The 282,852-nt window shown below is 42.9% G+C and overlaps 3 protein-coding genes across 28 annotated transcripts; all 3 read right to left on the reverse strand.

Moving 5' to 3' along the window:
- Nucleotides 1-652: 652 nt before the first annotated feature.
- Nucleotides 653-128,246, reverse strand: CCNY (cyclin Y). Its single transcript, XM_082843821.1, has 10 exons — nucleotides 127,879-128,246; nucleotides 33,633-33,707; nucleotides 26,736-26,770; nucleotides 21,487-21,587; nucleotides 15,701-15,736; nucleotides 12,430-12,487; nucleotides 12,218-12,337; nucleotides 6,906-7,072; nucleotides 3,486-3,648; nucleotides 653-2,825 (listed from the first exon to the last, which is right to left on the reverse strand). The coding sequence occupies exons 1-10, from the start codon at nucleotides 128,030-128,032 to the stop codon at nucleotides 2,709-2,711; spliced, it is 1,026 nt and encodes a 341-aa protein (XP_082699947.1). The 5' UTR covers nucleotides 128,033-128,246; the 3' UTR covers nucleotides 653-2,708.
- A 15,400-nt stretch (nucleotides 128,247-143,646) lies between these two features.
- On the reverse strand, nucleotides 143,647-235,725 carry CREM (cAMP responsive element modulator). Of its 26 annotated transcripts, none has more exons than XM_082843665.1 (10): nucleotides 235,539-235,725; nucleotides 228,030-228,127; nucleotides 217,888-218,008; nucleotides 201,314-201,460; nucleotides 198,908-199,005; nucleotides 198,626-198,768; nucleotides 190,565-190,753; nucleotides 179,428-179,463; nucleotides 175,358-175,514; nucleotides 143,647-143,910 (listed from the first exon to the last, which is right to left on the reverse strand). In XM_082843665.1, exons 2-10 carry the CDS (start codon nucleotides 228,071-228,073, stop codon nucleotides 143,799-143,801), a joined length of 1,047 nt encoding a protein of 348 aa, XP_082699791.1. In that variant the 5' UTR covers nucleotides 228,074-228,127; nucleotides 235,539-235,725; the 3' UTR covers nucleotides 143,647-143,798. The 26 variants fall into 26 exon arrangements, with proteins under 26 accessions (XP_082699791.1, XP_082699783.1, XP_082699796.1 ...); XM_082843657.1 differs by lacking the exon at nucleotides 143,647-143,910 and adding an exon at nucleotides 170,737-171,409; XM_082843646.1 differs by lacking the exon at nucleotides 143,647-143,910 and adding an exon at nucleotides 171,275-171,825.
- Nucleotides 163,419-165,791, reverse strand: LOC309959939 (heterogeneous nuclear ribonucleoprotein K-like). The gene is given in 3 exon segments (XM_082836483.1): nucleotides 163,419-164,929; nucleotides 164,933-165,090; nucleotides 165,093-165,791. Coding segments are annotated over 3 exon segments (1,395 nt in total). The 5' UTR covers nucleotides 165,604-165,791; the 3' UTR covers nucleotides 163,419-164,203.
- Nucleotides 235,726-282,852: the final 47,127 nt, after the last annotated feature.

The raw sequence follows: 282,852 nt of genomic DNA on the forward strand, positions 1-282,852 counted from the left end.
AAAAGAAAAAAAAGCCAAAAAGGAAAAATTCATTGAGATACTTTCATTTGTTAAGTCAAATCTAAACTTAAAGTCAGTAAATTGTGTGGTTTTCTTCATCCTTCATTAATGATGAAAACTGTCCATTCAAAAACTACACTAAGACAATGTGTTCCTAAATAGCAATACAGCTTTAATTGTAGGGCATGAATCACCTTGCAAACAAATTACATCACGATGATTTATCAATAGGTACTGTACTGGTTGTTGTCGGGTGTTTTTTTGGCAAACTTAGAACAAACCAGAGAACAAAATGTAAGTCTCCATCATCATGTAGAAAAATAAAACAAACCTAAAGTATCTACCTTCGTGTCAAGTGATTCACACTGCAAAAGTAAAACTGAAATCTACACTTACAGCAGAGTTTTAAAAATCCTTAGTGTAAGAAACATAACCAATTAATACAGATCAATGCTCATTTATATGGAAAATTTTCCTATACAGAGGTAGAGTCCAGTGCACAGGGCTAAAACAATATTCATAGTCTAAACAAGACTGAGTCAGGTTTTACGGAACCCACTTTAAGTTATCAGACTGTATGTACATACATACAATAAATAGACTATACAATTTTTTTAAGTAGTTTAATAAACTCCATAAAATAATAGCAGATGCATTGAAATATTTACATAATTCAATTTTCAAATCTCTCTCATTCGAATAAAAGGGATAAAAATAAGATGTCTGCTTTAAAGGCAGCAGAACCTCTTTCCTGAAATGGATGTTGGGTAAAATACGATACTTTACATGGGAGGAACTAATTTGAGAGGTATTCGTATTCAGTTAAGAAAATATGTCCCTTTTTAAGCTATATAGATTAGGGAATATAAAATGATATTTTCTATATGTTTAGGTCTCTATTTCAAATTCTAAATCCAACTCTTACTTGACGAGAGAAGCTGATTCTGGAACCCATACAGAGTGTATCAACACAATTATAATGGAAAGATAATTAACTTTTCATATTCTGCTTGTTTGCTTTTGAAAGTTTAAGCCAGAAAGAATTTGACAGTATTTCTGGCCCAAACAGTTCCATTTACACATGATACAAATTTCACAGAACCTGACTAGTACTTGGCCTGGTGTTCTTGGGATGCTGGGTGTTTCCGAGTCCCTCCCATTAAGCAAAGCATGTCTCATCTGGAGCAGGCATGTCTGGGGAGCAGGTGGATGAGTTTAGGGCACAGACTAATAACCTAAGATTCCAAAGTTTTCCAAGCTCACACAGGAGGAAGGTGAAACACAGATTTCTGCTGCCATTTGCCTCAAAGACCTGATGAAGGAGAAACTTAGAAACCTCTGTCATTTGTGACCCAAGAAAATGTGCAAACCCCAAAGCACTGTATGCTTCACTGACCCAGATTCTTAAGACTGACGTGGTATTCTATCGTTAACCCTTTAATTTTACTTGCTGTAACAGATTTTTATCCAGCCCATAAGGAAATGAGGGATAGTCAGAAACGAAAAGAGGTGGTCATAATTAATGACGCATAAACCTTCACAGTTTAATTTTGTATAACTTCACTAAGCACCCACAATGAAAATGCAAGTTGAGTTTTTTATTCAATCATTCTGTGAAAAATACCTCAGTAAATAGGAACATTTTGCCCTTCAATGATCTTCCACGGGAATACCCACCCCCACCCCCGTTTTTTTAAATTTTAGATTTTTAAAAAATTTTATACAAATAGACTAACTTTGATTTAAAGTAAACATATAAAAATTGAGAGGAATATTGCTTGCACAATGGACGTGGAAGTAGAGGAGGGGGTGGGCAGGGGGAGGAAGGGCTCCCACACGGGCCGCGGGGGAGCAGCCTCCACCAGGGCGTCAGGGCAGAGAGAAACCACCGCAGGACCAGAAGGCACAAGCACCCATGTGATCTAGAATGTTCCCGGGGGGAGGAGTCGGGGGAAAGGGCTACGTTTGGTTCAGCACTACAGTCAAGTTGATTCTGCCACTGTGGAGAAAACCGGCTAAAATAAAGGTGCACAGAAACGTGACAAGTGCTCCCCCTGGAGAGGAAGAAAGCTCAGAAGACAGCTCGCAGGAGTTGTGCAGAGAGAAACAGCCAGTACTATTTATTTGGATGTCTGTGCCATGGTGGGTACAAACTATATTCTCTGCTCTGTGGGACCAAAACCAAAACAGAAGAAAACAAACAAAAATCCCCCCCCCCAAACCCCCGAGAAGCAGCAAGAAGGAATGCAAGAAGTCTTACGGGACATACTGATCCAGGTGGGGCGGTGAACGCGGCGTGTGACTTGAATGCACATCCAACTTCGTCACCTACGCCGGGCTACTGACCGACGGTTCCGGCTACTGACCGACGGTGGGGGGCTTAGGAAGTGGCCAAGCCGCTTTCCGTGCCTCTAGCCGACTTCCTTTCCCTTCCCTTCCTCCTCCAGGGTTAGAGTCTTTCCTCCACGAAGGAAGCGCTGTTCCGGGGCTGGGGAAGGCTGGACTGGATCCCACGGTACCGACTTCGCGTCCTCGGAGCCCTGCTGCGCGTGCGCGTGGCGCGGAGGCGCTCATCAAGGCAGCCTGGCGGAGCTATGAATTTTAAAAAAAGGAAGAGAGAAACAAAACCAAACCACCCCAAGACTGTCTTTTCTCGAACTAAAGGAGAAACTGAGGGATGGCACGGCCTCCAGCGGGGACGCCCACGGTTAGGAGATGATGGCCGGGGACCACCTGGGCAGAGTCAGATTGTCAGCACTCGCTGACCGCTTCCTCGTGGGTCTTCGCAGGTCCTTGTACTTATCCTCGCAGAGGCGGGAGATGGCCTGGGGGCAGAGGGGAGGTAATCAGGTCAGCCGGGAGCCAGCGCCCTCGCCCTGGCCGGCCCTCGGCACCGAGGACACTCGGGATGAAGGTGCAGAGGGCCTCTGCACCTCCTCTGAAGGAGGGCTCTAACCCGTGAGCCTCCTTGTCCCCACACTTTCAGCCGTCAAAGTCGGATGGTAAGAGCTGGGTGCACGTGCAAAGCTGAGCTACACACAAGTGTAAGACACAAGAGTCACACAGCTTATCAGTGATGGCCCAGAACCCAGGCCAAGACCACAGGGGCTGGCCCTGGCTCTAACTGGGCTGTGGAGAAAATACTTTGAAAAAATGAAAAATAAAAAGGCAGAATCAAACTTTTTCGGATTCCCAATCGGTAGGGTCATCTGGTAACTTTTTCCTTATAAAAGTGCATGCTGGGAACACTCTTTTTGTGGGTACATTTTTTATAAAACGGGTTTTTAAAAAACTTCTTTGACTTAAAAAACAATCAGTGCACATTAAGTAAAAACCGCCATTAATAAGGTTATTAAAAATATGAGGTTGTACAAATTAAATCCAGGGCACCTCGTCCTTATTTTGCGACGCGCAGTATCAGGAACTGCCGCGAGCACACAGCTCAGTCGGCAGCAGTGCACCCGCCGGGCACCAACACCTCTTACCTCCAGCTTGTGGGCCCTCTCCCTGCTAAGGGGCTCCAAGGGGAAGCTCAGGTTGTTGGCTTCCGCCAGAGAACGAAGATCAAAATAATACTTGGCATAAACACTGGAGGGCACGTTGATGTTGAACTGGAGCAATTCGAGGAACTGTCGCTCCAGCTCGTTCCTGCAGAGAAAGCCACAAACGCACAGCTCAGCCATTGTCCCCACCTGTGGCCGCCTGGGCAGGCTGCTGGACACAGCCAAGTCCACCTGGTCCAGTGACCGGAAGGATGAGTCCTGATTAACTGGGATGATCACCAGAAAGTGCTTAAGGGCGACCCTGACACTGAGACTGAGTACATCTGTGCACGCGCGCGCGCACACACACACGGCAGGCTCTGGCCTCACCTTTCCGCGTGAGCCACTGGCTCAAACAGGGCAGAAGATGCAGTCGAGAGCTATCAAGTGGAGTCCAGTGAGGGCGGACAGCAGCCTGGAGGACAGGCCTCCCCAAGACCCAGAGGACTGCCCTTCCCGGGAGGAGAGGTGAGGACGCGCTGACCGGCCTTCCTCCGGACCACGGGAGGAGGAGCGGTTCCCCAGCCCCAGCGCACACCCATCACCTGCAGGGCATGTGAGGACCCCCTGCTGGGCCCACCCATCTGATCCGGCAGGTCTGGGTGGGCCCGAGAACGTGCATCTCTAACTCTCCTGCGAGCTGCCGCTGCTGGTCCTGTCCGCCCCCTCAGAACTACTCAGCGACAGCCCCTGGTCCACAAGGGAGCCAACCAGCTGTATGAAGACGAACCAGGGCGGCCAGAATGCATCTGAAAACTTCCCTGTCATCAGGCCTACTTCTCGGTAGTTACTGCCGGGGCAGAAGCGTCCTCAGCGACAGGTCTGTCTGGGAGCACTGCTCCAGGGCCACCTCTCCAGGCAGCACCTCGGGATCACTTCTGTCCTTTATCACAGTCTCCCCTCCTTGTCTCCTCGGAGCCAGAAACCGTGACAGCTGATGGTGCAGCCTGGCCCCAGCTCAGCACCTGACATGAGGTTGGTGCTCCATAATTCCTGTTACTGAAAGGAGCGCACCAAGCTCAGCCTGGGCGGAGGAATCCAGGGAAGGCTTCCGGGAAGTGAGAGCTGAACTGAGCCCCGGAAGCGACCAGCTCCGGCGGGGAGGAGCCAGGTGGGGGCGGGCTGCTCCCGGCGGGGCGGGGCGGGGCGGGGCAGCTCGTCTGCTCCCGGCCAGGGGCCCCATCTAGCCATCCGAGCCCGTCTAGCGCTGCTATGACAACGGGGGCGGGAGCACTGAGGCGGCAGGGTGGCTGGTTCCCCGACGGAAGCTCCCAGGCAGATCAGAAGCGAGAAACCTCAGCAAGTCGTTATCGAAGGCCTGAGCGCCTCAGAGGGGGAGGAACCAAGACGTCGCATTCAGGTCATTTAATCGGAGGGGCTGCTTCGATGCAGCTTCGAGAAAGGAGTAAAGCCCCAAATGTGTGTGTTGTGCTAAACTTTACACTTTTCATGACTTGTATTTATGGCTCCTTTCAGTGAGATTTAATAAGAGGTCATCCTGTGAAATACTGGAACCCAGGTAAAATCTTAAGTGTCAAAAATACGCTAAGGCAGAAGTGTTCTCCTGGGCAACCTGGGAGCTGCCTGTGGACAGACTGCCACCCGGTGGCTAAGAGGTGCCACTGCAGATCCCATTCTCCAATGCCAGCAAGTTTTTAGTATAAATGTTAAGAGAACTAGTCAGCTAGCTATTCCTGCCCCAAATGGTATCTAGACACCACTGCCTCTTGTTGAGGGTATAACTAGGATTAAAGTCAAGAGGAATCTTGTTTTGAACAAGGTGGCAGTTTCCCAGGGTTCCTTAGGGAAAAAACAGCCTTCCTGAATACTGAGTGTTTTCTTGAACAGAATGTTTAAGTTTGGGGGAAATAAAGATTTTAGAGCTTCTGTGTTTTCCAACTAAGGCAAGATTTAGAAAATAAAAATAAGTCCCCAAATCTGAATTTCCAAACGGCAGAAGTACATCCTCCAGGGACATCTGACAGCTTGTTATGTGATAAATCATCAAAAAACTAAGTGATGCAGAGAGAACGGGCTTGATGGATTTACTGCCCTGAAGGGGATAATTATAAGGAAATAGTTCTGATGTAAAACTTTATAATAAATAAATTCAAGTCAATAAGCAAAAAAAATTTAAGAAATATTTGTTACGTTAGATCAACGCTGTAAAGAAACCCAACTGAACTGATGCCATTTAGCAACTTGCAAATGGGGTTCTAAAATGGAGTAAAGAGAGTTGTTTTCATCACCTAATGGCCTGTCGGCTTTTGTAGAAAAATGGGCTCACTTTAAAGACCAGCCAACAAGGAGCAATCCCATTTCTGGGCATAGATCCCAACGAACGGAGAGCAGGGCCTCTGGGAGGTATCTGCACACCCGTGTTCATATTCACGACAGTGTTATTCACAGCAGCTCAAAGGTGGAAGCAACCTACTTACAGTCTGGATGACAGTTATCTTAGTAACTGTTTTCACCTTGAAATGTAATCAAGAATTTTTTAAAAATATGCTCATTTTATTTTTCTTGCTGTCAAAAACTTCATATTTGTCTTACTTTTTATGATAAAGAATGACATGTAGGAAGGAGTCATACAGGTATGCAGCAGGAAAAGGCTCTGGCAAAAGACTGAAAACACAAACAGGAGCTCCCAGGGCAGCACAAAAATGGGGTGCCCAGCGAACCAGCAACCGGAAGAGGGGGGGTAGGGTGGGGAGGAGCCCACACTGGTCACTGGGTCCAGGGACCTGTATGTGGACCGGGACACAGCGGAACCTGCTCCAGCTCAGAGCTTCCTCAAGGAAGCCAAACAAGACGAGAAAAATACTAGCAAGAATCATGTCAGAAATGCCTGTAAACCATAAGGAACTGTAAGAAATTCATCTGATTGTTTCCAAAACAGCTCATCGCTCCTGGGAGGTTCTGACCCCACTTCTTGTACGCCCAGCCCCTGGGACCCCAGCCCCCGGGCTGCAGCTAAGTGTGAGCTCAGGATGGTGCCCTGAGAACACGCAGCCCGACCAGGACAGCACAGGGGGACCTCGAGGACACAACGCTCATTTTAAGCAACTGAACTTGCAAAACGTGACAAAAGCAGTGAAAGTCTTCTCTCTGAACAGAAACAGGTAACATTTTAGCCCATCTGCTGCCAGTCATCAGTCTGCAGTAGATACAGAGCTGGGATGAGCCCCAATGCAGACAGGGAGCAGGAAGGTAAAGGAAGGTTCGCCTAGAATAAGGCTTTCAGCAACTGTGTCCTTGCTCGGCCAGCCCACAACAGACGTGCAATCACATCCACTCATAACCACACTGAGCAGGTCCACAAAGGGGAGGGTTTCCTCTGCAGACACCCCCGCCCACACTCACATGTCCTCCACCGTGATGTCCTTCAGGATCTGGCAGTAGTCCACGTTCCACACGGCCTGGTCGTCCCATACCTTGGAGGCCAGCAGGATGGCCCCCAGAACAATCCGCTTCCAGTTGGCCGGACAGATGTCAATCTCTGCATATGTTAGAAGCCTTTCGAGGTACACCTGGAAGACACGAGCACGCCGGCGCCCGGTGACCTGCCTTGTTACTGCTCCACACCCGCCAACACACGCGAACCAACTCCCAGCTGTTCACTGCACTCCCCCAGCTCAGCTTTAAACAGGCGCTGACAGCCTGATCACATGTATTTTAAAAAGTCAAAGGGCTCAACGAGTCTGAGGCAAAATGGGCTGAGAGGCACACTCCGTAACTGGATGTGTGAATGAGGCCGGCCCTTAAGACTCCGGGGCAGGAAAGTGTTCTAGGAGCTGCGGGTTAATTTCTCACTCTACCAACTATGACATCAACACACATTCAACAAACCACTGGGCTTCCCTGGTAGCGCAGTGGTTAAGAATCCGCCTGCCAATGCAGGGGACACGGGCTCAACCCCTGGTCCGGGAAGATCCCACTTGCTGCGGAGCAACTAAGCCCGTGCGCCACGACTACTGAGCCTGCGCTCTAGAACCCGCGAGCCACAACTATTGAAGCCCGTGCTCCTAGAGACCGTGCTCCGCAACAAGAAGCCACTACAATGAGAAGCACGCGCACCACAACAAAGCGTAGCCCCTGCTCGCCGCAACTAGAGAAAGCCTGCATGCAGCGACGAAGACCCAACACAGCCAAAAAAAAAAAAAAAAAGTTCCGTTTTAAAAAAACAAAACAAACCCACCAATGTGCCAAGAAGGAGAACAAAGGATGTGAAAGGAAGAAACCTATTTTTTTCTATCTGTAGTTGTTTCTAAATTAAACTCTTTATTTTGAGGTAATTGTAGATTTACAGGCAGTGTTGATAAACGTATTTTTTTTATTATTATGGTAAAATACACATAAGATTTACCACTTAATCATTTCTGTGGCATTAAGAACAGTCACAGTGTTGTGAAATCGCCACCATCTATCTCTATTTCCAGAACGTTTTCATCTTCCCAAATTGAAACTCTGTACCTATTACAACTCCCCACTTCCCCTCCCCTGGCCCCTGGCACCCACCTTTGTACTTTCCGCCTACGTGACTGTGACTCCTCTAGGTACCTTACATAGGTGGAATCGCAGTGTATTTGTCCTTTTGTGATTGGCTTCTTTCATTGAGCATAATGTTCCACGTTGTAGCATGTGTCAACATGTCCTCCCTTTTCAAGGCTGAATAATGATCCATTTTATGTATGGACCACATTTTGCTTATCTATCATCCACTGACAGACATTTGAGTGGTTTCCTCTTTCGGCTACTGTGAATAATGTTGCTGTGAACACTGGTGTACAAGTATCTGTTGGAGTCTCTGCTTTTGATTCTTTCGGGTATACACCCAGAAGTGGAACTGCTGGATCATATCATAATCTATGTTTAATTTTTTGAAGAACCACCATACTATCTTCCACGGCAGCTGAACCATTTACATCCCCACCGGTAATGCACAAGGGTTACAGTGTTTCCACATCCTTGCCAACACTTGTTGTTTTCTGTATTTTTTTTTTTTAATTATTGTCATCCTAATGGGTGTGAAGTATCTTTTTTAATATGTATGTATGTATGTATGTATGTATGTACGTATGCATGTATTTGGCTTCGCCGGGTCTTAGTTGCAGTACGTCAGAGCTTCGTTGCTGCGTGAGGGATCTTCAGTTGAGGCATGCAGGCTGAGTTGCGGCATGCGGGATCTAGTTCCTTGACCAGGGATCGAACCCAGACCCCCTGCATTGGGAGCATGGAGTCTTAACCACTGGACCACCAGGGAAGTCCCTGAAGTGATTGTTTTTAAATGAAATAATTCCAGCTGAAGTTGTAAAATGAAACCATGTAATATAGGATTTATAAACTGCCATAATTTAGTTTGAAGACAAACATCAGAAATACCCACAAAGCCCACTGCTTAAGCTGGATCACAAGGTACGAATGCCTTTTAAAGTCCCCCTTCATAAAAATCTGTTTATTGGTATGTTTTACATTTTTCTCAACTGTGGAATGATTACTTCCATAGTTTTTACAAAGGTTGATGACTAATTCTTCCCATTCTACCAAGGAGAGAATCAAAAAGATGTATGATAGGGAATTCCCTGGTGGTCCAGTGGTTAGGACTCCACACTTTCACTGCCGAGGGCGCGGGTTCAATCCCTGGTCGGGGAACTAAGATCCCACAAGCTATGTGGTGCGGCCAAAAAATAAATAAAATAAAATATTTCTTAAAAAAAAAAAACAAGCAGAAAACTGAAGCTGGACCTAACTCCAGATTTTTTAAAGCAATTGTTATGAACAGTCTTCATCCAGATCCCTAAGACTCTATTCCTTTATACAGACGAGCTATGTAAACCTCTCCAAGCTCCCCAACGAAACAGCTCCTCATTGACTCAGTACAGAAAGAAGGCTACTCAATTTTCTTCTTACTTTACCATAGTAGATAGATATTAACAGGTACACTAGATAATATTTAAGATAACATTTAGAAAAAAATAACGGGCATCTACCATGTCTGATATTCCACTAGGGCTAACTAGAGGAATCAGACATGAAAATACAGTCCATTACTGAGGGAAGGCAGTTGTTATGTTGGGAGATAAGGCATTCATAATAAGCACCACTTAACAGCATGTAATTTAGCAGAACTTGCCAGTAAAGCTATACTCAAGGGTCAGCTGCAATTTCTTTAGTAAATTCCCACTTGGGTGTTTTAATTCTCTGCCAAGTAAAATAACAGACAATTGATTCTTTCTCAACACCATTCCCTAGACCGTTGCTAACAGGACACTCTTGCTCAATTAAATTTGCAGATTTACTTTCATAAGAAGGACCATCCTTGGGAGTCTCTAGAAAATACAGGCCAGTGAGCACTTACTGAGCTACAAAGAGCATTCGGTTGACTGTACAAAATAAAACTGTTAAAGGCATGGGGGAGGAAGAAAATGCAAGCTCATGGAATCCAGGATATGTGACCAAACTTCCGACGATGCTGGAATTTTTCCATGGATTTTAAAGAGCAGCACTGGGTCCATTCATCTTAAGACTCTCGTACCCAGAGCTTAGCCAACTGGGACCTCAACAGCGCTTCCTATTTGCTAGTATTTGTAGGAGCACAAGAATGAGATATTTGGATTCGTCACTGGACACCATCTGAACAACAGCTTTTGACTTCCTTAGAAACCACTAACGTGACCTAAAAAGGGAGTCTTCGGGGTCAGAATGGATAGATTCCACAGGTCGCCTCAACATCAGAGCACCAGCCTCTGAGAGGCACTTTGGGGCTGCAGTCCAGGGGCTGAATGGCAGCCCTCATGGCCATGCAGCAATGGCTGGACCTGCCAGGCCACTCGAGGGGTACCCAGCTGGGCTGGCATGACTGGTGCTCCCTGATACAGCCAGGAGCAAGTGGCTGAAGGTCCTGGAAGCTCCTTGCACAGGCAGGCTGCAGTCTAGTTCCTTGTGTGCAGCAGTGCAGAGCTAACTGTGGGCCCCGCCGCCTCCCCCCCGGGCATGCCGCCAAGAGAAGGCCCAGGAGAAAGGCCGAGAGAGATGCAGCTCTGCCAGCTCTAGACCGGACCTGTTGTGAACGGCTGCTTCTACCTCTAGAGACTGGAGAGAAGGGCAGGATCATCATACATGGGGCTCGCTCAGAGCTCGCAGCTGTCTGCCCTCTGCCCACAGGCCCCAGGCTGACTCGGCCAACCAAGCAGGCCCCAGAGAACCCGTCTGCAGAGCTGGGCCTGCTGTGCGGGCCCCGAAGCTGCTCACCTTTAGGCTGTAGCCAGCAAGACCGCCATATATGTATGCTAATCCCCTGCTAAGCCACTAGCTGATGTCACAGGACAAGAGAAGATTTCAGCAGTTCCAATGACTGACAAATACACATCACTCTCGTAGTACTCCCAAGACAAACTAGCCACCCCTCCCAGCCACCATCGGAGACAGGGAAACACACTTTACATGTTCTCCATGTCTCTGCAGAAACTGTGTCCTCCACAGGACGCTAACCTTCTCCTTCATGCTAATAAATCCAAACTCTAAGGCACTACAGGGCACGGTCAGGTCACAGTTTTCTTAGGAATGGAAGGTAAAAAAAAACCCCACCACATTCCATCTGCAGAAGCTTCAAAATGAATCTTTCATCATGGTGTGGATTTTAGTACTAATCTTATCCACGGTGTCATCTGATTTTCTCACCCTTCCCTCCCCTTTATCACAATCTCCTTTCATTAAAATATCAATCCTGCTGCCCAAGGTGTGTTTTGTTAAGGACGTGACATCCTTTGGAGGAACAAAGCTGAGCAATAAATATGCTTCCCAATCATGACCTAAGGACCTATCATCACTCCAGATCACCAGAGGAAGACTTGTTGAATGTCTGTTAACCTACCAGGCGGCAAGTTCCATGAGAGAAGAAATGAACAAACAAACAGGTTACTGTCCAATCATCCGAGAGTACAGGGCTCTTAGTGTGGCAGAGACACAAAGGGTCCTGTACACTTTCTGTCACACACCAATCTCTTCTCAGGAACTGCAGGGATGACTTTCTGGTCCCTCGGGGCAGCCCGTGCACTAGCAGAGCTTACTTCTTATCTGAGTTGCACACAGTGTCAGTGACGAAAGGTCAGTGACAATGGGCTACACTGCCAAATCTATTTCCCAAATGAGATCTGACCTAAAGAGTCCAGTCCGTCCCTAAGGTTTTCAGAGTCTAAGTAAGGTTACAGATTTTTATCTCAAGTCTTAAAGTGCAGATTTATGTCCATGCTGTCTCTGAGTATCTTACAGACACATATTTACATGAAAATCACAAAAAAGAAGGCAGCAACTACAGCAGTCCTTCCGATATATGAACTTATCACATCTGATCAATGGTATTAAACCTCTGCAGGGAACCAACACCACAAACCTGGACGTTAATGAGGAGGCGCTGGTCCTTCTCAGGCCCTCGGGCCCTGTGCTTCACTTACCTGCACGCAGCATTTCAGCTTTCCTGATTCTGAGTGCGATCTGACAATGGGCTTTAGGTGGGCACTGTGGAGCAGACCACACACGCACCCTCTTTTAGGAGATCCCGTCGCTACCCTCCCAGATAAAAGACAACCCTGAAGTGGTGCTGTGCTTCCCAGGTCCGTGACGGACATTCCTGCCTGCGCCCCACTCCACGACCGCGTCACCCTGTGGGCACTCACCAGGGTGACAATGGCACATTCCGCAGTCAGCTGAGCAGCACTGAACAGTGTCCGAACAAACCGGTAAATCTGCTTCTGCTCTGGGTTGTGTTTGTCATAATCTGGTGGCACTTCGCATTTCTGGGAAAGGAGAGATTCTCAATGACTGGCCGCCCAACAAGAATAACAGAGACACGACTGGACAACACCCTGAGACCCCGGGGGAGGGTTACCGAAAGAGGGTGAAGGTTCTCATCGAAAATATCCAAGAGCATCCTTCCATCTGGGTCCCTGGTTGGGGGGGCGGGCCGGGGGGAGAAATAACAGAAAACGGAGTTTACCTTCTGCAAGAATGAGTGCCAGTCAAAAGGAAACAAAAATGTATTTTGATTCAGCTGTTATTTCAAGAAACAGAAGCAGTGCTGTTAAGAGATGCTACTGATTATTCATGAATTATAATTTGTTTTTCTTGGGGACAACACTTAATCATTTTTGAATAGTCCAAGAAATAAAGGTTATGAATCACATTTAGTTTAATTAACTTAAGTGAAAATCTAGATTTTCATTTCCTGAGTTTTCAAATGAACCAAATCTAAATTTCTTTAACCTCTTGTTTCTGAGCAAAGGCTGACAGATCTGTTTAAACCATCCTTAGGTTGTGGTCGACAAGAAAGAAGTCTGAGGGTAACAATGAACACTCATAGTGTGTCCTGGAGATTAGTTTGAAAGTTTCACAGCATGCAACTTAACCACTTCGCTAATGAGGAGTTTCATGATTGTATATTGAAAAACAAGAGGGGACACGTAGAAAAGTGTAACTGGTTGTTACCAAGCCGGTAACTGCACAGACCCATTTAAAGTGGCAGCGTTCACTGTGAGCTCAGCGGGGCCGCTGGGCTCTGTGGGGGTCGTCCACACTCCACTAGTGATGGCTCTACCTCCATCTGTTTTATGTCATTTGAGTTTTGTCTAAAATTATTTCTTTAAAAACCAAATTTGGAAACCACTGGTTTGGTTAACAGCACACAGTTTTCCAACGTCAACTAGGCTTGCAAGTATCAGAAGGCTGCAGATCCGTCCCTGACACGCACGCCCCGTGGCAAACACTACAGTTTCTGTCCTATGAACTTACTGTCTGCATCAAAATAAAAGCGAAAGAAAGAGCTTGGCAGACCAGCTCAATTTTCATCCCTGTCTTTGCACAGTGGGAACTGTTTTTAAAGCTCTGGGCATTCATACCTGTGCTGCTTTTCACTAGCCTGCAGGACAGACAGCAAAGATTTAGATGAACCCGAATAAAAGCACGGCTCAAGCAGTCAGGACTGGAGAGTGGGGTGAAAACATAAAGTGCACCTGGCGCTGAGGAATCGCGATCCCCCTCGACTGCCAACCACCTCTGCCAGGTACTCAAGGAGGAAGGTGAGGGACGCCCCCAACTCCTCAGGCTCTTCAGCCCTGTTCAGTTCTCCTGAGGAGTGAGAGCCCCTGAAACACCATTCAGCACTCTCGAGAAACTTTCACAAGTAATTTTAAAAATCAAAATGTAGGTTCAGAAATATAAATAAGGATTCAGAATTTAAGCTAAAATGACTCCTCTGAGAAGTGGATTTTGCTTTCACTTCCATTAAAAGCTATGAATCTCAGCACAGTCTCTATCAAAGCTAAGGGATCTATCACCAGCCCCTGAGGCTGGGTCAGTATGACTTATCAAAGAGGGAGTCTGCAGACACCTCTTCTCAAGACACTTTCAGGCTACAATCTGTAAATTAATCATGCTTGTTTCCACAGGCTGACTTTTCTGTTGGACTCTCTCCACTTCCTCTCGGCCCAATGTATCACCATTAACCCAGCAGAGCATATCATTTAAAGTCTCAGTGGTATATTGCTTGGGTTCAATTCCCAATTCCCCACTTTACTAGTTGTGTAATCTCAGGCAAATTATTTAAAAAATCTCTCTATGCCTCAGTTTCTTTATCTGTAAAATGCAGATAATGTCAGAATCACCTCATGGAGCTGTTATAAAAAATTAAATGAGATAAGGCATGCAAAGAGCTGACCAGGGTGGTCAGAGTAAGCATTTAATGGAGTTGGGTCTTATTATTAATAGCTATGGCTACAGATTAGCTTTGAGGCCCATAGAGTCTAAGAACTGAGAAATCGGAGACGCTAATGCAAAACTGTTTTGAGAACACATCTGAGTTTCACCAATGGTATTACATTGCTAGTTAAGACCTAAGTGTTTAAAAAGTGTGAACTACTATCATAGAAATAAGCAGCAAGACGAATCTACACTGTCACTAAGTTATTCTGGTCAAGGTTCGAAGTTCCAGTATCCTACATTTTGTAAGTTCGTAAATCCAAACTTCTCAAGCACCATAATGAACCATGAATCACAGTTACACTACAGAGAAAGGTCATTACAGAGAATACCTTTCCAGGTATTTGCTTCCAATGGCTGTGTTTTCCCATAACCTGTCCATCACAAGCTCTGTCATCTACCCTCCACGTCACTGCTTGTCACAACTCTCCCTTGTCCCCTTCCTAAAATAGACTCCAGGGCTGTGGCCCCCACCACGGAGACCCACGCTAGCCAAAAGGTGACCTTGCTGGTTCCCGGAACTGTTACTACACTCATATAACACATGTAAATGTCACACCCATCAGTGGAAGAGGACTGCAGTGAGAGTGGCTTTGTTCTCATGAAAACGAAGAAGGATGCTTCATAAAGACCCAATAAAAGGAAATCACTAAAAACAAGTTTGCTGTAGATCAGGTGTGGTCAAAGCCTAAAAGATTCTACAGTCATTGTTTAGCAAATGTCACAAGTTTTCTCGCTATTGATTACAAAAACAAACCAAAAAACACACACAAAACAGGTGTGGCTTATAAAAGGACAGCACTTCAGTAATCAATGCCCCACGCTCAAAGCAGAAGCCTCAGTGCTGCATAAAACTGGCAAATGAGTGTACTTTTACATGTTTTATGTTGAATTAAAATGCTTAAGGTAAACGTTTAAATGATTCTTCTGTGAGTCCCTGTTTTAACTGACTTTTAAAATTAACTGAACTATCTCCAGACATCTATCAGAGAGAGAATTTCTACTACATTAAAATAGTTTATGACTAAATTTACAACAAAACTTTTTCTACTGAATTGAAACTACAAACTAAACATTTTTTCATGTTAAAGCTGCACACAGAAAATTGTTAAAATATTTTATAACAGACAGAATGTTTAAGCAAATTATACAGAAAATAAAGTCAAGAGGAGGCTGAACATTGTCAAGAAACTTTGTTTTGCTGCCTTCATTTGGTGTCCTCTGACTCAGAAGCAGTTCAGCATTTACCTAGGAAGTGTGGGTAAATTGTACTAACTTTGGAGATTCTATGAAAATGAAATAAGAATATAAAACTCAAAGGCTGAGGAACTAGAACGTAATAGGAAAAACATCACAGTAGATGATGTGTGATGTTTTTAGCACAAAATTAATCAAAATCCACCTACCTGTTTTTGATGTGGTAATATATTGCGAGAGCGACACTGGAAAACAAAATGCAGAAGTTCAGTGTTTCATAAGCGCATTCAAGATGTCATATAGTATCTGGCATCAGTCTGACCATAAATATTTAAAATTTAAGTAAAAAATGACCCATCTGAACAGCCCCACTTAATTCACAATGCTGATTAAGAAAATGCATTCTTCAAAGTAAATCAATCAGGTACTTATTTTGAGCAATTATTAAATCTTTTCCAGAAACACCAAAACTTCAAGTGATATTCAGAAACAAATTTCTCTTTCTAGCTGAAATCTTAAGCTTTCTTCACTTTAAAATATAGGCACTACGTAAAAAATAGGTGGTGAAATTAAACACCTCTAGAAGTCTCCAACTCAGCACCTGCTGTTTTAGAAAATTAGTGGTTTCTTTATAACTACCATCAAAATGTGAATATTACCCACAGTGGTTTGCCATTTTTTCTTTTAAATCAATAACCTCTTGGAAATCTGCCTAATTTATTCATTCATTTGCTGAAATGGTAGTGTAACTCTTATTTGTAATACCTTAAAATTTTATTTTACATTTTAAAAGATCTGAATTTAATGAAAACATTCCTATCCCCTGAATTTTCTTCAAATGATGTTTTTCTGATTATAAAATGTGTTACATTCAGATTGAAGAAATTTTTGGAAAATAAAAAAGTATACAGAAAAATAATTCCTCTGCCCAAAGATTATTACTATCAGCTTAAGATATAGAGGTATTTATTCGTATCTACCTAAAGCAAACAGGTTTGCATCCCACTTTTATCCTCATTAACATTTTTCTTACCATTAAAGTGTTATTCAAAAACGTGACTTTAAATGGCTGACTATATTCCATTACATTGTTGAATAATTTATTAACCATCCCCCTACTATTGAACATTTATTTTTAATATTTTTGCAATTATGATTAACACCATAATGAATATACCCACAGATAAATATTTGTGTGACCTATGACTATATTATTTCCATAAGAAAACATCCTGTACTTGGAATTACTTGCTCTAAGGTCATTAATAACTGTTAAGGCTCCCCACATATACATCCCAGTATCTTTGCAGAAAAGCTGTACCAGTGTACTTCCCCACCAGTGTCTGTCTCACCTCCCCTTCACCAACACTCACCTTGAATGTTTTGAAAAAATGTTCTCCAACTGGACAGGTTAAAAGTGTAACCGTTTTCAATTTGAGTTTCTTTGATCACCTGTCAAGTTGGCAGGGTTATTCGTGTTGACTGCCCAATTTTTTATTATTTCCTCTTTTGCAACCTGTCTAGATCCTTCCACAATTTTTGTTTTACTTTAAAATGTACTGAGGAGGCCAAAAATTTATTTTTTAAGCTTGTAAGAACATAGCTAACTGGCTGCATCAGACTGTGTTCTCAGAGCACAGAAACTGCCATCCAGAGCACCAACATGGAGGTAGAGGGCTGGGTCCCAAACACCTCAGCTCACTCGGCGGCGGCACTCACTCAGAGACCTGGGCATGCACGCTGGACTCTGAGTAGCTCAGATGTTCACCCACGACTCAACATGACTATAGCTCATCTCACTCTATCAAAAGAAAGCATCTCCTTCTAAATCTCTCTTTCCAGATCTATTAATTCAAATGATTTCAGCTAAGTGTTAAAAGTATCCCTGAGCAAATGTAATATATTCTCTTCCTCCTAACATCTTGAAAAGCATCTAAGCTGATGAAGGAAAGTGGGGTGAAGGGACTTCAGAAGTTTAAAAAATAATGGTACAGTTTTCAAAGTGCCTTCACGTACCTTAAAAGCCCTGCGATGGGAAATAATAAATGTTACTGATTCTATTTTATAAATAAGAAAATTCAGGTAGAGACACTAGATGTCGGGATTTCCGACTTGTATCATGGTTTTATGCCCTTTCATTCTATAATGCTGCCTCTAGAAAAAAGGAAGAAAGTACTGTTTTATTCATTTAACAGTCCTGCTGTGATGATTAAATTGAATGTTTCATATGATTGGGTTTGGTATAGTGATTACTTTAATTGCTTTGATTGATTGAGAAAAATATGGTCCCTGCTTCCCCTGTGAGGGAGCACATCACAGGAAAATCACCACTGCACTGAAGTCAGACCAGCTGGGTTTAAAAACTGGCTCCTTCATCAATTAGAGTTTATCCACCTCTCAGAGCCTTCAATTCCTCAACTAAAAAATTACAATTCAACCCACATCACAGAGTGGTTATTACAATCAAATGAAGTGTATAAAAGCATGATCTCAAATATAAAGTTCTAAAGCAAAGTTATTATTATTATTGTTGTTGCCCTATGAATAATTCCACCTCAAGAGGTCTTCCGGCTTCTGTAGATGGAGTGAAAGGTCTTCGGGGCCCCAAGGTTACTGTCTCCCACATCTCCAGAGCTGAAAGCAAGCGTGGACGTTATCATGACTCAGGCCTCCATAAAACACAGTGCCAGTCTGTAGGCCAATGTCCACTCAAGATCATACCCCGGAAAGTGAGAAAACCAAGCTGAGGATGCACGTGTTGGGCCCAGCTCCACAGGCCAGTTCAGTCGGTCATTGTGAAAGAAGTGACTGCCGGGGGCAAAGGACAGTCAGCTGAAAACAGAATCAATTCCAGGCTTCAGGCTTTACTCCAAATGCCCAGCTTTGGAGGCCTGCTTAGTCTGCCATGTCCTCAGAAAATGGTGAGGTCACCCAGGACAGGCTGACCAGAGGGTTAGCTCAACTGCCCTTGCTGCAGAGCCAAGAGGGAAGGGGAGCTGGGAATGAAGAAATGCTATTTTCTTGATCAGGAAAACAAAACATGTTTCTGACCGCGGGCACTACCCTCGCTGTACTTCTCACCTAGAGCTAAGTCAGAGGTGCCGGGTTCTGGCGGGTGTACGAAGCTGCTCTCGACCCTCAGGCCCGGGACCGCGGATGGTGTGGGCAGCTGCGAGCGGCCCTCACCGCCCTCCCCCCCGTCCTCTGAGCACCATCCCCGTGCTCACACAGGATTCGGGGCCTGGGTCGGTTACAGGGGCACGGAGGTGGGTGGCAAACTCTAAATTCATACCACAGCTATTGACCTTGAGGAGAAAGATGCGAAAATCAAGTTCTCAGAGAAGATACTATGCCTGTGAAAAAAATGAGCACAGAATTGTGCCCAAATGTGTCACACTGCTGCTGCTTCTCTTTGACAGTTAGAGCCACTCTCAACCCTCCACCCATTCCTGAACCAGAATTCGTAAATGTTTGTTCATTTTGGCAATCCCCGATTTACAGAAGGGTTTTCTTTTCTTTTCTTGTTCTTTTTTTTTTAACATGAATTTTATTTCAGAGTACTTTTCAACTCCTGGATTTCCATTTGGTTCTTTTGTAACCTTTCCCCCCCACCCCCACCCCAGCCGCATCACGTGGTTTGCAGGATCTGTTCCACAACCAGGGATTGAACCTGGGCCACGGCGGTGAAAGCCTGGAATCCTGACCGCTAGGCCACCAAGGAACTCCCCAGAAGGGTTTTCTTCTAAAATTAGCTTAGAAAGCTATTGTTAGAACCCAGAGCATTTTCTCCAAGGTCCTACATGGTTTATCAGGAGGCGAGTTCAGCCCACGAACGCTCACTCTGCCCACAGGAAGCTGAACTACTGATTAATGAGTTTGTATCAATTTTAACATCTTGGGACAGGATGTCACAAGGGCCTTGGCAGGTGTAGGATACGGTTAGGCAGAATTTTAGAATAGGAGGGCCTTCAGACTTCCAGTCTCCCTGCCCTTCATGACATTCGTTGCCCTCGTGCTGTCAAAGGCCCTGGCTGAAGTTACCCAGGCCAGCTAACATCTCAAAATGACCAGAACCAGGTCATGTGTGACATACGGGAATTTACAGGGAAAGATTCTGATGGTATTGCTACAATTAGGGCCCACCCTACCCAGCTCCCAGGTCCAAAATGTACATTTTTAAAAACGGCACATTTTAAAACAAATAAGCGACTGACTGAAGGCATCTCAAATCCGGGTGGTGTGGAGAAGCGTCCTCTGGACCAGGGCAGCCACAGCATCCACCCTGGATGCCTCCTCTCGGCACTCAGCCATCATCACTGGCCCAGCTGTCCAGCTTCTTTTCCTCCCGGTATTAACCACAGGTTAAGCTTTCAAGGGAACTCGAAGGCAGTTGTTCACTGACACCAGGGGTTCTCGGCCTTGGCCACCTATGAGAATCTCCCTGCGGGGTTGACATTCCAGATCCTGGATCTGCGGGGCCAGACATCACACCTCAGTGGGGCTCTAAGCCCTCGGGGGCCTTGCGGGTGTGGCGAGCTGGAACCACTGATTCACAGACCGCACTTGTGACTGCGGAGCTTCTACCTCCCAGACTCCACACTGAAATATCAAATTGTCACCCAGATCTCCTACTGGGCCCCGGTGTGTCTGCATCACAACCAGTGGCAGTGTGAAGTCATCCCCAGGTGAAGCACTGAGCAACAGAGTCCGAGCCCCTGGAAACCCACAGCTCCCGCCAGTCCTGGAGGGAGGGTCCCAGGACCCAGGGAGGCGGGGCTCTAGGGCTCAAGCGGGTGCCAGGTGCCAGGTCTCCAGGCTCCTGCTTCCTGCCCCAGCACCTCCCAGACCCCGGCACAGAGCCCAGCCCCAGGGTAGGGCAGCTCGGCCAAGGGCAGGGCGGTGGAGCGAGGGCACATGCGGGCTCTCAGCCGTGAGCGCCCACTGTGGGGTGATGCCCGCTGGTCCCTCAACCACCAACAGAAGGAGGGAAGAAGCTACGTTCCCGTTTAGATCTTAGAAACAAGCAACCCATAGGGGAGAAGGCGGCCTCGCTCTAGGCGGGCCCACGTCCCACCTTCCGCCTGGAGGGGGCACCGTCCCCACTGCTTGGCAGGCCTGACTGCCATGTGTGGGCACACGCAGAACAGGGCTCTGAGGCCTGGATGCCTGGCCCACTGGAACACAAGAAGGCTTCTTATTTACAAACACAAACACTCACCGCACACGCTAACGTGGACTGCTGTTAAATGTGGACTCTTCTTAAATGAGTGCAGAGGCAAAATATCCCAGGTTTTTCATAGCTGAGCCAGAGGCCACAGACCCCAGCACCTTTATCAAGGCTTCCTACCACAATGCTAGTGGGAACATTTCAGGAAAAAGCAGCATTCCATCCCTCCCACCTCCCCCTTGAAAATAAGAGAACTGAAACCACAAAGGGAAAAGATTTTATCCGAAGACCGCCCCCCCCTTTCCTCCCTTAAGCCCCATTTTACAGTAAGAGACCAGAGCGAGGGGGCTCAGCCCACCCTCCCTGCTGGGGAGACAGCCAAGGTCAGAACCCCACTCTCCACGCTCCAGGCAAATACACTTCCACGGTGCCAAGCCTGCTTTCTACTGCAACCCCACGTCAAAGTGGGACCCATTACACCTTGAAGGTAAAATACTAGCAGACTTACGCCAGGATGGCTTCACTAGGAGGTGGGAAGGTAGAAAGTATGCACAAAACTCAAAAATATGCTCTAACCTACATTTAAAATCACTGAAGAATTTGGCCTTTTTATGTAAACGGTAATATAGACAAATATTTTGAACACCCCACATTTTAACTCCCAAAATCACTTTTTAAAAAGACTTCTTGAATATGGCCTCCCCCTGCCCAATCTTACCACTCCCAGACCCCACAACCAACCAGTTAGCCATCAGGTTAAGGAAAAGAAAAGACATGCAGTTAAGGAAAAGAAAAGACATTCAGTTAAGGAAAAATGTGTATACCCACCATTTAATTGTATACTTGAGGTTTGGTTGACTGACTGTGCTATCATCTAGGAAAATAGTCGAGCAGGAGCTGTATTTCCTTCCTATTTGTCCTGGAGGATGCTAAAAAACAATGGCAACAAGACAAGGACAATTAAATAGGGCTCAAAATTCTTCCAAGGAACATCATCCCCTTCACCTTGAGACCAGCCTATAGAGGAAAAGTGTCTTGGTGAGAAATGTTAACACTACCAGCAAGAACAGTACAAACCCACTTCCTTCCTACAATGAAATTCCATGTTCTTCCACAAAGAAAAGTCACCACCACCACTCCTGGCCCCCAGCCTCCATCAGAACGGTACACTCTCGCAATCGAGCATCAAAGCGTGTGCTGTAGAGTCCGTAAAATCACTGAGAAACAAGAAGTATGCGCTCATCACACCAATGAAGGCCCTTGCTGAAGGCGGCATCCTGGATTGAGGCACCAGGATCAAGACAAGAGTCCACTGCACCCATTTTTTCTATTCTTGGGATACAGTCAATTTGGGGACCATGGAAAATGCAGCCAATGTTCATTTAGAATCTCCGAATCTTGAATTTCTGGAGGTGAAGATAAAAATAAGTGAAAGTTATCTGATGCTTTTGAAAATACTACCAATGTATAAGCTTCAGGTAGGGTGCCTGTGCAGTCTCATGCCTGGTTTTTTCACAGCTACATAAATTTTGAGCTCTTTGGAAAACTTCAGAACTAAGATATACTTCTGAAATATACTGTTAAAGAATAAAGAATTTAAATTACACTCGGATGACATCTAATTGAATAGTAAGTCGATTTTTGGCAATTATGTGGGCAATATGATTAGTAGACATCAATCTGGATAATTCTAGCTCAAAGCATGTTAGAAAAAAAATAATAAAATCATCCAAACAAGTCTCCACTTGCCTGGTGTTATGCTGACAATCTAAGTGTCATTTTCAGCAACCAAAAAAGATAATTCCTTAAGGATAACAACACTGCCTGCCTCATGTGCCCACCCCCAACGAAGCCCTCAGTAGCCATGGTTTATGAACATGAAAGGAGCTTTAAAGCCCATCAGAGACCAAATGCCCTGTTCGATACTTTTAACATTTACTTCTTATTTAATAAGGTTTCCCGGGACTTCCCTGGCGGTGCAGTGGTTAAGAATCTGTCTGCCAATGCAGGCGACACGGGTTCGAGCCCTGGTCCGGAAAGATCCGACATGCCGCGGAGCAACTAAGCCCGTGTGCCACAACTACTGAGCCTGCGTGCCACAACTACTGAGCCCAGTAGCCACAACTCCTGAAGCCTGCATGCCTAGAGCCCGTGCTCCACAACAAGAGAAGCCACCACAATGAGAAGCCCACGCACCGCAAGGAAGAGTAGCCCCTGCTCACCACAACTAGAGAAAGCCCGCGTGCAGCAACGAAGACCCAACGCAGCCGAAAATAAATTAAAAAAAAAAAAAAAAAGAGCAAATCTCCCAAAGAGGCAAAAGCAAGGTTTAGAGTATTTAAAATTTCAGTTCCTGGATCACACGCACTTCATTCCTTGACTTCTATGGCTTAATACTCATGAAAAAACTATATCCATACTTAAAACACTGCAAAGACTTTCATCAGTTTTGCTATTGAACTTGGAAAAGTATACAAAATTTACCTATAAATCCAATGAGCAATAACAATAATAACATCAACATAGTCAGCTGTTGCTAAAATCAGTTTGCAGATCACCTTCCCGTTCAGTCTACCACGTGAACAGGTAGACAGGAGTCATTCTACGAGATCGGAGAACTAAGACGTCAAGGCTTTTTCAAGGCCCCCCATTTATCAGGTGGTAGATCTAGGGCTTGAACAAAATTCTTTTGGCTCCAAGTCCAGCTAACAATGTGACTCTTGCTTAACTGATAAATAACACTCTCTAGTTACTTTATTCCTTCACAAAGTTTTTACAGCTATCACCTGTCTCAATATTAAGACAAATACTGTGATTGTTTTGCTGAGGGTAAGGGAGGCTGGCCATTCAACTCCTGATTCATTCTGTTTTAATATCTTTTTTTTTTTCCCTTTAACTTAGAATGATCAATTCACTTTAGGCATGCTGTCGTCGAGGGGAGGAGGATGTTACAGAAAAATTAGGCCAAAGCAAAAGGCATGAGTTTCCCCTAAGTTTCCGGGGGGTTGATTCCGGACTCCCAGCCACCTACAATGCCACCCACAATTTATAATCAGAGACTTCCACATTTTAATTAAAAGATTCATTAATTAGCTAACCAAAACGTCAGCAAATTTTAAATAAACTACAAACTTTAAATAAAGCCCTTTACACAAGCCTTTCTAAAATACCTAAGCATCTCTATTGTAATGTATTAAATTTTCCTATAACTGTTGATCTAATTACATCTAAAACACAGGTGCTGATTAGAATATTAATCTTTATAATTTGCCCTAGCTCAGCTTACCGTTAAAAGTCCCCCAAGGGGTTTATCCTCAAATGGTTTCAAGCTTTAAAATCTATAATAATTCTTTTAGAAGCAGCCTCCTTTTACTTTTTAAGTCTCTCTCGGCAAATTCACAGCCAGGGAAAGGCCCCCTCTTTTCCAGCCAGGGGTTCCTTCTCTACTGCCCTCTCCCTGGCGACTGTTCCCAAAGTCAGCCTCTTTCACTTGCTAACATGTGCTGCTGGCTAACGTGTTTCTGGAGCCAGAAAACCCTTGTTTATCTCCACCTGGTGGAAGTTATTTCCCTGTTGTGATCATCTTCCCTCACCTCTCCTGACATGGCTTACCTATGGCCACTGCTTTTTAGCAAATAGCAGCCTCTTTGTAGATTATCTTAGCAACATGTACTAAGCAGGTTATTCAGACACTTAAAGGAGAAATTAAAGAAACAACGTCCCTCACGATAAAGCAAATAAAAACCCAGAAGGTTTTATAAATAAGGGCAAAGTATAACGGTCATTCCAGAGTTCAACAACAAATTAAATTACAAATTTTAGTTGGGCCCAAATTCAGAAAAGAGTGTTCCCTCTGACTTCAGATAAATAAGTTAAACAACTTCTGTCCAGGTGGGGCTTGGCGGGACCATCTGAGAAGCACAGAGGAGGAGAGCTGGGAGGGCAGCTCTGAAGCCAGTCCCCTGGGCCTCAGTGCTGGCTCCACCGCTCATCTGGCTGATTCTTTGTGCCTCACTTTCCTCATCTGGAAAATGGGAGTGATAAATAGTACCTCCCAGCTGTGGTTATCGAGTACACTAAACCAATTACAACAGAGCCTGGCACAAACGTGGTAAAACACTCAATAGACTGTACTGATTATTATTATTGCTACTTATCTTTTCTCTACTGCTCTAACTTATGACACCCAAGTGTCCCCAAACCTAAAAAGCACAGCTGGTTTATTAGCCTAATTGAAGCTGCAGGTAATTTCACTCAAATTCTATTTCAGTTGGTTGCAACGGCACATTCCAATGGCTCCTCCTGTCGTGGGCAGAGCTGAAATGCTACTCTGCAATGTGGTCTGCAGGGTCATGCTGCTACCCTGGTCACCTGCTACATAAGGCAGCACAGAAATTTCTTTTATAGGAATAAGCACACCTGAGCACATTCCAACAACTGTGTGCTTCCGCTTTTTGTGTCGGGAGGTGAGAGGGTTCACAGGGGAAAGAGGACACTCTGAGTCAGGATGCACAGCATGGGGCAGGTCACTGGGACTGTGCACACCGCAAAGCGTGAGGTCAGCAACAGCATGTGAGACAGATGTGCAGACTGGCACGAGGAGGGCGCAGCTCTGCCCACGAGCCACCCTCCGAACTGCCTCTCCCTCCAGCCCACTTTAAAGGGGCTGCAGTGACCAGCGGAGGCGGTCTCCGCCCCACCCTTCCTCTTGTCTGCAGGCTCCTCGGCTGACCTGCTAATGAGGGGGGAAGTGTTCCAGTGCACCCAGCAGGCGAAGAAATGGGGGTGAGGGTTTACGGAAGGAGTTCTTCAAATCTCTCAACGCTCTATGTCCAGGTTTATACAGCTTTCAAAAAATAAAAAAGGGCACGGTAATGTTCAGCGTATTTTCCTTAAGACATAGCTTGTAATTTCACAGATGCTTTACACTGATTCTTCAAAACTTGAGAGGGCCAGGGAAGAGGCCACTGCTTTAAGAATCTGATAAAAACTACAGACCTTCTCTTTGACCCTTAGAACACGGTTCACGCACATATATACTGACATTGCCCAAGAAGGCATCACCAGTCTCCCACGGGCCGAGCATGGAGGCCCTTGAGTGCAAGGGCCTGGCTATGAATTTCTTTCCAACTGCATTTTGTCCAGATTTTCAAAGGGCAGAAAAGACAATATTATGGCTTTAAGTCTGTTTAGCACAAAGCTTCAGGGCCAAGTACTTCAAGTTCTACAAATACTTAAATGCAGGCAGTCTAGAAATCCTGAGAAAACCCCCCTGAGAAGTCAAATACTTCAATCTTGTTCTCGATAGGAGAATCGATAGCACGCTTATTTGGTAACACGCCTACTTCATCAAGGGGCAAAGTTTACAGGGCAAGGAGGTTGTGGCTCTAACTCTCCTGGTGGCTGGGCGCCACAGTCCTGGGGGTACAGGTTGGGGTTGCCATGGGGCAGGGGTGGAAGGAGGCTGGCTGCACCCGCTGCTCAAGGAAGAAAGATCAAGTATCTTTGATGCCTAGCCAGCAGGTCAGGGAGATGCTGCTCAAAATGGCCGAAAGACTAGAGCTGGATTTTTTTAAAATTAAAGTGTTGTCAAATTTATCCTTTCTTAGAGCGTCGAAAGAACGTGCAGACTCCACTGGACCTATAAACAATGAGGGAGAGGAAAGAGTGTGTGGAGGCAGACAGCCTCATGGAAAACAGCTGTACGCTTATTCAAATGGGACTGAGTTAGGAGAGCAAGCAAGTCTCCTGGGGGAGCGGGTAGGAGGGAAGGATTAGAAATGTAAAAGAAGTGCTCCCGTGGACCTGAGTGGGGTCTGCTGCCGTATCGTCCACACACATCTTCCCAGGATCGGCAGCTGTCTGGGGCTTCTGGACAAACACTGGCCCCAGGGAGAAATGCCAAGCCGTGCTTGTCCAGTCACAGACCCCACAGAGCACGAGTGCACTGCAGCGTTCTTCACATTCTTCCATGTGCGAACAAGATTCACGGACCATTTCCCCATCACAGACACAGTATGACAGCTCTCTGCGCTGGACAGTCATTATGAAGAACACAGGGAAACAGCTCCACTTACATGGTTAATGAAGAGACTCTTGCGTTTTTCTCTCACTGTGAAAACAAAAGATGCAACAGAAATGTTACTCGCCTGTGTGCCAAACCCTTGCAGGCTGTTGAGGACGGGCCTCTGCGTCAAGGTCCCATCCTTCCACCAACCAACGTGCCCAGATGCTCAACTTACTACATAAGAAATGCAACCTGCACAAATGCAGATCTGACCTCGGCTAGCTAACAGAGCAAAACCTAAACCCACTGACAACATGGCACCCAACAAAATCACTGCAGCCATAGTTAACTGAGGGGTAACAGCTTTCTAAGAACTAAATAAAGTAGCAACTAGTAAATCTCATAAAACTTGCATGCATCCACTAATTTAAGATGATCAACAGATAACAGGACTATTTATTTCTAACCCAACCAGACCCATAAACGTCCATACTATTTGGGTGAAATATGATAACAACAATACCCATAACAGCATTAAAATACAGGACAGTGTATGTCGGAAGCATTATTGGTCATGGAATCCAATTACTCTCCGTGCTGGTGCAGGGGAGGAAAACCGGCTTCTGTGGAGGCCGCCCAGAGCATCCTGCCCCCTCAGGGAGGCTGATCCAACTCACAACAAAAACACCGCCCCTTCTGAAATGCTGTTCTCACACTCTGTGTGCGAGGTGTGGTCTGCACCCAGCCTTCCGTGCCCCAGATCCCAGTGTTTCTCAAAATGGGGGCCCCTCAGCCCCAAAGATGTAGAAGGGGGACAGGGAACCCAGAGGAGCTTTTTGACAATGTAGTAACATTGAGTTTTGCATTTTCTTTCCTGAAGACTTACTTTTGAGAATATATACTAATCAATCAACACAGGTAATGAGCAGGTCACTGGAGAGGACAGAGATATATTTAAATCAAAAGGGAAGCTAGGAACACTAGTTGCGAGTGTTCGAGGAAAAGGGCAGGTGGGGCTCTTTCATTCAACCTGGATTCGATTCCCTGTCCGTGCCTGGCAAGGAGATGAGGCTGCTCTAGAGGGCGCATGAACGCTGGTGCTTCCCCAGGCTCCCGAGCGCATTGGGTTAGACCAGGCGCCTCCAGATGACAAGAGCAGTGGATACAAGTGACAGTCATTCACATGGCTGGTAAAGCCTTTCAGGTGTACTTCCCAGAAACTCGAAAGTGCGGAGCTCCTACAACCAGGTGAGAAACTCTTTGGCAAATAAGTGGACTCCAATTCCTTACTGTCAACAAAACTGAAGACTGAACTGCAGCTATCAGGAATTATTTTGGATGATAAATCCCTTGGAGTTTTTTGACATATAAACCAAATAGAGTAGAAAGAATTTAGTGATTAACAAAACTCCTTCCATCCCCACCTATTGATGTGTATAAACAAAACTCTTCAGCACTTACACATCCATAAAAACAAGAAGATCTGATGACTAGCACCTCGTTCCAGCTACATGTAATAGTCATACACAGAAACATCTCAGTAAGAAATGTTTTTCCAAAAATTATTTCACTTTTCTGTTTAATAGTTATTCATTAACGTTTTAATGCTTGTATTGTTTTGATCAACTGGGAACTAACAATAATGATACCACAATCCAGAATTTATTTATAACACTGAGAGACTTATAATTATGAGAAATAAAAATTAAATTCAAGTGAGATCCATATTTTCATAGAAGTATGATAGTGTGACAAGTGAGTTTTAGAAATCGAATATATTACATTAGGATAAAATTCTATGAAGAAAATGGCACGGAAATACAAGTTCAAGATGAAAGGAATGATATGAAATTTCCAACTGTTAAAGAAGAGCGTGTTCATACATTTTTAAATGACTGCTGATGGTGGATTATCAAATCACCATGGTATTAAGATATTATTTGAAACATTTTTTAAAAGAGGGACAGTTTTATTTTAAAATACCAATGTTTACATCAGAAATTACATCCTTTGATAGCATGAAAAATTGGTATGGTCAACATAAAAATGTTTAAAGGAGTTCATAGTTTTTAAAAGTTATTTTCCATGGTTTATAGCATGAAGTTCAGCAGCATAAGAGCTTTAGGCTCCTACAGATTCTTCAATATCTCACTGCAAAAGCATCCCCTGTGGAAACTGGGAAGCTGTGGGGAGACACACAGAGTGACTGACGGGGAACTAGAGAGACAGGCACCCTAAACAGGGCACCCAGGACCATGATAAAGAGAACTGGGACCCTCACAGGCACAGGGTTCGGCTGCCTGCAAATGTCTGACTACAGGAGAACTAAAAGGCTGGTCCTCTCATCATGCAGGAGTTCAACACTGCCAGGAACAAAAGCAGGACCCCAAAGAGAGGAAGGCCACAAAACACTTCTCAATGTCAGTGTTTCTGAATGATTGTGCAAAGAAAACCAGAGCTCATATTTTAATTTCTGAATTTTAGTCTTTCTACTTTGGCTTCAAGTCATTCAAGGGACAAGTTGCTTTTATTCCTTTAAATATTTCAAGGAACTCCTGAAAAACACACAGATCACACATTCACATTCACACACACACACACACACACACACACACACACACAGGTTTTTATTTTTGTCCAACTTCTTTCTTAAAGCAAAGAACTTTTCTAAAAACCAAACTAATTAAAATAAAAAAATACACTTTGACTGTTTTCTCCTAATACTTAAAAGAGTAGGCTCTCATGTCTTTGAAAACGGCAAATTAAAATGGAATAGAAAAGGAAAAGACAAAATCAACTGCAATTCTCCCCCACAAGCAGAAATGAGAGCACGAAAAGGCCAGGCTGAGCAGACTAATCTCTCACAGGCACCTCCTCTCCCACTACAAGGAGCCCTTGGTCCTTTCTTTGTTGAGTGGTTCTCATACAAAGAAAGTCCACACTGACATCTCATATGCGTGAGGAAATGACCGAGAGAGCAGTCCGTTGGGCTTGGGACAGGACCTCCCTAACTTCAGCCAGCTGGGGAGGTCTGATCAGGAACGCCTTCCGTGATCACAGTCAGCCCAGCCTAAATCTCTTTGCTATTCAGAGGGAAAAGGAACTTAACAGCCAGGAAGCTCCTAATGACTTAATGCAGGCACATCTAAAGCAGAATCACGGAACAGCTGGTGGCGGGGAGCGTGGCAGGCAGAGCCTGGCTGCCAGGCCGAGTGCTGAGGAAGGAAGGAGGACGAGGGTTCTTCAGAGCAGAGAGCTGTGAAGGCCGTGGTCCGGGCGGAGCTGCCCCAGCATAACTGCCATGGCCCCATCCATGGTCTCCCACCCAGAAGCCTATCCTGAACTGCAAAGGAGCACATCGACCTCAAGAAGAGATCACCAGATTCAAATGAAAATGTGTGCTTATAAGCTCACATTACAACACTTCTTCCAAGGTTGGGGTCAGGGGGGCACAACTGGAGCACATGGAACCCACAGGTTTTAACTGCTCTAGTACTCCTGGAAGTGGAGGGAGTGCTGCAATGGCAATGGAAGTTTACCCAAGTGAAGACAGATCACAATCCAATCAAGAATGTCTCCTGGCTTTGTCTTTCCCTCCTTTCAACCACCTAGGGTGAACACATCCTCTGTATCAGGCAGAGCAAGGCAAAGGGATACTGAGATCCAATATCACACGTTCCGTTCCCTCCAGGAGCTCGTTGGTGATACACATGAGGAAATAGTTTTAAATACCACAATATGGTTCAGATATGAAGAAATATTCACAGGGTACCCTCAGGACCACTTAATCTAGCCTGAGGGGTCAAGAACACCTTCAAGGAGGAAGTGATAGCAGAAATGAGCCTTGAAGACTGAAGAGATGAGCTGTGTGGAAGACAGAAGGGAAAACCCAGCTAAACGCAAAGGAGCAGGGGGCGAGTGGCACCCTGGGGTGCCGCAAGCGATCCAGCGTGGCGGACACAGTGCAAAAGGAAACAGACTGGAAACGACGGCGGAGGACGGACCTCCAACAGCCTGTATATCACGCTAAGCCGTTTGGAGTTTAACATCAAGGCAACTGGGGAACCACAAAAAAATTTTAACAAGGAAGTGACATAATCAGATCTGATTTACAGAAAGTCTCTTCACCTAGCAGCAGCGTAGACACAGGACTGGGAAGGGAAAAGGTCAAAGGCCAGGCCACAGGCTGCGGCAGGAATCTAAGTGAGAAATTATGGACGGAGGTGGCAGCAACAGGCATGGGAAAGAGTAGTCAGATTAAGGTGACACTGAAGAGGTAAAAACTGATACACTTTCGATTAACCTGGATGCAATGGTGGCTGATAAATGTTTAACAGATGCCTTTTAAATAAAAGAAGAAGAAGAAGAATGCCCTGACTTGTAGCATTTGCCAATTTCCATGCTGTAAACACTGCCATCATGGCTGTTTTGAACTCCTGGCCTGCTGTCACTGATCCTGGAGCTGGAAGAAACAAGCATGGTCGGCTCCAGCACCACAGCCAGCAGGCAAGCACCAGAAGAGGGAAGGGCCTTCTCTGGTCTGGGGAGAGGGAAAGGCAGGAGGTGAACCCCAGTTACTAAGTTCTGTTTGGGACACACTGAGTTAGAGGAACCAATAGCCTTCAGTGTAAAAGATGTCCAGCAGCCAGTTGGACAGACGGAGTTTGAATACTGCAGAGCAGTATCTGGCTGGACATTCTAGTTGACACGGAAGCCGCAAGGAGCTGTACACAGGCCAAAAAGATAAGAGGGTAAAAGCACATAACCCTAGAAAACACTAACATCAGAGGGATAAATGGAGAAGCTGATTAAGATGTCTGAGAAGCACCTTAAAGAAACAGGGGGGTTCTCAGGACCCATTTCCAAATAGCCAATTCTCTGTGACCAACTCACCAAAGAATGAAGTCTTTAAAGTTACCAAATTTACCTATTTTAAAAAAACCTATTTCTTTTCATCATTTATAAGGCAAGTGTTCATTAGCTGGACTTGTCTTCAGCAATACGGCCTGTGTGAGCAAGTGCCACATGAGAGCAGCAGCCACCGGAGGCCGTGTCCTCAGCAGCCTCAGCGGTCACGCCACGGAATGGGGGGAGGGAGAAGGCGGCCAGTGGGAAAGCAAAGGGAAAGGGAAGGAGGAGGCAGCACCAGGGCTTTCACTCGGCAGGTGGGAGACGGTGTCAGTTATTTTTCCTTTTCTTGTTTTTAACCTGTGAGACCCAAGTAGGTTTACACTGAAAGGAAAGAGCCAGCACTTGAGAAACTGAAGCAAAAAACAGAAGGATCAGAGTCACTGATACCCTGATGATCCAGACAGGAGAGGAAGGGAACGAGAGGTGGAGCAGAGGTGAAGGGGAAGCTGCAAGTCCCTGACTCACACCTGGGGACGCTGTTAGGTCAGAGAATCCTGCCATCCCTCTCCCGGTGGCAACCAAGATATGTGTCATCTACTTAGAGGCTCTAATGCCATTCCACACAAATCTAGGTAGAAAAATTTCTGACTGATGTTGGTCTGTACCCTAAATTCACAGGAAGCAAGAACCAAATATGAAAATATGCCAGTCGTGTAACTTGTTTTCACAGCACTACATTCAGCGCAAAAAATTGCTTCTGATTCCCATTTTTCATTGTCCCAAACCCTCACCCCATCGCCACTTTCCTGCCTGGCAATACCTACCCCTCCCAATGGGCTCCCACTTCACCAGGTGAAGAAAAAATGTCTTGTTTTGTTTTTACCCAATACGTTCTAAACTTATTTCACAAGTATTTGATACCTACGATGACTTATTCGCACTCTTGGAAACACTGTTTTTTTTAATAAATGCACCAAATTCTCTCAAATCAAGTCAGTGGCCTGCTTAATTAAAGAGCGCCAATATTATATCAGCATTATACTACATCAAAGTTGTCACCTAACCATAACTGAGGAGTTATCAGTTCTTATAAATGAACTTACTGTCTTAAATATATTTATTTTTTAGTCAGTTTAGGACTCCGTCAAAATTAGAGCTGAGCAATTTGCCAAAAGAGTCAGGGCTAGAATCACTAGGGCTCCAGCACTGTAATATAACATCTTCATCACTGTATCATCATTTAACAAATTCCTCCCACTACTCTTTTTTTTTCTTTTTTTAAATTTATTTATTTTTGGCTGCGTTGGGTCTTCATTGCTGTGCAAAGTCTTTCTCTAGTTGTGGTGCTCAGGTTTCTCCTTGCGGTGGCTTCTCTTGTTGCACAGCATGGGCTCTAAGCGCACGGGCTCAGCAGTTGTGGTGCACGGGCTTAGTTGCTCCATGGCCATGTGGGATCTTCCCGGACCAGGGATCGAACCCGTGTCCCCTGCACTGGCAAGCGGATTCTTAACCACTGCGCCACCAGGGAAGTCCCCTTCCGCTACTCTTTTCTACAGGAATCCAACTGAGAGACTGTGTTCACCATACTGTGTGTTTTCTCTCTCCTTTACAGTGAGATTAGCCAAGGGCTGAAAAGAGTGGAAAATCCCCCAGGAGAAATTCCATGCCACAGAACAAACTGGTTAGCAGGAGTCTGACAGAAAGAAAACATCTACCCCTAGTGTACAGGCTCAATTCGGTTCTCAAATGACACAACAGAGACAATGGCTCTTTAATTTAGGGTTATATTATACCTTCTTTTACATACTAATTCTTCTGATCTTTAGAGAATTTATGCAAAGATCAATTTTTAAAGGAAAATTTCTGATTCTCGGGGTAGAAACTACTTAGAACCAATCCAGCTGATTGGCAAAATGAGGACAGTTGCTTCAAACAGTAAATTCTAAAAGCATAACTATAAAATAAAGAAACCCCAAGGAAACCACCACCAAACAATATCCTTAGGGGTCACTAAAGGGGATTCTATTTTTATCCTGGGAAATCAAGACAGGCTAGTTGCCAACGTAAGTCTTCTTTAAAAAAAAAAGAAAGAAGCATAAATATATCAGTAACCTACCGTCCGTCTGAGATTTACTGAGGAATATTGTGCTGGCCCGAGGATGGTCTGAAGGATTGAATTCCATGTTCAAATCTTTAAAGAAAGAAAAAGAAAATATATGAATATCCATCTGATAACTAAAGGGAGTCAAGATTTTCAATCTTAAATTACTAATACATTCAAGGATTCTGGAAAAAACCAACAGTTACTGTGCTAACAGATTCTTCTAGGTTCAAATGAGAACACTGCTATTTAGAAACTTGAGAAAGTCATACAAAAAATTAGACACTTGGCTGGAGATCTATTAGCCGAAAACTCCATTTTCTTTTTAAAAGTCTGCTCTGCACCCAGGATACTACAGAATAGCAGGACAAAGTCCTAACACGTAATTAAGGAGAGTTATGTGCTACAACTGACTCATCTAAACCCCCAGTTAAGCGAGTGATATTTCCTTGTTAAAGTGACTAAAACAGAATACCGCAGCCAAATCAGCATCTACACACTCTGCTTAATCAAGACTGTCCTTTTCTGAAAACTTAATCCTTTAGAGCAAAAGCTCAAGTTGGCCATCTGTGGGCATAACCTGGGCCATGGATGTAAGTTTTGTTTGACTCATTCATCTTCTTTCCTTTGTAAAAAATTTGAGCCAATAGATAATGATTTTTACATTTCAAACACAGACCACAAAGGAAAAAAGAAGGTCTGTGCTTCCACCTTCTCTTGAGAAATCAGATCATTGGCAACACCAGGCCCCACCACAGCAGTCACAACTGACAGGACCTGAGACCCCAGCGCCCCCAAGTGCCCAGTCCTTACCCTCTGCCTCACTTCGTACCCCTTCTTCCCCCACTGCCAAGTGGCTCTGTAATCCTGCCTTAGAACAGTCTCCAAGGGCTACAGGCTTGTCAGTCCAGTATAAACAATTAGAATCCGATCACAGAAGAGTTCTTCCAATTAAAACAAAAACAAAAAGATTCCACAGGGAAAGAATGGCTAAGCAAAACAAAAGAATAAAGTTAGAGGAGGGAAGAGAGAAGATCAAAAATAATGGAGGGACTTCCCTGGTGGCGCAGTGGTTAAGAATCCGCCTGCCAATGCAGGGGACACAGGTTCACGCCCTGGTCTGGGAAGATCCCACATGCTGCAGAGCAACTAAGCCCCTGTGCCACAACTACTAAACCTGCGCTCTAGAGCCCACGAGCCACAACTGCTGAGCCCACGTGCCGCAACTACTGAAGCCCATGTGCCTAGAGCCCGTGCTCTGCAACAAGAGAAGCCACCGCAATGAGAAGACCGCGCACCACAACAAAGAGTAGCCCCTGCTCACCGCAACTAGAGAAATGCCCATGCGCAGCAACAAAGACCCAACACAGCCAAAAATAAATAAATAAATGAATAAATAAATTAAAAAAACAAAAAAACCTGGAAAGTCAGAATGGTCTTCAAATCAGCTTCCAACATCAGAATGAAAACTATTTTGAGTTCCATTATTTCAGTAAATTTGCAAAGAAATCTAATCAACACCATAAAACCAGATGGTATCTATCCTTAGTTTAATAGCTAACCCAGTCAAAGATAAAAGGAAAGAAAAAACAAGGATGGCCACATGTATCCAGGAGGCAACACCTGTCACAGAGACCCCTCGGCAGACCTCTGAGGTGAGGCCTCTTCCTACATCAGCCGATGGCTCGTTGCACTACAGCTGCTCACCTCCCGCTGGGGGCTTGAGGAAAGCGACACCTGAATCGCAAACGCTATCTTTATTATCTGGTCCTTCTTCTGTAACAAGTATTAAAGTTATATATAGTGGTTTCACAGCTGAAGGCATTAAGGGATTCTGATGGAAGGAGAAAGACAGAGGAAACAATTTTTCAAACTTGCTTCCATTTGTACTAAAGTTAGGCCAGAAATTTCTGGTAAAAATGAGTCTGTGAGGAGCCTGACCAGAATGCTCGCTTATGTCCCGGGTGGTTTCCTGAATGGGTGACAGGCCAGGTATCATTTCTACCCATTCAATGATACAGAGCAAGTCAGGAAGAGTTCAGAGGAGCCTTCAAGCTCTGGGCTTGACGTGATGTCACAGATGAGGCGAGTGAGGCCAAGAGAGCTAAGTGTCGAGCGGGGTGATAATAGAACGTGGGTTGGGAGCTGTGGTCTCCAGCGGCAAGTCCAGAGTTTCCCCACCGTCCCTGTTAGGCCAGACCTTGCTCAGATCCCCAGTGCCCCAAAAGGACTGGAGCCTGGAACAGGAGGGAGGTAGAGGCTGATGCGGAAGGAAATCCAGAAGCCCCTAAAGCTGGCTTCCAAGTTCTCCCTGGAATTTAAGTTTTAGGATCTAGATCCTAGATGAGATAACCAGGAAGTTTCCACAAAGAGAAAAATCAAGGACTTGTTTCTGGACACAGGGCAATGCAATGTTGCTGAGGGAAACAGATCATCAGTTAAATTTTATGTGAAAGCACATCCAAATGTTTACACTTGTTAGGGGGCAACATCTCATGAGCTGCCAGGACATTACTTAAAAAAGGATTTAACAGCAAGTTGGTGTGCATTTTCTCCAATCCTAAGCAGATTCATATTCCATAACTGTGGCGTGCACAGTAAACCCTACGCCCAGGTGCAAGCCAACAGGCCAAGTTCCCAAGCTCGTGCAGGCCAGGCCTGAAGGGACAGAGTGCTCGGGGCGCCCTTGCTGTGAAGGAGGGCCAGCCACAGAGGCTGATTACCTAGCCTGACTTAAATATGCAAAATGGCACCAAACAAAGGTACAAGGAACTGCCAGGTGTTTCCTAAGACAGGGAGCAGCCCCAGACCTTGAAGAGAATACAGAAAGTTATTCACAGTGTGTGCTTTGGCAAGGGAACTCCAACTTTGGGGGGAACAAAAATGGGAAAAGGCAGCCTTCTCACAAGCCAAGCAGAATAAACCTGCTGTGTCACTCAAACTTACACTCCGAAGTCATGACAAACCGCTACTTTAGCCATGAAGAAATAAGTCCCCGCGCTGCAGTCAGGGATCGGGCACAACAAACTAAACTGGAGCACATTCCGAGGAAGGCGACGCTCCCCGTTGGCTCAGGGATGCTTCTGAATTGCAAGAATTAAAAAGAAGAAATTCACAGGCTATTATGCTTAAAATTAGAGATTATGGATGAAATAAAGCACTCTGCTACAGTCGGTTCTGACAGTATAGTACCTATTTTGAAGTCACCACCATGTCAAGTACTCCTCCGCCCCCCAAGCCCCTCCTGGAGACTCCCAGTGCCCCAGCTCTCCCCTAGACGGGCCTTCCCAGAGCACACACAGCTCCCACCTGCCCCCATCGAGCTCCTGAAGTACCTGAGTACTAACCCACCCAGAAGAGGAGTAACTTATAAATTTTAAATATTTACTTGGCTGGGACTTCCCTGGTGGTACAGTGGTTGGGAATCCACCTGCCAGTGCAGGGGACACGTGTTCGAGCCCTGGCCCGGGAAGACCCCACATGCCACGGAGCAACTAAGCCCGTGCGCCACAAACTACTGAGACTGTGCTCTAGAGCCCGCGAGCCACAACTACTGAAGCCCGCGCGCCTAGAGCCCGTGCTCTGCAACAAGAGAAGCCCCCGCTCTCCTCAACTAGAGAAAGCCTGCACGCAGCAACGAAGACCCGACGCAGTCAAAAACAAACAAATAAGTAAATATTTACTTGGCTGTGTGCCATTTCAGTGTCGTATGAACAGACATCACTGCCCTTACTGAAGAGTGAATCCCCATCCCTGAAAGACCCCGAGATGAGCTGGGTGGTGACACACATGGGGGCCAACAGCTCTGTAGGAAGGTCAGCACAGCCTACAGGATGACTTACAATTTAGTCACCACTAGTGCACAGGACCAGCTAGTGAACAATGAGGAAAGAAGATTCTGACCAAATCCTGCGAGAAAGAGAGTAGTGTGCTTAAAACAAAAGCTCTCAGGGCTTCCCTGGTGGCGCAGTGGTTGAGAATCTGCCTGCTAATGCAGGGTACACGGGTTCGAGCCCTGGTCTGGGAGGATCCCACATGCCGCGGAGCAACTAGGCCCGTGGGCCACAACTACTGAGCCTACGCGTCTGGAGCCTGTGCTCCGCAACAAGAGAGGCTGCGATAGTGAGAGGCCCGCGCACCCCACCTGCGACAACTAGAGAAAGGCCTCGCACAGAAACGAAGGCCAACACAGCAAAAATAATTAATTAATAAACTCCTACCCCCAACATCTAAAAAACAAAACAAAACAAAAAAGCTCTCAAACAAAGCAATGGACTCTAAGAGTCAAAAATTTTACACTGCTTTTTTTTTCCCCCTGGCAAGGCTATACAGTTGAATTCGGTTAAACTGAACTCTATGCCAGGTATTGTGTTCAGTCCTGCTGATACCAAAAGACTACTTTGGCGTGGTAACCATGTCTGTGTCTTTACCTTTCCAGTTCTCCACACAAACTATCTCATGGTCATAAGAATGCATTCTTCATTTTCAAAGGGCTATAGTCAATTAATGGTGAGACAAAACATGTATTTAGATGCCTTCATAATGCATCACATGTTATTTCTGTCACAGAGATGCCTTCATAATTAACTGTGGAGGGGTAAATGAGCATCCTATTAGATACCACGAATATCACCACTGGGGGGTGGTCAAGGCCAGTCCAACCTGCCACACTTTTCACTCATTCAACAAACCATCACTGAGCATCTTCTGGGTACCAGGTACTGCTGAGTTCCACATCCTGAAGATACAGAATTGAACAAAACAGATCAAGTCCCTGATCTAGTAGAGTATCCTTCTAAGCTGAAGGTGAGAAGTACCAGTAAAGAAAACAACAAGGATGGAAGACCATCAAGAATATAAATTCTAAAACCCACATCCGGAAAGCTGAAAGCTGAAAGCTGACAATCCTGGAGTTCTAGGAATCATTATTCCCCAAGGAGAAGCTCAAATGGTGGAGTAAAAGTAACACGTTTTATAATGTGGAAGATCTAGATGTGATAAGATATATATATATGTGATATGTGATAAGATATGTGATAAGATATATATAAGATCTGCTAGCTCTATGGCCTCGGGCAAACTGCCATCCTATTCCAGGTTTCATTCCCTCAGCTATAAAGCAGGTGAGTAACACCTTACCTGGAGGAGTGCTGTGAGAATAGCAGTTATGCAACAAAAAGCAATAAGCAGGACTCGCGCCACAAAATAGGAGCCCCATAAACAATGCTATTAAAATTTTAGGGTGCTGATAAACAGTGAGCCCCAGCATCTGGCTCAGTGCTGAAGACACACGTCAAACCTGGAGACAGTTAAATGTGTTAAACCTCTGTCATCCAATCTCTGCTCCCTAAGGAGTCCTGACGTTCACAACTTCGGCATTCCCTGCTGGTGACAGAGGTCCTCCTACCTCTTACAATGACAAGATGATCCATCATGACAAGATAAACCAGCCTCTGAGGCAGGGGTACTTCAGCGAGAAAAGGCAGTTTTAGGAAATGTGACAGAATTCCTAGGGTTGACTTCAACCTAATCCTTAGGAAGCAGTTTGGAACCACTTCTTTATGCTGATGATACTTACTAAGACACATGTCAAATTAAAATACTAACAGAACATTCTAAGAGTCTATTGCCAGACTATCAGGTGATAACAGAAATACTCAGTCACACTGCTTTCAGTCCATGTTTCAGCTAAGTAAAAGGCATGATAGGATTCCTTTAGTCAAAACTGAAAATAAATCTAACAGCTGGGAACCTAGTGTAATTAACAATGCAGTCAGCCCTCCATGTCTGCACCCATGGGTTCAACCAACCTTTGGTCAAAAACAGTTGGAAAAAAAAATTCCAGAAAGTTCCAAAAAGCAAAACTTGAATTTGCCACACATAGGCAACTTCTTGTATAACATTTATATTGCATATTTACAATTATTTATATAAAATTTAACATAGTATTAGGTATTGTAAGTAATCTAGAGAAGACGAAGTATACAGGAGGCTGTGGTAGGTTACATGCAAATACTGTGCCATTTTGTATAAGGGACTTGAGTGTCCATGGATTTTGGAACCGATTCCCAGTGAATACCAAGGGATGACTATATTCTCCCATGCCACAAAACGCAGTTTTTTCTGTCCTTTCCACAGATGTCACACCATTGTTCATCTCAGCTTTTAAAACAGCACCAATGCTATAAAAGATCCGTGTGATAAAATAATGCCTAAGATAAGTGGGAGTCATAACCCATCACTGATGGTTTGGAAATTTAGAAAAAAGGAAAACAGAACAGTGCAGCAAGGCCTAAACTGTGCTGGGTCTAATTTGGATAGACGAGGAAACATAAAAGACAACCTTTGGGGGCTTCCCTGGTGGTGCAGTGGTTGAGAGTCTGCCTGCCGATGCAGGGGACATGGGTTCGTGCCCCGGTCCGGGAGGATCCCACATGCCGCGGAGCGGCTGGGCCCGTAAGCCATGGCTGCTGAGCCTGCGCGTCCTGAGCCTCTGCTCCGCAATGGGAGAGGCCACAACAGTGAGAGGTCCGTGTACTGCAAAAGGAAAAAAAAAAAAAAAAAAACAACCTGGGGCTTCCCTGGTGGCACAGTGGTTAAGAATCCGTCTGCCAATGCAGGGGACATGGGTTCAAGCCCTGGTCCGGGAAGATCCCACATGCCGTGGAGCAACTAAGCCCGTGCGCCACAACTACTGAGCCCGCGTGCCTAGAGCCTGTGCTCTGCAACGAGAAGCCACCGCAATGAGAAGCCTGCGCACCGCAACAAAGAGTAGTCTCTGCTCGCCTCAACTAGAGAAAGCCCACGTGCAGCAACGAAGACCCAAGGCAGCCAAAAATAAAATAAATACATTTATTTTAAAAAAAAAAACAACCTGCAAAATCAGAGACTTCCTACCTCCTACCTCCTTTCTCTGCATTGCCAGCCCCAGATTGATCACTGTTCCAACAAATCATCCAAAAGATGGGCTGTTCACTTCGGCCTCGACAATATCAGTGAGTAGAGCCCAAAGGATTCAAGGATCCTGTGATTCCTTGATACTTTTGGGAACTCCGTGGTAGAAAGTCAACTTAGATTCGAAGGCCAACTGTGGTCAGCTAACAATCCCAAACTTAATCTTAAGATGATTCCATCAGGTCTGTTTCCTATCTGTAGACAAATATTTGACATGGTCATAATCTCAAACTTTTAATTTCAATTTTAGGTAGTCATATTGCTAAATGTGACTAGGGTCTGCAAAGCAATGATGAAAAATCAACAAATAACGCCTGTTAATTTTAAATGAGATTGGCTTACTTTTATTTTTTAGTCACTATTGACCCACGGCCTGAAAATCAGTGATTATCTCCATTCGTTAGGGCCAATGAGACCAAAATACAGAGCTTGGCCCCCTGGTTTGCTCCATGCAGTCGCCACCAGGCAAGCCCCAAACCCAGGCGCCCACATCAGCATCCCTGTTTATAACTTCTGTAGCTGGTGCCACGGCAGCAAACTGCTGTTACTACAATTCCAGTTAATTCCAAAGCCATCTTTTGTACCCCCGCCCCCGCCACCGACTTCACGTTTATTCTTTACGATTCTTTACGATTATTCTAACACACTCAGACTGGGTTATTTTCCATTCTCACTCTCCACGTTGATCCGTGAGTACATGTCCCGGGGTGCACCCCTTTCAGCCTGGGTCTGCGCCGGGACGTATGTGTCTGTGTGTGCACCTCTCTGTGAACACACATCTGACTCCCATTCATGTGCTCTCTGTCTGTCTCTCCATCTCGCTCTTTCCAACCTGTCTCTCAGTCTCTCTTCTACTCACTCTTTTTCTCTCCCCATATGTCTCCTCTGTCCGTCCCTCACCCTCTCTCCAGTCTTTCCACTGTCTCTTTCAAATATTCTGTGTTAACATGAACCAAAGGAGAGAAAGATCCTAACGTTTAAGATTGTTAAACGTTAAGACAGATTGTTCCACCAATGCAGCAGACTAGATGACCTAAAAGCTCTCACACTACAAGCACTTAGAAATGTGAGATAAAACATAAGACATCCATTTAAAAGTCTAGAGCGTGTAGCTAGGGAAATGGCCGGAGGCTCTAACCAAAAAGAGAACTGGAGTCTTCCGGCAGAACAAAGGCTTCCCAGCTTTGTGAGCTGGGTCTTGGGCTTCAACCAAGGTGACCACACGTCTTGGTTCACACCTATTACCCTGGTATAATTACTAATTCTATCCTCTTTACTTACAATGTCTTGATTTGGAAGTCACCTTGTTTTAATGTCCTGCAGGATAAGATATAAGACAGTAGAGTGGATACAAGTTAGAAAAGATGCTTTTATATATGTCTGGAACCCTCGAAGAGCTACAATTACAACAAAAACTGAATTAGAAAAAAAAAAGTTATCTATGAACCCAGATGAAAAAGGAGCTGGGCCTCAGTGGGAGAAATGTCTCCCAGCACCCCAGTAACTGGTAACCACAGGTCTGTCTGTATCTCTAACATGGTTCTGGAGTTCCCCTCTACTCTGCACGTGTAGTGCAGGGAACCCTGTGACAAGAAATTTACACCAAACTGGTCACATGCCAGTGAGATCCCTGGGTGCCTGGCAGAAGTAACTGCAAACCACTCTGGAGAAGCCTGCGTCCCTGAACCCCGCCAGACGATGCCCTCTGAAGACAGGCTCACCATCCCAAACGGCAAGACACAGAGGAAACGATCCATCACAAGCAAGGGTCAAGAGACACAACAAATGGCAAGACTGGCCCTAGAGAACTTGCGGTAACAGAGCTGGCTAGAGACCATAAAATAAGCATACACTGCAGTATTTAAAGTCCAGCAGAGAACAAGATAAAAAATGTACAGTTGAAAACCAGAAGACTGAATTCTGGTTTCTGCTTGAGCAAATCATGTTACTTCTCTGAGTCTCAATAAAGATGATGGTAACAGGAACGCTCTGACAGGCCACTGGGTCCTGTGATGATCAGAGACAGTACACGGTAAAGCCAGTGGGATCCGGGGGCCCCACCTAAAGGCTGAGTGGGGTCCTCATCCCCTCCAGGCAGTACCAACTGAGGACAGGAACCCTGTGTACGAAGTCCAAATGCTCAACAATAATTAACAAACAAGCTGAATAATGGAAATACATAAAAGAATGATCAAGTGAAGTAGCTCTTTTCAGCTTTTTTAAAAAGGAAAGAAAAAGGAAAAGAAAAACTGGCAAGGACCAACCATCAACTCATATGTAGATTAATTCAAAAAGAATCTCCTAGCAACCAGATCCTCCTGAGGCATGAATTAGCGCTATCACTGAAACAGGAAAAACATCACTTGGAACGTTGATATTTTAGTATCAGGCAAATAACTAGGTCTAGTATGGGCAACACTGATAAAATTGGCTATTGCAGACAATTAAAAAGTGTCCAAAATGACACCCTGAAAGCTAGTAGAGACATCTGAGTCCCCGTTATTACTTTATTCAACAGCTGACAAATCTTTATATTGAGAATCAACTCGATGTGTGCAAGAAATACAATGCGAAAGCCCCTGCGGCCCCCCAGTGTTTAGGTCTGGGGGTGGGGGAAGCAGACAGGCTGGGGCAGTGACAAGTGTTCTGCTAGGGGCAGTGCCATGGAGAGCCCAAGAGAGAGCTGAGGCTGCTGGGAAGCAAGTTACATTGTGTGTAGAGTGAGGGGTGGGGGGAGAGGGGGGCGCTGGGGATAAAAACATACACGCACCAAGAACATTCAGCCCACAAAAAAGGTTTACTTATGCATTTTAGAAGCAGGCGGGATCGAATAACATCAGGGACAAAGTTACTAATGTTGAGATTTCCCATTAACAAATCAGACATTATTTCCTCTTTCAAACACAAAACCACTGAAAGCCCATACTTGCCACAAAGAACACAGAACACAAGCAAGAGGGTGGCAAGAGATCCTCAGATCAAATTCTCACCAAGTAACACCAAGTGTTCCCCCAAAGGCAGCCACCACCAGCCATGTAAATGAGGGTTACACCCGAAGCAGATGAAGAAAGTGCTAAAAACAGAAATCACAGCTATGTAAATCAGGAATTATCTGAAAGCACTTAAAGAAACTAAATAAACCAAATAAAAAACTAAAACAAGATTATAAAAGGATATCACACCAAAGACAGGAAAATAGAAGATACAATTCAGGAGACATACAGTGGAACCTACGTGTGAGAAAACCTGTTGGGTGGGTGACACACCAGGATGTGGGCACCGAGGTGCAGCACCCCAGGACTGTCAGAGGGGAGAGGAACGACCTGGCCCCTACTTGAGTCAGACAGCACAACAGAACGGATAACAGAGGAAGAGCAACTCCACCTCTGTTACAGCCACTTCTATCCCGCAGGATCTGAAGATTGTTTTCTCCGTCCCAATGTGTCATCCTAGAGCACTTCTATGATTCCTGGCGGTCAAATTCATAGTCACGTCTGCAAGTAAGATCATCACCCATCGGTATTTTCCTCACTTTCAGACCTGATATATAGCTTATATTTTAGGAAGAAAAGGTTAAATCTAGAATTTACCTCCTACCTCAATCTACAACTACAACCTGCCTTTTGAACATCCCGATTCTGGGGGAAATAGAAAGAAAGGGAATACTGTGGCCTCTGAGGGTCACCTCAGACACAAGGAAATGGGATGCATAACTAATGATAAAATCTGAGATGCAACTGCCAAGGCAGAGTCGTTCTGCATTTAATCAAGTCTGTCGAGCTTCAGAGGGATGGATAACAGGCAGCCAGATGGACAAGATTTGCATTCAGAAAAGCCGCACCGGAAGATCCAAATGAATGTGCCTCAGAATCCTGCCATCAGACCTCCTGCCTGGTTTAATAAAACTTGAATTTAAACAATCACAAAACCAAAAAGGTTTAAACAATCCATTTCGTTTCTAAAGCTGAATCAATACTAAGGCAGTGAGCCCAGCATGAGAGAAGCTCAGTGCTAACTCTCTTCTGCTCCATTTGAGTGCTCAGCCCTGCTGCACATCTGGCTCCGGTCCAGGCTGCACAGAGACACGGAGAGGACGGGAACGCACATGTCTTCCTTCCAAAACTATCTGGCGAATGGTGAATGCAACTTTACAACCCTGAGCACGTGCTGAGTGCAAGCATACACACGCCAGGGTACACGACAACCCTTACTCCTCTGCAAAACCTGAGACACCTAGCCAAGGGGGACATGCAGCCAAGGACCTACCCAGTCTGCCATTAAAACGGTCATCATGACTGCAAAAGAGAAATGAGGCAGATGTACTCAGGTTCCCTGGCTTGTTAATCTAGTAAACAGTGTTCAATAAGATGGCACAAAGCCAGGGGCTCAGTACTAATCCTGGACCCTCTCCTCTCAAGACCTGGTGAGAGACCAGAGGGAGGGAGCCAGGCACTGCCGCTGAGCTCCAGGCTCCAGGGCCTGCCCAACGTCCTCAGGCCCGAGTGGAGGAGTAGAGGCAGCGGCCCGGGTGCTGGGCCTCCTCTCTGTGCTGGCAGCTCAGCGGCGACCCCATGGGGAGCACAGTGGGAGCAGGCCCTCTGGTAGGTTCCTTGTGATGGAGAACAGGAGGGGAGAATGCCACATATATTTCATTTTTTCCTACCACAATCTACCAGGTTTGGTGAAATTTGATTTTTTTAAAATATTTATTTGGTTCGTCGGGTCTTAGTCTTTAGTTGCGGCATGCAAACTCTTAGTTGTGGCATGTGGGATGCAGTTCCCTGACCGGGGACTGAACCCAGGCCCCCTGCACTGGGAACGCAGAGTCTTAGCCACTGGGCCACCAAGGAAGTCCCGTGAAATCTGGTTTTTAAGCCAATATTTTTCTCAGCATTCCAAGAAATCCATGGATCAATAAATATATCCTTGCTTTCTATTTTTGAATTTCAGTCAGCCAATGTGACTATGTTGAAAATAGGAAACGTCACTTGTCTGCATGATTCAATGAACTGTCCTTTGAGAAGAGAAAAATACTACCAGGGATTAGCTTGGATTTCAGTGATGCCTTCACCTGGTGGGGGGAAGAGGTATTTTCTTCCATAATTAGAATGTCCAAGAGAGTTCACTGAAATGTCATCCTGCCATGGTTACTATATCCAATGGAAGGGGAGAGTCTGCAGCTACATCAGGCCCTTTGAAACCCTTGGGTAAAAGAGTCACCAATATCGTTCTTCTGAGGAGTTAAGAGTGATGCAAGGTTGTGTGTGAGTCACTGCCAGCCTCCTCCCCACAGTGCCCAGTGGCCCGCCTCTGATCCCAGCAGGCTCGAGGTGCACAGCACCCCTCCTTCCATCCGGCCAGCAAGCAAAGGGCAAGGTTGTGAGGGGCTGAGAGAGGCGGGCAGACTGGCATCTCCAGCCGACCCTCCTCCAGGCCGCTGTGCAGATGTCCTGTGCAGGCCGCTGTGCAGACGTCCTTCAGTCTTGGGATTCTACCCTAGTGAGAGGATCTCACATGCAGACAAGGCTTTAAGCCCAAAGATGTTCATTACTGCATTATGTATAATAGGAAAAAGAAAACTGTAAATAACCTAAATGTTCAGTAATAAGGGACTGAATAGCTAGGTGGCAAATTTACTATAAGGAAAAATGTGTAGCTATTAAAATAATAATAAATAAATATTTATAAAAAGCTCACACATTTGTAACTGGGGAAATACTTCTATTTATCACACTAAGTGAAAAGGAAGATACAAAATTTTGTACACAGTGTCACCACAATTACATGCTATACAGGTTTGGGTTTTATTGTTTTGGTGGTGGTGGTTTCATTTTAAATAAATTCAGCTTTTAAAAGTACTAGAAGAAACTACACAAAAATGTTCACAGTACTTTTGTATAAGGCAAGCACAGGAGCTTCTTCTCTCTCTCTCTCTCTTTTTTTTTTAAACTCTTCTATATGTTCCAGTTTTTCTCTGTGGGCATATTTATTTTGCACATTCAAAATGGAGAGAGTGTTAGAGCTTCCCTTTCTAAGTATAACAGTGCTACAGAGTTTTAAATCCTACCATTAAATTTCCAACCTCAAAACGTATGGACACCAAGGAGGGAAAGGGGGGAAAGGGCGGGTAGGGTGGGATGAACTGAGAAATTCGGACTGACATATATACACTAATATGTATAAAATAGATAACTAATGAGAACCTGCTGTATAGCACAGGGAACACTACTTCACTTGGCTGTACTGTAGAAACACAACTTTGTAAAACAACTATACCCCAATTTAAAAAAAATTTTCCAACCTCAAAGAACAAAGAAATTTACTCTAAAATGGTGGAAACTTCAGCAGTCACTTAGATGGAAAAGAGAGTTGATAGAACTTCATACCATGAAATGGGAAGACAAACATTAAAAATTAAACAAGTAAAGATTATATTTATTTACTGCTGAATAGGAATATTGTTTCATTCCAGATAAGCAAGGTTATGCTGGGTTTAAGGAAGACCAATACTACTGCAGAGCTGATACAAACTATACGGCTATTTTGGTATCTGAGAAGGAGGGGAAAAGTCTGCATGTCATTTCTCATTTCAGCAGCATTTAACCTAAAGGTATATGCAGAGATAAACAGACTGTCTCAGTCATAGAACAAATTAATAATCACACAAGTCGCTCTGATCACTCTGAGCCTCAAATGTGGACTGCAGTACAAACTGTTCTCGGAGGCCACTTTCAACATCACTGCCAACAGCTGCACCTTCAATATGCAAAATCATTATTTACCATCTTTTCTCTTGACACTCAACAAGTTCTACCCTATTCTTTCACCTGTCCCCTATATAAATTAATTCTTGTAGGAACACAGAAATTATTAAACTAATGAATAAGACAAAGTATCAGTCTACTCTTGAGATACATTACTATTCAAACTATTAAAGAATTAAAAAGGGAAGACAGTATTTTATTAAACACTGCACTGTAACACAGAGCTGAAATAAAACTATCATAACGAGTGAAAGAGAGTGGCAGAGGGCACTGCACCCAAGTTGCCGTGGGATGGACACAGGTGTTCCAGAGGGCAATGCCTGCCTGCTGGGGGTGAGGGTGGGGAGGGGAAGGTGTGCACTGACCGCTCCCCTGCCCAGGCCATCCTCGGGTGAGTCAGTAGCGACCCAGGCCTGTGCTTGGGGAGTGCATGGCCCTGGGTAACAGGTCCAGCCCTGAGCTGACCCAAGATCTGTGAGGGACAGGCCTCAGGAAGCCCCTGGGTGTGCCCGTGTCTGCTCTCAACTCACACCATAAAATGTCATTTCTCAAATCTAACCACCTCCACAGAGTGCCTTTCAGAAGGGACCCTACGAGGGGGCCAACAAAAGTGGAAGCCAATCAAACACAACCTGCCAGACAAGTACTCTTCCATTTGTTCAGCACAGCCTTATTACCCTGGCTGCACTCTGATATCAAAAACATCTTAGACTAATCTGATTTTCTAGTTAGTTTAAGAAGAAATGGAGGGCTTCCCTGGTGGTGCAGTGGTTAAGAATCCACCTGCCAATGCAGGGGACACGGGTTGGAGCCCTGGTCCGGGAAGATCCCACATGCCGTGGAGCAACTAAGCCCGTGCGCCACAACTGCTGAGCCTGCGCTCTAGAGCCCGCGAGCCACAACTACTGAGCCCGCGAGCCACAACTACCGAAGCCCGCACACCTAGAGCCCGTGCTCCGCAACAAGAGAAGCCACCGCAGTGAGAAGCCCGCGCACCGCAACGAAGAGTAGCCCCCGCTCGCCACAACTAGAGAAAGCCCGCACGCAGCAATGAGGACCCAACACAGCCAAAAATAAATAAATAAAATAAAATAAATTTATCATAAAAACAACAAGAAATGGAAAATTACCAACTCATTCTGAATCTAAGGCTCTTGGTAACAGTTACAATTTCCCAAGCACACACACAAAAAGCTGAGAATACAGCCAGCTCTGAGCCTACCAGGCAAAACCACTATGCCCAGGCAGCTAAGCCACCTGTGAAGCAGCAAATCACTCTTCTTTCCTTCTCTCAAATTCATTCTTGTTTAGAGCAGGAGAAGTAGGGGGAGAAGATTACTTCACAATGTATATAAACACACAAGCTAATTCTGGGTCTTCTTTAAGCCGTTATCAGTAGTACCTCCTACATATTACACTCTTTTAGAAAATACTAATTAGCAGGAAGTATAAAATGTTATTTGATATAAACGTGCAGTAAATAGGTAAATTTTTTAAAAACAAAGAACCTGCAGATCATAATTACAAGAAGCATCTTAAATAAATAAATGGAATGGGGTTAACTTTAAAACCAAAGGATTTTATAGCTGAGATGCCCCGCCCCTGCCACCATCTTTTTAAACAAAGGAGAAGAGGCCCGGAGGAAGTCTCTCTCCAAGGTCACAGCAAGTGGGGACTAGCGTGCAGACCCCAAGACCGATGCTCTCTCACACTAGGCTCCCTTCAGCAGCAGAATCTGCTTTAGACAAGAAATTCGACCCCGTGCATTTAATAGTGCCATTCTCCAAAGCAAAGGACAGAGAGAAAAGGAAGAAAATTAAGGAGGATGAACTTCCACTATATTTAAAATAGACATCTCTTACTGAGAAATACCGATTTATAAAATGCAAAAAATAAACAAGAAACCTCCCAGTAATACCTCCTGACAGCTCCATCTCCAGTATGCAGGATTTAAAGAGGCAGCTCTGAAGCCCCGGACCCCTGACAAGATACCCTCCCCAAGATCCCGCAACCCCAGCGCCACCATCTTCCACAGAAAAATTCCTCCACTCCTGTTTGCTTGCCTCAGTCAACTCAGGAAGCCTGCAGCTCCCAGGCCGCCCTCACTATCCCCTCTCAGCCCCAGAAGGCTCCACACCACCGCCACTGTCTGGCAGCTCCCAACTCCCAAAACACATGTCCTTCATCAGCAAAATGCCCTGTGTGTGCTCCCACACCTCCCCGCTCTGAGCACCACGTCCCTACACTGTTGGGGGTCTTCTCTGGAGCCTCGCTGTCCCCTTCGAAACCAATTCCTTCTCCCCTCTGGCCCTACCCAGCACCCCCAGCTGCCCTCTCTCCCCAGCTACTTCACCATAATATCTAGGGATTTCAACATCTAGCTAAGCAAACCTTCTACTCCCTTGACCTCCTGTCCTCTGTGACCTTGTCCTCATCTGACCCTGGGCTCCTGTCCCCATGGTTACCCACCCCAGACCTGTGGTCACCAGTAACAACACTCCTTGATCTCAAGGCCAAGCAGCCGCCTCCACCCATTGCCTCCCACCTTCCCAGCTAACTCCCTCTGCCACACCAACCCCTTCACCTCTCAACACATCAAGACCATATACACTATCTTGAGAATGAAAAATGGAGCCGGAGGAATCAGGCTCCCTGACTTCAGACTATACTACAAAGCTACAGTAATCAAGACAGTATGGTACTGGCACAAAAACAGAAAGATAGATCAATGGAACAGGATAGAAAGCCCAGAGATAAACCCACACACATACGGTCACCTTATCTTTGACAAAGGAGGCAAGACTATACAGTGGAGAAAAGACAACCTCTTCAATAAGTGGTGCTGGGAAAACTGGACAGGTACATGTAAAAGTATGAAATTAGAACACTCCCTAACACCATACACAAAAATAAACTCAAAATGGATTAAAGACCTAAATGTAAGGCCAGACACTCTAAAACTCTTAGAGGAAAACACAGGAAGAACACTCTATGACATAAATCACAGCAAGAACCTTTTTGACCCACCTCGTAGAGAAATGGAAATAAAAATAAAAATAAACAAATGGGACCTAATGAAACTTCAAAGCTTTTGCACAGCAAAGGAAACCATAAACAAGACCAAAAGACAACCCTCAGAATGGGAGAAAATATTTGCAAATGAAGCAACTGACAAAGGATTAACCTCCAAAATTTATAAGCAGCTCATGCAGCTCAATATCAAAAAAACAAAGAACCCAATCCAAAAATGGACAGAAGACCTAAACAGACATTTCTTCAAAGAAGATAATACAGATTGCCAATAAACACATGAACGAATGCTCAACATCATTAATCATTAGGGAAATGCAAATCAAAACTACAATGAGATATCATCTCACACCAATCAGAATGGCCATCATCAAAAAATCTAGAAACAATAAATGCTGGAGAGGGTGTGGAGAAAAGGGGAACCCTCTTGCACTGTTGGTGGGAATGTAAATTGATACAGCCACTGTGGAGAAGAGTATGGAGGTTCCTTAAAAAACTAAAAATAGAACTACCATACAACCCAGCAATCCCACTACTGGGCATATACCCTGAGAAAACCATAATTCAAAAAGAGTCGTGTACCAAAATGTTCATTGCAGTTCTATTTACAATAGCCAGGACATGGAAGCAACCTAAGTGTCCATCAACAGATGAATGGATAAAGATGTGGCACATATATACAATGGAATATTACTCAGCCATAAAAAGAAACGAAACTGAGTTATTTGTAGTGAGGTGGATGGACCTAGAGTCTGTCACACAGAGTGAAGTAAGTCAGAAAGAGAAAAACAAATACCCTATGCTAACACATATATAGGGAATCTAAGAAAAAAAAAACAAGGTCATGAAGAACCGAGGGGCAAGACGGGAATCAAGACACAGACCTACTAGAGAATGGACTTGAGGATATGGGGAGGGGGGAAGGGTAAGCTGTGACAAAGTGAGAGAGTGGCATGGACATATATACACTACCAAACGTAAAATAAATAGCTAGTGGGAAGCAGCCGCATAGCACAGGGAGATCAGCTCGGTGCTTTGTGACCACCTAGAGGGGTAGGATGGGGGGGTGGGAGGGAGGGAGACACAAGAGGAAGGGGATATGGGAACATATGTATATATATAACTGATTCACTTTGTTATAAAGCAGAAACTAACACACCATTGTAAAACAATTATACTCCAATAAAGATGTTAAAAAATTTTTTTTAAAAAAAGACCATATGCACTGATTCTACTCCCTTTCTGCTGTCCTCACCCCTTCCCTGTCCTCCCTTCCTTCTTTTTTTTTTTAAATAAATAAATTGATTGACTGATTGATTGCTGCATTGGGTCTTTGTTGCTGTGTGCGGGCTTTCTCTAGTTGCGGCGAGCGGGCGCTCCTCTTCGTGGCGGTGCGCAGACTTCTCACTGCAGTGGCTTCTCCTGTTGCCGAGCACGGGCTCTAGGCGCAAGGGCTTCAGTAGTTGTGACACGCAGTGTCAGCAGTTGTGGCTCGTGGGCTCTGTTGCTCTGTGGGCATGTGGGATCTTCCGAGACCAGGGATCGAACCCGCGTCCCCTGCATTGGCAGGCGGATTCTTAACCACTGCGCCACCAGGTAAGTCCCTCTCCCTTCCTTCTTTATCCAGCTCGGGGTGGACAACTCATGGTCATCACGGCTCCCTGGTATACTTCCTTGCCACCGTGCCCTTCCACCCTCTGAAGAACTCTCTGGTAAACCCCAGAGCAGGTTCAATCCAGCTCTTCGCCTCCTCCACCTCTGCCCCAGCAGCTGTTCCCAGCCCCAGGTGCAGGAAAATGCAGAGCCCAGTGGCTGGTCTCACTTTAAATACTTGACAGCCCCTTGGGTGGGCCTGGGCACCGCCCACAGCTCTTCCTCTCTCCCCTCCTCCCTCTCCTGCTCCCACTCTGGCAGCCCCCTCACTCTCCCTCACTCTTCCTTCCAGGACTCCCCAGCTTAGAGAGCTCAGCCACACACAGCTGAATGCCCTCTGGATGCAACAGCTCCCACGCCACTGTCGGTGGCCTCTCCCCTGAACTCCCCCACTGCCCATCCTCCTACCGCTGACCATCTAACACGTAAGTCAAATCCAGGTGGGCCAACCGGCTCCTCCCCGGCTTTCTCCGCTCACCAAGCACCAAGGGGCAGCTCCAGCACACCGGCAGAGCTGCCAGCTCTCCCCAGGCTCGAACCTCCACCGTCACGCCCACTGCCACCAGCAGGCTGGAGCCCCATCGCCGCTCCCTGGGGCTGCGGTGCCCCAGAGGAAGTCCTCACGATGGCCACAGGTGGGCCACGCTCTGCCCCCCACGGCCTCTCCCACCTCACCTGCCAGGGTCCCCGTCGCCCCCTCTGCTCCCACTCCACTGGCCGCCCTGCTGCTCCTCAAACCCAGCAGGCACACACCCACTCCGCCTGAAAGGTTCTTCCCCAGGTATCCACACGGACTGCTCCCTCATCCTTCAGGTCTGCTCAGATGTTACCTTACATAAAATGACTAATCAGGTCACATTATAAGCATTATCACAACACTAAGGCATAGTGGCTGTGAGTCAGGCACTGTCCTAATAACTTTATGCATATTAACTTATTTAGGACAACTTACTCAACCCTGTTATCCTCACTCTACCAACGAGGAAATAGACATGGATAAGTCAGAGCCCAAAGGCACTCAGCCAATGAGGATGCTACATCCACACACACCCCTACACACCCTACTCGTAATTTCTTGCGTCTCCTGCTGTGTTTTTAGCGGTACTGCGTCTGCTCGCTCCCCTGTGGTCATGGGAGCTCTATAAAGGCAGGGGTCTGCCTGCTTTGCTCCCAGATACCCCTGAGCCTGAGGATGTTTAACACGGAGCAGGTACTTGGCACTGGCCTGCTGAAGGAACAAAGGAATCACAGAACCACTGAGCCACCTGCTGCCCCTCCACAGCCTGCATCGCACCAGCTTCTGTCTCTGAGCAGCCACATGACAATGAAAATGAGGCTCACGGCTCCCTGCTGGTGCCAAGGGCCATCCTTCACTGGCTGGAGGCAAGTGGACAGAGGAGCGCAGGCTGGGACAACACCCCTGGGGAGTGGAGCAGCGCAGCGCGCTCTTCCCCAAGGAAACCCAGGGAGAAATTTACATGTTTTGGCTAAAGGCGTATCAATTGTTTCCTGCCTGTTACTTCCTTATCAAACTATCTGTGGTTCCAACCACATTTCCCAAAATTACTGACCCAGCACAAATAGCCAACCTTGGCTAAACAGAGTGAGCAAACCAGTGAAAGGAAATCACATGAAGCATGCAAACTCACCAAAGTGTCAGACACGCTAACTATTTCTGGCATTTCGTGGCAGAAAACACTACACTTGGGTTATTATTTATAAACCTTTCAAGCTACTGAAACAACACTGCTACTAAATAATCCTTAAAATCTTAGAAATTAAAATTTTACATTATTTCCAGTCTTGTCATATTTTTCTTTTCTTTCTTTAGGATTCAGATTTTTTTCGTTTGTTTCTTTTTTTGGCCATACTGTGGCGGCTTGTGGGATATCTCAGTTCCCCAACCAGGAACTGAACCCGGGCCACGGCAATGAAAGTGCCAAGTCCTAACCACTAGACCACCAGGGAACTCGTCATATTTTCTTAAGAAATGGGAATGCGTAGTGTTAGAAATAACTGGTGATCAATCATCGTCAATCATCGTCATCACCATCTCAGGACCAGAGCGATGGCTCCTATCCTCTGCTTTTAAATGTGAATGAAAACCCCTCTAACCAGCAGAGCCAGGAACTATGAAGAGCCCTGGGGTAGTATCCAGGGGGGCCACCAGCCTCAGACCCCACAAGGGGGAGGGCAGGGGCAGAAGGACCAGCTGGCACTGTCAGTCTGTCTCTACTCGCCACCAACAAAGACCCTGGCAAGAGGGAAAGCCGCTCACTAAAGACAATTTGATACAGTTTTATAATTCCTGTTCGTGAATTTTATGTTCCAAGTATACACTATACATGGCAAATATGCACCACCACGCTTTTACTAAAAGCAGGGAAAGGACAGGGAATGACTTCTTGCACACAAATGTGCTCTGGGGGGCAGCGAATTTAGGACAATTAAGTACTATTTAAATGAACTAAAATGTTCTGTATTTAGGGGGAAAAAAACCTCACATTTTCCACTGGACCTATTTGTTCTGTGCCTAAATACGGACATTTTAGGGATTTATTTCACGTGTAAGTATTTTGAAGGGAAGACTTCTGAACCTCACTGATCTAGCTCACTTGTCAGACAATCAATAAATAACACAGTGTTATACTGTGGAATCAAACATTTACTATTATTTGAAAAAGGTCTAAATAGACATCATTTCCCTCTACTTTTTCTGCTGATCAGCTACCAATCAACACAGACCAATATCTAAAAAAATATTTTGTATTTCAGAAGTTTATAGTATAGACCAAGTCCCAAACTGTCTGTGTTTAAGCTTCTCAGTAGGCAAATAACCACAAAATATTTTAGGAGGTAGACGGGGTGTCCTGGTTATTTTTCAATAAGGCTTCTCAAAAGCCTTTTCTTATGAGAATAAAGGGTACTAAATAGATTATATACTACATAAATACAAGTAACAGGTTCATAAAATATGAAATATTTAGAAGTAAAAGTATCTACTGTCTGCAACTTATTCTCAAATGGTTCAGGAAAAAAAATTATGTAAGAAAGAAAAAATCATAAAGCAATTGTGGCAAAATGTTAACTGCAGGTAAAGTAGTTCTATTCCAATTTTTCTGTAAGTCTGAAATTGTTTACAAATAAAACACTAAGGAAAATGTATCAGCAGATTTACTGCACAAAAGAAAAGTTATCTAGGCTGTGAACTCTTTCCTGCACATTCTGCCTTTCCTCGCCTCTGATTCCCATCCCACAAGCTCCTTTCCTGCTCGGACTTCTAGGAAAGCAGGCTCTCCTCCCACTCCCCGCTGCAAGCCGCCTCCAAACATGGTCTCCGTCTCCTCTCAACTGAAACCCTTCTCACCAAAGTCATCAACGACCCTCATGCCCAAATCCACCAACACACTTGCTCTAACCAGACTGCAGCTTTTCTGGTAGAGATGTGGCTCCAACTACTGCTTCTGTGCTCAGTCTCTCCATGCAGTTTTCTTCCTCTAACCCTTATACTTCCCTTGTATTTCATACACCATGGACATTTTGCCCCATCTCCTGTCAATTCCCAGTGCTGTGCCTTGCGAAGGCTCCTGAGGCTCCCCAGGCTCAGTGGGAGGCGGTGTCTGCCCTGGCTGGAGGGTGGAGAGGAGCAGAGCACGCCTCCGGGAACCTGACACCCCTCCCTGCTCCACCGGGACTCTGACTTCCGGCTCTACAGGCTCTCTTTAGGGAAACTCACCTCCTCCTACAATTTCAACTACTTAGTTCCAATACCTGCCAAATGTTCTCTTCAAGGCACGCTTCTCCACTGACTTCTAGACCTATGCTGCAAACCACTCAGGGGCAGTTCCACTTACTGCTCCATGGGCATGAACTCATCCACCACCAAAACACACTCTTTTCTCCATAACCCCAAACTGAGTTAAATGGCACTGCTGGCTTTGTTGTCAAAGCACACATTCTAAAAACTTCCCTGATCTCTACTGTTCCCTTACGTCTCACACATCCAAATCTACATAGTCAATTATCCTGTCTGTCCTTAGAAGCACCTTTCTCATTTCCATCATTACGTCCACCACCCTAATTTAAGTCCTCATCATCTGTCATGTGGATACTGCAATACCCTCCCAACATATCTCTGTACCTCTAGCCTCCTCCATCACCAAGTCTCCACACTGATTTACTAGGACTATCCTTGAAAAATACAAATCTAACTTAATTTGTAAAAAAAAATTTTTTTAAACATCTTTATTGGAGTATAATTGCTTTACACTGTTGTGTTAGTTGCTGCTGTATAACAAAGTGAACCAGCTATACATATACATATAACAAAAATATATTAAATGACGGGGAAAATAACACAAGCCCAGATCATGACCCCATCCCACAGTTCTCCAGTAGTTTCTCACCGTCCATCATCACCAGGCTGGCATCCCTCATTTTGGCCCCTCCCAACTTCACTGCTCATACCTTATGTTCCAAACATGACAATATCTTCTGTTCCCCTAAACATCAACTTGTTTCACACCCTTGTACTTTGAGTGGCTTTTCCTTGGCTGAAGAGTCCTTGTCCTTCAGGCAAACTCCTATTTACAGCCTTTTAAAACTATGTTCAAATGTCAAGTCCTGCAGGCAGACCTTCCTAACTCCCACCAAAGCTCCTCCTATCCAGGCAATTTCTATGTGTCTCCGGTCACACTATATTTCACCATCTTTTAATTATAAAGCCATCTCTCTCCCCACACTATCAACCTGATCATAACTGATGACTAATCAACTGTGAATTAATTTTATGTACGTTTAACAACTCACATTGCTTCTGCTTCCAAGTTCTAAGCTTAACATTTAAGGCTACCTACCATGCATTCCTTATTTATTCTACCTATGTATCTGTATCTTCCATTTCCACAAACAGATGTACTCTCCAAGAACCACCCCCAGGTGGTCAGCAAACGTTCTCCATCAAGATCTAGATATTTTAGGCTTTATGGGCCACACGATCTTCATAGCAACTACTCACGTCGACATCACAGAGCAAAGGCAGCCAAAGACAAGATGTAAAGGGCGGGTGTGGCTTTGTTCCAGTAAGATTTTATTTATAAAACAGGCATCCAGCAGCACAGTTGGCCCTGCTCTAGACTGATTTTCGCCTCAGGTTTGTCCACACTTCTCCTCTGGCCTGGAAGGCCTGCCTGAGGTCTATTCTGTGTCCACCCTCTGACCTCAGAGACCTTACACGGTGTTCCTTCCTCTACGTTTCCACAGCACTTGACGGAAACTGCTCATCTGACGTTTAGCCTCTGCCATCCCGAATTCTTAATTCTCTCTGAACACCAGAGCCACCTCACCAGCTTACCACTGTAAACCCTCACAGGGCAACAGGGTCTGCCTTCAAGTTTGCAAACGTTCAACCCCAGCACATGACCCTACACACCAGAGGCGATACCGATGCTGCTGGTCAGGTAACCTGGTCGTTAGCGCTTGTCGTGGAGGCTAGCTGACCTTTCCAGCCCATGGGTTATGCCCGGGCACACTTTCATATTGCTTTATTCAGACTTTTAAACTGTTATTTTAAAACGTACTTTCTTTATAATTGTTTCACTGTTTAAAAACTTTTCTATCTAAAACTATAAATGGAAACTTTCCCTTTCATATATTCTTTTATAAGGTTGGGTATTCTCAGTATCTCAAACCCTAAAGCCAAGTTTGTTTTCCAGAGAAACACATTTTCTTTCTCTTTAATTTTACAGTGAGTCATTAACCGAAATTAACTTTATATAAAAGGCATCTACACTTTAAAATGAGATACGACAGGACTTCCCTGGTGGTGGAGTGGTTTAGAATCCGCCTACCAATGCAGGGGACACGGGTTCGAGCCCTGGTCCAGGAAGATCCCACATGCCGCGGAGCAACTAAGCCCGTGTGCCACAACTACTGAGCCCACATGCCACGACTACTGAAGCCCGTGCTCCGCAAGAAGAGAAGCCACCGCAATGAGAAGCCCACACACCGCAACAAAGAGTAGTCCCCTCTCGCCTCAACTAGAGAAAGCCCGCGCACAGCAACGAAGACCCAACGCAGCCATACATACATACGTACACACATACATAAATAAATAAATTTTAAAAAACAGAATGAGATATGACAGATAAACTCCTATCAAGTTTCTGCTAATAAGCTACTGCTTTTTCCATTTAAAAGCTTAATTTTTAAGCTAAAGTCATATTCATACAGCACTAAAATAAAGAAAACAAGAAGCATACACAATGCAGATACACAGGCAAAGAAGCTCTGTGTAACCACCTAAGGCCACAAACACATAACATCTGGAAAAGCTCTTACTCATCCTGTCACTCTCCCTTCCAAAGTGAAAGTCATTTCAAAAAAGACTGTTTCTGCTTCTCTGCTAACAATAGTCTAAAAGCCAACTTGTTCCTGAGTCACAATGGCTCCATTCTGCAACACGGTGGAACAGGCTGTGTTCAGAAGGAAGGGGCCCGACACCTGTCGGTGCTGCAGAACCCCACACCCCACACCACGACATTCCCTGCAGGAGTGGCCAGGAGCACAAAGCCCATGTTTCAAAGCATGCGATTTTATGGAAAAGTGCTTTTTCTCAGACTATTTTATAATTGTAGCACTTGGAAATCAGAATTAACTTCCTATATTAAATTTCTACTGCTAGATTTTATGTCCCTTTAGTATAAGAACTTTTATGAAATTTTACATTTCAAGCAATTTCAGTTAGCCAAATTTTAACACAGCCCTTTCTTTAATTAAAAAGGGGGGGTGTAAACAAGGACCACTTAATTTTAAATATTACTGTATTTTTATTCATCTAAAAAGGGGGGGAGATTTCCCTTCTCATCTTAAACATTTATCATCTTCCAGTTTTTATTACAGGCCTAGTCTCAAGTAAATAATCTAATGCATGTTATTCATTTCATTCTGGCTCCTTAAGAGACTCTGTATTTCCAGCAAATGGGACCTTGACAGGGAGGTGCTGCTAACAATATAGCATGAACTCTAGATTAGCAACCACAATACTCCCAGCTGAAGAAAAAGCATACCATTCTTCAATGCCTCAAGCCCACAGCTATACAACAGAAATAAGAGCACCCATCCTTAAACAACTTCACAGAAACACAAACCAAAATCATGTGTAAAAAGAGATGTCTTGACATAGCAATGCTACATGAAAATCCAGACGTTTCAGCTGAACTAATTTACAAGTTAGATGATCTCTCCAGCAGCATGATTAAAAGTGTTATTAACTACTAGCAAACACCTGTTGTGTAATGTTGATCGGAAGTACAGTTGACTAGGGACTGGGCCCCGGTGTGCTCAACTATGTGTCCCTTTGACTTTGGAACTTACTTCCAGCTCCATCATTTCTGCTGCTTAGCATCTCTGTTTCCAAGAGCTGGACATCCTTTTTTTTGAGGTCTTTTTTTTTTTGAAAGTCCCAATGTAGCTAGTTACAGCAATCCTATAAAAGTGGGTCTTTTGATCCCCATTTTACCAATGGAAATGCAGAGGCCAAGAGAGACCTAAACAACTGGCCCAATATCTCAAAGCTAGAAACTGGCAGACCCAATACCCAAACCTAGCTCACCTGACCCCATAACTTATAAACCGTTTTAATCTCCTACAGATATAAATCATATGTGAACTCAGCATACCAGAGAAGCATAAAGTTACTTCCTTACAGAGCTGCCTCTAGGGTGCAGTGAATAAGGACAATTGCCCAAGATTCTTTCTCTCTGTAGCCTAAGAAAATCCCAGACCCAGGAAACGCAGTCACAGTCAGGAGTGGAGCTGGCAATTCCTCGGTACATTTGCCCAGTCCGTAAATCTACTACCTCAAAGGCCAGGCAAACGGTGCTTCATTCAAGCTCCTGGTGCTATGCTGCTCGTGGTCAATTACATTCCCCTCCAGGACACCCACGTGTTCATTTAAACAGTTAACTTATCATTATTTTGATTGAAGAAAGGAGAGACGGTCTAGATGTGTCCCAAGCGCTCTCTTCTCCACAGTTCCCTGAAGTTCACAGAACCACCACGCAGCTGCTCAAACCAGAACACAGTTCCCTTGCCTCATGCATCCAACACGTGCTGCTAATGTTACTACCTCAATCTTACCGTCATCACCTCTCACCTGCACAACTCACCTCCACATCTCCACTCTAGATTGTTCTAATCTACTCTCCAACTCTGACAAGTGTTCCTCCCGCCTTCCCTCTCTTCTTAAACACCCTCCCTGGCTTCTCACAGCTCTTAGTGTAAACACCCCAGAGGACTGCCACATCCTATCTGCCAGGCTTCGTCTGGCCCTGCCCACCTCTCAGGGCTCACCCTCCGTCACCTTCCCTCCCTCTCTTGTTTGCGCCACATGGGCTTCCTGTAGCTCCTGGACCGCAGGCAGCAGTCCACATGCTTTCCCCTCCACTCAAAAGGCCCCGTACCACCACTGGTGCCCACCGATCCCTCAGATCTCAGCTCAGCCATCATGTCTGCAGCAAAACACACCCCCTGGTTCTCTGTTGCAGGCTCTCCCGAACGCCCCCGGCACTCATCACAGAGCTCTGATCTAACACCCACAACGCCTCCCGACTAAAAATAACACGGCAGCAGTAACAGCATCTGTTTTTGTTCACCATTTTAACCCAAAGCTTGGCATATAGTAAGTACATCATAAATAGCTATTAGATGAATAAAAGAATAACATATAATCAGAATGTGCTGACTCACGTACAGAAAGAGTGAGCCAATTTACGTTCCCACAGACTGTGAAAGTGACTTTCCCCACCTTCGCCACCAGGTACCAGGGAAGTTTTGATGTCCTGGTTAAGTGGCTGCTGCCAGGCTCAGGAGGGGCTGCGGTCCAGGACACAGCATGTGATGTCGGGTTCCCTCACAGCTGGCCACCGTCAGCACTTGACTTGTTGCCTTTCCTTAAATCTCAATGAAGGATGTAATCTGAGACTTGATTTCAGCCTGTTGTACCAAGACCTCTGACAGGCTCCTGCTGACACTACAGCTTACTCCTGGCAAATCCCAGAAGCTGATCTCAACTCCCTTGTAACGTATGTTATTTACATATATGCTTCCGTGGGACACAACTGATTTCCCTTATATACATACGTGGAGAACGTGTGTACCAATAAATATTGTCATATTTACACACACACATCATTAACATTTATGGAACACTTATTATGTGCCAGGCAAAACACCAAAGGCTTTACATGCATTATTTCAGTTACTTCTTACCAGAAGGCTTTCCAGAACATTCTATCATCGTATCCATTTTTAAATGAGGAAACTGGAGGTTAGAAGGCTGGGTAACTCGCCCAAGGCTACCACGCGCGAGTGGCAGAGCGGGCGTCTGTCTGCTGCAGACCCGTCATCTCTTCCCCCAACTTCACTGGACTTCTGCCCAACTACAGCCAACCAGCAGGAGCTCAGCAGGAGCTTGAAAAGAAACATGTTGTTTTGGCCTTTTTTTTTAAGAGAAGAAAATACCATCTTTAGCTTAATTAGTCTTTCCATGCCAGGGCAGGCCCTGGCTACACACGGAGCTAGCACAGTGGGTTTATTTGGAGACCCATCTCCACCACGGAATGAACTCTCAGGCCAGACGTAAACACATACAATCATATGCATCAAAGAAAGGGGGAAAAAAACTACCAAGAGTAATACCATTTATTTTGTGAGTTTTTTGAAACTGGCTTTTTTGATTGCACCCTTGCCGGCCTGGATGGAAAACTACAACATGCGCTTTGGAAGCAAGTACTTTAAGCACAGAGAAAACCACCACGTCCCTCCCTGGAAAAACGCCCTTGATGTACAAAGCCTGGCGCACAGCAACACCAGGGCCCTCTCTCTGCTCGCAGTTACACCTTGTCCACCTTTATCCCTGTCCACTTTAAGAAAAAGTTAGCTGTACTGAGGTAATCTGCATACAATTAAATGTATACCCATTTTGAGTGTACAATGAGTTCAATGAGTTTGGACAAATTTATACACTGTGTGACCACCAATATAATCAAGATACAGAGTATTTTCATAACCTCAAATGTGCTCATGGGCCCCCTTCCCAATCCACACACCTGCCTTCACCCCCCAACACAGGCAAGCGCTGATCTGCTTTGTCACTCACTGCAAACTGGATTCGTCTTTTCAAGACTTTCACACAAACAGATGTAGAGAATATTACTCTTGCCCACCCTTGACTTACACATCTTCTCCACTGTGCACTGTTTTGTGAATGCTGGTATTTGATGGATTCCAGCTGTCCTGTCTGATGCAGGAGTGCTTTGTTCCAGTGATCCACGGGGTGGTGAGTGAGGCAGGTTCAAACCACACTCACACAGGCGTGCATGTGCGTGCAAACAGCCAAGCCCCGGCGCGGTGCCCGATACCCTGGGCCAGCTTAAGGGATCAAGGCTGGGAAGCCCTGGTTAAGTGTGAAAGCCAGGAGAGTTCCCTGTGACACTGGCTGCTGCAAACTCAGACCCCAAGTCACGGCAGGTCCTCTGGTCCCTCTGGAGTTGCGTTAAGCTTCGCTTTTGTCTCATTTAACATTTCAACCCCAGTTTTCCGTTTCCCTTCCTTCCCTTTTTATGATATCTTCCCACGTGTGTAGGTGTCAAACAGAAAAGGCGTGCTGGTTTCTTGAGTGGACGTGAGGGTGGGACATGAAGACACGTGACAGCCCCCTCTTCCCTTGGAGGAGGGCTCCTCCCCACTCACTAATCCATCCGAGGCAGCCGTGCTCACGTGGCTGCGCATAAGACTCACCTGGGAAGCTTAAAAAATACTGACGCCGGCGTCCACACCAACAGCTGCCAATTCAACGGGTGTGAGATGGGCTTGGGCCCAGCAGACCGCAGAGCTGGTCAGGGAGGCTGCGGGGTGGCCAGAGGGAGCAGCGGGGCCCTGGGTCAGCCTCCCCAGCGAAGTGCACCGCCCCTGCCCCACCATGACACACCCAACAGGGGCCCAAGTCTCTCACCCTAAGATCTGAATGCTTCGGTGCACCCAAGTACCAATTGTGTCCCCCGACAAAATTCATGGCCTGCTGCGTGCCCTCGTGCTGCAGCCTGAGCAGTGGATTTTTCCAGTGATGCTTAATAAAGCTGTGATAGGGTCTGACGCATTTAATCACTAACACAAAGCCCAAGGTACTGAAGGGATCTGATTTCTGCTCCGCATAAGGCACAGATATACTTTTGAAGAGTGCACCAATGTATCTTAGAAACGGCTTCCGCGACTGTGGTTCCAGCTGTCTGGGTCGAGACAGGAAGCTCCAGAGGCACAATGGCTTCTCCTCAAATAAAGGAAGCACAAAGCCTATTAGTGACGCACAGACGGGTGGAAATCTGGCTTCTTCCTCAGAACAAAATTTTGAAGCCTTTTCTGTCAGAGTGCTTGTCCACGCAGAAACGGCAATTCAGAATATACCACACCAGGGTGGAGCGTTTCCAGAAAGACTTCTGGCCTCAACTTGACATTTTATTTTTGAGACAAAGAGTTCCAGGGAGATGGATACTGGCTTTAAAGTCAGTGAAACCACTGGTTCAGCATCACAGAATTTCCAGATAACTAATGCTGTAATATAACACACTGTTAAAGAAATTTTAAGGGTGTTTTTTAAAAGGTACTACACACCATCCTGCCTTCCTAAGCAGAGTACCTGAAACAGCATTTTGCCTGTTCCCGATGCCTGTCCCAGGTCATCAGGATAAACCGCCAGCGACGGAGTGTTAACACAGCGAGGCGGCTGCTGAGGCACGTTGGGCTCTTTGCACCAAGGTGAAGTGGAGTTTGACGTGTGGAGTTTTTTCAGGCCTTGGTTTATTGCTCTATAGTTTTGCCATCTCCTGCTTCACCATCAGACTTCCCTAAGACCGTGCTGCCAACTGGGAAAGCAGGCAACACAGCATGTCTGCAGAGAAGGTTTCAGAGCAAAGGCCTCGTGTGCCACTGTGTGAGTGGGGTGTGTGTGCACGGGTGTGTGATGGGGCGGGAGAGGGGGAGGAGGGGCCAGTGTTTTAACTGAGCGAAGGTCTCTGATGTGAGAAGACTGACTGGGCTTCTTGGGGCTTCTTGGCGCTGCTGGCTGACCCCAGGGCCGAGTCCTCCCAGGGGACAGCAGGACGCTACAGGCCCTCCCGGCACCTCTTGGCAGCATGAAGAAGGAAGTAACCTCCCAGAGGAGACCCAGGGTCAAGGTTGGCCATGGCACTGGCCGAGTTTGTTTTTAGTTTTTGTGCAAAAGCAATCCCTATAACTACGTAAACATTTACACAATACAGAAATGTAAAAATTTATAAAGTGGAAAGTCCTCTATTATAATGTTACACTCGCTTCGCTCCCTTCACTACTGCTCTGAACTATCAAAACAAAAATTTTCCTAATCAAATCATTCGTTTCTCCCTCTGTGGTCTCACTGCACATTCACTCTACACAATGTTATAAACAAACCCTGGGCAATTCTTACCTTACTGTTCTTCAGTGAGCCCTTCTTACTCATTTTGGATACACTTTCGTATCAGTACTTATAAAACTCATTTTAAGCCAAATACAGTATCTCATTCTAGGAATGTACCATAACTTATTTAACCAATCTCCAATAAACAGTTGCTTTATTATAAACAATGCTATGATGAACACCCTAGACCTTTGCAAATGTATACAAGTATTTCCAGGATAAATGCCTTTGAATGGAAATTCCTCAGTCATAGAGCACAAGTAAATTTAAACAGATATTGCCCAGTTGCCTTCCAATCAGGTTGTACCAATTTACAGAACAACTTTTAATCTAATATGATACCAATGCGATAATCTTTAGGCCCATCCAAGGTTCCTGGCCAAAATGGGAGAAAACAATAAAGAGTAAGTCAAATAAATGGGAACTGCAATCCCAAAGCCCATCCTATTTGGAGGGAGCCCCCTCTCACGGGGGCCTTCAATCTCCGGAGCAGAGGATCAGCGTGTACCTCCCGGGCGCCCAGGCCACACACGTGACTGCACATATGCGGAGTGAAAGCAGGGCACCCACACTACTCCTGGAGCACAGCACACAGCATCAGGACCCCTGCAGAACCAGAAAAAACCCCGGAGGCTGAGGTCCCGGCCAGTTTACGGGGCTGGGAAGAAATCATGGTTCTCTTTCTTTGTTTTTAGAACCAATGCTGTACCTGACATTTTTACTAACACTTTCCTAGCTCGTGTAGCTGGAGGACAAAGTGGATTAGACATTTCTCTAGAATTGTACCTAAAAGGAGATAGGTTATCATCAAAGGAAATTTCTACAATCACACAATGCATGAGTTTCAAAGCATGAATTCTGTAACCTCTATGCATCTACTCAGGCACATTTTGGGACATACACCTTGGTTCTTAACACTCCTGAGAGTTTGCAAGACCAGGCTCTCTCTGGTCACACACCTTGAGCGCTGGGGGGCCCTGGGCCACCGCTCACTAATAGCAGACGTACCTCCTCGAGATGATGCTGTGAGCATCGGATGAGAGAGCAAGTGAGAAAACGCTCCGTAAGCCACAAAGCACTGTGGAAATGCGAGGGGCTATTGACCACAATTATAACAGAGTAACTAACATTTGAGAGCTTATGGTGGGGCTCTACATGAATTAACCTGTCCAACGCTCACAGCTGCTCTGAAGGAGGCGGTGGGGGGGGGCGGGGGCGGCGTTTACTACCCATGCTGGGAGGGTCAGGATGTGGAGGGAGCCCGGGAAGTCTGACTGCAGGGCCAAGCCCACACTCTGCTCCGCCACCTTGTTCCAGGCATGTTCCCGGAACAAGGGTCACCTCCCCTGCCTCAGTTTCCTCATCTCCACGCTGAACGGGGACTCAGGGGCCATATGAAGGGCTCTTCTCTAACCATCATGTCCTACTACGTGAGTTCTATTAGGTGATCAGAAAAGCGACCTTTGGATAAGTACAGTCTTACTGAAGTTCAGAAAAAGCAAATGTGAGAATTTTCAAAACAGTACGTCTATGAACGAGTGCTGCTGTTTTTAATCATTTGCCTGAGCTGGCCACGGCCAGTACTCCAGGAATTCAGGCAGGCCAAAGTTCTTTTGGACAAAAGGTTTCCTTGCGTGGTTCTCCAAAAGGACTCGGGCGTCGAAACCACGCTGAGACGTCTGCCACCATCCAACACACTCGGGGGAATCTCCTTCATAAAACCTTGGTTTGTACCAAAATAACCCGCTGCTTAACCAGCCCCCTCAGTATACATACCCCCTCCCCCAAAAGCCTCTTTTGGTAGAAAATGATTAAGTAAATGAAAGACTATAGAAAGCCGAACTGAATGAAAGAGAAACATCACGCCGCCGAAGCAGCACCAAGGAGGGCCAGACTTACTTTAGGAGACTGAGGCAGGTGGGGGGTTCAGCATACAAAGCAGGCTGGAAACAGAGGTTCACAGATCAAGCGGTTGTTCGTCCCCATTAATTAAAGCAGTAACTGCCGATGACTTAGCACCACCTAACAACATGTGAAGTCAGTTTCAAAGACTGCAATTAGATGAAAGCAGATACTACTTTATTGTGCTTTTAGAGAAAAATTTTTATAAGGGCCTTTACTCTAGCTAGACATTAAATGAGTCAGCATTTGTTACAAGATAAAGTAAATGGGAAAAAAGATATGCAAAAGATAAACCAGTATCTTCAGGCTTAACTAGATGGTAAAAATATTCTGTTTTGAATGGAAAAATTCTCTCCGAACCCTTTAGCTCTTAAGTGGAAAAAACAAAAACAAAAAAATAGCCTTGGTTCATCCCAAGCTGAATGAAAATTGAGAAGCCTCTTTTCTTGGCTCCATCCACCATAAACCCAAACTGACTAACTGCAAACATGAACGAGCATATTTCTCAAGTTAATAACAGTTCTCAACTTTTTCATAAAAAACATAATAACAGGGCTTCCCTGGTGGCGCAGTGGTTGAGAGTCCGCCTGCCAATGCAGGGGACACGGGTTCGTGCCCCGGTCCGGGAAGATCCCACATGCCGCGGAGCAGCTGGGCCTGTGAGCCTTGGCCGCTGAGCCTGCGCGTCCGGAGCCTGTGCTCCGCAACGGGAGAGGCCACAACAGTGAGAGGCCCGCGTACCGCAAAAAAAAAAAGACAACCATAATAACTACCATTTTCTGAACGTCTATTATGTGCCAAGCACCTTGCTACTGACTCACAGTTAATCTTCTCAAATGCCTCTGAGTTAGATGAGGAAACAGATCAGAGAGGTTACAAAGCTTGTCCGAAGTCACACAATTAGGCAAGGGTTCAAAACACACACCTGCCTGTATTAAAGGGTGGCTGAGCACATATGAACGAGCTAACCCATCCGGGGACCACTGGGCCAGAGAGCAGAGGAACCAAGACTCAGCAAGTGGTATAAAGCAGTGGTAAGAGAACTGGTTCCAGAGCTAGGTGTCTAAGTTCAAATCCCACTGCGCCGACTTAGCCGCCCAACAATCTGGGGCAGTGACCCACCCTCTCTGTACTTCTGTTGTCTCATCTGCAAAACAGCGAAAAGCACCCAAGACTGAGACCCATGTCTGGCTATAGTGAGCACTGTACTGGTGCTGTTGTTATGAAGGGAGATATCTGAAGGAAATGCAGAGAGACTGGACTCAAACCTAACAGGCTACCACGTGGACAAGGACAGAGAGCCGAAGAGAAGAGAAAGCAGGAGGAGGAAACATCCTGCAGGACGACGAGTGACTGCACTCAAGAAAATGGGGTGGGGCTGCCCAGAGCCAGAGGAAAGGGTCACTCAGACTCCAGGCTAACGGGGTCCAGCCAGGAGAGCTCGGCAGCACCTGGGTAAGACTAGCAGGGCGGTTCTGGAGGACAAAAAAAAAAGCCCAAGGGGTATGAAACTGGAGTCCATGACAAGAACAACCTTACTCTTGTAAGTACCAAAGGGAGTCAAAAGTCCTTGGCCACAGACTGCAGACAAGACAATGAAGGCACACTCGCAAGTTCTGAGTCATCAAAGTCAAGGGTCTAGAATAACAGGAAAGGGCACCTGGATAGGACTGGAAGGCACTGGTCCCGTAAACCTGCGTCAAGCTGAGCAATGGGAGACAAGAGTTGGGATTTACTGAGTTAAAGAGAGAGCAGCGTGAAACACCATGTTGTCTGCCCTTCAGTCTGGAGACAGTAACTTCCAGAGAAGACAAAGTAAAACAGTGTCCGTGAAACCAGGAATGCCAACCTAAAGACGAAATCTCCTCTCCTTACACTTGGCCTTAGAAAGATAACCCGAGAAAAGCACATGAGTGGGCTCCTCCAGAGGGGCCCTGTTGGACACCCGTGTGGCTGCATCCGTGTCCTCAGCCAGGTCCTCTGGACTCGATCCTGCACCCAAGATCCAGCGCCAGAGCTGAGCAGGCGTCAGCACAGGTGTGGGATCACGGGGCACGAACCGGGGCACGAACCCGTGTCCCCTGCATTGGCAGGCGGACTCTCAACCACTGCGCTACCAGGGAAGCCCAGTTATTATGTTTTTTATGAAAAAGTTGAGAACTGTTATTAACTTGAGAAATATGCTCGTTCATGTTTGCAGTTAGTCAGTTTGGGTTTACGGTGGATGGAGCCAAGAAAAGAGGCTTCTCAATTTTCATTCAGTTTCATTCAGTTTGGGACGAATACAGCCCAACTTAGACGACAGGCCTATCAACTCAGCTGGCTGTGCTATTAAGAAATAAATGGAAATATGCAATTTACATTTGACCATGACATGCTCAGATCTGGCTTAAAACGCTACAGGGTATGATTCCAAATTAGTCAACAATGACACATTTTTCACCTCACTCAGCCAAGTAAGATTTTGAAATGAGAATTCAGACTCATTTTCATCTAGACTCCAAATTAATAGTTAAGAACTTATTCTCCACTCGTATTCAGCTTAGGTTTGACAAGCAAAGTTGCCAAAAGAAAGCATGTTTTTGCAGCTTGAGAGCTACTTTTCCTTTTTTTTAAAAAAAAGTTTACTTAGCATTCAGTTTCTATTTTTTAGGTGAGACTTTGTTTTTATTTTCAAATGAGATTTTGAGGTAAGGTAGTGATTTTCCTTATGATTCAATTATCAGGGACCAGAGAGGTGATTCTGGATCCCACACTCCACTCCCCAGAATCCCCATCACTGGTGTGGGTTTTACCTCATTCAAACTGCACTCCAGCCATTTTCATCTTTTTTTAAACCACAAATTGAAGATACGCCAGAAGAGTAGGTGTAAAGTCACCAAAAAGCTACCTGTGCCAAGTCAGAGGCATAAAAATATCATCACAACAGCTTCACACCTTCTAGAGAAACAAGACGCCACCAGTGAGAAAGACCCAGAATATCCAGGAGGACCTAGATTCTCAAGCTAGCTCCCTCCCCATTAGGAAGGACCACTGGGGCCAGATCCCACAAGCCGGCCTCCACTGCACACAAAGCAAACAATACCAGAACTTTCTTCCCACAGAGCAGGACATGAATCACTCAGGCATTGCTCTATACACTCCCACATACAAACAAAAGATAAAGCAGGATGCAGATTTCTCTAGGGAGCAAAGTGGTTCAAATGAAAACTTTTGGAATTTATATACATGACAATACTTCCACTATTTTAGCTATAAAAGACAGCACAGGAAAAATCAGGCAAGCACAGGCATAGGACCCCAGTTAAGAAAAAGAGAAAATTAAGAACAGGAGTCACCAAACATTTCCTTTAGAGAAAAATAAAACTGAATAAGAAAGAAATCATTTGCAGGACCAAATAATGACAGCCATAATTCTCTCTTCTTTTAGTTAGAAAATTTATCTAGGAATTAGTGATCAGTCAACCTACTTTCTACCTTCAGCAGAGTGAAGACAGTCACAATGATGGGAAAGAATAAAAACCTAAAACATCATATATATAATTCGTGTGTGTGTGTGTGTGTGTGTGTGTGTATGAATGACTAAGGATGAAGCTACTACAATGAATGGTGTGTCTATGGGGATCTAGTTTTGGACAGTCTCCAAATTAGCTATTCAATCACTCTCTCAACCTCTAATTTAACACCTAATACACACTGCAAAGAAAGGGAACGGTCCAATGAGCTCCAGCTCCTCTTTTATGTTCCCATGGCTACCACCTGGGTGCACACCTAAGGCACACCTGCATTCATTATTTCAACAGGTTCCCAGTGAAACCTCGGGTCCATCCTGGACCACTCTGCCAGTGTTCCAACATCTCTAAAACACTTCTTCATGCCATTTCTTTGCTTAATTTTTTAAAGACTTACAGGATAAAGTCCAAATTCTTTAGCATCACATCACATTAGAGGTGCCTCACAATTAACCTCAACCTACTTTTTATTAACTTTTTTCCAAGAATTCCTGAATAATAGTAATAACACAACTGAACACTCGCAGTATATCAAGACAGCATCCAAAGGACTTGACATGCGTGAACTCACAACCACTTTATGGCGTAAGCACTATCAGTACCCCCGTTCCATCCGGGAGGAATCTGAAGCATGAAAGAAACTGCCTGGGTTTGGTCTCCTGTGAGGAAGCAGTGGGCCAGGGTGACACCAGCTGGTCAGACTCCAGAGCCACACTGGACCCAACATGGTGCCCGTCTCCACCCTCCAATGTCCCACACGCCTCCGCTCTCTCCACTCTGAGTCCCAGCAGTGCATTCTCAGTTATCACTTATCCCACTTGCCATCGTTTTTACGCAGGACCAAGACCACGCCTCAATGCAGACAAGAGCTATGTAGAGGTGACTCTACGCAGCACACAGCCCGTGGAGCTGGCTGACCCATGCCTGTGTGGGCATGTATCTTCCCTGTCTGTCCGGTTTCTCCCTCCCGGGCAGCGAGAGCATCGTGCCACAGTAGGTTTCCCTGAAAAGATGCGGTGATCAAGCCAGGAGGCTTTCCTAACCCTTCCATCCCTCTGTCCCGACTGGAGGCAGATGAGGTACATGCTGGGTGTCGTTCAACACTCCGTCCAGGCCACGGGAGGAAGTGCCCGCTTTCCCTGCTCCCAGACGTTAGTGTCTGCAAGCCAGCACTGAGCTCTCTGTTACATCAACTCGCAGCCCTTCACCAACTTTGGAGTCAAATGATTGCCTGTGGCACAAAATTCATTTTACACTTAAGAACCTCAGCCTCAAGCTTTACTGGATGATTTTTTGCAAAGGAGACACTCCAAAAGGCCACAGGTTTAGAGCTTTTTTAGACTGGCTGCAAATGGTATCAGCTGAATGTCACACATCATATTGCTGAAGGCTTTTTGGAAACAGCTGATGAGAAAAGAGAACAGACTGCCGGAGAGGTGAATGAGCTCTGGTAGCTTCCTCTTCACTCTCGCAGCTCTGTCAACCCAGAGACATGCTGAGACCTTCAAAGCCTGGAGAGAGATCTCTTACCATTCCCCGGAGCACTGCGAAGTCAGCTCTGATAGCTGCCTCCTTCATTACTACTGGAGCGCTCACGTTAAAATAAATTAACATCATTCAAAGATGCAGATCCATTCCCTCAAACGCCTGAGAGAAGGCACACACCAAAGAATTAAAACTGTGACAACCAGAAGTTCTACAAAGCATCCACTGTTTACAAACGCATCTGAGGAACTGGGGTTTAACTCTCATTAAGACAAAGAAAGCACCGAGCTGATCTCCCTGTGCTATGCGGCTGCTTCCCACTAGCTATCTATTCTACGTTTGGTAGTGTATATATGTCCATGCCACTCTCTCACTTTGTCACAGCTTACCCTTCCCCCTCCCCATATCCTCAAGTCCATTCTCTAGTAGGTGCTTTGTGACCACCTAGAGGGGTGGGATAGGGAGGGTGGGAGGGAGGGAGATGTAAGATGGAAGAGATATGGGAACATATGTAGATGTATAACGGATTCACTTTGTTATAAAGCAGAAACTAACACACCATTGTAAAGCAATTATACTCCAATAAAGATGTTAAAAAAAAAAGACAAAGAAAAACATGGTAAAATATTTTAATGGAAACTGACCATAAACTTTTCTTTCCCCCACAGATAAAAGAAAACTATAAATAGACATAAGGATAATTTGTTAGTTCTTGACATACCCACACACAGAGGGCCAACAGCCTTGTGGGCACAGAAGAAAAGTGGGTCACCGTTTCAGGCTGACAATGATGACGACAATGATGAGTACTGACCAGGTAACAGGCAGTATTCTAAACTTTAGTCTTTTTTTTTTAAATTGAAGTAGAGTTGATTTACAATGTTGTGTTAGTTTCTGGTGTATAGCAAAGTGATTCAGTTATATACGTATATATACACATACATATGTTATATACAGTTTATGTGTGTGTGTGTGTGTGTATATATATATATATATACACACACACATCTTTCTCAGATTCTTTTCCATTATAGGTTATTACAAGATATTGAATATAGTTCCTTGTGCTATATAGTAGGACTTGTTGTTTGTCTATTTTATATATAGTATAAGCTTTAGTCATTTAATCACCATTTCATCCTTACAACTATCCTATCAGTGACCCCATTTTACTGATAAACTGAGACAGAGAAGTTAAATCATTTGCCCACAATTACAGTCAATGGTGGATCAAGAATTCAGACTCTGGTGCTGGAGCCCACACGGGCTACTACGCTCTGCTGCCTGTGGGACCAGCTCTTCTTAAAACTCCCTGGAGGACATGCAGGATGAGAACACCCTCGTCAAGATCCACAAAGGTGACGGAATCTAACGCACCTCCCTGCCAGAAAAGCTACCATGAGGTCGAAGCCAGGCAGGCAGGGGAGCGGACTAGCGCTCCACGTGCTCTCTACACCACCCACTCCCCCAGCCACCCCGCCGTGCTCCGGGGCGAGTGACTGGGTCAGGCCAGTGGACTGTAAGAAGGGACACTTCTCACTTCCAAGGTACCTCTTCCATCTCTCTCCTCCTGCTGAAGTGACCCTGGAGAGGATGAAGAAGGGTCACCTAGCCTGCATATAACCCTGCTCAAGCAAGTTGTATTAAACCCTGAGACTTGAAGGTTGATGAGTTATGAAACCTCGCATCAATGACGCTGCCTAATGTAAGAGGCACAAGGACATGTTCCTGAACTTGAACTCCCTTCCCTCTGTGCTCCGGCTGACTCTTCCTCCCCCAGGCTCCTCTGGGCTGGAGTTAGGTCCCACTGCCACCTGTGTGAACGGGTTTATTGTGTTCCCAGAAGCCACAGGGAGTGACCTCCAGAACAACCGTGCCAAGTAAGCAAGGGGTGTGGGCCTCCTTCCAACGGGGCCCCACTCCAACCCCTGTCAAACACACCTGATGTCTGGAGCAGAACAATCACAATCAAGTAAATCACTGCAGCCTAGTTTCACGTGATAAAAAAGCCCGGGAGGCCATGAGGAACCTTACTCTTGCTCTGTGGTGCCTTCGCTGCCATTTTCTCAAGTAAGTCTGGACATCACTTGGTAACAACATGGCACGGTACTTCTCCAGATCCAGACTTCTTTTATGACTCCTCCCAGATTCCATTTCTCCTCTATGGAAAGGATTCCCCATTCTTACAGACAACGAATGACTTGAAGAGATCCACGGGGCCTCCACGGTAATTCTCAACACCACTGGGAAATAAGTGTTCTGAGTCAACCCTGAAAAGGGCAAGACTAGACAGAGTGCCAGTGCTATGTACCGAGCTGACATCACATCTGCAGAAGCACACAAATGCCAGCTTCATCAAAGTACACGGTGGGCGGCCGGGACAGAGGTAACAACCACACAAAGCCTCACACAGACACACACGCAACTACCATAAGCTTCCCAGCCACGCCACACAACACTGGTCAGTATACAACGTTCACTAGTGTCATCAGTGACGCTGACAGTGCCGCGGATGCCAGTTTCCCTTCCTTTTAAAAAGCAGGTGCTAAAATGATGTGGAAAGCGGTTCCTTAAAGAATTATGGGGGAAAAGCGACCATTTCTTCTTCACATCCAACATGACAACACTGTATCACGAAAAGATGTCTTTTTTACAAATACTGGTTTTTATTGACAGATAGAAAATAAAAACTATTCCTCATCAGCTCTTCAGAGTTGGCAGTGCCACTCGCCTGGCCCACTGAATGATTGATTCTCCACAGCTGAAGGCATGACAGGAGGGAGCTGGCCTGCACGGTCAGTTGGAAGCGGGCAGTCCTGATTCATTATGCTGGTTTAAAGCCCCCATCTGCCCACAGGACCAAGCTCCACTTCCTCTGATGGAACACAACCTGCCCCAAACTACCCTTCCAGCCACACTCTCACTCTTGACCTTCCATGTCCCTGAAGACCAGCCTCATAAACCTGCTAGCTTTCTCCTCGAAACAAACGGCACCTGGTCAAGTTCCAGCGCCTCTCTTCTGCGGCTCTCCCTGCCCAGAGTGCCCAGCTGCACACTGTTCCTCTCCCTTGTTGGCGGGAAAGAAGCCTTTGCATCCTCCAGAGTAGTGTCAGTTAGCTCCACCTCCCAACCCCTCAAAACGCAGGTCTCGTTGCACACCTCCTGCCAATCAGACTGTCCCTTGTCCCGAAGCGCCTGGAATATGGAAGTTCTTGAGCTACCACTTCAAAGTTCAGATCACATCTCATCTTCACTGGCATCTTTTCTGGCACCCCTTTTACCACGGACCTCAAATTGCTTGAAGGCATGTTGCCAAAGTCTCAAGACAAAGAGAAGCACCTCACAGTTCTACTGTACTGCAGGCAGCCTCTGAGATCCTCCCCTGCAATGATCCCCGCCTCTAAGAGGGCACTCACTCCCTGCATAATCCCCTTTCCTGCCTGTGGGTGGGATCTGTGATTTGCTCCTAATCCAAAGAACACAGGTAATGCCAGTTCTGTGATCAGACTGCAAAAGACGTGCCTTCTATCTTGCTACAGATTCATTCTCTCTCTCTCCCTCCCTCTCTCCCTCGCTCTCGCTCTCGCTCTCTCACTCTCACTCTCTCGCTCTCGCGCGCTCTCTCTCACTCTCGCTAAGTTTGATGAAGTTAGGCTGTGAGTCAGCGTGGAAGCAGATCTGCCCTCACTCAAGCCTTCAGCCACGCAACTGCATCCTGCAGAGACACAGCTGAGCCACGCCCAGACTCATGACCCACAGAAAACTGCTATAATAAATATATTTATTATTACATTTATTAAAGTGTTTTAATAAACATGTTGTTTTTCACTGCTGAATTTGTGGTGATTTGTTACACAGCTATAGAAAACTAACACAGAAGGGACAGGTTTTAAAAGGATATAAATCCTTGGGCTGAAAGATCAGTATCTGCAACTTGATTCTCTAACAGAGGCTCCACGGCAGAAGGGAACTTGAGAGGTCAAGTTCAGCCTCCACTGGCTCCACATCTCCACTTAAGAAAGAAGGAGAGGGACTTCCCCAGCGGTCCAGTGGTTAAGACTCCACGCTTCCACTTCAGGGGCATGGGTTCGATCCCTGGTTGGAGAACTAAGATCCCACAAGGCATGCGGGACGGCCAAAAAAAAGAAAGAGGGAGAGAGCTCTGTCCTGAACATGACAACTCCCTGTCTCTGCCCTCACTCTCCATCCAGTTCTGTCAGGCTGGTATGCAAGTAGAGCAGCGGGGAATGTCGAAGAGACCCAAGCTGCTTGTTTTATATCATCTTCCACTTGGGGAGCCTGCCTCTTCCTTGGTTGTGCTCCAAACATAAGAACCCTTTTTGACTGTTTTGTCCCCAGCGTTTGTGAAAGCCTCTGCTTATTCTGGGCTTTGACACTGTTCAGAAAAGTCAGTGCTTCTCATGCACCTATGATTTCCTCCTTCAAGGGGAATAGGGCAAGGTTGATTTTTTTTCTTCCTTTGTGTTTCTGTACCATCCAAGTCAGGTAAGAATCACAGACAACTTTATCGCATAGGGGCAGAATACCTCTTATCTATACATTTTATTATTAATTTTTATTTTACAGTGAGTTCTTCGAAGCGTTCCCTATACTGTGTCTTTCTTTCCTAGGAATCATCTGTACATCGGTTTCAATTAAGACAACTTCTCTTTTCACGTTAGAATTACAGTGCATTTTTCTGCTCCTGGCTCTGTTCCTCTCCCTCTTGCCACTCTGGCCCAGCCTCTAGAAAGCAGGAGACCAGCTGGTTTTCTGTTCACAGCCGTTACTTTCCAGCTGCCAGCGGTTACTTCAGTGACTCAAACTTCTTGGAGCGTGTGGCCTGGCCTCCCTGCGCGCGGCTGCCCTACTTCAGACGCCCAGACAGCAGCTGTGGCCGTGGCTCCCACAGCCCGCACCCACACCTGGGTCGGCATGACGGGCTCTCCCAGCACGGGAGCTCAAGAAAAGGCAGCGAAGGCACTGAAGCCACCACTGCAGTGACCTGGGCACCCACAGTCGAGCGGGGTCACCGTGGTAGATGCAGGATCCACCCTCATGAAGGCAGCTGGCCACACGGCATCATGGCTCCCGACCAGGACTTGGGCCAGAAGCTTGGTGATTCCTGGTCATAATATACAGCCTAGCAAGTCCTTGAGGGAGACACAGTCTTCTCAACATAGTTTGCTTCTCTGCCTAGTAATGAGCTATGACGTAGGGTCAGTTTGATTTCTGCTCTCATCTCTGTGCCTGGGTCGAGGCAAAAGAGTATTTCTGTTTTTCTCCATGACCAGAAAAGAACAAGCATTAAGCAGGGCGGGGCTCGAACACAAGTTGAGCCATTAATGATGAAATACAGTTTGTTAGTTTGTTTTCATCAATTTCTAATGTCAGTTTCCCTAGGCCTTCGCTCAGTCCATCTTAAACATTCTCGGGCAGAGCTGGACATGTTTTTCGTTCCTTTTCTCTTCTGAAAATAAATTTCCCTCAACCTTTTTTTTTTTTTCTCACTTATTTTGAGTGGAAAAAATACTTCCGAGTGAGAAAGGAAGATGCCTTTGCTTGAACAGCCACTCCCTGCCTCCCACCCCCCAAAAAACTTCGGGAAATTTAGAACTGAGCCTGCTCCTGGCAAAACAAATTTTTGCTATAGCTGTTCAAGGAGAAGACTGACAGGCAATCGTTTAATTCGGGAGTCACAGAGCTGGAAGGGAAGAGTGTTCTATGGTCCTCTGGGAGATCCCAGGGCTTCGTTATCACCTCTGGAGCAATGAGGCGGTCACAGGGCAACACACTGCAGCCTCCTCCTGGGAGCAAATGCTCTTCTGCAGAGGCCCGCCCGCAGCCTCCCGTTCCACTCTTCTCATCAAACCTGAGAGGGAGCGATCACAGGGCAGCTGGGGGCCAAGGATGCGAAGAAGCACATGGCACTCGTGACAGAACCCCCCTCCAGATGGGAACACACACAAACACAAGTGCCGCCCGCCCGCCAGGGGGCGTGCCAGCCGGCACCTCCCCTGCCAGCCCTGCGTACCCTTCAGAGCACAGTTCACAGCAGTCTGCGTTCCAGAAAGTACACATGCAAAAGTCTCTTTTCTTCTCCACCATCTTCTCCTTCTCTCAAAAGAAAGAAAGCAAACGCTGATTAAAACAACAGATCACTACCACACAGTGCCTACTATTAAAAAGAAAAACCCAACAGTCTGGAAATTCATGCTGAGGTTGCCACAGCAACAGTTCCACAGCCCAACCTGCAACATTAACCATTCCCTGCCGAAATGCTGTAAAGATTCCCGGGGCAGGGAAGACTCCCCTGTTTTATGATTTGAATTCTCTCCATTGAAAACACTATTTAAGCATATATTGTACCATTAATATTCCTGCTCCCAGCTGTCTAACAAACAGCAGATAACTCTGGAGATATCTACGGACAGTTCCTTCGGTTGGAAGTCTGGGAGAGATGTTGGTTAGGAAACACTCTTTGAGTTCTTAGAACAAAAAATACGCTTTCTCAACAAAGCATATTCTTAACCAAGCACACAAGGTTATTTCAAGTAATCCAATCAGGTCAGCAACTAGGAGGCTCCAGACTGTGACGCAGTGTCTCCTCCCTCTGTGAACTGGCAAATTCAAAGGGACCCACTGAAGTGCTCTGAACATTCATTCCCAAAGGAGGAGCAGGAGGGGTGAGAAGAAGGTAACTGTTGGGCTTCCCCTCCCAGAACAAAACCCCAGCACTGTACCAGGGAGGTTCTGAATAAAATGCCTGTTCATCGCATTACAAGGATGAGTTCTTAATGTCTCACAAAGGCCAGCAGGCCTCCTCTACAAAACTGCCCACATCAAATACATATTGCTGGAAGGAAATCCAAATAGAAAGGAAAGCTATCCACGGGGCTGGAATCAGGCAAGAGAGATGGGGGCATGTCCAAGAGGCGTTGGTGAGACTCCAGCTCCGCGTGTTTTCTGAGAGCCCCTATAAATAGGAGAACCATATGCCTGGCCTTCCATTCCAATAAAGCCCTATCTCCAAGGTTTGAGGCACGTGTCCTCAAACACCAGTTTGGAGGCTGATCCAGTGTCCAGTCAAAATGTTCCCAATCTATAGGAGAAAGCACCCTCAGGGTTCCCAGTGTAACAGGAGAATTTTCTCCCTGTGGCATGGAAAGGAGCATATTACTGAGATCTGCTCAGGGGAGTCCAGCAACACATTCCCCTGTCGGTACATAAAAATAAAAGATCTATTACACAAGAGATACAGCCACGTTTCAGTTGAGGAAAACAAACACAACAGCCTGCTTTTCCTTTGCAGAAAGATGCTCCCCGCTGAAGCTAAAAAGCACATTTCCTGCGTTGACCCACGCCGCAGGCAGGCGGGACCTAAGGTCACGACACCATCTTCCCACCACTTCAATACTCTAGTGCCCAGATTCAGTGGTGGGGCAGGAGGCGTCCAGGGGAGGGGTGCAGAGAAGGCAGCGGCCACGGAAGGAGCCCTGTGGGTGGACAGACGAGGGACCCGGGCAGCTGAGGGTTGGCAGCCAGACACGGGGTCCACGTTCTCCACAGCGTGCGAGGGAGTTAACAGTCTGACCACATTAGGGAGGGATATTCAAAATGCGACTCTTGATTTCAGGATCCCTTTAGCTGCCTTCCGATCAAACGCACACAGCAAGCCCTAAAGCAAGAGCTTGACGAAACGTGAAAAGAGAAAAAAAACAAAATATGAAAGAAACCCAGTCAGCCTGCAAGGTTCTCAAAGTCAATTTGCACAACACTGGTTTGGAACTCAAAATGCATTTCCACAGCAAGTCTGCAATCAGCCCAGGCTGTGATGGACTTAAGGACAGAACCAAAGGACCAGGGAAGCCAAGCACTGTGTGTGTCTGTTCCCAGGCCCTCGAGATGCCCAGGCCGCATCAGTCGTGGGCCTCAAGCCAAACATCCTCCCAGACAGTTTGAGGCTACCTCACTCCCATAAATGCCATTTGGTTAAATGAAACAGTAAAAATGAAGCACGTTTTCAGCTGTTTTAAAGGAAGAAATGCGTACTAAGGCACTTCATCTACAAATTTACTGAACTGGAAACTTTCAGATTTTTCTAGACCAAATACACTATGCATTTTGTAAAATACAGGAGAGCTCCAGTTCAAGAGCAGTTACAAAACTTACGGTCTTAGGAGTCTGAATTAAGGACTAACTTTGAGAGAACTGTGGGGCAGTTTATCTACCAGAAAGTATGATTAAGTGGGTATTTCCTACTATATTGACACATCAGGAAGAGAAAAAATAACAATAAAAAAGAGAGCCCCTGAGGACTTCCCTGGTGGCACAGTGGTTAAGAATCTGCCTGCCAACGCAGGGGACATGGGTTCGAGCCCTGGTCTGGGAAGATCCCACATGCCGTGGAGCTACTAAGCCCCTGCGCCACAACTACTGAGCCTGTGCTCTAGAGCCCGTGAGCCACAACTACTGAGCCCGTGTGCCACAACTACTGAAGCCCGCATGCCTAGAGCCCATGATCCGCAACAAGAGAAGCCACCGCAGTGAGAAGCCCACCTACCGGAACGAAGAGCAGCCCCTGCTCGCCGCAACTAGAGAAAGCCCACGAGCGGCAACGAAAACCCAGCACAGCCAAAAAATAAATAAATTAAAAAAAACAAAAAAAGAGAGCCCCTGTCTTAAGAGATCTTATAGTTATTTTCTTCTAATTTTCTGCAGTCGATGTGTATTACTTTTATAAATACAGAAAAAGTCATTTTGGAAACATTTTAAGGAAACATATAATGAATGGTACAGGAATTCAGAGAAGGCTGAGGTTCCTATGAACAGGCCTAGGAGGGAAAGAGGAGGGTGTGGGAGGGGAGGGGAGGGGAATGGGAGGAAGAGGAAGGGAGAAGGAAGGGTTGGGGGGACGAGCAGACTGGGAAGGGACTCTCAAAAGCAACAGCTGAGGCTACCATTTATTGGGAGCTGTCAGATCCCAGGCTCCCGACAAGCATAATCTCATCTCATCCTTGCAGCCACGCAGCGGGGTAGGTCTTATAATTTCCATTTTAAAGATAACAAAACTGAAAACTAGGGTGACTTGCCCGAAGCACACATCTAGTAAGTGATGGAGTCTGTGCTCTTTCTACTCTGCTAGGAATTTTTCAAGTGGGTTCTGTGTTACCAGAGGGATCCGTGGACACATGGCCTCCGTCACCGCCCTGAGCAGGGCAGGCTCTGGGTCCCATTCAGTATCACCTGAGCAGTTCCATCTTAACCCATTTCCTGTATCTTCAGTATCTGTGTAAGACAGCATTTTTTTTAGATACAGGAGTTCCCAACACTTCAAAAAATAAACAACAGTTTGAAAACCACTGCCCTATGCCACCGCGCCAACTACAAAGGCCCTGAGGGGCTGAGATATATTTGGCAAGTATATAGATATATTTATGCTGGGCTGGGGACACAGAGGGAGGAAAAGGGCTGCGCTGGGCATGTGCTGGGAAACAGAAATGAGAAGGAAACATGAGAGCTAGGAAGTTCCAAAGGATGTGGAGTGAGGCAGAGGTGAAGGAGCCTTTTTACTGGTGACAACAATCCACCTCCTGCTCACATAAAAACCAAACGTGCAGGCCACCCTCAAAGCAACCAGCACTTAATAAAAACTTCAGAAAGCCCGCTGTTCTGTTAGGGCCAGCTTTGATTTAAAAAATTCAAATACCAAGACAAATGCAGCACATGTGCAACTCTATTTTAAAACTACCTGAACGTGTGCCAATCCTGCAAAAGAATGTGAGTTTTCTCAGCATTCCCACTCCCTATGCTGTCTCACCAGGTATGCTGGGCAAGTTTTTGGGGGTGCTTCTCCATCCTAGGTTTGCCTCCTACTAATTAAACACTGAAAGGCAGTGCAAAGGGCATTTAGACAAGGTCAAACTTAACTGACAAGAATTCATCTTCAGCCATAATATAAAGAAAGATCAAATTATGCTATTGTGCTGATTTATATGGTATATTTATACAAACATAATCTGATAGTTCTCACAGTTTTAAAGTATTATCCTTAAGAGCAAGCCAGTAATGAATGTTTGGTATGAGATTTTCTATTTTCCATGATTTATTACGAAGCGATACTGTTTAGCAGAGAGCAGTTTTCAAATAGACAAGCGGTAATTCATTCTGTTCATTTGGTTTCACACTCATGACCAGTATTGGATGATGGGAATCTTCCTGAGAGATGGCTACAATAATGCATTCTACTGCACACGCAGGTTGTCTGAGCCTTGCATTCAATGGCTTTACAGAAGTCAAGAGATAAAAGGGGTTTTGAGCTCTCACTGCTTTGCTGTAAAAGTCATAACTCTCTAGCTCTTAAATTTGTTCTTAAAATCGGGGTATTGAAACAGTTTTGTTTAGCTTGGCAAACTCTTACTGAGCACCCTATATGTGCACCAGATGCAGTGGAAATGCTGGGAAGGCGATACAGACAATGTGGTGGCCCTGGAGGAGTCTGTGAAATCCAGAGGAGTGAAATATATGTAAACGGACAACTTCTGTATAACTTAAGTACAGATCAGGGTACTATGGAAATACAGAAAGAGCCTGTGATAGGCAGAATAATGGCCCCAGAGATGTCCACATCCTAATCCCAGGAACCTATAAATATGTTACCTGACATAGCAAATGGGAATTTAAATTGCAGATGGAATCAAGGTTGCTAATCCACTGACTTTAGAGTAGGGAAATTATCCTGGATTATCTGGGTGAGCCCAATGTAATCCACTTAGAAGTGGAAAACAGAGGCAGAGGAAATGTGATGAGAGAAGCAGAGTCAAGAGATGCTAGGCTGCTGACTTTAAAGACAGGGAAGGGGGCCATGAGCCAAGGAACGCAGCTGGAAAAGGCAGGGAAATAGGATTCTCCCCTAAAGCTGCAGGAAGTACCGCCAATCCCTCGATGTTAGCCTAGTGATATACCCATGTCACTTCTGAACTAGAGAACTACCAGATAATAAATACATTTGTATCGTTTTAAACCACTAAGAGTGTAGTGATTTGTTAAGGCAGCAACAGAAAATTAATCGACAGCCCTTCAGTGGGAAGATACAACTATTTATATGTGAAAACACGCATTCTTACTAATGCTTCATCAGCCACACTCAGCAAGGAGGGTGAGGCTGTTAAACCTTAATGCTCGATCCAGAAGCACAAATGGCCGTGCCGCACACATTCATTGTGTTACAGTAAGTCTCCAGGGCCTGTTCTCAAAAGATCCTTCACACACTCACCAGCCAAGAGAGCTGTCACTTGGGAGACAAAGTCGCCAAATACAAGGCCACAACTATTCTGCCAGCACCACCACTTTGAACGTGTAAGTGCCACGTGTACGATGCTCACGTAGGCCTTCTGAAATGTCTGCTAGCAGACTCTATTCTGCTGCAGCCTCAGACAACAGAGACTATAAATATAGCTTACTATGGAGCACAGCATTTAAATGTGATACCACAAAAAAGCTGCAGAATCACGGGCCAGAGAAAGTCAGCTCCTCTGGAACTGCTCTCCAAAGGAGTAGAAAATAGCCCCAAAGCTACCTGCCAGGCCACATTCTGAAACATTAAATGAAAATGAAGGTGGGAAAGCACAGAGGGACTGTTGCCCCAAATCCCAGCCTGGTATTTGTCTGCTCACTCAAGACGACTCCAGCGAGCACAGCCTCAGCGGGACCGAGGCCAGAGGGGAAGGGCCGCACCTAATTCGGCTATTTTCAGGAAAGCCGGGCTCCGGTATGAAATTCTACAGCTGTGTTCAGAATCCATCAACGATCTGTGGCTTAAAATATTATCTTGTGGATGCTGGCAGCAAGTTTAATTCTACATGCTATATGTTAACTACTAAATTTATTACACTGTCCGAAATTGTCTTGTTTTTTGAACTTAGAAAACTGCCCACCATAAGTTTTTAAATCACAAGCAAACTGTGTGCATATAATCACTTTTAAGAACATGTGTACCCTCTCCCCCTCCCATTTCTTTTTTACTTAATTTTTTTTTTTCCTTTTTTTTTGCAGTACGCGGGCCTCTCACTGTTGTGGCCTCTCCTGTTGCAGAGCACAGGCTCTGGACGCACAGGCTCAGCAGCCATGGCTCACGGGCCCAGCCGCTCTGCGGCATGTGGGATCTTCCCGGACCGGGGCACGAACCCGTGTCCCCTGCATCGGCAGGCAGACTCTCAACCACTGCGCCACCAGGGAAGCCCTTTACTTTTTATTGGAGTACAGGTGCTTTACAACGTCGTGTTAATTTCTGCTATACAGCAAGATGACCCTCCTCCCTTTTCTTGAGCTCCTTCTTCTTCCTGATCTACTCACGGCTCCTCGGAGGTCTTACCCAATGTCCTATGTCTGGTCAGCAGGCTGATTAAAGCTGTTCCCCGTCCCACCACAGGTGGGACACTGAGCACACAGTCTCGTTCCAGCTGAGGCTCTCCGGTTATCGCAGCGGTAGGGTCTCCTCTTCATCACTACCCTCCCCTGGTGCTCAGAACAGCCTTGCCAGTCATTCCAAACCCACATTTTCTCAGGGGAGCGCCTCCGACCCCTTGTACACTGAAGGGGGAGGACATACATCATCAGCACACACACAGCTCTCCCGAGAGACCTACCAGACAAGAAGACTCACTGTTCTCTACAAGGGATCCTTTTCCACCCCAGCCCTGCCTTCTCACCAACACCGAGGAGGGAAGGAGAGGGCAGCCCCACAGACTCTGACGTCATACAAAGACAAAGAAAAAAGAACTCACAGGATGTGACAAACGACTCCTCAACCAGCCAACAAACACCAAGTTAAGTGTCCCCGGGTCACCAGCTGTCTTTTTACAGGATCTCGATACAAATTTTCATCTAAATCTAATAGAATTTCGCATCCAAAGGTCCAAAAAGCACATCCAATTCCTATTCCTCTATTTCTCATTTTAATCAGATTGTTGGGAACAAATATATAAACAGACAAAGGATCAAGACACTTATGAGAAACATTAGTATAGATATGAAGTGATGTTTAGAACTCACATATTTGTTAAATTATGCCTTCATGTTCACCTAAATGGACAGTACAGTGTTAACCTTCTTCTTTCCAGTGGCTGAGCAAAGGGCCACTGTCACTCTCAACTAAAGCACCTAACATCTCATTGCTGGATGGAGAGAGCACAATTTTCTCATCTATGGAGCACACCCCAATAGCTACATTGAATGTGATGGTTCTGATGACGCGTACTGCAAAGTTTTTTTTAACTTTTATATACTATTAGGAATATCACAGTGAAACGAAATTTCACTTATTTTAAAAGAAAGATCAGGTGCTGGTGAGGATGCAGAACAACTAGAATTCTCAACCTTTGCTGCTGGTAGTATACATTCCACTCTGGAAAACTGCTGACAAAGTATTTAACCTATGAACTAAAATTTGCAGGTACCAAGCAACAGTATTACACTGCAAGTTCTTTTAAACACAAAAACTCCAGTGGCCACACAGGAAGACAATCACTGTGCTATCACTGTTTACTCAACCTCCCGTTAACACAGTAGTAGCACCAGGGGCTGGAGACGGCAAGCTCCAGAGTCAAGTCATCGTGAACTTTCCTTCACAACCAATGAGCCTGGGCAGCTTCGTCCACAGGTATGGAGCCCAGTCCAATTCGGAGCCTCCCTGTGAACTGAAAGAGAAGGCTTATCCAAGTTAAACAAAAGCCTCAATCAACAGTCTTTGCAGCAAATATATGGAAGCTAGACCACAAAAGATTTGAGGAGGAAGAGTATCTTATCACTGACATTGTTTAGAACAGCAGGCAAGAAAAAAAAAAAGCGAAGCTAACTTTTGGTCAGCTTTATCATAGTTTTTAAATTCTCTACAATGGACCCCTTTATTGCCTGCAGACGGGGAAGAGGAGGCCAATCATTCCCATCTCCCTGTCCTTGGTTAATCACTCCTTGCCAATTAGAGTTGAAAAGGATAAGTAATAAAAGTGTGTTAATTTGAAGTTTACATATATTTGAAATTTCTTTATGACCCAATACTCCCACTTCTAGGTATCTATGCTGTAAAAACATGAAAACATGTGCCCAAAGAGACATGTGCAAAATGTTCATGGAGTCAATATTTGTATTAATGAGTAGTTAGAAAAAAAAAAAGAAGAATAGCTAAATAAAATGGGGTATAAGGATATACTATTTTATAGCAATTACAAGCAATAAACTAGAGCTGTAGATTTTATCTACAATACTCCAATTTTTAATTCACATATTTGTATAATTCAGATTGAGTATTTTCAAATCACAATAATCAAAGCTATAAGTAAGCAGATTATTAGCCACCATCAGTTCTCAGCAGGCCTACAGCTATTAAACACCTGGTTCTCTACTACTATCTTCTTGCCACAATCACTGTGAAATACAGATGAGCTCAATCCCTTTGTTGGGAGCAAAGGTCCAGGGATCTGACTCTGTGCATTAATGTGAGTTCCTAGAGATGAATGCCCTTGGCTGAAATGGTGGCCCCAAAGGAACTCATCAGCCATCTAAGCACCAGCAAAACTTCCTGAGACAAGCATGGTGCGGACCTATGGGAGAAATCAGGTTACCTTCCAAGGCATCACCAGAGAACGGACCGTCATGAGCCCATGCAAGTGGATCCTAACGGAAGCTCCTCCCATAACGCCAAGCTGGGAGTGCCCCAGGCCAACCCCACGCACAGGAGTGGCCTGGAGCCATCTCAGGGGTGTGCATGCAGACCCAAAGGGACTCAATCTGCATTCAAGTTATACTCCGGTGAGTCGTGATCTGCATCAACCCCACTTCCTCCACTGCAGGGTCCCCCCAGCTGCTTATCTTCTGGGACATTACAAAACGAAGTAGCCAGCCTGCTAGAACACTAGCTGGAAGCCTCCTTTAACTAGAATTTGTGGAGCATGAGTTGATATAATTCGTTGTTTCTTAAAGTGTTGTTTGTGGAACATCACGCTGCCGTGTGCCTAATAAAAGAGGATTCTATAGTCACGTAAGTTTGGGAAATGTTGCCTAATGTATATAATCTTACTCCCACTCCCCACAATGTGTAATGCAAATTATCATATTAAAGGCTCAGCAGAGCTCTAGAGGAAAGAGGTCTGCTTTACTCTCAACCAGGGTTTCCCAAACTCACTGACAAAGAAACGCTTTTCCTACCTAAAAGGACTGTTTTTCAAACTTGCCTCATCTTAAGAATCACCTAGGACTACTGTTAACACAGAGGATTCCCACTATGCAAGCACAACCCCTCCACCCCCAACCTCTGAAAGTCTTCAAGGGAAAGATCTTATCATTAACAAGCAGCCCAGGTGGCTTATCATCAGACCAGTTTTGAAAATACTGACAAACCAGCATTGGGCCAGAAACACTATTTCCTGTTCAAATGCTTCTAAGTGATTTCCAGAGCAATTTCCTAATTTAAAGGCAGGATCCTGGGAATTCCTCGGTGGTCCAGGGCTTAGGACTCAGCGCTTTCACTGCCGTAGCCCGGGTTCAATCCCTAGTCGGTGAACTAAGATCCTGCAAGCCACACAGCATGCAAGGAAAGAAAGAAAGAAAGAGAGAGAGAGAGAGAGAGAGAGAGAGAGAGAGAGAGAGAGAGAGGAGGGAGGGGGGGGGAGAGAGAGAGAGAGAGAGAGAGGAGGGAGGGAGGGAGGGGAAGGGGGGAGAGAGGGAGAGGGAGAGAGAGAGAGAGAGAGAGAGAGAGAGAGAGAGGAGGGAGGGAGGGAGGGGGGAGGGGAGGGGGGAGAGAGGGAGGGAGGGAGGGAGGATCCTAAGCACCATCGTCCACTTAGAGCAGCCAGGACATGGAGTGGAGTACTCCTACTGCACTTGAGTGGTCACAGCAGCAGGTTTCCATCCTATGGGTCTCTCCACCAGGTTAACCATCATCGTTACACCACCAACTGACTTCTTCAATGTATCATCTCCCATAGTTTGCCACAAAATCCCTATGAGAAAAGCACTATTATCTTCCCATTTTGAGGAAATGAGGAAACAGGCTAAGGAATTTTAAGTGATTTGCCCTAAGTCAGTTTCTCAGCACCATGGACGTTCTGGGCTGGAGGATTTTTTGCCACGGGGGTGGAGAGGCTTCCAGTGCCCTGTAGGATGTTTAGCAGCATCCCTACCTCTACCCACTAGAGGCCAGAATCAGATCCCCTCTAGCCATGACAACAAATGTCTCCAGTCCTTGCCAAATGTCCCCTGGGGGCAAAATCAGGTAGGGACCACTGCTCTGCATCAGGTCAGAGCAGAGGACACAGAGTCTCCACCAGCCCACCGCCCGGGAGCAGCTGCGATGCCACCCTTTGCTACTGGCAAGCTGAGAGGCCCAGCAGGCCCCAATGGAGCCCTCACTGCTCTGTCTCACAGGCTGTGGGCCCTGAAGCAAGGCCTGGGAGAAGCTCACGGAGTGACACAGTGAGATAAAGGTGCAGCCAGTGCCAGCGGTGATTCCTGGCACAGACTCATCCCTCAATAAAGTAGTGCCTAGTGTGCATCTTTCTTCCTGTCCTGCCAAAGGCTCCAGTTGCACGTATAAAAGATTCTCATTCTGTTCACTTAAAAAAGAACCATAGAAAAAGAATTCTGCCTGCAAGGGCATACCTAGTGTATTCAACACCCAGGAAGGACCATTTTTTAAAACACTCTCCTCATATGAAAAAATTATTTTCAGTAATACTTATGTAAAAATCCATTATTTTTATGATTTGTTCTTTAGTATCAGAACCATCAATTTTAAAATAATACATTTCAACTTTACTGATATTATCCAAATTTAGTAAAACAGTTCATGTATGAACTAAAATTTGCACTTACCAAAGAAAAATACTATACCTCCAGGTCTCCGCTGTTTCACCTTTTAAACAGAAACAAAAGCTCCAAATGGTCACAGAGAATGACAGAATTACAAACCTCAGTAATACTATGATTGTTCATTTCAAATCTACTGTTTAAATGTAGAAATATACAGGGGTTAAATACACGAAGAATATCTGAAGCAAAGTGGAACAATTCCAAACTCTTAAAAATCTCTCAAAATGAATTCACGTAGCTGAATCCCATGCCATGTGTTGGAGGCTACCTGTATAATTAGGAGTCTCTGATTTAACTTCCATGTAGTCTACGATGTCTATTAAAGGATAAGTAATCAGGACTTCCCTGGTGGCGCAGTGTTTAAGAATCCTCCTGCCAATGCAAGGGACATGGGTTCGAGCCCTGGTCTGAGAAGATTCCACATGCCGCGGAGCACCTAAGCCCGTGCACCACAACAACTGAGCCTGCGAGCCACAACTACTGAAGTCCGAGTGCCTAGAGCCCGTGCTCCGCAGGCAAGAGAAGCCACTGCAGTGAGAAGTCCGCCCAACGCAACAAAGAGTAGCCCCCACTCGCCGCACCTACAGAAAGCACACACACAGCAATGAAGACCCAACACAGCCAAAAATAAATTAATTAATTAAAAAGAAAGGATAAGTAATCAAAAAGTACTTATTTGAGGCTTACATATATATTGTTAAAACTCAAGTTACCACAGCAATTATTCAGAACACACACCAACAAAAGCTTTTTGTTGGAGGAATATGTTATCACCAACATTCAGAATTACAGGCACAATTCTAGACTTTCAGACTTTGCAGACAAACTTTTGGATGGTTTTATTTTACTATTAAATTTCCTACAGACACTGCACCCCTTTATCACCCACACCAGAGCAGACTACTCCTACCACCCAGTCCTTGGTACACCACTGTCTGCTTCACAGGGTTAAAATGGTACTCAGAAGTTCCAAGCCCATAAAGTAGTTGGGTGCCAAAGAATAATGGAAAGAGAAAAGTCACAGAAAATCATCATAAAAGAAAATGAAGTGGAGAAATCTCCTGGTCCCACTTCTAGTCTGACTCCGGCGGACTGTGTGAGACAAGCTAAGAAGTGTTTCCAGGCAGTGCAGTGCAGTGGAGGGACTCAGCACACAGGCTTTGAAGGTTGGCTGCTGCTGTGTGACCCTGGACAAGTCACTTAATCTCTCTGGGCCTGTCAGTTTTCTCATCTTCAAGATGGAGATAAATAATATCTGCCCCATGGAGCTGCTGTAAGGCAATAAAAGGAAAGCAGAATTAAGTGCTCTGTATATAACAGTCAGCTGTACCTGGGAAATATCTTGAAATTACTGAATCTGGATGATGAATATATAGGGATTCATTATACTATTCCCTTTTGATACCCTACACATACTCGCCTCAATGACTGGATGTCGGACTGACTCCAGGCATTCATTACAAAATATAAACATGGGAGCAGTGCTTCCAGATCCAAGCCCGATGACCTGAGACTGGTGCCCTGAATCCTTCTGCTCTGCATGGATCAGAGCCCAGCAAAAGACACAACAATGATATGAGGACTGTTGCCGAAGGAGGGAAATCCCCCCGAAAGGCTGAATGAACTGAATACAATACATACCACAAACGACTCTAAGGCTGGAATTCCAGGGTCAAGCTGGGAAGAAAGCCAGGGACCCCCTTCAGCACATGCAGGACTTTCAAGCCACCCAAGCCTGGGCAGGCAGGCAGGCAAGGGAGCCCTCAACCAAGCTCATCCTCAAAACACAATGAAAGCCAAGCCAGTGTCCTTCCCCTGCTCTCCTAAGACACCTGTCGGCCTACCCGACAGCCTGCCCCACACGCTTCCCACAAAGCTTCCCATGTCTTAACAAGGCTTGCCGGATGCTCTTCGCGCGCGCACGCGTGTGGCCTCCTCGGCCCCTGACCTATGAACCAAGCTTGGGCGGGGCCGCCCCACCTCTGCACATCCCCTGGTGCTCCTTCCTCCAAGTCTTTTCCAAGGTCACCACTTAGCACACCAGCTCCGCCAGTGTCTCACTCACAGAGCATGGCTACAAACTAACACCGTCCATAGGAAGCAGGAGGCCTGAGGGCCGGGGCCCACTCCTGGCTAACCTAGGACTTCAGACTGGCAGGTGTGAGTCTCACTTTCCACACCTATAAAACTGGGTAGTAATCCTGCCTCCCTACCGAACTAGAAAGATCATGGTGAGGATCAGAATGGGCGGGATATGGGACAGCACTGCTGCAAGTTGTGACGCCCACACACGCTGTAGTTCCCTGAGGTAGAAGCCCCGCCCTAACACCCGCCCTGCTCTCTGCCCTCTTTCTGGCTCCCTTCCGTCTCTGCCCTAAAGGCTTAGATCACTACAAACAAACAAACCAAAAAACCCCCCAGTTCTCCTCAGTATATGTATACCACACCCTAGCATAAAAAGGAGTAACAGAGGACTTCTAGGGAGTCACCATATAAATAGGTTAACACCAGGCAAAATCTCTTATGCTGTGAAACACTGAATATCACACATCTTATCACAACCCCCAAGACCAACAGCTGGGGTTCCCTCTCAACTTCTGAGCCCTCTGGAAGAAGGGGGTATTTTGATCACACCACAGAGAATCTGCTTACAAAGGAAAGCGGCTTCTCCCACTGAAAACAACACTGGTAATAAGGAAGAGCTCTAAATATCACAACAGTCACCTCCAGGTTAATTATCCAAATATCAGGGTTAGGATAAAGCGTACCAAAAAACTCTTCCAACTCCTTAAGGTAATGGCTCCAATACTCATGAACTTTTTGTCATCACATTAAAAACAAAAAACAAAACAAGTAAATACCCTGCTTAAAGTGCTGAGAAACCAGGTCTTAATGGAGAAATGGATCCAGGTGGAACTCAGCCTCCTGCAGCTACTCAGCCTCCCATGTCCCAGCTGCTCCCTCCCTGCACTAGCAACCTGAGTTCCCCGTGCACATCCAAATGGACATGTGGGCCAATTCCTGGAAAGAGGTGACGGTTGGAAACCACACATGCTCCGGCTGCCTGAAACGTCTTCATGAGCTCAAACGTCACCACAGAAACCCCTGAGACATAGGTAAACAGCCAAATATCAAATTCTGCAGTTATCTCATGCCCTTGGGGAAAATGTCATTCACCATCAAAGTTACCAAGAAAGCACTAAAAGATGAACCACACATCCCATAAAGCAGCCTCCTTCCTTTTAGCATCCAGCACAACAGGTAGCTATTTAATGTGACCTCCCCCAATACTAACCCACAGGAGTTCATGCATTAATCCCATATGTATCAATGTCCTTACTCTCTCTGGGACACTGTGCCCAAGGCTGAAGATGAAGAAATAAGAGCCTGGATCAAAGAAGACAGAGCTATAAATAAAGCATTGTAACACAAGACAATAATACCAGTTGATGTATGTACTTAACACCTACTATGTGCTAGTCCAGCAGGCCTCAAAATGTGGTCCCTGAAGCCCCCAAGAAGCTTTCAGGGGGTCTGAAACCATCTGTATTGTAATACAAAGAATTTTTTGCCTTTTCATTGTATTGACTTTTGCAGTAATGGTGCAAATGCAATGTTGGTTAAAACTGCTGACGCCCTGGCACAAATCAAGGTAGTGACACCAAACTGTACCAGTAATTCTTGTATTCTTCCCCTCACGCACTCACAGAAAGGAGGGAAAGAAAAAATAAAGGCCAGTTTCACTTAAGAATGCCCTTGATGAAACAGTAAAGATAATTAATTTTACTAGATCTCTACCCTTGAGTAAATATCTTTTTAATATTCTATGTGATGAAATGGCACGTATTTCAATGGTCACCTTGAGAAAAAGCTCTTAAGCATGTGGCAACTGAGTTGTAAGTTAAACTAGCCATTATTCATAGAATATCATTTTTACCTGAAAAAAAAATGACAAACTATAGTTATTCAGACTTGCCTATCTGTTAATATTTGAAGAGAGCCTGTTAACTTCAAATCTGCATTGATAATGGTATAAAATTTGAGCTTTCACTTAGAAGTCAGAACTGTAGAAACTCATGTCTGCCACCGTAACCTTGATGATTTCTAATCCTCAAGACTTTTCTGGTGAGATCACAGGTGAGTCAAGTGTAATTTTATTTTTATTTTTTTTAATTAATTAATTTATTTATTTTTGGCTGCGTTGGGTCTTCGTTGCTGCACGCAGGCTTTCTCTAATTGCGGCGAGCGGGGCCTACTCTTCATTGCGGTGCACAGGCTTCTCATTGCAGTGGCTTCTCTTGTTGCAGAGCACGGGCTCTAGGTGTGTGGGCTTCAGTAGTTGTGGCTCAGGGGCTCTAGAGCGCAGGCTCAGTAGTTGTGGCGCACAGGCTTAGCTGCTCCGTGGCATGTGGGATCTTTCCAGACCAGGGCTCAAACCCATGTCCCCTGCATTGGCAGGCAGTTTCTTAACCACTGTGCCACCAGGTAAGTCCTGAGTCAAGTGTAATTTTAGATAGACAGATTGATAGAGGTGAGTGGAAGTGTAATTTTAGGTAGACAGAGAGAGAGATGGATGGATGAAATATGACAATATTTAAAAGATCTGCATAACTTGGTAAACCAATATTTTCCAGATGATCAAAGCATGATGTTACAAAACTTTGGATGGGTAAAAGATCCATTCAAAGTACAAGCTAGATCAATACATTTTAATGTAACAGAATAAATGGTTTCAGATTCCACATTACAACTAACCTGCAGTAAACTACCACCTGTCAAGTTTTGGTATAGTATCAAAGAATATCCATATTACATTAAAAAAAATGGCTATAGGAAAAATACAGTCTCACCATTAACATCATACTCCACGGTGAAAGGTTGAAAGCTTTTCCTCTATAATCAGGAACAAGACAAGGGTGCCTACTCTCAACATTCCTATTCAACACAGTCCTGGAAGTCCTAGGCAGAGCAATCAGGCAAGAAAAAGAAAAGGCATCAAACTTGAAAAGGAAGAAGTAAAACTGGCTCTATTTGCAGATTACATGATTTTTATATATAGAAAGTCCTAAAGAGTCCACCAAAAAACCATTAGATATAATCAACAAATTCAGTAAAGTTGCACGATACAAAGTTGACACACAAAAATCAGCAGCATTTTCTATACTAACAATGAATTATCTGAAAAAGAAATAAAGAAAACCCATTTTCAATAGCATCAAGAAGAATAAAATTCCTAGAAATAAATTTAACCAAGTAGGTGAAAATCTTCTACACTGAAAACTACAGGACATTGATGAAAGAAATCTAGAAGACACAAATAAATAAAAGGGTGTTCCATGTTCATGGACTGGAAGAATTAATATTGTTAAAATGTCCATACTACCAAAAGCCATCTATAGATTCAATTCAATCCCTATTCAAGATTCCAAAGGCATTTTTTACAGAAACAGAAAAAATGCCTAAAATGTATGTGAAACTACAAAATATCCCAAATAACCAAAGCAATCCTGAGAAAGAAGAACAAAGTGGGAGGCATCTCACTTCCTGATTTCAAGCTATATTATAAAGCTATAGTAATCAAAACAGTACGTACTGACATAAAACCATGTGCATACAGTAATGGAACAGAATCAAGAGCCCAAAAATAAACCCCTGCATATACAGTCAACTAATATTTCTCAAGGGATTCAAGCATAAACAATGGAGAAAGGACAGTTTCTTCAATAAATGATGCTGAAAAGCTGGATATTCATAAGTAGAAGAATGAAACGAGACCCCTATCTTACATCACTCACAAACATAAACTCTAAATGGATTAAAGACTTAATGTAAGACCTGAAACCATAAAACTCCTAGAAGAAAACATAGAAATAAAGCTCCCTGACATGGGTTTTGGCAATGATTTTTTGGATATAACACCTAAAGCACAAGCAACAAAATAAAAAATAAACAAGTGGAACTACATCAAACTAAAAGATTCTGCACAGCAAAAGAAACAATCAAACATGAAAGACAACCTACAGAATAGGAGAAGATACTTGCAAATAATACATCTGATAAGGGGTTAATATCCAAAACATATAAAAGAATTCAGTAACAACAACAAGAAAATACCCCAATTAAAAATTGGCAAAGGACCTAAATAGACATTTTTCCAATGAAGACATACAGATGGCCAATAGGTACACAAAAAGGTGTTCAACATCATTACACATCAGAGAAATGCAAACTAAAACCACAATGAGATATCACCTCTGCCTGTTAGAATGGCTATCATCAAAAAGATAAGAGATAACACATGCTGGTGAGGATGCGGAGAAAAGGGAACCCTTGTGCACTGTTGGTGGGATTGTAAATTGGTACAGCTACTATGGAAGACAGTATGGAGGTTCCTCAAAATATTAAAAATAGAACTACCATATGATCCAGAAATTCTACTTCTGGATATACATCCAGAGAAAAAGAGAACACACTGTTGAAGAGATACCTGCAACCCAATGTTCATAGCAACACTATTTACAATAACCAAGACATGGAAACAAACCAAGTGTCCACTGACAGATGAATAGATAAAGAAGCTGTGACATATATAAAATGAAATACTACCAGAAAAAGGAAGGAAGTCCTGCCTTTTGCTACAGCATGGAAAGACCACAAGGGCAATTATGCTACTTTTACTGTACCTCTGAAACTCTAAAGGGTGACTTTTGAATCCGTCTCTCCAAGTCTGTGCTATGACAGATGCACGGAGAGGAGCTTAATAAGCACAGGAAGTGCAGCACTCTGTCTGCCTGCTGGTGCCTGTCACAGGCAGTCTTTTATGGGAAACCAAGAAGCACAGAAGAGACAACAGAAGAAAGAGAGACACTATGGATGAAAGTGAAGGAGAGATGAAAGAGTGGAAAAGTGGGCAGGAACCACAGGAAATGAAAGGAGAAGGGCCCCACACTTGGGATTGCACACAATGTCATCACTGGGGACTGGCTTCTTTCACTTAGCCCAGTACTCTGGAGATGCACCCAGGGTGTTACATGTGCAGGTAGTTCGTTCCTTTTGATTGCTGTGTAGCATTCCATGACGTACTCATTGACCTGTTTAAAGACGTCTGGGTGGTTTCCAGTTTGGGGCTCTTCCAAATAAAGCTTCTATGAACACTAGGAAGGAAGGAAGGGAGGGACGGAGGGAGGAAGGGAGGGAAGGAGGGAGGGAGGGGCACTGACCTATCCACAGTCTTTCCCTGGAGCTTTTCCACTTCCTTTCTTAAAATCTGAACCCTCATTCTTAACCCTTATTCTTTTCTGTCAAGTGACAAGCATCAGAGTACCTGCTCAGCACCACTTTGTAACAAGCGCTGACAATTCGCTTTTGTCTCCTTTGCACCCTGGTTTTAACAATCCAAATCTCTTCCATGGACAATGACTTCATTTTCTCCCTTTTTTGTCAGCATTCTCTTTGGCATATTTACCTATTTTCCAGAGACACATATATGAGACCTCTAGTTAGACTTCTAGTATGCTATGAACATAAACTGTTTCAGAATGCATATCTGACAAACCAAGAAACACTTCACAAAGATCAAAGTTGCATCACCATTCAATGAGGGGCTTCCCACTGGCTCAATTATGAAACACCACCCCATCTGCACCTGTAAAACATTTCAACACAATCTCTAGGTTACAAGTGTCATTTATCACTAGCCTCTATGTCATGAGACATATTTTCAGCACTAAAACTGAATGTGCACTCATTCGTCACAAAGACAGATGAGAGCTAAAACCCAGTGTGACTGGCTATGGAAATGAACAGAATAGAATACTCTTTTAAAATATTTATATTGGTTTGTCGAGTTCTCATAGAAAAAGCTTCTTTTCCTGTTTCTCTGTTAGGAAACATCTGTATTCCTACAGAGAAAATGGAAGGATCAGCTATCCAGCAACAATGTCAAATAAATTAAAAATTAACAAGAAAAAATTAACCCCACGGAAATATTCCTTCTCTGGTTTCATAAGCTATATAATATGTATACTTCACACAGCTGCCCTACTAAATGTCTAAGCCTCAGCATTTGTTCTGAAAAGGAAAGGGCCAAAAATAAATCATTTCAAGATGCCCAGGGTTCTATGGGCAAAGACAAAGCAGAGCAACTTTAATGGGGGACACTTTAATCTTATAAGCTGCATCTCTTGCCATAAATGTGATAAATATCTAATTATGTGCTACTCCCAACTAGTTGCCAATCCAAAAAAAAAAACCTGTAAAAATGATGTCAACACTATGTGTACACTAGTTTGCTAGAATAAATATGTGCTTCCTTCTATGCAATCACCAGGAAAACAACGAAACCACTATTTGCATAGGGCACTTCACGAAACAAGTTAACACAGTCATAAAGAGCATCCACCACCTCTTTACTACACGACGTGCACAGCCGTGGGACTGGAAGTTCAGAGCAGAATCCCGCATCCTTGCCCGCACTGCACTGAGGAGAAGGGGGCACACTCACCCGCTCTCCTCTACCTCGTCATCCCTCCCGAGGTTCAGCCAAATGCTGTCGGGAAGCAAGGAATCTGTTACTAACAACTGTAGTGTGGACTACAGAGCACTTACTGTGTGCCAGGCCTGGGCCCCCCATCCCTAAAAGGTAGGTTTCATGATCCCCACTTTGTAGGTTAATAAGGTGACAGGATGTAACCACCCCACGCCACACCCAGGGAGACACAGAGCCAGGATTCAAACTCAAGTCAGCCCAACTCAGGCTTATCCTCTGATATTTACATACATTTTCTTATTACATTTTATTACAGTTAAAATTATTCCTGGATTTAAAAATTCTTTCAGTTATAACCTAGCAGAGGAAATAAAAGCATGACTAAAAATAACCATAATTTTAAGAAATGTGTTTCCATTCTCTATGGGATGAGATCTACAGTTAACCAATACCTAATGAGCAGAGGAGGAAGGCGGAGCAGGAAAGGGTCATTCCGGCCAAGGCCTGAGCCAGCACGAGCAAAGGCACGTCATCGGCAAACAGCCGGGCCTGTCGAGAGAATGACACACAGGACAGGGGGTCCTCGAAGGCAGACAAGCGATGGCCTGGGCACCACGGAAGGCACCGGGCTCACGCCTGAGACAGTGAGTCACCTAAGCTTTGTGAAGAGAAGAGGATAACACAAGACAGACCTTTCCAAGACTAATCTCTGCAGAATCAGTGCAAGCTATCCCACGCACGCTGCTACCAGTGAGACTCCTCTCCTACCGACAGAACCCAGCGCTGCCGCCTGCCTCCGCCCTCTCCTCCTTCCTGACTGTCAGAGGCAACGGAGTTCCTGGGGGAACCCCATCCCTACCCTCCTCCTCCTCCTCCTCTACGATCGCTCTTTAAATTATTCTGAATCTTCTTCCCCTCTATACCAGCTCCATCCTCTGGGCCTTCAAAACACCTAAGAATCTGTCATTTGTGGGGGGGGGGGATAAATAAATAAAACCTGCCTTTTCATTTTCAAATCTCACAAATGAGTGGTCTGGCCCCCCACTGCTGGGCAATTTAACTTCTGTTCCCACCGAAATCTTTACAGAACACACCAAACTGCCATCCTTCGCTCATCAAATGCAATGGAACCCACTCGCCTGAACACTCAGTATTGCTGATCATCCTCTTCGTCTTGAAGTTGTTTCTTCCTTGGACCTCTGTGGCTGCCTCTTCTGGTTCTTGTCCTAACTCTGACCACCCTTTTCCACTCGAATTCCAAACCGGGTGGGTGCTGCATCCCCACGTCCCGTCCCAGGCCCTGCAGTCTATGCCATGGGAACACTTACAACATCTCTGCCCTGTCCTTACCCTCCTCAGCTCGAGCCCCACATTTAAAACTGTGCGGAGGATGAAAAAACAGGTCCCAACTGGGACAGACTTAGTTTGAAAGGGCAAGGTGAGATGTTTAGAAAAGCAGGCAGAAGTGAAATTGTGGAAAGCCTCCCAGGTCAGGGAGGGTCAGCGAAGGTCACTGAGGAGGGAGGGACTCTTCAAACTGGCATTTGCAGGTTAGCCTGGCAGGGTGGTGAAGGATGGGTCTTGAAAGCAGAGGGGCCCAAGGAGACCACTGAGTCCAGCCTTAAGAAATGAGAGCAGGAGCAACAGTGGCAACAGAAAGGAAGAGGAGGTCCCCTCTCACCAGTCCGCCATCACTAACCAGGTACCATGTCTCCTCCTGCGTCTCCTCGGCAACGCTGGGCAGTGCTGTTACCGACATCATCCACATACAGTCCCTGCTGTGAAGGGACACACAGGCTAAGTGGGGATGACAAGAAAAGATGTCCAGCCTTTTTAAAAAAAAAAAACCTCACAAAACAAAAAGTGAAATAAGCTATCTGAGAGGCAATCAACAATGAACAGAGCTTAAGAGCTTCTATCCAAAGTAGTAACACTACCTGGCCAAGTCTCCAGATAACCAACCACACAGCAACAGAAACAGAAGATCCCTGATCATTATCATGCAATGTCTATAACTAGCTAAGTTAGAACAACGTTCAACTGAGGCTTCATAACCAGCCCACTTCTAGGCACACACCAAATACACATAAATGCCCAAAGAATATGGGTAGGGTGAAAGACAGAATTCACCTCCCCTCTATGAGCATATGCCCTCAACAGTGAAATCTCGGGGTTGTAGTGAGGCTTGTAGGAGCTAAGGCTTTAGGGCAAATCATCTGAGCAATTTACTGAAAACACATATTCCACAGTTCCATCCTTGCAAATTCTGATTTAGAAATCTGTGTTTTCAAATAGCCATCCGGGGAATTCTGATCCAGAACAGTGTACCAGTCACCCTTTTAAATGCTCTCAGAAGTGGTCTGCCAAGCCTAGAGTAACACAAGTCAGAATCCAAATGCACTTTATTAAGATATTTGGTCACCTCTAATCTAGTAAAAATATTGATTTCTCTGGGGTCCAATTTGTGAAACTCACGAATGTGATAACGTGCAGAAGCAGAAAAATACTCCATCACACATTAGTAGGCTTCATCTCAGAAACACACCTCAACTGCAAATTTTTATATATGTTCAGCTCACCTAAGTCGGTTCAGAACACTAATAAAAATCCTGTGAAAATCTCAGGGAAGAAAAATTTAATAGAGGAAGGCCCAATGGAGCAGTTTTCTCAAATGGGTAAATTAAGCTATAAAACAAAGAATGCTGTCCACCATCCAGTTCTACCTACAGTACACCATGAAAGGAATTCAGGGTGAAGATCAGGAATGAGGCACTCCATGTTCTGGGAAAACAGGCAGAACAGGCCCTCACACAGGTATTTTTAGGAGAAAATTTTATGAACACAGATGCTGGCATCTTCCCATACTTAGAAAAGCACCAAAATCATTAACATAGATATCTGTTGCTCGTGACTAGCAGCAACTTCTACTGAGAGGCGTGCCTGATTACACACACCCTTCACCAAAATCACACACATGCGTGTCTCGGTGGAGCAAGCCCTCAGAGCTATCCAAGAGGCTGTCTGCCAGGCTGCAGTCCTTAATGGGACCACCCCCCCAATCAAACTGAAACTCACAGCCCTAACGCTGTGCGTTTTTCTTTTTCAAGTCAACAAAGCCAAGAATTTATTCTCTTATATTTTCATAACTCTTTCCCATAAAAAAATTGATTGGAATTTCTTCTGTGTTTTCTGAAAGCAAGAATCCAGGGCTTCCCTGGTGGCACAGTGGTTGAGAGTCCGCCTGCCGATGCAGGGGACACGGGTTCGTGCCCCGGTCTGGGAAGATCCCACATGCCGCGGAGCAGCTGGGCCCGTGAGCCATGGCCGCTGGGCCTGCGCGTCCGGAGCGTGTGCTCCGCAACGGGAGAGGCCACAGCAGTGAGAGGCCCGCGTACTGCAAAAAAAAAAAAGAAAAAAGAATCCAAGTTTTCAGGGATCACAGAAACAGTTCCGTTTAGGACTTGCCAGAGACCACAACCTCCCTGGACTCTGTTGAGCCTTTCATCCTTGGCTTTCCGAATGTGATGAATAACAAATCTACCCCTGAAACCAGACAATGTTCATGCCCTTAACAGTTTGGCTGAAGCCTCTGGCGGGATGCAATATGGTGCGAATGGGTCCAAGGTCCCAGGCGAGATCTCTGTCAAAGCTCATCTGTCCTGCTCTGTTCCTCTGTCCCACTGACACCCGCAGGGGCAAGTCAGTGCCCACACAGTCACCAGCACCTCAGACACTCTTAACTAACCCTGTCCATATCACAGTGCAAGGCAGTTTCTGCCTGATGATGAATTAGTCCAGAACGCTTTTTGTGCATTTGGCACTGGACTACTTCCACAAAGCAAGTTGGGCGGTGTCCATGAAGTCAGACCAGCAGGAAGTTCCTCAAGATAACAGGCAGGATACTGCCACTCCTTCCTATACACCAGGAAAGTGGAAAACACTGAAGGGTTTCTCAATAGAGCGATGAGATCTCAGAATTCAGTGGTGGAAAGTACACCAGATTGGAGTCTGGAGAGCTGCTGGCCGAGCCCCACTGATCAGCCTTTCAGCAGCCTTGTGACCTGGGATATAACTCGGAGCCTCAGTTAAGGAGACAGTAAGATGATCTCTGAGGCCCCTCTGACGTTCTAAAATCTAGGATTTTATGACTCTTTCCTTCAAAATTCTGTCTTTAATCCCACTGGGAAGGGCCCTGCAGGGCAGTCAGTGCTCCAGGGCAGCCCTCCGGTCTCTGGGCGGGGATGCAGATGGCTCCACTGCAAACTGGGAATGGTTTCACCAGTACAGAGATGCCTCTGACAGCCTAGCAGAGTATACAATGACAACCACATCTGTGAAAATAATAAGTCCATGTATTATCTATGAATATTCATTTGCAGATGAAAAGAAGCAAAAAAGTTTAAGACAATTTTATATAAGAAAAACTCAGAACAAAGGAAAGCTTATCAATGCATTGTAAAAATTTTTTTTCTTTTTGCAAATTAGGAGAAGACTACAATTTTTCCATTTTTGTGGTAGCGCAGTTTCTGCAAATGAAAAATACTGGGACACAATCTGCAAATCAATCCTAAAGATGAGGATTAAAAACGTGAAGCCTCGGGGCTTCCCTGGTGGTGCAGTGGTTGAGAGTCCGTCTGCCGATGCAGGGGACACGGGTTCGTGCCCCGGTCCGGGAGGATCCCACATGCCAAGGAGTGGCTGGGCCCGTGAGCCATGGCCGCTGGGCCTGCGCCTGAGAGGCCACAACAGTGACAGGTCCGTGAACCGAGTAAACATTATAGCAGGTCTCCTGATTTCTGGGTAGGTGTTTCCCACTACACAGCTGCCTTCCAAAAGGAGCAGTTCTCACCTCTGTTGTACTGCCCTCCAGGCAAGAAGACTTTGTTGCCTCGCCTGTAATCAATTCCAGCTCTAACCTTTCTTATTTTCAAGAGTTTCCTTGGCATGTGCACCTAAATCGCTCTTCTGATAATTTTACCCATTTCCTCATGTTGATAAAAAATGGCCTTCCATCTAGGTAGTAACCAAGCTCTTTAAACCAGCAACTACACTCCAAAGTTTTACAGAGGGATGGAAGGGGGGAATCTGTGTGTGACTGTTCTTTGTATCCCATTACTCAGGAGACTAGGCAAAATGAGAGGTCCTCTGAGAGGAGGTTTTGTTAAATGAAATCTTTTACTTCTGGTCATTCAGACGTGCCTTTTTCTGGTTTAGGAAAATCACTTTCAGACTGCAAACCTGTGAAGGTGTCCAGGGAAAAAACACAGGTACAGGGGTGCCCTGACAACCCTGCCCACCTCCACCAACAAACAGCGTGACTCCCACAGAATAAGGCCGCCGGGGAGCCAGCCTCGTGGAGAGCTGCATTCCACAGATGCCTGACTCGCTGGTTCCAAGGTTCCATGGTCACCACTCTGGACTCTGAATCCAGAGATGCCTAAATTGTCCCAAGTTTTAAGGTGTTTGTTTTATTCAATAAGATCCATGAGATTTGAGCCCATGTCATCTCACAAGAAATGACCTTTACCTAGTAATATTATTAATAAATTAGTATTTCTTGAGTGCTTATTTTGTACCAAAGTAAGTGATCTTGATCTTTTTACCCATTTTTATCCCCCACACAAGTCTCTGAGGTAGATTTTTTTATTATCCCATTTCACAGAAGAGGAAACTGAGGCTGAGGGAAGTGATGAAACAGGCCCAGGCACTCGCAGCAGGTGCTCCACGAACATTAACACATTTGCCTCTTTCACCTTCTTATAGATCTAATAAAGCCTTCTTGTTCTGTGACTTTTCATTGTGTATCTTATTTCCCACATAACTCCTCTACTCTCTGATAAGCAAGTGTTGAGTTATTCCCATCCACGTACAGCCCGACACATTTTACATGTTCAATGCCTGTTCAGAGAAAAAGCTTTTCACCATCCATTCTAAAGTTTGGGGATTTCATCTCCGTGCTAATAGTGCTGCACTGCCTCAGGGTCAATTCTAGTAGAGCTCAGTTCCCACCAGAATTTTTAAATTATCACTTTCTCTAAAATGCAGGCAAATAAGCATGTGTCATCAGGGTAATGCAAATTAAAACAAGATATTACTCCATACCTATTAGAGTGGCCCAAATCTAACACCACCACCACCAAACGCTGGTGAGACATGGAGCAACAAGGACTCTCATTCATTTCTGGTGGGAATTCAAAATGGTACAGCTACTTTGGAAGAAAGTCTGGCAACTTCTCACTGAACTAAAGGTACTCACACCATACAATCCAGTAATGACTCTCCTTGGTACTTACCCAAAGGAGGTGAAAACTTAAGCCCACACAAAAACCTGAACACAGATGTTTATAGCAGCTTTATCTAGAATTGCCCAAACTCAGAAGCAATCAAGATGTCCTTCAGTAGGTGAATGGATAAACAAACGTGGCACATTCAGACAATGGGATATTATTCAGTGCTAAAAAGAAATGAGTTATTAAGCCACGACAAGACATAGAGGAACCTTAAATGAATATTACTAAGTGACAGAAAGCAGTCTGAAAAGGTTACAGACTGTCTGATTACAACTACATGCAATTCTGGAAAAGGAGAAACTATGGAAACAGTAAAAAAAAGATCAGTGGTTGCCAGGAGTTGGGAGGAAGAAGGGATGAACAGGTGGAGCACAGAGGATTTTTAGGGCAGTGAAAATACTCCATCCGACACAATAATGGTGGATACATGTCATTATGTATTTGTCCAAACCCAAAGAATGTACAGCACCAAGAGTGAACCCTAATGTAAACATGGACTTTGGGTGATGATGACGTGTCAGTGTAGGGCCATCAACTGTAGCAAGTTCCATCCTGGTAGGCGATGTTGGTGGTGAGGAGGCTCTGCAGGTGTGGGGTCACGACACAGATGAGAAGTCTGCTTACCTCTCTATTTTGCTGTGAAAACTGCTCTTTAAAAAGTTGTCTTTAAAAATAAAAATAAATTAAGAATAAGGCAGGCTACTTTCTTTCAAGAAGCCTCTGAACTTGAGACCATTTTCAACAGATTAGATAGCATCCTAAGAAAAGTGTGAAAGAAAAAGGCCCCCTTTTGTCCCAAATGTAAAATAACACCTATTTTCAGCGCCAGACTGGCAGCACTGACCTGACCGCAGACGGCTCACTCAGTCCAGCAGGAGACACACGGGCCGTGAATATGGCACGCCTGTGCTCAGCCGGGGCCACCATCCTGGGGCAGCAGGCCTGTGGAGAGAGGGCTGAAGGCTCCAGGCTCGACGTCCAGGGACCAGCTTCTCTTACTGAGCGACCCGACAGCGCAGGACCGCATAACAAGTGGCAAGAGCTCCCCACAGACCTGCCGAACGAGCCCCAACCCTGCCCCAGGAGGTGCCGTTTAAGCATCACCCACAAGGTCAACCCAGAAAGCCAACTGTCTAACACCACACCACGTTCAAGGTCACTGTATCTTTGCCCTGAACAGCGCAGAAAGAAAAGACAAACAGAAGATTTAGGAATGTGCAGATGCCCCCTCAAAGCTGCCTTTGTGTCAACACACAACCCCTAAAATGTGTTTCACTCTGATGAACAACCTTCCACAAATGCCAGTTTAGAGAGTAAACTGGGTGCAAACTTGTTGGGCGGGGGAGGGGGCGTTGGCGAGGAGAAGCGGCGGCATCAGGGGCACTTTGGCAGTAAATACCAAACAAAACAAAACTCTAATATACACCTACGCTTTGACTGCGAAATTCTACTCCTTGGAATTTCCTGAGGACCAAAGCAAAGATGTACCCCCACAAAAGAATGTACATTAATTAGTCTTCTAAGAATTGCATGTAACATAAAAATTGTATGCAATATTTTAAAAGGATAAATAGGAGATAAGTAAATGATGGCAGAGCCATAAAACAGAACACTACAATAGTGATTAAAAATGACGAGATAAAAGTATCCTTACTGACATAGAAAAGTTTATGTGAAAAAAATTATGTTTTAAAATGGTACCCAAGGGGAATGCCTGGCAGTTCAGTGGTTAGGACTCAGAGCTTTCACTGCCAGGCCAGGGTTCCATCCCTGATCGGGGAACTAAGATCTCGCACGCAAAAAAGGTACCCAAAAGGTGCCTCTCACTAAGGTAGCCCTAAAGCAAAAGCAGAGTCAACATGGTTTCTGTGTTGCTTTAATGGAGATTTTATATTGAACAATGGAGAACTGAATGTCTGCATCCAGTCCCTTTACACTTAAATTGGCATTCAAAGTAGTATTAAGGAATGAGCAACGGCAGCTACCAGCCACAAGTGGCTATGCACAGTAAAACTCTTTACAATTAGATAAAATGTAAAACTCAGTCCCTCAGTCACACTAGCCACATTTCAGGCGCTCAGTAGCCACATGTGTCTGGTGACCACCATACTGGACAGCACAGATATGGAACCTTTCCATCACCAGAGAAAGCTTTAGATCAAAAGGAAAAGGGTAGGCAAAGAGGATAAATTGGGGCTTGACTAATAAAGAATGAAAGCACAGCCCAAGCTTCCGGGTTAGTGTTCACACTAAGCAACAGCACGGCCCACACAGCAACTGCTGAAAAACCATTGGTCCTTTCATCTATTAATAGGGATGTCACCAACAATTTATAATGGTATATATCTAAGTGACAACCTTTGAAGCTGAAATCTACAAATTAAACTTAGTCCAAAGATAAGACCACTGCACAAAGAAACTTCACACTGTTCCTTAGAAATCAATTCAGAACCAGTTCATTTCAAAAAGAAATCTCATTTCTCAAATTTAGATCCAAATCATTATTAAACTGCTTGATCACTCAACTTACACATGATGCCCCAAATCATATGCTGCTTTTTGCAAAAAAGCCCCATCCCACCAAGAAAACAAAGGTGTAACAAGCTAAAATGAAATTCTATAATCTTTTTGTAAAGCCAGTGTCTTCTTTAGATGCACTTACTGCATATGTGTACGCAAACGGATATCTGTGCATCTACGCATATAGATACATAACACAGAAGAGAAGGAACAAGTCTGCACTCACTGAACACACGAGCACAGCATTTTCATCCTCCTGAGATAGTTCAACTCTCAATTTTTCAGGTTAATGAACATAAACAAGGAATCAACCCTCAGCAGACAAACGACTTCTATCTGGTTTTGGAATACACTAATAATTTTGCTGATAAATTAGTCATTTTTTAACATTTTATTTTGAAATTATTTTCAGATTACAGAAGAATTATAAAAATCGTTCAGAGTTCCTATATACCCTTTGTCCAGCTTCCCCCGAAGTTATAACACCTTATATACACAGTTTCAAAAACTAAGAAATTAACATTGCTACAATACTTTCAATTAAAGATTTTATTTAGATTAATAATCTTTTTTATTTTTTTACCTAGTATTATATATACTTAACTGGCCTTTTTTTCCCCATTAATTAATTAATTTATTTATTTTTGGCTGCGTTGGTCTTCATTGCTGTGCGTGGGCTTTCTCTAGTTGCGGCAAGAAACTAGAGTAGTAGTTGGGGCTACTCCTTGTTGCGGTGCGCGGGCTTCTCATTGCGGTGGCTTCTCTTGTTGTGGAGTTCTGGCTCTAGGCACGCAGGCTTCAGTAGTTGTGGCTCACAGGCTCTACAGCGCAGGCTCAGTAGTTGTGGCACATGGACTTAGTTGCTCCAAGGCATGTGGGATCTTCCTGGACCAGGGATCGAACCCGTGTCCCCTGCATTGGCAGGCGGATTCTTAACCACTGCACCACCAGGGAAGACCCCTTAACTGGCCGTTTCTAAGCATACAAAGATTAGTAGGGGCAAAAGAGAACTGACAACCTCAAATCCAGAGAAGTTAACCAAAAAATCTTGATTTGTATTAGGGAATTAAATATCTTGACAGTAACAGCATACAAATGAGGGAGAATTCATCTGTGAATTTTTATTTTTGAAGTTCAACATTCTTCAACTGGTGGTAGGAAGCACAGAAATGTCTCCTCACTTGATAAGCATAAAAGAAATAAATCTAGGTTTTGGTTTGGTTTTAAGATATAAGGCTGCAGTAAAAATAAGGCAACCACTCTTTGCCACACAAGTCTTTATATCACGAGGACCATTTAAACATAAGCATATGTATATATTTTTTTCTTTTCTTTTCTAGCTGAGTATCAAATTTATGCTATTCTTGCTCTCAAATGTCCTCCAGGGAAAAAGATTACCTGTCTCACTTATATTCCATAAACCTCACGAGCTCAACAAACACTACTAGGCAAGTCTGAGATAGAACTGGCTGTTAAGTATGTAACCCAGTGATAAAAATCTTTCATGTGCACTTAGAATTTTCCACCTCCCAGAGCACTAATGTTCAAAGATCAACATGTTACAAAACACATTTGTTTAAATTGACTGATTGTTAAACATATGCTAACTGGTTCGTTTCAAAAGTATATACAAGGTGGTCTTGAACTCAAATGAGCACTAGGAGAGCTCAGAAAATGTCCACATTTTGACAATTAGGGCCCAATTCTAACTTAGGACCACTCCCCAAATGAGATTTATACAGCTTTTGCTTTGGTAAAGTCCTCAATGTGTAAAAGAAGATGGCTTTTAAAAGTTCAAAAGTTAAAAGAGTTAACAGGCAAATCATATAAATAACCCAAAGTTTTGAAAAAAACACAAACAGTAGCTGGAAAAAATGAAGCATAAAAACACACAATTCTCAGAGGTAAAATGTCTAGTAAGCATATTAATGTAGGTAGTGCTCCTATTAAAGCTGACTTTCACATAAGAATTCAAAACTTTAGAAATATGTCGTCTCTTGATATTCTACACTACTATGAACACACATTCAAACATGATCCTAAGGTGTGGAGAAAAGGAAACCCTTGGTATACTGTTGGTGGAAATGTAAATTGTTGCAGCCACCATGAAAAACAGCATGGAGGTTCCTCAAAAAAGTAAAAATAGAACTACCACATGTCCAGCAATTCTACTTCCGGGTATATACCAGAGAAAACAAAAACACTGTGTCTGTCTGCACTCCCATATTCATAGCAGGATTACTTACAATAGCCGAGACATGGAAACAACCTATGTGTCCATCAACAGATGAATGGATAAAGAAGATGTGGTATTTTTATACAATAGAGTATTAGCCATAAAGAAGAATGAAATCTTGCCATTTGATGGATGGACCTTGAGGGGATTATGCTAAGTGAAATGATCAGACAGAGAAAGTACCGTATGATTTCACTTCTATGGGGAATCAAAAAACAAAACAAATGAACACATAAAACAAAACAGAAACAGACTCATAGATACAGAGAATAAACAGATGATTGTCAGAGGGAGGGGAGTGGGGGGATGAGTGAAATAGGTGAGGAAGATTAAGAAATACAACTTCCAGTTATAAAATAAGTCATAAGGATGTAATACACAGCATAGAGAATATACTCAATATTATTGGAATATCTCTGTATGGTAACAGATGGTAACTACACTTATTGTGGTGATTGTTTTATGATATATAGAAATATTGAATCACTATGCTGTACACCTGAAACTAATATAATATTGCAAGTCAATTATACTTTTTTTTTTTGGCTGTGTTGGGTCTTCATTGCTGCATGCGGGCTTTCTCTAGTTGCGGTGAGCGGGAGCTACTCTTCGTTGTGGTGCGCATGCTTCTCATTGCGGGGGCTTCTCTTGTTGCGGAGCACGGGCTCCAGGCGCATGGGCTTCAGTAGTTGTGGCACGTGGGCTCTAGAGTGCGAACTCAGTAGTTGTGGCACACGGGCTCTAGAGTGCGGGCTCAGTAGTTGTGGCTGGCGGGGTCTAGAGTGCGGGCTCAGTAGTTGTGACACACAGGCTTAGCTGCTCTGCAGCATGTGGGACCTTCCTGGACCAGGGATCGAACCCATGTCCCCTGCATCGGCAGGCTGATTCTTAACCACTGTCCCAGCGGGAAAGTCCAGTCAATTATACTTTAATTTAAAAAATCACCCTAATGGTACATCTGACCACTCCACCACATCGTATTTTTAAATTAGTTATATTGAACCAACTTAAAAACTTATGTCTGAAAAAAAAAAAAAAAAACTTATGTCTGGTGGTCAGAAAGCAATCTTTTGGTATATCTAATTATATGTGGAACAAACAGGACGTAAAATTCAGTCAACTTTGTGTCATGCTAGCTTGAATAACTTAAAGGAATAATCAAAAGAACCTTTACTTAAATCTAAATACTTGAATTTCACCCCTACTTGCCTCCTCTGTTTTGAATTATGGGTGAAGGGCTAAAAGACCAGAAGTCATATGAGAAACGAGATCAAAGAATCCCAAATCACCAAGAGCTGCTGTAAACACACATTTTCATCAAGTAAAATGACTATAAGTCTGGATCCTTTCATCATTTCTTTAAGGATGAGAACATTCAGATCCTTTCACATTACTAGACCTAGAAGATTACATTCTTAACAGGAATATATTAAAATGAATTTTGTAAAAACTAATTATCACTTAACACTGAGGGAGACTGTGTAAAACCTGTCTATGCCCCCAAAGTTTACCCTCTCCTTCCTCAAAGCCAATTCTTCCTCCTCCTTCTCCAGTTTCCATTCACCAACACAGCATCCTGCCGTCTCCAAGGATCCTGAATTCCAAGGCTGCTCCATTCATTCTCTCCGGTGGGCGGGGTGGGTGCTCTGAGGGACTCAAAGTCTGTCTGGGGCTGGGGGGTGTGGCAGCAGGGTGCGTCCATAACTTTCTTTCCAAGACCCCCATCCCACCTCAGACTTCCCACTGGCTCCAGTCTTTTCCTGTTCACATCTAGCTCCCATAGCTCCAACATATTAATCTTCCTGGGCAACTCTGACCAGCTGAGCCTACTACCCAAAACCAGATGCTCCGAAACGCGGCACTCAGGACAGCCTGACCTAGGATTCTCAAACAAATGCCATCTAGGGGTTTAGGTTGGATATAAAGAGTACACTGGACAGGAAAAAAGGTCCCAGGAACAGCCTGATGCACACAAGAGCTAATCACAGAACAGATGTGTAGCCAAGTGGATCAGGACAAGGAAGGAGTGCAACAACCAGGTCAGCGACCGTCGGAGGCCATATGACATCTCCGCGTGGAGGTGTCAACCATATTACAAGTGGAAAAGTGCAGAACGGCTCCGCCACGGTGCCCCAGCAACCTCACCCTCCCCTACACAGCCCCGGAAGCAGATGTGTCCTGGAGGAGCACCTCACGCCCCTCCCGGAGCACGAGAGGAGGGCCTGAGGAGCACCAGGAGGCTGTCTTAGTCTGTTCCGGCTGCTGTAACAGAATACCACAGCCCGGATGGCTTACAGACACCAGAAATTGATTTCTCACTTTTGGAGGCTGGAAGTCCAAGATCAGGGTGCCAGCACGGTGGGGTGAGGGCCCTCTTCCGGCGTGCAGGCTTCTGACCGTACCCTCTCCTAGTGGAAGGGGCAAGGGAGTGCTCTGAACTCTCTTTTATAAGGCTCCACCCTCACAACTCAAGCACTCCCAAAGGCCCTACTTGAACACCAACACAATGGCCATGAGGATTCCAACATGTGGATTCTGGGGAGACACAAACTCTCAGACCATGGCAGAGGCCAACTCCCATCGGCCTCCCGCCCTCTCTGATTGCCTCCCAGGTTCTGATGAAGTATGGGGCCTTCCACACACACCACCCTGCTCTGAGTAGACGCCCAGAACATAAACCCACACAGATTTGGCTTCACAGCAGCAGGGTGCCTGCAACTCACAGTCACTGGTCCCTTTTATTTCAGTGTCACCCTTTCAGGTGTGTGGTTCACAAGCATTTGGGGACGCCGGCTCCTTTGTCTGTATAGGTAATCTATCATCTAAATCTGAAAGTGATTTGTCATATCTTTATAGGTCAAACGGGTCAGGCCTTGGCCTTGCCTTGTCCTCTGTGTGTGAGCCGGTGAAGAGGACAGTTCGTTACCAAAGTTCGCCTTTCCGACCTCACTTGTTCTTATGCACAGACAGTCTCATCTTCCTCCACTAAACCCTCCACCCCAGGGAGCAGAGCGGGCGCTTGTCTTCAATTTTTCCAGCTCCAGGTAGAAGGCTTTACACGTTGGCAGTACTCAATAAATACTGTCAACATCTCACTCAACTATCTTGTCCCTGAGCTACCGGCAGATAACCTGCCAGCTCTCTGATTTCACAGAACCAGCAAGCAAAATCATGTGAGTTTACAAAAAGAGAGACTTGCTTAAGGCCACATCTTCAGGCACCAAGATTGGCTACTGACGTTACTGTGATGTTCTGTAAAGGAAAATATTGCATCCATATTTCTTAAGGGAGAAAACGTTTTCCAAACCAAGAGAAAAATTATTTCTAAAAGGCAAATATCCTGTGAGAAATTAAGGAAGTGTTCAAGGAATGAGTAGGACATATCAAAAGGACAGAGCTGATAAAGAAACCAGTTTGCAGTTTGAAGAGGCTCCCACCAACCAAATCTGGGACAATCTGAGCAACAACAAAAAATAAGAAGAACATATTGCAACTCACTGAATAAAATAAGAATCCATGACTCCAAACTGGCAAATCTATAAATGAGAAGAGCTCGCCCGCACATCAGATGCCCACCCAAAACACAGGAGGACCTAAGTCACCAATGGACACTGAAGCTCACGAGAAAAAACTGATCAGAAACAGGGCATTTACATAGTCTCAATCTCCCCACAAATTACTACTATTAATTAAAGCTACATTATGCTGAAGAAACCCAGATGGTACCACCCCTTAACCGAGTATAAAGTCAACATCAGCAGCCCTGGGATGAACAGGACACGTGTGCCCCTGTCTGTGATGCACCACCTCTGCGGTACTCCCGCTGAAAATGCAGAACCTGAAGCAAATCAAGAGAAAACATCAGACAAACCCAAACTAAGGGGTAATTTTAAAATAACTGGCCTGTGCTCTTTAAAAATACCAAGGTCAAGAACCACAAAACGTTTATTAGATGTGAAATGAATGCACTATCTCTACTGTTCTAATACTTACTGAGCACCTTCTATGTGCCAAGTGCTGTTCTAGGTAATGGGGATCAAGATGGACAGAGTCCCTACCCTCCTGGAGTTTACATTCTGGCAGGCGGAGGATGGCAGGAGGGCACATAACAAATAGGCAAACAAGGTAAAGTGACAGAGAGCAATGGGCCTAGGGCTGGGGCTGGGTGGTGGCAGAAGGCTCCCCTCTCTGCGTGCACTCCTGCCCCGGAGCGAGCCTGGGAAGAGCACGCAAGGCAGGAGGAATAAAGGATGCACAGCCCTGAGACAGAGGCAGGCTTGGCAGTTTGAGAAGCACCGAGGAGTCGCTAGATGAGGAAAGAGGTCTGTGCACAGGCAGGGGCGCGGGAAGGAGATTGTGTCTGAGCGAACCCAACTAAGGCCAAGTGGGGCTGTAAGCAGAGGGACAAGATCAACTCCACGTGTGTAAAGGGGAGAGAGACTGGATTATAAGAAATAACAGATTGAAGAGAATGGATCATAAGAAGCAACTAACATGAAGAAGCTGGAGAAACTTGCTGCATCGTCCCAGAGATTCTGCAACTGCAGTCGACAGTCTTTTTCCCTACCAGATTCTAACAGGAAATAGCAGCGTCATTACCAAATCTAGATCTACAATAATGGAGTACTGTGTGAGGAATGTATTAGGGTAAATAGTGGGAGCTGACTTTTCCAAAGGAGCACCAACTGGCAAACCTCGCAAAAACCAGCAGACTCTGAAACGCTCAGAACACCCTCTGGGTCTCCACACCCACCTGTGCCAACGCCACTTGCCAGCTCCCCCCACCCAGGGACCTGTAAGGGCTTAGCATTCCCAGAGACCATTCTGCCAGTTTCAATTTTTAACCAACAGAGCAACATCCTAAAATGTACAAGCTTAAGTATTCACTGCATATTAATCTGCTTTAATTGCTGCCGCTATTGGACTGTTCAAATCAAACTCCAAAACAAAACTCAAAACCAGCCAACCAACTTGTCTACAAAGCAAAACTAAAGATACCTCTGGGAAAGGCTTTCAGTTTCTATCTTTATAACACAAAATTTCTTACGGCTAAGTCAAAGTGTGCAAAAATGTCAATAAAAACCTTCTGTGCACCTTTATAATTTATTGAAATCAATTAAAGCCAAAAACAGTGTTATGAAGACACTTAAGTGGGCAGTTTTAGAACAGAACAAAAATGCTTATTTCAATTCAAGTTACATAAACTGCTAAAAAAAAAAAATCTAAGATAGGAAAGCTGACAGATGTTCACAGTGTAAGAGCATTTTTTTTAAGTGGATAAACCTGGAATTTATAAGGGGCAAGCTCAGAAAGAGCAAGAAAGAGAAACAGCAATTTTAGTAACCAATAAGTCTCCCAGCTTTCAAATTAACAGATGTCTCAAAGACTGTTTTTTAAATTTCTTAATAGAGATAACCATGCTTTTCTGCTAAGGTCCCTCTTTTCCAAACTATTTGCAAAACTTATCCCTAACTTGAGTTTTACCCAAATTCATTCATTTTAGGTCTACTAGGGAATTCCTTTTCCTACTAGGGAAAACTGAAACATGGATTTTAAAAATACATATCTGATAAAATTATTTCCAAATGCCCTTCTCTGAAATGTGCTTCCCCCAACCATCACCACCCCCTGCAACCTCACCCTTTTATCCACTTCCATAACAACAGAGGTAAAGCTTCTGTAATCATGTCCAGACCCCCACCTTGACCTTCACCCACCACAGCTGACTGGACACTTCTCACAGGGGAAGCCACCCCATTAGCTGGGTGGAGTGCATGCAATCCTTTCTCCTGGGAAACTGGAACACTGAGATTCTAGTCAGTCTTTTGTGGTCTTAGAATTGAGGGAGAGAGGGAGGGAGGGAGGCAGGGAGGGAGGAAGGAAGGAAGGAAGGAAGGGAGGGAGGAAGGAAGGGAGGAAGGAAGGAAGGAATTTTACAGAGAGAATAAAAATTGACAGAAAAATAAATTTGAGACATGGAGAAAGATAAGACCAACTAAGCCTGACAAGAGAATTTAACAGTAAAATACTGAAGAGACAGCTGCCTCTGTTCCTACAGGCTGTCCAACTCCCAACTCCAGTTCCCTATGAGACTCAGGTATGCTCCTGGCCCTTGCTTTCCATGAAATATCTTCACGTACTTGCAATAACTCTTCCCTCCTGCACTCCCCACCCATTTTGCTCAAGCAGTTTTAGTGGATGACCCTTACATACAAGCAAAAGAATCCTGTTTAGTGCCTGCGGTAAGCAGCCTCCAATATAGCCCCCCCAAACACCTCTAGGTTTTCACACTCTTATGTAACACTGTCCCCTTGGGTGTGGGCCAGACTTGAGCAATGACGGAATGCCATTTCTAACTCAGGTACAGAAAGGCGGCGGCTCCTACCCTAGGGGTCTCTCTTGCCCTCCCAGATCACTTGCTCTAGGGGAAGCCAGCTGCCATGGTGGGAGCTGCCCCTGGAGAGGCTGGCAAGGCAAGGAACTGATGTCTGAAGCCAGCAGCCAACGAGCACCTGAGGCCTTGGAAGGAGATTCTCTTCTCCTGGTTGAGCCCTAAGAGGACCACGGCCTCAGCTGACAGCTCGACTGCAATTCTACCAGAGACCTTGAGCTACGGTGTGCCCGAGTCCCGACTCACAGACACTGAGAGATGATGAATACTGTTGTTCTAAGCTACTAAATTTGGGGGTAGTTTGTTACACAGCCTGATTAGCCCACGTGCCACAACGAAGAGCCAGCGCAGCCAAAAAAAAAAAAAAAAAAAGGTTAATCTCCTTTGGGGAATATTTAATCTTCTGGCGAAAACCAGTGTGAAAGACCCTATCTCCCACCAGGAGACTTTCCTGCCTGCACGCCACCCGGAACGAGCCGTGTGATGCTGGGGAGCAGCCCTCCCAGCAGCTTGGCTGCCTGACCTGAAGCGTGAGGATCTCGGTGGTACTTGATGGTATGAACACTCAGTGATTCTCTGAAGGCTCATGTCTCATACCCAACAAAAACAGCACATTGCTTTTACAGTTCTCAAGACATTATTCTGTCTTCCACGTTACAACTTTGAGTAATCATTTCCCAGAATCCAGAGTATATGCAAAATACTCAAGAAACTGCTCTCCAATGCACATCCATCCATTATGAAATCTTTTAGAACAAATGTCCCCCTGAGGAGCATAATTCATTAAATAAGATGTTTGGGGACTAAGCCACCGATAAGTTCAACATTACCTACTGACTTCAAAACGAAGTTATGCCCCAATGCACGCAGGATCTTTCTAAAACAGTTTCCCTGCACCCTTTCTTGCCCCTTCCCCACTCCCACTCCTCTTGCCCTCGACACCAGGCTGTCTTGGCAAAGTCTTCCCTGACCACATCCCCTCACCACCTAGGACAGAGATCATCATTTCAGCCTCCCTTCTACCTCTGTATATGGTATTGTAATCACTTATCTGCGTATCTGTCTCCCTTAAAGGATCATTAGGTCTTTAAGGGCAAAGTCCAAGCTACATTGATCTTTGCATTCCCAGCATCCAGTGGGGAGCCTAGAACTGATTAGTACTTGGATTGACCAATATCTGTTGACCGGTAGAAGAACTGGACCTTAACCTCCAACAGGGGACATCAAATTCTCGCTCGTATGCAAAATGCCAGCATAGCACTGCCCAAGATAGCCAGGGCTCTGAGCCCAGTCATCACAGGCACCATGAGTTCCCCCTTTAAGTGATGGAAAACAGACGTCTCTCGGCCAACACTTGCTGCTGAATTCCATTTTCTCTCCAACTCCTGCTTCTCCGTGGCTGAAGACAACACATTCTAGAAATACTTCTCACAAGGAATTTACCACTTGCTAGACATGTTAGTTTAAAAGGAAAGGAAGCCCCCCTAACTTCTCAGCTTGTCTAGTTCCTCACAGCATTAGCATTCTGCTTATGTGGCCTCTTTTACCTATAATGAGAATTCCAAACTAAACAACTGTCACCACTTCTGAACTCTGGGGAAAAAAAGGAAAAAAGAAAAAAAAAAAAAGCTTTGTGATTAGTTTTGCAGCCACAGTCATCCTACAAACTGATCCCACCCTCAGCAATAACCGGCATTTCAAATAAAAACGGTACTGGGAACGCTATATTCTAGGTAGACTTCCTGGAACAAAACAAGTGAAATGAAGGCCAAGACATCACACCCCAAGTGTCTTATAATAATACCTGAAAATCAGGGAAATTACGTACACCCTCAGGAGCAAACCAAACAACATGGCCAACGCAGGTATCAGTGATCACGCCTACCTGGCCAAAGCGTATAACGAGCAATGGCCCTAAAAACTGTTGGGCTGAAGACATTCAAGAGGAGCACTGCTGTTTACTAAGAGAAGAGGATTCAAATTCATATTGGATACCCCTTTATATACTGGTTACCTGTTCACCAAAAGAGGTCTCGTAAGGGCACCTAATAAGAAGCACTTCTGTTCATCGTGTCCCACGCTTTTGTTTTATATGCTTAAAATAAAAGTACTTAAAATATTCTATAATCATCATCTTCTGTCTCAAGTTACATTCCTGGTCCCCACGAACTGCTAATTACCCCTACCTTAAGTGGTACAGAAGACATTTTGCCGTATTTCTTCTTGTGCAAACAGATTCTCTAGACAGCCTGCCCACGAAAGCAGCTGAAAGAACTATGACACACTTCGCTTGGGTAAGGCCAGACCTTCCTTCCCTGAAAGACCTCTTATTTCATGCACACGGGCATATACTGGGCCTCGTAAAACTTCAGATTCACTCTAAAAACAATACTGAACGTCACTTCAGAGGGCCTCAGAATACAGAAGGAACAGAGAGAAAATGACCAAGGTCTGGCTGCCTCTGCATGGCTCATCTCCATGTCACATCCAGATGTGCTATGCGGACCAGGAGGGGCTCATCCTTGTAACTCCAAGCAGTGCTGCTACAGGGCTCTGAGAGCACGTGGACGGGCAGCCCCAGAAGCAGTGCCAGCCCCAACCGCTCCGTTCTCCCATCTTTCTGCCGGGAGCCTTTTTAATCCTGCCGTCAAGGCCCAGGCAGCCGGCTTCCCTGTGAGCTCTGCAGCAAGGCTGCTGACCCCCTTGCTAATCCAAGGCTGCACCTTGACAACGGGGACGCTTCCTAACCAGCGATCTGTGCTACACGGGCGCCGCAGGCGTTGATCGCGCACCTTCAACCCTCAGGCTCTGGAGGAACATCTTCAGCTTCAGGAGCCACTTCCATTCTATCTTTACAGGTAACTTCACAACTAAGGGACTGACATTTGGGGTTCAAATATTCATAGAGGCAAGGTTTAACTGTCAGGAATACAGCATCACCACATTTTTTGGAGCTTTCTTCACCTAGGCAAGCTACAAATCAAGACTTGAATTTCTAAACCTCAAATCAAATCAAGTCTTGAAATCAAATGACCTGTTCATCCCCAAACTTTTTCCTCAAGAGTGTAACAGTGCAACACAGATACGACACCCAGAAGGGTTTCCCCCCAAGTTTTCTATTAAGCATGACCTTGAATACCAGACCCTGAATCAAACACCATTTCTGTTCACCCACCACCTGCCTCAGGAAGCCAGGTCACCCAGCTGCAGTGATGAGATTTGAACAGGTCCACAAAAATACAGAACTTCACTGAGCACTCAAACCCAGCCAAAGCGACGCCAGAAAACACATCAGAGCTTTACCAACTCAAAGAGACCATCTTTATATTCCTCCTCAAAACAGACTCTCAAAGGAAAGCCCACTGTGAGTACTAAGAAAATATGAAAAACCCACACAAAAAACTAGCTGATATTAAAGTTGAAGTAAAAAATAAAACTGCTGGCTAAAAGAAGAAAAATGTACCACGCCTCTCAGTATTGCACTAAAAAGGGAAAAAAGAAAGGGGAAAAAAAAAGAGAAGGCACACGGAAGATAAACGCATGACTTTTTAATTTGAACAAAGGAATCACACACCTTCCAGGTGCACCCAGAACACCACGGCCCCATCAGCTCAGAGTCAAGGGCACATGTTTCTGTCCACAGTACCACGAGGAGCCCCACCTCAGAGCACGTGCCCGTCCTAAGGAGTCCAAATGAGCACAGAAAGCAGCCCTGTGGGGAAACAGCGGGGTTGTTCACACAGTGCCCCTGGAGCCCGGCATGCCTGCCCGTGGCCTCGGATGTGTGACAGTGACAAACGTGCAGAACCGAGACAAAGGGGAGATAGCGCTGTCCCCTCGCAGGCTGCAGCCCATGCTCACCCGGCTCCACCCACTCTTGTCTTGTCCTCACACTCCATCCTCAACTCCCTCCATCCTTCCCTCTGTTCCTGTCACAGTGCCTTTTTACCCCAGACACAAGAATAACTTCCATTTTCGAAAAACCCAACTTAGGCTTCAACAAAGGCTCCTTCCAGAACATTCTTGGTTAAATGAGAGATGACGATGAGGTCCAGTCGTCCAGTGTCTCCTGGTTCCACACCAGAAGCCCACAGGGCCTCTCCCCAACAGGCCACCCCCACTGACCCTGAAAACCACAGCCCCGCGCGCCGTCCAGCCCCAGTCATTCTCAAGGGCACGAGGCACCCAACGTGGCCCAGGAGCAAAGGCACTGACCACTCATGGGGCCGTGCCCGCCCGGGGGTCTTGCACAGGGTCACCCCCACCCACCCCCACCTCCTCGAGGCCGCCGCAGCCCCTCCACACACGCTCTGTTCAAGTCCTGCACTCCCCAAACCCAGGGGCCACCGACAGCTGCAAAGCCAGCGACTAAGCAGTGTCCCTCCCGCTGCGGAGGAGACACTACATAGCGCACGGGGCCTGCACCCGGGTGCAGGGCTCAGACAGAACCACCAGCCTCCACGGAAGAGAACGGCGTGCACAGCAAGGACCCGTGCTCTCCTCCTCCAGTTCAGGGCTGTGCGGTTGATACTTCAAGTCACACTTCTGAAAGGCAGCTTTGTTATGCTTCCTCCAGACTTCCGACAAAATGCAAGACACAGAAAATTAGACATTAGATTTACCTACAGAAAAGAGTCAAATGTATGCTAACATTAACGTAAACGTCCCTCTTCATTGCCTTTAGCTCTCGAAGACAGAAGGCAATCTCCAATTCTGTAGAGACCCTGTTTACCAATGTCTTTCAAGCAAAGGAGTAACAAGAACTACACATTAAAATAACGGCCCATCACTTACACACAGCTTGAGGGGAAAAAAAAGATTATCCGCATAAACTGACAAAAATAATTGCTCACTATAAATGAAAGAACTGCTTGATGAATGTGTGAGTTCGAAATTTTTGAAGCTGAATTTAAACACAGCATCACAACTTCAACTCTCATCCTAGATTTCAGCAGGACACACAGGGAGCCCTAAAACCTGGACTCGTAAGCAACTGTACAAAATCTAGATCCACATCTAAAAACCAGAGATAGTTCAAAGGACAACTGCGATTACACTTAATTCAATAGCTGTCATCAACTAGTATCCTAAGTCAAGGTTCATTCCTGGACAGAATCCTAAATGTGGGGTGAAACCTTTTCTTGAGGTGAAGGACAGACCTCTTAACCTATCCATCCATGCACTAATTCCCCTGATTAATGCTAAATTTGCAGAGTGAGACAAGAGTTTATCAAATATAATCACAATATCTTTAATAGCTTCTCTTTCCCCACCAGGAACAGAATCATCCATCCACAAGAAAACGTGCTTACAAAATGTTTCAAACACTACACACTGTTGCAACACACAGCTATATTACATGTGAACTCCCATGCCGAGTACTTCCTATTTATCCTCCTCAGAGACACAAGGTCTATAATCGGAGGTGTCCAAAATAGAAGTGACTTGCATTTCACCATCCAACTGAGATTTCTGTAAAGCTCACGAAGCAATCTGGCAAGGATGTAATTGCAGTTGCTAACAATTATCTTTAGTGTACTCCAGCTGTACTTCTCTCAGTACCAGGAGCCAGCTGACATGTCTGCGGAGGCTGGTACATCTCTGCTGAGCATGGCACTCACATCTATCACACCCAATGAGCCCCCACTATACAGCCCGAGTAGGGGACAAAGACCACAAAAGAATGACCCAGGAATTAAAATTACATATGTTAGGTAATGTGTCTATCAAATAATGAAATCAGGTTGAATTTTTTTTAATCAAAGTAGGATAACCAGAGGAGACTAGACACTTATCCCAGAGATGTTACCATTGACCAAATATTTTAGAACTCCCTTTCAGTACAATTTTTGAGCCATATGAAAAACAAATAAAAAAACAAAGTTTCTTTACAAAGTCAAAACTGTTGTACAGAATGTCAATATTCTGACAAAGGTGAAGAATAAAGGATTTCAAGGTTTTCCACTCCAGTATTTAAGTGTAACCTCCCCAGCAAGGCAACAGAGAGGCCCAAAATGTAGCAATTTGGAACTGACCGTCCCTGAGATGATCTCTCTTCTCAGAGTCACCAAGAGACTTTCTAGGCAAACTCTTGCTGACTGAGGAGCCTGCCAATTTGTCAGCTATCAGACCAACCACACTCGATTTTAGCTTCAGCACACCCCTTTTTCCAAGCTGGCAGAGAGCAAAAGAAGCCCCAGAAGAAGTAAAGGAAGGGAGCCATATGAAACAGCTATCAGCAGCACAAGCAGCTGAGAAAGGGAACAGAGGGCGAGGTCTCCCTGACCTCTCTGCAGCTGTGGACCCAGCCAGTCAGATTCTTCCATGAAAAAGATTGGCACAAACCGCCCCAAAAAACTCGCTCAGGACTTCCTGTGCTTATTTTTCAGCCCATCAATTCCTCTTTATTTAAAGCAGTATTTTAATATAATAAAGCACCTGTATGCATGCCTCAAAAACCTTATTCTTTGAAGAATTTTGTTTTTTAAATCCCTGGCCTTACCCTCTCTGTCAGGGCACAGGCTGACGTTCCCAGGAACCCAGTTCCACGGGTAGCCAGCCAACCGGCCGGCTGGCTGGAGGGGCCGGGTATCCCCAGGAGTCGGAGAAGCTGTCTCAAATACTCATCCCACTTTCACTGCACGGCATCATGGTATGACTTTGGAAAGATGCAACCCAGAAGGGCAATAAATGCTAGAAAGAGGATGATTTCTATTCCAAATTCTACTGCCACCAAGCTCCCACTCAAAGGTCAGAGAGCTCTGCAAAACCTCATCCCACCCAGCTCTAAAATTCCACTTATCCTTCCGGTACTACCCTGAATGCTTGATATGTTGGTAGGATGAGCCCCTTGGCTTTTGCCTTCTCTGGCTATGGAAAGTTCAAACACAGGTTGCTGTAGCTCTTGCAGCACACTGCATATTTAATCCAAGAAAATCAACATGAGAGCCATGTTCATAATGACATACGTGCATCTAGTACTTTCTGGTTTATTAAGCATTTTAGTCTCATTTTAGGTCCCTTGGGTCATATGTCAAGGCAGTATTTTTTTTTAATAAATTTACTTATTTATTTAGGGCTGCGTTGGGTCTTCGTTGCTGCGCACGGGCTTTCTCTAGTTGCGATGAGTAGGGGCTGCTCTTTGTTGCAGTGCGTGGGCTTCTCACTGCAGTGGCTTCTCTTGTTTCAGGGCACGGGCTCTAGGCGCAGAGGCTTCAGTAGTTGTGGCTCGCGGGCTCTAGAGCTCAGGCCCAGTAGTTGTGGTGCACGGGCCTAGTTGCTCCGCGGCATGTGGGATATTCCCAGACCAGGGCTCGAACCCATGTCCCCTGCACTGGCAGGCAGATTCTTAACCACTGCGCCACCAGGGAAGCCCTCAAGGCAGTATTTTTAAGCACGCTTTTTTAAGCAGAGAGGAAAGTGGCTCACTAGGACAGAGGCCCCACAGCAAAGGCAGAATCGTGTCCGGGGCACAGACCTCCTGATTACTGGGCTCCTGCTCCTTGCCCTCCATCAACTTCACAGACCCAGAGGCACATTCTGTAAACCCCCTGAGAAGAGCCTTCTCTCATTCTTCAGGAAAGGCAGGATAGGACAACAGTGAGCCTTGGAGCACAGAGAGGAAATGATCTCCTACCCAAGACTCCCAGCAACAAACTCAACATTTCATGATGACGCGAAAGGCTGCAGGGAGAGCGAGCTCTCTCCCTCCTTCCAGCTACCAGCTGAAAATGATACTGAAAGCACGAGAGGCTCTAACATCAAATGTTGGTGCCACAGACTTACCCTGGGTGCCTAGATGTTGAATCGTTAAAGGATCTGTATTTTGAAGTATGACAAGCATGATACTGTGAATTGCTCTCTTGTGAAAAATACCAAACACTGCTTCCTTAAAGGTAAGTCCAACACTATATGCCTGGAGCTAAATCTCTGACCCTGCGTGATTAAAACAGGATTTCAAAGCTGCTCACGTGGCTTGCCTCTCATTATAGTTTTCCTTTTGGTTCTGCCCTTTTCTGGATAGGAATGGATTTAATCTTTTTTTTAAATTTATTTATTTTATTTATTTATTTTTGGCTGCGTTGGATCTTCATTGCTGTGTGCGGGCCTTCTCCAGTTGTGGTGAGTAGGGGCTACTCTTCGTTGCGGTGCATGGGTTTCATTGCGGTGGCTTCTCTTGCTGCAGAGCATGGGCTCTAGGCATGCGGGCTTCAGCAGCTGTGGCTCGCGGGCGCTAGAGCGCATGCTCAGTAGTTCTGGGGCACGGGTTTAGTTGCTCTAAGGCATGTGGGATCTTCCTGGATCAGGGCTTGAACCCTTGTCCCCTGCACTGGCAGGAGGATTCTTAACCACTGCGCCACCAGGGAAGCCCTGGATTTAATCTTTCTGTTGTTAGTTTCATCTAGCCAGAAATGTGAAAGCAATTCATCTCCTTAAGATGATAGAAACAATCAGCTTCGTAGAAAAGGGTGAGAAAATCTACAATTCCAAAAAATTATTTAATCTTCACTCCTCCCTAAAAGGAGCAGAAAAGTAAAAATCCTATTCGCAAAGTACTGTTAGCCAAAAGCACACAGGCAACAACTGAAACTCTGAAAACAAGACAGGCGTGGGCCAGGCACAGATCACTCCCTCCCTAAGTAGCTATCACAGGGTAGTTGAGGTGTGACGCTCTAGCAAGTAAGGATAAATTGGACCCCAACTCTGCTACTAACTAGCTGTGGAAACTTGAGCAAATTTCTTAACATTTAAGGCTCGATTACCTCTCCTGTAAAATGAGGAGAAAGATGTGAAGAGATTCACTACCCTCTTCCAGGATCTGCATGACCTGCGCAAGAGACTGCACCTTCCAAGATTCAGCTTCCTCATCCGTAAAGTGAAGGGCAAATGACTCCCTGATTCTAAATTAGGGAGGAAAATAAGTGAGTGGAATGGAGGTCAGGGGGCCACAATCATTGCTCCATGGAGCCACCACTGTATGCAGTTAGCCCACACTCGGTCGGAACATCTTCACAAACCTCACAGGCAGCATTGCTAATAAATTTTAGCCTGGAAGCAAAGTCTACAGGCATGGTTTTGCCCGTCAGGCTGGAAAGGTTAAAGTGGGACCCAGACTCGAGAAAAAGAACGCAGAAGGGATCAATTTCCATAGGCTGCAGACAGCGCAGAAACCAAGGGCAGGAGTCCGAGCTCCTGCTCCAAACAGGCACTTAGGTCTGTTACCAGCTCTCTTGTCGCCCCAGCCTTACAGCAGTTGGCTTCCCCAGCTACCCTGCGGTGCCTGGGGGAGCGCCTCAAGCTTCCAGCTTCCCTGGCCGTGGGAGGTTCAGATACCAGTGCCATATATCCCAGAACACATTTCACGTTTAATCCAAGAAAGTCACATGAATGGCTATGTTCATAATCACATTTGTTTATCTAGTGTTCTTTGATTTATAAGCATCTTAGTCTCACTTTGATCCTTAAGGACGTGAGACCACAGCTAAAGCCATTCATCTGAAGAGACATCTGAAATAAGACTAAACATATCACGCTGTTAAACAGATTTCCACCAGCCATTGGTTTCCTTTCAGTTTGGGCGTGTTTTTTTCTTTTGTCATGCTTTGAAATCTTTCTTCAGTTTCATTTTCAGGATATCACCTTACCTGCTTACCTCTCAGGTTAAAATGCAAACCAACCAAAAAGTTTCACATCCACTCTGCTTTCATTATTACAAGTCTTATTCATTCTCTACTTCCTTCTGCTTCCTCTCACTCAATAAATACACACACTGATGCTCTGACTCTGATGTCCTTCAGTGGCTGGCTTCACTCATTCATTCAACAAATATTTAAAGCGGTTCTTCAAGGTATCAGGCACTACTGTAAGCACTAAGGTTACATCAATGAACAAAAAAGTTCTAGCAGAACTTATACGCTAGAGTAGAAATATTATTACAATACATACATATGTGTATACAATGTACTACAGGTGACATGCAGTTAAGAAATCATAGTGCACAAAATGTATATTAGGATTGCTGATGGGGTGACCAGAGGAATGTTTAAGTGGGGTGATTGGGAAGGCCTCACTGAAAAAGTGAGGCTTGAACTAAGACTGAAGGGGCTGAGGGGGGGCTGGCCAAGAGAACACATGGAGAAGAGCATTCCAGGCAGAGCGACAGAGCAGAGGTCCTGGAGTGACAGCATGTCTGGTGTGTTCAGGGAACAGCACTGAAGGAGGCCAGTGTGGCTAGAAAGAGCTAGTGATTGAGGAAGGCAGGCAGATCACAAAGGGCCTTGGAGTCCACTGGAAGGACTCCACTGTCAAGTTCACTGTAAGGCTTTTACTCCATGTGACAAAAGGAGTCGCTGCAGTTTTTTGAGCAGAGGAGTGATGTGTTAAAGTTCTGAAAAGGATCTCAGCACAGCTGCAGTGTTGAGAACAGACCATGGTGGGTAAGGGGAGAAGCAGGGAGACCAGTCAGGCTGCTTAGATTGCAACAGCAGGAGAGGTTTTAAGAAGGAGTCAGACTCTGGATATATTTTGAAGATAGAGAGTCATGCCTTCCTAGCAGACTGGATATGAGATGAGGGAGCTATTGGATTGTCAAGGATGACAGCTGATCCTTGGATGAAGTGGCTCCCAATCATTTTGAGGTTTGAGTTTGTCAACCCAAACTGACACTCTGGTACAGATGTTAACAATTATCCTGATTTATTTAGTCTCACCGAATTTTAAATTCTCTTCAGTCCATTCCTCTTCTTCTCCTCCCACAAAAATAATCTAATCTGGTAAATCCAGCATGTTACAGATGGAGGAAGTCCTTCCCAGAGAAACCATGGATACGACACAGTGACACAGAGCCTACCCCAGAAGGCAACCCCACACTAGTTAATACTTAGTTAATATTTGATGGCTAGTCAAGCAACAATGGAAAGTTTCCACTAGTCATTTACTGGCTCCATAACTTTGGGCAAGTCATTTCTCCTCTCTGCCTCATTTCTTGGTCTTAAAGTAAGGATAATATTACCCCCAGGGTTACTGCGACGACTGAATGAATGAGCTGATGTCAAGCATTAAAGCAGCATCCATCACAGAGTAAGCAATATGTAAGGGTTGTACTTATTACCATCACTGTTGCTAAGTGTTTTTGTTTTTTCTCAATCTCACAGTAATTTTACCAGGAGTAATACCTGGGTAACTGATGAGTCTAATATAAATTTCTAAAACAGGAATAACCTAACACTAAGGTACACTAAATACAAAGGCAGGCAAGTTGCCTGTGGGCATCATGGAAGCCTAACACAGTCACTGAAATTCTACAAACATTACCTGCTGTGTTTGGGCAGGGAAAACATGAACCTCATATCTTTGTGCTCTAAAGAAACTAACCTAACCCAGCTCCATGAACTTCTCTGAACCTTCCAAGACTAGCTGTCTGGAAGATCTTTCAGGGTATAAGAAATATGGTACTTAGGCACTTCAGCTTTTGTTACCTACTAAAATCAAGAACTCCTGAGATGCAGTTTTTACATGTTTACTAATCACCTAATAATCAGAAGTTAAAATACAGATATATATATTTATATCTATACACTACAACTTAAGCAAACCCATTCTCTTCTCCCAGCCTCGGACAGAATGAGTTTCCACGGAAAATGCCCCTGAACAACAATGACACTTCCAAGGCTCACCCAGCCAGCGATTTTCAATCCAGCTGCATCTTAGAATCACCTGGAGCGCTTTACACATACTAATGCCAAAGCCCAGTCCTAGATTTCTGCTCTAATTGAAACTGTTGAGAATGGCCAAATAGGTAAATACTACAAGTATTATTGACTGAATGTGGCAGACAGAGAGAACATTGTTTAAATAGTGAATTAGTATTTCTGGGTTTAAACTAGCCTCATACCAACTGGGTTCTGGGGTGAGAAGCCACTACAGCCCAGATTAGAAATCGTCTACAGCCCAGATTAGAAATCCTCTTAACCTGCTCTATAGTCTCTCAAACCTCCCCAAACCTCCAAAACAAGAGCTGCTGCTCTTCCAAATGTTTTCTCAAAAGCGAATGATGACCAAAACTTAGATTTCTTCCAAATGAAAGAACACAACACTACTCTATTTTTTTTCTGGCAAAATCCTTCTAAGCCTTACTGCCGAATAGCTGATTACAATTACTTTTATTTTCCTGTTTCCTTACTATAGGCAATAATAACACGCAGCCTGGGTCTAAGAAATGAGAGTCTTCCTTTTGTTTGTATTATTTTAATCCATTATTTAAAACACAACGCCTCTACCTGATATTAGGGCACAACATAAGGAAGAAATTATCTTCAATGCTCCAACATTATATAGGACTAAGTGATGATTTCCTACAACAAAATCATTCATTCATTCCTTTAAAACACAATACTTAGTGTTTATTACATGCTGGCCACTTCTTTCAGGTGCTTGAGACCATAGGAATGATCATGACAGACCGAACTTAATATCCTGCTAGATGCTTTTAAACGCATAAATTTAAAAATAAAGTACGGTTATAGTTCAAAGGCAACTAAAGAGTAGGTCAACATAATGGAAGTCTAAAATAACACCACTAGAAATGTCATACTGAGCCCTAATTTACTAAGTGCCTACTATAAACCAGACATTCTTTTAGTCTCTTTTACATATGGTACTCATTTAATAAAGTTGTTGTCCTAAAAAGAAGAATTTACTATTTAGAAGAAATTAAATGAGGCCAAACAATAAGAAAATTCTTCCCTTTGGTAGAGTTTAAATTTGGCTTTGCACACTACATGGAATGTGCCATCCTAAAAGCGACAAGAATAAATTACGATAGGCTTGTGCCAATTCATTCACACAAGAAATTTTTTCAGATTAGTTCAACCACATCAACTGTGAAAAGATTCAATGGTTAAAAAAAAAGTCAAGTTGTCATAAAAATATATTTCCAATTTTTAAGGTGAAAACTTATAAACTGTATGATGCATAAACTACCCATCTGTAGATATTAAACCACGTCGCTTATTGATAAGATGGTACTAATAAAGGTACTGTAAGACCAATAAAATAAACAACCATTACTAGGCGCAGCGATCAGTCCTTTAACTTCCTTTACAAACACTAATCCAAACCAAAAGTCATTCCAATCAATCAGAAATTCACGGGACTGTAATTCAGCCCCAAGCAAAAACGAGGGGACTTATTCCAAAGCTCTCTGCAAATCACTGTGATAATACCGTAAAGAAAAAATTTTAAAGAATTCTGGTGAAGCTATCTGACTGCAGTCTCTTAAACCCCCCCCCCCAAAAAAAAAGCTTTTTGTTGGTGGTGTTTTGGGGAGGTTAGTTTTTCATGGAAATGGGCTGAAGGCCAGCAAGTGGGATCAACTGGCGAGTTTCCGGGCAGCTGACCCAGGCACCCAGTCCTCGGCCTGCCCAGGGTCCCCATACCCTTCGCCTTTCGGAGGACGGACGACCTCACCCTTCTGCGTGCAACTAGACAGGCGGCTCCGCCGGACAGACGGCCGGAGCCCGGCCTGGACCCCGCCCAGGCCCGCTCTCGGGGGCGAAGACCCTGGCCCGCTCGCGGGGAAGGACCGAGAGCAACGGCCGCCGGGCGGGATGCGGGGCGCGCGCTCAGGCGGCGCGGGGCGTCGGAGGAATCGGAGGGACCCCCGCCCGCCCGCCTCACCGTCGATGTTCTCCCGGTCGCTGATGTGCTGCAGGTTGCAGCCCGTGTCCTCGCGGCTCAAGTCGGCGTCGGGCCGGCAGGACTCCAGCCGCGAGTGGGCATTCCTGCGGAGCTTGGGGCTGGACGACACGCAGCACGAGGCGGTGTTCCCCATGGCGGGCGCCCCGGCCCCGGCGCGGCCCCGGGTCAGCAGCGGCGGCGGCGGCGCGGCCTCGCCATGGGCGGCCCGGCTCCCCTCGCCCGGCCCGGCGGCCTGTCCGCGGCGGAGGAGCGCCCGCGCCCGCGCGACTGCGGCCGCCCGGCCCGGCTCACCCCGCCGCCGCCATGGCGGGCGCCGCGCAGCCGCCTCCGCTTCCCGGTCGGCCCGGCTCCGCGCCGGCGGCCGCAAGCGGTTCCGGTTCAGGGGGCGCGGCCGCTCGGGACGCGGGGACGCGGGAACTCGGGGACGCGGGGCGAACGCGGGCGGCGGGAACGCGGACAGCCGTGGACGGCGGGAACGCTGGCAGCGGGGAGGAGCAGCGCCGGGCCTGGGCGTGGGCGGCCGCGGGGACTCTGGGCCCGGCCCTCCCGGCCCCGCCCTCCCGGCCCCGCCCTCCGCGCCGTTTCTCGCCCCGCCCCCCGCGCCCTCAGCGCCCCGCCCCCCGGCACCGCCCCGCCCTCTGCCCTGGAAGCGGATGCGCTACCGAGGAGGGGCCCCTCCCGCGGGCGCGGGCAGCGCGGCGGCGTCGCGAGGGACCGGTGCGGGAAAGAGAGGTTCGTGCGGCGCCTGGGCCTCGGGGTAGGGGCCGCGGGGCGGCCCCGGGCTGAGCGGGGGCGGTGGGGTGGAGCGGAGTGAGGGGCTTTTTTTCTCTTTTATGCGCTGAGAGGCAGCTGGGCAGGGTGGGGGCGCTCTCCTGTCCTGAGCCGCCTGTCGTCTGCCCGGAATGCACCTTGGGCCCGGGCGGCGCCGCGCTCCCCGCAGGTTACCGTCAGATCCGTTCAGTAATGCCTGCTCTCCTGTTCCCCCGATCTCGTGGGCCTTGCGTGTGGGGACTCTGGAGGGTGGTCCCCGCCCCTCCACCCCCAGTGCATCGCTGCACCTTCGCCTGTCGGGGGGACAAAGTAAGGCGGCAGAAACAACCCTCCCACCTTTTCCAGGTGGCCAGGGCAGGCGTGCTGAGGGGAGACGCGGGGACAGAATGCTTTGAACAGGAGAAACCTGGCGCAACCCATTTTCCATATGAGGAAACTGAGGTACAGAGACACGAAGTGTTAGTGACGGACGCAGGTACTAACTGGGAAGAAAAGTAAGGGAACTAATACCCAGCATCAGCAATGTGTGTACATCTTGCCAAAGGCAGTGTAAGCATGATTTTGTCTAATTCTGGACGACTTTAACCTTTTTTTAACTTGTGCTCCCCCCGGTCTCTCAGTAATGTTTATTACATTTATTAGTCTGTATTTTTAAAAGTTCCATGCTCTGAACTGTATTATTGCCATTTGTTGGGTTAAGTGGTGGGTGTCCTTGTCCTGAGTTGGCCTGCTGGTCCCCTCTGCAACCATGACTGTACTGTAACGGAGATTGATGGGCGGCCAAAGGTAAGACAGTTTACATCCCACCCCCTTACCTGTGAGGTCGATTCTGGTATCATCACTCTTTCCTTTTTGTATGTGCCGGAATGGCCTCCCCCTCCTCAGAAGAGATTTGCTGAATAAACTGGGAGCTAGTACTCTTAGAACAGGGTGCGGTCCCAGAAGGAACAGAGATTGCATCTGTTAGTAGCCCCAGATGACCCGCCTTTTGGTCATAAAAATAGTCCCCAAGAAATTAGGCAACAGGTAGATCGTGTGGTTTGGGACGTATTGGTACCAGGAAAGGCAAAGCATGTTCCCCCAATAGAAATAGAGGAAAAGCCTGGGGGGAAATACCCTTGGCAGAGGTACTATCCTTTAAAGCCTGAGGTCTTGAGGCAGGGGAAGGGGTGGGGATGGGGGCCAACTGCTGCTCACCAAATTCCTAGAACCTGGGCTCATTTGGCCCTGCTAGTCCACTTCTCTAATTCTCCCCATCCAAAAGCCTCCCGGGGATACGGTGATACTGGTTGGTGCAAGACTTACAAGCAGTGCATGAGGCAGTCATCCATCCCATTCACCCAATGGTGCCAAACCTGTACACCGTACTCAAATGCCAGGGGGTGCTCAATACTTCTCTGTGTTAGACCTCAAGGATGTATTTTTCTGTATCCCCCTACATCCAGACTCCCAGTACCTTTTTGCCTTTGAATGGAAGGAACTTGACACCCGGGAAGCTATTCACTACACTTGGACAGTGCTTCCACAGGGCCTTCGGGACAGCTGCTGTCTTTTTGGAAATGCGATAGGAAAAGAACTGAGGGAACTGAGCCTGAAAAATGGAACTCTGTTACAGTATGTTGATGACCTATTAATAAGGTCCTAAGGTCCTTTACCTAAAAAAGGTGAAGCAAGATTCAGATCAGAATACTGTTAAGGTCCTAAATTTCCTGGCAGAAAGGGGATATAAAGTCTCCCCAACAAAGACTCAGATTTCACAGCAAGAGGTTCAATATTTAGGGTTTGTTTTGACCCCCATCGCATGAGCCCTGGCCATAAATCAGAAAACAGCCATTAATGCATTACCATTGCCAACCACAAAGAGACAGCTCGGAGGCTTTCTCAGAATGGCTGGGTTCTGCCGTATCTGAATTCCAGATTATGGCCTTATAATCAAAGCCCTACAGGAAGCTCTAAAGGGAGAAGAAAGGGAACCCCTCTAATGGAGTAGGGACCACCAGTGGGACTTTGAGACCCTAAAGATTGAGTTGAGTAGGGCACCAGCACTAGGGCTTCCAAATTTAGACAAACCCTTCACCCTATCGATGAGAGGTCAGGGATAGCACTAGGAGTCCTGACCCAAAAGCTGGGAGCAGATCAAAGGCCAGTGGTTTACTTTTCAAAACAACTGGACTCAGCCCCGAGATGCCCCAGCTGCCTACAGGTGGTGGCAGCCACGGCCCTACTGGTCAGTGAGCCTTCTGAGCTCACCGTGGGACAACACCTAGATGCATCAACTCTTCATCAGGTGCAATCTGTGTTAGAAGCCAAAGGACACCATTGGTTAACCAGGGGAAAGTTAGCAAAATATCAGGCTCTCCTGATGGATCCCCCTGATATTACTTCAAAGGTGTGCCAAGCCTTAAACCCAGCAACTCCTCTCACAGCTGTCGAAAATGGAGATTTATTGCATCAGTGTACAGAGACAATAGAACAAACTTATTCCAGCAGATCCAGTCTCCTAGATGAACCCCTTGACAACCCTGAGGCTGAACGGTTCACTGATGGGAGTAGTTTTATAGAGATGGGAACCTGAATGGCAGGATGCTATAGTTAGCTTAAATGAAATCATAGAAGCCAAGGCCCCACCACCCCAGACTTCAGCCCAGAAAAATATTTTTACTGATTCTAAATATGGATTCCATGTACTACACGCTCATGCTGCCATTTGGAGAGAGAGAGAGGAATGTTAACTGCTAGAAATTCTTCCATAAAACCTAAAGATTTAATCTTGGCTCTTTCAGAAGCAGTGCAGCTCCCGACCCAGGTGGCAGTAATTCACTGTAAGGGCCATCAGAAGGACGGGTCCTTTATAAGCCAAGGAAATAACAAAGCTGATCAGGCCACAAAACAGGCAGTTCCGTTGCAAGAGCCTGACCAAATCATGGCCCTAATGATTGGCCCCCCTGAACTCCCTGGCCTGCCCCAGTATTCCCCACAGGAACAAGAGAATGCTGAAAAATGGGGCTATAAGAAAGAAAGCACAGGCTGGTATATAAAGGATGACAAGTTTCTTATCCCTGGGGCCCAAGAAAGGAGGCTCATTAAGGGTTTACATGGTGCCACGTACTGTGGGGGGAATACACTGTGGGACTTGATACAAAGGACCTTTTCAGGAAAGGGGCTCAAAGGAACAATAAAATGAGTGACCCTTGCCTGTGATTTGTGTGCCCATAATAATCCGCAGGCCCATCCAATCCCTCCTTCATTACTCAAGCCACTTCAACCCCGTGGGACATACCTGGGGGAAGACTGACAATTAAACTTCACCCAAATGCCCCCACAGTCAGGATATAAATATATTCCTGTGCCTGTCAGTACTTTTATAGGATGGGTGGAAGCCTTCCCCACTCAATCTGAAAAGACCACTGAAGTCTGTAAGTCCCTCTTAAATAAGAAACGATTCCTCGGTTTGGGCTTCTAAAATCCCTCCACAGCAATAATCGGCCCTCCCTCATAGCGAACATCACCCAAGGCCTATCGACCGCCTTGGAAGTAGCTACAATCTGCACACCTCTTGGCACCTCCAATCTTCAGGAAAAGTAGACAAAATGAACCATACTTTAAAGAAAACCTTAACAAAACTTCGCCAAGAGATTCATGAGCCTTGGACCAACCTGCTTCTTATTGCACTCCTCAGGGTTCACATAGCCCCCAGGAGTCTCCTGAAGCTTAGACCATTTGAAGTGACCTGTGAGATGCCCTTCCTTACCACTGGTATGAGGAAGTGAGCCAGAGGCTACAGTGTGTTATTAACCTGGGACAGGTGCAAAAGGCAATCTTGGACTAAGCCAAGAAGGCACTGCCAGGTCCCACTAGGGATAAAACAGAAGGGGCAGCCCCTCCACAAATTAACTTCAGGGTCCAGGTTCTTCTTAAAACTTGGAAGGAGGGATCCCCTGGAGATCAACTGTTACCAAAATGAAAGGGCCCCTGCAGAGTAATTTTAGCCACCCCCACTGCCATTAAACTACAAGGAATACCTAGTTAGGTACATTTATCTAGATTAAAACTCTTGCCTCCCAAAACCCCACAGGCCACAACAGAAGAATACACCTGTGAGCCAGTAGAAGGCCTGGGATACTTACTCAAAAACCGAGCACCACTAACAGATGAGTAAAGGGGGGTGTGGTAGGCTGGACTTCTACTTGCTTACTTTGTCATAGTTTTGCTCCCATCTTACCGGTTTGCTCAACCACCCCCACTGAAAAAGCAACTCTTTTGTCCCTCCTGGGTCTAGAAGACCAGAACCAATGACGGAGTGGAAAACATGGGCACTTCTCTTGGCCCTTCTCCTAAAGAGGGGCTGGGGAGAAAATAATAAGGGAAGGGGAACCTGGAGAGAAAACTCAGTCGTCAACTATTCCAGCATTTTGGCCTCAGGAAAAAATCTCTCTAATTGTTGGATCTGTCATCCTCTCACACAAGAGGGGGTTTCTCGGTTCCGGTTTGTGCCTGTAGATGAGGACATTAATCTCATCCTGACTTCTGAACCCATTAGGAGCACGCCGCTTCTAATAGTGGAACTCGAAGATCATGATGATATCGGGTGTGTAGAGCTTACAGACCCTTGGAACCAAACCGGTCTCTGGATCAAGCGGCCCCTTCTCTGCACAGGGCAAGGAAAACCCTGTTGCCCCTGCCAGACAGATACCTGCCTTACTGATACGGGACGCTCGCTCTCTATTTATCCTATGTCATTTTCCACTTCAAGCTCCTCATGCACTCCTAACCAGACTCATTGGTGTGTAGACCCATCTCTGCTCTCCCCAGGGACCCAACCCAACACCTCTTGTACGCACTGGAAGGGAACAGCAGCCCCTTCCTGGAGGCTCACCTATCAGACCCCATCTGCCTTCAGTGACGAGGAGGCAATAGAGGAAAACTCAGAACTAGATGGAGGACCACTAGACGGAGGGCCCCTGTCCCCCAGATGCAATAATGCACCTAGCTGGGGTTCCCTTTTACGTCGATAGTTTAATTCCACTTCAACCCGCCAAGCTTGCACCCCCACTGGACATCTGTTCCTCTATGGTCCACCCCAAAATAAACTACCCTTCGAAGGGAACCCAAATTCCTCCTTCTCCTGGCCTCTCCGAGCAATGGCCTATCCATGCTTAGACAATGTTCACTTCCGGGGAGAATGCACTTTGGGACGACTGGGCCCTAAAGGACAAGGTGCCACCATATGTAATAATGCCACCTCTCAAAACAGACATAGCTGGGTACTCAGACTAATCCTGGCAGGAATTGGGGTGGCCATAGGAGTGGCCGCCCCTGGGGCGTTTTTCCCTATCACAAAACAACCTTAAGAAACCCACACAGGCCATGGAGAACCTGGCCTCAAAAACTGGTGATGGGAATTCCCTAGTGGTTAGGACTCAGTGATTTCATTGCCGAGGGCACGGGTTCAATCCCTGGTCACGGAACTAAGGTCCCAAAAACCTCACTCGGCGCAGCCAAAAAAAAAAAAAAATGGTGATGCCTTTAAGGGGCCTCCAGGAGTCCCTAGATTCCTTAGACAATGTTGTGTTTGACAGTAGGTTAACCCTGGATTATCTTCTGGCTGAACAAGAGGGTGTCTATGCAGTAATTAACAAAACTTGCAGTACATACATCAACAACTTGGGGGAAGTTGAACTAAATATTCAGGAAATTTATGAACAAGCTAAGTGGTTACTTGGGTTCAGCTACCCCACTGCCCAAACTATATGGGACTCAATTAAAGGTTACATCCCTAGCATTACTTGGTTCCTGCGTCTCCTGGGCCCTCTAGTGGCAGTAGTTCTTCTGTTATTGTTCAGACCCTGCCTGTTTAATCTTTTAGTTAGATTTGTGTCTTCCAGGCTTCAGCAGTTCCAAGTGAGGTTCATGGTGGCCCAGGGATTTCAACCCGTTCCATTAGAAGGTGACCCATGTCCCTTTAGGTCCTTGGAACAGTCATCAAGGGACTTCTACACCTCTAGGGTAGGCTAGGGTCTGTGGCCCCTGTTCAGCAGGAAGTGGCTCCAGAAGAAGAGATGTTTGGCCCCTTGACCCTTAAGAATAATGGGTGTAGGGCTTCCCTGGTGGCATAGTGGTTAAGAATCTGCCTGCCAACGCAGAGGACACAGGTTTGAGCCCTGGTCTGGGAAGGTCTCACATGCCATGGAGCAACTAAGCCCATGCACCACGACTACTGAGCCTGCGCTCTAGAGCCCGCAAGCCACAACTACTGAGCCCATGTGCCACAACTACTGAAGCCTATGTGCCTAGAGCCTGTGCTCCACAACAAGACGAGCCACTGCAATGAGAAGCCCGCACACCACAACAGAGAGTAGCCCCCACTCACTGCAACTAGAGAAAGCCTGTGTGCAGCAACGAAGACCCAACGCAGCCAAAAATAAATAAATAAAATAAGTAAATTTTTTTAAAAAAAGAATAATGGGTGTAGAATCCCTCAAGAGAGAATGAGATTGGCTGGGACCTAGAGTCATCTACCAGGACACTTGAACCTGGACAGCGCCTCCTTGAACAACAGGAAGCTGGCAACCATAAACGGACCAAGGGGTAAAGCTTCCTTAAGCAAAGGGATGCTGAAGGCCGTGAATCAACCACAAGTGATTAAAAACAACCTCATGCCTGTGCAGTAGGGGCAATGTTGACTGCTACACAACCTTCCTGGTGGCGGTAATGAGCAAGTCTGGCATTTTGAGGTGCCAGCACAGAAAGTGGGAAACTGCACATGATCTCAGTATATGGCACTGCCGAGAAGGATGGACAAACTGCCTAAGCCATGCCCCCTGTCTGGCCTGCAGATCCACCCCCACTGTCACCCCATCAGAGGACCCAGGGAGCTCTTTGTGAAGGAGAGGGCAAGGACACCTGGTGCTTGCTTTCACTTCCTTATGCTGTAGCACAAGCCCCCATAAAGCCATGTCTGAAATTCTCATCTGGCCTCTTGTCAATTTCTATTGATTAAAGAGTCCAAGGGTGCTGGTTGGTAACACTTGGAATATAAATGATAGCAAAATGCTGATGCTGAGGAGATGAGGAAGGAAAGTTCTAAAGAACTGCAGCCCCAAAGAGGTGGGTAGGTAGCAAGAATATGAAATGATTCTCTTTATTAAGGCAGTTCTGACCCTCTTGCTTCCCAGGAAAGCTTGTGACATAATTGTAAGTCAGTGAATATTCAGATTTTCAGGGCTACAGTGCATGGGTAAGATGGCTGAAAATTGGGAGGGGGTTACCGTATTGTCTGTTCTGATTGCTGTTTTGTGATTTGAGTGTCGTATGAAAGGAAGCATCCAGTCATTACCATACGTGTGCAGGAGATCCATGCAGGCACATTAAATTTTTATTTAATCATAACAATTATATTAATGATACAGTTTGAAGGGCTTACAAGGATACACAGAATGGCACTTAGGAGACAGCATGACTGTCTGCAAGCTTCTCATGCTGACAGGTCATTGGCAGAACTAGATGGCAGTGTTAACCGAGAAAAGCATCTGGAGGAGGGGGCAGGGTAGCCACAGACTGTTGCCAAAGGATGGATAGCTACTGGTCTGCAGGGACTTTTGTGCACTCCCCCCACCTTTGATGTTCCCACCTTATTCCCCTTAGGAATGCACCTGTTGGGCTTATTCAGGAATATGACTTCTGGTCAGCACGCCTGGAGAAGAAAGGTAAGTACAAAAGCCTTGCCAGTAATTTACCAGGGTGTCAACCCCACCCCACCCCTGCCAAAACACACACACACACACACACACACACACACACGTGTCAAAATCCTCCAGGCAGAGATGCCTCCTGCTTGACACACAGTGACACTTTAGGAAAGGCTGCAGAAGCAGTGGGATGCCAAGATGGTAATGAAAGGTGTCATTTCTTGAACACCTTCCAAATACTAATTTTTTTTCACAAGCAAGCCCACCCTATTATTCCCCATTTTACAAATAAAGACACTTGAATTCTGATAATTAAACCTGTGGAAGTTCAGACTACTGAGAAATGGCCTAAGTGGGGATCTAGTCCATGAGGTCCTCTCTTAGCTGCATCCACCCCACCCCCCTGCTCCCCCCTCCAGGAATCACTGAACCGGAGGAGAGCAGGGAAGCAGACTAGAATAATGAGGGAAGGAATCTGCAGACGTTTTGAGTAGAAAAGAGACTCACTCTAGTGAGTCTAGCTTGTCTTCTTTCTTTTTGAAGGAGTTTGGGAGTGACTGCTTAGGACTAGTTCTAGACTTGAAGAGAGGGGAGCCTTGTTATTTCTGTGGGTCCAGCCCTCCCGACCAACGGCAACAAGGTTGAAGAGAAGCATTATTCAGAAAAAACTTGTGCCTTTAGCCACAGTATCTACCATGATGTATCACTTGGGATTCTGAATGCAAGGACACTTCCTCCGTATGGATCGAGCCGAGGTTTGGGGCTGGAAGGGGAGAGGGAAGGTGAGCACTGCGGCCTGAGACCCCGTCCTCGAACACTCAGCCTTAGAAAACATCCAACTGGATCGACTCAATCACACCCTGCTCTTCGAGCAGAAAGAAGCATTGGGGAATTATGTTTCTTCATCTCCTCCATAATCGCTATATAAGGTTTTGGTTGTAGAGAGGTGCATTTGGAACTCGGGTGAATAGCTAAGTCAGTGCTCTTCAAACTTTTTAGCTATGGCAGCTTTTTTTTTTAACAAGGTTTTGAAAGGAATCACAGTATTTAAAACATTAGCAATATCACTATTAGCTTAAACAATTTATAAATATCTACTTATAAAAACAAATCATTGAGAATAGCCTAGCTTGATTGAATTAGGGAGAGTGTAATTACAGTCTCTTCAGCCATACTCGTATCCTTGAAATATGAACCAATCACTTGCACAACTCCCTGAATCACCTCCTAGAAGACAGAAAACGCTGAGCCAAGTTAACTCAGGAAATGGACCTTTGGTCAAAAGAAGGAAAATGGCTAAAAGCTTGGACCAAATACCTGCTTAGACTATATCTGCTCTTTCTTTATCACCTGGTAGCCAGTTTCCTGTGTCAGTCACTCTGGCATTTGTAAGGCAGATGTGGAGTAACCAAGACCCTTTGTTGTGCCACCAGTGCTCTTCCTGTCACCTTCTTATTCTCCAATGACCCCCCCCCCATTAGGCCCCCAGAATACTCAGTGGTAACCAGCTACGGGGAAGTATTGACTGATAGCAACTTGACTTTGACCAACATAAGTGATTCATTTATCAATAGAACATTTCTTGTACGTACCAAGCCAGGGACCTTGGGGATGCAAAAATGGATAAAATAGAGCTCTCACCCTAGAGAAACTCATAGTCCAGTAAGGGAAACAGTCAAAAGAACAGGTTTAGAACATGTCAAGTGTTTGCAGTCACTTAGTGGTAAAATCTGAATACTTTCATTGCGTGTGGATACACCTAAATTCCACTATGAGAGATTTATTCCTATGAAGTAAAGAATTATATCCAGAGATCCTGTCAGAGTGAAAACCCCCATAAGCAATTAAAGATGGCTAGTAGACTGAAACACTAATGCCAAGCCTTTCGGACCAGAAATACCTGCCAGATTCTGAGGTCGTGCTCCCACTCAGCAGAGAAGAATGCTGCAGTGAGGAAAGGAGAGGGAGGAGACAGCACCGTGCCACACAGTTCCTATCCATGAGCAAAACCTGTGTTTATGGGATAAATAACGAAGCAGGGACAGCCATAGTTGCTGGATATCTGGGCGAAGGCCCACGTGGGAACTGATTCATCTATCTTCCTCACCACTGAAAATTCATCTGTCCCCAGGCTAACCAGCCTTGAGTCCAGTCTCTCTCTTGCCAAACTATCTTCTTTATCCCTCCTACTCACCAAGAATAAAAATGGTAAGTGTATGTGGATCTCTGAGAATTAGGATGTCCTCTGGACAAGGCAGATTCCAGCACCTCACAAGTCAGGCGTAGGTCAGGTTGGGAGAGGCTGCATCCCTACCCAGTGTCCATTCTCCCGTCTCCCTTAGTACAGGGCCCTTCACCTTGTGAGGAACACAGTCTGCCCAACTCAGAGCCTACAGCTGGCCACGCGACCAAGTCCAGCCAAAGATGTGAGTGGAATCTTCCAGGCAAGTGCTCTGAAAAGGCTCCCTCCTTTTTTCTTTTTGGAATGGGGCTGGAATTCTAGAGCATGCACTTTTAAGTACCAGGTGACCTTAAAGAGGGAAGCCTTGACCTAAGATCATGTCCCTGTGCTCTTTTGCATGAGAGAAATAAACTGTTATATAAGCCACTGTTGGGAAGGAGCCGTGGTTCGGGAAGATCCCACATGCCGTGGAGCAACTAAGCCCATGTGCCACAACCAGTGAGCCCATGCGCCACAACCAGTGAACCCATGCGCCACAACTACTGAAGCCCGTATGCCTAGAGCCCGTGCTCCGCAACGAGAAGCCACCGTAATGAGAAGCCCGCGCACCACAATAAAGAGTATCCCCCACTCACCACAACTAGAGAAAGCCTGCGCACAGCAACGAAGACCCAAGGGAGCCAAAAATAAATAAATAAATAAATTTATTTTTTTAAAAAAGAAAAGAGATATACTATAAGCCACTGTTATTTTGAACTCCTAAGTTATATGCAGCTAAACCTAATCCTGATATGGCCAGGATTTGATATTACTCTTTGATTGGAGTTCCATGTATTCATGTTGACAATTTTCACTGATTGGTCCCCAGATAATAAGGGACTCTGACCTAGAACTGTGGGGTAGTCTTATATGCTTGGCTCCCCATAGTAGAATCCTGGTTGGAGCAGGAAGATGCAGTAGGCAGGCTCTGGAGCCAAGGTAGGATTTTGGTGGCAAAGGGAATTTTTTTTTCAGCTGCGCCCTGCAGCTTGTGGGATCTTGGTTCCCTGACCAGGGATTGAACCCGGGCCCAGGCAGTGAAAGTGCTGAGTCCCAACCACTGGACTACCAGGGAATTCCCAGCAAAAGGAACTTATTTCTCTAAAAGGCAGATTAATCCCCAGAGAAATTAAAAGAATTAAATAGCTGATACATTATTTTAATATAGCACTCCTTCAGCATCCACAGAACTAGAGCCGAGGGTTCCTGTGAGTAGGAAACTCCATGAATAGACCCTGGTATATATGCTCAAGAGCCATCTGGTCCAGGAAATTGATTCTTTCCCGTTCAAAACCTTTTTTTTCTTCTGGACCTCCCTTCATGACTCCCCTACTAACTACTTGGGAAGGGAGTCTGAAGATCATTTCTGCCACTTTGTACTCCTCCCAGCACAGGCCAGAAGGCTCTTTAGTCCCATGTGGCTGGCGTTGGGGTGTTGGCAGGGGATTCACTGACTGTCTCCCAGTAGCTGGGTACTTCCACATACCTTTATCTTGGTTAACTGGCCTCAGTTCAGACCCTGTTCCAACACCGAAAACCCAGCAGCATTTTCTTTTAATTAATTAATTTATTTTTGGCTGCGTTGGGTCCTCATTGCTACGTGCAGGCTTTCTCCAGTTGCGGTGAGTGGGGGCTACTCTCGGTTGCGGTGCGCGGGCTTCTCATTGCGGTGACTTCTCTTGTGGCGGAGCACGGGCTCTAGGCACGTGGGCTTCAGTAGTTGTGGCTCGCAGGCTTCAGTAGTTGTGGCACACGGGCTCTAGAGCACAGGCTCAGTAGTTGTGGTGCACGGGCTTAATTGCTTCACGGTATGTGGGATCTTCCCAGACCAGGCTGGAACCTGTGTCCCCTGCATTGGCAGGCGGATTCTTAACCACTGTGCCACCAGGGAAGCCCCCCAGCAGCATTTTTAAAGTAAAACAAGGATAGTTGATGAGTTGTGTTAACTAATTGTCTCTACCTCACATTTTTAGCCTCCAAGAAACTCAAAACACCCTGCAGCTATAGTTCGACATTCAAATAGGCCTGGGGTCCCCAGGAGCAGCGAGGTGGATGCTGCTGAAGTGGGCAGTCTTGTCACCACCCTGCTTAAAATCTGTCAACAGCCTCTCACTGGTTTTAGAATAAAAACTCCACTCCCCCTGACCTTCAAGCCCACCCTCCCTCCAGTCCATCAGAACTTCTCAGAACTCACTCCTTGCCTGCCATTCCCACCTCTCACTTTACTCATGACCGCATCCCCCAAAACCCTCTTCCTCCTCCCCTGCCCCAGCTCCACATGTTTATAATTCTTCAGGCCCAGCACAAGCACTGTTTTTTCTCAAGCCCTCATGATGCTGGAGATCATAAACTCACATAGATTTCATCTAAAACCACTTTTCCCACTTTTTTATGGGGTTTTTTGTGCATTCATTTGCTTGATCCTGCCTACTGAACTGTAAGCTTCTAAAGGGTACCCATGCTTCCCAGACTCTTCGATGTGCTCACCAGGTGCCTGGCATCTCAGAGGCACCCCAGGACTATATGTTACCTGTAGGAGGTTAGACAAGAACCAAAACAGGCTCCTTTTTCACCCCCTCAGTCTCCTGGTACTCTTCTTTCTCTCCTTTATTCTCAGCAACAGAAGGACAGGGAATTATTTGGGGACAGGGGAGGTTACTAGCGATGACTGTAAAAAGCTAGAGTTGTCATGGATAATTCCCTTTGATTATATGTTGAAATTTTTGAGAAAATATTTTTCTCATTCTCTGCATTGTGAAGCTTCTGATATTTATAGAGATCTTTTGGAAATAAATAGTGTTTTTTACCTTTAATGCTTTCTCTCGAATGTAATTAACCAGGAAAAGGGCCCTTGTGACATGGAGTTGTACTTCTCAGAGCCTAGTTCTGACTGCATTAGGAAGAAAACCATCAGAGTGAAAGTATAATTCATTAAGTTGTCTACTTCAAAGGCAGAAATCAGAATTCCACAGCTCAGGTTGCCATGCCTTACGTCTTCTTTTTTTCTTTTAAACCTGAAAGCACCCAGATCCTCCAGAAGAAAAATGTGTATGCCGTGTGTGTGCGTGCGCCCACCTGCGTGTGTGTGTGTGTGTGCGCTTGCAAGCGGCACATATGTACTAATAAGCCATATTTCTTCAGTTGACCACTTTTGCCAGTTTGTCCCAAACAGTGGTTTGCCCCTGTCTAGAGATACTTTTTTTGGGGGGTGGCCACACCGCACGGCTTGTGGTATCTTAATTCCTGGACCAGGGATTGAACGTGGGCCCTCAGCAGTGAAAGTGCCAAGTCCTAACCACTGGACCCCAGGGCGTTTCCTGGAGATACTTTTTATTATTCCCACTGGGGAGGGACTGTACTGCATCTAGTGGGTAGAAGCCAGAGATGCAGCTAAACATCCTACAGTGTGCAAGACAGCCTCCACGGCAAGAACCGTACAGCCCACAATGGCAGTAGTGCCAAGGTTGAGAAGCTCTGTCTAAATCTGCCAGTTATTCACTTCAAATATGTCATTCATTCCTTCCTTGAGAACATACTTTTCATAGTCTCTGAAAGAAAATAACAGCAATTACTATCAAGAACTCATTACCTAGTTTAGCTTTCCACTGAAAACTGTAAGAGGAAAAGTAACATATTTTCAATAAAAAGACTGTTAATCTCAAAACACTTCTTAAGTGTGAAAAGACATTTTCTTATTATGTGAGTACCTACATAATACCCTCAATCTTGCTTCTTAGCCTACAAAGCCTAAAGATTTAATATCTGGCTCTTTACCAAAAAAAAGAAAAGCTCCTAATCTAGAAGACTGTGGATGTTCTGAAATTTGCTAGGAAACCTCCTTAAAAGTGGCGCTGAAGGACTGCTGGCTGGGGAAAGTTTGCTTACGTGTGAAGTCTGATTAGTCCGATTTAGCAAACAAAGCCCATCTACAGTTACATTATTTAATCAAAACAGAATTGGGGACTTCCCTGGCAGTCCAGTGGTGAAGACTCCGAGCTTTCACTGCGGGGGGTGCAGGTTCGATCCCTGATTGTGGAATTAATATCCCACATGTTGCTCATGGCCAAAAGTAAAAAATTAATAGAATTGGACTTGAAGCTACATTTATCTGCTATAAACCTAACACTGTACAATTTAGTTTCAGCAAAGAACACCATCTGTCTCACATCAACATTGCCAGTTTGAATTTTTGTTGGTTTTACAGTTTTGTTTGTATCCTATTTGTACATCATGCTTTGACGTAAGACATCCATGTCATGGAAACAGTGGCGTGTCCAGAAGAGGCTGTGTCAGGCAGAGCAGACCTGGACAGAAATCGGGTCTTCCCTCTTCAAATGCAGGGCTCTTAAACTTAATATGCACTGAACCACCCAGAAGTGTTTCACATTCAGCCTCCCAAACTTTTCTCCCAAAGAGAAACATGCGTTGATGGTTCCTATAGTCACAGCTTTGTTCTGGCCTTTGCTTTAGACCCCAAGAGGATCTTTCACAAAGCTCCAAGGCAATCTTCTCTATAAGAGATCCCCACCATGAGTTAGGAAGAAAGGGAGCCCTCTCTACCTTAGAATTCATTGTTACTATAAATCCTAAACTGCACTTGTTTGCAGAATATTCTAGAATACAGCAGTGCCTTGAGCTATTTCATTTGTAACCAACTAGCAGTAATTCAGGTTTAAAGATACAACTACTAAACAAGGGAACTTCCAGTTAAAAAAGAAAATATGGCCAAGATTCATTCTCTATCTAGTTAATTTTTAAAAAGCTTTAAATAACATAAACAATCTCAGTAGTCTTAGATTTTAGTGATTTTCTGAAATATTCACCGCAGGTTCAAACAAACATGCAAAAGCCCTTGCTTCATTGCCTGCAAAACCGATAAATACTTTCATTTTAGATAAAAGTCAGTAGTCCAGCACAGGCTTCATGGTTAGTATAGAATCTGTACTACTGAAAAAAAGTCTCAGTGCCAGGTACCAAAAACCTAGTGTCTCTAAAAAAGACTTTCAACAACCAAGTCACCTTAAGTTCAGGCCACTTCCTAAGCTAACATTGCTGAGGAAACCAGGGTATTAACCTGTGATTTTGACTGAATATGTTACACAAGCTACCCTCCAGACCCCACAGCCCACTGCCCATTAAGACGTAAGACATTTATTATAAACAAAAGCTTTTTCTAGGAAGGGGAAGATTTTTAGACTGGACAATGACAGGACCAAGGCTCACCTGGTAGCGAAAAGCTCCAGGGCAGGAAATTCCAGTCCCAGCTCAACTCCTGACGTGGATGTGACTGAAGGGGGCTTGGGTTCACCATCCAGTTTCCTCACCATGAACCTGGAATGACAACACACCCGACTTCACAAAGGAGCCAGGACGTGGGACGAACAAAGTGACAGCAGCATTTTCCCAATTCAAGATGGGAAAGCATAAAGTAACTATACTCCAATAAAGATTAAAAAAAAAAATGGGAAAGCATAACTTCATCGTGTGTGATGTCCCCACGCGCCCTTCGGTGGCCCTCTGCCATTTAACTATCAGTTACTTATTTATCCTCAGTCTCAGCACCTTCTGTTCAGATCCCTTTGGGTTCCCTAACCTCGGCTTTGGTCTCTGGTGGTGAACCCCGACCCAGCTTTCCGACAGACATTTCTCCTGCCTCCCAGCTCACCTCCATCCCCAGCGCCCTGGCGTGGCTTGCACAGACTCACCACCATGCGTCTGCAGCCCGCCTCTGGACAAGCCTGCCAGCCCGCCAGCTATCAGCGGGATGGCCCACTGGTTCTTGCCCGGGATGAAGGGCACATCTCTCCCTGACCCCCCCTTCCTCCCGTGTGCAACCCACATGCTGTAATAATGCCCCTTGTGAGTCATAACTAGGTCATGACCCTCCTCAGGCCATATGTCACCTCCTCACTTCTTTCAGATCCCTGGTGCTCTGTATGTAAGACAGTTCAATATACACCACCAAATGGTAATTATTTGTTAGACCTGTCATTTTCCAGTGGTTTGGAGAATGTTTTCCTAGCTCAGTGGATTCCCTCTTTCCTTAATCAATAAACGTTTCATGACCATACAAACACCATTAGCTGAAATTATTATTTTGGTTTAGTATACATCATTACATCATGATTTAAATTTGAAAAGGCCTCTGTATGATTATTATACATGGAAACAGTGACAGCTCACTAATGTGGCATTATAGGAAGGGGTCAAGGCCATAAAAGTGAACTTCCTGGATAAATGAAAATAACCTCCTTAAGGACCAAGCCCTTGGAAAAATGTCACAATTTTTAATGGAACTCTTTGTTTTGGAAATCATTCTAAAATTAAACACTTCAATACTTACATAATTATCAATGGATTTTTTCTTACATAATTACCAATGGTTTAAGGATGTCTGCCTCCTTATACAATGGAAATCGAACATAATTTAACACTTTCATTATATTCCAGATCACCATTAAGAGTATCCATTATTGAATATTGTAATAATCCAGTGCTAGTTTTGCTTCTTGTAATTCTTGTCACTCAATGTTAGATTGCCAGACGACACTTCATGCTACTGTTTTACCTGCTGGTCCCTTCTAATTCATTGCTTCTAATCTGCTCCAGACCAGCACACCGGGAAATCAAACTTAGGAGTCAGAAACGTGTTTGGGCACTGCTGGTGGGAATGTAAAATGGTGCAGCTGCTATAGAAACTAGTATGGTGGTTCCCCCCAGAATAAAAATAGAATTATCATATGATTCAGCAATCCCACTTCTGGGTATATACCCCCAAAAAATTGAAAGCAGGGTCTCAAAGAGACTTTTGTACACTCCTGTTCACAGCAGCATTATTCACAATAGCCAAAAGGTGGAAGCAACCTAAGGGTTCATCAGCAAATGAATGGGTAAACAAAATGTGGTGTACACCTACAATGGAATATTATTCAGCTTTAAAAAGGCTGAATTTTCCCTCAGAGTCCCTACATTGTCCTGGAAAGAGTGAGTTTTCTTCCCTCTTGGTCATGACCTGTGCTTGTCATGACCCACCCCTCACCCTGGCCCCTCCCTCTCTCTGCTCCCGGGACGGTCAGAAGAAGAGAGAAGGGTATTTAGTAGTGGGAGATGGAGTAAGAGGAAAAACCAGCTCAAGGGGACGAGCAGGGGAGGGCTAACAGCCCCCCATCCCCTCGTTTGTGCCAGGCAGGACAGCTAGGTCAGTGGTCATGTGCATGTGTATATATTATGACCCCATTTTACATATGAGGGAAATGAGGCCCATTTCCAAATGCCAAAAATGAGTGAAGTAAGAGAAACAAAGACACCGTTGTGAGTTCACTATTCTCAGATTATATCCTTCCTAATTTTTTTTACGGCTGGGGAGGGACAGGTGGGGGAAGGTTAAAAAAAAAGTAAGGAAGGAAATTCTGACACATGCTACACATGAATGAACCTTGAGGACATTGTACCAAGTAAAATAAGCCAGTCACAAAAAGACAAATACCGTATGATTCCACGTATATGAGGCACCTGGGAAGTCAAACTCATAGAGACGGGGCTTGGGGGGGGTATTGGTTGCCATGGGGTGGGGAGAGGGGCAAATGGGGAGCTGGGTACAGAGTTTCAATTCTGCAAGATGAGTTCCGGAGATGATTACACAACAATGTGAAAGTAATTAACACTACTCAACTGTACACTGAAAAATGGTTAAAATGGTAAATTTTATGTTATATGTATTTTAGCACAGTTAAAAATAAACTTTAAAAAAAGAGTTAGAAACATGCATTAATTCATTCAATAAACATTTCTTTTGTGCCTACTACATATCAGGCCTGTTCTTGATGCCAGGGCTAAGGGGCCTTCCAGCGTTTCCATTCCAGTGTATAGTATATAAGAGCACATGCACCTTTGCGGTCCACCTAATAAAGTGCACAACTGTAGGACACTGGTTTTCATAAAATAAATGATTTACCCAGAATGTCTGCAACCTGACCTATTTGGATGAAGACTATATTTGAAATTTAAATATATTAATTCGAAAAGAGCATAATGATTTTTTTTTTTTTTTGGCCGCACCGCAAGGCATGCGGGATCTTAGTTCCCCAACCAGGGATCAAACCCGTGCCCCCTGCAGTGGAAGCGCGCAGTCCTAACCACTGGACCCCTAGGGAATTCCCATTATGACTAAAACTTTTAATTAATCTCTCGCCAACATCTTTTGGGTGTGTCTGCTTAGTTTTTCTTTCTGTTCTCGATTAAGGAATGGGATGGGAGAGACTGAATGTACACACAGACAATGGCCAGGCCATCCATAGCAATAGAGCTCTGCCCCACAACGTGCAGCCACCTGCCCGGGACACCAACCGCTCTTCCACAGTAACCAGCCCAGGAAGCCAGCCTCCTGTAAATCAGACTTGCAGGAAGCAAGATTGCTGTCTCTAGCAGCAAACCAGGAAGCTAAATAATAACTTTTGTAACAATTGGCCCCAAATGGCCAGGGCTTGATTAACAACTGACAGCCCTCCCTAAGTTTTGTTCCTGCTTCCAACTTAAAACCAACCAAAGAAAGCCAAATCTGCTCCCCTGACCAATCACTTAGGATGCCCGATTCCAGTTTATCCACCCTCAGCTGCCCCCTGCCACCAGCCAGGCACACCGGAAGCCTTCCCTTTCTGCACCTTATAAGGCATTCCCACTCCTCTGCCCACCTTTGGGTCTCCACCAAAACGCAAGTGATAGTAGCTAGCTCCCTTACTATAGCAAACCCAGAAAAATGGCTTTTGCTTTTCTCATTTCATTGGTCTTCGATTATTTCTGCAGATGTTTACTGTATAAATGCAAAACGCTATTCAACCTTTTGCAGCACTTAATAACTACCAAAACATAACTGTTACACCCTAGGTTCCTAGCAAGATCACCAAACTCACCCATTACCTCTCACACTGGTTGCCATGGTTGCCAGGACATGAACCAGCCATCCAGCACGTGCCATAATCACCACGTGCCTGCCCTCGATCAAATAGTTCTTTCATTATTACAGTGCTGAAATTGTTAACAATGGGTAATCATTTGAAAAATTCTTTTAGAACAATTCTTTGGCCATTTAGACTCTTCTACTGTACTTACTACAGTCACTGAGAAACAGAAAACATCTGTTTGTTCTAATGTTTGTGGACAGGTGGAATGGCCCCAGTAGATAACCCCCAAATAGTAGGGATGTTTATACATCCTACTTAAGAAAGTACATGTGTTCGTACTGCTTGCTGCACGACAGGCTAATACATTGAGACGAGTTGTCGGGGCAAGGAATAACTACTTTATTCAGGAAGCCAGCAGACAGGGAAGATGGTGGAGTGGTGTCCCAAAGAACAGCTTGCCTGAGTTAGAATTCAGGCTTCTTTTATACTAAAAGGGGAGGGAGTAAAGTTAGACACTTCCTGGTTTGGTAAATTCAATAAATATTTCTTTTGTGCCTACTACATATTAGGTCAGCCTCCAGAGGGGAGGTGTTACGTTTTTCCTCCCTGCAGTCATTCACAGGTGGGCCTGGCCAGCATGCTTCCTGGGAGCTAAACAAAGGTACTTGAGCTTAATGCTCATTACCTGGGAGGCAGGGTTCCCAGGGACAGGCCATTATGTATAATTTAAGCTTACAGGCAACACCCTTTTAATGATTAACTTGTAATAGAACACAAAGTTTCTTCCCTATTACACAGGTTAGGAGCTATTTCTGTTTGCTTGGATCTAACTACTGGCTAAACATCAGGCGTTAGAAAGTACTTGATAAAGAGACTTCCCTGGTAGTCCAATGGTTAGGGTCTTTGCCTTCCAATACAGGGGGTGCAGGTTCAATCCCCAGTCGGGGAGCTAAGATCCCATATGCCTCGTGGCCAGAAAACCAAAACAGAAAACAGAAAGCAATATTGTAACAAATTCAGTAAAGACTTTAAAAATGGTCCACATCCAAAAAAACCTTAAAAAAAAAAGTACTTGATAAACCTGGCTTGACTGTCATGCTGAAGAATCGTAATGGGTATTATTTTTTAAATAGGTGATGTACTTTTCTCCCTGTACCTCCACGTATATGGCCTCCCCCTATCCTGTTGGCGGCATCCATTTGTCTCAGGCAGGATTATGATTCTTATGGAAGGAAGGCAAAGAAAATACATTATGTTTTTGCAGTCTAGTCTTTGCTTTTGAGAATTGTTAAGATCACAAACTTGCCAAACAGGCTTTCAAAGAGACAGGACTTTCTAAATCCCAAATGCTCCATCTTTGTATTTCCAGGAGCAAATAGGGCTGGCTCGTAGATTATTACAAGGGCATAAATTTTAACTCTGATGATCATTCGAAAAATGTAAAACAGAATTTTACTTTAAACCAGAGTGTAAGTGAGTCCTTGAAACAGGAAAGGAATAGAGAAAAATCCCATCTCTTCCAGGTCTGGGAAGGGGAAGCAGCAGCAAAACGAGTGAGTCCTAGTTGGTCCCCCTCTAGTCAGAGAACTACGGGAGGGTAACATCTCATGTGTGGAGAGGAGAGATCTTGGAGATTTCCTACCCTATTTTTCTGGTATTTTCCTCAAAGACTCACTAAGTCATCTATCAAATTCGATTCTGGTTTACAGTTTTAGGTTCAATGCATTACATCATCAGTCTTAGGGGCTTGTTATTTCAGTATTTCCTGTGAGTCTGCACCTACTCCCTGCTGGTCCCCATCTCCATCCATGGCAAGTGGGAAAGGTTTAATGCGAATACGCTTGTTGAAAACCATATGTTGTTTGCTACCTTTTTAAGACATTGAATGTGTTAGTTATGTTATTTCAAGGATGTTTTTAAAAAAAACCATATCTATTAGAAAAGTGATTAATTCTCACGTAGGACTCATTTTGACACTGTGCCTTGACTGACTCATCAGCGCAGGAGATAGGCTGTCATTTATCAATTTGGCTCCCTCTAGTGGCCAGTTTGCAAATTTTAGTAGGTTCTCATATTCCTTAAAACCCCTTTTAAACCACAAAGCAGAGTCATTTTTCTTAGGAAGGTTTGGGGTAAATGATTGAAATTAAGAGAATATATACCTTTTTAGCAAATATGATACTTAGTCATACTTAGTCATTTTTTTGAAGAATTACTAAGGTTTCTATATAGGGTTGACAGATTTAGCGAATAGAAATACAGGGTACTCAATAAAATTTAAATTTCAGATTTAAAAAATATTTCTTTTTTAGTATAAGTATGCTCCAAATACATGAATCTGGGAATCTATAGATTTGTATTGTGTTTTACATCTCGTTTAGCAAATGAGGATTCTGAGGATCAAAACTTCCGACTTCAAAGCATTTTTTCCATTTTACTACAGCTTGTCCTTGTTTTTTCATTCGAAATTTTCCTCAAAGTTCCCAAAAGAAATCAGATCAGAGGTGTGATCAGATAACACTTGAGTTTAAGCTCCAAGGATCCTGAAATATCTTTGACTTGACCAGGTGAAATGATCTCTGTGCAAGGCCCCAGGGAACCCTCGACCTCTCCCTGACCCCTCCCCACTTGGCCCCTGGGGCTCACCTGCCGGTTCCAGGGTTCCAGTCACTTGTCGAGGACAGGGCTACTAAGTGGGGGCAGGGATTTAACTCAGAGAGGCCCCCAGTTCTCAGCTCTGCGGCGGGAATCACCCAGGTGACACCCACCCCTCACCCCCTCACCACACCCCCCTTTCTAATTAACTGGACGGAGGGGGAGCCCAGCCTTGGTGTTTTAAAAAGCTCTGAGGTCTGGGGACTTCCCTGGCGGTCCAGCGGTTAAGACTCGGTGCTTCCAATGCAGGGGACATGCGTTTGCTCCCTGGTCGGGGAACTAAGATCTCACATGCAGCTCTCAGGTCTGGTTTCAAAGCAGAACTTCTCAACCTTGGCTGCATCTTAGGGTCTTAGGGTCATGGGGTGGAGCGGGGTTCAGCAGGTGGCCAATTAGATCCATAACATTAAACCTTCCCACACAGTTCCAGAACTGAGAAGCACTGCTGTAGGGCAGGGAATGGCAACGTTTTCCATAAAGAAGCAGATGGCAAATGGCTCAGGCTTTGCAGGGCATGGGTCTCTGTCAGAAGCACTCAGCAAAAGCAGCCACGGAAGACACATGGACAAGCAGGTTCTGCTGAGTTCCAGGAAACCTTGAATTCCAAATAATTTTCATTCCTTTAATTTTTCTCCATCATTTTAACATGTAAACACCATTCTTAGCTCTAGAGTAGGAATCGCCAACTAAGTCTGTAGGTCAAACCCTGCCCACCACCTGTTTTGCACCAGGTTACTCATCTTTTGTCTCCCCAGCTTCCTCTGGTAGGACTGTGATAGGGAAGAGCCTTCGTATTCTATTACAAGTTAATCACTGAGGGGATGTTGCCTATAAGCTTAAATTATACACAATGGCCCATCTCTGGGAACCCTGCCTCCCAGGTAATGAGCATTAAGCTAAAGTACCTTTGTTTAGCTCCCAGGAAGCATGCTGACCAGGCCCACCTGTGAATGACTGCAGGGAGGAAGAAATTAACACCTCCCCCAGGAGGCTGATGGGAACCAGGAAGTGTTTGACTTTACGCCCTCCCCTTTCAGTATAAAAGCCTGAATTCTAACTCAGGCAAGCTGGTTCTTTGGGACACAAGTCCACCATCTTTTCAGTCTGCTGGCTTTCTGAATAAAGTCGCTATTCCTTGCCCCAACAAATCGTCTCTCAGTTTACTGGCCTGTCGTGCAGCAAGCAATACGAGCTTGGACTTGGTAACAGGACATTTCCTTTAATTCTTCTTGGTAGAGTAATTCATATGACAGATGCTGTGATTTATCAAGTCCAATGTTTTGTCTTTCCACGGTGCAATACAGGGCTTTTATGTAAGTAACTGGCTTATATCCTTTGGGAGTTCTTTTTAAAAACAAATTGGTATTATTACCTTGTATCTATGAATTGGCATAAAATTAGTGTACCATTTTAACAAAATTGTTCTTTTACCAGATAATCCATTAAGAGTTTTCCTCTTCACTGGGCGGTAATCTGGGCACAATAGCTATAAAGAGAAATCCACTTGCCTTTGTGACACCAGGAACTCATCCCCGAGTTCTACTTTGGAGTTACATATGTGCTTATCCCCCACGAAGGAGCAGTAACTGTGGTCGCATTTGAGTCCTGGGCACCTCACTGAGTGTTCTCCCCTGCATGGTGCCCAGAGGAAGGTGTGGCAAGGAAACATGGAGAAATCTGCCTGGGATTTGGGGGTTTTTCTTCTTCTAATACCTGTATATTGACAGGTCACATCTCCTCCTTTCAAGCAGTAATATTTTTTTCCTCTAAAAATAGATTAACTCTTCAGCCCTAAACAAAATTTATGACATTTGAGACAAAAGGTGAATTTGAAACTGCTAAAAATTTAGATTTTTAATTACTTTTACCATGCTTTCCAAGCTTTCAAAAGAAATGGATGAATCATTCTGGCTTATGGGAAATGGTTAAGGTATTAGGTATTGCAGGGTCACAGAATATGCCACCCCACAATAGGGCACTTTGGCATAAGGATTATTTTGAGCTGAAGGCAGTTGAGAAGCAGTAGCTGCTCCCCCATTTGCCTAAAATCAGGACATAAATTTACAAAGGTGTCCCTCTCCACTCTCTGCCAGGAAGGACAGACGTTAATGAGACAACTTTAGACCCTTAGTCTGGAATCAGACAGCACCAGAGGAAGCAACATGACAAACTTTACTAATTAGCCTGGATCTACTATTGGTTCCCAGATATCTGCCTTCCCACAATTTGCCACCCCTAGAGACTCAAGGTCCTTTTCCTTTGTCTTGTCACTTCCCTAAATTTTTAGTGTTGCTTTGCCAACATGCTCTGTAAGCCCAGTTCTAAGCTCCCTTTGAGTCGTTTGTCTCTGAGTGCCCCCGTGGGTCGGATGCACAAGCTAATGAACCTCTGTGCTTTTCTGTGGTTAATCTGTATCCTGTCTGGTCGGCTCAAAGGAGCCCAGCCAGATGACCCAGGAGGCTAGTAGGAAGGAGAATTTCTACTCCCCTACAGGATCTTGAAATGCTGCTCTCTGCTTCACAAAGGGGAGATTCCTGGGTCAGCACAAGTCCATCCCCACACACGTCCCTGGGCCTGGGATGTGGGTGCTGATGCCTCCAAACAGAAAAGTCAAACCAATATCTGGACCATGTGTCTGTGCCCATTGGGATGGACCTCTGTCCCCTGCAGGATGGAAGAGGGTCCCATGTGGTCTCCTCAGGAGATAGCACCAATCAGGGGACACGGTGCCTGTCTCTACCATCAGCAGATTAGATATTTTGTTGTATAGGTTACTAGATCAGTCCTGGCCAGTGGGTGTATTAGTTATCTATTGCTGCATAACAAATAACCCCAAAACTTAGTGGCTGAAAGCAACCTTTGTTACAGTTTCTGCACATCAGGAATCTGGCCCCGGCTTACCTGGGTCCTGCAGCTCAGTCTCCCTTGGGCGGAGTCACCTGCCTGGAAAGAGCGGCTTCCAGGCTCACTTGCAGAGGCAGTGCTTTTCTGAGGACTCTACCTGCTGCCCCACCAAGGAGGAGTGTTTTCCGCTTTGGCCATTGGAGACACAACCATTCCCAACTCCACTGAGCTCCTTTCTGTGGTCCTTTCCTTGGCTGGTCTGACTTGATAGGGGGCCTCTGGGGTCTGGGCTCCTCTGCAGCTCCCTCTTCTCTGGACGCTGCTACCTTGGCATTACCCAACCCTCAGCCATCTCCTCAACATAGGGAGATTGCTGGCTGGCTGTTGGATTCCCCTCCCTGCCTGGGGGCCTTGGACTCCTCCCAGACCTTGGGCTGGGGCAACCACAGGGTCACAGAGAACGTCCCTTCCCTCAGGGAGCCCTGTGCTGAGCTGCTGTGTCAGGCAGGCAGATTGATCTGGTTCCCGCTGCTCCGTCCTGGTCAGAAGGCACCTCTCCTGTATCCTCTTTAACATCTGTGCTGCCGGACTTCTGAATTCACCAGTCTCCTGGTTGCAGAATGCTAGCTCCCGGTCTGCAGCTGTAGTTCCTTCATTACTGATGAGGTGAAACAGCGTTTCCTGTGTTTGCTGGCCAGACACGTTGCTCTTCTATAAGATACTCATGTCTCCTGTTCCTCTTTCTTTGCATTAACTTTTCTTTGCTAGATAGGAATTATTTCTATATGTTGGATATTGCTCGTAATTACATATATTGCAAAAACGAGCACCCCTTTCATGTCTTAGATTTTTCACTTAAAAAGAGAAATTATTTAGTCAAATCCATCTTTTCTCTCATGATCAGTCCACTTGTGTGTTGAAGGCAGCGTTCCCTGCCCCTCTTCTCCCACTCCCAAGTGGGGCAGTCGTCAGCCCCTGGTCACCCAGCACCCCCATGAAGCAAGCCCCCCGCCTCCCTGATTGGAACTCACCCTGCAGCCTGGAGTGCGGAGCCGGTTCTGCTCTCCTAGTGGCTCATCTGTTCGTGCATTGGTGACCTTTATGGATCGTGGATCCTGAGCCCTCCAGGTCTAAATTAGGGAAGCTTTCCTCAAGCTGTGCTTTCCACTGGAGCTCTACCTTACTGCCCTTTTCCACCCAGAGCCCGAGGCCAGCATCCGCCCAGCCCACCACCAGGCCAAGGGCAGGTGCCCCCAGAGCAACACCGCTGCGGCCACCCACCCCCACTCAAGGCAGCCTTACCCCTCAGCGTGCCACCTGCTCCGACCCGGCTTGTGTTGTCAGGAGGCCCTTGCAGAGGGTGGGGTAGAGAGCTCCAGTGCTTAGATGGATGGCAGTGGGGGGGGGGGGGGTCTCAGAGCACCTAGTGGAAGTGAAGTCCACACCATTTTTTATAAATGTATACACATAGATGCATATGGGTGTAATTTCTGTAAAACTACTAGATCATATGTTTGAACTGTGCTGTCATTTTTGTTTTCCTGCAAGCATGTCTTGGAAAGCATTCCTTGTTGGTATGTATCATGCTTATATACTTTTAATATTATAATAGTATTTAATACCCTGGGTGCACCATATGTTATTTAACCATTTGGGTACTGTTAAAAGACGTGAGGGCCTGCAGCATGAGGGCCTAGAAGAAATGGACAGGATGCCACCTTAAATACAGAAACAGAACACAAGGAACATTAGTTGGGCTAAGTTCCCACGGTTTGGACACGTGTGTGCATGCGAATGCACACACGCACACACACAGGCTTTTTTTTTTAGGAGGATCCTTTTCCCAAATAGGGTCAAGCAGCCTGAGATGCACACCTCCCTCTGCTCAGGGGGCCATCCTGGCACCTAGAGGGATTTCCAGATGCACGAAGACCTGGGCACCCATTCTACACCCTTTTCAGAGGACCCCAGAGGTACATAAACAGCATCCAGAGAGTTAATCAGGACACCCGCAGACATGTCCTGAAGCTCGCACAGCTGCCCATCGGTGTCGTGACCGCAGGGTGGGGATTCTTCCCGACCACTGACACCACTTGGGTGGAGAACACTCAGAGCACCTCGGCCGCTGCCCTGCCAGGTGAGTCTGAAGGCCCCTTCTCAGACTGCTATGTAGGGCATAAATAATTCATCGATCCACTCAGATCTTAAAGGCATTTGCCCTGCGTTCAGAGGGGTCCCTGCCAGCTCTCAGCGTCTCCGGTTCACATGGGATTACTGTACTGATGCACACACAGTCTCTAGTGTAGAATGCAATGGACAGAATAGACGAAGAGCTTGGCGTGTACTATTAACCACCCCAGTCTTTATCACGAAACCCAGCCTGACCACATACTGCCTCAGACTCTCTCCTGCGACTCCAAATTGTCACTTAACTGGTGACGGTGGTTGCCTCCCGGGTGGCTTGGTGCCAGGGATGGGAGACAGACTTTTCACTGTACACCTCTGTATCCTCTGAATTTTGAACCTCAAGTACGTCTTACCAATATTAAAAAATAAAGTATTTTTTAACATGTTAATTTTTGAAAAGTAAAAAGAGACAATTCGGATTTTTCAAAAGTTACACCTTCCGGGGAGTTGGTGAGCTGAAAGGCGAGCTTCACGTGCCTCCCCCGTGCACCCCATAACTGCGGGGCTATGGGCAGAAGCCATGGGAGGGCAGAGAGGGAGAAGGAAGGGTTTTCAGCTCAGGATTATCAGGCTCTGACTGCTTTCTGCACAAAGACCCCAATTCCCACTGTGGATTCACAGAAGGGCTTTATCTCCACATCTGATGGATGGTCCAGGGAAAGAAAAGACCTGGATTAAAAGTAAGAACAAAGGGCAATGAAGTACGTGTAGGTGTAGCCCAACCCACACTGGCCCAGCTTCTTGGTGCTATTCTCCAAATACATGAATTAAGCAGCAGAATTAGCAGTTACTCAAATAAGGGACAAAACATCTCCATTAAAATATTCATATAATTTAAACAATGAAGGTTTTGCCTTAAGTCCCAATAGTTATTCCATTTCTTCTATTTTTTTTTTAACCCAACAATGTGTTAAGGTACTTTAGAGTCCATTGTGGGGTGAGGGGGTGAGGGTTGTTGTTGGATTTTTAGTTTAATATTGATAGAAACCAAGCTTCTCAGGACCAGATCAATAGAAGGGACAAATAAGCTTTGCAGTGTTTCTCCCCTGGATCCCCACCAGCTTGGAAAGGGCATCAGGCCCTTTGGTTTATTTTATTTATTTATTTTAGTTATTTTAAACTTTTATTTATTTGGTTGTGCCAGGTCTTAGTTGCGGCAGGCAGGCTTCTTAGTTGTGGCATTCGAACTCTTAGTTGTGGCATGCATGTGGGATCTAGTTTCCTGACCAGAGATCAAACCCGGAGCCCCTGGATTGGAAGCGCTGATTCTTAATCGCTGTGCTACCAGGGACGTCCCCAGACTCTTTGGTTTAGACATGCCTTCACGCGCAAATCCTTGAGTAGCAAATATGATATGAAGAGAATCATAATGCTTTTTTAAAATACCTCTTTGATCCCCAAATAGACTTAATAACAATGGGTCTTTTAATTTCTGAGTATGCTCTTCATTCCCAAGCATATGGTTATGTCAAATGTACTCAACCAAAGATTCAATAGTTCTGATTTTTTTTCAAAGCAACTGACGAAGGATTAATCTCCAAACTATACAAGCAGCTCATGCAGCTCAATTTCAAAAAAAACAAACAGCCCAATCCAGAAATGGGCAGAAGACCTAAATAGACATTTCTCTAAAGACGACGTACAGATGGCCAACAAATACATGACAAAATGCTCAACATCACTAATAATTAGAGAAATGCAAATCAAAAGCATAATGAGGTACCACCTCACGCCAGTCAGAATGGCCATCAGCAAAAAATCTAGAAGCAATAAACGCTGGAGAGGGTGTGGAGAAAAGGGAACCCTCCTGCACTGTTGGTGGCAATGTAAATTGATACAGCCACTATGGAGAACAGTATGGAGGTTCCTTAAAAAACTAAAAATAGAACTACCATATGACCCAGCAATCCCACTACTGGGCGTATACCCTGAGAGAACCATAATTCAAAAAGACACATGCCCCCCAATGTTCATTGCAGCCCTATTTACAATAGCCAGGTCATGGAAGCAACCTAAATGTCCATCAACAGATGAATGGATAAAGAAGATGTGGCACATATATACGATGGAATATTACTCCACCATAAAAAGGAATGAAATTGAGTTATTTGTAGTGAGGTGGATGGACCTAGAGTCTGTCATACAGAGTGAAGTAAGTCAGAAAGAGAAAAACAAATACCGTATGCTAACACACATATATGGAATCTAAAAAAGCGGTACTGATGAACCTAGTGGCAGGGCAGGAATAAAGATGCAGATACAGAGAACGGACTTGAGGACGGGGGGTGGGGGAAGGGGAAGCTGGGACGAAGTGAGACAGTAGCACTGACATATATACACTACCAAATGTAAAATAGATAGCTAGTGGGAAGCTGCTGCATAGCACAGGGAGATCAGCTCGGTGCTTTGTGACCACCTAGAGGGGTGGGATAGGGAGGGTGAGAGGGAGGCTCAAGGGGGAGGGGATATGGGGATATATGTATACATAGAGCTGATTCACTTTGTTGTACAGCTAACACAACATTTTAAAGCAATTGTACTGCAATAAAAATGGGGGGGAAAAGATAGGACTTCCCTGGTGGCTCAGTGGTTAAGAATCCGCCTGCAATGCAGGGGACATGGGTTTGAGCCCTGGTCAGGGAAGATCCCACATGCCATGAAGCAACGAAGCCCATGCGCCACAGCTACTGAAGCCCACGTGTCTAGAGCCCATGCTCCACAACAAGAGCAGCCACCGGGATGAGAAGCCCACGCACCGCAACGAAGAGCAGCCCCGCTCTCTGCAACTAGAGAAATCCCGCGCGCAGCAACGAAGACCTAACACAGGTAAATAAAAAAAATAAAATAAAATAAAAAAATAGAATTCTCTCTGGGACCTCCCTGGCCGTCCAGTGGTTAGGTGCAGTCTGCTCTGCACTTTCACTGCTGGGGGCGAGGGTTCAATCCCTGGTTGGAGAACTAAGATATTGCAAGCCGCGCAGTGCAGCCAAAAAAAAGAATTCTAGTTTTTATGAAATTCTCAAATTACAAATGATACTTTACCATTCTTTATATCACAGGAAGCAAAATAAAACCAAATCAATTAACTGTAAATGGGCATGAACCATCTTAGTGGAGTGGTGGAAGTGTTCTAAATCTAGATTGTGGTGATGATTGCACAACTAGGTAAATTTGCTAAAAATCATTGAATTGTACACTTAAGAAGAACTGTGGTATGTGAATTACATCTCGGTAAAGCTACTCACAGAGCCCAAATTAGTTGCAGTGCATCATATGACCACAGAATGTCAGCAAAGATTTTTCCATAAACCTATCTCCAAGGGGGACATAATCAACCACGGCTGTGGCTGCTGCCCTTCACCACAGAAATTCCTCTGTCCTGGGTCTCAGGGGCTTGAAGTTACCAAACACCAGAGTCAGGTATTAGGAATAAGGAAATATTTTCAAATATTAGCTTATGCAAATCTACAATGATCGGAGCTATCAAATCGTTTAATCCATGATATATACAATTAAGTAAAAAATCTCACACCACAATAATATTCAATAATCAAACTAGAAATTCAGTCCTACTGGAAATATTAAAGTCCTTTAAAACTAGTTTTGGACTAATTATACGTTCTAGTAAACATTATACAAACTTTAAAAAAATGTTTTTTTCTTTTTTTCATTGTTTTATTTATTTAAGTTGAGCCATGTATCCTTTTTTTTTTTTTTGCCTGTGCCGCATGGCATACAGGATCTTAGCTCCCTGACCAGGGATTGAACCTGTGCCCCCTGCAGTAGAAACCTGGAGTCTTAACCATTGGACCGCCAGGGAAGTCACTAAACTTTGATTTTTATGGCTATTATATTTTACATTAAAAATGTAAATTTAAAAAGTACAATTTTAAAAATTTCCATCGAACTTCTTTTCAGTTAAAGAAAGTAATCAATAAAACCTTTCAAATAACTAATTAACATGGAGAAATCTTCTAAAAGGAGTACAGTCTCTCTCTCTCTCATTACTAATTTATATCTTTCAAGAACGTAAAAACAGTAAATCGGATTATGGGAAGGTAAACCTCCTAAAACACTGAAAACCACAGCCACTTCTAGGCTGCCAATACTTCCTCTTAGTGCAGCTATGTTAAGATGAAGAAGGGAGGAGACTTGTGAGCTGGAAAATTTTCAGTCAGTCACATTTTGAGCATATTTATAAATAAGTGTAAGTGAAGTAACATTCGTCTAAATAAAGTCTTAATGTGTCAAAATCTTAACCTAGGTGAACCAGATCAAAGTAGATGCCTCTGCCTTCATTACAGCCATTTCGCTCGTGAACTCCGGTTACAGGCAATCTGAACGATGCTTTCTTGGGTTAATGACTTCAGTACCAAGAATGTAGAAACTGTGCTCACAGGGATAAGAAACTATAGGGTCTGATGAAATATTACTTGTATTTACTCTTCTCAGAAATTTGACGGTCAGCCGTTTTCTTCACAGTATCACTAAATGCCAAGGTCAAAGCAGAGGAACAGAGGTTGGGCTGGTTAAGTGACCCAGGGAGTTAGTGGAAGAGCTGTATCAGCCATGAGTCCTCCATTACAACAGACAGCCGTTATTCATTCTACACGCTGTATCATCTGTAACATTGCTTTTGGTTTTGTTGCTGTAGTTCTTTTAGTCAGGATGAATTTTTTTTTCTTTTTATTTATTTTTATTTTTGGCCGCTCCACAAGGCCTGTGGGATGTTATTTCCCCGACCAGGGGTGGAGCGCGGGCCCTCAGCAGTGACAGCATGGAGTCCTAACCACTGGGTGGCCAGGGAATTCCCCCCAGGATGAATTGTTAAAAATAACCACTGCCTGACTTGAAAGCTTTGAAATCAAAGTCATGAGACAGTGAGGTCTGGGATACTAAATGCTCTGACGGCACGGGTTCAATCCCTGGTCGGGGAACTAAGATCCTGCATGCCATGCGGCACGGGGAAAAAAAAAAAAAGATACATGGCCCAATTTAAATAAATAAATAAAACAAAACAAAAAAATGAAAAAAAGAAAAAAAAATTTTTAAAGTTTGTATAATATTTACTAGAACGTATAATTAGTCCAAAACTAGTTTTAAAGGACTTTAATATTTCCAATAGGACTGAATTTCTAGTTTGCTTATTGAAGATTATTGTGGTGTGAGTTTTACTTAATTGTATATATCATGGATTAAACGATTTGATAGCTCCGATCATTGTAGATTTGCATAAGCCAATATTTGAAAATATTTCCTTATTCCTAATACCTGACTCTGGTGTTTGGTAACTTCAAGCCCCTGAGACCCAGGACAGAGGAATTTCTGTGGTGAAGGGCAGCAGCCACAGCCGTGGTTGATTATGTCCCCCTTGGAGATAGGTTTATGGAAAAATCTTTGCTGACATTCTGTGGTCATATGATGCACTGCAACTAATTTGGGCTCTGTGAGTAACTTTACTGAGATGTAATTCACATACCACAGTTCTTCTTAAGTGTACAATTCAATGATTTTTAGCAAATTTACCTAGTTGTGCAATCATCACCACAATCTAGATTTAGAACACTTCCACCACTCCACTAAGATGGTTCAGGCCCATTTACAGTTAACTGATTTGGTTTTATTTTGCTTCCTGTGATATAAAGAATGGTAAAGTATCATTTGTAATTTGAGAATTTCATAAAAACTAGGAGAGAATTCTTTTTTTTTTTGGCTGCACCGTGTGGCTTGTGGTATCCTATTTCCCCGACCAGGGATTGAACCCTCGCCCTCGGCAGTGAAAGCGCAGTGCAGAAAGTATTCGAGTGATGAGTTACAGTGAAAATGCCTTCTGTCTGGGGCTTCCCTGGTGGTGCAGTGGTTAAGAAGCCGCCTGCCAATGCAGGAGACACGGGTTCGAGCCCTGGTCCGGGGAGATCCCACATGCCGCAGAGCAACTAAGCCCGTGCACCACAACTACTGAGCCTGCGCTCTAGAGCCCGTGAGCCACAACTACTGAGCCCGCGCACCACAACTACTGAAGCCCGCATGCCTAGAGCCCGCGCACCGCAACAAAGAGTAGCCCCCGTTTGCCGCAACTAGAAAAAGCTGTGCACAGCAACAAAGACCCAACGCAGCCAAAAATAAAAAACTAAAAATTTAAAAAAAAAAAAGGCTTCTGTCTAAAACACTGCACATAAGTCCTCCTGTGCTCTGGTGGCTGAGGCCTGCCCGGGTGGGTGGGAGGTGCCCCGGCCGCTCGGCAGAGTCCACACTGCAGCCCAGGCTTCCTCGCCCTTCATCACCATGCTGGGTGCTCTGGGAACCCACACTGGTCTGCGGACTGCCCCTCTTGTCCCCCCACCAAACTGCTGCAATCCTATGAGTATTTCTGGAGCAAGAGCACCAGCGTTTAATGAAGTAAGCCATGTTTCTTGACTGCAAAAATGAACGAGTTAGGCAGGTTATGTACCCTTGATAAAGTAGATTTGCGTTCTGCCCTTCAAGGTCTAAACTCCAGCGAAGTCCAGCTGGGAAATACCAATTCAGGCATCTCAATAAAAGGATAAAAGAAAGCTTGTAAATAATACAGAGCTATACATGCCTGCAAAAAAATCACACTGTCTAAAAGCTGCAACCTCTGTGGAAAATCAAATGTGTTTTAACACTGGCTGGTTAAGTGACGAAAAGGATAGTAAAATGTGCATTCTTAAACAAACAATGAAATGGATTAATGTTCTAAAATTTGTGATTTCTAACATTCTCTTATTACTCATAATTTCATATATCAGAGTCCCTGAATTGAAACCGTTCAAAGGCAGACAACTTCAATATCATTACTTCGTGTCACTAATCTAACCTCTAAGAGATCCCAAATATCATCAGTGCCTCCATCTCCAGTCACATTTTCTTCATCTTTCAAGTTAAGATAACAAGACAAATGCTGACCTCAGCATCTAACAGGATATAGTATTTTTTTGTTTGTTTTTAATTTTTATTGGAGTATAGTGATTTACAATGTTGTGTTAATTTCTGCTGTACAGCAAAGTGATTCAGTTTTATATATATACTTTTCAGATTCTCTTCTACTATAGGTTATTATAAGATATTGAATATAGTTCCCTGTGCTACACAGTAGGTCCTTGTTGATTATTTTATTTTTTTTACTTTTTATTTTTTTAAATAAATTTATTTATTTATTATTTTTGGCTGTGTTAGGTCTTCCTTGCTGTGCGCGGGCTTTCTCTAGTTGCGGCGAGCGGGGGCTACTCTTCGTTGCAGTGCACGGGCTTTTCATTGCGGTGGCTTCTCTTGTTGCGGAGCACAGGCTCTAGGCACGTGGGCTTCAGTAGTTGTGCCATGCGGGCTCAGTAGTTGTGGCTCATGGGCTCTAGAGTGCAGGCTCAGTAGTTGTGGTGCACGAGCTTAGTTGCTCTGCAGCATGTGGGACCTTCCTGGACCAGGGCTTGAACCCATGTCCCCTGCATTGGCAGGCAGATTCTTAACCATTGTACCACCAGGGAAGCCCTCTATTTTATATATGGTAGTGTGTATATGTCAATCCCAATCTCCCAGTTTATCCCTCCTCCCCTTTCCCCCCAGTAACCATAAGTTTGTTTTCTACATCTGTGACTCTATTTCTGTTTTGTAAATAAGTTCATTTGTATCATTTTTTTTAGATTCCACATATAAGCGATATCATATGATATTTAGTATTTTAACTACTGAAACATCACTGCTCTCCCTCAGTGAATGAAACACTTATTTTCCCAGTATTGTCAATAACTTCAGTGACGTGATCATGCTCAGCTGATCCTCACGAGGCCGACAGTCTGATAACAGGTTAAGATGAGAACTATTGATAAAATGCCATCCACCGCCAGGGCTGAGTGACACCCATAGGTAGGACGGTGAGCAGAATTCTTTGACCTTGGTCTCATTTTCCATTATATTTTAACCACCTAAAGTAACTAATTATAAGCAAAATTGGCAATTTACCGATACGTGGTTGATTCATCTTAGTCATTTATTTGCTAAAAATATACGACTTAGAACTAATTTATAAGGTTCCTATACCAAATAGCTCGTTGTATTTGCAAGTAACTGTGTACCTGTATACTCCTGGGGAAAACCTATAGTCATAGGGTTCCAAATCTTGTCAAATTATTGCCCCTCCCTCATAATAGTTTACCCAAGACCTCCCAGAGTTACTATGCACATAATTTACTAAACTAGATCAGAGAAAACTCCTTTTACCCCCCCTACCTTCCTCGGGCTTTGGACTTGGAGAGTCCATGGCAGAAAATATCACCCATGAGGTTTTGTTTTTGTTTTTACGTTCGCTAAATTTACTTTAAAAATCATAAAACGGGGGCTTCCCTGGTGGCGCAGTGGTTGAGAGTCCGCCTGCCGATGCAGGGGAGGCGGGTTCGTGCCCCGGTCCGGGAAGATCCCTCATGCCGCGGAACGGCTGGGCCCGTGAGCCATGGCCACTGAGCCTGCGCGTCTGGAGCCTGTGCTCCGCAACGGGAGAGGCCACAAGAGTGAGAGGCCCGCGTACTGCACAGAAAAAAAAAAAAAAAAAATCATAAAACGTTTCTTACAAAAGAGCATTACATTCTGCACACTGCTCTGAATAGATGCCAGGGACATACGGACTATTGTTACTTTTCCTCCCTATCCCACCCCCCCAAATGTTACAGTGTCCACAAAGCAAAGCGTTCACAATAATTACATGGGGGGATTTTTTTTTAAACCACCAACAATGAACAAAAATTAAAATTCACTCACTCCGCTGCTGTTTCAAAATTTCAATGTTTTTGCACACCCGCCCCCAACCCCCAACGCTGTTCGTAAGGAACTAAAACATTACATCTGGTGAACAGCAAAGATTTCACTACACCTCAAATGCAGAACACCTATGAAGCAGAGGAATGTTGGCTTTTTAAACAGAAGCTGATAAAAAAAAAAAAATGCAGGACTCCTTCAGTTCTTCACTAGTCTTAGAAAAACTTTCCAGAATACTGCTTCACACTATAAAAAAGAAAAAATATCTTGCATTAGAATGCTTCAACATCTGCATACTGTTTCACACTGTTCTGCTCAGCAAATACTGTGCATTCTGTATCTAGTCCCGTGTTCTTTCCTGTAATGGTAACGATCCGATCTTCGGACCCTTCTAAAGGCTCATCAATTTTGATCGAAGCTCCTGACTCATGACAGATCTGTTTAATCCACTGACCACCTTTGCCAATAATAGATCCAGTCAGGTCTTTGGGAATAGTTACTTGTGTAGCGATAATAGGTCCACTAAGATCACCATATGAGCCACGACCCCCTGCATAGGGATAATCATATCCAGAGCCACCCTGTGGTTTATAAGCCATCTGCCGCTCTGATGGGCTCCAGGTATCTACTTCAGAGTCGCCGGTTTCATCAGCACTGAAACCAACCATGCCATCATAACGGTCTCCACGTCTCCCTCTTCTGTCATAGGCCATTAGCTCTCCTCCTCTAGGTGGTGGTGGTGGAGGAAGAATAAGATTCCGAGCTCTGCCACCACCCCGGCCCCCTCGTCCAGGAGGAGGTGGAGAAGGTCCTCGGCGAGGGCTCTTATCATCACTATCTCTTCTGGATGGAGGCAAGGGACGCCCACCCCGACCAGGAGGCATTCTGTCAAAACCGCCTCTACCCGGCATGGGAAATCCCACGGGACTTTCACGGCCGTCATCAAACATCATTGTAAAACCACCATAATCATAGGTTTCATCGTAAAAATTGGGATCCTAAGGCTGAGCACGTCCTTTGATGGGAGACTCGGATATAAAATCAAGGATGATCTTTATGCACTCTACAACCTTATCAGGCTTTCCTCCAATAAGAACAACTCTGTCAGTGGATTGAGGACAACGTTCCTGGAAAAGCTTGATTGTTGTCTGAGTGTTCCTCGAAGTTCTTTGATTTTAGCGCCTTCGAGCCCCATAATTCCTCCAGCCAGACTCTGATGAATCAACAGTCTCAATTCGCAGTCAAAGTCGCTTCCTTTATAGTGTTGGTAATTCAAGCATTCCACAGCATCAGATTCGAGCGGGAGCTGGCTGGTTGCAGTGGGTGATGGCAACCGCAGGCCCTCTTCCAAGGTAGGGATGATTTTCTTCAGAATTTCTCCAATTGTTTCAGTATCAGAACTGATACTCAATATGCACTCCGGGCCACTGCTGTCTGGGACTGAAACACTGGCATTGTAGTCTGTACGGAGAGCCTTAATATTCTTGCCTCCTTTTCCAATCACTGCCCCAGCATTCTTGCTCTGAAGCAGAATGCCTAATTCAACCATCTCATCAGTGTTTCTAGATCTTTCAAAAGTTTGTTCCTCTTCCATATCTTCAGCAGGGCGCTTACCAAATTCGCCATTGATTTCGGTGTTAGGAAAGGTTTCCTCTGGCTGTTCAGTTTCCATTTTCTTACATTAAAGGGACACACCAATCAGTTATTAAATATATCTATCCTTGCAGGGCAGAACTGAAGTGTTCTGGGCGGAACCAACTGACACCCTAGTGCTGCAGTAGCGGGGCAAGGCTACCGTCCCCATGCCGCCGCGCTGCCTCGGCAGGTCACAGCTAGACAGAGAACGAGCCCACCCACGAGTTTTTGGAGTCTTCATAGACTAAGAATATTTCAAAGAAAAGGAATTACAGAAACAGCACATACACTATGTAGGGCTGTGGCATTAAACCATCTTGTGTGCTCAATAAATGCAGGCTAGGAACAGCCACTCAAGAGCAACCATGGCTTAGAGGGAGATGGGGTAAGGCCTGACCCAGACCACGTGGTCAGTGTTCTCCAAAATGAGTGTCTGCAGAAACAGGCATGGTACTGGCCAGAGATAGGAACGTCCAGAGCTGCTGAACCAAATCTCAACACAGGGAATGATAAACACAAATAGACACATGGGCACACTCATGTTGTCCTCTATCTAAAAAGCCCACTTTCAGGGAACTCCCTGGCGGTCCAGTGGTTAGGACTCCACGCTTCCACTGATGGGGTTCCATGTTCAATACCTGGTCAGGGAACTGCATGGCCCAAAAATTAAAAAATAAATAAAAATCATATTTTCATTAAGAGCCTCCTTATCTGGGCTACTTACTTCCTCAAAAGTGTACCAATAGTTACTGTGTTTTGAAAGGGAAGATTTTGAGAATTCCCTAGTGTTCCAGTGGTTAGGACTCAGTGCTTTCACTGCCTTGGGCCCCAGTTTGATCCCTGGTTGGGGAACTAAGATCCCACAAGCCGAGCGGCACAGCCATAAATAAATGAATGAATGAATAAATAAAAGGTAAGAATTTAAAAATTTATTCCCAAGTCAAGCCCGACACTAGTCTGCCATGTCAGTGCTTCCCAGAGCTCACCAGACACTAAAAGCAGGACCCATCAGAGCTCACCAGACAGTAAAAACAGGACCCATCATGAGCCTCATTAAGAGCCAGCTGTTCTAGAGACATTGTGCCATGTGTCAGCAATCGATGGGTCCAGCAGGGTCCTGCATCCTCCCATTGGGTCCAGCGTCCTCCCGTTGTTTCAGGGACAACAAGAGCTAATGTTTTCTAGAAAGCTATGCTTTCACCAAAAGCTGGTCGAAAACCCAGTTTATAGAAAAAGAGAGGCATCATGGGGATATAAAGATGACTACACTAGTTAAGAGTTCTGAGTCTCTCCATTCCCAATAACTATAAACATTTAAGTAAATCAACCTAAAATCTGGTTTACTTGCCTATAAAATTAAAGGAGTAAGTTATACCTTTATGACCTCTTTTAGCCTGAGGATTCTATTTCAATGTGTACATCTGTAGCTTTGATTGATATCCCAACAGCTAGTCCTTAAAACTGCAGGATCATTTTCTCCTGATCGGCGTCATGGATTTTAAACAGCAGAGAGAAAGGATGCCTACTTTTGTCCGTTAGAACAGGAAAGGTTCGGGTGCTCTTAAGTCTACCCGCTTGGATCACAGAACTGTCTCCACCAACCACCTACCTGGCCAGCACACACCCCCTCCGGCCACCTTCCTGCTTTGGGTCCCGGCTCCCTCGCTCCCTGCCAGCTTTGCTCTTGGCCCTGAGCCCTAACAGCTTTGTGACCTTGGGCAAGTTACTTACCTTCTCCAAGCCTGCTTCCTCATCTGCAAGATGGGGATGATGATAAAAGCACCAACACTGACGAGAATTAGGTGTGATAAGCCCCGTAGGGTGCACGGTTTGGTGCCTGGCACAGGGAAAGCACTCAGTGAACGGCAGCGATTACTTCTGATGATGACAACTGCGCGGTTAGAGCATCCACAGGACTCAGGACGTAACGGAAGAGTCTAGGAAGTGCCAGCAAAGGGCCAGCGTTGCCAGGGCCCCTGGTCCCCTCCTCCTGGACCCCTTGTCACTTGTAGACTTGAAGGAATGAACACGCTGACTGACTCCCTGTGTCTCTTCCCAGAAACTCCTCATCCCACAGCCCTGAAGATGGGACAGGAATCTAAGGAAACAGGTGAATCTCTTTCACAAAAAGGAAACTGGTGACAGTGGTTGCCTCCCGGGTGGCTTGGAGCCAGGGATGGGAGACAGACTTTTTACTTTGAATTTTGAACCTCAAGTACATCTTACCAAGATTAAAAATTAAAGTATTTTTTAACATGTTGATTTTTGAAAACTAAAAAGAGACAATTTGTATTTTTATGTATTTATTTATTTATGGCCGCTCCCCGCAGCACGTGGGATCTTAGTTCCCTAACCAGGGAGGGAACCCATGCCCCCCGCAATGGAAGCGCAGAGCCCTAACCACTGGACCGCCAGGCAAGTCCACAATTTGTATTTTTAAAAGGTTACACCTTCCCTCCGGGGAACTGGTGAGCTGAAAGGCGAGCTTCATGTGCCTCCCCCGTGCACCCCATAACTGCAGGGCTGTGGGCAGAAGTGGTCTAATCCCCTGACCCAGGATCAGTAATTTCTATCTCCAGAAGTCCAGATGCGGAAACTCTTAGGATTAAAAAAAAGCCACAGATGCAGTGACAGCTCTGGACTCTGCCCAACACTGTTGCACAAGATGAGCCATGTTCACACGGCTTCCAACATACGGCTCGCTTTGGCCACCAGGAGGCTGTAGGCAGCATCTGCTAAGGCTGGGTGGAGACCTAGCGAATCATGCTAATCTAGCAGCAAAAGGTCTGCTTCCAGGGACAAATCAGATGAGCCGGAATCTGGAGGAGTCCCATGCGGCTCCGACAGCCTGGCTCCAGCCCCGAGTCACACAGCTTTTCCCAGCTCCCCACCAGCCGCGGCCTCAAACATCACCCATATGGCAGACGCTGCCAGCTGCCCACACCCTGGTCTTGCAGAACCCAGTTCTATTCTGCACCGATTGGCCATATGCTTTGCAGAAGCCTGGAACCCTCCCCACCCCAGGGGTTGAATCCTCACTAGTAATCCAGAGCTTTTAATTCCACTCTCCTTGCCAGCGAGCAGTTATGGAAGGAGTATGATGGGCGTCTACTGCTGAAGGTCTTCTGTGCAGGTTTCCCTTTGCTCTTAAGACAGGACAAACGGAAGAGGAGCTGCCAGCTGCCCCCCTGGTGCCTGCACCCGGGCAGCAATATCGGGATCGGGGGACCAGCTACACAGGGAACCAACGGTCGTGAGGCCGGGTTGAGACACTGTATCTCCCACCTCTGCACCTGGGGTTTTGTGAGGTGATAACATTTCCTCACTGTTTAAGCCACCGTGGAGAAGGGGGGACATCAGCTATGTAGGGCCCCAAGTAGTCAGATGCAATCTCCTTCCCCTGAGATGACAGAGTGGGATACACATATGCACGCACGCTCTCTGTTACACCACACCAACCCCTGGTGAGTCCTAACTTCACCTCCCCCATCTCCTTGACTCCAGCTCCTTGGAGGGGCGTGCCTGCGCTGTACCCCATCTGGATGCACCACTCTGCCCCCACCCCCCAGCAGTACCACTCACTTTCAAGTCTGCCTCCTGCAGGAAGAGTTCCTCTGACCTTGCCTACAGCTTCCTCCAGTTCTAACACAGAGCGTCTCCTGCCTCGACATCCCTGGGTTGCCCTCTCGGTGTCCACATTCTGAGCACACGTCATTTACAGTGACCGACTGACTGACTAACTGAATGAAAGGATGAGTGAACTGTGTGAACGATGAATGTGTGAGTACAAAGCACCATTTTCCTTCACCTGAAACCTGGGGTTTTCCTTTCCTCTTTTCTTTCTTGTCTTCTTTCCTCATCTTACTTCTCTGTAGAACAAAAGACAAAAATTGAGATATAAGATATTCAGAGCTCAGACTCTGTAGGATGAATAAGTATTTCTAGAGAAAGCCCCAAACGGCATGCCCGCCCGACCTCCTGGGAGTTGCAGATAAGGGAAGGGGATGACGGTGTGGGGATAGCACTTAGACTCTGCACGACGGCCTCCTGCTCTCTACCCCGCAACACACAGCTCCACACAATGACCAGCTCCACTACTGAAACTAGGGGAGGGGCAGCCTTAACAGGTCAGGAGTCACAGCAGAAAATGCAGCAAGTCTAGCCCACAGGAGGCCTTCAACATATGTCCCACCGGAGAATGAGGTGACAGAGCATCTTGTGGTTAGGGCTTTGGGCTTATATCTTGAAGTTTTTATTGTAAAAGCAGGATGAAATGTGGATACCAGTAATCACCCCATGTAATGAATTTCATCTGAATGTGTAGACTAAAAAATATTTGACCTAAAAGTAGCTGTTTTGAAGTGGAAAATAAAATTTTGGGTTGTTTTAGTTTTTACTTTAAAACTCCTATGGTTGGGACTTCCCTGGTGGCGCAGTAGTTAAGAATCTGCCTGCCAATGCAGGGGACACGGGTTCGAGCCCTGGTCTGGGAAGATCCCACATGTAGCAGAGCAACTAAGCCTGTGAGCCACAACTACTGAAGCCCGCGTGCCTAGAGCCTGTGCTCTGCAACAAGAGAAGCCACCGCAGTGAGAAGCCCGCGCACCGCAATGAAGAGTAGCCCCCGCTCGCTGCAACTAGAGAAAGCCCGCGCGCAGCAACGAAGACCAACGCAGCCAAAAATAAATAAATAAATTTATAAAACACAAAAAACAAAACTCCTATGGTTGTTAGCCAAAACTCAAAATAGAGGGCCACCAGCAGGAGATTTCCAGACCATCTGCAGAAAGGCCTACTCCGTCACACCAGCTGAACCTCTCGTAGCTGCTCTTCTGTGTAAACGCCCTGGGGCCGAGCTTCTGCTGACATGGCAGAAAGAACGCTGCGGAGATCACGACCCACTGTGGAAATCGGCAGTGGACCCCCTTGACGGTATGCAAATACAATTCTAACTTAAACCTTTAAATCAGGACAGATATTAAAATTTGCGTTAATGTTCATCATGTAATAGCAAACCAACACTAAAAACTTCTGCAAGATCTTTTATGTTACACAAGAGTAAAAACTAGTATATGTTCAGATAGTTAAATGAGCACCAAACACTACAAAGTGTAACCAACATGGTTCTATTAAAAACTCTCTTCAACTATGGCATTCAAGGACAGCAATACAATATTTTCTTTACAAAGCAACCAATATAAAAATCTGCAAATGCCATAAATTCATTTATAGGCTATTATTTTCACATAGGCATGTCATTAGATTCTTTCAATTCTTTCTTTCTTTCAGTTCTTTCCTGAGGTATTTTTTGTGGTTTACTTTTATTGTACTGCTGGATGCATTATCTTTGATCATCCTTTCCTAAAATGATTTTTAAAGACCTGCAAAAAATTTTTATTGCATAGGACACTGTTCATGACACAGAGATCGGGAACTGCAAATATGTGGCACTGGAACAAGCCTTACAAATGTTGCATTTTAAGAATTTTTTTTTTTTTTACAGTTTGCCTCTTTTAAAAAATTGAAGTTACAGCTAAGAGTTAACTACGTACAGTGAAGCAGTTTGGGAATGTTAGAGATTAGAAAATACGATGAATGATAAAGGGAAAAAAAAGCCATAATTCTTACTGGCTTTATATTGTATTGCCTTCAAAAGCAACTGTACATATTGCAATCAGTTCATAGTTTAATATTTCTACTAATCTGTTTTAGGAGAGTAAATGTCTTTCAAGGTTTCCAGTTCCTCTATGAGCTTCTTGTTCTGAACTTCCAGCACTGCAACTCGACTCTCCAGACATTTGACATATTCTTTCTTTCGACGTCGACATTCTTTAGCAGCTTCCCTATAAGAGAGTAGAAGCAAAAGGGCAAAAACAAAACATTTTTTTTCACATGCATGCTACTGACAGGGAGGTTGAAGTAAGCTTGGTAAATGTGATCGTGGTGTTCCAAATCCTGGGACAACATTCCCAATGTGATTCCAAACCCTAAGCCAAACTGGGTTCTGAAGGGTCACAAGCATCCCTTCCACAAGTCCACATGGCAATTAGTAAGACTGCTGCATCTCCTGCCTTGATTAGAGCTCTGGGCAAACAAGGCCCAAGTCAAAGACAGTCACTCTGCTTTACGGCAGTAAAGATCTTTGAGGGCCTTGAGTTCCTCAATGAGAGTCTTGTTCTGGTTTTCAAGCACAGCCACACGGTTTTCAAGACATTTGACATATTCTTTCTTCTTCCTGCGACACTCCCGGGCAGCTTCCCTGGAACCAACACAAGGCAAATGACAACAGGAACAACCTCTCAGCACAATCCAGAGCGGCTTGTGAGTCTCTGCCCCCCAGACTCAACTGCCGGTCAGTCCTTGGGGATGTCCGCACGGAGCCGCACAACAGTCGTAACCAAGCACATGCCTCGTTGGGAGGTTACCCTAAGACAGCAGGAACGACGGCAGAGCACAACAATTCGCCCGGCATCCGTTGTAAATGGTGTTTTCTTAGGGCACACGTCCCATGGTCACAGTGACCAGCAAGATTTTCAGTAACCGAAACGATAGGACCACATCCCCAAGTGGAATTTCTACAAAAACATTTACAGATCTTTTCAATTCTCTTAATTATTTTTGTCCACCAAAAGCCACATATTCCATCACAATGAGTTAACTTTATTTGATCAAAAATGATTAGAAAAATTAATCCTTAGAAACCAGTGTCAGTCAGCACTGGAGATTTTAATTCTTCAAGACTAAATCTCAGTAAAACAAGATCAATCATGACTGCAAGCCAACTGTCGGCTAGAAAACAACATGGATAAGAATAACAATAAACAAATCATGCACATTTTCATAAACCAAAATAGAAGGGACTCTGCTTCTGAAAACTAAGGAAGGAGAGAAGAGAGGGTACAGAATACAACCCTCAATAATTCAGATAACTTAAATCCAGAAATGTGAGAACACCACAACTGAAGTCATGGAAAGGACGCGAGAGATGCATCTGCTAACCAGGATTTAAAGCACTGCAGACACACCCGGAGAAAGGCCAGACCAGCAGCCAAAGCAACACACACAAACAAACAGAGGAGCTGAGTTAGTCATTTTCACACATAACCCTGCCAAAATACAATGGACATGGCCAACATTTTCTTTCTTTCTCCTTCTTTTCAGGGTGGGAGGGGGTGGCTACTACATCATTGAACTCCTCTAGAGAATATACCCTCTGATAACAGCTTTATTTTGGAGTGTTCCTTTGAGAATAACTGCCTTTGGCGTACCCATCATATCAAAAAGCCTACATTGAAACAGGTAATTCAAATACGTATAAGCAAAAGTTGTGTTGAACGTCTAATCGCCAGTTACTGTAATGCCAGTTAGCACTGCTGCAATTCTGGACTAGGAGTGACACATGCAACACATGTGGCCAATTCTGTTTTATTTTTAGGATAGTTGATGCTCACTAACAACTGGTTATCTGTGTTTTCTCTGTGGGAAGCAAGGGTCAGCAGAAGAGAGCCCTTGAAATCCCAATGAGCTGCAGGAAAAGATCGAGCCCTACTCCCCAGCCAAGAACAAAGCCATCACCCTGTGAACGTGAAAGGTTCTCAGACTTCTTAACTGGTTAACAGAAAAATTAACAGTGTAAAAGTGAACACAATCTGATAAACACAGATGAATTTAATCTAAATCATGCACACGGCAATGCCAAGAATAAATCCAAGCACACTTATACGTTTGCCAGTTTGGGAACACAATTCAACTCTTCCACAAAGAAACTAAAATACATTTCTGAACACCAAGGTTTTTGTGATTAAATCATTATATTAAATTCTAGGTCTGGAAGGAAGATAGACGGTCATTTTACAAAACAAGTTACTACTAAATGAAATTTTAAATGTCGAATAGCTGTGTTGTGGGGTGTCTAATGTTTCAAGTGTAATTTACCAAGCTGTGCTATTTCTTGTGAGTATGGATACTTCATGCCTCATGCGCCTGCATGCATGTTACCAGAGTCAAAATATTCCAGGCACAAAGCTCTGGATGGCCACACCAGTAGGTGGTACATTCCTAAGTAGTCTCGGCTAAGGAAGACACCTGTTTCTTCTATTAATAGTTAGCTCCATTTTCAGGCCTTGCATGTGTCTGGATATACCCTTAGCATGGAGAGGAAGTACATGGCAAAGAGGAAAAGCTGACAAGGTTATTAAAGAAATAACAACTGTAGCTGGATTGGCAGAAATACAATTAAGTATCTATTATGAATGCCAGCCAAAGAATTTAGCTGAGAGAATGTGTAAGAGGTCTTTGACATTAATAAGTAAATCCTACACACTCTCCATAAAGCTAAATCTGCAGCTGACACCGGGGTCTCTTTGAGGTGACCTGGTGTTAGTGCAGGGTGGGCTCTGGGGAAAGACGGCCTGACTGCAGTTCCAGGTTCTGTCCAGTTTGGGCTGTGTGATCTTAATCAGCTTGTTACCTGACCTCTCTGAACCTCAGTTTCTCATCTGTAAAGTAAGGGAGAATAACCAGACCTACTCTCATGTGAAAGCTATGTGTGAGTTAAAAAAAAAAATGGTAGAGGGCTTCCCTGGTGGCGCAGTGGTTGAGAGTCCACCTGCCGATGCAGGGGACACGGGTTCGTGCCCCGGTCCGGGAAGATCCCACATGCCGCGGAGCGGCTGGGCCCGTGAGCCATGGCCGCTGAGCCTGCGCGTCCGGAGCCTGTGCTCCGCAACGGGAGAGGCCACAACAGTGAGAGGCCCGCGTATCGTAAAAAAACCCACAAAAAAACGGTAGAAACAAGCACTGAAAACTTGCTCAGCAGACACTGAGCAACCGAAGAGCCATTTATCATCTGCTTTTCTCTTGTCCTGCTCTGAAACTGAAATTTGGAAGGTAAAATAGACCCTTCTCAGAATCCCGTGCACCTAGGGGCTCTCCTGTTTATTTCTAGCCAATGAAATGTGCAAGAACACGTGAGAAAGTGAGAGAGGGAACTGGAAGCGTATGTACGATAGGAGGCATCTCTATGCGGTGGGGCTGTGGGTAATTTTAATTCTTCCTCTTGCTTTGTACTTGTCCCCAGCTAGAATTTTTCAGAATAGATTGTACTTGGGTATAATAGAGAAAAAACAAAGTTACAAAATAGATAAAAGAAAACTACATGTAAAAGACTTAGAAAATTCTGAACTCACACTCAGATTTATTTTGCTCACAAAGAAGCTAAAAATTATACGTATCACCTACTTCACAAAGTAAATACCAAGTACAAAATGAATCTTTATTTGTAATAAAGTCTTCCATTATCAGTTAAAAAATGAATGTATCGGGCTTCCCTGGTGGCGCAGTGGTTGAGAGTCCGCCTGCCGATGCAGGGGACACAGGTTCGTGCCCCGGTCCGGGAGGATCCCGCGTGCCGTGGAGCAGCTGGGCCCGTAAGCCATGGCTGCTGAGCCTGCGTGTCTGGAGCCTGAGCGTCCGGAGCCTGTGCTCCACAGCGGGAGACACCACAACAGTGAGGGGCCCGCGTACCGCAAAAAAAAAAAAAAAAAATGAATGTATCTTTTAGACATTACCCTAAAACACATGAGGATGTACGGCCTGCTGATGAAACAGTTTCATGCCTAGAACTCTGACTAGAAGACTTACTTAGCACATGCAGAGCACAAGCCCACATAAAATGCCACACAACATGTAACTTGGGAGAAATAGCTGAGGAAAAGTTAATTTTTCAAAAGCCCCACAGTAATAAATGATATGTCCCCTAAGTGGTTGCGGTTTCTAGTGAAACATCTTACCTATTTTTCATTAGCCTCAGCTCTCGTTTGCGTGTTGCTTCCTCTGCTAGTTGCTGGGGACTGTGCAGGCTTCCCGGTGAGGCAGCCATCACTACTCCCTGTGGCAAAGCAGTAGTTGGAGCTCGGATCTGGTAAGTCGGCATGTCACCAGTGGTGGCTGCAATGAAACAAAATATCACATGTTATATAAACAACTTATGACTTGATATTTTACGTAAAATTGACCTGGAAATAACATACTTCTTTTTACATGTTTTAAGAGGTGAGCTTGCTAATGTTTAAGATGATTATTCTGAGCATTATAGAAATTTTAGGTATCAAAGATCCCTTCAGCATTTGGAACAATGATACTCAGCATGCTCTATACATTTAATTGAAAGGTTTTTATCAAAGGCTAAAGTAGACAGGCTTTTCAACTGATAGTTCATTTAGCCTAAAATCAGTGGTGTGCTGATAAATATTTAACCACCAGCTCTCTAAGGGGGAAAAAAAAGCCCTGGTCCATAGTGTTTATCATTCCCATGATGTAAATGCTTTCACCATGGCCAATTTCAAGCTACCGATATGACTTCACTAAATGTAGAGTTGGAAAGACATACAACAATAAGTAGCACACCATACAGACAAAATAGATGTAAATAACCTCAAGAGCATAGATACAATTATTAGAAATGATGAGTTTTAAGTATTTATTAATGTTGTTTTTAATGTAATTTGTTAAATATATATGTATTTATGTCTTTAGTTTTTAATAATGTCTGTTTTTGCAACCAGTTCATAAAAATCCTGAAAACTTAATAACTGGCTCCAGCAAATGAGTGGGAGCTGGCCCTAGCACACCACTGCAAACATTTTAATTAAGAAGAACATCTCCATCCTCTGAATACCCCAGCTAAGAGATTTTCCTAAACCCTGCAGCATGCCTGAAACAGTTCCTGAATGTCTTTAAGTGCAAGTCTTATTAACAGGTGATGACTGTTACTGTTACTGGTACTGGAAGGAAAATACTAGCTTACTGTATTTTCAGCTTAAAAACAAGGACAAAATAAGAAACAGGAAAGCTCTACTTAAAACTGGTTTCTCTAGGGAAGGATAATTTTTGTCTTTCTTAGATTTCTTGGGATAATAATACATTTCTAAGTATTCATTTTTTAAAACACATTTTCTAATTATAGTATAATCACAGTTAAATGACAGATTTAAATATTTATTTAGTATTCAGATTGAATACTAAAAGTCCCAAAGTGTAATAATTTAATTTCAAAATTTGTCTATCTACTGCAATAAACACAGGTTCCTAGGAAGGACAGATGGATTTAAGTGATTAAACATGTTTCTACCACCAATGTGTCAACTTTGAGAACGTATAGTCCAGAATTAATTTGACGTTTTGATGAGATATTACAAAATACATGCTCTCTCAAAGCTAAATGCAAGAAAAAGGTTAAAAAATCCTATAAAAATTGGTCTGATCTAAATCCCAATCAAAATATGAAATGCATCACTGCTGTATGTCATTAAAATGTATTATACCTATTGAGTAAGAAACAAAATTTTACCCAAAGAGAGACAGAGACTTTTTTCCCTTAAGTAGAATATTATCACTGAAAATAGCCAAGCAGTTTAAAATGTTAATCGAAAACTGATCTATGTGCTTCTTTTGGGTAAATGCCAGGTGTCTTCCCTCTAGGGCTCAAGAATTAGGTGAAAGAATAAAAATATGGCTTTGGGGGCTTCCCTGGTGGCGCAGTGGTTGAGAATCCGCCTGCTGATGCAGGGGACACAGGTTCGTGCCCCGGTCCGGGAAGATCCCACATGCCGCGGAGCAGCTGGGCCCGTGAGCCATGGCAGCTGAGCCTGTGCTCCGCAACGGGAGAGGCCACAACAGTGAGAGGCCCGCGTAACGCAAAAAAAAGGGTTTTGGGTGAAGATCACTCAATTCTTCATAAGGTTTACAAAAATATCATTTATAAGGTTCTTCCTTCTATATATAATTTAATAAACAATGGTGAATAAACAGTAACTGTGATAGATATAATGATCACCAGCAGAATCTCTATTAATAAACTTGGGAAAAATCCTAAATTTGTTTTCATGACTATTTAAAATACTGTACACACATATGTCTCATTAGGTGTCATAGAAATTTTTGAAATATTGAAGAAGATAACTTTAAAAATCAGTTGTAAACTTACTAAAGATTTTTTAAAAAATATTTTAATCATATTGCCAGAGGAGCTAGAACGGTGCACAGAACAACATGGTTCTCTCCTTTTCTCTTTATCCACATCAAGGGAAGGTGGCTATAGGATAATAAAGGTTAAACAATGGAACCCGCTGGAGGCAACAGAGGCTTTCTAAAATTGGAACAATGGCCAGCAACGAAGAAGAAGTCCATGTGTCATTATGCTGACATTTGCAGGCAGCAGGGATGCAGACCTCGGTCTAGGGTTGCTCTTGCCAAACACTGCTGACAAAGAGTGCAATACAATGAATAGAAAGGTACAGAGGGGTTTGCTGTGCTTGTTTGAGTTTTGTGTGTACTTTTTGTACTGTAAGTTAAAGCAGAATGCTTGAGTAACCATTTTTTCAAAAAAGGAAAAAGTCGGGGTGGGTGGGCAGGAATACTTTGCAGGTGAAAAGTAAAGTTCATTCACTGGTCTTAAAACCAGAAATGGTTCTAAACTTGTGCCTATTTCCAAAAGCTGAAACTACCCTCCAAGGACCAAACTTGGCACCAGGAAGAACAATGGCACTTTCAAAAGAAGTATTCTTAAAACATTTTGAGCAACAGCTCAGGAAAACATATCGCTTTAAAATGATAAATTGGAAGGGAATGATATATTTGGATGTATTAGTTCTGGATGTTAGCTAACAAATTGGGTTTTATTACAATTTTTCAGACATAGTGTATATTCATTTTATCTCCTTCAACAAAAATCAGTTTGCAGCTCATTAGTTCAAGCCAGAAACAGGAATTAGTATAAATTAGTAGGAATTTGTATAAATTTCTGTAATATCCCAACGAATCTATATGACAGTACTATTCTAATGGTCACTGAATAAGTATCAGTGGATGAATTCCATCTATTCAAATATGATCACATTAGCAAGCATGTTAATAAGATATGGGCAAAGAGAATCTCTTGTTTTGAGGAAATCCAAATGTCAAAAAGTTTTGTTTTTGAAACAAGTTATCCAAAAGTTTTTATCTTAGCTTTAGTTTCCAGTGTTATGGATGCAGTGGTGATTTAAAGCAGGTTAGCTATTGAGGATCACAGTTCAGAGAACCATACTACATTCTTCGATGACACATTCTGATCCCTGTACTCTTATGAAGGCCAATTCCTGTTCCATCTTAACTACTGAAAGTGCCCAAATTATTTTTTATGCTAGAATTTCACTGTATAAATTATCTCTGAAAATAAATGGGCCATCAGTGGGGGCTTCAAGCTCATGACTGAAGAAGAATAAGAAAAAGATATGTATACATTAATTTTATTCTAAGGCAGCAAACTTTAAAGGCAAGTCAGGGATATCTTTTTTACCCTCGACTCTAGCACAGTCCTCGGCATACAATGGGTGCTTTGTGAGTTTACATGTGCACCACAAAGTAAATTTTGAACTTCTCAAGGTTTTGCAAAAGCCCACTGCCATTCAGAATGTTTAAAATAAGCAATCTTATTATTATAAGACTATAATTAGCTATTGTTATTATAGCTAAGTCTTTAACACTAAGCCATGGAAAGCCCGATAAGATGCCATATATTTATACAAACTGACCTTTCTTGATAAAAGGCATTATTTCTTAAGTCTTCCCTTAAATATTACTTATCTACCCTGGCATTTTAGAAACAGAGGAGTTGTAATTACAGTGTGATTCCAACCATCTAACTCCTGACATGAAAAAAAAGTTTAGGTTTAGTGTCAATATTTCATGGGAAAGAAAATTCCTAGGACTCTCAACTCTGGTCAGTAACTTCATACCTCTCTTTGCAAGCTTTAAACACGGTACAGCAGAAAAAGCATGGGATTTGGATTCTGGGTTCTAGTCCAGCTGTGCCACTTACCAGATATGTGACTTGGGGCAAGTTCAGTTTCCTCATCTGTAAAATGGGGATACATGATCTCATTTAATACTCACAATAAACCCTATAATGTATGTCAAAGTGTCTAGCACAGTGCCTGGCACATGGTAGGCTTTCATCAAATGTTAGTTCCCTTCCTCTTCCCTTCCTTAAGTTCTGAAAGACAATGTTCCAAATTATGCTTATACTGTATAATTAAAAGACATATAACAACCATATTTTCCCCTGGAGTTTCCCTTCTAACAAACCTAGGTAATAGAATGACTGAAACGTATGGCTCTTATTCCTTATTCTGTTTAAAAAATATGCCCCTTAAAAAGCTTTTAAAATTTCTACTATATTTTATTATATCCCTTTAGAGAATAAATCATTAAAAGATAATATAAAATGTCCTTTTTAATGTGCATAATCATTTAAAAGAGAACCTCGAAGATGGAGGATCACAAAGAAACACGATACAATCTCATCAGACTGGTAATAAGAAAACTGAAAACCTCACAAGTAAAAGGTGTTTGTTTCTTTCTAACCAAGAAAGAAACAAGAAACTCAGCCAAATGCCTATCTTGATAGCTTCCAAAGTGAAACAGTTTATCAACACCCCAAATGATGGTGATATTACTTGCTTATTGGTTTATTGAGATCTCTGAGCACATCAGCTGAATAGAAACATTTTTCTATGTGCAGCTCCTCCCTTCATATGTCATTTTGCTCTGCGTCACTAATCCCAAACACACTGAAGTAACACGCAATGGAGGTGACTTAGGAGCCGTACTTGTTAGCAGGGGCTTCTTTCCCTGGCTCCAGCGAACCAAGGACATCTTCACTTTTCCTTTTGATCCTCTCCTCCCCACCACCACACCAGTACTCAAAATGCCCAAATCAGGCTTGTCCTCGCCTGGTGTCTCACACTGTCAAAAACTTTCCCTCCTCCATTGCTCCACTTTTTCCAGGAAAATGAAATCCTATATAAGTGTAACTAAGTACTGATCATTTTCAAATTTGCTACAATTACTATAACAGACAGACCATGTGGAATTAAGCCAGTACTATTTTTTATGTTACACATATAAGGGACCTTCCTGAGTTGTTTATTAAGTGAAACTCTTAAAGTGACAAAAAAAAAGTCTATGTAAAAAGATGAAATTATGAATATTGAAATTTAAGGTTCTCTATAATAGCAAATATATGCTCTATTGTCCTATGAGAGTAATAATAAATATTCTAGAAAAAATCCATTTTGACTGCTTAACATGATGCTAACTTCATTTTGCATGTTTTATAAGCAGTGTATAGTATGCTATTATAACTCATCTAACCGTAGCATTAATTTACCAATGTCAGGTGGATTTTGAGCAGCAATGTAATATGGTGTGAACAGAACCAGACAAGGAGTCTGAAAACCCAAACGGGTTCACCACTTGCTAGCTTTGTGAGCTAGGAGAGCCTTTACCCACTCCGATCCGATCCCTGTTCAGTTACATGCAAATGAGTGTAACAATATCTGCGCTAAGTGCCTCAGTGAGAATGCATGGAAAGTGCTTCTCCTCTCCGGTATTTAAACATGGTTTCTTCATTGAGGCTTGCCCTGATCCTTTAACCCATATTACTGCTTCCTGTGGGTCTCTTGTGATCTGACAGCTTCTTTGATAGCACTCACCCCATAAGTGATATTTTTAATTTTAAAGTTTATGTAAATGCAAAGCATCATCATAATTATTTTATTAGGCAACGTATTCATATAGGCATATAAAACTGGACAAAGTGAAACAATTATCCTAAACTATATTTCATTAAAAATTTTTCAGAAACAGTGAGGAAATAACACAGAGGCAATTTCAGTATACCTTCCACACAGGTTTGGAGTTTTATGGAAACTTAAGGTAGATGAGTGACTTCTTGTTTTCATTTCCAACATGATTATAACTTGCTTCGCTACCAACTTCAAGAAGCTGTTATAACTTGATCCAAAACATTCCTTTACGTGAGAATTTCCAAATAAAAACCTTTTCCAGCAGCCTCTTTTCACACAGGTAAAATGCATCCTTATTCACTAAGATACTGTTTTCCAAATTTGAATTAAGTTGTAATATTTGTTTTTTAACAATTCAGAAATCCAGGCTGAATACAATTCATCAGAGTTTTTTAGACTTGGAGACTAAAGGGTATGGAATTAGGCTCCTAAACATAATCAGCTTATGAACAAAGCCAAGAACTATTTCTAATAAAACTTTAAACTATACCCAACAGAATCAATAATATAATTCTATAAACCAAAGATATTCACTTTCACATTCGATTCTATGATCCTGTAAGCAAATGCTCCTAAAACCTTTACCAGGCCAGTCATTATTTTGGAGCCTGAGTTTGGTCCAGATCAGCTTTTCAAACTATAAGTTGTAGACCATGAGTAATTCAGTAATTAATTTCATGGGTCAAGAATAGCATTAAAAAAAGAATGGAATAGACAAGTATGAGTACATCACATAGAGTAAGGATAAGCACTATTTTTGAAACTTGTTTTATATAAATGTACTTGTTTTATATAAATACACACACACACACACACACACACACACACACACACAAGGTCTATGGCATCATGCTGTAAAATGTGGGTCATAGTCAAAAAGTTTGCAAGTCAAATATCTAGCTCGGTCCACTTGGTTGCAATCCACACGGGGAGGGGGCGGAACTGGGACTCCAAACGTGGGCCCCAAAGCTGCTCTACTACACCTTGAAAAGGCCCCTTAAATCCTGTGCTCTTTGGGCTCCTCGAAAAAGCAAATAAAATATGCTTTTCATTTTCAAATAGCATTTTCAGTAGAATTGATTCTGTGAGAACTGACCAGATTTCCAAAAATAATGATTTCCAAAGGCACAAAGAGGTCTTGCGAAAAAAGTGACATTTAAAAAATTTCAGCATTCTGAAAAATTTAAACTAGAATGGGTAAATCATGTATAAGCATTATGGGTAAAACTGTGAAAAAAAATATTTTCAAGGATAGTGGTATGTTCACTCTGTAAACATAAACGCATAAAAATGTTCATTTATTTTCAAGCAATGGTTAAACATTTATGTAAATTTTTACTTTAAAATTTAATATTTAAATATATTCTGGGTATTCTCAAATCATTTATTTTTTGTTATAATTCTCTCTCATGTTTGGACATGAAAATTGGAATTAAAGGCTTAGTAAAGAAAGATATAAGGGTGGGAGGGAGGGAGACACAAGAGGGAAGAGATATGGGGACATATATATATATGTATAACTGATTCACTTTGCTATAAAGCAGAAACTAACACACCATTGTACAGCAATTATACTCCAATAAAGATGTTTAAAAAAATAAAAAAGATATAAACCAACTAATAATTTTTAGAAAATCATGTATGCATAAAAATGCCTTTTGGTTCTAAGAATCATATGACATGCAGTATCTGAGATTATTTTAAGTCCATCTATATCTTACAATAAATCTGTTATGTGAGGGCTTCTGCATTCTATAGCCCCTCTAAAACCTCACGAAAACTTCTTTGAGAAAAACAATTTAACACAGGCTTTACTTGCTCAAGACAATGGAATGTTCCCATCCGGAAGAGAGCCGAGACCCACTAAGTGAAGAGATAAGGTGTGGTGAAGCTGTTTACAGTCACCCACTCTTCAGGAATTCAACTGCGAGCTTAGCACCAGGCTGGCACTCAACTGCCGGTAACTAAGTCACCAGCATTACCTGTAACTGAGGGCACCACCCCCGGGAAGAACTGCAGGTGGGGCGGGTGGGTGCGGGTCGGCACTGAAAGATGCGCATTCCCCGGACCCGGCGCTAGCGGGCACTCCGGCCCCGCCAGGCACACACTTACCTCGAGCGGAACGTTAAGGCGAGGCTCACGGGACCTGCTAGGGGTCTACGGGCGCCGGCGGAGAGGGTGGCAGCCCCCACCTGCGTGCGGCCGGGCGGAAAGAACTGAGTCAATCACAGCGTGACTCGGACTGACGTCAGCGTGCTGCCTGCCTGCAGTTTAACTTTCCACTGCCCGCCGCACCGATTCCAGGAAATGTAATGACGTCGGCCCTTTGAACCCGGTTAGCTGAGAAGCAGACCATTTTAAACAGGACGGAAGGAACGGCAGGCTCACAAACACCCCTGACGCGCTGTGTTTCCTATTCTGTCTTGCAGCTACATTTGAACACAGCAAGAAAATCGGAAGCTTACTTTTTTTTTTTTTTTACAACTTGAACAAAATGTGTGTTTGACTTGCAGCTGCACTGGATCTGCAACAGGTTGCAGATGAATCAACAGCTTATTTTAGTAGAGCAAATGGAGACGGGGGGGGGGGAGGGAGAGAGAGAGAGAGGGGGGAGGGAGGGAGGGAGGGAGGGAGGGAGGGAGGGGGAGAGGGGGAGAGAGAGAGAGAGAGAGAGAGAGAGAGAGAGAGAGAGAGAGAGAGAGAGAAAGGGGAAGCAGCACAGTACTGAGCAAAGAAGCGGTTACACTCAGATGCCTTCACAGAGTGCCGAGTATATTCGGTTACAGATTAGAAGGAACGTCTTACTCCTCAGCTACTAGAAAGTTAATACTTTTTGAAACACTCAGAGGCTCCTAAATAATTTTTCTAAACTTCAAAAACAATCTTGCGGAATTTCAATCCCTCTTTAAAATTCTTACCTGTTTCGTCTCCAGTTACAGCCATGATGGGCTTCTGCATACAGAACTGTCTTGCTTCCCCTATCACAGGACCACATAAAGTGTTCCAAACCAGCAAGCATGTGCAGGGTAAGTAGGAGTACTGACATCACAGTGACCTCACTAGCTATCACTGCCATCAATTTGCTTTGTCACAGACGAGCTCACTGAAACCAAACCCTATATAAACCCTTCCTGTAATAAATCATCTCAATGTTCTTGTTTCTTATTTTTACATAAAAATCGAGTTGGGCTCTGGCAAAAAATACATCTCATTAGCATTAAAAGTTACATGGCTATTTCTTATGGGGCTACTTTTAAATTATTGTTCTGTCCAACGCTTCTAAGTAACCAAAGTAGGCATATAGCTTATATATTTTTTGTAACTCATAGGAGAAAAAACACAGATTTAAAAACAACAACTGACAATCAACCCAGAAAAACGCTGTGAAACACACAGAAGTGTATTTCAGACACTTCTAAATTCACCAAGAAATACCCAGCCACCTTAGTTTACTTGACACATTTTTATTTGCTACAATGACATAAAATCCAGCTGTGTATAAGATGACATAGAATTTGCTAATTTCACTTGAAGGGCATACATACTGAAATTTTTAAAATTCACTGTGCCAAAAGCAGTAAGTATTATATAGCATTCCTCCATGAACATTATGGAACCACATGAATTTGCTGATATTTAACATTTGGGGGCCACAAAAACAGTAATTTCATGTGGCTCAATCTAATGCACTATTTTGCTCAATTAAAATCCTTTGAAAGAATTTTGTGATTTAAAAAAATTCATAAATAAATCACAGTTACTATTCATAAAATTTAAAAAATATATCCAGTTTCATTTGGATCACTTAATGAAGGTTCAGCACATGAAGAGCTGGATCACTATTGGAAATTTAACAATTACAAAGTTAGGCCAAAGAGTGGCACATGTTCAACAGTAAAACAGACCACAGCCCAGGGGAAAAACTGATCTGCATCTCTACTGCACAAAAAGAAGTGACATGTCACTGATCTTGTATCTTGATCAATGGGTTTACAAAGCCCATTCCCTGTATGATTAGGATCCAAACCATTCTTATGTCAGTGAAAGGGCATTCCACCACATTCTTGCCTTATTCAATGAAGTACCTCTAGTAAGGCAGGGACTTCACATTCAGAGGCTTAGGAGGCGAAACATAAGGGAGGATCCATGTTTACAGTAATTCTCCAGGGCACATAAACTGAAGACATCCTGGCTAAGTAAAAAAGTCTGGGGACCAATGGAGAGTCCATGAAGGATTCTTTTCCATCCCAGCCACACCTAAGGGCTTGGTCCCAAGACTACTAGTCAACTTTATTTCAAATTTGAGAAAGTTCAAATTGATTTTAATCTCAACATTTCTTTACGGACTTCCCTGGTGGCACAGTGGTTAAGAATCCACCTGCCAATGCAGGGGACACGGGTTCAAGCCCTTGTCCAGGAAGATCCCACATGCCGCGGAGCAGCTAAGCCCGTGCACCACAACTACTGAACCTGCGCTCTAGAGCCCACGGGCCACAACTACTGAAGCCCGCATGCTCTAGGGCCTGCATACCACAACTGCTGAGCCCGCATGCTGCAACTACTGAAGCTCGTGCGCCTAGAGCCCATGCTCCACAACAAGAGAAGCCACCGCAATGAGAAGCCCACGCACTGCAACAAAGAGTAGCCCCCGCTCACCGCAACTAAAGAAAGCCTGCGCACAGCAACGAAGACCCAATGCAGCAAAAAACAAATAAATAAAAAACCCACATTTCTTTAAATTGGCTCTTAAGTGCTCAATAACTAATAGTGGTAAAAAAGGGTAAAGGAAGGAAAAGAAGAAGGGGGGTTGGTTGCTTGGCTGACTACTGCTATTGGTACGGTTTTAATAAATCCCCTGGACCAGATAAACTCAGTTAATCAACACACAGGAATAGTAACATTTTCACAGAGGGAGTGTATTTCACTGTCATTCACTAAATGGTTATTGAACATTTATCATACGCCAGGGACTGTGCTAGGGACTAAAGATACCTGTCCAAACAGAAGTCACCATGTGGGCAGGACACAGAGAGTCACAATATGGTGGGATACATGCCCTAAGAAGGTGCAGGGGTCACACCAGACAGATTTGGAAGGTAGAGGAAGGTTTCCTAAGGAAGTGCTATCCCACATGAAACCTGGATAATGCACATGATTGTGGAGGTGTTCCTGTCAGGGCACAAGGCTCTGCATGAGGCCCCTAGAGCGGAGAGGGGCCATGGCATGTCACAGGAAATGAAAGAAATTCTGCACAAAAGAGGGAGAAGTTGAGGGAGAAGCCTAGTAACCTAGTAACGGATTAAACAGAGGTATGGTCTTTGTTAGGGATTCTGACTTTGTCTAACAAGTAACAGGCATTCACTGAAGGATTTTGAGCAGGAAGCTGACGCAATTACATGCATATGAATTTTAGAAGCCCCACCCCTAAGTGTAGAAGTGAGCACACAGTGGGGAAAGGGAAATGCTGGAGGCAGAGACTTTGTTTTTAAGAAATACTAGTAGCTCCCAGAATCATTGGGAGGCATCAACAAAGGGAGCCTAGCTAAACTTTCAGGAGCAACTCCCAAAAAACCAGGCCAAAAAAGGAGCTGCTGTCTCTGGCATGATTAGGAAAATCAGGATGCTGTTCTACAGCTACCAGCTTCCAGGCAGCCACCTGGCAGGGACTAGGGATCATGGTAACACAGGTCAGAGGGCATGGCAGCCGGAACGAGGACTATGACGGTAGGGGTGGAGAGGACTGAAGAGACGTGTGCTACAGGAAGAAGAATGGATGGAGAAGGGGTGGGAGAGTGATGGGTGACACCCAGGTTTCTGCATGAAGCAACAGGATGGAGAGTTACTGAAATAGGGTAACAAAAGGAGAACTGGGGTGGGAAAAATGGATGTGGGGTTTTGGACTTCAGGCGTCGGAGATGTGTGCCATGGGCAGGGATGAGGTCATCCAGGGAGGGCAATCAAGTAAGGTGGAAGAGGGCGCGGGATGCAGCCCCAGTACCACCACCAGCACCTACAAGCTGGGCAGAGGCGACTGGAAGAAGGGGTACAAGCATCCAGGAAGTGAAGGAAGCAGAGGTCGGTAGTGCTAAATGCTGTGGAGGGATCAATCAAGATGAGGGCAGAGACTCACAGAAAAACTGCTGTGACCTTTCAAGGAGATGACAGGGTGGAAGGTGGACAGAGTAAGACAAGAATACTCATGGACCCAGCTATGTTTAACAAAAAACTAGAACCCCTGGCCACCATTATTTTTAAGATGGAGAAGGTGAAGAGAAAAGAAAAGGAAAAGAAAAGGCAAGGAGAAAGAACAAGAGGAATAAAGATTGGAAAGGAAAAAAGAAACATCTTACTTGTATTTGATACAAACATTCATGTAGTATCACAGGGAGATTCACCAAGATTCAGCATATTATTAGAAGTAATTAGAGTTTAGAAAGGTTCATAGATAAAAGGTAAACTTAAAAAGATCAATATTTCTCTATACCAAGAACAACCAGAAAATGTAACAGAAAGCTACCACTCATAATAGCAAAACAAACAAACAAACAAAAAACCCAAAAAAGCAAAACCCTAATGGGTTAAACATTTAAAAACTAACTGAACAAAAAGTATGGAGAAAATTTCAAACTGTTAAAAGAAGTTAAGATCTGGATAAGTGAAGACATTCTGTGCTCTGTTGGTGGGAATGTAAATTGGTGCAGCCACTATGGAAAACACTACGGAGGGTCCTCAAAATTAAAAATAGAACTACCATATGATCCGGCAATCCCACTTCTGGGTATTTATCTGAAGAAAATAAAAACACCAATTCAAAAAGATATCTACACCTCCACATTCACTGCAGCAATATTTACAATAGCCAAAACGTGGAAACAATCTAAGTGTGTCTATCGACAGATGAATGGATAAAGATGTGGTGTATATATTATACAATGCAATTTTAATCGGCTATAAAAAAGAAGGAAATTCTGCCGTTTGTGACAACATAGATGGACCCTGAGAGCAGCATTATGTTAAATGAAATCTGTCAGAGAAAGACAAATACTGTATGATATCACTTATATGTGGAATATAAACAAACAAACAAACAAAAAAATCCCAAACTCATAGACACAGAGAACAGATTGGTGGTTGCCAAAGGTTGGGAATGAGGGGTGAGCAAAAAGGGTGAAACGGGTGTCAAAAGGTACAAACTTCCAGATATAAAATAAATAAGTCCCAGGGATGTAATAATGTATAGCATGGCGACCACAGTAAACAATACTGTGTTGCATATTTGAAAGGTGCTAAGAGTAAATCTTTTTTTTTTTTTTTTTTTTTTGCGGTACGCGGGCCTCTCACTGTTGTGGCCTCTCCTGTTGCGGAGCACAGGCTCCAGACACACAGGCTCAGCGGCCATGGCTCACGGGCCCAGCCGCTCCGCAGCATGTGGGATCTTCCCGGACCCGGTTGCGAACCCGCGTCCCCTGCATTGGCAGGCGGACTCCCAACCACTGCGCCACCAGGGAAGCCCCAAGAGTAAATCTTAAAAGTCCTCATCATAAGAAAAAAAAATTTGTAACTATATATGGTTAAGGATGTTAACTATACTTATTGTGGTGATCACTTATTGTGACTACAAATGTCAAGTCATTATGTTGTACACCTGAAACTAATAAAATGTTATGTGTCAATTACACCACAATGAAAAAAGACTTCAGTTCTCCCTAAATTAATGTATAAATTCAATGTAATTTCATCAATGGTTTTATTATTATATTACGTTATTATTATTTGGAAACTCAAACTTGTTCCAAATGCATATGAGAGAACAATAGTTCACAAAAGCTAAAACAGCGCTAAAAAAAAGTTAAAAAGACAAAAAAGGGGCACTTGTTCTGTGACAACAAAACTAGAGTGGTGCTGGCACGCAGAACAGAGAATGCTGAGACAGATCGGGGCTGCACGAGGCCTACTTACTGCACAGTTAATAATGCCCATAAGTCAGCGGGGAAAGGACAAACCGTTAGCAGGGAAAACTGGCGCCATACGCGGGGAAACAATAAAAATGGGTTCCCACTCGACACTATACACAGAGGTGGACCGCAGGTAGATTAAGGACATAATGTGAGAGGTAACACTGTAAAGCTAACAGAATCAATGCAGAAAAAAATCTTTGTTACTTAGGGAAGAAAAAGAGTTCTTAAAACCCCCAAAGTATAAAACTTATGTATGTATTAACGACGCAAAACACAAAACATTTTAAAAAACTCTCCTTCTTAAAGTATCAGTAGTTTTTAGTAGATTTTCCATATAAAAAAAATAAAATTGGAAGAAATAAGCATTCTTTATGATTTTTCACAAAAGATGTATTTCATATTTAGACATATAGGGTTCATGAGTACTGGGGAAAAAGAATGGGTACTTTAAATTTATATTTAAAAGAAAACATTAAAGCACTGGGTAAGTACTATGGATTTTTTTTTTTTACTCCATAAATGTCACCACTTTGGCTCTTCATACACTTTTATTATAGTCCATATAATACCTAAGAGTAAAGCTCCCCAAATACCTAAGAGTAAAGCTAATTATCAAGAGATTCATCAATTATAATCTGCTTTTTTCTATACTTGCAAGACTTTCAAACTAAAAGAACTGATATTGCTTCCTTTGAAATTAGTGCAAATAGACCAAGGGGAATAGAATTAAACTAAAACACAGGATTTTTGAAAGTTGTATTGAACACATTATAGTTATTTGAGCACAACTGAATGAAATTAAAATAATGTATAATTCAATTTTAACTGAAATCTTAGGTTACCCTAAAAACTTAGGGCTACATCCCAACTGCTTTATTTCACTACTCAGCTTTCATTAAGAGGTAGAACAGGTACCTCAGAATTCAAATATACTAAGAATGGTCTAAAGAAAGAACAAAGTCAGCATTTGTTTTGAAATGAGATGTCTAGAAAGCAGACTTGAGTATAACAACTGGGGAAAAACCCAAATTCAGTGCCTCAAGGACTGGATACTTAAATCTTCCTACACTAGGTAATAAAAACATACTCAGTACATTTCTAACCCCCAAATGAAGAATATTTACTTAATTAAAAACTTCATTCATGTTTTCAACTCCTTTTTTCCATTATGCTACTCTGAATTTAACTTTTCTTAGAGCCAATAAAATCTGCTAAAAATTGAAAACTGTATAATTTATTTAACTTATTGTTTAATATACTAAAGTATTTCTTCTCCAAGCCTTTTTAAGTCCTCCCTCCCTCCCCCGAAAATCTACCTCCTGTATATTTCAGAAAACTATGAAAACACCACTAAATGGAGTGCTATAGTAACCCATGGGTATTCTAAATGTATTAGATGAATGACATATACCTTGAACCACCACCTGGCTGCCTGGGACAAAGAACTGCTGTGTGCCATCTGCTGACTGTGTTGCGTACTGTACAATTGTAGCACCTGGCGGAGGAGCTCCTGAATTTGTCATTGTTAATGCCTGCAGTCCCTGAACACCATCAGATCCTGGGTTAGAAATCTGGATTGCTTCACCTTGGGCTATAGCAACTTAACAGAAAAAGAAAAGAAAAATTAGAGAATTTCAAGATTCATTTTTAATAATCCCATATAGGAAGAATATACTCTGGATCTATTTATTACCAAAGCTTCTCATTCTCAAGTTATCCTTAATTCTCTATGCTGAATTGGTAAGGGGCTCCTCCTTCATGGGGCAACACTCTGAAAAAGCTCAAAACACTTGAAAATATCTTATTTTCAGAACTGTTTGAAATACACAGAACTCATGGAGTTGTCCTCCTCTCTGGCATCCATCCAACTAAATTATTTAAGAGGAAGAGTGGAGATCAGACAGGGAGAAAGTCCAGGTTTTGATTTTCTCCAGTCTTTCATATATTTTCAGTTATAGATAAACAACATTCTTCTAACATTTAAGAAATGGTCAGTTAAATTCCATTGAGCATTATGAGTACAATGAATTTATAATTTGTTCAGGTAACTACTTGTCTAATTTATCATCAAAAGAAAGTAGCTTTTATAGCTTTTTATAGCTTTAAAACATATATTTATTAAAATATACATTTCTATATATTTCTATACTTATTAAAACCTATATATATTTTTAGACTTGAGGTTTTAAAGCTCAAGTCTACAAAACTGTAACCTTTGCCATTTTGACTATGTCAGGAGAATCCTGAAATATAAAATGTTAAGTTGGAAAGAACCTTAAAAGGTAACTGTATTGAAAGACTTCGTGCTACATTTACCTCTACCAAGTGTCTTGAACTGTAGCTAATGGCAACAGATATGAGGTAGACTTCCTTTAAATACTGAGACTTGCCAGCCATGTTTAAAAATTAACTTATTAACAGAAAGTTTCAAAAGAATAATTGATCAAATGTTATGTTTTTAAATTTCACTCTAATGGACAAATAAGTACTATTTAAAATATCTGAGAGTCCTATATATTTTAACATAAAGATGACAACTCCATGATTTAATTTAAACATTAGAGGTTAAGTGGAACAAGGGCTATTCTTTAAAAAAAAATCACATATAAACCAGCTAGTTAGACTTTACAATGAAGATAAAAATGACACATAATCAGAATAACGCAACACCTATAATTCAATGTAAATGTCTTACAGGAATGCTGTAGTAGTGTCTAAAATATAGTCTGAATATTTCTGAGTCATTCCCTAACTTTGTAACGGCATCTAAGCAAAGGTGACAATCTGATCGAATAAAACTATCAGAACTATTGGTAAGATTAACAACCACCACCACAACAAATCTTCAGTTCTAGGGCCAACACAGAAAGATGGGTTAACATTTTAAAAAGATTTCAACACAGAGGCGCGGTCTGGTTTTAGTTTGTTGGCAGGCTGCTATACGATTGACAGAAACTAAAGAATCAGTTACCAAAATGTCAACAGCGCTGTGGTTGAGAAACTCTGAAGTAACCTCACTTTATTTGTCTGGCTCATCTAGAGCATTATATTCCGTACACATTTTAAAAACAAGATTTCACCATGACTCTCCAAAGATTTCAAGGTCTCAGGACTCACCCCTTAATAATAAAAGGGCTTGAAAGAAGTCTGAAAAAGAAGAGATATTGCTTCCTTGGATCTTCATGGCTGGACATGAATGAATTTCATATGTTATCATATATTTGAATGAATATTTTCAGTTGATAGTTTGTTGCCAAAGAAACAGTGCTTTAGAAAGAACAGGCATAGGCAGTGTAACCACAATGCTAAGAAGCACAAAGCCTAGCACACAGCAGGCACTCAATAAATATGATGAATGAATGGCTATCATTTCAAGACAGAATATATAAAAATGACTTAAGCCATGTGTGAATCCGTAAGAGTTAAATGAAGTATTGTTTCAAATTATAATTATAGAACTTAATTTTCCATATTGACAATACAATTACCGAGCTTTTGAACTAGTAAAAAATCTGAGTAATTGCTTCAAAGGATAAGAACCATGAAATAGGTAGATAAAAATCCTTACTTTCTTCTTTTCATACTTCATTCTTTTCATTTTCTTTTCATTGTTTCCCCATAGTTCCAACCAAACTTCTTTGCTTTCATACTGTGCAAAGCTGATATACTAAGAATCTGCTCCTCTTATCATTTTATTTTCTGGTCATCATATAATTAGGTGTGGAAAACAAAAGGCAAACACACACACACACAGAAGCTGGCTCTAGGGGGAAAATGTTTCTACTGATGAGTCTTGTCGTTTAGCCTAACTTTTTTTATACCAAAGGCACTCTTGATTTTGGCACTATCAAATGACAGTGGACCCTCCCATGTAAAAATGTAGCCTTTCAATTGACAATATTCCCAACGTGTGAAGATTTCCCAATGCTTCAGGATACGAGAAATAGGCTGGGTGTGTGTGTGTGTGTGTGTGTGTGTGTGTGTGTGTGTGTGTGTGTGTGTGTGTGTGTGTGTGTGTGTGTGTGTGTGTATTCAAAAGATTTGAGGAGGAAACTTTTTAGGTTACGAAATGTTCAAGGATAGCATAATTTTTTTAATAAATACACATCAATATAAATTAACTAGTAGGAAAAACTAAAGTGAAATTAACTGAATGAGTTTAGTCATGTCTTGTTTTAGCTAATTATTATTTTTTTTAACTTATGGAACTTTTCTAGCGAACATAAAAGGTGAAAGAATTTTGTGTCATTTATTTTCCCTACCCACTCATTCCAAAACTTTTTCTGTGTCTGGAGTATTTTAAAACAAATCTCAGACATCATATCTGGCAAATCATTTTAAAGTAAAATCACTGGCCCATATCAAGGCCATTAGCAACCACTGAAAATAAAACACCTCTGTATTTCCTACTAATTTTACCTTGGGAACCTAGGTTTTATTAATGCTTTCTTGGACTGATGCATGCAACTGAGGCATAAAAGCTTACACATATGGCCACTTTGTTGTTTGTAATGAAGAGTCCACACAAGTCTATGAATACTGATTAGGATTCAAGCAGAAGTAAAAGTGGTTTATTATTTTAGAGTATATGCACATTTATTTTCCTCTTTTAAATAATCCTAATAACATTACAGTTTGATGAAATAATCTAAATTGAATTAAAACTGAACAAATAGATTATATAGTCAATTAAATTCTACTTCAATGTCCATTATTAACTGATTCAAGCCTGACAGTATGTTATCTGCTCATAGTAGTGATGGGTAGAAGTTGAGCTCTGTTGTCCTAGTTGCTCTGGGACGTACCTAACTTTTTGTCCCGTAATGTCTCAGGTGAGCTGTACTCCATAATTAAGTAGGTCGCTCTATATGCACAGATTGAATGTTGAACACACTGACCTTACGTTAAAAAAGAGTTTGTCTAGAGAGAGTATAATTCGTTAATTAACTAAGTATTTTTCTACTAAGTTAGTTTTAGTGGTTACACAAATGTCTTCATACACATTCTTATATAGTTATGATATTTAGCCTCAAATCAGAATTAACCCAAGTATGGTCTCCCCATGCCCAACTTACCACATACAACGGTAACCAGGATGCTATCATATCAACTAGTCTAGGCAATAAATTCTTTAAAAATTCCTGGTATAAAAAATTGTGTTTAAAATAATCTGCTACTTCTACTACTCATTGCCACTGAGCACTTCTCTCCTAGAGCGATTAATATCACTGAAGCAAGGAAAATACTACTTATAGGATGAAAATTCAAGAGTTTAGATTAAAAAAATTTTTAATTAAAAAATACTTTAAAGTCTTGTATAATCAATAAAGAAGGAAGAAGAGAAAAATAAGGGTGGAAAACTGAAAAAAAAAAAAAAAGTTCATGACCAAATGAGGAAGGAGCAGAATTTATTTAAATTAAGATTTTATCTGACCTCTTTTCATGTGATGCTAACATCTTTTTAACCCTAAACCTGTATATATGAGCTAATCCAAACACATAAACATGTAAATGTTTAATTACTTACGATTTAAAACCATCTTTATTCCACATTGCAATAAAAGGATTCATAAATAAAACTTCATCGAATGAACTTTAAAAAGGAACAGCAGACCTTATTCCAGTGAATTCTTAGATTGAAATTCAAAAAGTGAGCACAAAACAGAAGCTGTGAGTACCTGTGCCTTAAAGCCAAGAGGTGCCTTCCTCTTGAATAAAGACTAAAGAATAAATGCTAAAGAAGCATAAAGACTAAAACAGCCTCCTGCTGTAACAAGAACAGCAACACCAAGGTTAAAGAGCCAGATTTACATCAAGTAGATACCGTCCTAAGTTTGCTTTGAAAGGTACCTTGGGAGCATGTAAGAAAAGTCACTCCTAAGAGCAGTAAATGCAACTGCATTTACTTTAGAATGTGCAAGCCTATCGCGCAAATTCCTCTTACAAAGAAATGGAATCGGTGCTTATTCATTTGAGTCTCCTGAGAATTCTGAATTCTTCAAGCAATCCACAAAGTTCACAGATACCTTTCTTCATATGGTGGATTTAGGACTGACCCACTTACCTATAGTGTATAAGATGCCAGTAAAGATGAATTAATAGAGATTCACTCTAACAAGATTCCTAGTAAAATAAAGTACGAGCAAGCAAAGAGACAGGGATATTTAGGAAAAAATAATTTGAAGTCTTAGGTGACAGTCCTTAATTGGTAAGGGAAGAAGTAGGGTAAAGTAGACGGGGGATTAAAAAAAAAAAACCCAAAAAGCCGTCATTAGAGAAAATTTAATGAATTAAGAAACTTCAAACATTTAAATTTCTTTACCTGCAACAGCACACATAGAAGAACCACAACTTCTACTGTTTGTGAATTCACTCCCGTTTAATGCATGTCTTGAATGTCATGCAGCAAGTAACATTCTTTGCTAATTCTAAGACTATCTGAACCACTATCATTCAGAAATAATCTCTTGAGACAAAACAGGTTTTCTTTGACCAGAACGACTTAATTGGCATACAGCAAACCTATCACTAAGATCTGTACTTCCAGCAAAGTTTCTCAAGCCGAGGTCACTTTCTTGGTGTTACAATAATGAATTCCTGCCTATTTTGTTATTTTCCCTACTCCGGGAAATAGCCTGTTCTAACTTTCACTTCTTATCTTTGTGATTAAAAAAAATAAGTTGAAATAATAAGGCCAACTTCCATCAAATATCTCACTTTCAACTACTAAAAATGTGACTACCTGTATATGAGAAAACCTGAATTTTTACTTTACTTCAACTTTGACTCACAAAGTTGAACACTCCTTTTACAGTTCTTTTGTTTTTAACTCCAACTAACTCATTATAGCAAATTAAAAATAAAAGATCTAAAACAATAATTTTTGAAAAAAAGAAACAAAGTAAAGTTTGGGAGAAAGTCATCCATGGATAAAAGTTGAAGAAAATTTTCAATTTTTTTACAATAAAAGGCTATAAAGGGTCTCAAAAATAGGTACATGCAAACACACAGAAAAATCTCCAGAAATTCTAGTAAAATAAACTCTATTCTAAAAATCAAAGGACACCAGTAATTGTTTCTATTTCTAGATATTTAAGAATATTAATTTCTGTTAAGTTATTGCTAGTAAGAAATGGTTGATGAAAATGGATCTTGTATGTATAAATATACATTTAAAGCAAATGTCTTCTAAAGAAAAGTTTAAATGTTAGTATGCACTTTTCAAATGAAAGAATTATCAACATAAACAAGTGTCACTAATTATCATTTTTAACATAGGCAATATCCCTTCTTTTGAACCAATAAAATGGCAATTTTTAACCTGCGGACAGCACAGGTAGGACAACCACAACTTTTTATTAAAATAACTGCCAGGATCATACTGTATGGGTCCAAATTAAGAAAGCGAAGTAAGAAACTGTCCATGACTTCTGATGTGGCAAATAGAGAAATGTCTAACTTCTAAACATTCGATTTTCTAGTTCTCAACCAGAACTCCTGACTCCACTCCTGCACACCCACGTACCCCACACCCAAGGTAGTGACACTTACATCGAGCCCCCAGCTGCAAGCACGTGCTAAGAGCACAAGAAATAAAGGCTTTGATGCTGGCCGGGGGGGAACAGTTTAACGACTGGGAGTGAGACACTGCCACAGCTGGCTTACATTTCTCTGTTTCATGTCAAAAGTAGCATGCCTCTCTTCCCCAACAGGTAAAATCTGTTATCTTCTTTTGTCCTCACATTAACCTCCGAGTTTGGCAATCTAGTATCATTCACACTTCAAAGACTAAAAACCTGAGATTCGAAACTATCTCACTGTGATCCAGGTAGTAACTGTCAGGACCAGGTGCCACCTTCCCCACGTCATCTCCAGCTTCAACATCCTCTCCAAATTCTCAGCTAATAATGTAGGCAAATTCACCACAGCATCCTCGCCCATGTCACTTATAAAGAGATCAATTCCTAAGCAGCATCAGGATATGCCAGAGAAATGTTTCAGACGACAGATAGCATCTTAGGTCACCCTCCAAACTTTAAGATGTCTTAGCATTATTTCAGCAGTAATTTCCAACCTTTTCATGACACAAAACAGAAAATGATAATAGGTGTACAGCCCACTGCTCAAGGCCAGAGCTGACCAGCCAGGAGGTTCCAGCAGCTCCAAGCCCTGCCCAGCCATACCAGTTCTAAAACTCCCACCATCTACTCCCAGTGGGTCAGACAAAAAAGGCACAGAAATCAGTGCAGTAATAAAAGAGAAATGAAGATGAAAACCTCAAGGTATAGCTTTGACAGACTATGGGGAGTTTTCTTTTCCTAATGTCAACTTTGGACATATTCATTCAGCGCCCTGTACAGGGTTTGGACAAATTATACACCAGTTCTGTCAGGTATCAGCGTAGGAGTTACCCAAAGAACAGAAATCACCATAGCAGAATTCGTTTAATACTGCAAATCTACCACCATTAAAAGAAAAACTCTAAAAAACTAATGACTAAGGCTTCCCCATATATTATAGCTTGCTTTAGCATCCAGGTCATAAGTTAAGACTTGAGATCTTTTGTAGGTATTGTTACTTTTTAAAGGGAAAACAGAAAATACACCTAAAATCTTAACACTGTACTTGGATCAACACAGTAATTAACGTCACACATATTCCTGTACCTAACTAGCTTGTTTAAAAAAAAAAACTTTGTTTCTGTCCTTTTTCTCTCTTTTCCTCCCAACTTTTCTTTCTAGCTCTCATTTTAAACTAAAGTATTTTTATATATAAAACATTCTTGATTTGGGAAAAGACTAGTGCTTTAACTGAAGCAAAAAGCACAGAATTAACAGCCCATTAAAATGCACAAGACTAAATGTGAATGTATCTGTTTATTTACAGCTTTCGGTACTTAAAATTTCAAATAAAGTGATCTGTCCAATTGCTTTAGTTTAAAAAAATAAATCATTTTTCCATTCTCTTCTAGAAAAAGCTGCAGCACAAATTAACACAGTAGAGAGTAGTGAAAACAGAATTACATTTAAAACATAGTTCAGAAAACACATGCATCTCTTTTAGATTAGTAAGTATAAAATGTAATTGTTGGTGACAAAAGCCAACAAGAATGAAATACAGACATTTATATCTTATTATGTTCACATGTATCATAGAGACAAAAACAGTAAGTTTTAAACTTTTACTAGATATGAATATACACATATAAATAAGAAAAACCCTCTCTTTATTTTTACCCCAAAGTTTTCTTCTATTTTCAGTAAAAATTTTTTTTACTTTTCAAAAGTATATGACAACTGTCAGTACAAATCTCTCACTTCTTTAACATGTACTTTTCACACTATGATACACAGTTTAGGTATCATGACGCATTTTAAAATGGGTGAGTTTAGTGTCAAAACCCGAGATGCTTCAAGGAAACTAGAGAGACTTAAAGTTAGCAGTACGTCATATGGAATTGCAGCATACATACTGTATTGCCCCGTGCTAGTCTGATATATGCTAGTCGGCACTGCCATTGCAGCGATATTAGGTGACGTCCCTTCTTCCTCGGATTTTTCTTCTTCAATCTTGGGAACACCAGGCACATCAGAGGAAAGTTCATTCAGTATTTTTCTAAAATATAATTTAACAATATAAATAATTAAGATAAATGAATGAGATTTAAAACAGAACAGCTATAATGGGAGAATCTGATGTATAATTATTCTCTTTTTTTGGAAAAAGTATCATTACAGTAGGAAACTTAACTTACCTGTAAGAGGGTCTTCGTGAAAGGATTTCTCTGCGTTTATGAAAATCAATTACACTTTCTGATTCTGCAGACTCATCTGTCTCTGCAATTGTTGCTACCTATAACACAAGAGTTCCTGAAATGCATCATAAAATCCATGGTACCTCCTTCATTCACAACACGGTGCTTAACGGTCTCTCTGTGTGCAGCACTAAGCCGGGAGCTGGGGACAGAACACACTGAGACGCACTAACCACACTCACAACCTGGCGCAGAGGAAGAGGAAGCGCAGACAACAACACTTAGCTGTAGAACCAGCCTGTGTGCAAAGGATGGCACAGATAACATATACTGCAGAAATGCAAATGAGTGTCAGGCAGCCTTCAGGAAAGCACTCAGTGTAAGATACACAAGACCTAAGATCCAACCCTGAAAATATCTCATAAATCCAGCAGGGGGTGAGCCAGCGAGTGACAGAGGCAGAAAACAATACCACTGCTGACTTATGCTGCCGGGTCTTCAAATTAGACATTAGATAGGTCCAAAGAAGAAAGAATATTTCAGCAGGTAAACACGTGGATAACAAGCCTGGCTAAAGTTACAAGAAGTAGGTGGGGTGGGCTTGATGGCAGTAGGTCTTGAAGGTCAAAATAAGGAATTTCTCCTTAAAAGAAAGATCAGATTTTTAAATACAATTTCATTTTTTCAAGTAATAGTATAGTAACAAATAGTAAAGAAAGTCAGGAAACTAAAATAATGAATCTCTCTACAACATGACTGCTCTCAATATATTCAGCCATCTATCATAGGGGCTAGGATAGTTCTGAGTTTGCAAAACTCACTTTACTTAATATTACAATTATATGGGAATTTGATTTGGGCACAATCAAAAAGGCTTATTAAAATACCAACAATGCAGGCAGGAATATATACTTCCCAAGGCGCATGGATGTACATATTTGTTCACCTACACGTATGACCTTGCATCTCTGGTGATGAACACCCTACACATAAGCACACTCATCCATGAGGAGAACTTATTAGAGAAACTGCCGCTGCAAATCAGACAACCATATATCATCACCAAATATTTATCACTGTAAAGTGGGCTTCCACACATCTCTCGTACAATCATAACAACTCCCTTATGCAAGGTAAGCTATTATTTTAGAAAGTGAAAACTGAAGTTCATCATTCGACAGGTAGGAATTCTAACACAAGATCCACAGACACCTATCTCTACAAAGATAATCACATCATCCATTTAACAAAATCCAAAAGAGCCTACTGAATATGAGACATTTTCTTCCAGTACCAGCAAGGTTAAAACTAAGTAGAAATATTGATATCTGCACCCCAATAAAAGTCATAATACAATAAGGAGAGTGGAAAAACTTTCTTGCTTTATAATTAGGGTCAGAAAGAGTCAGAAAGTCCTGGAATCAAAGTTCATTGCAGGAAATAAATTAAAAAAAAGACAATACTGAGAATCACTCTTACATTTTTGAAAGACAGGAGAGACACCTGTGCTGAAAAGATAACCAAGCTTTTAACGCATGTGGATTTATTATTACTTCAAGCGTCATGTTGCAACTCTCATCCTTATTCTGCAACAAACTGGATTCAAATATGCAGAAAAAGGTAAGACTGATTAAGTATAAGAAACTACATTTTCCTCAGAGATCTTTTTGTCATCAATTAGGTTCAAATAATTTCAACATTTAAAGGACAAAAACAAACTTACCTTAAAAAGGAACAAACATAAATTCAGTAGAAGAGAAAAGTATGCTTTTAAAAATGCATACTTAATAATTTACATCTGTTGATGCAAAGAAATGTTTTAGCTTTGAGAAATGTTAAGAATTTATGACCAACTTTGATGACAATAAATAACAAAACACATCTCTGGATCGCAACCACAACACTAACCACGTCTAAAAAAACCAAAGTTTAATCTGATGTATAAATGTAACACCAAGTAACAATAATATCATGTCACACATATTGAATTAATAATAAACCTAAATTTCTACACTCTAATGTGAGTACTGGTGAAAACAGCATCAGTAGTACAATATTTACATTACCATGTTTATCAGACATCTCCAAAGAATCCTCAAAATACTTTTAAGCATCTTTGGAGAGCATTGCTAAACAAATCTAAGTGTGAGCAGAGAGCAACAACTTAAAGGAGAATGACTCAATCTGTAAATTAAGAGCTGACAATAAAACAACTCGAGTCAAATCTATGTATCTAGCAGGGCACAATGCACTTCACACATAAAAAGGAAATTCGTCTAAATGTTAAATAACAAGATCTGAGCATCAAAGCTACACAAAGAAAATGAGGATAAATGAATTAGTAAAAGAAAAAAAAAAAAAAAGCTCAAGAAAGTCCAAGACAAATCATCTGGGAAGGAAGCTAACCTGAACAGTCTGTAATTGTGGTGACTGAATAACCGATGGCTGTGGTGTCTGAAATACTCCCTGGACATGTACAGTTTGGCCTGAAGGTAACTGTACTAGAGTTACAGCTGGGGAGCCTCTTCCGGTGCCTGACCCAGCTACAGAAACCTGCAAAAATGATCATCATTGAGGATTAAGGCTGGACCTTTTCTTGGTTCTTTACGTTTTCCTTAAAGAAATACCATTCACTATTATGATTGGCCTATTTTTCCTGCTTCTAAGAAATGACAAGCAAGCTGGGGTACGTACCATTAGGAGATGGTTACTGTCCTGGAACAGTCATTCTCTGATGTGACAGATATTAAAGAACCCATGCTCCTCACTGTCGGTTCCCATGCTTTGGTGGCTAAGAATGTTCCAAGCACAAAGTTCTAAAGCAGTTAAACTACCTCACTGCGACCTCACAACTGCTAACAGTGAAGCCTTCTTTAGGCCAGAGTATAAACCACCCTCCTTAACTTCTTAAGAGAAATCGGAGACAGAACTTAAAGATGGTAAATTATTTTTTAATAAATGAAACTTCTGACATATGATATTATAGTATTACTCCAGACACAAGCTAATGCCTTGTCTCTATACTGATGAAAACTGCGGTTACTTTTATGCCCCAACAGTCACAAAAAGGGCACAGGCCAAAGAAATTCCAGGACCTCTCATGCCCCTCGCACCTCCGAACCAGAGAAAGCTCATGACTTGGAGCCTATGTGGCCCTGGCACACTTCTTTCCCCCCAGCTCGAGCATCCAGAGGGGCCAGAACCATCACTTGGCTTGCACAGACAGGAGAGAACAGCCGTTTACCAGCTACCTTGGGTGCTTTGGACAAAGATCCCTACCAGTAAAACACAATAAAACCTTCACTTCTCTGGACTCAAAACCTGCCAAGTTTCTAATTAGTACACAACTGTCCTAGAGGCCAGTGTAATCTTACAAACTTTGCCTCATTTTACTAAGTTTCACTATTCATTATGACTTAACTCAACACTGAAGACTTTGGACATGAAAGAAGCTACTAGTTTCTATCATGAGTGGTGGCAGACCACAGAATCTAAAACAAATTTTGAAGAAAGCTTCTGTTGACCTCACTTTAAGGAAAACCAATCATTTCCAATCTACTTACTCTAATACTTTAAAAAGAATTATTAAAAATTGGGTTTATAACAAATAATTAGATTTATTTACAACATCATTCTCTTGGAAGTTAAACTTCTTCGGCAATCCAAAAGTAAAAACTCTTCTATCCATGCAAGAGAACCTATGCGGAGAGCATTGAACTAGGTGCCCTAGGGTGGAAAGCAGAATTGCTAAAACCAACACCTAAGAAACAACAGCACACAAACAGTACAGAACTAATTGTTCCATTGTCCAGGTCATGAAAACCACAGGAGCACAGAACCGAAAGACCAGTATGGGCCTGAACAAGTGGAGGCCTTGTGTAGAAGCTGCCGACTGAGCTGGGCCCTGCTGTGGCCTGGGTAATAGCTGGACAGAAAAGCGAGAAACCGGGCCGGAGACACCCAACATGTAGCCCACGGGGCAAATTCAGCCCACCTGCTCCTGGAGTTTTATTGCCTACTTTAGATTTCAGGGGAAAGAAAAAGGGCATTCCACAATGGAGCCAGCAGATTTAACAACCAGAAGTTTAAAAACCACTAGATTTACTCTACAAATGTTCCCTGCATGAATTATAAAAAAGGATCCATCTCTTTGTGAACCAACTGCCAAAGGGTACTCCTTTGCCAAATGACCAATTCTCAAACTTTTTAGTCTCAGGACACCTTTCCACTCTTAAAAATTACTGATGACCTCAAATAACTTTTGTTTATGTGATTTATATCCAGCAGGATGCTGTAAACGCACAAGCAGCTCCTGGGAAGGGAGAATGCTATGGGTAACTTTTGCAGATTTCTGTAATTTCAATACTCCTACTATGGCAGATTTCGAGCTACCAATGGGGACACTGAACACAAAGCTGGAAAAAGATGTACACAATCGTCTCTCACAAGCCAGCTCAGCCCACTGTTGGTTATATGTACTGATATTTACCACGTTAGAAATTAAAACTGAGAAATGTTTAAAATACTTAGTAACTCACTTAAAAATAACAATAATGCCATTACATGCTAACATAAATAACATTTTATGAAGACTACTTTCCAAGACAAAATAATTAATGACAAGAGTGTCAATGTTTTACATTTTTACAAATTCTTTTAATGTCTGGTTTAACTTAAAACAGCTGGATTTTCATACCTATTTCTGCACTGAATCTGTTGCAATATGTTATTTTAATTGGTATGTGAATAAAATATGCCTCTTACACATGTATAAATAGAAAAGGAGGAGTATTTCAATGGCTTTTTCAGAGAAATGTGGGTATTCTTCTTTGATACTACACCAAAATTCAGCAAGTGGTTGTTTCTTAAAGGTTAGTGGCCATGTGGAATCTGAAAACTTAGTTACGTTAAAATCCATTCATCTACCTTATACTTATACATTGATCTATCTTATACTCTTTAGCCAGGCATGATTTTGTAACGTTATGTGGTAGTTATTTGGAAAATACTGGCTCACTGAGTTAAGTAGATCTCCCAAATGCTGACACATTTCATGAGACACTATCAGAAAATCATATTCATTAAAATCAACATCAACTTCTTCAGAAAACTATAAATACTGGGAAGCTATCAAGCTCAAAATGGCAGATGGAGATTTTCCAAAATTCAAAACTGCTGCTTAAAAGCCTGAATTGCATCATTGGCAATAAATACTGTTAATTGTTTTCCTTGACGTGACAAGCTTACTTCATTTTTTTTTGAATTTTTGAATTTCATTTTATTTATTTTTTTATACAGCAGGTTCTTATTAGTTATCCATTCTATACACATCAGTGTATACATGTCATTCCCAATCGCCCAATTCATCACACCACCCCCCTCCCGCCTCACCCCCTGCCACTTTCCCCCCTCGGTGTCCATATGTTTGTTTTCTACACCTGTGTCTCTGTTTCTGCCCTGCAAACCGGTTCATCTGTACCATTTTTCTAGGTTCCACATACATGCGTTAATATACGATATTTGTTTTTCTCTTTCTGACTTACTTCACTCTGTATGACAGTCTCTAGATTCATCCTCTCATTTTCTTTTGAGAAAATGTTTTTCAAATACTCAAGTCTGAACAGTCACAGTTTGGCTATTTGCCATTATTTCAAGAAAAATGATGTTCTGTTTGGGGGGGTGGGGGAATGCAGCTAGTTCTTCTTGCCTCTCATTCAATAACTCAAGTGTTTTTTTCTCAAGATCACCATTGGTCTTCAGTACGCAGCAGAAATGCTTTCAGTGAATGTCCCACTTCCACAGCACAGAATATTAAAACAACATGTACTCGAGGGTCAGGATTTAATACAACTGGTAATGTCTGCTGATTCATCAGGGACAGTCTTAAGTGAAACTGACATTTTTTTTAAAAACTGCAAGTTAATGTAGTGAAGACCACAATGACAGTTCGGCACCACTGCCACTGACTTGATCGTGCTAAGGTGCCAACAGTTTTACCCCCCAACTGTTTTTGCACCATCAGGGCAAATGCCAATACAGAGAAAAAAAGAAAATAAATCTTAGTATTACCATGAAAATAGGTTTGTCATCCCAAACCTCCAGGCATGATTGTGTAACACCATGTGGGAGTTATTTGGAAAATACTGGGTCCTTGGAGTCTCCTCCAGGCCTCCCTGTACCACATTTTGAAAACTACTGCTCTATCCTCACGCAGCCCCTAGGTAAGCCCTGCTCACAGCTCAGAGCGCAGAGTGCTGAAGCAGGCGGCAATTTCAGCTCCACCACAGCAGCACAGCCAAAACCACCGTATATAGTAACGCTGATAGAGCATTCGTATCGCAGAGATTGAGCAAAACAGAATATACATTATATCCAAGAGTATTACTAGTATTCCTGCAGACTGGACCTGTGGCTTGAGATGGCAGACAGTGCCACATTCACTTTCATGGGGAAATGACCAGCTTCAAAGAAATTAGATATTTTGAAGAATTGAAGAACAACTCAAGAAAGATTTATGGGGTTTTGATAAGTATAAATCATGCTTTAAGTTGCTCTAATTGTCTTTCGGGTGTAATTTTCAGGACTTCAAATTATTAAACAACGCTCTGTCAAAAAGGCTTAGTGAGAAGAAAACCTGCTGTAGAAAGGGAGCTGTACCCACTAGTACAAAACTGTATTCCTAGAATTCTGGAGATGAGTTATACAAATCTGTAACTACAGTGAAAACTCTTATGTCTGAACTCTGGGTAGTACAAAAAGCTCATGAGACAACTCTTTAGTTAAACTGTTGAAATAGAGGCTGAGAAGCAGCACAAGTGACATACCCTAGAGTCACAATTCCAATGTATCCTTAAAAAACAACAACAACACTCTTAGATCTAGAGAACCTGTCAGGCATTCTACATTCTTACTGGTTTTGCCAAAACTGATCTGTGACTAGCATTAAGCTTGTAACTAACTGTACTGGTAGAGTTAACAGGATAAACAGCATCATTCATAGGAAAAAATTCATGTGGCTCCCTACCTTTAACATCTTATCATTATTATTATTCTATTGATCACATGAGCCACAAGTAAATACAGGGCGCCCTTGAAGTAGGATGTGGTCCACAGATGGCACAGAAGGAACTCAGGCAATGATTCAAGAATATGCATGGTGGCCTCAAAGCCAAAAATGGGTAAATAAAGAAGCATCTTTTTGTTTTTGTGCAAGGTGGCAGATTCAGTTTTAGGCAGGCTAGGGTGAAAGCAATGGGAGGAAACCAGTTGCAAATGTTTAGTGGGCAAGGAGAATCATGGGACTGATGCTTGGGTTAGAGCTCAGGAAATAAAGATGTGAGATACACTGACAAAAAGCAACCTATAAAGACTACTATACTTTATTCACAATGTGCAAATAGAATTCTAAAGAAGCTCTGGAAAGAGAAGGGAATTAAGTCTCTCCTAAAGGACACTACTGATAGAGACACAAATTTTAGTTCACTTGAACTAAAATATGCATACTTCACGTCGAAACAGATCTTTCTTATAAACATCATATACTCATTCCAAAACTTTTTAAGAAGTAAATCTCACAGAAACAAGTCATACTTATGAATTAACTCATTCTTTTGTTCACTTAACAAATGTTTATTGGAAGCCTGCCTTGTGGACCAGTCTACACAGCAGGGATATAGCAGTGAACACGAAAAGTCTGCTCTCCTCAATCAGGAGACAGAAAACAGATGAAGAGACAAAAACATAATTTGGGGTGGTGCTAAATTCTCAAAAGAAAAACAAAGAAGGGTAACTGATGAGGTGGCGGGAGGGTGGAAGGAAGCTACTTAAGGTATACCTACTGTATAAAGAAAAGTGGGAAAGGAAGCCATGGGAAGATCTATATTCATCACATTCCAACAACCAAGCAGGCAACTGCTCAAAAAACAAGCACATAAAATGGATGTATTTTATATTTCATAATTTTTATACCTCTTTTTATGAGGCTCTAAAAGTGAGTATAATGAACTCATAGTAGACATAGTTTACCTTTTCTTCCTGATCCCCTGAAGAATAATCCTCTTCTATAGGATGCCTGAAACATAGATTGTGCTGATGCCACCACATCTACAGAAAACCCCACTATAGACAATAGTTAATCTGAAGAAATAAATTAAGATGATGCAATTGACAGCCTTACTTGGCTTTGCAATTTAAAAAACTCTAATAATGACACATAACTGGGAAAACCTCACAATGTTGTAACACAGCATTTGATTAGCACCTAGTGGACTTGCTCCAATCTGTAGCTAGGTTCCCTTATGATGGGGTTTATGATGTCACAGAGCCACTGAGCCTGCATTTAAGACAGTTAATAAAGGATGAAAAAATGTGAATTCATGGTATAGCAGACTTCGCTATCAACTCTGCTGCCTGAAAAGTCAGATCTATATATTACCTATTTTAATTCCAAGGACTACAATGAAAACCCAATTAACACTCTATGTGAGAAGCTGGAAAACTATACTGATTTCTGTGTATTAAGACAGGATTCTCAACAGTCTGTTTCTTCTATGGAAAAAAGAAGTATTTAAAGAATATTTCAAATATTTTAAGGCTGAAAACAGGAAAATAATATTTTAAATGTGAACACTTTAATGAAGATGCAAAACACTTCATTTTAAAAAAAAAGTTGTATTTACTTGTGCTAAGTGAAGACAAACACAAAAAGAAAAATGTAGAATTGGTATCATTTTAGTGTCTTTAGTGTTTTTCTTTCCCATATTGAGGTTCTTCTTTTTTTTTTAAAAACAGTGTAGCTAACAAATTGCCAAAATCAATGGAGTTAAATTTTACCTTGTGAATATCAACTGAAAACACTGATAACAGAGTTGGCCACGTAAGACGGATATTTTTATATTTACTATGTTAAAATTGTTAGAACTATAATATGATCTTTGAATCCTTTGTGTGTAAGGCATGAAGAAATACTATCTGAAATCTATAACCTGAATTTAAAAAGGGAGAAGTGGATTCTGTTTCTGGTACTGTAATTATAAATGGCCAAATATTATGTCTCTTTAAAAAAATTCCCCTCTTGAAAGCAAAGCAAATGTCGGAATCAAGTCATTCTTAATTATATAGTCTGATAATAGTTCCAATAAGCAGTGGTGATCACTGTGATGATCAGTGATGACAAAATTAGGGGTTCTTATGCTTTGAAAAACAATGTCCTAGTGAAATTTTTCCCTAGCTAATCCTTATAATTTCCTATTTATAGTACTTGGAGCGTCATTTTATATTCTAACCAATACTAGATGTTTTACTTGTATTTATAAAGACTATGAACACGTACATGACCTTTATAGAAGTCAAAAATCCTTTAGCTCTAGTTGTTTAAAAATCAATCTTATATCTTGGTTTCCGTAAGACTGAAACTAAAACTGATCATAATTTTTTAGCCAATTGCATTACAAAGTAGTAAATGTACATAGTGAAGTAAGTTGCAGTGAGATCCTGAGCCAAAAATGGCATTTACCCAGCAGATGTCTTACAAGGGCAAACACTGGACTCTTAACAATGATACACATCATTTCTAGTAATGAATAGGAAATGCACGTGCCAAAAGTCAGCAGCTACAGAATGAATGCCTAAAACCACTTATTCTCCAAACTACATATTAATCTATTTCTGACCAAAATCAACTCAGGAATGTCTATGCAGAAAACTGCAATTCACTTGAATTATTCTACCTTAATTCTTCTACCAATCACTTGGTATAAGTCCTAAAGAGTACTGACTAAGCAAAAGCAACCTTAAAAAATAGTAACAATAAACAAAATGTGGTATATACATGCAAAGGACGAAGGAATTCCTATCACATACTGTATAGCTGAACCTTCAGGACATTATGCTAAGTGAAATAAGCCAGTCACAAAAGACAAATATTGATGATTCCACTTATCTGAGGGATCTAAGAATAGTCAAATCATAGAAACAGAAAGTAGAATCGCGGTTACCAGGGGCTGAGGGGAGGAGTAAAAAGGGAGTTGCTATTTAATGGGTATAGGGTTTTAGATTTGCAAGATGAAGAAGTTCTAGCGATCTGTTTCACAACAATGTGAATATGCCTAACACTACTGAACTGTACACCTGAACTTAAGACTGCAGATTTTATGTATTTTTTTTCACACATAAAAAATAGCAATAACTATTGCCCCACATTTGGTGGATATGATAATTAACTGACTTATTGCCAGAAAGATACTCAATAAATTGATTTTACCAAAGGCAATGAGACTGACTTCCCCATCAGTTTATAAGACATAATTCTAAAGCTCTGGGCGTTCCCGTACTCTTGGCCCCAGAATTACTGCTCAAGACACAGACTAGCTATTGGTGCCAGGATTTATATGGACCAGTTACTAATACATCAAAATGGATAAAATTTAACTTTTCTATGCTCTTCATATATCCAAGGTCAGAAGCTGAGTTGGGATCTAAATATGATACTATCTTATCTGCCACTAAATAATGAAGGAGTAACAGTATACAGTATATATGTATACATACAATAGTTACTGCATAGTACTGTGCATATATATATAGTATTATATATACAGTAGCTAGATGTAGCATATATTTATGATTACTCTTTGCTAACTATGCATTTTCCCAGGTAATGCTATCTGAAATGGTCTGGTTCAACACTGAGTACCTACGTATTACAAGTAATAGAAATGCTTAATGAAATCTAAAGCCAGGTGCCTGGGTTCTGCCTTTTATTAACTGTGTGACCTATGACAAGTTATTCACCCTCTCTGTACCTTAGTTTCCTCAAGTGCAAAAGAGAATGAAAAAAAACAGTACCTTTCTACAGAGCTGTTGTGAGAGCTGAGCTATATGTGTAAAGCATGGAACAGCGTCTGGCACATATTGAATATTCAATAAACGCTCACTCTTGTTATTTTTATTATTGTTACATTTCATTTAAATAATTTGGTCAAGAATGTAGAGCTTAATTTACATGTATTGATATTAATCCTTTGATTTGGAAAGATTAAAATATTTTTTAAAATATTCCTCAAAATTAAGGTGGAGAAAGAAGAATCAAGGATTTGCATGAAAGTAGAAGCCAAAATCTGAATCAGTGACAAAACATGGCCAGACCAAATTGCATCCTTAAGCTTTTTCAGTTTTAGTCCAAAGATTAGAGTTTATAAATAGAAAAGTCTAAGAATTTAGCTCCTAAAAAAACAGTATAATGAAACTTGGTCTCACCATGAAATCAAAAATCTAGTAATAAATTTTAGTTTAGATTTTCAGAGCCAAAATGTTGCGAAGGAATGCTTGCAACGTTTTAAAACTTCTAAAATAAATCCGAAGTACAAAAATTTAGTATAAATAAAATTTAGTAAAATAAAATATACCAATTTATCAGAACTTTGCTTATAAAACAACTACATATCAGCTTTTCTTCTCTATACCCACTGGAGGCCTATTTAAGCATAAATAGATTTATATTACTTTAGAATGAATTTTTCATACAATATATTCTTATAAATTTATTTATTTTTGGCTGTGTTGGGTCTTCGTTGCTGCGCGCGGGCTTTCTCTAGTTGTGGTGCGCGGGCGACTCATCGCGGTGGCTTTTATTGTGCGGCACGGGCTCTAGGCGCGAGGGCTTCAGTAGTTGTGGCACGCAGGCTCAGTAGTTGTGGCTTGCGGGCTCTAGAGCACAGGCTCAGTAGCTGGGGCGCACGGGCTTAGTTGCTCCACGGCATGTGGGATCTTCCCGGACCAGGACTCGAACCCATGTCCCCTGCACTGGCAGGCGGATTCTTAACCACTGTGCCACCAGGGAAGTCCTGATACGATATTTTTTTTTTTTTTTTTTTTTTTTTGCGGTACGCAGGCCTCTCACTGTCGTGGCCTCTCCTGTTGCGGAGCACAGGCTCCGGACGCGCAGGCTTAACGGCCATGGCTCATGGGCCCAGCCGCTCCGCGGCATGTGGGATCTTCCCAGACCGGGGCACGAACCCGCGTCCCCTGCATCGGCAGGCAGACTCTCAACCAATGCGCCACCAGGGAAGCCCTTGATACGATATATTTTTAAACTAGCATAAGCCACTTCATCTCAAAGCCTGGCCACTACTATTCTAACCATATGAGGTTACTATAATGAATAAAGCAAACGTTTATTGCACGTGGACTTTGTGTCAAGCACGGTGTTTGGGCTTCACATAAGTCATCTCATTTAATGGTCAACCAATGAAATTAGTATTTCAATTATTTTAGGTAAAGAATCAAAGAATTCAGTCTAATAAGTATTTACTTAAAACTATGTATAAAAATTAAGAAAATAATTTTGTGCGGGCCTAGCCGCTCCGCGGCATGTGGGATCTTCCCGGACCGGGGCACGAACCCGTGTCCCCTGCATCGGCAGGCGGACTCCCAACCACTGTGCCACCAGGGAAGCTCTTGTTTTTTTTATTGTGGTAAAAAATACATAATATAAAATTTACCATCTTAACCATTTTTAAGTGTACCCTTCAGTAGTAAGTATATTCACACTGTTGTGAAACAGTTCTCCAGAACATTTTCATCCTGCAAATCTGAAACTATACCCCTTAAACAACAGCTCCCTTGTATCTCCTCCCCCCAACCTACTCTTTAACTAGAAAAAAGTCAGAGAAAAGGATAAAGAGAATAACTGTTTATTCTCAGTTATTTTGCCATTACCACTAGCGACAAACTACCTGTTACTAAAACTAAGAAGGAAGACTTGAACATCAAACAAAAAGTACCCAAATCTCATAGAAAATCATTACAAATGACAGAAAATCTCTAACAGTCTCTCAAACACCAAAACAGATTTGTACGCATTTTTTTTCTGATTATAAGGTGTATAAAAACAAAACCTTTTTCTGAAATTTGACTTTGACTGCTTTATACCTACTGAAATTACCTTTGAAACACCGATTTTCATTCAAAGAAAAGTATCATTTAACACACTGGGATGAAAACACAGAGTATATTCTAAAGCCAAAAGCCAACCTTTAAAGAAATCTGTTAGCTATTATACACAAAGTTATCAAAATATGAGTACAGATTATATAACAAATTCTTATTCAAATTGAATAAAATGGTGACTAATATTAACAGTTCACAAATTATTTTTACTTATATCCCTTTAACCTTGAATTACCTTCAAGAATGAGTTACATTTCAAAGCAGTATATTTTCTTGCATTAGCTGACTAAGCAACAACAAAGATTTAGCATTTACTGAAAAAAATTCACTGTTCTATTTTTTTCCTCCTAACTTTTGTTAATTTTTAGAACTAATTCTAAGTGAATACAAATGTTATGTTCAAAAAATTTTAATTAGGGCAATTAAAAATAACCAGGGGAAGGAATACATAAAATTAAGAAGCAATAGAAAGTCAACAATAAAATGAAAATTTTTATTTCAAAATCTTAAGAGGAACTTCTTCTCTTTCAGTTAAGAGCCCCTCAAGTCAAGGAATCAGCATATTGAGGTTTAAAAAACAAGATTCAATTAAACACTGAGCTTGGACTTCCCTGGTGGCGTAGTGGTTAAGAATCTGCCTGCCAATGCGGGGGACACGGGTTCAATCCCTTGTCCGGGGAGATCCCACATGCCATGGAGCAACTAAGCCTGTGTGCCACAACTGCTAGGCCTGTGCTCCAGAGCCCACGAGCCGCAGCTACTGAGGCCGCGTGCCGCAACTACTGAAGCCCATGCGCCTAGAGCCCGCGCTCCACAACAGAAGCCACCACAGTGAGAAGCCCGAGCACCGCAACGAAGAGTAGCCCCCACACACCACAACTAGAGAAAGCCCGCGCGCAGCAATGAAGGTCCAATGCAGCCAATAAAGAACCAGGACAAAACACTGAGCTTGAACTAGATGTACTCAGCCGACAGTAAGTATACCAAATCAACCTAACATGATACAGACCAACTTTAATATACAAATATGATGTTGCTGACCAATTATCAATAGCAAATGTTGCTTGTATGTTGCTTGTTTTTTTTTTCGATAGCCATCCATATTCTTCCTGGTCCTACTTAGGACCAAGAACATGGATTTTTGGCACAGCTGGCCAAAATAATGAGAAATGCCATTCCAATTTTCCACCAGTTTGAAACAGAAAACACACAAGTCATACACTGAAACCTATCCCTTGTTAAATCATTCCTACTCCAATCCCTCACTGCACGCCAGGCCTGCTTTCTTCTAAGATGCTTCTTTACGTACTGTTTGCATTTACAGCAGAGAGGATAAGAAAGGAGGTTAGGGCTCCCCTGGTGGCGCAGTGGTTGAGAGTCCGCCTGCCGATGCAGGGGACGCGGGTTCGTGCCGCGGTTTGCGAAGATCCCACGTGCCGCAGAGCTGCTGGGCCCCTGAGCCATGGCCGCTGAGGCTGCGCGTCCGGAGCCTGTGCTCCGCAACGGGAGAGGCCACAACAGTGAGAGGCCCGCGTACCGCAAAAAAAAAAAAAAAAGAAAGGAGGTTAGCAGAGTATAATCTCTGAACAACATTCCCTAGTGGCTTCCTCTGCTCCACAGAGTCTCCTTGTTTCCAAAAATACAGAGGTTCTCGGAAAGGTTAAATTTTATATTAGAACTAACTCTCTCGAAGCACTACGCTGACCCTGATATCTCGAGTTTCCTTCCAGCTCTATGACCCCTGTGATTCTGCTCCTTTCACCTTTCCTTTCCTATCTGTGCTGAAACTTCGAGAATTGGCCATTTACAAAATAGGGTTATTTATCTTTCCAACTCGAGGTGTCATACTCAGGCCACAGGCTGCATCAGCAGCTATAAGGCATGAAGCTCCAGATAGCACATCGTCTCCTGAGGTTCCATCTGGATTACCGCGCTCACCCTGAGTTTCATGGCAGCATTATTAATTCCCAAGAGACGTGGAACAAGAAAAGTTCAAGGTGCTACCACTGTTGCCTTCAGAATAGATTACACATTTGTGAGATGAATGGGGAAATGCGAGCATGGACTGCATATTATACCAAGGAATTATGCTCGATTTTGTTAGGTATGATCATGACATTTGGTTATATAGGAAAATGTCCGTAACCTCTTAAGAGCTGCATACCCAGAAGAAAGTAGGAATGACATGACGTGATGTTTGAGATCTGCAGAGCTGCTTAAAATTCTTCGACAAAAAGAAAAAAAAGAAGATAAATGAAGCAAGTGCTACCAAATCTTAGTAATTTTTAAGTTTCTACATATATATGCGGGAGAATTATTCTACTCTTGTATATGTTTGAAATCTTTCATCACAAAAGAAATGATAACTTCCCATTACCCATTTAAGGATTATATTATTTCCAAAGGCTGTATTATTTTAAAAACTACCTGTATATACAGTAATTTTGCTTTTCACCGTTTTAGCTTTAGGAAAGGGTTTCCTCCTGGCTTGGTTATATAAAATAGACTCTTCCATTTACCACCAAGAGTTTTTCCAGGGGGGAAGGGTGGGGATGGGGGTAGAATCTAGTCTTATATATGTATCAACACACACTTACCAGACAAGATTCCAGCTTCAATTAAACAAACAAACAAACAAATCTACTTTAAAAACTAACTCAGGCAAGAAGAAATCCAAGTCACAGTACTCAACCTCGATGATCTGCCACTCCAGCCTCTAGCCCTTTGACACTGTCACCACGTGACTTCTATTCACTATTGGATACAGTTAGAAGCGAAAGGCTCCACTGATATCTGGGAAGTTATAAAACAGAAAAACTGAAAACTGAGAACTCCAGCCTCCCTCAATCAGTCAGCAGAGCAGAGGTGTGAGGGCCAAGAACAAGCTCAAGTTTTCAGATCTTCGTAACTGGGACAATTTTCAGTGTTAACTTGATTAACAGAAGCTCTGGAAAGGCCAGGATACTCAAAACTACCACTATCAAATGACCAGAGGCAAAGGATCAAACCCGCTGAACCTTCTGGTTACACCCTGAACCTTCTGGTTACACCCTTCGTTCGGACACTACTTAATGATAATTAGACCATGTAAAAAGGAAAGTAACTGTTATAAATTCCTCTTTATACAAACCTGAACTTAAGTCTAAAACATCTGAGAATTCACAGTCCTCTAGTTTAAATGAAGTAAGTGGCAAGTACATACAATGACATTGCGAATTATTCAGAAGAGTCAGTCACTTTTAGCATACATTATAGGCTTAATAAAATTTCAGTTTGATTTTCTAATCCTTCTATTATATAATACTGCATAATAATAATGAATACTCATAAATAAACTGCTTCAGGCATCACAAGAATCTAAACTAATAATTACGTTCAGAAAATTCTGACTGCTAAGAACTGTGTCCTAATTCTGCAAAATATCATGATCCATAGAGGATTTATGGCCTCATATCCATGGAGGATAACTCTTAGTTAACCAAAAGAATCAATGACTCAGCATACAGATTTCTTCTTAATCTCTTAACATTCCTAGTATGTGAAAGACAAAAACCATAATTTATTTTTTGATCAACTATTTTAAATATAGAGAAAACAGAATAACATAGCAGGTCTATGAACTCGCTATCCAGATTTAATGACTATCCACATTTGATATATTTGAGGTTTTTAAGGAAGTAATAAACATTGTAAATGTAAACCACAGCCTTTTTCTAGTTCTGTGATTCAGCCTTCTCACAAGCCTCTATTCCCCCCTTCTATTTTATTTAACACTCCCAGCTTTCTCACACCCCAGTTCTCACTCCTTTGTTTCACAGACCCATCTTTATCTATTATTTCACAGAAAAACTTCTTGAAGAATCTATACTTCCAATTTCCTCTCCCTCTTATTTATTCTCTAACCTACTAAAGCTAGGTTTCTGTTCACTGGACCTATTCAATTCCAAAACCTCATAAATCCAAGGTTATTTTTTGGACTTCATATTACTTGACCTCTTTAGCAACTTCTGACTGAGGCTCACAGGGCTGGGTGTCACCCAGGCTGAAGGTCCTCAGAACTGCCAACTATCACTGTTAGACAATGGAGATCTGTTGTTTTGACTGTGCAGGCCCAGAAGGCCGGAGGAAACTGCATGTGTGGAGGACAGGAAACCAGTACCTAAAGGGAGAGAAGTGGCGGCAGAAGGAAGATTTGCTTTCAACTACCACTTCAGCAAAAGGGCAGAATTATAGACCAAAAATCATAGTTATAAAAACTCTAGAACACCCCCAATTCACCAAAAGATATATGTGCATTCTCTTCTATTTTCACAGACAAAAAGACTAAAGGATAAACACCAAAATGCTAACAACAATTAAATTTCTGGATGTTAAGACTATAGTTAGCTTTAATTTTCTTCTAATAATACACATTTTATCAATTTTGTACAATGAACATGCATTTTTTTAATAAGAAAAAGGCTGCTTTCTTAAAAAATAGCAAAGGTCTGAATGCCTGTTTTCCGGGGTAACAAAGAAGGGTGTTGCCATGGAGATGTAGCTCCACAAAGCACTTGTGAGGAGAAAACCCCAGGGAGCAAGTGGGTGTCGGGAACTTGAAAGAGGAAAGAAAAGCAGGCTGGGTGCGTGGGTGTCTTGGGAAAATAGAGGCCTCACAGGAGCCAGTCTGGCCGGAGACAACCCAGGAGGTGCCTGGCGCTCCCGAGGGCTCTCCAGGCAGCCATCCGGTCGTTTCTATTCTCCCTTCAAGATACTGCAGGAGTCTCTCCACTGCTCGCACCCCACATCACCATGATGCCACTCAAATGATGTCCACCCCCCAACCCCCCAACCCGCTCCCAGCTCGCTGAGGTCCCCATCCAACCCACACACAGTCGCTGGTGTCTTAAACACAGTGAACACTGGAAAATGTCTCAGGAACATTTAGAACACAGGATGGTCCATGCTCCCAAATGTTTACCACCCTCTGCTTACCCTGACCAGCTCAACTTCCCAGGCCAGACACGCGGCTCCACTTGGCCTCAACGCTGCAGCTCCCACCCCCATCCTCTGCCTTTGTACATTCTTCCCTGGCCTAGAATACGCTTCCCTCTCCTCCACCCGTCACCCTCTACTCACGCTTTGTGTCCAGCTCAAAAGTAAAATCCTCTACAAAGCACTCCTGGTCAACCGGCTGCTCCCCCGCTGCATGCCTCAATCATTCCTATGTAACATCTCACAGTACTTCTTCTTTTTTTTTTTTTTTTAACATCTTTATTGGAGTATAATTGCTTTACAATGTTGTGTAAGTTTCTGCTGTATAACAAAGTGAATCAGCTCTATGAATACATATATCCCCATATCTCTTCCCTCTTGCATCTTCCTCCCTCCCCACAATACTTCTTACACAGCGAGAATTACCCCTCAAACACCTCTATCCCACTAAACCGTGAGATGTCAAGGCCAGGAAATACATACCCCACACATCTAGAATAGTGCCTAGATACAGGAAGGATTCAGTAAGTATTTGATGAACTAAATAAATGTGATTGTTTTTACTACATACTTTTATAGATATCCAAAAATAAGAGCTGAAAAACAAACACTAACTCATATCAGTGGTCTCTAAATGAAACTAATTCAAAGTTTAAGACCTAACTAAAAAGAAAGTAAAGATTAAACCAAATATACACTGGACAAGTGGCAAGATTTCTGCCATCTTTATAGCTAAGAATATAAAACTACTGAATTGAATTCAATGTGGAATTACTGAACTTCTCGAATAATAAATTGAGGATTACATACTATGGATACTAGGATTACATACATACTATGGAGGGGATTTTGTTTTTCCTTTACATAGTGTCTGTTACAATGCAAAAGTAATTCAAACACATATCTTCTCTTCCAAGTCAAATCAGTAAGAATGGCTGATAACCGGGGAATAGGGGAAACTTAAGACCAACTGCAAGAAAATAGAATCTGCACACAATTCTCATTCCCATACAGGCTAATTTTCATTGGTGCCTGCCTGTTGCCTACATTAAGTTTACCTGAGCTAAAGTGGGGATTGAATTTTGACCAGTCTGCATCTGCATGTGAGCAGATTCGCTCTCTGCCACAGAATCTGGTATACTTCCATCCTGCTGAGAGTCAATTTCCATGGTCATTTGTCTGGAAAGACAATAAAAAGGAAGAAGTATTAAGGCCCTATCTGAATATCTGAAATATCTGTTTTCACTTGGCTTTCTGATTGATATTCATTTCTATCATCTAATCGTACTACTTTATATTTTCAAGAAATAGACTCAGTGGCAGAGTCCTAACTCTCCAAACTTAAAGGCACCTTCTCTGCTCACTGGGTATGAACATTACCAAGGGAGCACTACAAAATGTTCCATGGAATTAGTTTATTTAAAAAAAAAATTAATCTTATAATAAAGCCTCCTTGATAGTTATTTTAAGCCCTCTTGCATAAATTAGTGATAAAGTTAGGTTTTATATTTTACATGAAGTTTAAATATTCTATGACTCTCATGGCCTAATAAACCTGCTTTACATTATGCTGTAATATGAAAGAACTTCCACATTGTCTAAATTAAATGTGTTACAATATAAAGATGTATCTGCTTTGTTAGCACTAAGTAGTTTCTGATAAAAAAGCCTGTCAAAATGAATCACTCAGAGTTGACCATTTGTCCTGCAGCTCTCCCTTTACTTAAAGAGGAGAATCTAATTTTTCCAGGAAAAACGTATGCAATAATCTTTTTGCCTATAATTTCAATTTAATTATTTCTATATAGACTCTTTCTAGATAGATGGTAAACCATATTATTATGTTACCCTACTACTAGAAAATATAAAATGCAAACAAAAAATAAGCAAAATCAAATTCCAAAAACTTATAGGAACTATTCCCTGCTATTGTATATCTTTTCAGTTGTCAATAACATAGTGTGTTTTTTTCACCTTAGTAGACTAAACATATATGCAGAAAGTATGCAGGTAAATCAGAACTTTGAATTGACATGTCCAGATCTTTTTTCCCAGATTTGATTAGTAACCAGACCCTACAGATCCTTCATCTACTTAATACCTTCTTTTGCATTTCAACAAACATTACCTGAATTCAAGTCTTCTGTTCTCAAAGCTGTCTGCTGTAGTCTATACTACACCTAGAATTACTTCTCCCTATTCAGACATTTTAATACTTACAACTGAACATGACAATTTAGAGCAATTATAAAAATAAAAATCTAGAGTCTACTATGAAAAAATGTCTTTCCCTCAACATTCCCCAATTCCTTTATCTCTTTTCTTATTATTTCCCAACATGGACTGCCCAATTCTAGGTAAGTAGAGGCCATGCCCCTGCAAAAACTGCCAATTCCTGCGGTTCTACTTTTGCTGTGAGCAGTTCCCAAAGAGAATACCTAGAACACTTAATTCTGCAAGATATGAAAAGGTATTATCTGAGAAAAGAGGGTAAGGGGGAAACGCTTAGTTAGTGGTCGAAATATCCGGGATTAAAAGGGTTTCTTTGCTGCAGAATTTTCTCAGAAGCTTGAATATTTCAGTATGACTTGAGAAGGGTGGAGGGTGCAGATCCAATAGGCAGCATTTTCCAAAAGTATCTGACTCCCCTAGATCCTCTTCCCACAAAGCAAGTCCTAGCAGAAGTGTTTTGGGAAGAACTTGAGAAATGTTGTCTTATGCTATTTCTTACACCATTATTAAAAGCTCTCTTTAGGGGCTTCCCTGGTGGCGCAGTGGTTGAGTCCGCCTGCCGATGCAGGGGACATAGGTTTGCGAGCCGGTCCGGGAAGATCCCACATGCCGCGGAGCGGCTGGGCCCGTGAGCCATGGCCGCTGAGCCTGCGCGTCCGGAGCCTGTGCTCCGCAACGGGAGAGGCCACAACAGTGAGAGGCCCGCGTACCGCCAAAAAAAAAAAAAAAAAAAAGCTCTCTTTAGGCTCTGCCAAGAACTTGGGTCTCCACTCAAACATTACACGCTGAAAGGCCTTCCCCACTTCAGGAACATTCCTTTAGCACCATCTACAATACATGACAGGCCCTGAGAATACAAAAGTTAAGTCACAGTCCTTGCCCTGAAGGAAATCATTCACCACTTGGGCCCTGGTTTCTCAAAGTATAGTCCTCGCACAACCTGTATCAGAATTAACAAATACACTTGTAAAGACAAAAAAAAGGCAGATTCCCAGACTCAACCCCAAATCTACTGATTCAGACTTTCTGAGGGGTCTAATTTTTTACATCCAAGAGATTCTGATATATATTAAAATTTGAGAAAAACTTAGCTTATTGGTAAATTCTATCAGTTAGACCAGTAATGAACACTTCTTAAACTGTGTGAAGGATGTTATGTACGAAATGCTTTGGAAAACATAGGAAGGAATGTTGAAGTGGGCCTGAGGATGGGGCCATGTGAGTTGTATACTGAAGGATGAGAAGCATTTCACCAGGTAGAAAAGGACAGGAGGACCATGAGAGGAAGGAAAATACAGAGAATGTCTGGAAAATAGAGTAGCCAACTGTAGTAGGGAATGTGGTGAGGCGTGGAGGAGCCCTCGGGGGAGCCTATCTACATCTAGCGGGGAAGAGGCAGAGCAGACAGGTGAAAGTATGGCCAGAAAGGCAGGGGGGATCCAGATTAAGAACTGCTTTTAATACTCTGGAGAGAAGAAATGTCCACATCACTCAGACGCTCCTTTACTCTAGGTCCTTCAGCGTCTACACTGTACAACGTTTCAACTGTTTGATATCTTAGAATTCAGTCAAGAACGAGACAATAACCAAGAGTTACCTGTTAACAGGCAAAACAAATGGCCCAAAGTTCGTAAACTGAAACTTCTAAAATGAGGAGTACCTAGTTGGTACTCTAAACCCATTCAATTTAATTTTAAATACAATTCTCATTTATCTGGTTTCTAAACATACTGGATATAAGAAGTGACAGCTGGAAATAGGGTAAGGGGAGGAGAAAATATACAGAATATAATAAACAGGTCAAGAATTCCAAGTGTGGCTGTGGGTGGGAATATAAGTTGGTGCAGCCATCGTGAAAACAGCGTGGAGGGTCCTCAGAACACTCAAAAGAGAGCTGCCACACGACCCAGCAATCCCTCTACTGGGTGTATATCCAACCCCCTGCACTAATTCGAAAAGACACATGCACCCCCAATGTTCACAGCAGCACTGTTTACAACTGCCAAGATATGGAAGCAACCTAAGTGTCCATCAACAGATGACTGGATAAACAAGATGTGGTCTGTATACACAGGGGAATGCTACTCAGCTATAAAAAATGGAATTTTGCCATTTGAAATAACGTGGATGGACTTGGAGGGTATTATGTTAAGTGAAATCAGTCAGACAGAGAACGACAAATACTCCATGATATCACTTATATGTGGAATCTAAAAAATACAACAAACTACTGAATATAACAAAAAAGAAACAGACTCACAGATATATTGAACAAACTAGTGGTTACCAGTGGGAAGAGGGAAGCCGGAGGGACAGAATAGGGGTAGGGGATTAAGAGGTACAAACTATTAGGTTTAAAATAAGCTACAATGATATACTGTACAACACAAGAAATATAACCAATATTTTATAATAAGTAAAAATGGAGTAGAACCTTTAAAGATTGTGAATCACTGTATTAGTACACCTGTAACTTATATAATATTGTACATCAACTATACTTTAATAAAATTTTTTTAAATTATTTTTTAAAAAAGGAATTCCAAGTGTGTAGCAATTTGGGCCCATACAGGGTAAAGTCTCCTAGTTCTTTATATTCAGGAAATTGAAGAATTTATGAGTTAAAATTCAATAACTGATATTTACAATAACTATCCTGAGTCATTAAGAAAGAAAATAATTATACTTTGTATAATTTAAGGAAAGAGGAGTATACATAATAGAATCTAGGAAGACTCCCACCAAAAAAAGCACTAATGCTTAAAAAGGTAAACCTAAGCTATTCAGGAGTTGTTTTTTGAGATATAATGAAAGACTTCGTAAGTTATTAAACATTTCAAACTCTTTTACACATGAAAGTGTTTTATACACACTATTTCATGCACTCACGTTCACTGTTCCCTTTTTTTCCTGGGTATTCCCCAGAGTTCAATCCTTTGCCCTTTTACTTTTTTCAGTCTACATACTATGGCTTCCTCAATCCTAGATGCCTTTGACTCCCAAATCTGTATTTGTGCTTCCCCCCCACAGTGAGCAACTTAACCTGGAGTTTTCACAGACACCTATCCCTTCTCTTATATTCCTTCTTTCAGTCAAGAGCATCACTATCCATTCAAACTCCAAAGTTAGAATCATGTGTCTGTATGTGAGTCAGTACCACACCAACTACCAAAAAATCCATATAGCTAAATACCAGCCAGATCAGGATGCCATGAGGCCCTGAGCCTCCTAGTGAGGAAAGGCAGAAATGGAAGGTTAGCAGCACCACCCTCCCCGCCACCCCCGTTCATCCTCCCTGCCACACTTGGCATCATCCACTAACCTCCTATCCCAGCACTGGACCAAGCAGCTGCATTGCTGCTCCTCACAACTGCTACCGTCCACTCACACATCACAGTAAGGTCCCCTGTAAGCCATGACTAAACTGCAATGCCCCTTCACCTATGCCAGAATCGTATCCATTAACATCTCACATTCTGGTTTCCCCAGCCACTGTCAAGATACAAGCTCCTCCCACATTTCATTTTCACTCTCATAACCAGTGCTTCCTCTCCCCCCATAATACAGTTGCTCGCTCCTGTTCTCCTCCGAAGTCTTTGCGATGTGCTGTCTGGAACTCCCAAAACCCCCCACACCCCCCCTCAAGAGGGAGCTGTTTGTCTTCCCACACTGAATCAAGATCCCAATGTTGACATGGCATCCTCACTGATCCCCACTATTTCCCAGCTGTGCTTCCTCTGCTCCTTCATAAATACTCTTGTTCACGGAGCCTCAAGGTAATTGGGTGTACCATCCGATACGACTCATCCATATGATAATCATCAGCTTCTGCTTTCAAGGATTGACACTGAAGACTTTGGCACCTGACTTAAAAAAGCTTTCCTCTCCACCATTCTGTGTTATGTTCCACCCTCAAAACAAAGGACCCATCCCTCACCCTGATGCCTCAGTTTAATGACTTTCTTCCCTCCCCTACAGCCTTCTACCTGAGGGGCTGGCCGTACACTGGACCTTGTCAGTGTCCAAAACTGCTCTACTTCTGAAATAATTAATTCTGACATCCCACTCTACCAATATCCTATCCACCCAGCTCACACCCACCCTCAATTACTCCCATCACGCCTGCATTTCCACCACACTGATCTCTAGACCACTACTTTCTCCCTTTCAATCAGCCTCCTCCTTTCTTCACATCCCGTCCTACTCAGCTTAGAATCCATAGTTTCTCATTTTAACTGCTGTTTCCCAATACCCTAAATTCCCTTGTCCCTTTTCCTTCTGTTTTATCTGCTTAGTAAATACCAATCTCAGATAAAACCTGTTCTGTCTCCTCTATGCATGCACCAATGAACAATACTGAACAAAATTTTAAAAGAGAATATTATTAAGGCTACTGAATCCAGTTTTCAACCTCAAATAAGCAGCAATCTTACTGCTTCCTTGGAAGCTTACTCTCCCATTCTCTGCTACTGTTTCAAGTCTCCCTCTTCTCAAATCCCTGAGCTCACCTACTATCACATTCCACATGAGACCTTGCCTCCTGTTTCAGATGAGAACCCCCTCAACTTCCTGCCACCAAATCAACAAATCCACTTACATCTACACCTGCATTTTCCCTTGCTTCCAACTCCCCAGACTTAAATTCCTGTCTGTCCTTGGGATCCCTCTTCATTAGGCTATGGGGGCATTACACTAACAATTACCCTCTGCCCTCCCCAATGGCTTCCTCCTGCCAAGATTTAAGCTTGTTCAAGTCTCCCCAACCACACACACACACACACACACACACACACACACACACACACACAACCACTGAACCAGAAGTCACTCTCTAGCTGCTCTCTCAAACCTCTCTTCTTCCTCTCACTGCTAAGCTACTTTAAAGAACTGACAACACTATCTCCATTTCTTCACCTCCCGCCTACTCCCAGACAACCCCTAACTGGCTTCTGCCCCACGAAGACTTCTCTAGTAAGGGTAATCTATCTCAGTCACTGAATCCAATGTTCATTTTAAGTCCTATCTTGTCTGATCCCTCAGCAGCACTCAAAACCTCTGACATCTCCCTTCTTGGGACTCTATCTTGAGGTCACGATACTGATTTTCTGCTCTCATCTGATTCTCTGACAATTTCTCCACAAGCTCCTTTGCCAATTCCTCCTCCTACTCGGTGTTAACCTTCAACACTGCATTCTTTAGGACTCTGGTTAGCCTTCTGGCCTCACTCTCAAATCTCTCCCTGTGTAATATCATCCATTTCTCTAGATTCAAGCACCAGCTTTAAGCTTATGACTCTCAAATCTAGATCTCTGGCCCAGAGGTCTCTCTTGAATTCCAGAATCATATCCAAGTGCCTACTTAACATCTCCAAATAGATGTCCTGCAGGTACCTCAAACTCAATGGGTCCAAAACTAACTCCTTTTCTTCCTCCACAAACATGTTCCTTCTCTGAGTTTCGCACCTCAGGAAATGGGGCCCCACCTTCAATCCATCTGCTCCAGTGGAAACCTGAGTGTCATCCTGAAACCCTCTCCCTTTCATTCCCTACAGTGTCATCAGCAGGTGGGATGATTCTACCTTCCAAAGAACAATTCAGTCCTCTTCTCTGCCACCACTGTCCTGCCAACAGTTATCTTTCTGAAACATATTTCTGCTTAAAACTCTTCAGGAGCTTCCTATTGACTACAGGATAAAACCCAAACTTCTCACAATAATCCTAACTACAACTACCGTTTGTCAAGTGCTTACCATGTGGTAAATGCCTACTAGTTTTCATTCTTAACAACTTTATAAGGGCAATATAGCTAGTTCTTCTTTTAGAGGTGAGGAAAAGGAGGCATAAAGAGGTTAAGAATCTGATTTTACCACAAAGGTATTGAGTGGCAAAGCCAGGTTTCGAACTAAGGTCTTTTTCCAAAGTTCATATTCTCAATTACCAAACCAAACTGCCATTCAATTTCTTTCACAATGTGACCTCATTTTATCTTTACAGCCTCATCTCCAGTCATCCCATTCCTTCCCACACTCTGCATTCCAGCCTCCTTATGAGCCATTTTTTGGTCAAATACACATCTTATTCCCCCAATTCTAATCTTTTATATCTGCTCTTCCCTATTCCTGGGATGCCCTTCACTCCTTCTCTGTCCAACAGGCGCATTTCTACTCGTTCTTCAAAGCCTGGCTCAATGACACCATCTTTCAAAGCCTATTCTAATAGCCTTGGGCACAATTACGCTGTTCTGAGTTCCCAAAGCATCTTGTGCAATCCCCTCCATTTCAGCACTTGTCTAGCATATATCACATCTGTCCACAAAGTACTAGCACAGTGTGTGCAACAGAGACCACATCTTAGATTTCAATGTATTCCCAGTGCCTAGTACAGAATCTACCATAATCATTAAATAAGCCAATTAATCAACTATTCTGGAAGACTATGCAACTGTTAGGTGTTACTAAAATGATAAAAATAAGGTTCAGAGAGATTAAGTGACTTTCTACAGAGGACACAACAGACTGCATGATAGAGGGTGAACAAGAGGTCTTGTGACTGTGACCTCAGGGGTCCTTCCACAGCCAGTGCCCTGAGCAGTAGTCCCGTTTAGATACATCTTAACCAATGCTGTGCTTTTGAGTATGCTGCAACTGTTGTCACAATCTTCATTTAGATATGCTTTGTCTTTCCCACTAGGATGTAGAGACTCTAATCTTATCCCATTTTATTCTCCTGGAGTGCCTCGTACAGTGCCCAGTACATGTCATTCAGTAAAAGTTTGATACTAAATCAATTTATTTGAAGGTAAAAATCATCTACAGAAGAGTAAGGTCAGCACTACCAATTTACACACTCTCTCATTTTCAACTAAGTTCATTCTGCTGATCTATATCCAACTGTTCTCCAGTACCACCGCCTAAACCCACTAAAAACCAACCCAGGCCAGGACTCAGGGCTGAAGATTCAACTAACATTTAAGTGCTCAACATGGGTCAGGCACTGTACTGGGTATTTTCAAACACTAACTCAGCAGGAAATACAGGACCCAGACCTCAGCTGGAAATGATGTACATCAACACAAACATCTGTAAGTCAGCCTCAGTAGTCCTGATGGAATTTATTTAAAAAGTGTAAGAGAAAGATCCATCTTAATCTTTCGTACTTTAAAGTATGAAAGATTCATACTTTAAGTATGAGTGAAGATTTGAGTATGAAAGATTTGAAAGATTTCATACTTTAAAGTATGTTCACTTACATACTTTATAGTGAAAATTAAAGAGGTGTACATACAATATTTTCCCCCAAATCTCACTTTTTGTAACAAATTTTAATCATAGTTATACTAGCATTAATAGAGTAATCTATAAATTAATTATGTAATATTTTAATCTTAAACAAATCCAAATTAGACAGAAAAAGACCAATTAGGAAATATAAATTACAAAATATTTAAAAATAAAAGCATATGAGATAAAACAACAAAAAACACTAAAACAAATTAAAAAGTCCATTAAGCACCATAAGCTAACAGTAAGCAAAATACTGGCAAACATTCAGTTCCACAATTCTAAAGAACAGATAAGGATTTGCTAAAATGGGCATATTTAAATTTATAAATGATTAATGGAAGTAGTAACATTCTTTTCTTATGAAAGCTAAATATTTCTTCTGAAATCTTTTTTATATTATTGGCAAACCATTTTCTTCTTCAACAGAAAAGTAAATGTTATCCCAATATTTTCTGAATATACTGGGATTCAGTTCAGTAAGTGTTAATATAACTAATGTTTTAAAAGAATAGGATCCATCCAGTAGCACAATTTTCAAAGACTTCCAGGGTGAACTACTTTTAGGGGTTGGGGGTAGAATTGTATGTTTGCTTACTCTGTTATTTTCTAGGCCTTTAGTAGAGCATCTATGTCATACTGCAAAAACTCCCCAAAATACTGAACTACAACAAACAGTACAGTACTGTCTATATATGATTTGTATAATATACATTCAAGAAATGAATACAAAGGAATATATCTGTAAAAATGATATTTACAATTATAGAAATATTGAGGTAATTAATGACCAAAGTTATTTCGGCATACCTATGTTTCAAGAACACACAAGATATTTAAATGGAAGGAAAAACAAGAAGAAAAAGGAAAAACATTTTAAAGAAATGCTATCATAAGTACCCAGGAAAGTGTTCGTAAAAGATAGGAACAAAGAAGAGAAAAGGAATACAGACCAAAAATATCTAAATGAAAAATAAGACAAAGGCAGTTTCCTAATTATAATTAAAGTGTATAGTGAACTAATAACTTCTAAAATCTTACTTAGTTGTATCCAATTTGCAAAGACAAATTACACTGCAGAGCAACTATATTTACCCTTGTAAAAATTTTCACCTCTTTTAAAAATAGGATCCAGCAGCAAAAGGAAAAATTATTAAAGTTGTTTCTATTATCTATTTTTAAATAGTTTTACCAAAACTGTCAAAGAAAATTCATTTTCTTTCTGATGCTAAACCCAATGGATGAACCAGAATGTCTCTGAAAGTAACTAAAAGAAAACCTGAAAAGTAATATTTGGATTTCTGTAAAACGCTTGGTAGAGACTTCCCTCTGTTTTACAACTTCAGGTACAAGTGTAAGCAGAAAAACGAAAACTCTGTCCACATCCTTAAGTGCAATCTCCTTTCTGACTGGAAAGGCCAGCGCTTAGAATGAGCTGCCCGTGAATGTCCACCTATCCTCTGCATTGCCTCACACAGCACATGGTGGAAGAGAAACTCCCTAATTGAGTAGCTGAGCAATTTGGGTACATATTATTATATTTTTTATTATAATGTGTATATATATGTACACACATACACATATATATGTATGGTACATAGACATACACCATTAATTTATCCATCATTTTAACTTTAAGCTCTCTAAGTAGAACTTTCAAAAGAATAGAAAAATAATATAACCACCTACCTTAGATTTGTTTTAATATATTTTTTCCTGCCACACTTGCTCATTATTAAGACATTTGTAGTCAATGTTTTGCTCCTTCGTTTTCTTCTTTATTTATCCTGCAGTAAAATTATAATGTCGAGTTGGCAGATCATAAGATTTTATTTAAAAAAAATTTAAATCTCTCAAAACTACACCAGAATACCCCAGAATACCCTAATTTCCATAAAACAAAAAAACAGCATAGAGAGGTGAAAACAACTCCGTATTTTTTTCAAACTTACTACTATTCAATTTCCTTATTTTCTTAGGAAAAAAATCAAAAAAATTAAATCATGTGCTACTTATCATTTTCCACTGAAGAGAGTGCAGTGCTGCCTAAATCATTTCACACACACACTACAAATTGCTCATAAGTATCAGCTCTATTTTAAAATAATAATCACCTAATAAACTGAATGAATCTATCATTTTCTCAAATTTCATTCCACTGAAACAAATTTGTCAACTATTTTTCATTTACCTTAACTTCAAAACTGGGTTTTGTCAAAGAATTTTAACTGCAAACAAAATAGTAACCGTTCCTTTAAAATCTCCTCTGATAGCCTTTAATCCATTAAAAAAGCTGTTTTAGACACTCTAGCAATTAAACCCCCCCCTTTTTTTTTTTTACTAATATCTCTTTAAAATACACATTTGACATGCTGAATGAAGTAAAGTTGGCAAAGAAAAAGACAAAAGGAGAGCAGTGAGCCCTCAATTTGTTTTAGATTTCAAAGGACCAACACCCGCATCCCTAAGTTCCTTCCAGGCGTCTATGCCAGCAACAGAGATGCTTGGCAACAAACATGCTATTTCCGGGGTTCCCTCCTAAGTGGTCCCTCTAAAATGATGTCACACCATCCCACCCAATTTGGAAACTGAGTCAGCAGGCAAGTGTGCTGCAACTTACTACGGGCACCAGGACAATGGTTACTGTTACCACCTGCCCCCACACAACCATAGCGACAATGTGGAAAGGTAAGGCACTTGAACCAGGCAACCTACAACATGAACAAGAAACAAGGATGGTGACATTCCTTCAGATTAAACCTTATTCTGTGTTATATTACACTGGCATTTTATGTGGGGACATCTTATCTTCCATAACAACTGTGTAACCATGAGGGCAGGGGCTACTGATTTATTAAACAGTGATTGGCACCCAAGATACCCCAGCCCTTGTGCTTGACACCAAGACACAGGTAACAAGATGTCTCTGATCTCCAGCAGCTTCGGTTCTAATGAGGGAGACAGATGTTTAAACAAGGAATAATGATAATATTATCTGAATAATAATGATGAGTACGGCACCATATAAGAAGAGAGAAGTAACTCCCAATTTCTCCTGGAAATACTATATTCTTTGGTTTAATTTCTGAGTAAGTAATACATTATGATTCAGAACTCAAAAAGTAGAAAAAGGTATTTGGTGAAGTCTGGGAACAGCCACCCATTTCCTCTTCCCAGAGGCTGCCAGCATCGAAGACAGTCTCAGCTTCCTGCCACCCCATCACAAGACATCAAGAGAGCAAATGACTAGCCTCACAACAGAATAATGACTATCAGATAAACCTGATCCTGACTCAGGCTCATCAGAGAATTATTTCATTCCAACTACTCTCTAAGAAGTCATCACTGATTGATCACCTGCTTGCCAAATCTTCAAGAATGATCTTTAGTCCCTATCCTCAACATGCCTACAGCATTTCCTACTCCCCAAATTTCGCCCTCCTTGAACTCTTCAGGACACCACGTTCATGTTTCCCTTCCAAGTTATCCAGTCCTTCGCCTTAGTCTCCTTTGGCCCACTCTTTAAGTACTGGTATTCCCAGGCTTCCAGTCACAAACACCTCCACGCTCTCCCCCTAGGCTGCCTCATCCCCTCTTGATGTGTCTCAAATCTCACCCCCAGCCTGGACCTCTCTCTCCTGAGCTCTAGCCTGTATGTATCTGCCTATTTGACATCTCTTAACGGTTTCTTCAGAGATCCTCAAGTCTAATATGTTTAAAACTAACCTCAACTCCCTTGCTCTGCATCTCACCTCTTGCTGTACTTTTATATCGATTGGGGAGTGACATCACCATCGGCACAGCCACCCTATCCAGGAGTCCTCTCTCTTCATTCCCCACTTCCCTTGTCCCCAATTCCTGAGGTGGCAACGCGGTCTAGTGGTGTAGCATAGCAGTGTGCAATATAAACAGTGTAGCACTGGAGGTTGATCTGGGTGTTAACTTGAGTTCTACCCCTTATTAGCTATGGTTTTTGCAAGAAAGGCAAAATAAAGACCCCACTGCAATTAGCACGGTCAAAACAAAAAGAAAAGAACGTGGAATAAAGGGAAGTACATCTCTAACGGAAGCAGGAAGAGAAAGAACACAGAAAAGTATGATCTGTTTCTTGAGTTCTGGATGAAGAAATGTTTTAGCCCTTTGGGAAAGTAGAAGCTCCTCAGAGGTTAACTATGATTTAAGTAGCAAAGCAAGTAAGGTTTGAAAGAAAGTAGGAGAAGAATATGAAGCTTACATTGTAAAGCTCGTCCTCCTCAACCAAGTCAATTAAGAAACTGGGAAAAGGGAGGCTAGCTAGGAGAGAGAAGTACAGTTGACCCTTGAACAACACAGGCTTGAAACAGTATGGGTCCACTTATATGCAAATTCTTTTCAATAAATATATTGGAGGGACTTCCCTGGTAGTCCAGTGGTAAAGCATCCACCTTCCAATGCAGGGGACACGAGTTCGATCCCTGGTCAGGGAACTAAGATACCACGTGTCATTGGGGGCAACTAAGCCCACACACCACAACTAGAGAGAGAAAACCCACGTGCCGCAACTAGAGAGAAGCCCACGCGCCACAACGATAGATCCAGCACATCTCAACAAAGGTCCTGCGTGTGGCAACTAAGACCCGACGCAGCAAAAATAAATAAAAACAAATAAATTAATTAATTAATTAAAATATATTGGAAAAATTTTTGGAGATTTGCAATAAGTTGAAAAACTCACAGATGAAACTCATAGCCTATAATTATTGAAAAAAGAAAAAGGTATGTCATGAAAGTGTAAAATATATGTAGATACTAGTCTATCCTTACACAGGCATAAGGTGATATTTAATAAAAATAATGTGTTAGTTTTCTTACTGTTTTATAACTTTGCTTTCAAAGAACTACATTACTGTACAGTATTCCTCTCTCTCATAGTTGGAGGAACTGCAAATCAGCTATCATCACAGGTAAGTGGTTTTTTAAAAAAAAGTAACAATGTTTCCAATACTGTAATATGAATATGACTGTAATACTGTATGCCATAAATTTCTACAATGATTCATTCATTAGTGTTTGGGCTAGGCTACCATGAAGCAATCGTATCAATTACACTAGGCAATCATATTGCTGCTTCTGTGCTATTAATGTATGAATCGTTATACCTATAAATAAATACAGATTTCTTTTTCACATTATCTTTTCATTTTTGATGTCAAGTGTCAGTAATACATATTACATCTGCAGTGTTTTGTAACATATGACAATACTGATGTAGGTACAGACAAATGATTCATCTCATAAACTTATGGTATTGATAAATACAGTACAGTACTGTAAATGTATTTCTCTTCCTTATGATTTTCTTAATACCATTTTCTTTTCTCTCGCTTACTTTACTGTGAGAATACAGTATATAATACATACAACATACAAAACATGTTTTAACTGACTGTTTACATTATTGGTAAGGTTTTCTGGTCAACAGCAGGCTATTAGTAGTTAAGTTTTGGGGGAGTCAAAAGTTATACAGGGATATTCAACTGAGCAGCAGTCGGCGCCCCTAACTCCCGCGCTGCTCAAGAGTCAACTGTAATTACAAAACGCCACGTATGTGAAGTTGACAGGGACGCGCCTATGGTTATTATGCATTTTAGGGGAAGGAGATTAGTACAGGAAAAACAAAGCAATACAGTAGTATAAGGAAATTATGCCACTTTCAAAGTTTTGTAATCTTTGTGAAGTTAGAATAACTTTCAAATAACAAGTTTTACACTTTTGTGTAAAAACAGAAGTGGCCAGGAACAGTTCTTCTAAATAATTATTTGAAACACTTGTAAATATTGTCTTTACTATTTTGAATATGAATCATACAGAAAATCAGGCAGCATTCTAATACAGATTCAAGGCCACTCCAGTTTAATTGCTTCAGATACCCATTATTATTTAAGAAATCTAAACTCTTTACTAAAATCACCAAAGGATTAACTATTCAAGCATCCCTTTTTCGGTTCGTTCCCCACCTGGTGCCTGCTTTCGTCTATTTCAGTCAATGAACAGCAGAATCCACTGCTAAGGAGGAAATGAAAAATGAAATTCAAATAGTCATGGCCTATCTCCACTTTTCCAAGCACACCCTGCCAGGCCGAGCCCCGGCCCCATTTCATGAAGGGAAACATAACTTTCAATCTATTGGGGAAGTTATTTGCTTGGCTAATCATTGTAGGGCTTTTCTTTCAACAGAACACTTCATTACCGCACTTTAAGTACATTTCAAAACATTTATTTACACATAAAGTACAACTGCATCGACTACTAACTAGAAAATCTGGGAAAGAGTATATAAGACACTGGAATTAGCTAAGGTTCACAGAAACGAATTTCAACATTATTATACTTACCTAGGTTGGTCCTATCTTGTGTATATGAACAAAACTAGTACCTAAGTGTAGAAACATGCCTAAATAAGTTCAATTTAACTCCTCCATCAATTTTAAGAGGTGCAAAAGCATCCCAAGTGTCTTTATGCGTGATATATAGTTGCACCAATTCCAGAGCTGGAAGCTTTCATCATAATCAATGCTAGGATATAAATTCCTAAGCATTTCTAGGCAAAAAAATAATTTTTGTGCTACCAATGAAAAAAAAGAGGCTGTTTGAGAATATGAACACAACTCTATGACATTTGACATTCTGAGTTAGGATGGTCTAATTTTAAATCTGCTGAGTTAAAAAAACAAAAACAAAAACTTCACTAAGATAACCTTGAAGAAACTGAGTTTTCTGGAATTCTCAAAAGTAAACAATGTCAGAATCACATGAACCCCACTGTTAAAATTTCACAGGGTTTCATTTTGACATTTGATTGGTCTGGTTGTACTTTTCTGTTCAGAAAGTATGCATGAAGATGCTTCCCATTTGGGGAGAACTGAGAGACTTCAAAAGAGCCTCACAAAAAGTTGCTAGTAAGGTTTTCTTGGAGGCAAGCGTCCTTCTTCACCAGTGAGATAGTTATTTAAACAGTGCTAAATAACCTACTAGCTCATGCCTTCACTCAAAATTGTTTCACATATACCTTGCCAGTAATTTCCCATAACACTCCTGGGAAGGTCAGTCAAGATTTGCAAACTAGATATTTTTAAAAATTGCTATAACTGTTATTATACCAATAAGACTTGGCTTGTCTTCATGAGTAATATTAAGATAAATCCCAGCTAATGTCATCCTTAGGTTTTCCTCTTCATTCTCCCTTATTGCCTACTGGATATCCTACAGCATCATTAAAAGAAAACCCATGAATGAGAGATTTACTTTTAAGAACAGGGCACTCTTTATTGTGTGATTCCCATGGTAAAAAGTATTTTAAACACCCTGTGCTCTTTAAAATGAAATTAACAAAATGATTTTAAATGTTTACTTCTACATATGTATAATGGATGAGAAACACTTTCCTTGAAATCTATACTTTTACAATATATATATACTTGTACTGATAATATTGAAATTGTATTCAATGCACACACTGCTATTATCAAAGTTGACTTTTATATATGTCGACATCAGTTCAATAAAGTAGAAATACTTAACAGAATTCAAAGACATTTCAGGTTTATTTCCTTAATGACCAATACTGATTGCATGTCAAAACATCAATGGTTCAACTGTTAAGTGTTTGCATTGTTCAGTTTTATGTTTAAAAGTCTACCTAAATGGGACAAGACATTTAAGCACTTTCCAATAGACTACCCACTTCAACAATAAACCTGACTTACTTTTCTGGCCGAATATTAACCCGTAGAGAATACCAGGTTGGGGAAAACAGGATCAGGAGTATACGTCTATACTGGTAAAGATTCAGTCAGTATTCCTTACGTATGTTAACAACCTGAAACTCTTCCTTACTTTTCATGAAATGTGCATAATTTTAAACATGATTTCATATTTTAATCATGTAGTGATTTGCCCCAATAGGAAACTAGAGTAGTCTATGGAGTCTGGAGTTTGTTAAACTCACCTAATTTCAGTAAACTGCTGGGACAATGTGAAAACAAAGACTAAAGAGCTCCTTTGTGTTTACACATTCAATAAAAATTTATTCATACACTCATAAAATGTGTACACAAAACATCCGTGTAATTACAACTTCACACTCACCAAAGCGACTCCAGGTTGAACAGTCAGTCGCTGGGCAAGCATTTGCTTACACTGAACTATTTACAGATGCACCAAAAATGTTTGTGTCATTACCAACACTTAACATGACAATGCTTTCAGTGTTTACTCATCCAGGATCAAATCCATTGAAAAGCTGCGTTTGGATCAATAAGCAGCTTTTTAAACATCAGTATCTTAATACTTAGCATAAGTTGGCCAAAACACATTGCTTGCAATTTGCCTTTGGGGGAAAAAAGTTCCTTTAAGTTCAAAGTTTCAAAGACTACGACTTCGAAGGGAAAGCAGCTTGTTATCCAAAAGCAGGATCAAGACTAGGAGAAAAATATGGTACCCACGGGGAAAAAACTAGAGAACACGAATTATTCATGTAATCTAATATTCACACTGGACCTCTAGCCCTGCGCATCTCGGTTTGTGTTTGTTTCCAGGGAGGGTGGCTGCACTCCCAGCAGCCCGGCGAATTAGGCAGGAAAGGAAAAGTTGTTCGGAAGCCGCTCCGCTGAGCCGCCCGGTTACAAGGCCTCCAGTGCGGACCGACGCTGGTCCCGCGGGTCAGCATCGCTCTGACCCCGGCCGTCCGGCCGCCCCTTCCCGAGCCGCGCAGGGAAAGTGAGAGGCTCACACTCGGGACCGGGTCCGGGTCCCGGCGGGGACCGCGGGGAAGACGTCCGAGGACGCGCGTCCCTCTCAGTTCGCGCTCCGGCTCCAGGGGCCTTGCCGGGCTGGCTGGTCCCGGCGCAAAGGGGACGCGGGGAACAAGGGCGGCGCGCCTTCCAGCAGCGCCGTGGCAGCGCCCCGCTCGCTCGGTCTCGGGCCGCGAGGACCGGGAGGCGGCGGCTCTGACGAGCGACGGGAGAGGACGGAGCCACGTCGCCCGCCTGTCCGGCAGCCTCCGCTCCCTCGGAGCCGGAGAGGTGGCCCCTCGGAAAGCGCCCGCCGGGTGCGCGGGGCAAACAGCTGGGGCGGCCGGGGCTAACCGCTCCGCCCTGCCCCCGCTCCGGCGCCCCCGCCTTAGGCTCCGCCGGCCCCGCCGGCCGGCGCGCCACTTACCCGCCGCGAAGCGATTTACGTAGCGGGCCTCGTCACTGCTTACGGACGCGAGGAGGTGGGACGACAAGCCCCACCGGGACCGGCGCCGGCCCACGTCGCCCCACGTCAGCACTGATGCGGCCACCGCGGCCTACCCGCCGAGCGCGACCCAACGCGGCGTCGCAGCCGCCCGCCCGCGGCCTCGAGTCCGCCCGCCCGCCGGCCCAGCTCCGCGCCGCACCTGCCCCTGCCCCGGGGACGCCGCGTGAATCCACGCTCGAACCCCGCCCCCTGCCGGCCGCCGGAGGGAGTGCGGCGCCGACAATCTAACAATTGAATGGAACGGGGCGGGAGAGGGGGGTTGAGGGGCGGAGCTGAGGGTGGACTGGGGGCGGGGTCTGAGGTGGGGGAGGAGGAGGTCGGGGCCCGAGGATGAAGAGGAGCGTGCCTGGGGGCGGGGCCTGAGGGTGGGGGACTAGAAGGAGTTGGGTCTGAGAACGGGGGAGGAGGGGCCAGGGGCGAGGCCGGGAGGAGGAAGTAGGCTGGTTGGGGAGGAAGACCGCGTCGAGGGCGGGGCCTAAGGGGCGGGCGGGGAAACCGGAAGCTGTCCTGCGGCCTCCACTCCCGGAAGCCAATCGATTGGGAAAAGAGCCGAGGTTGCGGCGGTGTCCTGCGTGGAAGTCGGTTCACCTAGGGGAGTCGCCAGCTGCCAGCCGAGGCCCGCGAGCGCATCCTGCGGACCCCACCTGAACGCCGCCGGCCGCAAGGCCCGGAGGCCGCGCCCGCTGCCAACTTCCGACGACCCTGTCTGTGCGTCAGTGTCACGGAGATACAGCGGGGTCCCCACTTGGTGATGTGACAGAGGACAGAAAGGCTTTTTGGTAACAAGCAAAAGCCCCCGCCTGGAGGAGGGAAGAGTTTCGTTTTCGTCCAGCTGGAAACCCGGGGCTTTCCAGTAAGAGGGGCGGCCCCGGCCGGTAGAACGGTCACCTGTTTTACACCAGGAAGCCGGTTATAACGGTGACCCAACGCCCGACCTTCGGTTCTCAGGAGTGGGTCACGCCGAGAACCGCCGTCAAGGACACTACTTGAAAAGTTGCTGAGTAAAGAAAATAAAAGCATAATCCACGTAGTGCAGGTGAAGAAGGGCAGCTTTGTGAAATACTAGAGTCCCAGTGGAGTTCAGGGGAAAATCCTGAACTGTTCAGTGCTAGATTACGGCCAATCCGAACTACTGGCAGCTGTAATGCGTACTAGCGGAGATAAGAGGATAAACACCTGGTAAATTCACGTCCTCCTTTCCACATTGGCAGAGTTTTGAAATTCTTCCTTCCGGGGCGATAGATGATGCCTGTCTCCACCTCCTTGTAAGAATGAATTTCTTAATGAGGAACACTAAGACACCAATGAAAAAGTTAAATTTAAAAATTAACCAAGTCCTTTTGTGTGTGTGCTGAGGGCTGTCACAGAACATTTCATGTCACAGAACATTTATTCGTAAGTAATCAATACAGCTCATGTTAGCTCAGAAAAAAAAAAAAAAAAGGAGTCATTAGAAGGAAAGAGAAGAAAAAAAGACCAGATTGCTAAACCTGAAAAATCATAACATTCGTTTTAGTCAAGGGTGACCATGTGCTGGATGAATAGATTTTTAGCTTCGAGTGATTTAGGGGAAATTGTGATCACTCTCCTTCCCAAAACATTGTTCTCCACCTACTTGTTTATTCCTAAATTTCTTTAACAACGTATACATTCTTATAGGTAGAATCCATTAGATAAAGGTCTCAAAATGCAAGTATGAGTGCTAAGTCAATGTATACTAAGATGTAAATGTCATACACAATCCTTGAGAGCAGGGGGAGAGTACCTGCTCTTCTTGAGGACAGGAGAGAGTACCTGGGGTCTGAAGAGAGAGGGCAGGAGATAGCAGGAAAGGTACACGTAGTCACCTATTGCTGGTATGACAAATTCACACAAACTTAGTGGCTTAAAACACAAATTTATTATCTAGAAGTTCTATGGGCTAAAATCAAGGGGTTGGCTCCAGGGAAGAGTCCATTTCCTTGCCTTTTCCAGCTTCTAGAGGCCACCCACATTCCTTGGCTCGCGGCCCTTTTCCTCCCTCTTCAAAGCCAGCAACAGCTGGTTGAGTCCTTCTTATGCTGCCATCTCTCTGATTCTTTCTCATACCTCTCTCTTCCACTTATATGAACCCTTGTGATTGCAGTGGGTCCACCTTGAGAATCCAGGATAATCTCCCCATCTCAAAATCAGGTGATTAGCAACCTTATTTCCCCCTTTACCACGTAACCTAACATATTCGACAGGTTATAGGGGTTAGGATGTGGACATCTTTGGAGGGGCCATTATTCTGCCAGCACACAGTGAAGGATTCCAAAAGAAGCTTGAGCTTCTGAGACAAATCACCTGCTTCTCAGGGTCATCCCTTGTAAAGAATTGAAGCATTTGATTGGAAATGCCAGTAACTGATTTTTCAGTTTCTCATATTTATACTTCAAGATTATAGTAAAATCTAAAATGGTTACCAGGGATAGAGAAGAGGAGCACGGTTATATTCTCTTTTTGTGTGATCAGCCACTGTAGTGTTAACAAGTGTCTTCATAATTTGCACTGAGTAGGACCTAGTCTAAATGCCAGCTTTGTTCAAATCTAATTTTCATAGATCATTTAAAGGGGAATTGTATCCATAACAATTATCCCTGTCACAGAATAGGAATTCATATCAGTACACAAGAATCAAAGCCATGCAATTTCTTGTTTCCAAAGTATTTTTTACTATTTTCCCTATACTACCAATATTTCACTCCTAATGTGTTTGTTTTACTAATTTACTGCAGAATAGAATTAGAAAACAGATTTACTTTAAAATAATTTACACAATCCCTTTCTATTCAAGCTTTAGGCTCTAAGACTGACAAATACAGTGTGCCAATTTAAATATTTGAGAATGGTAAAACAAGTCCATGTAATAGGTACTTGACTTTTTTTGTTTGTTTGTTTGCGGTACGCGGGCCTCTCACTGCTGTGGCCTCTCCCGTTGCGGAGCGCAGGCTCAGCGGACATGGCTCACGGGCCCAGCTGCTCCGCAGCATGTGGGATCTTCCCGGACCGGGGCACGAACCTGCGTCCCCTGCATCGGCAAGCGGACTCTCAACCACTGCGCCACCAGGGAAGCCCAGGTACTTGACTTTTGATTCTCTAATTTGCTGTTTGGCAAGAAATGTTTCACTCTACTAGAAAGTTAACAGTTCTAGGGTCCAACAGAGAAAATATCCTTTTATGTGTGGGTGTGTGTACTTTGTTTTCTGAGTTTGGTAAACTTAAACTTCCAAAGCTAATGTGCTCTGAACTCAGCAGAATATTTAGAACGACTGTTAAAGGATGAATATTATAATACAAACTCAGGCCACAGAATTCTTTAAAACTATGAGATTATTTATAGCCATTAGACTATGCTGTCTCATTTTAAAAATAATAAATATATAATGAAAATCTACTTTCAAATATTTTTGATACTTTGTTCATCTTGGATTTTTGCATTAAATTTTATTTTTTAAATATTATATTCAAATGTTATTTATTTTGATTACTGAGTTTTTTGTGCCATCATAAATTCTGTGCCCAAGATGGGTGGCTCGCTCCTATCACAGTATCCCAGTCTTGATCTGCAGCTCATATTCAAATCTTATCAATTTTCCCAACATTAGTCTCAATAGCGGTCTTCTCCCATCCATGATCCCATATGGATTCATGCATTGCACTTATCTGTTTATGTCTCCTTATTCTGGAGCTGTTCCTCAACCTTTTCTTTCTTTCTTTTTTTTAAAATTAATTTTATTTATTTATTTTTGGCTGTGTTGGGTCTTCATTGCTACGTGAGGGCTTTCTCTAGTTGTGGCTAGTGGGGGCTACTCTTCGTCGTGGTGCGCGGGCTTCTCACTGCGGTGGCTTCTCACTGTGGTGGCTTCTCGTTGGGGAGCACAGGCTCTAGAAGTGTGGGCTCAGTATTGTGGCTTACTTGCTCTAGAGCGCAGGCTCAGTAGTTGTGGCCCACGGGCTTAGTTGCTCCACAGCATGTGGGATCTTCCCGGACCAGGGCTCAAACCCATGTACCCTGCATTGGCAGGCGGATTCTTAACCACTGCGCCACCAGGGAAGTCCCCAACCTTTTCTTTCTTAACCTTGATATTTTGAAGGGAATAGGCTAGTTATTTTGTAAAAGGTCAATTAAAAAAAAAAACTATGGAGACAGACTTCATTCAAGGAGAACAGTCAACAGTGATTACATTATGGCTTAAATAGGCTTCATGGTACTATTATTTCTACTATTTTTATCATGGAAAAATATTTTTCCTTCTAAACAGTTAATTTTTCATCAAACTTTTAGAATGTAGTCCATCTATAAATTCGATATAATGTTCAAATTCAGAGATTAATGAATTGGTAATAAAATGTCCTGAACTAACTCTTGATGCGTGAAAATCAAGATAGGATGGATTTTTCATGCTCTCAGTTCCTGGACGAGCCACTGCAGGCCCTTTGCACATGCCCGTGCCGTTCCTCTGACTGTAATGCTTTTCCCTTTCTTTTGCCTAGTTAATTTCTATTCATCCTTCAGGGCTTAGCTCATTGTATCTTCTTCAGTGAAGCTTCCCTTTACTTGGCACACTGGATTCAGCCCCTTTAACCATTTATATGCTTTCATTTTACTTAGACTTCTCTTTGGTAGCACTTATAATTTTAATTAAGTAATTATGTCAACGTGTACTTAAAGCCTATCTCCCCTGCCAGAATATAAACTCCATGATGACATCTGTCTTATTCAACACTGTTTCCCTAATAACTTCTGAATTATTCCTCAGACTCAAAAACAGGAAGAAATGATATTATGGGTGATGCATTAAGTAACTCCCAACACAGTTGCATATTAGGCTCTGAAATACCTGTTTGTTTGCTTTTCTTCTACTTATTCAGTTGAGGGCCATGTGCTAGCGATGGTTAATAACTGTTTTCTAAAAAGATGAGGACTAAGATCCTGTTATCCAATGAACAGGAAAAAATGTTACAAAGCACTTGAAATGAGAGATTAGCCAGTGTGTCTCTGTAAAACACAAGGGAAATGATATCCATATTATTTTGTATTTAAAATGCCTTATTTTTATGCATGCTCCATCAAGAATAAGTACTTTAACTAGAATTTACCAAGTTCTTGCTCTTCATAAATTGACAGCCTCTTATTTTGTAGGTTATAGTGCCATCATGTGGATACTTCATTTTCCTAAAATAAAATGTAACATTTTTGTAACAGAGACTAGAAAACTATGATTGGGAAACACAGCCATTCCCACACCCAGGCAAAACAACTTATAATTCAGTACTGGTTCCTAAGACCAGCTGTGTATAGATTCACTTGGTGACTTCTGAATCTGAGTTGTAAGCGTACAGAATTTGGAAGCATTCATTTAAATGGTAAAAGAAGCCTTACAAGATGTGGCACAATAAAAAGAAACGAAATTGAGATATTTGTAATGAGGTGGATAGACCTAGAGTCTGTCATACAGAGTGAAGTAAGTCAGAAAGAAAAAGACAAATACCGTATGCTAACACATATATATGGAATTTAAGAAAAAAAATGTTATGAAGAACCTAGGGGTAAGACAGGAATAGACACAGACCTATTGGAGAACGGACTTGAGGATATGGGGAGGGGGAAGGGTGAGCTGTGACAGGGCGAGAGAGAGGCATGGACATATACACACTAACAAACGTAAGGTAGATAGCTAGTGGGAAGCAGCCGCATGGCACAGGGATATGGGCTGGGTGCTTTGTGACCGCCTGGAGGGGTGGGATAGGGAGGGTGGGAGGGAGGGAGATGCAAGAGGGAAGAGATATGGGAACATATGTATATGTATAACTGATTCACTTTGTTATAAAGCAGAAACTAACACACCATTGTAAAGCAATTATACCCCAATAAAGATGTTAAAAAAAAAAAAGATGTGGCACATATATACGATGGAATATTAGCCATAAAAAGAAACGAAATTGAGTTATTTGTAGTGAGGTGGATGGACCTAGAGAGTCTTTCATACAGAGTGAAGTAAGTTAGAGAAAAACAAATACCGTATGCTAACACATATATATAGAATCTAAAAAAAAAAAAAAATGGTTCTGATGAACCTAGGGGCAGTACAGGGATAAAGATGGAGACGTAGAGAATGGACTTGAGGACACGGGGAGGGGGAAGGGTAAGCTGGGACAAAGTGAGGGAGTAACACTGACATATATACACTAGCAAATGTAAAATAGATAGCTAGTGGGAAGCAGCTGCATAGCACAGGGAGATCAGCTCGGTGCTTTGTGACCACCTAGAGGGGTGGGATAGGGAGGGTGGGAGGGAGACGCAAGAGGGAGGGGATATTGGGATATACGTATGCATATAGCTGATTCACTTTGTTATACAGCAGAAACTAACAACGTTGTAAAGCAATTATACTCCAATAAAGATGTTTAAAAAAAAAAGAAAGAAAGAAAGAAAAAAGAAACCTTACAAATACAATAGCTTGAAGATTCATGCAGTTCCTATGGATGGTCAGGTTTTTTTTTTCTTAACTTACGTTTATTGGTTTATTGTAAAGGATACAGGTGAATAGCTAGACAAAGCTAGATGAAGAGGTACATAGGTCTGGAAGGGTCCCAAGTGCAAGAGCTTCTGTCCCTTGGAGTTGGGGTGTGCCACGCCCCCAGCACGTGGATGTGTTCACCAACCTGGAAGCTCTCAGAATCCCATAGTTTAGAGATTTTAAGGAGGCTGCATCATGCAGGTAAACACCAGCTCCCTTTCCTCCCTGGAAGCTGAAAGTTCCAAGCTTCAAATCATGGCTTGGTCTTTTGGATGACCAGACCCCAGACCAGAAGCTATCCAGGAGGCCACCAACAGTTACTTCATTAGAACAAAAGATGCTTCTACTTTTTATGGCTGAGTAATATTCCATTGTATTGGGTTGGTCAAGAAGTTCGTTCAGGTTTTTCTGTACCACCTTACTGAAAAACCCGAATGAACTTTTGGCCAGCCTAGTATATATGTACCACATCTTCTTTATCCATTCCTCTGTTGATGGACATTTAGGTTGCTTCCATGTCCTAGCTATTGACATATATACACTATTGATACTATGTATAAAATAGATAACTAATGAGAACCTACTCTATAGCACAGGGAACTACTCAGTGCTCTGTGGTGACCTAAATGGGAAGGAAATCCAAAAAAGAGGGGATATATGTATATGTACAGCTGACTCACTTTGCTGTACAGCAGAAACTAACACAACATTGTAAAGCAACTATACTCTGATGAAAATTAATTTAAAAAAAAAGATGCTTCTATCACTCAGGAAATTCCAAGGGACTTAGGAGCTCTGTGTCAGGAACCAGGGGCAGTGACCATATATATATTTCTTATTATGTTACAATTAGCCATTCTATAGGTGCACTGAGGTATCTCACTGTCATTTTTTTTTGCATTTCCCCAGTGACTAAGGATGTTAAGTTGAGTAATGTTTCATGTGTTCATTTTCCCTCTCTATATCTTTGGTGAAGTGTCTTTGCTCATTTTTTAACTGGTTTTTAAATTTTCTTACTATTGACCTTTGAGAATTATTTACACATTCTGGATGAAAGTCCTTATTATATGTGTGTTTTGTAAGTACTTCCTCCCTGTCTCAGCTTGTATCTTTATTATCCTAATAATGGATTTCGAAGAGAAGTTTTTAACTTTGATGAAATCCAGTCTATTAATTTGTTATTTTATGGATCAAGCCTTCAGTGTCATACCTAAGAAATCTTTGCCTAAAGAACAAAGATTTTTCTTGTATGTTTTCTTCTGGAAGAATAATAATTTCAGGTTTTACTGACCAGGTTTTTAAAATTTCCTTTATTTATGGTTAGGAGGCTGTGAAAAAGAAATCATGGGCCAAAGTCTTTTTGCCATGTTCTGAAAAGGCAATATCCAAAGGTAATACTCTTTACATTAATACCCATTTTAATATAAAGAGTAAACAATCATCTCAAACTTGCCCAGGAGAGCAATAAAGTCTAAGGAAAAGCCTTCTTTATCTCAGCACATGGCAAACTCATTGCTTAGGCCAAAAATCTGATTATAATCCCTGAGGTTTTTCTTTCTCTCACTTAGAAGTGGCAAACCCATTCATGCTACCTCTAAAATAATTCCCTAATCCATCCACTTCTCACTATCTTCTATGCTAAAAGCCCTAACCCGAGACACTAGCATCTCTTGCTGTGACATTGCGATAATATCCTAACTGGTCTCTCTGTTTCCATTCTTGCCCCCTGTTACGGACTGAACTGTGTCTCCCTACTCAAATTCATATGTCGATGTCCCAACCCCCATTACCTCTGAATGTAATCATGTTTGCAGATAAGGTCTTTAAAGAGGTGATTAAATTAAAATGAGGCCCTTAGCATGGGGACCTAATCCTATATGACTGGTATTCTCATAAGAAGAGGGAGAGATCCCAGGAGTGTGTGCACAGAGGGGTGAACGTGTGAAGAGACAGGAAGCCATCTGCAAGCCAAGGAGAGGGGCCTGGAACAGATGCTCCCTTTATGGCCCTCAGAGGAAACCAACCCACCGGCTCCTTGATCTTGGATTTCCGGCCTCCAAAACTGTGAGAAAACCAATTTCTGTTGTTTAAGGCAACCCAGTTCATTGTATTTTTGTTGAGGCAGCCCTAGAAATCCAATATACCCTTCTACAGCCTAGTGAATTTTCAAAATATGGTAAACCAAATCATATTGTTACCCACGCTTAAAAGCCTCCAAAGATTTCCCAATGTGGTTAAAATGAAATCTAAACTTCTTACCGTAGCGTACAAGGTCCTACAAGACCTGGTCTTTGTCTTCCTTTTCAATTTCATGCTGTAATACTCTCCTCTTTGCTTGCTATGCTCTGATCATACTGGCTGTCTTTCTAGTCCACAAACATACCAAACTCATCTCTTCTTCAGGCTTTTTTCATGTGCTGTTTCCTCTTCCTGGAAATCTTGTTCTGTAGATCATTGTGTGACTGGCACCTTCTCTGTTCAGAGAGGCCTTTGCTAATTGTCTTAGCTAACACATTACTCCCATCACTTTATTCCATTACTGTGTTTAATTTTCTTTATTAATTGCTAGATTTCAATGATCTGTTTCATTTGTTCATCTGGTTATTATCTGCCTCTCCTCACTAGAATGTAAGTTCACTGAGGCCAGGACCCTATGAATGCTGTGCCTGGCACCTAGGACATTACATGACACATAGTAGGTATGCAATAACAACACAGTGAATCAGTGAATGAAAGAAGGATGTGTAAATACGTGTATAATTCAGCCTGGTTGAAGTGTTTAGGTTTTTTTTTTTAAAAAAATAATTCAATAAATATTGACCACCTTTGTGACAACTGACAAGTTCTAAGGAGACTCAGGCAGTCCTATGGAGAGGACACACGGACCACATGGAAACAAGGCCTCCTCCCAGCAGTCATGGAGGGACTGAGGCCTTCTGCCAACAGCAACACGGGTGAGCCCAGAAGCAGATCTTCCAGCCAGTCAGCCCTTCAGTGATTGGAGCCCAGGCCAGTATCTTGACTGAAATCTCGTGAGAAACCCCAAGCAAGAACCATTCGGCCAAACCCCTCTGAAATGCCTGACCCACAGAAACTGGGAGAAAATAAATATTTATTCTTTTAAGCCAGTGAGTTTGGGGATAATTTGTTGCACAGCAACAGATAACTGATAAATTCACAAACCTGGAATCTAGGATTCGTCCTTGATAACTTTCTCCTCCTTCAATTCCAATGTCAAAGCCATCTACCCATCTCCCAAATCTTCCATTTCTCCCTGTCTTCCCCTCCACTATCCTAGTCAGTTCTCTCTTAGGCAAGTGCAATAATTTTTAAACTGTTTAGACTGCATCCATTTTGGCCTCCCTTTAGTTCTCCATACGGAGGCTAAAGTGTTCTCTTCCAAACACACAAATCTCATGAACTCCTCATTTCCCTCTAAATACTTACAATGACCTATGATAAGTGCTAAATTCAAGGTAATCTCAGAGATTACAGTACACAGAAAGGAGCAACAGGGCTTCCCTGGTGGCGCGGTGGTTGAGAGTCCGCCTGCCGATAGAGGGGACGCGGGTTCGTGCCCTAGTCCGGGAAGATCCCACAGGCTGCGGAGCAACTGGGCCCGTGAGCCATGGCCGCTGAGCCTGCGCGTCCGGAGCCTGTGCTCCGCAACGGGAGGGGCCACAACGGTGAGAGGCCCGCGTACCGCAAAAAAAAAAAAAAAAAAAAAGCAACAAACTTATTGCGAGTAGGAATCAGGTCTCCTACTATTTTATTAATAATTATTCAATAGATAATATATGAACATGGTACATAATTTTGATGACACCAGAGGGCATACCATGAAAGGTACAACTCTCTCCTGTCTCTATGCCCCCAGTTCTCTCCAGAGGCTACACTTATGTAGTTTTTGAATATATCTTTCTAGATGTACTTCATAAATATCTATTGACAATTATGGGAAGTGCTTGAAGTAACCTACCCTTGTCTCTAAAATCTTGACCTTCAGCCTGCTTTCAAACCCATTTCCTATAAATTCCTTTTCAGGTCATAACCACTCTGCTTTCAAAACCATGTAAAGGCAATGCAGATATATTTTATCCTTTTTCTTTATTGCCAGAAGGAGTTATAATGATAAGAGCAAACCCACACATTTTGATTTAGCCTCCAGCCCTCTAACCCTTTAATTCTTTGTTTCAATAATTGTTGAGGATGTATTTTTTTCTCATCTTTCATAACTCTCTACATATAAAATACATTGTCTCATGCCAACATCTCATTTGGCGTGTGAAATTTTTTTTCTTACACTGTTGTTTTTAATTTAAGGAGGCTGCTTCTTTCAGGATCCAGGTTCATGGCTTTTCATAAAGCTTGTGACTAACATTAGTTGTACTCCCTTTATTGGATATAATTATTTAATTTTTTTGTAACCTAAATCCAGGCCATCACATTTAACCCTTGTTAAACGTCATGCTGTTTGTTTCATTTCTGGAACCTGAATATATCTTTAAGAATCTTGATTCTGCAATGACCTACAAATTGAATTAATTTGACATTGATTTATTGAGTGCCTAGTATTTGCACATTACTATGCTTTCCTAAAATTTCACCTATCTTTAGCACAACTAAGAATTAGAAGAGAAGGCCAGCAATCCCTTCTTCCCCACCACACCAAGGTTCTAAGCAACCGAGAAAAATGAGGAGTCAAAAAGACTGAGAAAGCAAAAAGGTCAGGAAAGAAAAGAGAAGGAGGCCAGAAAGTCAAGAGGCTAAGCTCAATGGGAAAAGTAGAGAAATGTCTTGCACCACCTTCTGGGCTGTGTGTGTTTCATAAATGTGTATGTATGTTTGTGTCATAGTAACATTGTTTTTGTACAGCTAATAGACTGTATTTAAGCTCTTCCAGATGTCAGAGACAGAAATGATTTACCATAACGTTAATGAATCTTGAACTTCCTTTCCAAGGCCCTCTGTGGGGCTCTAACGTGTTTTTAATTTGTAATTTTATATTCTTTTTCTTAAAGATGACCCTTCCAATCCCAGATCTGGTGAGGTTACATTTTACCGCGAAGTTTTAGAATAAATAGAGGGGGAAGGATGAATGGGGGACAGAATATGAGGTCAATGTTAGTTCAGACAGGCTGAATGAAAATGTTTTGAGTCAAGTAGATTTTTTTGTGGGACTACCCGGAAGTCTCATTGGTTTCTGGCTTTGATCATTTGCAAAAATCCAACAGATTAGACACTGAATGAAAAAATATCAAGAGAGCTTTGCATACTGATTAGAGAGCTTTTCATACTGATTTTACAACTAGTTCTTTCCCTTAATAGCATTATTCACTTTAGGTTTTATGGAATTTCAACAATTTGGACTGGAAATAACGTTGAATGTCACCTAGTTCAAGTTTCTTATTACTGAGGCACAGACATTTAAATGACTTGTGTGATGTTACAGCTACAAAACAGATCTCCTGTTTCTTGTGCTCTATTATGTCTACTCCCTCTAATTAGAAACTATTCCCTTTGGTGTGCTAAAATGAGAGCAATAAGCTGAACACTAGCTGTGCTACTACCGATGTCAAAAGCAGCTGCTCTATTCAACATCCATTTACGATAAAAACTCTCCAGAAATTGGGCATAGAGGGAACTTACCTCATCATAATAAAGGCCATATATGACAAACCCACAGCTAACATCATACTCAACTGTGAAAAGCTGAAAGCATTTCCTCTAAGATCAGGAACAAGACGAGGATGTCCACTCTCACCACTTTTATTCAACATAGTTTTGGAAGTCCCAGCCACGGCAATCAGAGAAGAAAAAGAAATAAAAGGAATCCAAATTGGAAAAGAAGAAGAAAAACTGTGACTGTGACTGCAGATGACATGACACTATACATAGAAAATGCTAAAGACACTACCAATTGTCAATTGGGGGAGACAGACATTAAATAAACAATCATGCAAATAATTACTTGGTTATACTTGTGATAAGGGTTATAAAGAAAAGTACAAAAAATTATAAGGACGTGAAACAGGAACCCGATCATGTCTAAGGAGCAGGTTGGCTCTCCTGAACAAGAAACTTTTAAGCTAAATCTTGAAGGATGGTAGAAGTTATCTTAGAGAAGAGTCAGTACAGAATTGTTCTGGGCAAGGGATGATTGTGGAAAGGCTCTACATTATGAAGGAGTTTGGCATCTGAGGAAGTACAAGAGCACCAATGTGGCTGGAGCATGGTACATACAGAGAGAGCAGCCAAGGCTAGAAAATGAGGCAGGCGCCAGAGCACAAAGTCTCTCCTTTTTTTTTTTTGCGGTACGCGGGCCTCTCACCGTTGTGATCTCTCCTGTTGCGGAGCACAGGATCCGGATGCGCAGGCTCAGCGGCCATGGCTCACGGGCCTAGCCGCTCCGCGGCATGTGGGATCTTCCCGGACCGGGACACGAACCCGTGTCCCCTGCATTGGCAGGCGGACTCTCAACCACTGTGCCACCAGGGAAGCTCACAAAGTCTCTTTTTAACTACTGTCTAGGAATTATAAGTTCCTCAGGTTAACTGGCTCATGCTAACCAGAGTCACATGAGGCCCATTTCCAATCAGAAAATTAATTTAACAATTGATTCCAAAGCTTACTTCCGAAATCAAGAACATTAGATTGCTAAATAAGAATACAGAATTAGACAAACGTCTGCTGTGGAAATACGTAGACCCATATGGCCCAGTAATTTCCCATTTATTCAAATCATTCATTCATGCAATTAACATTTACTGAGTGTCCCATTAGACATGTTTCTGCCTTCTTATATATTCTCTAGTGTTTTGCATAGAGTAGTTGTTCAATAGCTTTTCAATCTAGTGTTGGCAGATTTTCCCCATGGGTCTCTCACATTTCTGCTCATTTTGCAGACAGAGGCACTGACTGCTTTTGCTGCAGACGATGTTATCAAGGATGTTGTATAGCAAACAGTCCATTATAAAGCCGCTGCTTATTGAAGATTTGAGATTCCTAATCTCAGGGTTCCTGAGATACAACACAAACCCACTATGCGCTCAATGATCACCTGGGCTGCTTCATGTCATCCCTGTGGCACTTGTTGGGAGGGACATGGGAAACTAGTGTGAGCATGAAACTCATGCTTCCTGCTGTGATGATGGACATAACAAAGTCCTTTGTCTCTGACCCAGGAGTTCTTGTGTCTTCTGACAGCATCCATGAAACTGTGGCAACTTATCTGCTTCCTAGTATAAATTCTCAGATCCTTCACAGTGCCTGACATATAGTAAGGATGACCTACATGTGAATGGGTATGTTACAGTATGAAAGGGAAGGTGTTCATATAGAAGTATGAATAGCAATACTAGTTCAGCTTGATGGTAGTGGTAGGAGGTTGGGAGAATACAGTCTTGAAGGATGAATAAAACTTTCACTCCTAGAAAAGAGTAAAGATATTCCTGAGAGAGGGAATATCTTTATTCCCAAATGCAAAGAGTCATTAAAGGGCCTGATGTGTCTAGAAATAGTTAAAAGCTTAGTAACAGGATAAATTGGGTCAGTAGCAGGAGATAATATTGGAAAGTATTAGCCCATTAAAAGCAGGTATTCCAAAACTATCAAATATGTTGTAATTGCACTGTTTTCTGACCTTATTTTCAAAATCAAATTTGCACTCAGGGAGGTAAACTTGCATCTCTGAGCAAACTTTGACTGTTCTGTACTAGTTTCAAATTCAGGTAGTGTTAATCTTTTCTAATAAACGAGACTGTTTAAATGTATAAATATGCTTGCTTTTTAGAAACCTTGTAAAACACATTAAATAAATAAATATTGGATTTTTTGACTTCTGTTTATGTCTCTTCTTGCATAAAGTTTATTTTTCATAATGTATATATATACTTCTAACACATTTCAAAATGTTTGAAAAATGTCTATCCTAAGATCAAGTGCTATAGCTTAAGTTGTTTTTCTTTTCAAATATCAATCGTCACCTTTATATATTCTTTCCTAGCACAGATAGGTAAAGCCTATACATAGAATTGTGAAATGTGGAATCTGAAAGTAAACTTAGGACTCTTCCAGTCTAGTACCCTCTGTATGCTTTAATTATTCTACCACTAAAAGTGAAAAATAATTTTCTTAATTATTTATTAATTTTCTTAATTATTTCTTAATTTTCTTAATTATTAAAAAGCATTACACTAGGAGACATAATATTTCAATTTTCTGTTTTTCTTCCCACAAATTTTTACACAATTTGTGCTTTCTGTTTTTAAAAATGGAATTGAGGAGGCAGTTCAACACGACGGCGTAGGAAGATCCTGAACTCACCTCCTCCCACAGACACACCAAATCCCCAGCTACATATGGAACCCCTCTGAAAAAGACCTGAAAACTAGCTGAATAGCTCCTGCACAACAAAGGACAAAAGGACCACATTGAGATGGGCAGGAGAGGCAAATACTCCACCCACAGTGTGGTGAACCACAATCGGGAAGGATCTCACAAGGATGGAGCTTCTCCCTAAGGAGCAAGGGGTTCACACCCCACATCAGGCACCACAGCCCTTGGGACCAGTATCAGGGAGATGAGCCACCAGAACATCTGGCTTTGAAAACCAATGGGGCTTACCTCCAGGAGGCCCAAAATGCTGTAGGGAGTTGAGACTCTGCTCCTAAAGGGTTCAAGTGCAAACTCACTCACCTTGGGACCCAGTGCAAAAGCAGTGATTTGAAAAGCACCTAGACCATATGCGAAGGAGACTCATTTGCTTATCATAAATCGTCTGTCACTGGGGAAAGGGCCTGTTGGGACTCTCTCTGGGGACAGAGGCACTGGTGAGTGCCATTTTTGCACTCTTGCTCTACCTTGCTAGTGCCAGCAATGTGCCCCACCCTGGTGCTCTACCGCGACACCTCTAAAGCTGGTGTGGTGCACGGAGTCCACCCAGGGGATGCCCCTTGAGTGACTGGCTCTGGTGGTGGTGGGAGGGGCTTGCGTTTATGGACCCCATGGGACTAAAACAATCAGAGAGACAATTCTTGGCATGCTACCACCCCCAGGGCATGGCACAGATAGCAGATAGCAGACTGAAACACACCCTCAGTCTTCCTGTGAAAAAGGCCTATTTACTTGTCCTGGAGCCTCAGCCTGATGAGCAGGTTTACCACACATCTAGAGGCTACAGAGGTGCTGTCAAAGAACAGAGGCCATCTTTGTGCTCTCCCCTGGCCTTGCTACAGCTCACCAGTACCTCCCAGAAAGAAGCTTATACATTCGTCTGGAGTCCCAGATTTTGCAACTTTGCCAAGATGACACCTCAATATCACCTTGTCTGGAGGCCAGCAGGGTTTACAATTGCAGTCCCACAGGGCTGTATATATTTTCATACTTTAAAAGATGCTGCCAGAGGGTGACTTTCAATCAGCCTAAGGTGCAAAATAAGATTCAATCTATGCTCATGGATTGGAAGAATTAATATTGTTAAAATGTTCATACTACCCAAAGCAATCCATAGATTTAATGCGATCCCTGTCAAAATTCCAATGGCATTTTTCACAGGAACAGCACAAATAATCCTAAAATTTCCATGGAACTGACAAAGATCCCAAATAGCCAAAGCAATCTTGAAAAAGAAGAACAAAGCTGGAGGCATCACGTGATGTGATTTCAAACTATGTTGCAAAGCTACAGGAATCAAAATGGTATGGTATTGACATAAAAACAGACACATAGATCAATGGAACAGCATAGAGAGGCCAGAAATAAACAACAAAGAAAACAAGAATATACAATGGGGAAAGGACAGCCTTTCTATAAATGGTGTTGGGGATAAACAACAAGGTCATACTGTATAGCACAGGGAACTATATTCAATATTGTGTGACAAACCATAATGGAAAAGAATATATATGTATACACACACACATATATATAAAACGGAGTCACTTTGCTGTACAGAAGAAATTAACACAACATTGTAAATCAACTATCCTTCAATAAAGTTTAAAAAAATGGGGTTGGGAAACCTGGAAGGCTACATGCAAAAGCATGAAATTAGACTACTATCTTATAGCACACACAAAAATTAACTCAAAATGGATTAAAGACTTGAATGTAAGACCTGAAACCATAGAACTCCTAGAAGAAAGCATAAGCCAGGGGCTTTCCTGGTAGTCTAGTGGTTAAGACTCTGCCCTTCCAATACAGGGTGCACGGGTTCGATCCCTGGTTGGGGAACTAGGATCGCACATGCTGCAGTGCAGCCAAAAATAAAGAAAGAAAGAAGAAAGTATAAGCTGTAAGCTCCTTGACATCCATCTTGGCAATGTTTTTTTGGAATCCAACTTCAACAGCAAGGGCAACAAAAGCAAAAATAAACAAGTGGGACTTCATCAAACAAAAAAGCTCCTGCACAGCAAAGGAAAAGGCAACCTACTGAATGGAAAAAGATATTTGCAAATCACATATCTGATAAGGGGTTAATATCCAAAAAATAAAAACAATTCATACAACTCAATAAGAAAAAAAAAATCCAATTTAAAATGGGCAGAGAATCTGAGTAGACATTTTTCCAAAGAAGAGATACAGATACAGCACATAAAAGAGATACAGATACAGCACATAAAAGGATGCTCAACATCACTACTCATCAGAGAAATAAAAGACCAAACCACAAAGAGATATCACCTCACACCTGCTGTCACGGCTAGTATCAAAAAAACAAGAAATAACAAGTGTTGGTAAAGATGTGAAGAAAAGGGAATGCTCGTGCACTGTCGGTGGGAATGTGAAATGGTACAGCCACTGTAGAAAACAGTATGGAGTTTCCTAAAAAAATTAAAAATAAAACCAGCATATGATCCAGTAATTCCACTTCTGGGTATGAATCTGAAGAAAATGAAAGCTCTAATTCAAAAAGATGTATGCACACCTATGCTCATTGCAGCATTATTTACAATAGCCAAGATACGGTAACAACCTAAGTGTCTATCAATGGATGAATGGATAAAGAAGATGTGGATATATACACAATGGGATCTAATTCAGCAATAAAAAAGAATGAAATTTTGCCATTTGTGACAACAGTGATGGACCTTGAGGGTAATATGCTAGGTGAAATAAATGGAGAATGACAAAAACTGAATGACTTCACTTACATGTGGAATCTAAAAACAAAACAAATGAACAAACAAAACAAAACTCATAGATACAGGGAAGAGATTGGTGGTTGCCATAGAGGAGGGTGGTGAGTGTGGGCAAAATGAAGGAGGTCAAGAGGTACAAACTTCCAGTTATAAAATAAATAAGTCATGGGGATGTAATATACAGCATGGTGGCTATAGTCAATAATATTGTATTGCATATTTGAATGTTGCCAAGAGAAAAAAATTTGTAACTTTGTGTGGTGACAGATGGTAACTACACTTATTGTGGTGATCATTTCACAGTGTATACAAATATCAAATCATTATGTTGTACACCTGAGACTAATATAATGTTATATGTCAATTACAACTCAATACAAAAATAAACATATTAGCACTAAATTAGGACTTTCCCATGACTTAATTAGAAGACAGTAAGATAATTGAATAGAGAATAACATTTCCATTATATGATTCAATATCACTTAATGTCTTGTCCATGTGCTTTTAAACTTACTTAGCATACAACTCATGGTATATATTCTACACGTTTCTGAAAAAACTGGGACTCACCGATGACCAATGATGAAGAGGTTCAGTGGGAGAGATGAGGGTAGATAGATACTCACAATACACTTGCACACTTGGGACACTTGTTTCTATGCTTTTTGCCATCTGGGCCATGGAACGTGTGAGTATCCTACTCCTCACTTGGTTCTGAAATTCACTGTACAGTTTATGGAAATTGAAGAAAATATTTTTAGAGTGGGTTTCTACCCTTCCTGCACCTTTGCTTATGATGAAGAACAAGTGAGGAATAAATAATGCAGAGTAAGAAGAAAAAAGTGATTACATGTAGCAGTAAATCAATAAGTATTTATAAATTTCCATAATGGACTCAGAATTGTCCTGGCACTATGGTGGGTCTGTAAATATCCATCATCATTCTCCTGAGGGTGCTTGTAATCTAGTTGCAGAAGAAAGCTGACAAAATTGGTAGAGACCAATAGAAATGTTTGTGTTGCATTGCACATCACAATCTATAAAAGCTATGAAAGATCAAAGGTGAGGAGATTCAATAGATCTAGAAGGGGAGGCTTCTGGAGGAACTGAGAATGTTGCCGAGTCTTCGTGGGAAAGAAGGAAATCCTGCCATTTGTGATGACTTGGATGAAACTTGAGGGCATTATGCTAAGTGAAATAAGTGAGACAGAGAAAGAAATACTGTGTGATCTCCACTTATATGTGGAATCTAAAATGTCTGAACTCATAGAAACAGAGAGTAGAATGGTGGTTACCAGCGGCTGGGGGAAGGGGAAATGGGGAAATGTTGGTCAAAGGGTACAAACTTCCAGTTATAAGATGAATATGTTCTGGGGGTTTAATGTACAGCGTGGTGATTATAGTTAACAATACTGCCTATATACTTGAAAGCTGCTAAGACAGTAGATCTTAAATATTCCCACTACAAAAAGGAAATGTTAATTATGAGGTGATGGACATGTTAGCTAAGCTATGGTGATAATCATTTCACAATATGTAAGTGTATCAAATTAACACATTGTACACCTTAAACCCTTACAAGGTTATGTGTCAGTTATATCTCAATAAAGCTGAAAAATGTAATATAAGAAAAATATGCAAAATTTTTTAAAAAAATAGAATCTACATAAGATAGCATCTGAACTAGGATAAAACTACATATCAACTGTTAAAATTGTAAAAAGTAATCATTTTATGATATTCCTGTAGGAATATCTTGACTTCCAGGTACTGTATCTCTTACACAAGTTTAACTTCTCCAACTCCTGACTTTCATGGATGAGGAACACGAGACTTCCTTGAAGGTTATGAGAGCTGCTCAGATGGAAGACTGAAAACTGTGTTCTGAATACATTCCGGGCTTCCCACTACCCAGAAGTCCTCTTCTCCCATTTCCTCTTTCTCCTTCTTCTCACTACCAGGTACCCATCCACAGATAGGCATTGTCCTTCTCTCCTGTTCTTTTCTGGGGTAGATTGGTCAGAAATGACTGGGTAAACTGGAGGAAAACTTAAATGAGAAAGAACTTGGACAAGAGCCCGTGGTGACGTGGAAAGAAGCAGAGTGATATAAAGGAGTAATATGAGAGAGCTTGTCGGGGTGATGGAGCTCTTCTGAATCCTGATGGTGGGGCTGGCTACACTGTTCTGAAAGTTGTTAAAACTGATAGAAATGTACATCTCTCCCCCAATCAATTTTACTGCATGATAACTTAAAATAAAAATAAATAAAAACGTGTGAAACAGTGCAAGGAGGTCAGACTTCTCATCTTTCCTATCTTCTTCAACAGTCATAAGGGAAATGTGATGAGGATCTAGGCTACAAAGTGGCTACTTGTTAGAAATATTCAATAGTATAGGTAAAAAGACCCACCACACTTACACATGGGCTGATTTCTAAGACTACATACATATTGTATGAATATGTGAATGTTTCACTTTTTCTCTTTTTTTTTTCCCAGCAAAATACATCTTTTTGGAAGCAAGAGGTTGCTAACTTTTTTTTAGGTACATGTGATATGTGAATATTTTTATTAAATGATAAACCATTGTGCAATTTTCAGTATATTATTAGTCTTATTGGCTGACCTGTAGGGATCTAGATAAGCAAACCATAAGGTTAAAAGGGTCAATGTGTTTTTTTTCTTACTGGACTCATATTCTATTTACTGGCTCTTAACCTTGCCATACCTAAATATGCTATCTTAGAAATCCCGTTGCATAATCTTGCATTGTTCCTGTCTCCAACATGGGTGCTGAGCAGACTAAGCACTTAGGACCCATTGGGCACAAGTTAACTCTATTGATTGACCTCCTTCCTTTGCCCAGAGATTGTGATCTTACCAGTTACCCTTTTCACTAAATTAGCTTCCTTCTAGACTTGCCACATTTGAATTGCTCTGTGCTCTTTACCTGTTTCTCCTAGAATGAGATGGTCCACATTTCTTATTTTTATTAAGTTACAAGTTTTCCCATCTTCTCTGTTATCACACTTACTTGGGTGGATCATGACTCATGTTCTACTCTAGTGACACATTTTTTTTGTATTTAATTAAAATTTTATTAATTAGATTTTTTAACATCTTTATTGGAGTATAATTGCTTTACAATGGTGTGATAGTTTCTGCTTTATAACAAAGTGAATCAGCTATACATATACATACATACCCATATCTCCTCCCTCTTGCGTCTCCCTCCCACCCTCCCTATCCCACCCCTCTAGGTGGTCACAAAGCACCGAGCTGATCTCCTTGTGCCATGTGGCTGCTTCCCACTAGCTATTGGTTTTACATTTGATAGTGTATATATGTCCATGCCTCTCTCTCACTGCGTCCCAGCTTACCCTTCCCCCTCCCCATGTCCTCAAGTCCATTCTCTATGTCTGAGTCTTTATTGCTGTTCTGCCCCTAGGTTTTTCAGAACCTTATTTATTTATTTATTTATTTAGATTCCATATGTATGTGTTAGCATATGGTATTTGTTTTCCTCTTTCTGACTTACTTCACTCTGTATGACAGACTCTAGGTCCATCCACCTCACTACAAATAACTCAATTTTGTTTCTTTTTATGGTGGAGTAATATTCCATTGTATATATGTGCCACATCTTCTTTACCCATTCAGATAGTGAACTTTATGGGTATTTCTTTTTTTTTAATTTCATTGAAGTATAGTTGATTTACAATGTTATGGGGTGTTTCTTTGAAATGAGCTCTTTTTCGACACAGCTTTGATCTTCTTAACTTTCCTGTCTGAATGTGACTGCAAAGAAATATAAAGGATTCATAGGTAATTTTTTTTTTTTTAATTTAAAAGAGGAGGACTTCCCTGAGGGCGCAGTAGTTCAGAATCCGCCTGCCAAAGAAGGGGACATGGGTTCGAGCCCTAGTCCGGGGAGATCCCACAGGCCACGAAGCAGCTAAGCCTGTGCGCCACAACTACTGAGCCTGAGTGCCCTAGAGCCCGTGCTCCCCAACAAGAGAAGCCACCGCAACGCGAAGCCCGCACACCACAAGGAAGAGTAGCCCCCTCTCACTGCAACTAGAGAAAGCCCGTGCACAGCAACGAAGACCCAATGCAGTGAAAAATAAATAAATAAATTTATATAAAATAAATAAATAAAAGAGGATACTTTTCCTTTTCTTTTTAAATAGCTTTCAACCAGAATTGTCTAGGAGAGGCATAGATGTAAACTTTGCATCTGGTTCCACCTTCCCACATGGAAAACTCTCATGGGTTCTCAGCTTTTCTGATTAGAGACCCTGGACTTTTTCTTTTTTTAAGTGTACAGTTAAATGACGTTTTTTAAAATTAACAGACTTTATTTTTTAGAATAGTTTTAGATTTACACAAAAATTGAGCAGGTAATAGAGTTCCCACATCCCCTCTCCCTTCACCCCCAGTTTTCCCTATTAACATCTTACAATGAGAGGGCACATTTGTCACAATTAATGAATGTATTTTGATACATTATTATATATCCATATAATCCATATGTTTCAAATTTCCTTAGTTTTTGCCTGATGTCCTTTTTCTTCTTTTTTTTTTTGGCTGCACCGCGTGGCATGTTGGATCCTAGTTCCCAGACCAGGGATCGAACCCGCGTCCTCTGCACTGAAAGCGCAGAGTCTTAACCACTGGACTGACAGGGAAGTCCCCCTAATGTCCTTTTTCTGTTCCAGGATCCTCTGCAGAAACCCCATATTACATTCAGCAGTCATGTTTCCTCTAGGCTGTGACAGTTTCTCAGACTTATCTTGTTTTTGCTTGTTTGTTTTTCTGTTTGTTTTTTTCTTTCAGATTTATTGAGATAGGACTTATCATGTTTTTGATGACCTTGACAGTTTTGAGGCGTGCTGGTCAGGTATTTTGCGGAATGCCCCTCTATTGGAATTCTTCTCATGATTAGACTGGAATTTTAAGTTTGGGGGAGGAAGATCACAGGTGTAAAGTGCCAGTCTCCTCATGTCACATCAAGGGGACATACTATCAGCAGTGAGTTATCATTTTTAATGTTGACCTTGATCATCTGGCTGATGTGACGTTTGTCAGGTTTCTCCACTGTGAAGTTACTCTTTTAAATTCTCTTTTTGTACTGTGTTCTTCGGAAGGAAGTCACTTTTCCTGGTCTATACTTAAGCAGTGGGGACTTATGCTCCCCTTCCTTTAGATGATATACCTACATAATTTATTTGGAATTCTCCTGCACGAGATTGTTTCTTCCCTCTCACGAAATACTTTATGCAGTCGTTCATTTACATTAGTATGGACCCATGGATATTTGCTGTATTCTGTGGGTTATAATCTTTGACTCCTTTATTTTCTTGCTCACATAGTTCTAGCTTTGGCTGATGGGAGCTCTTTCGGTCGGCTCCTGGGCCCTTTCACATACTCTTATCAGTGTGGATGTTTTTATCTTGGAGCACTTCCCTACTTTCTTACACTACACTGCAAGACGTTCAGGCTCATCTTGTACATTTCCTGCCCTAGGCCTAAGTCAGATGTTTCTCCAGAGATGAACCTTGCACTTTTATAAGCACAAAACAGCTCCTTCATTAGCTATTCCAAACATAAAAACTGTTCTTCAATCTCTTTTTCTTTTTTAGTTTACTAGAAACAAAAGATGGAAAAATGTTTTAATAAATGATGTAGCCATGAAATGCAAATTTCCAGTAAAGGTTTAAGAAAAGATGATTCAGATTTGGTATGTAGATTATAAAAATGAGACAAGGGGCTTCCCTGGTGGCACAGTGGTTGAGAGTCCGCCTGCCGATGCAGGGGACATGGATTCGTGCCCCGGTCCGCGAAGATCCCACATGCCGCGGAGCGGCTGGGCCCGTGAGCCATGGCCGCTGGGCCTGCGCGTCCGGAGCCTGTGCTCCACAGCAGGAGAGGCCACAGCAGTGAGAGGCCCACGTACCACCAAAAAAAAAAAAAAGAGACAAATTATTTGAAATCATAAGTCCTAGAGAAACCAGGGGTCTTTGGGTTTCATGTCTATAAAGGAAGCTTAGAAGGACAGAAAATGATTCTGGTTGGGCTCCTCAAATAGTAGGTACTATTTGCAGATTATGAAATGAACTTGGAAAATTTTGAAAGAGGAAACTATGTCCACTCACATGTGGAAACTGAATAGAAATAGACATACTTTGTTTACTGAGTTATGTAATGACAGTTTAAGGTATTCTACTTAAAATGTTTTTCATTAATTTACCTCTTTAAATATTAATTTATAAGTTACTTTGCCTGTCTAAGGATTATTTAGGTGTTCTCATAAGGACCAACATCAGAAAGATTTTGAACCGAAGAGAGCTGGCTACAAAGTAGCATATCTATTGTCATATGAGCTGATTTGTGTAAACATATTTAATCATATTCATAAAAAAATCTTGAGGAATATTTATCAACCTAAACATGGTTATCTATTTCTGTAATATTGGTAGGTTTTTTTTTTTTTACAAAAAGGCATTTATTACTTTTGAAATTGGAAAAAAATAAAGGAATTCAATAAACATTACAGAAAGCCAAAATACATTTTTAAAGTAATATATGTAGCTTTTGCTAAAAAATAAAAGGAGGAGAGGACTCAGAGATGAACTAGGGTTTGAGGTTTGGTTTGGAGGTAAAGGCCAAGTATTGCTTGAAGCAGTGTCTTGAAGGATTGACTAAAAAGGAGACTTTTTTTTTTTTTCTGGAATGACGAAGTAATCTCAATTTAATATTAGGGCTTTATATGCTATAACATTTTTAGAAATGTAATTTCCCTATTACCCAGGTTGGGTAAGATATAAATTCTAGAAAGGTCTCTAGCATTTAGAATGGAGGAGTGTTACAGTGATTCATACTTGGCACTCTCTGTATTAATCCACACCTCCAGCTAGAGTTTGCAAGGAAAATGGTGAGAGCAGAGGTGCTTCATGAGTTCAGGTCAACTGTTCTCAAAATTCTGGTCCCTGGACCACTTTACACTCTTAAATATTATTGAGGAACTCAAAGAGCTATGTTTATGTGGGAGATATCTAGCACTAGTTCCCATATTAGAATTCAAAACAGAAATTAAAAACACTTAATTATTAATTTTAAAAAAACAACACATTTTAACATAAACTGCATGTCTTTATGAAAAATAATCACATTTTCCAAAATAAAAGAAATTCTTTGAGTTTTCATTCTTTTAGTGAGAAGAATGGCACTGCTTTCTGTTTTTGTGTTTCTCTTTAATATCTGGCTAAATAAAAGAGAGCTAGATTCCCTATGATTGAGGTATATGAAGAAAATAGGAGGTCTTAGGAGAAGAATTTAATAGTCTTTTTGGGTAATTGTGGATATTCTTCTCTGATACTACAGAAAATTTGACAAGTGGACATTTCTTAAAGGTTAGTTGCAATGAAAATCTGAAACGGTATCAGGTATTGTTTTGTACTCTGTTTTTTATATATGTGTAAACACAGACACACACACCCCTATCTATCCATTGGTCTGTCTTTCACTTTGAATCAGTCTTTTAACCATGCATGATTTTGAAATGTCCTGCATTGGTCATTTGGAAAATATTGGTTCACTGTATCATGTACATCTTCCATATGTTGAGATATCTTATCATACAGTATCAAAAAATTACGACCATTAATAATGCTACAGTCTCATCAGAAAAGTCTTTAAGATGTCAAGCTCATGGCAGTGATAGAAGACATTTTCACGTATTGAGGTATGGTGAAAATATTCCGGCTTATAAATGATTTGGCTTGAACTTTAGACTAACTAGAACAGGCTGTCTTGGAGATTGGTTCAAGATGGCGGAGTAGAAGGACGTGCTCTCACTCCCTCTTGCAAGAACACTGGGAATCACAACTAACTGCTGAACAATCATCGACAGGAAGACACTGGAACTCACCAAAAAAGATACCCCACATCCAAAGACAAAGGAGAAGCCACAGTGAGAGGGTGGGAGGGGTGCAACCACAATAAAATCAAATCCCATAACTGCTGGGTGGGTGACTCACAAACTGGAGAACACTTATACCACAGAAGTCCACCCACTGGAGTGAAGGTTCTGAGCCCCATGTCAGGCTTCCCAACCTGGGGGTCCGGCCACGGGAAGAGGAATTCCTAGAGAATCAGACATTGAAGGCTAGCGGGATTTGATTGCAGAACTTCGACAGGACTGGGGGAAACAGAGACTCCACTTTTGGAGGGCACACACAAGGTAGTGTGCACATCAGGACCCAGGGGGAAGGAGCAGTGACCCCATAGGAGACTGAACCAGACCTACCTGCTAGTGTTGGAGGGTCTCCTGTGGAGGCGGGGATGGCTGTGTCTCACCATGGGGACAAGGACACTGGCAGCAGAAGTTCTGGGAAGTACTCCTTGGTGTGAGCCCTCCCAGAGTCTGCCATTAGCCCCATGAAAGAGCTGGATAGGTCCCAGTGTTGGGTCGCCTCAGGCTAAACAACCAACAGGGAGGGAACCCAGCCCCACCCATCAGCAGTCATGCGGATTAAAGTTTTACTGAGCTCTGCCCACCAGAGCAACGGCCAGCTCTACCCACCACTAGTCCCTCCCATCCGGAAACTTGCACAAGCCTCTTAGACAGCCTCATCCACCAGAGGGCAGACAGGAGAAGCAAGAAGAACAACAATCCTGCAGCCTGTGGAACAAAAAAAACCACATTCACAGAAAGACAGACAAGATGAAAAGGCAGAGGGCTATGTACCAGATGAAGGAACAAGATAAACCCCAGAAAAACAACTAAATGAAGTGGAGATAGTCAACCTTCCAGAAAAAGAATTCGGAATAATGATAGTGAAGATGATCCAGGACCTCAGAAAAAGAATGGATGCAAAGATCAAGAAGATGCAAGAAATGTTTAACAAAGACCTAGAAAAATTAAAGAACAAACAAACAGAGATGAACAACACAATAACTGAAATGAAAAATACACTAGAAGGAATCAATAACAGAATAACTGAGGCAGAAGAACGGATAAGTGACCTGGAAGACAGAATGGTGGAATTCACTGCCGTGGAACAGAATAAAGAAAAAAGAATGAAAGAAATGAAGACAACCTAAGAGACCTCTGGGACAACATTAAATGCAACAACATTTGCATTATAGGGGTCCCAGAAGGAGAAGAGGGAGAGAAAGGACCCGAGAAAATATTTGAAAAGATTATAGTCGAAAACTTCCCTAACATGGGAAAGGAAATAGCCACCCAAGTCCGGGAAGCACAGAGAGTCCCATACAGGATAAACCCAAGGAGAAACATGCTGAGACACATAGTAATCAAATTGGCAAAAATTAAAGACAAAGTAAAACTATTGAAAGCAGCAAGGAAAAATTGACAAATAACATACAAGGGAACTCCCATAAGGTTAACAGCTGATTTCTTGGCAGAAACTCTACAAGCCAGAAGGGAATGGCATGACATATTTACAGTGATGAAAGGGAAGAACCTACAACCAAGATTACTCGACCCAGCAAGGATCTCATTCAGATTTGATGGAGAAATCAAAAGCTTTACAGACAAGCAAAAGCTAAGAGAATTCTTAGTTTAGCACCACTAAACCAGCTCTACAACAAATGCTAAAGGAACTTCTCTAAGTGGGAAAAACAAGAGAAGAAAATGACCTACAAAAACAAATCCAAAACAATTAAGAAAAAGGTAATAGGAACATACATATTGATAATTACCTTAAACATGAATGGATTATATGGTCCAACCAAAAGACACAGGCTGGCTAAATGGATACAAAAACAAGACCCGTATATATGCTGTCTACAAGAGACCCACTTCAGACCTAGGGACACATACAGACTGAAAGTGAGGGGATGGAAAAAGATATTCCATGCAAATGGAAATCAAAAGAAAACTGGAGTAGCAATACTCATATCAGATAAAATAGACTATTTTATTTTATATTTTAAATTATTTATTTATTTATTTTTGGCTGTGTTTGGCCTTTGTTGCTGCGCGTGGGCTTTCTCTAGTTGCGGCGAGTGGGGGCTACTCTTCATTGCAGTGTGCGGGCTTCTCATTGCAGTGGATTCTCTGGTTGCAGAGCACGGGCTCTGGGTGTGTGGGCTTCAGTAGTTGTGGCATGTGGGCTCAGTAGTTGTGGCTCACAGGCTCTAGAGTGCAGGTTCAGTAGTTGTGGTGCATGGGCTTAGTTGCTCCGTGGCATGTGGGATCTTCCCACACCAGGGCTCGAACCCATGTCCCCTGCATTGGCAGGCGTATTCTTTACCACTGCACAATCAGGGAAGCCCCTAAAATAGATTTTAAAATAAAGAATGTTACAAGAGACAAGGAAGGACACTACATAATGATCAAGGAATCAATCCAAGAAGAATATATAACAATTATAAATATATATGCACCAAACATTGGAGCACCTCAATACATAAGGCAACTGCTAACAGCTCTAAAAGAGGAAATCAACAGTAACACAATAATAATGGGGGGCTTTAACACCTCACTTACACCAATGGGCAGATCATCCAAACAGAAAATTACTAAGGAAACACAAGCTTTAAATGACACAATAGACCACATAGATTTAATTGATATTTATAGGATATTCCATTCAAAAATAGAAGATTACACTTTCTTCTCAAGTGCGCATGGAACATTCTCCAGGATAGATCACATCTTGGGTCATAAATGAAGCCTCAGGATATTTAAGAAAATTGAAATCATATTAAGCATCTTTTCTGACCACAACGCTATGAGATTAGAAATCAATCACAGGGAAAAAAAACGGAAGAAACACAAACACACGGAGGCTAAACAATACGTTACTAAATAACCAAGAGATCACTGAAGAAATCAAAGAAGAAATCAAAAAATACCTAGAGACAAATGACAATGAAAACACAATGATCCAAAACCTATGGGATGCAGCACAAGCAGTTCTAAGAGGGAAGTTTATATTAATACAAGTCTACATCAAGAAACAGCAAATATCTGAAATAAACAATCTAACCATACACCTAAAGGAATTAGAGAAAGAAGAACAAACAAAACCCAGTTAGCAGAAGGAAAGAAATCATAAAGATCAGAGCAGAAATAAATGAAATAGAAACAAAGAAAACAATAGCAAAGATCAATAAAACTAAAAGCTTGTTCTTTGAGAAGAGAAACAAAATTGATAAACCATTAGCCAGACTCATCAAGAAAAAGAGGGAGAGGACTCAAATCAATAAGATTAGAAATGAAAAAGGAGAAGTTACAACAGACACCACAGAAATACAAAGCATCCTAAGAGACTACTACAAGCAACTCTATGCCAGTAAAATGGACAAACTGGAAGAAATGGAAAAGTTCTTAGAAAGGTATAACCTGCCAAGACTGAACCAGGAAGAAACAGAAAATATGAACAGACCAATCACAAGTAATGAAATTGAAACTGTGATAAAAATCTTCCAACAAAAGTCCAGGACCAGATGGCTTCACAGGTGAATTCTATCAAACATTTAGAGAAGAGCTAACACCCATCCTTCTCAAACTCTTCCAAAAGATTTCAGAGGAAGGAACACTCCCAAACTCATTCTATGAGGCCACCATTACCCTGATACCAAAACCAGACAAAGATACGACAAAAAAACAAAATTACAGACCAATATCATTGATGAATATAGATGCAAAAATCCTCAACAAAATACTAGGAAACAGAATCCAACAACACATTAAAAGGTTCATACACCATGATCAAGCGGAATTTATCCCAGGGATGCAAGGATTCTTCAATATACGCAAATCAATCAATGTGATACACCATATTAACAAATTGGAGAAGAAAAACCATATGATCATCTCAATATATGCCGAAAAAGCTTTTGACAAAATTTAACACCCGTTTATGATAAAAACTCTCCAGAAAGTGGGCATAGAGGGAACCTACTTTAACATAATAAAGGCCATATACGACAAACCCACAGCGAACATCATTCTCAATGGTGAAAAACTGAAAGCATTTCCTCTAAGATCAGGAAAAGGACAAGGATGTCCACTCTCACCATTATTATTCAACATAGTTTTGGAAGTCATAGCCACAGCAGTCAGAGAAGAAAAAGAAGTAAAAGGAATCCAAATCAGAAAAGAAGAAGTAAAATTGTCACTGTTTGCAGATGACATGATACTATACATAGCGAATCCTAAAGATGCCACCAGAAAACTACTAGAGCTAAACATTGAATTTGGTAAAGTTGCAGGATACAAAATTAATGCACAGAAATCTCTTGCATTCCTATACACTAACAATGAAAGATCAGAAACAGAAATTAAGGAAACAATCCCATTTACCATTGCAAGAAAAAGAATAAAATACTTAGGAATAAACCTACCTAGGGAGACAAAAGACCTGTATGCAGAAAACTATAAGACACTGATGAAAGAAATTCAAGATGATACAAACAGATGGAGAGATATACCATGTTCTTGGACTGGAAGAATCAATATTGTGAAAATGACTATACTACCCAAAGCAATCTACAGATTCAATGCAATCCCTATCAATTTACCAATGGCAATTTTTTTTTTTTTTTTTTTTTTTGCGGTACGTGGGCCTCTCACTGTTGTGGCCTCTCCCGTTGCGGAGCACAGGCTCCGGACGCGCAGGCTCAGCGGCCATGGCTCACGGGCCTAACTGCTCCGCGGCATGTGGGATCTTCCTGGACCGGGGCACGAACCCGCGTCCCCTGCATCGGCAGGCGGACTCTCAACCACTGTGCCACCAGGGAAGCCCACCAACGGCAATTTTTACGGAACTAGAACAAAAAAATCTTAAAATTTGTATGGAGACACAAAGCACCCCAAATAGCCAAAGCTCTCTTGAGGGAAAAAAAATGGAGCTGGAGGAATCAGACTCCCTGACTTCAGACTATATTGCAAAGCTACAGTAATCAAGACAATATGGTACTGGCACAAAAACAGAAATATAGATCAATGGAACAGGAGAGAAAGCTCAGAGATAAACCATGTACCTATGGTCAACTAATCTATGACAAAGGAGGTAAGGATATACAATGGAGAAAAGACCCTGTCTTCAATAAGTGGCACTGGGAAAACTGGACAGCTACATGTAAAAGAATGAAATTAGAATACTCCCTAACACCATACACAAAAATAAACTCAAAAGGGATTAGAGACCTAAATGCAAGACTGGACACTATAAAACTCTTAGAGGAAAACACAGGAAGAACACTCTTTGACATAAATCACAGCAAGATCTTTTTTGACCCACCTCCTAGAGTAATGGAAATAAAAACAAAAATAAACAAATGGGACCTAATGAAACTTAAAGCTTTTACACAGCAAAGGAAACCATAAATAAGATGAAAAGACAACCCTCAGAATGGGAGAAAATATTTGCAAAGGAGTCAACGGACAAAGGATTAATCTCCAAAATATATAAACAGCTCAATATTAAAAAAACAAACAACCCAATCCAAAAATGGGCAGAAGACCTAAATAGACATTTATCCAAAGAAGTCATACAGATGGCCAAGAAGCACATGAAAAGTTGCTCAACATCACTAATTATTAGAGAAATGCAAATCAAAACTACAATGAGGTATCACCTCACACCAGTTAGAATGGGCATCATCAGAAAATCTACAAACAACAAATGCTGGAGAGGGTGTGGAGGAAAGGGAGCCCTCTTGTCCTGTTGGTGGGCATGTGAATTGATACAGCCACTATGGAGAACAGGATGGAGGTTCCTTAAAAAACTAAAAATAGAATTACCATATGACCCAGCAATCCCACTACTGGGCATATACCCAGAGAAAACCATAATTCAAAAAGACACATGCACCCCAATGTTCATTGCAGCACTATTTACAATAGCCAGGTCATGGAAGCAACCTAAATGCCCATCAACAGACAAATGGACAGAGAAGATGTGGTACGTATATACAATGGAATGTTACTCAGCCATAAAAAGGAACGAAATTGGGTCATTTGTAGAGATGTGGATGGATCTAGAGACTGTCATACAGAGTGAAGTAAGTCAGAAAGAAAAACAAATATCGTATATTAACGCATATATGTGGAACCTAGAAAAACGGTACAGATGAACTGGTTTGCAGGGCAGAAATAGAGACACAGATGTAGAGAACAAACGTATGGACACCAAGGGGGGAAAGGGGTGGGGTGGTGGTGGGATGATTTGGGAGACTGGGATTGATATGTATAGACTAATATGTGTAAAATGGATAACTAATAAGAACCTGCTGTATAAAAAAATAAATTAAATAAAATTCAAAAGAAAAAAGAAATGTATATGTACAATTTGTGATTTCTACTTGTATGGTATTTTTGCCATGCATATTTAGAAAAAATAAACTCAGATTTCAATCTTAAAAAAAAAAAAAAAGAACAGCCTGTCTTATGACCAGTCAAACATACATTGTATATCTGCTTTAACCATTAAAGAAAAGAATGCATTAAAAATATCAAAATGGAGTAACTGTGGTTCAGGCATTCAAAATGGAGCCAGGTTGCCATTGTGGGTATGGTTTCAGACATATTATTGCAGCACTGAGAACTTAAATTTTCTGAATCAAGGACACCACCAGCAGTTCTCAAAACAATATCTTCCAGCAGCTGACAGCTGCAATCTTATGGTCTCAAGGTCTCCCCTTTGAACTCTGCAACCGTTTGGACCCCAACCAATTCTTACCTAACAAGCATCCTTACTTTTTGCTAGTTCCAATCCTAAGTCTTCACAAACAACTTAGGTAACTTTGTGGGTTTTGCCCATATCACCTTCCTCCATTTTTGAGCCTGGAGGAACACAATTCAGGTGCTTCTGGAAGCTGTTTCTCCTGGACTATAGTTCTCAGTTTGGCTGGAAGAAAACTCTTTTCTATTCCGATTATAGATTGTTTATTGATTGTTTCCATTGACAGTGTTGACATAAATTTTCCAAATTTCACTGGGAAGCTACATTTTATTATTGGCAACAAATACTGTCAGTTGTTTTGCTTGAAGTGTTAGGCTCACTTTATTCATTTTGGAGAAATGTGTCAATGCCCAAGTCAGAGTAACATTAGTTTTTTCTGTCAACTGTTCTTTCAAGAAAAAATGGCGCTCCATGAAAAACAGCTAGTTCAGCTCCCAAGTCAGCCGCTCAACTGTTTTTCTTCAAGACGACCATTGCTACTTTGGTATACAGAAAGAGTGCGTGTGTGCTTCACGTTTTTTCCCTCACAATGTTAGAAAGACGTGTACTCAGGATTGAACTTTAAAAAACTCATATTTTTTACTACTTCATCCAGGATATTCCTAAATTAAAAAAACAAAAACAAACTGGGAGAGTATGGGAGCAATGCAACGACCAGCGGGATAGTTGTGTACTACCCTCTTTTTTTTTGCTCGTCCCGCCGGGCTTGGGGGGGAATCTTGGTTCCTCCACCGGGAATCCAATGCAGGCCCACGGTAGTGAAAGCGCCGAGTCCTAACCATGGGACCGCCAGGGAATTCCCTGTGCCACCCTCTTGACTCCTGCTGATGCGATGCCAGCTGTGTTATGTGAACCCAGAAAAAAAGACAAAGAACATGTCATTTACAACGCATTTTTTGGGCCTCTCACTGTTGTGGCCTCTCCTGTTGCGGAGCACAGGCTCGGGACACACAGGCTCCGGACGCACAGGCTCAGCCGCTCAGCGGCCATGGCTCACCGGCCTAGCCGCTCCGCGACATGTGGGATCCTCCCAGACAGGGACACGAAGCCGTGTCCCCCATCAGCAGGCGGACTCTCAACCACTGTGCCACCAGGGAAGCCCCGAAGATTGTTTCTACCATTGGGAGATTGGTAGAGATTGTTTCTACCATTGGAGATTTCCAGAGGTCTGGCGATCACACCTAGAATTGCTGAATTAGAAGGAGAACATGTGAGAAAACAGGTCATAGAATGGAATTGAATTTAGCATATAATAATAACTTTCTTAAAAGAAGGGCTGCGGACTTCAAGTGCAGCGAGAGGCAGATTAGAAGACGAGAAAGACTGGTGGGATTTATCAGGTCGGGAGACAGGATTTTAAGTGGGCCTTAAAGGACTGGTCCAAATAGTTTGAAGAAAAGAGTGTTGGAAGGGAAAGGCTTGCTCAGAACGCACGAAGAAGACTAGACTCTGACTTCTGAGATCTTGTAGATACGAAAGGCTGATAAGGAATAAAGCCAGGCTTTTGTTCCCTGCGGTGTTGTGTGTACTAGGAGGTGAGGGGTGCGTCTGCACTTTTGTCAACATCACCCTTAGAAATTGTATGCGAGGAAGCCCTTGGACTGACAGGTGCGGAGAGGCGGGGAGTTGGGGTCACGGCTGTGAAGAGACGGGCCTCTACTGAAAATACACATTTATGTCTCAGAATGGCTACAGATAAAAACTTACTACAAAAGGAATATGTCCAAGGAAACTAATTTTGCTAATACATATTGATCTTTTGAAAAGCCCATAGAAGTAGGTGGCAAGGAGATGGTGGTGTATCAGAATGTTCACATAGTTCTGAAAGAACTCAAGGGATAAATCCTTGTGTTGAGACCACTTTTCTGACACACTGTTATCAGCAGTCCCTAACTTGGGGGTCTCCGGTCCCCCGCTCGGCGAACAGCGAGGGCTCGAGGGCACTGGGAGCCGCTCGCAGCCGCTCGGAGCACGGGTCCCGTGGCCTTCCGCGATCGCACAAGAGCGGCCCTCGGCACTCGCCGTACGCGGACTCTACCATCGCCGGCGCAGGGGGGGTCGGAGGCCGCGGAAGAGGAGCCCCGAGGGCGGTTCGGGAAAGCCGGGCATTGGAGGACAGTTGTTTCACAGCTCGCATAGCCCGCCCGCCCTTCTCCCCTCTCCACTTCCCACAGCGCCGTCCCATCCGGGAGCTCTGCCGTGTTCCCGCGGCGGCAGGTGAGTGCCCGGCCGCGGCCCTGGCCCGGGCCCCCCCCCCTTCTCGGCGGTGGCGGCGGCCGGCGGGGAGGCGCCTGCGCGCAGTAATGGCAGCGCGGTGAGCAGGGACGGAGCTGACAGCCGCCGCCGCCCACCCTCCTCGCCGGGCTTCGTCCTGCGCGCCCTCGGGCTGTCTCCCACCCCTGGCCCCTGCCCCGCGTCCCGCCTCTGCAGCAGGTAACCCGCTGAAGGCCCGGATCCGGTTGCGGGCACCGGGAAACTTCCCTTCCCGGTTAGTGGGTGGCGGGGCTGGGGCGGGGAGAGGAGTTGGGGGCACGGAGGGGGAGGGGAGGGATGGAGGGGCGGCTGGGGACCGGGTGTCCTGTGGGTGACCCCGGCTCCAGGAGCGCCAGCCCCGGAGCCCGGCCGCCCCCGGACTGCATCCCGGGCCTCCCAAGCCGGTCTTGGCCGCCCCTCCCTCGGCCTCATTTTCCTCCTAGGGAGGGAAGGTGCGAGTGCGTGTTCTCTGCTTATTTACGTCCTCACGCGGGCACAGAGCTCTGTGTGTTTGCTGGGGGCGGGGCGGGGGGCGGCATCAGTCTCTTATATCCTTACTACGAGTGTTTTCACTTTTGTTTCCGCAGACAGCGAAGATTGATAGCTCTGGGGAGTAGTGTCCTATGTGCATGCTAGACCTGTCTCACCACTTAGGGTTTGGTGAAATTAGATCCTTAGACTCTCTTAAGAGCACTTAGTTACACACCAGGGAGTCTGCACCATTCCCCATCACCCCGCAAATACGTGCATGTACATAAAACATTTGCGAGTTGCAGGCTGTTGTTATCGTTAAATCCTCTCCTTTCTCCAGGGATTCCTATTACCAGTTGAAGGACAGTACCTTGGAAGTTAAAATTTTGATAATAAGATAAAAACTATTAACATTTGCTACAGACTGTTTGACTTTACAGTGTAAGTATCTTTGAACTAGACCTGTCCCAAATCTACACTCATAGTAAGGTATGGGAAATAATCACTTAGTTCTCATTTACTACCGACTACGTAATAGGCATTTAAAAACACTCAAAAGACTGCTCCCTCCTTTTTACAATCTCACAGTTCTTTCCAAGACAGACAGTTGAACAAATTGTTTATATTTTGCCTCTTTTGCCCAAATATAGTGTTTCGAAGACCCTTCCAAAAGAGTCAGAGATGAAATAGCAGATGTACACAGTGTTTTGAGTTAATCTCCCCCCCCCCCCCCCGGCGAGATGCTGTTTATAAGTTGGGGGAACATCTCTGTAGTGTGCATGCACAAAGTATGTGAAAAATACCTTTTCTATGTCTTTGAATGTTCACTTGCATCTGAAATACTGTTACTTCACTCTCCATCCTTTGGTGATTTTTTCAGTGTTTTATATGGAAAGGTAGTTTATTCATTTTTCTTTTTAATTCATGTTTTTTATCTTCACCAGTTTGTCACTAAATTAAATGCTGTGGACCTTCTTTAAAGTCAGTTTTGCCTTGTCTAACAGTTCAATATTTATTAAGCACCTGATTTGTATGCCAAGCATTACTGGAAGCATTAGGGATACAACCATAAACAAGACACGTGAAATTTCTGCTTTCCTGGAGCTTCAATTCTGGGAGGTAAGGGAAAGTCAGAAAGTAATTAAGAAATAAAAGCAATTTCAGAGAATCATAAGTGCTATAGAGGAAGTAAAATAGGGAGTTGTGGTAGTGACTGGGACAGACTGCTTCAGATGCTGTGGTTAGGAAAGACCTGACTGAGGTGACTTTTGACCTGATACCTGAAAAGTGGGAAGGATTTAGCCTTTGGAAGTCTGAGGGAAGAGTGTTCCTGTCTGAGGGAACAGTAAATGGAAATCTCTAGAGGTGGTTTCAAGCTTGGGTTCGGCAAATTGAAAGAAACTCAGTGAAGGTGAGCTGGGACCCTCGTGAGAGAGAAGAGGTTAGGTGGTAGCCAGGGGTCAGGTCATGTGAGGTCTGTTATCCAAAGGAGTTTGCTTGGCTTTTATTCTTAAAGTACATTGAAAAGCTATTTCCTTTTTGTGAAGCTGGGAGTGATATGGTCTGGTTTACAATCTGACTGTGAAGGAGATTGGATAAGAGGAGAATAGCAGGGATACCAGTGAGAAGGCTGTGGCAGATTTGAGTAGTGACTGGAGTCCAGTAAAAAAGATTTTGAGATATATTTTATAGTTAAAAGTAGTGATTTGGCATGGTTGGATGGGAATGCAGTTGGTTGGGACAGGGGTGACTCCTGGGTTTGGGGCTTCACCTGGGGCATGGTGATACCACGTGTTGGGATGGGGAAGAAGTGAGGGAAGCAGGTTGTTGTATGGGGATAGGGTTGGAGGGGACGTGTTACATAGGACCTGTTAGATGTTCACGTGGAGTTGAGAAGCAGGCAGTTGGATATACACGTCTGGACTTCAGTGGAGAGGTTAGGGAGCCCTTCGTCCATTCAGCAAATAGTTTTCAAGTACTAGCTGTGGACTAGGCGGTGGGGGTGTGTAGTAGTGAAAAAATAGACAAAAATCTCTGCCTTCGTCAGATTTAAATTCTAGTAAGAGAAAGAGATGGGGAGTCATCCGCCTTTATCTGTTGGTTTATTATAATTATGTTTGGATAAAAACTACATTCACCTGATTCAGAATTTGAAATGTTTGATGGGATATAGAATGAAAATCTCCTCTATTTCTTGTCCCTGCAGTTTTTGTCAAGGCCAAATATGTTAGTGGTTTCTTACTCATCTTTCCAAAGATATATTTTGTGCACATGTAGGCAAATGTGTATAGATTCTTCTCCCCATTTGGCAAAAGTGGAAGCATACTTTCCTTGCTTTGACACCTTGTATTTTAAAGAGTATTAAATAGTATTTAAAAGTTATGAAGCAGTATGAGACCACCTAAAGAAAGAATGTAGAAAGAAGAGGAGACAGTCCTGGGGCACTGCAACATTTTCTGATTTGGTCCCTGCCCTCTTTGAGTTTGGGAACTGCACATGTGGAGTTGTTTAAAGAGCTGTTATTTTTGTGAGGCTTTTTACAGAAGTTTGCACTGTTTGTGTGTGTGTGTGTGTGTGTGTGTGTGTGTGTGTGTGTGTTTCACCTTATCTGTCTGTTTTCTTTACATGCTAAAATAATGTTTGATTATGATTGAAAGCAGTGTTTTCATGTATGTACTGTCAGTTAAATTCAGATAAATTAATGACAAGATCAAGCCCTTGAATGTTAATATTTTGAAGAAGTTTGGCTGATGTTAAATCTCAGAAAAACAAGCAGAAATTTGGAATGTTATCATGAGACATAACAAGTTATTGATACTTGAGATGTATGACTGAATTCTCTCTCAGTAACCAGTTAATAATCAAACTATTTGTTCAGAGTGATCTGGCTCTTTGCCTGGGTTTGAATCTTAACAGTGATGTTTCTATTGCATTGCAGATGTTAGCATAATCTTTGTGTTATTATCTTAAAGAATACAGACCTTCCCTGATTTACGATGGTTTGACTTACAATTTTTCGACTTTATGATGGTACAAAAGTGATATGCCTTCAGTAGAAACCATACTTTGAATTTTGATCTTTTCTTGGGCTAGCAATATGGAGTATGATAATCTCGTGATGCTGGGCAGTGAGCCTCAGATCCCAGTCAGCCTAGCAATTACGAGGGTGAACAACCAATATACTTAGAATCATTCTGTGCCCATAAAACCATTCTGTTTTTCACTTTCAGTACAGTAGTCAAAAAATTACATGAGATAGTCAATACTTTATTATAAAGCAGGCTTTGTGTTAGATGATTTTGCCCAACCGTGGACTCATGTAAGTGTCCTGAGCACGTTTAAGGTAGGCTAGGCTAAGCTATGATGTTCGTAGGTTAGGTATATTAAATGCATTTCAACCTAACGATATTTTTAACTTCTGATGGGTTTAGTGGGATGTAACCTGATCTTAAGTTGAAGAAGATCTGTATATAGATTCAAACTATGTTACTACTGTGTATTTGGAAAGGCCTGTTGGAGATACTAGAACAGTGAAGTTCCTTTGATTCTTAAAAATTTTGAGGCAGTGAGTAGTGTTAAGATCATGATATTAGCATCTGCAACAACTTTTGGGTTCAGTTAAACCCTGTTGTTTGACCTGGAGGAGGGGAGATGGAATATTCTGTAAGTTGCTTTAAGCTTTGTTATTTTGAAGAATTAAAAAATCCAGACTTACTGTGTTCTCTACTGAATTTATAATACTTTTTATATTGGTTGGCATTTTGATTTTCAGTTAGCTGTCTTTAGCCAGATAACTTCCTATGTAAATTGATCTACCTCTTTTTTTTCTGAGATTGTTCTTGATTTATGAACTGTTTTGTTTATGAACTGTTTTGTTCAGTTTGATTCTTGTGGTTATTTTTGTTATTGTTACCTCCTTTGTTTTCTTTTTTGTCTGAGATAAGTAAGCAGCTAGTTTCTAGGTTGGAGAAATATAATCTTTGGTAGAAAATATTTAATATTTCTTTTTGAAGCATTAGACACTAATTACTATGAAACGTGTGGTGAATGTGTTAAGCCTACTTGAACTCTGTAAATGTATAGATGTTAATGTCCTATTTGAAGATTTTAGTTATCCAAGGGATTTTCATTTATATTCTTTAATATTGTAAATGATGTTACTGTTGTTATTTAATCATTGGATTATAGCCTGATTGTGTGTCGGAATTTTTCATCAATCAGGCTAATAGTTTATCATTTTTGTTTCTCTTATCATCTGTATGCTTCTTGAAGGCAGCATCTCTAGTACTTGGTAGAGAGAGGTCTGAATATTGTAAATACTTAATAAATATCTATTAACTCAGTGACTTAAGTCCTGTTCCAATGTAGGTTGCTTTTCAAATAGCAAAATGTTGGATTTACCCTGTATAGATATTCCTTGAATTTTTCAACTTTGTTTCACTTCAGTTGAAAAAAAGTACAAGATACTTAAAATTTTATTTATTTATTTATTTAGTTTTGGCTGCACTGTGCAGCATGTGGAATTTTCCAATCTGTGCCCCCTGCAGTGAAAGTGTGGCGTCTTAACCCCTGGACCACCAGGGAAGTCCCCCCAAGTTTTTTAAATGTTGGAGTAATTTTAGACTTACAGAGAAGTTGCACAAATAGTACAGAGAGCCCAAGTATACTTTTCCCCCAGCTTTTTGTAATGTTAACAGCTTACATAACCAGAGCACAATGATAAAAATGAGGATAACTAACATTGTTACAATACTGTTAAACTACAGACCTTATTTGAATCTCACCAGTTTTTCCTGTAATGTCCTTTACCTCTTTCAAGATTCAATCCAGGATCAGACGCAGCATTTAGCATGTGTCTCCCTAGTCTCTTCTGATCTGTGATAGTCTTTTCTCATCTTCCATCACCTTCATGCTTGTGATGAGTGTGGTCAGTTATTTTGTAGAATGTCTCTCAACTTTGGTTTGTCTGATGTTTTCTCATAGTTAGATTGAGGTTGTACATTTTTGGCAGGAATACTAGAGAAGTGATGCTGAGTCCTACTCAGTGCGTCACATCACAGGATACAGGGTGTCAGTATATCCTATTAGAGGTGATGTTGACTCTCATTAAGGTCATGTCTGTTAAATTTCTCTGCTTGTAAAGTTACTGTTTTTCTCTTTGTAATTACTGGATATCTTGGGGGAGATTGAAACTGTGCAGAAATCCTGTTCTCAAATTTTTGCCCATTCGTTGCAGCATCCTTTGGTAGTTCTTGCTTGTAATAATTATTATAGTAGTGTTCACCTGATGGCAATTTTATATATTTCTCATTTCCTTCTACACTTATTAATTGGAATTCTTCTATAAGGGAGAACTGTCCCTTCTCCATATTTGTTTATTCCGTAATTTGTTTGTATCAGTGTTGGGTCATAGATATTTGTTTTACTCTATGGTTTATAATCTAATTCTATCATTATTTATTTTATCGCTCAAATTGTTCCACTGTGGCTTTCAGGTTAGCTCTTTGTCTTTTGGACATCCCCCATCCTCTTTAGGAAAGCACTTCTATTTTCTGGCATCATAAGATGTCCAGGCTCATATTTTCCCTGCTGCAGCCCTGGAACCAATCACTTCTCCAAACGCTGGTTCCTTCTGTTGGAGAATGGTATCTAGAAACCAAGATCTGGATGCTGTGTGTGTTCATTGCCACTGGGGTGTCATTGCTCCTAGGCCCGCTCAGTGAGCAGAGCGAGAACTATATATGTATACTAATCCATGCATACACAAACGTCTATGTTTATTTCTATATCTTTTTATCTTTGTGTGTGTGTTAAAAACCATGAGTTCACACTGATAACTCTGATTCCAATCAAGCACTATAGCATTTACACTAGCTGTCCCCTTTTATTTATGACTACTATTTTCTGACAGAAATAGAGCATACTTTTCTAATAGTCATAATAATGTATGTAGTATAAAGTTACCAAAATAATGAATCCAAGGTTTTTAGATATATGTGACTTAATTTAGCTCTCAGAATAGGATAACAAATATTGCAAGTCATTGGGTTGTGCAAAGAGGATAATTAGAGTAACCATTTTTAATATTTGGATAGAAAGTCAGGCCTAGAAAAAAGATGCACTCTTAATTGGATTATATGTGAAAAGGCTTATTGGTCATAGCCTTGTCTAGCCTGCATGCCAAACTGGGCTTGCCTACCCATGAGAGACTCAGACAAATTCAGGTTCTCTAACTCATCCCTGATACGTATATAAGAATTTTTTTTTTTGGCCTCCCTGGTGGCACAGTGGTTGAGAGTCCGCCTGCTGATGCAGGGGACACGGGTTCGTGCCCCATTCTGGGAAGATCCCACATGCCACGGAGCGGCTAGGCCCGTGAGCCATGGCCGCTGAGCCTGCGCATCCAGATCCTGTGCTCCGCAACGGGAGAGGCCACAACAGTGAGAGGCCCGGGTACCACAAAAAAAAAGATTTTTTTTTTTTAAGGCTGGTTGGTATCTTAGATTCCTTGCTTAGATTGTTAAAAATGGAAAAAAGTGAGAAAGCAAGTGAAGAAGACATTAAACTTCATGCTGATAGGAGCAATGTGAAAACTTGGAAAGAAATACTGTCTGTGTAGATGTGTGGGAGAGTCTCAAGTTCATTGAGGAGAGAAGGGTCTTTAATTCTGGTCAAATTAGCTTTATTTTGGAAGCAAATGTCTTCTGTAACTTTTTTGTTGTATTATAAGTACATTCCCTACTTACCACTGTCCCCCTTCCCTTTTTTTGAGACTGAGGTTTTCATCTTGCACTATACATTTTGCCAACTGGGATGACAGACTGCTGTATTTCTCTTTACTGTTTTCTACACCAGTTTCCTCCTTTTTTTTTTTTTAAGCATACTACTAGAAATTCTTAGGTAGGAAAGTCATGTGATGGAGATGACATTTGTGGTGTGGATCTTGTGTGTCAAACCTCATTGCAACAGTAAGCTTTGTACCCTGAGCGTCCAACTAACAAACGTACCTCTTAGCTATAGCTAATGGATCACACATTCAGTACGTAAGATGGAAGTATTTAGATGCATTCTTGGAGCTTATTTTCATATGAAATCATGGTAGCATTTTTGGTCAGTGTACACTAGAGACAGCCCTTGAAATGGAAAATATTGCAAAGTTAATAATGCTCTTTGATTGGGTCTTAAGTATTTTCCTTATTTTGTGTATTTAGAATATAACCTGCTCAATAAGCCCCCTGAATGTCATTTTGAAAACTAACTATGGTATGTTGACTTACCTGAAATTTTTTTAGTCCCCAGTATTATATCTTTTTGGTAATTTTTGGAATGCCAAATTTTTGTTGCTGGTACTGATCAATACTGAAATAAAAAATTATCATTTGCTAGTTTTTTGGTTTTGTTTTGTTTTTTTAACTAAAAAGAGACTCACAACTTTAAGCGTTTAGCCATTTACATTATTGATAGTTATACTTTTGGAAGGCAACTGAAATGTTTATCAGTAGTTAAGCTGTAGTCATACTGATCAGTATGTTAAACATGTTATACATTTTACTAAAATAGTTTATACTTCAAATAAAATATCTAATTATGCACCAATGTCAGTTCTAGGCTTAAAATGGAATGTTTTGAGATTCTGTTACTGCTTTACCTGCTGAAATGTAATTATCCAAGTCACTTCTTTGTATGAAAAATGTCTAAGTGAAGAACTACACAGTATCACTCCAAATTAAAATTCATCTGATCTTTGCAAAGTTATATCTTTTGTATTTCTGCTATTACTAGTAACTTTGTTTTTAAAACATTTTTGGAGTGGGAATTTTGTTAGGCTGTGTTAACACATCATACTTTGGGGCAGTACCATGTTATTTTGGAGCTCTTTCAGCCTCAGTACCTAAAACTCACTGGAAAGTTAAGATTTTCAGGAGAAAGGAAAGGTTAGTGACAGGTCACCTTTCAGTGTTCTGAGGAGTGAGGTATGTGTATGAGGAGAAAAACTTTAAAAGCAAAAGAGATTTTAGAGCATTGCTATCAGAAATCTGGATAGCTTATTAATTTGATTTTCCTGATTGCTTCTTTATTTTCATCTTTACTTTGGATTACCTAGCTATTCTCTTAGAACTGGTAACCGATTTAAAAGTCTTTGTTGTCAGAATATTAGTAAAGTATTTATTGACTTTCATGGGAAGTCAGTGATAAATTAAGAAAGCACAGAGACGTTTTATTTTTTCTTAAATGATAATTGATAGATAATAAGGATTGTAAGTTAAAAGTCTTTGAAGAATTGTAAGCAGAGGGCATGATATCAGACTTGCATTTTTGGAAAGCTTACATTGGCCACAGTATTTGGAATGTAACAAGGGGGCAAAAGAGGATACAGGTGGCTCATTTAGGAGGCAGTAGTGGGGTGAGAGGTGGTGGTTTGGATTAGGGTGATGTCAGTGGGAATGGGAAGTAGTGGTTGGATTCAAGAAATGGTTAGAAGATAGGGTTGACAGGACTTATTCATTGATTTGAAGAAGAGAGTAAGAGAAATCAAGAATGATTAATAAAATTTCTACCTTGAGGAGCTAGATGTATGAAAATATTTATTAAGATGTGAAATACTGGAAATGGATGGACATGTTGAGTTTGAGGGGTCAGGTTTATTGAGGTATAACTTACACATAGTAAAATTCACCCTAAAAAGATACACAGTTATTTGAATTTTGACAAATTTATATGGTTACATAACCACCACCACAATCAAGATATAGAATATTTTATCACCCCAGAAGTTTCCTGTTTGCTCCTTTGTAGTCCATCCTGAGTCTCTGACAACCAGTGATCTGATGTATGTCCTTATATTTTTGCCTTTTTCAGCAGCCATACAATACGTAGCCTAATGAGTCTGTCTGCTTTCACTTGGCATAATGCTTTTGAGAATCACCCATTGTTGTCCACATATCAGTGATTTGGTCCATTTTAATGTTGAATAGTACACCATTGTGTGAAAGCACCACATTTGGTTTTCCATTCACTAGTTGATGGCACATTTGGGTTTCTGGGTTTTGGTAGTCATGAATAAAGGTGCTCTAAAATTTTGTGTTTAGGTTTTTCTGTAAATGTATGTCTTCATTTCTTATCTATAAATAGCCAGGAATGGGATTGCTGGGTCACATGGGAAGTGTTTGCTTAATTTTAATAGAAACTGCCTAAGTGGTTATTTCATTTTAAATTCCCACCTGCAGCAAATGAGAGTTTCAGTTGCTCCATGTCCTCATCTGCATTTGATACTGTCAGAATTTTTGAGCCATTCTAATAAGTGTATAATGGTATCTTGTTGAAGTTTTTTTTGTTTGTTTGTTTGTTTGTTTTTTGCGGTACGCGGGCCTCTCACTGTTGTGGCCTCTCCTGTTGCGGAGCACAGGCTCCGGACGTGCAGGCTCAGCGGCCATGGCTCACGGGCCCAGCCGCTCCGTGGCATGTGGGATCTTCCCAGACCGGGGCACAAACCCATGTCCCCTGCATTGGCAGGCGGACTCTCAACCACTGTGCCACCAGGGAAGCCCTGATACCACTCTTGATAGAGAATTCTAGGTGGTTAGTCATTTTCCCTGAGAATTTTGAAGGCATTGCTTTATATTACCTTCCAGCTTCCAGTGTTGCTCTTGTAAATCTAAAGACTTTAATTTATGTAGTCGTTTTTTCCTTTCTGAAAACTTACGGAATCTTTTCTTTACCCCCAGTGTTTTAATGTGTCAAAAAGAGGTGCCTTGTTATTTATTTTTAAAATCAAATATTCTGGGTATTCAGTATGCCCTTTTAAGTTGGAAAACTAATGCTCATTAGTTCTGGGATATTTTTTCTTTGATAATTACCTCTCATTCTAATTTTCCAGAATGCATATTAATTGAATGTTAGACCTTTTGGATTAATACTACTTTTTTTTTAAGCTTTCTGATTTCTTTTATGTGCTTCCCCCCATATTTATGGAACTGTTAATGATGATGATGGTGAAGATTTTTTTTTTACCCTTTTACTTTGGAAAATCGCAAACATATACAGAAAATGCATATTATAATAATCCCTCATGTACTTATCACTCATTCTCAACAATTATCAATTCATAAACAAGCTGTTTAATTTTGAAGCAGATCTCAGACAGCATTTATTACATCCATAAATATTTTGGCATGTGTCTCTGACAGATAAGGACTCTCAGTTTTAAAGCTATCATAATTATTGTTATAAAAATTATTTTTTAAAGTCATCAAATATCCCATCAGTTTATAAATTTCCAGGGTTATCATAAATATAATTTTTAAAAGGAGCTTAAATCTAGATCCAAATAAGATCAGTCACACTGTGGTAGATGAATGTGCCTTTTTAGTCTATTTTAGTTCAGTTTCCATTCCACATATATCTCTCTCCCACTCTCATTTTCTTTTCTCTCTTTTCCTCTTATGTGTGTGCATAGTTTACTGAAGAAATCTGATTATCCAGTAGTTTCCTGCAGTCTGGATTTTGCTGACTTGCAGGTTGATGGTTAGTAATGCTTATATGTATAATATGTATAGCATAGGAGGAATTCACAAGGTATTTAGTAAACGGTAGTTAATGGTAATAGTGTAATTTTCTTCTCTTATCAACTAGTATAGCAGTTGTAACTTAAATTCTGTGATTAGTATCTTTAGAAGAAAACCTTGTTAATGTCAACATAAAAAGAGCTTACTGGGCTTCCCTGGTGGCGCAGTGGTTGAGAGTCCGCCTGCCAATGCAGGGGACATGGGTTTGTGCCCCGGTCTGGGAAGATCCCACATGCCACGGAGCGGCTGGGCCCGTGAGCCATGGCTGCTGGGCCTGCGCGTCTGGAGCCTGTGCTCCGCAACGGGAGAGGCCACAACAGTGAGAGGCCCACATACTGCAAAAAAAAAAAAAAAGAGCTTACTAATTCATAAAAAAAACCTATTTAACTTAAAATTACTGATATTAAACTAGGCACTTCAATTTTGGAGGACTCATCACATATCATATCAAACTTAGTAGAATGAATCCAGATACAGCCAAACAATGAAATGCTATTAAGATTAAAGAAACCCTTGTGTATTAAAATGGAATACTTTCCCGAATATATTGTTAAGTAAGCAGTGTAATACCATTTATATAAAACAAGTAGAAAAAGACCCTCTCTATATTCATTTATGTAAAAAGGGGGAATAACAATATGTATGTATAAAATACCCTCAGACACATATAATATACGCCTCTGGTGATGGGAGCTGGTGACTAGAGCATGGGAGTGAGAGGGAGACTGAGATTTCAGAATTTACAACCATGTAAATATACCTTTTCTCCCCTCCCCTCCACGTTAAATTGCTCCAAAGTTTTTATTTTGTTTGTTTGTTTTTTTGCGGTACACGGGCCTTTCCGGTTGCGGAGCACAGGCTCCGGACGCGCAGGCTCAGCGGCCATGGCTCACGGGCCCAGCCGCTCTGCAGCATGTGGGATCCTCCCGGACCGGGGCACGAACCCGTGGCGGACTCTCAACCACTGCGCCACCAGGGAAGCCCGCTCCAAAGTTTTTGATATGATTATTTCACCTTAAGTGTCTGACAGCTTTATTGAGTTATGCTTCACATACCATTTCAGTGTACTCTTGAACGGTACAATTCAGTGGTTTTTAGCGCATTCACAGGGTTGTACAAACATGATGACAATCAATACTAGAACATTTTCATCACCTAATTAGCAATCACTTCCCATTTTTCTCCAAGTCCTCTCGCCCTGTGCAGCCACTAAAATACTTCCTGTGTCTGTGGATTTGCCTATTCTGGATATTTCATGTACGTAAGTGGAATCCTAAAACATGTGGTCTTTTGTGACCAACTTTATTCACATAGTGTGTTTTCAAGGTTCATCTGTATTGTAGCATCTATTAGTACTGCATTCTCTTGTATTACAGAATAATAATCTGTTGTATGGATGTACTGCATTTTATTTATCCATTTATTGCTCGACAGACATTAGAGTTATTTCCACTTTTTTGGCCTTTATGAATAATGCTGCTCTGAACATTTGCGTCCAGGTTTTTGTGTGGACATGTTTTCTCTTGCATAGGAGTGG

The sequence above is a fragment of the Leucopleurus acutus genome (genome assembly GCF_964270905.1).
Source record: "Leucopleurus acutus genome assembly, chromosome: 1".
Classification (NCBI taxonomy): domain Eukaryota; kingdom Metazoa; phylum Chordata; class Mammalia; order Artiodactyla; family Delphinidae; genus Leucopleurus; species Leucopleurus acutus.

Bases quoted from the DNA above. Each gene is read 5' to 3' on its own strand.
- CREM (XM_082843657.1), bottom strand. From the start codon at position 228,073: ATGAGCAAGTGTGGCAGGAAAAAATATATTAAAACAAATCTAAG. The intron at 190,754-198,625 runs GTATGTATGCTG...TTTTCTGTTAAG, and splicing joins GACTAGCACGGGGCAATACA to TTGCTATAGCCCAAGGTGAA. The intron at 179,464-190,564 runs GTATATGTCATT...CCCATTTTACAG, and splicing joins CAGCCAGGTGGTGGTTCAAG to ATGAGGAAACTGAACTTGCC.
- CCNY (XM_082843821.1), bottom strand. From the start codon at position 128,032: ATGGGGAACACCGCCTCGTGCTGCGTGTCGTCCAGCCCCAAGCTCCGC. The intron at 7,073-12,217 runs GTGAGTGCCCAC...CGTGTCTTCCAG, and splicing joins AATGTGCCATTGTCACCCTG to GTGTACCTCGAAAGGCTTCT. The intron at 3,649-6,905 runs GTGAGTGTGGGC...CTTTCTCTGCAG, and splicing joins GACATCACGGTGGAGGACAT to GAACGAGCTGGAGCGACAGT.